The sequence below is a fragment of the Pipistrellus kuhlii genome, unplaced genomic scaffold (assembly GCF_014108245.1).
Source record: "Pipistrellus kuhlii isolate mPipKuh1 unplaced genomic scaffold, mPipKuh1.p scaffold_m20_p_3, whole genome shotgun sequence".
Classification (NCBI taxonomy): Eukaryota; Metazoa; Chordata; class Mammalia; order Chiroptera; family Vespertilionidae; genus Pipistrellus; species Pipistrellus kuhlii.
This window is the reverse complement of record NW_023425529.1, coordinates 37,511,313-37,799,670: the sequence shown is the minus strand read 5'-3', so window position 1 is coordinate 37,799,670 and position 288,358 is coordinate 37,511,313. Positions and strand designations below refer to the sequence as shown.

The following is a 288,358-nucleotide window of genomic DNA, read 5'->3' as shown; positions in this document are numbered from 1 at the left end:
AAGGCTACAAAGTTTCAATTATAGAAGATAAATAAATTCCAGCTGGCCCTGGCCTATGTTGGGTTGCCAGGGGTGTGGCTGGCCTGCAAACCACCACAGGCTCCTTGGGCAGGCTGCCCCATGCCCCAAGGGAACCCCCACCCTGATCCAGCACACCCTTCAGGGCAAACCAGCCAGTTCCCACCCATGCACCAGGCCTCTATCCCATCTAATAAAAGAGTTATATACAAATTGACTATCACTCGAACACACAAGATGGCTGCCCCCATGTGGTCAAAAATGGGTGACCCCATGTGGACACAAGATGTCTGCCACAAGATGGCCAGCAGGGGTGGGCAATTGGGAAAGACCAGGCCTAAAGGGGAGGGCAGTTAGGGGTATGCTGGATCACGGTGGGGGAAGTTGAGGGTGACTGGGCCTGCAGGGAAGGATAGTTTGGGGTGGGGGGACCCAGGCCAATAGGGGAGAGCAGTTGGGGGATCGGTACTGCAGGGAAGGGAGGGAAGTTAGGAGCAATCAGGCTGGCAAGGGAACAGTTAGGCATCAATCAGGCTTGCAGGGGAGTGGTTAGGGGGTGATCAGGCTGGCAGGCAGAAGTGGTTAGGGGCAATCAGGAAGGCAGGCAGATGAGCCTTTGGGAGTCAGCAGTCCTGGGTTGTGCCCAGACTAAAGGTAATGTAATTATTTGTCTTTCAACTATCCTATTTACTTTCATACTGGGATCAGGCCTAATTGGGCAGTTGGACATCCCTCGAGGGGTCCCAGATTGGAGAGAGTGAAGGCTGGGGTGAGGAGCATACCCTCCCATGCACGAATTTCATGCACCGGATCTCTAGTTTAATATATTTAAAAAAAATATGATCACTTTTCAAACTTTAGTAAATTTATCTGAAAGGAAATTTTATATAAAAGATTTAGGGATTAAATGCATAAATCACTTCTAATATATTCTTTACTCTATATAAGTTATTATTAAAATGTTTTTTCATGTACCACCTAATAGTATTTTTAGATCATCAAAAGTTTACTACTCTTTGGGATTCTCTGCTCTAATCAGCCCACAATTTACTGATGAAATTGATATTTTTCTAAAACTTATTTTATGGTAGCTGAGTTATATCTAGTGACATGAAACAGTGACTTAAAGCCTTTCTTGAAATACTTAGATAAAAGACAAGATTAATTTCTCCAGTTCTTGATTTTCCTTGTCTTGAGGACATCTAAAGGATATGTATCAAGTTAGTGATATTTTGATGAATAAAATGTGCTCTCATTCAATGGTCCATGGATTACATCATGCTGCTCTCTTAAAATATGAATAATTTTCTTCTACAGGGTAGAGACTGCCTATTTAACTTGCCTCGTACAGAATGCAGCATACCATTATGTTCATTTGGGCACTCAATAAATGCAAGTTGATGATATAATGCATTTGTTAATCACCAATCATCCTGAAAAATAATGATGTACCCAGAGCTGATGTGTCTACCCAGACTTTTCTTATTGCGGGTTGAATATTATTGAGAGGCCTCTGCTTAGCAAGAAATACAGTAGAAAATTGTTCAGCTATTCAACAAATAAATTTCAAGTTCAGCTTTTTAGAACTAGGTACAATATTTCAAGAAAAATATTTCATCTCTGGGGTTTTAAACAATCTTTCCATAAGAACCAGGCCACGGGACCTTCGGCATGAAAAATGAGTGAAGGCTTACGAGGAAGGGAAGCAAAGACTCTTGGCTCATCTCCTGACACTAGAGTGTTGAAACATTTAGATCAGCGGTTCTCAACCTTTCTAATGCTGCGACCCTTTAATATAGTTCCTCATGCTGTGGTGACCCCCGACTATAAAATTATTTTCGTTGCTACTTCATAACTGTAATTTTGCTACTGTTAATGAATTGTAAGGTAAATATTTGTTTTCCGATGGTCTTAGGCTCTACAGCAGCAGTTCTCAATCTTTCTAATGTTGAGAACCACTAGCAGGGTTGCCTAAGACCATCGGAAAACACAGATATTTACATTATATTACGATTCATAACAGTAGCAAAATTATAGTTATGAAATAGCAACAAAAATTTTATGGTTGGGGGGGGTCACAACAACATGAGGAACTGTATTAAAGGGTCACGGCATTAGAAAGGTTGAGAACTACTGATTTAGAGAAACCAAAATTTACCTCATTCCAACCATCCTATTTACCTTCATGTTACTCCTGTTTTAAATTCCAAATTCAGCTTTTTGAGACTAGAGACAATTTTGAGGGGAAGGCCCTTTTCTATAATTATTGCCATGGTCTAGCAATGCAAGGACAAAAAAGAGTAGTTGTTTTAACTAGGAACTGCTAGAGAGAATTGACTCATGTAATTTGATTTTAAACATAAATTTCCTAGATGTAGCACTTCAGTAAAAATTACATAACATTTCCTAGATGTAGCCAAAGAAGGCTAGGTGGGTATTATATAATAAACACAAAACTGTTTATGGAGCTTTATAACCTAATACCGTGTTTCCCCGAAAATAAGACATCCTCTGAAAATAAGACCTAGTGCATGGAAAGATAAGACATCCCCTGAAAATAAGACCTAGCACAACTTTGGGAGAAAAAATTAATACTAATATAAGACAGTGTCTTATTTTCAGGAAACAGGGTAATATAGGTTGTGAATTAAGTTATAAGCTGGCATCATACTGCTATAGGCCTGAAAGATATACCTGAAATAAAATTTAGCATTTTTTAAAAATTTACTTTTTAAATTTTGTTAAATGAGAGCCTTTAGTTTAAGAGTTAATAGTTACTTGTACTTTGTCATGACCTGCATCTTTCCTGCCTATAAAATGTGTGTTCCTGTATTTCTTTTGATTTCTTTGTAACCTTGATGGGAGAGTTGTTTAGTTTGATTAAAAAGATGATAGGGCATCTATCTGACTGTTAATCTAAATAGAAATTCAAAGGTGACAGGAAACTCCTTGATCAGATGCCCAGACTAAAGGTAATGTAATTATTTGTCTTCCTGTTGAAAATGCCCTTCATAACTCAAGAGCTTTGGATACTTGAATGGAGTCTAGGATTAATGAAACAGTTGGTGTTCCAAAATCCTTAGATTAAACATCTGTAAGGCTATATATTTAGTTTTTTCCCCCCTTTAGGAACTGAGAAGTTTGGTTATGGTATCAAAATGTAAAGTTGGGAGAATGAATTGTTTTGTAAGAGTAAAACTAGATCTATATTTTTTTCCTTAGGAGATATATATATATATATATATATATATATATATACACATGAATAGCAAATACATCAAATAAGAAAGCAGAGAAATTTGTATCTTTAGGTGATAAAATAATTTGAATTGATTGGCTAAAAAGTCTCAAGTCCAAGTCTTGGCACTGGGAAGAGTACACATAGAGTACACCCTTGCCAGTACACATAGACTTACTTTGATGTCCTCAAGATTATTAGATAAAATTGCTTTCCTTTCTCATCCTGTCTTTCTTTGGTATTGGGTACAACAAATCTGTCCTTTATTTATATTCGTCACCGTCCTTCTCTGCCTTCCTTTCCTTTTTCTTTATTCTTGATTACCTGGGTTTGCAGTCCTCATTAAAGTCATAACTTTCACTTTAGGTTTTTTGTTTACAGATCCAACTAAAACAAGCACTCTCTCACACTCATTTGCTATAAAAATGTGTATATAAATTGGAATTTCTTCTTTTTTTTTAATCCTCACCCAAAGATATATTATTACTAGAGGCCTGCACAAAATTCGTGCAAGAGTAGGCCTTCGCAGCTGCAGCTGCCTTGATCCCTCCCTCGAAGCAGGGGCAGCTGTTTCCATGCTGGGGCTGTAGCCTCACCTTCATCCTGGAAGGATGTCCAGTCTAATTAGCATATTATGCTTTTATTATTATATAAAGAGAGAAAGTGAGAGAGAGAGAGAAACAGCAATGTGAGGAAGAAACATTGATTGGTTGCCTCCCAAATGCGGCCAGACCAGGGATGGAACCCACAATCTTTTGGTATATAGAATGATGTTCTAACTAACTGAGCCTCCTGCCAGGGCTGGATTTCTAAGTCCTATGTCCAGTGACAATAAAGCTTTAAGTAACAAAAGTTTCTGAATTAAATTATAATTATGATTATATTTTATGAATACAAAAATGATAAAAACATGCACATACACTATACATTTTGATAAATGGATGTTTAATATAATAATAACTTTTATTGATGACACATCTCTTAATGAGATAGAAGTAAGGCCATTTTCTCTAATTAATTTATGCATCCAGGGACAATTATTTATACTGGAGTATTTACTTAAAAAAAAAAATATATATATATTGTTATTGATTTCAGAGTGGAAGGGAGAAAGAGAGAGAGAGAAACATCAATGATGAGAGAGGCCGAAACTGGTTTGGCTCAGTGGTAGAGCGTTGGTCTGCGGACTGAAAGGTCCCAGGTTCGATTCCGGTCGGGGGCATATACATTGGTTGTGAGCACATCCCCAGGGGAGAGAGTGCAGGAGACAGATGGTCGATGATTTTCTCTCATCGACATTTCTGACTCTCTATCCCTCTCCCTTCCTCTCTGTAAAAAATCAATAAAAAATATATTTTTAAAACAGATGTGTGCTGTTGAAAGAGTGGATGGAAAACTTTCTCCACAACTTAACCTATACTTCTTTATGTTCTCAAATATTTTAGTATTGTTCAGATTATTAATCCATGACAGGCTAACTTGTTAGCTTTCAAGCAGAGTACCGCTTCTCACATATCACAGCTCTTGATTATATATTTATCAGACTTTATTTCCAAGATTTAAATTAGTATAGCTAATGACTGCAGAAAAATGATATATTAGACCTCAAATTTAGATTAGAAAATGAGTTTAGACAGGGCACTGTTTGTAAAAAAACGGAATCTACCATACTACCAACATTTTGCTCAAGAAAACTCCATGTTCTTATACTTTAAAAAGTATGTGTCTTATAAAAATCATCTATAAACTTATTTGGGAAAATAAAAGTAGAGAAGCAAGTTACATAACTATCATCATTGTGTTATAACAATGACTATTAAAATATCTTTAGACAGTTCTGCATCTAATTCACTCTGCCACATTTTCTTGAAAGTTTTTATTGTAGTAACATGCCTAGACTGGTTTATTTCATATTCAGAGATTTTATTTTAAGTGATATTATCAATACACAATGATAAGGTCACACTTCAGATATCCTGGAGTTTCTTTTATAACATATAGTGTAACTGTAATTTGTATTTTTCTTTTTTTCTTTTTCTTTTTGGCCTTAGATGTCTTTTTACCCTGGACTTGAAAAGAAGACAAAAAGTTTACTACCTCCAAACAGAGTTTTTATCTGGCTACGTTTGCACTGTCCTAATAGCCTGGGAATTCTTGAATAATACATATTCACTCTATTTGGTATCATAATTTATTTTCTTGGTTCAAATATACATATTTAAATATGTCATCATAGCCGAAATCTTACAGATGTTCTCTACTTTTTTCATTACCCAAGTCAGCTCCCTTTTCTCCCTGAAACATCTGCAAATTCATTATATGTTTTCAAGAATTGAAGAGATATACTTCTTACTTATTGGGAGAAAAATTACTAGTTTTGGTAGGTCATTAGTTTGTTAATTGAATCCTGAATCATTAATCTAAATTTACAGTTAAAGAACATGACCATTTTCCATAAAATGTGTGATGGTATTCATAGCCCAAAGAGCAGAAATAAATACAGAAGAAATCCTTGGGTCTCAGTTAAAAAAAATTCACTTGAAGTTTTAAAACTAAAAAAAAAAAAAAAAAAAAAAAAAAAGAAAGAAAAAAAAACTATAAAAAGAAAGTCAAACCAATAACTTTTAATAATGAAGTTGTTGGATAAAACATATCATACAAGTAAAACTTATATTATTTAAACAATGAGGTCATTTTTATAAAAAGATGTAGGAAACTCATGCATGCACAATTTTCATTAATCCAACTCTATTGTATCTCCTCTTAAAATAGTTGAAATTATGCCCCATAATCAATGCAGTGTTGTCAGTGTATTATTCTATTTATAGCATGTTTTCAGAAAGAGAATGGGTCACAGATGATGATATGAATCCTCATGAAGTATTTTCTTAAAAAATGAATTCATGACCCTTCAAGATAAGTGATTTTATTATGGAAAAAAATAAATACTGAAGGAAATTCTATTTCAAAAAGAAACTTTCACCTATTTTAACATTTGAATGGAATAAAATTTTTGTGATAAAACATTTTTTTAGAAACATCAAAATGTTTGTAAGAAATCTGTTCTTTAGGTTTTTCTAGGACTGTGTGACCTTAAGCTAGCCAGCTCTTGCACTTTCTTATTTCCAAAAACATTATTTAGATTAATAATCAGTGAGGAAAAGATTCATGGAACCTTTACAATACAATGTGTAATTATACTGTAAGTAAGTGCTGCTGGGTAGGTTAATCTGTGGCCATTGTCTTAAAAGTTACACATCAAGACTAATCATAGCTACTGTTATGACTGCTTAGAGATCTGGACACTACTTTTGATTTTTACCTTTTCTTTTTATGACTTTCCAACTTTACTATTCAACTCCTCTTTTGTAATAACTTTCCTGGAAATTGGTGGATCTGCTCCACTTCTTCCTTATTTCCTACAACTTTGCCAAAAGTTGCTATATTTCAGCTCTTGAACTGTGGGAAAATTCAACCATCTTTCCTTCACACAAGCCAAACTCAGCTTCAATGACAACAGCGTGGCTATAGACCAACGCCTTGCTTTAGTTATTTTTGCCTAGTTATTTATTCTGAAGAGTGAATCACAAGTAGTTTATTAGGAAAATATTATCAATTGTAAAGAGCTAAAACCATAATAAAATTTGAAGTTTGGTAGCAAAGAATCTGATTGCTTACTAATTAAAACTACAAACTAATTATTACTGATAAATTAGAGTTAGTTAATGGGATTGTTGGTGTTTGTGATAGGACTATTAGATAACAAAAGCAACATTTTTTTTTATTGCTTTCCAGCGTTATATAAAAGCCAATCTGATCCACACAACTTTATGACTTAGATATTTTTATAAACTCCATTTATAATCGATGGGAATAAGGCTTGGGGATATCAGTGAGTTGTCCTAGAAAATACACCTAGTGAGTTCCAGAGAGGGCCTCAAACTCTGGTGCCTGACTTTTTCTAAGATTGCATGCTACATTAGGAGTTAACAGAGAAGCTATGTTATGGTATTAGAGAAGAAAAGGGGGAGGATAGACAGGTTTCACCTAATCTTCCAGTTTTTCCCCTTTTTATTTGGCCAGAAAATAGCTTTTACTATTCCAAATTATTGCTGAAATGAATTTATTTGGGGGTTGGGAATGAACGGTTGTTACAGACTTTTCTAGCCATCTTCATTAAAATGGATTAATTAATTACAGTTGCTGCTTCAAGTTATCCATTTTGAAAGAACTGGAGGGTTTTTTTTTTGTTTGTTTTTTTTGCAGTTGAGAACTGAGAAAGTAAATTTTAATAGGAAACAGGGATCTGCTTTGAAGGTAGTTGTGGTGCTGTGACCTGGAAGATGGGGAGAGAGGAGTGTGGGAGTTGAAAGGGTGGGAAAAGGAACCCGAGACAAATTTAGCCCATTCTCTTCTGTGCTCAGGGCCAGGCATGAAACCTGGGATGAAGTAAAGCAGGACTAGGGTTCACAAGATGAAACTTGGATTCAGCTTTCTTTCCTGCCTCATCCATCTTGCCCTGGTTCTGCTAGATTTTCAGAAAGACGTCAAAAGATAGAATTTCATGGTGGAGCACTTCTGCTCCTGTCAGTTGAGAGAACTGTCTGTTGTGGTTAAGATTGACAGGGGTGAGCTGAGGTGGGTGGGGAGGCAGAGGCAGTAGCTGCCTCTTGTGCTTTGTTCTATCATTAATGGGAAACAGACAGTCCAAACACCTCCTGTAAGTGCTCAAATCTACCTTATATCAGACACGATGGGCATGAGGGGGCATCCTTTATGTGGTCTTGAAACTATGAGTGCGCCCACCCATCCCAAGAGGGCACCAGCAGTTTTGCTTCATTCTGGGAAGACTTATCTGAGTTGGAATTAGTGAGCTCCTTCTGAGGATCAGGTTACATGGCAGTGCACATATTTGCCTTTCACAGTTCCCCTCTTTACAGTGACCCAAAGGGCAGTTGGGCATTTTATATAGGAAGAGAAAGAGTTCTTTATAGGAATGGCCTCATGTTTGGTGAAGACATTTTTCTTACACTGAAATACAGTGAAGGAGGTACAGATTCTCTTTTCAGTTTAATAACCAAATACCCTTTAAAACATGAACATTTATTAAAAAACCCGAGCTAAACCTTTCCACAGAAGTGCCTCCTTGTGCATAGAGTTCTTTCCTACTTAGAAAATTCCCATTCCTTAATCATTTACATGATGATGAGTGGACTATATAAGAACTAGAGATAAAGTCAAATTAAAGAATAAAGAATCTAATTTTTGTTTAAAAATGTTTTAAAATATTTTTAGAAAGGTTTGGAGATTTCATATAAATATTCTAAATTTAGGTGTTTTATGGTCTCTGATTTTTGGGATTACCTAATCATTAATCAGGAGAATATAAATTATGAGATGAGTTCAATGACCACCTATGTGAGATTGCAATCTGCAGACAAATAACTTTTTTGAAATTATTTGCTTGGCTGAATTAAACATATATTTTACTATTTTGTAAATTTCCACAGCTTGATTGTAAATACTGCTTTCAGGGAATCTACTAGGAGTCTATGTATTAACTTTACAGCTGGTTATTTTCATACAACATTTGCTTCTTAATCCGAGGACACATTTGTACTTGAAAATGTACTAGGAGGTTATAATGGGGTGACTAACACTTACTCTTCTGATCCAAGATAAGTGTTCAACAAATGCAGAAATTGCTCAGCTTTTTTCCCTCCCAAGAGCAACTTAATTTAAATACTTTTCTGGGCCTTAGAAAACTCATAATTTTCTAACATCTCAGTAGAACTCTTATGGTCCGTATTTTGTACTCTTTCTCTAATTATTGACTTGTATATTCATGTGGAGTTTAATTCAGGCCAAAGTGACTATTAGGGAAAGGCTTTGGGCTATTAGGTAGAGATTACAATTGTGCTTTTACTTTGGGCAAATAAAGAGCCAACTGTCAAGTGCTTCTAGGAAGACTCTGTCCCAGTCTCTGTGTGTTGGAGCTTTGCCTTGAAGGGTTTGAAAAACGGCAGTATATTTTATTTGCCTTGTCACTTATTTTCCTAAACTCTGAAAACTGTGATTTATCTTGCAAGCATAAAAGATGAACCTAAATTTTCAAAAGGTAGCAAGATAAAAGTTAAACTTGTATATATTTTCTCCTTTGAACATTGTATTTTAAGAATAGTAATACAACTCATTATTATGCATTTAAAATCATTAAGAATGTTTCAATTCAATGGAAGGAAAATTGGAAGCAATTCCAATTAATTCATTTTCAGGCAAATTCATTAAGTTGGAATTTCTGATAACATGCTAGGATAGTATTAACTTTTTAGACTTTTATTTTTAAATCCCTCAAATTTTGGGTTGTATGCCAATTTACAGTAAAATAGTAAGTGATATTAAACCAACTCAAAAAATACAGTTTCTTTAAATCTTCAGTGTAGTAATTATAGACATTCAAGTTATTCTGTTAAATAAAAATATTGCAACTGTTAAAAGTTGAACAGACCATCTATTTAGAAATCTTTTTAACCAGTTCACCTCATATTTATATGCAATACATTTGCATTCCTTTAAATATTTCTAAAGGCTGTTTTTAACTGTACTTCTATAGTTTGGATATTCCTTTGAAGGAAAAATATGAATTAATCAGAGGAGGAAGATTCCAAAGAGGCAGGAACATGGTTAAAAAACCAGAAGGGATTATTGTCAAGGTTGTCAAGGGAGCCAAGTTTCAACAAGCAGTGCAGACAAAGTGTTAATGCAGCAGCAAGGCCCAGTAAAATAAAGACTGAGAAGATGACATTGCATTTGGAAACTTGGAGCTCATGGATGACCTGAGAGAAGTTAAATGGAGATACAGTTGAAAATCAGATTGCTGAAGTTGATGACAAAATGGGATGTGAAAAATTAGAGAGAAAGATCAGGTTAATTTTTCAAGAATGGTTAAGGAGAGCAGTAGGGTGGCAGAGGAAATTACAGGGTTGAATAGTTTTGAGGAAAGAAGGCAAATGAGTTTGTGTTTGTGTATACATAGAGGGTAAAGCACAGGGTCAGGAGAGCAGGTAAAAATCAGGGAGAAGAGAGATGATCAATAAATAGTATTGAATGTGTGAGTCCCTTTATTTATTAGTACAAATAGAGTTACACCAGTAAAGCTCCCCCCTTTTTTTAAACTTTGTTTAAATTTCAAAATCAGGATAAGGGAAAAAGATTTTCTGAAAGTCACAAAACAGTTTTTGTGTCTGAAGCTTATTGATGATGCACACTGCCCAAAGCTATTGCAAAAATCTACTTTCATAATTCCTTTTCCTTATTAAATTTCATGTAGTTGGGGAGTGTCTCCTATTTCCTATTTTGGGGAAGAATTAGGGTAATTTTAATATTATTTCTTAAATGTTTAATAAAATTTACCAATAACCCTCTTGTGACTAGATTTTTTTATTTGTGGGAGGATTTTTCATTATTATTAATTTTATTTAATATCGTAGATGAAGCTATCTATACTAATAAAAGGGTAATATGAAAATTGGTCAGGATACCCTCACAGTAAAGACCAAGAAGCAGGTTGTGTGGGGTGACCAGACTGGCAGAGGGGATAGTGAGTGACAACTGAACAACCTAACAGCAGGCTGCATGGGGCAACCAGGCCAGCAGAGAGGGGAAGTGTGGGGCAACCAGACCTGTAGGGGAGGCAGTTGGGGGCAACCAAGCCTGCAGGGAGTGGGTGCATTAGGGGCAATCAGGCTGGCAGAAGGAGGCAGTGAGGGGTGATCAGGCTGGCAGGCAGAGGCAGTTAGGGGTGATCAAGCTGGCAGGCAGGTGAGCAGTTAGGAGCCAGTGGTCCCAGATTGTGAGAAGGATGTCCAAGGGGTCCCGATTGGAGAGGTGCAGGTTGGGCTGAGGGGACTACCCACCCCCTAACCTCTAGTATATTTATAAATTCAAAGTTTGTTTCTTCTTTGTCAGTGTTGGTAAGTTGTGTTTTTCTAGGAATGTGTATATTTTACTTAAAGTTTTAAATTAAATTGGCAAAAATATTTGCTAATTTTTCTTAACTTTAAATATTGGTAGGGACTATAAATCATTTGTGATGATATTTGTAATTTATGTTTTTCTATTTTTCCTTGGTCAATATTTTTGGAGATTTATAAGTTTTATTATTCTTTTCAAAGAATGAACTTTTGGCTTTGTTTTTCTTTTTCTATAATAGGTTTATTTTATACTTCATTGATTCCTTCTCTTATCTTTTGGTTTTCCTGTCTTCTACTTTCTTTGGATTTAATTTGTTATTCTTTCCCTATTCAGGTCCTTAGCATGTGTCTAAAATATTTATTTATCCTTATATTTTAAAATATGTAATGTAGAAATTAACCTGTCTATTTTGCTCAGGATTTCTGAGAACTTGTTTGTCACAGCATCTTCTAGTGCCTTCAAGTAAAATCAGCAAAGCCCACTGCTCTTGTAAATACCTCAGGGATGGCCATAATTATTGTGTATCTTGATTCTTACTTTCTCCTTTGCCACCTGGACTTTAATTTCCTCACCTACTGGCTAAGAGCTCCTGAAATGCCTGCAGTGACTTTTTGTGGCCTGAAGCAGCTTCAGTGTGCTTTCCTGTTTCCCTGGAGCCAGAAGGTCTGCATCCTCAGGAGATTTTCATTCTGCTGATGTGAGAAAACGCAACAATGATATAGAAATTATTTCTCTCCTCTATTGTTCCTTCATTCTATCCCCATATGAGCCCAAACAACATAAACTGACTAAAGTCTTCTAAATATATGAGATATGTTAAGAAGAATAAATCAGTCCTGATAAAAACAAAATGATATTTCTAAGCACCACAACACTTACTTCATAGACACTTATTTAGCATTCGTCATGTGTTAGACCCCATGCACAATAGTTTGTGAGTGAGATTGTTCACAGGCTCCAGGCAAAATGTGGTCCAGGCATTTTTCCTCCTAACTTCCGTACTCAGGACAGGTGGCCATTAACAATTGGTAGTAAGACTTCAAAGCATGGATTCCAGAGATAACTAGAATAGCATTTGGAAAAGATTTTTTTATTTTTATTTTGAATCCAATGGAAGCTAAGGAAGGGGCTCCCTTAAGTCATATGACCTCCCTCCCTCTCTTCCCCCACCCCATTGAGGTTCCCTAATTTGTTTTCTGTCAAGCCCACAACCCATCACCTCCCACAGCTGCTTGGTGAATGTGAATGAAGATAAGACAAGGACAGAAATGGGTTAGAAAGGAACTCTGGCTGGGGCGGAGGACTTGAACTTGCATCCAAGTCTTCAAGTGAGCAAGAAAAACATAAGACCCCGAGGACCATAAAAATCAGGAAACTAGCATGTCCCTGCTGCTAAACTCTCCTTTGTAATTTTCCTCTAAGGGAACTGTTTAGTAGTGTCAACATATGTATGAAAATACACTTGTGTAAATTGAAACTCTGTGTTAAGAACCTGCTATATTAGGCAAAGTTTCTTTTCTTTCTTCTTTCCTTTCTTTTTCTTTCTTATTTTTTTTTAAATTTATTTATTTTTTTTATTTGGCTATTGAAGACAAGATTCTTTCCTCCAGGAGCTCAATCTAGTTGAAGAGATAGTCTATTTGCAACCAAAGTGTTCTTCACAGTAGACGTTGCATACAAACCTCTCTGAGCTGAATCCACTCCTGAAGATGTGCTTGGTATGAACTTCATAGTGTTTTAATTAAATTCATTGGCTTCATGTAAAAACAGAGTTTTCCCATGAATATTTCTGATAATTCATTTTTTATGGCAAAAAATAAGCAGCTTCCCCTGTTAAATGAGGCAAACCCTCAAGTAGCCATCACTCAGGTAATTATCTATCTAGCATCTTTGGGCTTCTGAGTTTGTAACACCTACTCTGCCCTTCCTGTGCACCATTCTTCAGCTGTCCCCAAGCCCAGCATGTAGGCCCTTTTATTTAAGCAGGAAGCCTAAAGGTCAGTCTGTCTCTCTGAGGTTCCAGCTTTTCCCTAGGATCATTCCTCTTCCGAAAAACATCCTGGGGCTTCCTTGCCCCCATATCTTCCCAAGTATCTAACTTACTCCACTCTTGAGTGGGACAGCTTTTCAAGAAATCCCTCAAAAACAAAATTGCTTCTGTTATAGGCTTCTAGCAGAACCATGGCACCGCTAAGTGAACATTTAAGTGAGTCTTCACAGAATAAGGAAGATCTGTCTCTTCGAGGTTATTTATTCTTTGATTAGAGTAATGGGGCCCTGGGGCCCTGCACTTTCACCACTGTAGGAGACCATTCAAGTGAGTCTTCACAAAACAAAGCTACCCATTTGTTTTCTGGTGGGTAACAACTTTATTAGGATTCCTTTCTGCATGTGTAAAAAGACACACACAAAACCACTGAAATACAATGAGGAAAATATTATAAAGATATGAGCCTAGTAGTTGAAATTTAGTTAACAAATTTTAATAGACTCAATCACCCAATTAATATTAACATAGTGAAAGTTTTTCCAATAATGACCACCTTTGATCATTAAAACTCATGAATTCTTGCCTTAAATAATATAGCATTGGGAATTCTCATATAATTTTAAAAATATTAATACTACAGCCATTTGCCATAGCCCATTTTTATTTATTTTTTATTTAAAAAATATATTTTATTGATTTTTTTACAGAGAGGAAGAGAGAGGTAATAGAAAGCTAGAAACATCGATGAGAGAGGAACATCGATCAGCTGCCTCTTGCACACCCCCTACTGGGGATATGCCCGCAACCAAGGTACATGCCCTTGACCGGAATCGAACCTGGGACCCTTCAGTCCACAGGCCGATGCTCTATCCACTGAGCCAAACCCTATCCATTGAGCCAAACCGGTTTCGGCCATAGCCCATTTTTCCATAGCTAGGCAGGGCACACTCTCCCTGCCCCCTACCCGCTCCCCTTCCCCCCCCAACCCCCCCAATTAGAAATTACCAGCATGAAGAGATATAGGTCCTTTTACTTCTTATTTCATAATATAGTATTATATAACAATAAAGCCGAAAGAGTCTTTAAAGATCATCTAGTACAGCCAGAGTATTTCACTTTTGCACATTAAACCCTTGACAGATGTCTTTAGATCTAAGTTGTATTCAGCTAGTTTCCATTATGTTGTTGGGCTTTGATCTAGAAGATTCCTTATCTGTGGTCTACATAAAATGAATTAAAAACCATTTCCTTTCATCTCCTAAGAGCAATAAGTGTGAATCATTTGCTTCGCTTTGCTTCTTTTGAGTCGATGTGTGGCTGTGTCTTTCCTCTCTCCGGTTCCTGGTGAGGATTCTTTTTTCCCCTTGATGAACCAGTTCCTTTATCTGTTTCTACAAAAGGACCTGGCAGATGTCACTTCACATTTGTCAAGCCTAAACCTCGTAATCTTTTTAGCATGGGATATTTTACAATATCTTCCTGGGGGGTTCTCTTTACCATCTTTCATTAATTCCCCAAAATTGCTGAGTAATTGAACTAAACAATAGGAAACTTTGGCAGACTTTGGGAAGAGAGCACAAACTGTACACCTCATATCCATATACAGGGGACAGTCAATGCATGATTTAGGGCTGTTCACTCAATTTTCTGAATTAACTACATAGTTTCAGAATTTAGGGTAGCTGTACTTAAAATTTAACCACAGCATTGATAAGATTTATATATTTAAGTCACTATCTATATATATAGTTATAGTAGGAGAGTATATAAAAACTAAAAGACAATTAATATTTCTGTAAGTCAGTACATAAGACATTCTTTATCATTGTGGCAATAAAGAAGAAAAGTTAAAAAATAATTTCCCTTGCCTTCAGACATAGTTGCATTCTTCTGTTATTCAATATTTAATCTAATCCTTAGTAAAGACAGTTTAAAATATATAGTCAATATTAACTAGGGAACTTATAGGTTTATATGTATAGCACTTAGGCAATAGTAGGGTGAAGACCTGGGCGGGGGAAGTGCGGGGGAAAGAGGAAGGGAGTCAGTGGGGGAAAAGGGGACATATATAATACTTGCAACAATATATTGATAGATAAATTAAAAATGAAAATGAAAAATATATATACCATCAATACTTCACTCTAATTGGGAGAATATGTGATTTATTCATGTATTTACAAGAAATAAAATATATATGTTGTCTAGAAAGCCACAATAGTTTGAAAGAATTCTGTCATTTAAAATTGGTTTTGCTTTAAAAATTATAGTAATCTGTTCCAAATATCATGTTGCCTTCTTTAAATGATTGTTTTAAACACACACACACACACACACACACACACACACACACACAAAACTTCAAAGCCAATTTCTTAATCAATTAAACAGTGCATTGGTTGTGACTTTAAAATAACAAATTGATCATCTATTTTTCTCTATAATCACTGTGTGTGAAATACATTTTTACTCTATGACTAACTTACCATTTCTGTATAAAAATGTGAAAAGAAACAAAAAATTCTTATTTATGAAGTGATTTTAAATTTGATTTCATAGGAATGGCACATGAGCACAATCTGCATTAAGTACTAACAATCTAAGATTAACCAATAAAAAAGGTATAAAAGCTGAATACCTAGAAAATTCTATTTGGCTTTTCATGTTTTAGTTGAGGTTGTTACTGCTTTCATAATTAAATTATGGTCATTCCATATCAAGCCTTAGCTGAAAGTAAAATTTTCTGGTCAAGTTATTAATTACTAAATGTAAGGAGTTAAAAGGAAATGTTAACAACCCATAATTTAATGATCGCAGAACTAATAGTTCTGGTATAATTAAAGACTAGTTTAATCCAACAATTCTATAAAATTTGCTTAGTTTAATTCCAAGAACATGTTTATAGTGTGGTTTGTCTGATTAGAAAGGCTTTCTTTGTTTTGCTGCAGTGCAATTTAAATATCTCTCCCAGGAATATATATCATTACCAATGTCCAAGATGTCAGAACATAAGGCAAAGTTTGTTAAAACCTGCAGAGTCAGAAAATTAGAGATATTTACAAGTATTTTGACCACTGAGATTTGCTTAATGAAAATTTCTATATGACCTCTTCCTTTCTCTAGTGGTACAAACATTACTACAGAAGGTTTTTCTGAAATGTATGACATTTTCTATAAACAGAGTATCCAATGCCTTTTTGTAAGGGCCTATGGTATAACAGTCCAGTCAATTGCTATTAATTTAGGTCAAGTTATTTATTTTTATTCCCATTATGATATTCTCCAAATAGTTTTAATGAGTTAATATGTTTGAGAGAAGACAAATTTCCTTATGTGTATGAAATACAAAATTATTTGAGATTCAATTTATATGGATTGTTTAACTGATTATTCCCTTGTGCTTTGCTAACTTTCCAGGACTTTCTAATTAATGGGTTAGATCAGAATACCAGCATGCTTCTGGATAGTTCAACTCTCACTTTCCTTCCAAACATTCAGCATTAAGAAGCAGTATAAAACAGAATGTTTTGTGAGTGCCTGGGGTCCAACCTACCAGGAGAGTGAGCATTCAGATTGGTAGAGTTCTAAGTGGAAGAAGCCTATCTGGGGCCATGGCCAAGACTAGTCCTAAAGGGTCCCAACCCCCCTGAAACCAGTCCTGACAGGCTCATGTGACCGTTATGGACTCTGGGTTCAGGATCACCTCTTCTTCAACGGAGGTGGGAACTTACCTTGTTTTTCTGTGTGGCCTGAGGAAGTGTTATGAGTAGTCAGTGTTTATGAGAATGAATTCCCTACACTCAGCTTAATCACTACTTTGAACCTGAACACTGGAGGCAAGATGAGCTTTAGGAGGGTTACTGACCCAACTGACCTATCCGACTTCCCTTTCTCCTGCAGTCTTTGCTGTTTTTTCCAGGTTGCATAGTGATGTTGACTCACATTTGACAGCCATTTTAATTATAAACTCTTCATAACCACATCATATGGTACAATGAAATACATACATACATACATATGACATATATTTTTAGTTTAATTAGTAGACTATATGGAAGTATACTATAAGAATATTCACTTAGAGACAAAATACCTTTGGATAAAAATATCAGATTAGTCTAAGGTTTAGGGAGTTTTTTAAATTGTTGTTAAAAATGTCATTTTATATATATATATATATATATATATATATATATATATATATATATTATGAAAGAGAGATCAAGAGGGAAGGGGGAAAGGAGAGAATATGTGCAGACTACATTTATATAAATAGAATAAACATATGTTATAACTTTTTGTCATCATTTTATACAGGAGGTTAAAAGCTCCAGAGTGGTTTGTGATCTGATTATCTTTTATTCTCTTGGATTTATCAACCTGAGAAAGTTTCAGTGACAGGGTATCAATGGCAAAAGAAGAATGAGCAAAGCAAATGGAGAGACTAATATAATTTTTACCTCTGCATGACTCTTGAAATTTAGCTATCAGTGCCTGTGTATTTATAGTATCATTGCCTGTATTTATACACTTATCTCATCTTCTTCTTGGGATGACAAGCTTACTCAGAACTGAGGTAAAGTCTTTATTCTTTCTTTTTTACAACCTATGAAGCTACTCTGTGCAGTGCCAACTGATTCTCAGCCAAACAACCATTATAGAGTGAGGGAGGAATAGAGACCTTAAAGGAAAGAAGATCCAAGAGTCTACTTTTTGTGACTTGGTTGTAGAACTCACATCTACTTCTAAGCTTTTGTGAATTTTCCTTCACTTACATTTTCCCCACTTTTTTCTTTCAAATTTTCAGTAAAAACTCTACTTGTTTTTAAGTGTACCATGCAAATATTAATTCTTCTGTAATGTTTTTTTCAAATACTCCTGGTAGATTATTTATTTATTCATTTGTTATTTTACATTTTTTTGTTGAATTTATTGGGGTGACGTGGGTCAATAAAGTTATATAGGTTTCAGGTGTACAATTCTATTATACATTAGCTATGTATTGTATTGTGTATTCACCACCCCAAGTCAAGTAATCATTTATCCCCTATACCCTCTCTGTCTACCCTACTCCTCTGTGTCTATTCCTAATTTCTGCCTTGAATTGTATTAGTTATTTACATATCTGTCTCATCAGTTAAGTCACAGAACTGTCTCTAGAACTAATGGGTGATTCAAAGGCAGGGCTCTGGGGATAGGGAATGGGTAAAATTTAGACCCCTTATTGTTATTTAACCACAGATCCTCAGATTTGGTAATAACTGAAACCATTTATTTGATATAATTGTTAAACTGCTAAAAAAAAAAACCCCACAAAGTTTAAAGATCACATCCACCATTTTAAATTACTGAGTGGATTATTTTATTAATTTCTATATTGGAATGGCAAAATTAGAACGAACAGTTTTCTAGTAAATGAATAAATCAGTACTTACTGATGTTAAAATAACTGTATATGAGATGTTAAAATACCTGTATTGCATTGTAGCTTAAAACACAATGAATACATATAGTATTACTGCATGAATGCCGGTATTTCCAAACATTATAGTGAAAGAATAACAGAACCTCAAATGTTGGTGGCAGGGGAGAAGAGAAAAAATCAGGGCCCCTGGGATTGATTTATGAACAAGGGTGGTGAGGTTTTATGGAGTGGAAACTAACAGATGGCTCACACTTTTTTTCCTTCCCACAGTTACCCCTCCCTCAATTACTTCTGGAATATACATTCTGTACTGGCACAAAGGCAAAAGCTCTTTGGAGGATCTGTTGGAGTCACATGGAAATAGCACTTGGTCTCCTAACACAATGATGACTCTCAGCATCCCCAGTGTCTATGTTCATAGTTGTGGGTATTGTGGGTGTGACTTTTTTTATTCTTCGTGAAAAACTGTCTTACCAGACATGATTTATCAGAGGGTTGGGGAGTCACAGGTGTGCTTTTTAAGCTTCTAGTCTAGACAGAAGGTATAAAAACATTAGTCAACCTCCTCCAAATTAATTGAAATGAATCATAAGTTGATTTCCTCCAAATTCATTTAACAAACCTCAGTAACTAATATTTTTTATCCTTTTGAGAATTAGGGATGGCTGAGAAAACCAATCTTTTAAAAATCAAGTATTTTTTAACAAACTTATTTATGCTTCAACCTGCTTAAACATGTCACTAAAAATAAAATGGGCCTTATAAAATATGTACTTTGTTCCTTAACATCATTGACTTGATTAAATTTTGTTTAAAATAAAAAACAGAGTTCTAAATATATACTACTATTGAATCTAGAACTTGAATTTTAAAAGACTTTAGCAGCCTAATAATCTTCCAATGCAAAAATCATACATAATCATGAAATCCTCATATTTTGATGGTATTGTTAGACAATTCTCCCTTCAGAAAGACAGTTACCTCACAAGACAGCCAATTTGTTATTCAGTGCTACTTGCTAAAAGTTGTCTTTTTATTAAGCCACAATCTGCCTACAGGAATAAGACTATCACAGACCAATTCTTGTTTTACCTTCTGGGAGTCTACAGAATTATAATCTCTCTCCCAGAAAAGTTCTTTAAATAAGTGATGATACATATTATGTCCCTGCTTAAGACTTTTCTGTTTTACATTATGCATACATACTTCAAAACCATTTTTACATACCATTGATTTCTGGATCTTCCCAACTCTAATTATATTTAACTGGGACATTTTCTAATTTATCAGTGTCCCTCCTATATTAATGATAAAAGCCTTTTATACCTGTTTTTTTTTTTAATAAACTCAGATATTTCAAAGAATCTAAGTGCTTCAGCTTTAAAGCAATATACAAATTAAAATAGCTTATAAACAAAATTTATTAATAATGATCAAGTTATTAAAATAATTAAGTATTTGAATAAATACTTTTTCTGATATTCTACACCATACTTTTATAGGCAAAATTATTAACTTGTGAATTCTTCATTCTCATACAGAATGAAATACTTTCAATTTGACCTAAGTAAACCTGTCCTTGTCACACAAACTTGCTAAGATTTTATGATTTTTACATGTCATTTCCAATGTCTCTCTTCCCACCTCTTCAAAGACGCTTCACTAATTAAACCTCTTTTCACCTGAACTGAGAAAGTCCTCTAACTGAATTATTTTCCTCTTTCACCTAATTCATCAGGCCTGAAGAAGAAAACAGCATAAAGCATTCTCCTTGCCAGCATTGATAAACAACTCTTAGAGGTTTATTTGATTTTCTACTGTCAGTAGCATTATCTATTGATGTCTAAGGCCATCTCTTTTCTTCCATAGTAGTTTTAGTATTTAGATCACAATGTACTTCTCTTCTCCATTATATATGTACATTTTTTCTTACATTGGAGTCTCACCAACTCCAATGCTTTGCATAACCACCCCATTTCATTTAGCTACATACAGCCTGTATAATCCTTATTTGAACTGAGCTGGAATTTTCCTCTCCTCCATTTCTCACTGATTAGGACTAATTTCCATGACTGCTCCAAATTTCTATACAGGCATTCCTACCATTATTTCTAAAATTTAAACCCTAAAATAACATTTCTGACCCCAAGTGCTTTATCTTTATAATTTTGGGACCTACTGAACCTTTTCTGAGTACTTACTGATTCATGAATCCCTTGACTTTTCTCATTTCTCTCATTTCATCATCTTTTTCATTACTTCTTTTTCTAGTTAGCATTACTAGATCACAATGTACTTTTTCATTACTTCTTTCTTCCAATGGCCAACTATTTCAGGGAGACATTTACAACTTCTCTAAAATCCTTTCCATTTCCTTTCTGCAGTGTCCACTCTCCAGATGTCAATCATTGATAGTCAAAATTTGACTGATGAATTCTATGTATTTGTGCTATTTAACTTTAATTATGTTATTCTTTCATTTAATTAGTGTGAATTGAGAAGAAATTATGTTGCCCAGCAACTTTCCTGAGTGTAAGCTATTGAAAGAGGAATTAGATCCAATTCTTGCCTCTGAGAAGGTCATAATCTAGTAAGGAAAATAGCCACAAATAAATAGTTATCTATGCATAAATGTGCTAGAATGTAGATATGTTCAATGTTTAATTATGGTAAAGAGGAAAAAAACAAGAAATAATTACAGAAAGTCTTCAGAGAAGAAAAGTATGATTTTTTATTTTCAGTGTCTTGAGTGATAAGCTATAGTTTCTTGTGTGCTGGGAAGGGTTGATGTGGTGGGGAAGAGAGGACAGGGGATACAGAGCTGGTTACAAACCTAGATGACCAAAACAAAAGATGAACCAGGGAATCACAGAAAGATAGAATTGAGCAATGCTGGGAAGGTTTTTTTTGTCTCAGTAGTTTAGCATTTATTTTGGAAGCCATAATTCTCAGGCTGAGTTCTTTGAGCAATAGCATCCAATCAGTAGTTACCTTCTGTGAAAAAGTGTCTTTGTGATCCATAAATTGAGAAAATTCTACAATACTAGAACCCTCCTTTTTTATTGAATTTACTAGTGGCCCGGTGCACAAAATTTGTACACATTAAAAGACAATTAGTTAAAGGAAATATTTTAATATTGTTATTTGCCCTTTCTCTATAATAGAAGTGTCAAAGATGAAAGAAAATTAGTAAAATACATATGAAAATCTTCCTCCTGTCAGAGTCTGGGGTGTGCCATGGGGCCCAAAATCAAGTCCCTGCCCACCCATCACACCTCAATGTCATGTGAGACCCAGACCCAGCCAGCCCCACTCCCATTGGGAGAGATTCAGACCCGGCCAGCCCCAATCTTATCAAGCCTCCCAGAGTGGGGGAAGCACAGCCTCAGGTCCCCCAGTGCACCCTCAGGTCCCCTTTCAAGCCCCACCAGGCTAGGGGTGCAGCCTGAGGTCCCTTGTCATGCCCCGTTGGGCAGGGGGGCAGGCCTTGAGTTCCCCTGTCAAGCCCTGTTGGGTGGGGGGCATGGTCTGAGATCTCCCGTCAAGCCCCGCCTGGTGGGGGTCTCAGCCTCAGGTCCCCTGTCAAGCCCCACTGGGCAGCGGGTGCAGCCTTATGTCTCTCAGCAGGGTGCCAGATGGGAGGCACAGCCTCAGGTCTCCTGGCACCAAGGTGGGGGGTGCGGCCTGAGATCCTCTGGCCTGGGGTGGGGGCAGCAGCCTGAGGACCCCGTGGCCCAGCACGGGGGCAGAGGGCTCACCTTGAGGTCCCCTGTCAAGCCCCACCAGGTGGGAGGCACGGCTTCCGGTCCCCTGGCCTGGCTCTGGGGCAGGGGGCACAGCCTGAGGTCCCCTGGCCTGGCCCAGGGTCACACAGCCTCAGGTCCCTGCTGACTGCTCTTTAAGGCTCATTAAGGGAAATCAGCCTCCGCTGTGGTAGAACCAACCATCTTGTGCTAGGGAAACCCCATCTCCACTGTGGGCAATGCCATCTTTGTGACAGTGTGATGGTCTATTTGCACATTCCCTCTTTATTAGATAGGATTAGACTGAAATTGGTTCATAAAATTATATGTTTCAGCTGTACAATTCTGTAATACATCATCTGTATATTGTTTGTTCACCATCTCAAGCCAAGTCTCTTCCCATCACCATTTATCCCCTCTTCCACCTTCCCCCACCTCCCTTTTCTCTCTGGTAATCACCATACTATTGTCTGTCTATGAGTGTTTTATTGTTTTAAAAATTATTATTTAGAGAAAGAGGAAGGAAGAAAGAGAAAGAAACATGGAGGTGAGAGGAAACATTGATCAACTCCCTATCAGGTATCAAGTCTGCAACTCAGACATGGAATCGAACCAGCAACCTTTCAGTATACAGGATGGTACTCAACCAACTAAGTCATGCCAACCAGGGCAAGATTGTCTTTGTTGTTGTTTTTAATATTCATGATTCACATTCACATTTTAAAAATTCTGAAATTTCTGTATGAATAGGCTATTTAATTTTGTTTAACACAGTGTCTTTTAACTCAAACAGATGTAATGATTCTCTCCCCCCACCCTCACGCCCCCCCCCCAACTCCCCTGAATCCCTCCTTCTTGTTTCAGTGGTGTTCATTTGTGTAGGGCAAACTCTTGGCATCTGATTTGGAAGGAATTGGAAGGAAACTTCAAAGACTATGGCATGTCATATTTGCTGAGGGATCATTTTGAATTGTGAGTGCTTCAGGGCCAATCTGTGAGCCTGAGTCATAGAGCAGGAAAGAAAATCTAGATAAACACACAGGACCTACATACCTTGGTGTTCTCTGTGATAACCCAATTCATTTGTCAAAACAACCCTCTGATGCCTCTTGCCATCTATAGGGTGGGGAGATAGAAGCATAGGGTCTATTGTTCAGTCAGCAAAATCTGTGAGCTGCAGAAGATTTTGCCAGGGAGTATGAATAGATATTCCAAAGCTCCATTTAAAAAAGCAGATTTTTAAAATCCTCACCTGAGAATATGTTTTTATTGATTTTAGTGAGAGAGGAAAGTGGGGGGGGGGGAAAGAGAGAACGAGAAAAACAATGTGAGAGAGAAACATCAATTGGTTGCCTTCAGTATTTGCCCTCACTGAGGATCAAACCCAAAACCTAGGTATATTCTCTGACTGAGAATTGAACCTGCAATATTTTGGAGTATGGGACAGTACTCCAATCAACTGAGCCACCTGGCCAGGGCTAAAAGCAGAATTTTAATTTCTGCTTCAACTTATCCATTTCACTCTATGAATAGTTTTTATTTAACAAATTTTAATAATACTCATATTTATCAAGCTAATTAAACACGATATTGTATTTTCAGGCTTGGTGTTTGTGGTGTATAAATTCTATTTCATCTCAGTTTTACATACTGAGCAGATTTATTTACAATTATATTAAAATCTCTATGTAATCAAAGCCATAAATTTGTAAACTTTTGTTACTGCAAAATAGTAATGTAGCATTGTGGACAGCGACAGCAATTCAAACAACCTCGCATGTATTTATAGTTGGCATCACATATTGGGTCTCTTTCTGCCTCACTTAACTTTGGGATTAAGATTTGAACATGATCTCCTTGTCCTTGAGTTTATCTACCTTTTTAAAAAACACACCAAATGATTTCTGTCTAAAGTTAATTATAATTTACATGCAGTAAATTTACTAAATTGCTTCCAGATCTGCCTTAAAAAAATAGATGCAAACTAGAAAGTAATATTTGTTCTTTAAAAAGAATCTTTGTGTTTGCCTAAATGTATATTGTTTTTAAAGCTACATATGTTCAGTTAATTTTTTCTATGGTTGAAAATGGTGCCTAGAGAAACTTGAAAGACTTAGAATGGACATTGCGTTCTCAGTCAGCAAATTTATTTGTAAAAAATGGCAAAAACACAGCCTTCTGGGAAAGTTTTTGCCATGACCAAATGTAGAGAGGGTAAATACAATTCATCTCCTATTTCAATACTGATTAGTTGGCAGTGGCTGCCTTAAGGTCTTGTTGAAAAAATTTTGAGGGTGGAGGAAATGGTTTGCAAGGAGGTATTCAGGTAACGATCTCCGCTGTATGCATGGAATGGGAAACTACGCTGTGTGGCATTCATCCCAATATTAATGCCATTTCAGAAATAGGTGAGTAGCTTTTCTACTAAAAACAAGCATGTCTGTAACACATGAAATTTATAATAGGAAAAAACATGTCTGACTATATGGACTCTCATGCGTGACTACATGTTATTCTCTGCTCCATTTAGTTACTGGCTATCCAACAAGTTGCCAGAGGCATTTGAAGTGAGAAAAACCATACCTTCATGTCTCTTACCTCTCCTCCTGGGCACTATGTGGACATGAGGGTCATCAGGCCTTGCTCTACTCCTTTCTCGAGTGCAGGGATCCAAATAGGACTCCTAATAGCCTACCTAGACCCCAAATTTGATCTGACTCAAAATGTAAAGGAAAAGGGGAGGGTAGAGTGATGGGTGGCTAGAGAATGGGTCCTAATGTTTATGTATCAGCTCTCGGGCAAGCAGTTGAAGAAAGGAAAACCAGTACTGTCTTGCATCAGAAATACACAGGAATGTGATTAGTGGGGAGAGGAAGCAAAAAAGAGAATATGGCAGAGAGGAAAGAGAGAGACCAAGCATCACGTAAGGGGCCTGCATCATAAAAATCAATGTAGTCAATAGAGAATTCCTGATTGTGGGGGGTGATAGAATAATTTTTAGCAATTCTAGCTTTTCATTCTATGATATGATATAAACTCTCTACATCATCATCTTCAGTAATAATCTCTATAAAGCTACCAGTACATTTTTGAGGGAAAGAAATTTGTTTACATAAACTCTGTAATAAACCCCATGATGTACCTATTTTTTCTTTGCTGTTAGTTCTAATTTGGTCTACCATTCACTTTGCTGCTGATCACTGCCTTAGAAAAAAACCTTAGACTTCTGGTTCTTGTGATATGGTGAAACTGTCACCATATGGCTGTCAATAGAATGGTAAACTTGGGGAGGTCATATTTTCCCAATATTCTCCACAGAAATCCTACACATAAGATTATACAGATATGGAAGACTCTTTTTCTTTTGTCTAACATACTATATGTAGTACTAATTTTTAAAAATATTTTTGTTCTCACAGTCATTTTTTTTAAGTATGCATGTTCATTATTATATTCCGATAATCTAAAACAGCTTTTGACACATAATAGTTATTCAAAAATGTGCTGAATAAGAAAATAAAAATTTTATAAAACAAGTTACTTTTTTAATCTGTCATACTAGTACAATATGATATAATAATATAGTCTAGTCCCTAACACAGTTAATTTTAAAAATGTGAATCACAATTCATTATCTTAATTATATGACCCATCAGTGCTCATGACCTATAGTTTGAAAAACAATTTAAACAGTAAGGAGAAGAGTTCTGGGTTCTACATGATCATGTAAATAGAATATAGTCCATATTTCCTACTAATTACAACTAAAACATCTGGTGGGGTGGAGGCGGGGGGAGAAGACTACCTGAGGACTCTGCAAAATAAACAAAGCAGGAAGAAGAGCGTCAAAAGTAAATTCACAGGATGTATTTCCCTTTTTTTCTTATTCTTAAGTACTTTGCCCCAAGTATGGGCCCCAGCCACAAGGCTGCATATCAACAGTGGATGCATGAGGGGATAAGACTTTAGTGGAAAGCCCATCTTTACAATCAGATAAACCACCAGAGGAGTTTCTGGGGGCTAGTGAGTGAAAAGAGATTCTCAGAGCAGAGGGAGCCAGAAGAGAAAATCTCTTAAGTCTGTGTATAATCTGCAGATATCTCTGGCTCATTTTTTATTGTGGACGAGCTCAAACAAGCAGAGAAAATGTTTTTAAAACAGAACCAAGATTTGAACCACCATCTACAAAAGACAAGAGAGAATCTGTGGTTTAAACCTAACCATGTTGGTTGCCTGCTAAATAAAAATCAACTTGCACCAGAGGATTATAACAGGAACTAGAGTCTAGACAGCATCTACAATGTCCAGTGTATAACCCAAAATTATTCATCATACCCCCAGGAAAATCTGGATAATTATCAATGGGAAATAATCAACAGATGCTAAGATATTAGAATTATTAGAAAAAAAGTTTTAAAATGTTTTATGAAGAAATATAAAGTTTGATAGCAGAGAACTAGAAATATAAAAAATCAAAACAAAATGGAATAGAATAGAACCTGGAAAATAAAAAAAATTACTGGGTGGGCTCCATTATAGTATGTAGATGACAGAGAAAGTTAACAATGATTAAGTAAATATTATGCAACCTGAAGAACAAAAAGAAAGAAAAGAAAAGAAAACATGTGTGACAATATCAAAAGGTCAGTCATACATGTGATTGGAAAATTTCAAGCCATTATTTTGTCAAAAGATTTTACTTCCCATCCACATGGCTTTGAAATATATGCCCATTAAAATATGGATCAATAAATTTTTGTATAGCCAGACAATGGACACTCAGCAATAAAAAATAACTATTATTAATACACAATAACATTAATGAATCACAAATCATTATGCTGAGTGAAAAAAACTAGACAACTCTGTGATCCCATTTATATAAAATCCTAGAAAATGCTAACATATCTAGAGACAGAAAGATCAATGATAGCCTGGGCAGGAGGTAATGGGTGGATGAATTACAAGGGGAACACGGAAACTTTTATAAATGATGGAAATGTTTGTCTTGATTGTGGTAAGGGTTTCAAAGGTGTATACTTATGTCAAAGTTAATCTAATTATAAACTTTTAATATGTGAAGTTTGTATATATCTCACTTATACCTTAATATACTTATAAAATAAAACAATATTGATGGACATTACCTATAGTTCTATACTACTAGTACCAGTAAGTGAAAGCAAAACTTGGTTTCTCCCTTGGGACATGAAATATAACTTGATATAAAATATTAACTTTAATTTACTCCCTATATATTTGTTTTTCAATAATACAAATATATTTTAATGTTTATATTATCCATCCTAATAAAAGAGTAATATGCAAATTGACCATGGCTCCAAGACACAAGATGGTCGCCCCCATGTGGTCAAAGATGGCTGCCCCCATGACTCAAGATGGCCACTACAAGATGGCCTACAGGGAAGGGAAGTTGTGGTAAGTTAGGGGTGACCAGGCTGGCAGAGCAGGGCAATTGTGGGAGATCAGGCCAAAAAGGAAGGGCAGTTGGGGGGGGACCCAGGCCTTCAAGGGAGGGCAGTTGTGGGTGATCAGGCAAGCAGGCAAGCAGTTAGGGATGACCATTCCAGCAGAGGAGAGCAGTTGGGGGATATCAGGCCAGCAGGAGGGCAGTTAGGGGCAATTGGGCCAGCTGGGGAGCAGTTAGGCATTGATCAGGCTGGCAAGAGAGTGCTTAGGGATTGATCAGGCTGACAGGCAGAAGCAGTTATTGGCAATCAGGCAATCAGGCAGAGGCAGGCAAGAAGTTGGGAGCCAGCAGTCATGGATTGTGAGAGGGATGTTCGACAGCCCTTTAGGCCTGATCCTGCGGGGATCGGGCCTAAACAGATGGTTGGACATCCCTCAAGTGGTCCCAGATTGGAGAGGGTGCAGGCTGGGCTGAGGGACGAATTTTGTGTACCAGGCCTCTAATTAAATTATAAGTCTCCTGGGCTTTGTCTTAAACTGGCCTTCTACAGTGACAGTAATGTGCTCAAGGCATTTTTAAGAAAGCATCTTCTGTTACATTATAAAAAGTTGGGACAGATTCTCTTACCTTTTTTATTTAAGCTCTGCTGAAGATTGTTTTTAAAAGAAAAATGCATAAGATATATATTAAGATAAAGAAAGAATGGGGAACTACCCAGAAACATATGAACAGAACTAAATTTCTTTGCTAAGAAGACCATCAATATACTCTCAGGATGTAAACTTATAATAGCCCTTTAACTGAAACACTCACTACACACACACACACACACACACACACACACACACACACACATCACTTTTATCTTTGCAATAAACGAAAAAGAGAATCATAAATTGGAGACCCGTTACACTGTATTTAAAAGCAACCTACAATTAACTTTAGAACAAGTTACTTTATCCAGACTAACAGAAGGGTAAAAGCTTTGAAAAAACCCAGCTGTTCCAGTCAGTACTTCTATGCATTTAAGTAATGGGACATGCTTAGAGATGCTCCATTTTCTGCCCTATACCATGAAAATCTATGTTACACTGTTAGGCAAAACTCTATCTCCAACTAAGTTTGAATTTCAGTTGGGGATCTCTTAATCACTTGAAGTAACTTCTTCAATTGTTTGTTGTTATCCTTTCGCTGATGGTCCCTACATAAACTCCTGAAGAAACCCTAGAGAAGAACAATTTCTTGCTGATACTAACTCTGGAGAAAATTTCCCCGTTGTTTGTTGATTTTTAACTCCTCTGGGTGGCAGTGGAGAGGCTGAAGCTACTATGTTTGTCTCAAAACAGAGGGTGTTTGTATACAGCTTCATGATGCACAGTACATCAGACACTTCAAATTCCAAAGTGTTGTTATAATTTTTAAATGATACGTCACTGAAATCTAGTCCTGGAGTAGAACATTCCAGTCCTCCACAAACATTTATAAGCTCCATTTATTTCTGCTTATTAAACAGCAATCTTCCTGGCACATACTTAGTACTGTGCATCCTAGCCAAAAAAACCACTGTCAGATGAAATTAGTTACATTTAATGCTTATTTCATGCAAGGTTGCAAACAAATTAAATATGCACCTTCTGTAAATAAGATCACTTGATGTTAGCCTGTGAAACTTTGGACTTGTGGACTTCTCGAGTCTCAAAGATTCAGTGAAGTGTAGATTTGTTAAGGTATTCCATATTCTGACTGCCATTAGGTCTAGTGATACGATACACAGAGGCTATTTTGCAGCTGTGGAAAGGATTACCAATGGCTTTGCCCTGCCAACAGTTACCACTCCGAAGGAGCATGAAATGCTGTCGTTCATTGCTCTGTGTGAACACAGTCATGCTATACTGGGTTGCCTTGTAAAGACTGTGATCTTTGAACTTTGGGGGTTGCTCAGGCTCTGTAGAAATGAAAGAGCAGTTAAGTGGGAGCGTTTTAAAATCAGCATTGCAAAGTAATTTTCCTGAAATAATCACACTGAAAGAAAAAAAAAAAAAGAAACAGAAGAAGGGAGAAGGGACACTCTTCCTATTCAATCCCCATTCTTCCAAGATTCTAAAACTAAGGTTCTAAAATTGAAAACTTAATTTTCCTACCGAACTCTAAACATCTAGTCTGGAGTTATACTTTTCTATTCTATTTTCTCCACTCCCTTCATTTGGGCAGGAAGTATGAGAAAAGGCAAATAACATGCTCAGTGCTTGTGAACTTGCTGCCCAGTAGCTTCTGTGATAACAGAACAGAGAACTCTCCCCTGGCTAGTGAGGTCTCCATGTAGTCCACAGAATCTCCTGAAAACAACATACCTTTTACTAGTATAGTCTGTGGAGTCCCACACTCACTGCTGAAACAGCCTCGCTCCTGGAGGGGGTTCTGATCTGCCAGTGGGGAAATACTGCCTCACTTAGACCACTCCTAGATCACCAGCCGAGGCAGGAATTTGTCAGTTAAATTGTTCTCATTTGTTCATAAAGAAATGGCTGTATTTATTCAATCAAGCAGTTTGGAACTATTTCATCTGATTCTTCACCCCACCCTCCTTCCTATTCCTCTTTTTTTCTACTCTTTATTTCATTTAAACCCCATTGATATTTTTTTCTTTTGAAAATAAATTTTTTTTGTGATGAAAAATAGAACAAAGGATGTGAGAGTTGGAAGGGACTTTAAGACCAGCTAATCCAATATTCTCATTTCTGTTGAATAAATGAGGGTCCGAGACATGAAGTAACTCGCCTATTATTGCTACACAGTGGCAGAGCCCAGGGCTACTGAAGTCCCCAACTTGCAGTTTTGCTTTTTATGTCATACCCTACTTGCTCTTAAGACACCTGACTGCTTCTTTTATTTTTGTTTTTGTTATTTGAACTAGTTCTTCCCATAAGCAGCCTTACATGGTATGATTGAAAGACATCAGTATTTATGCTTGAAGCAACATTGTTTTCTACTGCTGGCCAAGATGCAGGGAATTTCCACCATTAGACCATCAAAAGAGATCCACTGTTACTGATGAATGAACACTGGGTCCAGCACAAAGATTTGCCCTATTTTAAACTCCTACAATGACTTTGGCAAATGGATATTCTATCCCTGATCCTAACATTCGTTAATCCTGACTCATAAGATACAAGGAAAACTGTAATCATGCTTTCTCAGGATACTGGTTGCCAATCCTAAAGAATACACAAGGGAATTTCTTATATTGTACTTCCTAAGTATGTAGGTTGCACAATGGTTCAAACAAAGAGACATTTGTGAGATGCTGTATTAATGGTTTACAAATAATGGAAGGAAGGGAGGAAACGAGGGAGGTAGGGAGAGAGGAAGGAAAGAAAGAAGGATGAAAAAAATCATAGGAAAGAAGGATGACTACATAAGGAAGACGAAAGAGAGTGAGAAATCAAGCCACTGAAAGCCTAAATACCATAAATTGAGTTTTTTTCTAATCTATACATAACCAGGATGACAAGTTCTATGGGCATATAGAGCCATATAAGATTTGTATAAGTTAACAAAGGAGCTCAGAATTGGAGCACAGTTTCATTAGATTATTAAATGAGACTCCTAAGTCCATAAGGATAAAGGGGCTATCATAAGAGTTTTTCTAAAATAACCCTTATAGAGTGAACAGAGAACGCATGCACCTTAACCAACTCTGGCAGATGCTCTCATCTGGTCCTCAAGTGTCTTTTGGTCATAAATGGGTCTATGACTCCACCTTGCTCCACCTCTTTAGGAAGGAACTCTTCAGAGAAATGCTTATGTGGGATGAGCTCCAGTAGCTCCAATGGCTTTGTCGGTGTACATACTTTAAGATTGACTTTCTTTCCCCTAAGCTATCCTGAACTAGACTTATCATTTTCTTCTATTATTTCTCAAATACTTTGTTATTGATCAATCTTTCTTCTATTTCATAATTTATTGCTTAATATAATACGAAACTTCTCCAACTGTAAAATGCATTAGAATCACCTAAGATCTTGTTACAACACAGAATGTCTGCGATGGAGCCCTTGCTTCTGCATTCTTAACAGCGCCCAGTTATGTCAGTAAGACTGGTTCATATATAATGTTCTTATACAGGAATGGATTGTTAACAACATTATCACTTAGTTTCCACATTGTGAAAGAGAAATTTTAGTTCTAAATAAGTAGTGGTAGTGACTTTAACCCTCACTTTGAAGGGCTTTCTCAGAGTATCCCATTACTTTTGAGTATTGGGTGAAATTTTTCTACAGTTACATTGTTACAGGCTCTTTGGATGAGGTCAACTTATATACTGCCCAGAGCTCCTGGACTAGACCACAGCTGTTCTGCTATCTACTGGTGTGATTATCATTCTGGGGGACAAGCCACTCATGTTTTAGGGAAGGTTTGGCCTATTAAAAAAGTTATGGGGTTTTTTGCTTGTTTTTTTTTTTTTTACATTTGATATGAAGTCCATGTAAAGGGAAAATTCTCATTCATCCCTCCCTCAAACTCTGAGAGAGAGGGGTGTATTTAACATTGTTTTCCAAATCTCCTATTACTATGTGAACAAGTATATCAATGAAGTAGACATCCAATATCACCAACAGTTTGACCTACTTCTTCACAATTTTATAAATCTGCTGCATTTTGCATAGCAGTATTTGAAATACCTTACAGCTAAAATGTTTGGAAGCTATAGAACTTGTGCATCAAAACCATGAAGAGAAAGATGATTTTAATTTAAAAAATGGCATTCACTCTATAGTGAAATTATGCCTGCTTCCAAAATACACCCTAACAAAGCTCTACTTGACTGTTAATGCATATGCAGACTTAGGGGTGAATATTCCTTCTGTAAACTCAAGAGGCACATGGCATCAAATAGTGTCTCAAATTCAGGAAAAGTATAAATTTGTCTTTATGTCCTCTGGAATACAAAAGGACAAATAGTGCTTTCATTGAATGAAAGAAAAAAAATTGAAATATAGATGTTCATAATCAAGGGGAAATGACATACTTCTTGATTCTACATTTGAGTTACCCTCTGGGCTCCTCAAATGTAACCCATTCTCTGATCCATCATGGTACCCTTGATCTATCAAGGAATAACTGAATGACTCTATCCTTATCTACTTTTCACTTAAATATCTTTTTACTTTCATATTAATATTATCTTGTTCCAGATTAAAATTATATTTTAAAAGGGATTTTCACCTAAATTCAGCAGCTAATCTATAAAGAATAATTAATGAAATATATTTAATATAAACATCAATAAACATCCTATATAATAAAGATGTAATATGCAAATGGTCATTGTGCTGTGAAGTGTAATGACTGGATCACGGATAGGCAGGAGGGTGGGGCAGCAAGTTACAAGCAGACAGTGGAGAGCTACAGGAGGGGGCAGGGTAGCAAGCTTTGAGTGAGGGAGGGAGGGCAGGAGGCTGGAGGGAGCTACAGGAGAGTGGCAGCAAGCTACTGGCTACAAGTGGTTGGCAGAGAGCTATAGGAGGGGGCAGGGCAGCGAGCTATAAGAGGGGGAAAAGGAGCAAAGGGAGCTATAGAAGGGTGGGGCAGTGGGCAGAGAGCTACTGGAGGGCGGTGGCGAGCTACTGACGCTCAGATTCATGTGCAGGGCTACTAGTATTATATATAATATAAGCTTACATTTATATATGTACACTTATATAAGCATCTTATTTTTGCTATTTGTGCCACTGGGTAATTTGATTGCAGGATACATCAGTCAAATATAAAAGCACTATAGGGTAAAGTACTTTCTGCATTCTACATTAAATTTACATACCAAAACCATGTACCAAAACCAAGTTCTTGTTCTTCACTGATGTTATTAATCATATTGCCAGCATTTGTACCTATCTGAAAATATATCCTTTACTTGTTGGTTTATTGTTTTCTTTTATTATGAATATGTAAATTACCGAGAGCAGGGACTTCTGATTATCTTGTTCACAGCTTTATCCCCAGGGGCTATCCCTCTAGCTCCTGACCCAGACAAAATACCTAGTAAATGTCAGTTGAATAGATAAATGCATAAATGAATGACTGGATAAATGAACAAATGCTGCTTCTTAGGATCTCAGTATCTGGAGCTTAGAAGATAGCTAGATCTTTCTTCTAACCATTTAAAAAATATATATATATTATTGATTTTTTTACAGAGAGGAAGAGAGAGGACTAGGAGAGTTAGAAACATCGATGAGAGAGAGAATCATCGATCAGCTGCCTCTTGCACACACCCCACTGGGGATGTGCCTGCAACCAAGGTACATGCCCTTGACCGAAATCCAACCTGGCACCTTTCAGTCTGCAGGCCGATGCTCTATCCACTGAGCCAAACCGGTTTCGGCTCTTCTAACCATTTTATTGTACAGTTGGAAATATGGAATATGAGAAAGTACAGATTTCTGTGATATCCAAAGGCAAAGCATTTCTATGAAACCTTTTGTAAACATCAATGGCATTAAAGCAAAGAAGCAGTGACTATTATTTACATGAGAAAATTTTGAGCATTCCCAGACCTCCAAAATAACCTGCCAAATCATACTAGTTAACACATAAAATCTAAAATAACACTAACATGTAGTAAAAGCAGGAAAGATAGAATAGATGCACATTAAGCTTTGTATACCCATTAGTTCACTTAAGCAATCAACTTTCTATTTTATACATTACTTTTGCCATCTATGAGACCACCAATCCAATAGTAACTTGGGCAGCTTTCAAGATTCTTTCTCTCCAAGTGTAGGTAGCGTGAAGAGTAAACACAGGCAAGTCCAATGTATGCACAATGTATTTATTTGGTTTCCAGTGATCAAAAAGCTTAATTGTGTCCAGTTTTATACTAAGGACAGCTCCCTTATGCGTTGTTAGGCTTTTCTGATGCCTTAGGACACATCTTGCTAATAGATGCACACAATGACTCGAGGTAAAGCACACATGCTCACAGGCATAATTCATAACGCTGGTGGCTTGATGCTGAGATGCTGAGCGTAGTTTCCAGGGAGGGTGTTGGTGGGGCCACTGTAGCTGCCAGGTGCCCTGCAGCTCTATGGCTCACTGCAAAAAAAAGACCCATAGCTATTTTTGCTATTCATTTGTTTAATCAAAGTGAAAACCCTCTTCAGATCTCTATTGGTCAGCCAAAACAGGTGCATAGTGATGTAGGTATTTCATAAAAGTGAACTTTTGAAAAGCTTGGGTGGATACCTATAACATTGTTTGCAGCAAGCTACTTGGGATGTTAAAGATACAGCTGGGACTAAAATATGGTCTTTTAATTCCTGATCTAATATTATTTCAGATGCAATTCAACTTGATTATGAAAAGCAGTGATATTTGATTTGCAGATTGTAGAAATTCCTCTTCACATATATCATTGGTCCCACTAGAGGTCCTAATTAGAATACATTATAGAATTAAAAATGACTGTGCATGAATATAAGGAGAAATAGGGAATAAAAATACAAATTTAAATGCAGCCTAATAGCTTTGCAAACATATCTATTTCAATTGATAGGAACCAGTGGATGTAAATAATTATAAGTAGAAATATATTAGATTTTTTTCTATATAATTAAAATTAATTAAAAAATCATTTTTACTTGAACTCTTAGAAGTTCTGACATTGAAATTTAAAAAATCCATTATCTCTTCTATCTCTTGTTTCTCTCTGATCTGTTGAGGATATTTTGAGACTCAATCTACTTCACATATGTAGTCCTTCTGTCACTATTACTTTTTTAAAGAGAGAGTAGCTTCTAGAATTGTTTGAAGTATGTTTGGAATTGTTTTTTATTTATTCAAATGCTTCACACCACAATATAAATGTCTCCATACAAATCTGCTCCTCTTATCTTTGGAAAAATCAGTCCTTGGTCTGTTATTTCCAACCTTTCTATGCAGTTGTCACCCTCTTCCACACCACCCCAACTGAGAAATATATTTTTCTTACATATTTTTAAAATGTTTGTTTACATTTTTCCAGGAATAAATCATTAAATACATTATCTGACAGATACTGTCACCAATGGTAGGTAACATGGAAGGAATCTCTCAGGCCAAACCTTTTCCACAGTGAGATGACAGTGAGATTTCAAGTGGAAGTGAGATTCTATTCTGAGCTTCCTTCCAGGCTTGGATCAGTTAACTTTCTTTACTTTGAACCTTATTATATAGTTCATTAGAAGACCCTTTAAATATATTCCAAATTGGCTGGAAACTTTGTAAAATATGGTGGTGTCCAGGTTCAAGAAGAAATACACAGAAAAATATGAATTCTATACCATTGTTATTTGATTTTCACTTTTTGAATATTGGAATTAAGACAATATTTTTTTTAAAATAAATCCTTCAAGGGTTGTATGTTAACAGGACAAAATCTAAATTCTTCCAAGTGCCTCTCTAAGTTCATCTGCTGCTGTGTTTCTTCTTTTTGCTCTTTGTGCAGCCATCCAGGGGTGTCATTTGCCTTAATCCATCACATCTTGTGGTCTTTTCATAATCTCTGCCACTGTTCAAGCTATTTTCACTGCTTAATATCTCCTACTATTTCTGTATGCTTCACTCTTATTTATCTTTTAACACCCAATGGAACTATCAGCACTATCATCCCACTATTTTCTAACTATTCTCTGCTCCCCACACCACATAGTACTTTCCTGACCACACTGTGTAGAGATGAAAAAACATGAATGTATGTCTGCCCTGGTGGTAGATTTCAATAAATGTATTAGGATCAGAAACTGAGACTTGTTTCTGTTTCTCCAGGGTCTAGAATAATACCTGGCACAGAGTAGGACCTCAATAATTATTATTTAGTGAGTGTGGGTTCATGAGGGAATTCCTTAACAAACGATTTATTTGTATTAATTTACTAAATGAGAAAGGCATGGTAAATACAGAGATTCCTGTTATGCAATTTAAATAGCATTATTTAGAAAAACAATAAAACCTTTGAGGAATATGAAATATCATAAAAATTAAAGAAGTTCCAATTTTGCATACTTAAGCACATGCTATAATTTAGTTGCTTAAAATAAAGTAGAAATTAGACAGCACACAACTATTTGTTTTCATGAGAAATCATGGAAAATTGTTAGAACTTTCTGTTCTCAAAAGTTTTCGTATTGTTTACATAGTAAGAATAAGGGTCAAGATAGTTATTTTCAGTTTACTTGACATCATATAGACTATTCAAATGTATCTGTTGGGTAGATCCAAAATTGGAAGGTGAATAAGATTTTGCTACAGTTAATTTAGAGAATGTCTGTTTTATTTCACTGAACTTTTCCTCACTCAATACCTCTGTCTTTCCTCCACTTCCCACTCCTTATTATAGAGATGAATTTCTTTCTCTTTCACATATGTGCTCAATATGGAAATAGTAATTATTTTTCCTGCCATATGTAACAGATGATGTATAAGGATATGCATTCAAACACACATATGTTTGAACATATATATGTCTCAGAATTGAATATTATAAGGAATATGTAAGAATAATAGCTTCTATTTATTGAGTACTTAATATATGCTAAGGTTTGTGTCAAGAGACTCATACTAAATTCCATTTATTTTTTATGATACCCTTCAAGAAAGATAGTATCCCCATTTCATTAATCTCCATGGGGAAGTGCATTGCATTGGCAGTGGAATGTCTGGTTGAACTTAAACAATTTTAAACTACAAAAAAATCCTTTAGAAGTTGCTTACAGGGTTATGTATCTGGAGATGGTGTTGTCTCCAGTGGAAGAGACTGTGATTTGGTTGTGCGAATCACCGGAAGTGGAGCTTAGATTACACAAGTATAAAACAATATTGGCCTATTGTTCTCAGAGGAAACCACAAAATAACCATGAAGTTGAAAGCAAATGCTTTGAATGATATGTTAGACCTTCATTTAGTAATAAGTATTTGGAAATTTTTAGCAGGACCACTCCACACCAAAGACAGAGAATCTTTCCTCCCTCCCACCAAATCTAGCTTAAACTGCCAAATGCCTAAAAGCATTGATTATTCTTGGTAGGTGTGTGTGTATGTGTGTGTGTGTGTGTGTGTGTGTGAGAGAGAGAGAGAGAGAGAGAGAGAGAGAGAGAGAGAGAGAGAGAGAGATTGAACGCAAGAACACAAGGACGCAAAAACGCAAGCAGAGGAGGAGGAGAAAGATTATTTCTTTTTGCCCAAACATTGCTCTTAGGTGGTCATGAGACTAGACTGCAGCAGAGAAGAAATGCACACTTGATTTTTATATCTTACTTAGGAAACCCTAGCAAAGTAACCAGGCTACACACTGCACAATACTACCTTGTCTTCACTTTGGCATCCCACAAAGGGTGTTATTTCAGACTAATTTAATATTATAGTTGGCTTTGGGAAATGTGCTGGGCTGAGCACTGTTATTTCTTTGTCTGGGCCATGGGGGGCCAAACCACACTCGGCAGGTACAGGAGCAGGTTTTCCCCATGAAGAAATGTGTGTTCCCACTGTGATGTTCCCATGAGGCTCTGAGTGTGGGGGCAGATGCAAATATGGAAGTTGAGTATAGAGCGAGGAATTTAAAATCACTCTCCTTTCTCTGCTACTGTGGGTGGTTGATGTAGGAACTGAACGTGACCCTGACATATAGAGCTTCCTGTTGGTGGGTGGAAGTAAAAGGAGGCCTGCTGGCATATTTCCAACACCCCAAGGTACTGAGAATCTTAGCATGTGCCTACCCTTGAGTGGAAGCAGGATAATGTGAGCACTTTGCCAACAACCTGGCAAAGCACTTAGGAAGGAGGGGGTGATCTGCAACCCTGTGGAGCAGACAAGGTCCCGAGTGAGGGGCAAACACAGATTTCAGTGCATGTAAGCATTACCTGGTAGGATGGTTTTATTATTGTGCCAACTCAGCCAATCTAAATTAGCATTTCCCAGAATTCACTTTTCTCTATGGTTCCGGATTAGGATTGCCCAAGGAGAAATTTGTGAGAGTTTTGGAAGGCATAAGTGAAGCAGCTGCAACTCTGTGCTGAAGGTCAGTGGAGGGTACCAGGCTCTGGTGAAGCTTGTGTGCATGTTTGCTGATCCATTTGCCCAGTGTGTTGGTGTGAGGCCAGCTGGCCGGCAGCGCCTCCAGCTCCCCCTATGTCTCCTTTCGGTTTCTGAGAGGCCTGGGCCAGGCAGCTGTGCAGCTCCGTGGGAGGGGAGGGACCCTTCCCTTAGGTCACCTTCATCTCAAGTCTGGAGACAGTGAGAGACAGATGTGGGATCCAGCTTGTACTTGTGATGTCCAGTTTGCCCTTTCAGGCACCAGTTCATCCTCAGACATTCCCGCTTCACACCCAGACGGGCTGCACTGTTGACCTACAGCGACTTCAGGCCTGACACCAGAGGCAGAAACAAGGGCTTTCCAAAAGCTTCATCAGCTCGTACAACTTTATAAGGCGTAATCCCAATCATTTCTACTTCCCTGACCAAATCCTCACCCTTGGGGAAACCTAGAGGGAGGCATCTGGGTGGCATATGTATTCAGTAAAAATGCTTAGAAATTATACAGCGGTTGTCTGCAATTAGAAAGAATGATTAATAAATTTATGAATTATGATTCTGTTATTGTTTCCTTTGAAGGGTAATCCTCTATCATCTTAAATAGGACTATATATTATGTGTCAGTAACATCCAATGATAAGTCAGGGACATGCTGCAAGCTCAAGTGACATATAACATAATTATCAAGGTCAAATTCAGATACGTTATAATTTAGTTACCAATCATTCCCACTAAAGAATGTAGTTCAAAGCCACAAATGATTAGTGTTTCATTCCCTTCAAAAAATTTTTTAATCTTTATTGTTGAAAGTATTGAATCTCAGAGGGAAGGCAGGAGTGTGCGGGTGGGTGGGACAAGACCAACCAAAGATCTTCAATGTTTTTAACATATTTTCTGTGCCAGAAACTGTGTCTGATGCTAGGGACATAATTACAGGTAAAAAAAAAAAAAAAAAGGTATAGTTCTAGTTCCTGGCCCCAAGATGTTCACTACCTGGAGGTAGTGACCCTCACAATCCTTTAAGCTAGCCAGGGTGGCCATTCATCACTGTGACTGATAGCTAAAGAGAAGATGCAGAAAGCGACATCTGTTGAGATCATTTTTCCAGGCCTCTGCTCTGGCTCTTGGCTCCCAGGATTTCAAATCCCTGGCTCCACACTCTTGAATTCCTAACCTGCTTCTGCTCCTCCCATCTGCTTGGGGACCTTTGATTTTCAGCTTATTGGATTTCAACTTTTCATTGCACTTTCCTTGTTCTTTGCCTCTGACATGTTCTGAAGGCTTTTCCAGTCGGGGCTCGATGAATTCAAAAGGTAGGTCTGTCTCAGACGCTCTCCTTGCGGAAGGAGCAGAATTCAGATAAGTGAAGAGACAGAATTGTAATATAATGAAACAAACGCTACACTGTTCATGTAGGAAGTGCTGCACATTCATAGAGGGTGATGTAATCAGCTCCATAAAGTGTGACCTCCATCAACTTCCTGCCCGTAGAGCTACATATCTGTATCTGCACTCAGTTATTCTTTCATTCATTCTACAAATATTTATTATGCAACCACCATGTGCCACCCACACATATTGCTTTCCGTCCATCTTACAGATGTCTCCTCTGCTGTTGCAGCCTACCACCCAGGCTTTGGAGCAGCAATATACTGTTGTAGTAGCAATGAAGCAAGTAGAGCTAACCTGCCTGGGTTCAAATCTTGACTCACACTGCTATATGTCTTAGTTTCTTCATTAAAATATAAGGGTAATCACAACATTTACTTTCTAGGACTGTTAAGATTAAGGCAAAGAATGCATCAAAGCCCTACTCCACTGCCTGGAATGTTAGGTAAATATTCAGTTTATGCAACTATTATTAGCATCTTTTCATCTCCTCTAAGATAATTGTTTTCATTTTGCCATGTTTTCAATTTTTCTTTACTGATTCTTATCACCCCAAGTAGTCTATAAATGTATGCTCATGTCTCATATATTATTGAATGTCCCCAATTTTATATATCTCTCTAGCCTCTATACTGACCATTTCCTTTTTCTTGATAATAAGAATGCTCAGAAATATTGACATTCACTATTTTTATTTTTCTTACATTATATTCACTTTCCAGCTTTTCCAATTATGCTGCTGCTCCTGACTAGAAACCTTATTAATTTCCAAGTTCAAAGATCACTTTTATCCTCTTTTATTTGACTTCCTACAGCATTCTCTCTTCCTTTGGCATTAGCACACTGCTCTTTCTGATTCTTCTTCCACATTTTCAGCCATTTCTTCTCAGTCATGTTTGCAGATTTTTCCCATCCATATAAAATTGATTATAGAGTTCTGCTCCTTATAAGTCCTTAACATATCTTTTATCTTTCCCTTCCACTCTTTTCACACCATAGTTGTCTTAGCACAGATCCTTATTGTATCTCATTTGAATCACTGCAATAGTCTTCAAGTTGGTCACACTGTTTTGTGTTTGTCCTCACTCTGTATTTTCTCTACAGTAGAGATGGCTCCAAAATTCAAGTGTAATACATTGTAAATTTCCCAGGCCAAAGCAATGAGATAAAAGTGAGATCTGTATCAGTATTAAAAAAATATTTCTCCTCTCCAAACTCATGACCCAGTCTAATATGAGAAGACAAAATCAGAAAAGGTCCAGTAGAGAGGACTCTTACGATATGCCTCTCAAAACTGTCAAGATAATTGAAAATAAGAAAACTGAGATCATGTCACAGCTAAGAGGAACCTAAGGAGACATAGCAACTAATTGTAATGTGGTGTCTTTGATGAGATGCCAGAATAGAGAAAGGACATTAGATAATTACATGGGAAATATGAACAAACTATGAAGTTCAGTTAATAATTATGTACCAATATTGGTTCATTGATTGTAACAAATGTATCATATTAATGCCTCTCGATTATTAATAAAATGTAGTATTCCTCTATAAAATGTGTATGTATTGATTTCAGAGAGGAAGGGAGAGGGAGAGAGAGATTGAAATGTCAATGATGAGAAATAATCATTGATCAGCTGCCTCCTGCTCCCCGACTGAGGATCAAGCCCACAACCCAGGCATGTGCTCTGACTGGGAATCTAACTGTGACCTGCTGGTTCATAGGTTGGCACTCATCCACTGAGCCATGCTGGCTGGGCCTAGTATTTCTTTTTTTTAATCTTACTGCTTTCTGTCTGGATTTCTCATATTCTTCTCCAAATATGGGGCCGGGGACTGGGGATGTTGCATCTGTTGCTCTGAAGTGTTTTTGTTGTTGTTGTTGTTGTCCACTATTTTTCTTCTCTTTTGTTCTGGCTCTTATAGAAAAAAAAAAAGGAATAATCTTGTCTTCTGAAATACCTGAAGTCCTTGCCAGGGCACTGATACCAATGCTGATGGTCAATGTTTAAGGTACCTATTTCCTTGCAGAGCAGCCAGGACCTTTCTTCCTGCCAAGGCTACTGACTCCACTGTGGTTGACTTGATGATAATGTCTTGGGATCTGAGATTCTCATGGGAATTTTGTGAAACAGCCCTTGTAGATTACTTGCTTGTTACTATAGTTCTTTCTTCATGGGGCTCAGGCATCCATCTGTAGGCACTGGGAAGAAGGATAATCACAGGGGCAGCCACTGCATGCTAAGGCCAGAGCCACTGCTTTTCTGTCAGTGACCCAAGAAGCCTACAACTCTTGCTTCTTAAAGATTGACTTATTTTCCAGGATTTTTTTTTTTTTACTACTTGTGCAAACAAACTACTGAGGGCCTGGGCCACTAGCTCTCATTACCTGTCCAGACATGTCTGAATCTGAGGGAGGACACAGCCCAGACTTAAGCTGCATGAATAGGGTCATGCTGTTGTGCTGTTTCAAATTCTTCAATGCTCCTTTGTACAACTCCATTCCTTCTTTGGTGTATCTCTCTAGCCCATCTGGAGACCAACCCTCCTGAGACTCTCTTTAGCCACCCATCCCCTACCACCATCCTAAAGGCTAATAATATTTTTGTGTATTTTCACCACTGCAACACTCTGTTTTGTTAGTTATCTATTGATGCTTAACAAATTACCTCCAAACATATTGGCTTCAAACAACAAATATTTATTACATCACAGTTTCTGTGAGACAAAAATTTGGGCATGGCTTAACTGGGTCCTCTTTCTCAGGGTCTCTTACAAGGCTACAATCAAGGTGTTGGTCAGGGCAATGGTCTCATATGAAGGTTCAACTGGTAGTGAGTCCACTGGGAAACTCACTGAATTGTCTTTGATGGGATTCAGTCTCACATAGGCTCATGGCCTGAGGACCTCAGTTCCTCAGTGGCTAACTCACAGGCCTCTCTCAATTTGTTACTGGATGGACCTCAGAAGGTGTCTCATAACATGGTGGCTGGTTTCCATCAAAGCAAGGAACCAAGCAATAGAGAACATGCAAGAGAGAAATCAGAGTCTTTTTGCAATCTAATCACAGAGGATTACTTTACTCTTATATATTAAAAGTGATGACATACATCACTTTTGCTATATTCTGTTTGTTAGAAGCAAGTCACTTGGCTAAACCCACAATCAAATAGAGTGAATTATATAAGGCCATGAACACTAGGAACCTGGGACCACTGAGGTCTGTTACCCTGTGGAAGGCAAGCTATCCCCTCCCACAATTGGTTCATATGTTGAGACTGATGATGCCAAGATGGAAATAGTTAGCACTCACAAAATGAAACTTTTTAAAGAAAAAAGAACAAGAACAAAAGAAAATCTAATATACCTTGATAATCTGATGGCTTTAGTTTTTATTGTGGTGAGGGGTTAGGCTCTCAGTGAGGGCTCCTGTGGAAATGGGGTTTGGGTAGTTTGAACTTTCCTACCAGCAAGAATGGATGAGACTCCAAAACTTTCTTAACATTTTGCCCTCATATGGGCAAAGAGGAAAAGGGAGAGGGAGGAAGGCATGAAAGCTGTCAGGGATCAAACATCAAAAATGCAGTTGGAGTCAGACTCCTTATTACAGGGGCTATTTTATCAGCTATCTACTATATCCATTGTATTAAAATTGCTTGTTAACTTGTCTGTACTTGACAAAATAATGTACTTTACTTACCTTTATGTTCTCAGTATGTAGTGCAGTGCTTGACTTATAATGACACTCAATAAATGTTGGTTGAATGAATAACTATATGACTGAATAGACTCTCAGACCCTCTTGATTATTATTTATGCCTTGTTGTATATCTATTGGTCATTCAAGATTCATCTCAAGAATTATTTCCTCTCTGATGCTTTTCTTGATCCATTTCCCTCTCTTCTCTGGTAGAACTGACCATCCTTTTTCTCTTCTTTGTTCTCAACTGCACTGGATACAGACTTCTGTCATAGAGCTAACATAAATAAGTGGCATTTTTTGATTTGTAGGATTGTACTTTTTTTAAAAATATATTTTATTGATTTTATACAGAGAGAAAGGGAGAGAGATAGAGAGTTAGAAACATCGATGAGAGAGTCATCAATCAGCTGCCTCTTGCACACCCTCTACTGAGGATGTGCCCGCAACAAAGTACATGCCCTTGACCGGAATCGAACCCCGGACCCTTCAGTCCCCAAGCCAATGCTCTATCCATTGAGCCAAACCGGTCCCGGCAGGACTGTACTTTTACTAGTCAGAAAGTTCACCTAGGGAAAAAACTTCTTAGACACACTGTACCTTTGTATCTATCGTGTTATCACACACAGATATGCAGTTAAGGTTGTACAAAAGATTCACACAATTCTATCATGGAGAAGGGTGTAAGAGAAAGCTAAATATAGAAGGGGATAACTAATCTGGATCTTGAAGAATAAGTAAATCTTAATACCGTGTTTCCCCGAAAATAAAACATCCTCCAAAAATAAGACCTACTTACAGGTTTCTTTCTGAGTGAAATATAAGGCATCCCCCAGAAATTAAGGCCCCAACCCTAGGCTCTGTCTCAGAATGAAAATTAATTTACCATAAACTGGTCACTAGGGCTGCCCCTACTGGCATCTAGCAACCAGTGACTTTACGCAGAGTCCTGATGTCACTGCTGTGTGGAGGTGGAGTGGAGGTAGGAGTGAGTGGTGAGCGCAGGGCGGGAGAGAAGAGGAGACTTTTGCAGATGTGTGTAGAAGAACAGGAGGATTAGAGCAGACGCAGACGGGACGCAGCGAAGGTGGTGAGTGCTGGTCTGTCTCTGGTGGCACTACCTGATACTTGCGGCAGCCCTTATGATGACTGAAGGTTCTCAGTCTGCTGTAGACCCTGCTCCAGCCCAGATCCAGGCCCCAGCAAGCCCAGGGACAATCCCCAGGCAGACCCCAGGGGGTAAATGTCTGATAAAGGGGTAGTGGGGATGTCTGGTGAAGGTATTCAGTGGCACAAGGGTGGGGAGAGGGGAATCACTTAAAATGACACAGGAGGATCAGAGGGGGCAATCAAAACGACACAGGAGGATCAAAAGGGGTTACTAAAAGGGTAATTCCCCCTCTGATTCTCCTGTGCCATTTTGATTCCCTCCTCTAATCCCCCCTGTGTCATCTTAAGTGATCCCCCTCCCCCTACCTTGATACCCCAATTCCTTTCTTTTACCCTAGAATGAGCACAAAAAGAAAAAACTACTCCATGGAGCACAAGGAAGGAATCGTGGAAAACTCTTGGGGCCAAAATCTTACTGCTTTCTGCAAAGAGAAGATGTTGAGTATCCGATTGGTCTGAAAATGGCCAGCAGAGTATGATAACCTCATTGAACAAATGGACAAGGGAAATGTTAAAAAGCGCAAGTGTGGATCAACCTGATCTACTCTTGCACTTTTTAGCATTTCTCTCTGTGAATGGGTTGTTGACAGGAGAGCAAAGGCTTTGGTTGTGAATAGGGCTCAGATTCAAGAATTTGCCCTTGCAATGGCACCGCAGTTTGACATAGCCCCCGAAGACTTCAAAGCATCACAACACTGGCTGGATAATTTCCTTCAGCGAAGGGAACTGTCTTTAAAGAAGATCTACAACATTGTTTAGGCTGAAAGATACTCAAGTTATTAATCTAGCACTTGCATTCAAGTCCTTTATTGATGATGCTGACTTCTCTAAATACAATCTTTCTAACATGATTGCTATGGATGAAACTGCAGTGTTTATGGGCCAATCATCTCAAACAACAATTGAACAGCGGGGTGCCTCCTTAGTGGACATTCCCTCCACTGCTTATGAAAGTGCACATGTTTCCTGTATTTTAGCAATTAGTCTGGATGGCACTAAAATCCTACCTTTAATCATTTCTAAGGGCAAGAAGGAAAAGATTGAACGTGTTTTGGGCGTTTTTATTCTTGAAACTGAAAAAGCCTGGGCCACATAAGCAGTTATAAAGAAGTGGGTCAATGTAATGCTGCCGCTTGTTATGCGAGGGAGCCAAAGAGGTCTGCTAGTCTGGGATGCAGCCAGCACTCACCACGCTAAAGACATGAAGACATTTCTTCATGAAAGAAAAATAGATCAGATAATGATTCCTGCAGGAATGGCGGCCTATTTCCAGACTCTTGATATTGCAATAAACAAGCCATTCAAAGACAATTTGTGCATGGAAATTAATGACTACATTGAAAATAGAATGGAGAGAAATCAGTGTGGAAACTTTGTGAAACCTAAACTGCAAGAAGTTGTGACTTGGGTGAAGAATTCATGAGAGAAAATCACTGACAATTGCATTGCAAATGCACTGCGAGCAGGCTACCTTGACAAGAAGTACTTATTTAAAGACAGTGCTATTGCTGAACATGAGAGATTTGGTCCACTGATTCTGAAAGAAACGGAGTCACAAGAAATTCACCAGGAAATTCAGAAATTGGATTGTTATGATGTTGTTCCAGAAGATGGTGACATGATTGTCATTGAATAAATGAGTAAATTCTTGATACTGTAGGATTCACAGTTTGTCTGGTTTGTGTTGACAACTACTGTACTACCGTACCATATACAGGTAATAAATTTCCTTTAATTTCATTTAACAATAAATGTGAACCATATTCTTCTTCATGGAAAAATAAGACATCCCCTGAAAATAAGACCTAGCGCATCTTTGGGAGCAAAAATTAATATAAGACATTGTCTTATTTTCAGGGAAACAGTGTAGGAATAGGGGCAGGAGTAGGGAGGCTTTGGAGTGGGAATAATCTAAATACAATAGCAGAATAAAAGATAATGATTTAGTGCATGCAAGTAAGATAGCTGGTTGGAGATGAGGCTAAAAAGGCAGGTTTATAAGGATGTAAAATGTTATGAAATGTTGTAAGATATATTAAGTAGAGTGAAACTTTTCTTGAAGATAACTGGAAGCAATTTAAGATTTTTAAAAGGCTTGGGTGAGGTTGTTAATATAAATAAGTATCCCGTAAAAACCACTGCCATGGCAGAGTAGAATGGATTTTAATAGGGAGTGACCTGGAATCAATCAGAAATGGGAAATGGGTGGTTTCACTGGCACAACATGAACTTTACCTGAAAGAAATCAGAATAGTGATAGAAGATAAGTTTCTGCATTCTCAGTGCTGCTCAGAGGAACCAGGGATCTGAGATTTGGGAGGTATGAAAAACAGAAAATCTCAGTGAATAGGTTTTTCACCCACAGGTTAGAAATAGATTTGATTCAACTTCCTTGCTTTATAGATAGAGAACAAGAAATCTGGAACAGGTCATTTACATAAATTGCTCAAGATTACACAGAGTTCAAGAGCAGGGGAGAACCTAGAACTCCTGACCTTTAGACCAATTAATACAATTCCAAAATAGCCAAAAGCATTAGACATATTAAGACAAAGGCAAAATTAAGTTATAATGTGTATGCTAAATGGTATGCTATATGAGTCCTCTTTAGAAGTTCTCTTAGACGGAATTTTCTGGCATATTTGACATATCGTATTGGGCCTATATTACTATGAAAAGTTAAAAAATTATTTCCCCAATTTTCATTATATGAAACAAACAATGCATCATTTAGAATCTATGTATGATAGATTCTATCTATCTGCTTTTCAATATATGCTAAGCATTTGGTACCATGGTTCAGTTTCTTTCACATTAGTTCTTCCTCTATGAGAGAGGGAAAGTTTGAATAAAGAAAATAAAAGCCAGAGTGGCTTGGCATGCAGGAAGAGGAACAAAGGAGGGTCGGGAGGGCAGGCATTTGAGATGCTGAACCTGGGTGCAGATGGCTCTGTTCCACCAATCTTGCTGAAGGAGTGTATTTGAAGTGGCATAATAATTAGGCTCAAAAATTTACCCTCCGTGTGCCCTTCAAAGAAAAAGCGTGGGTTGAACTTTGGGGCACTTCATTTCTGATTTTTAGACCTCTGTGGAATACAGCTGCAGATGAGAAATCTCAAGAGAACTGTGTTTCTACTCCCCCTTCCCCTTTGAGAGGTAGTACTGCATATTTTCTGACTAATCAGTGGTGGTGAAAGGAACTTCCCTTTACATTTTATGTCAGTTATTAATTCTTTAAGATTAAACCATTACTTTCAAAACCACAGGATGAAATTATAATTAGGCCTCGTTTTTCTGAACTTACATATTTCTTAGAAACTTATTATTATAAGACATACAATGATTCTAAACTCTGTTTATTGTTTGCTTTAAATAATGAAAGTCAGGAAAATTGTAATTGCAGAATGAAAATGCACATAGTTATCACTTCCTTCATTAAATATCTGAAATATGTTTCTTTCCATGATTTGTGGATGAGTTTCAGATGGAATAAAGGTCTGGATGCTATTCCTTTAGAGCAAAGTTAACATATAAACATATATAACAGACACTCTGTTTTGTCAATCAAAAAGATCTTAAATACAATTTCTAAGGGAGATAGATTTAAACAAACAGCCACTTGCTGACACTTAAGCACTTTAGAAGTGTATTAGAGAGCGTAATGTTATGTTCTGGCGCAGAGCCAGAATGTTTTATTTTTCTTACCAACATTTTATTTCCATGAACTCTAAAAGAAGTGACAGGTTATTTTGTCTGTAATGGTGGTTATTTTCGACTTCAAAAACTTTTCTGTGATCTTAAAACCTTATAATTTGTTCACAGTTACAAGTTAATACAGGCACTGAGCAGCATCTGTATGTAATTTTAGCTGAGAGATAGAGTGGGAACTTTCAGTCCTTCCAAACTTATTTTATTAGACATGCATTGTCTAGAAACAAGGTTGCCGCAAGCGGAGGACTGAGTATGCGTAAGGCCAATCTATTGTTGGAACGGTGGACATTTGTGTGTCTTTCGAGGTCTCTGTGGCGTCCCATCTCAGTCTGATTCTCTGTTATATGGAGATGGCAGGAGGGAAGACAGGAAGGAGACACTTGGACAAGAGCTTGTTATGCTTTCTCCCATGGCCCACCACTTAAGTCTGAAGGAAAGCTCACCATTGCTCTTTGATATGCCCTTTCCGGGTCTGCCCTTTCTGACAGTGACAGGCCCTCCAGCTCCTTTCTCTTCTCTTCTGCTGCATTTCCAGGCAGCAGGACTGTGACTTCCTACAAATGCAGGACTTAACACAAGTAGTCTGAGGAGAGAAAAAGGAAGTATTGGGGGCAGGGATCCTCAAGTCACACAGAGAATAGTTACACCTTCATGTAAGAAATAAATCCCAGGCCCAGCCGGCATGGCACAGTGATGGAGCGTTGTTGACCTATTATGAATCAAGAGGTCACAATTTGATTCCCTGTCAGGGCTCTTGCCTGGGTAGTGGGCTCAATCCCCACTCTGAAGTGTGCAAGAGCCAATCAGTGATTCTCTCCCATCATTGATGTTTCAATCTCTCTCTCTCTCTCCTTTCCTCTCTGAAATCAATGAAAATATATTAAAAAATAAATAAATCCCATGAATAGTCCCATTGAAGTGAGGGGTAGACACTTTCAAAAATTAAGAAAGAAAAAAAAAAAGAGTTTCTTTAAAAGAAGAATTAATTCGGTTTTGGTTTAAGTTTTATTTATTTATTTATTTAAAAAATAAATATTTATTATTGAAAGTATTACATATGTACCCCTTTCCCCCCTGACCTTTTCCTGCCTACTCCCTCCCCAGGCCTTCACCGCCCTATTGTCTGCATCCATGGTTTAAGTTTCATTTTTTTTTTAAAAAAGGGAGCAAGTTAGGAGGCATCAAACTTCATGTAAAATTAAAGTTGGATAGGGTCTATCATTTGATAAACTTAGAATAAATGTGGACAATGCCAATTTAAAGATTACAAGTCAGAGAAAAAGACGGGAATCAAGTGCATTTTTCAAAAATTATCTGCCGGGTTATATCTAGTCTTTATATGTGCAATTGTGCCCACTTGTGAAAACAATTCTCAAAGCAAGTCTTACCTGATGCATTATTAGACATATTGACTAGGTAAAAGTGGGTGGAGCAACTTCTCTGTAAAAGACCTCTGCTCATTATTTTCCATGCAAGGTTCTTGCCCACTGGCAATAGGGACAGAGACTGGAGTGCTTTGTGGTGGCAGCAGAAGGCTGGCAGTGAACAAATATAACAATGCCTCTGTTATCTGTTTCCAATTCTTGCAGCATAGAGCTGGAATCCAGAAAATTTGCCGCCTTGAATAATTCAACTTTCAAATCTGTTGGTGGTTCATGACAATTGTGATTTACTTTTCTTTAACATTTTACTCTTTGCCTAGTTCTCATCACTAGTTCACACCCCCCAACCCCCGCCCCCAGGCACTGCCTAAAATTTTTTGATTTTAAGAATCGGAGTGCTGATCTCCTTTAGAAATTATTAAGCAAGACTAGGCAGAAACAAGATACACAGAGAAAGATATATGAAAAAAATAAAAAACAACTTCTAAAATAAGAAGTTAGCCTGAGGTTTACAAAGCTTTATGATTTTATAACGACTCTCTTACCCCTCTCTACTGTTCTAGGAGAGCTTCAATGCTCTCTTGTGGGGAATCTCCTTTGTAGATGACAAGCTGACACTCTTTAAACATTGGCAGTGGGACTCCACAGTGTTGCAGAAAGCAATGCAGCTCCCAGCATATGGGCTATGAAGCTGGAGTCTTCATTAGGTTCGCACATGGTGCTAGAGTGGAAATAAACAGTCTACAGAGGCAAGCCTGGAGAGGCTCAGAGAAGGTAAACATTCACATGTGTCTTCTCAATGTGTGTTCTATTACATGTGTTTGTGTTTTCTTCTGATTTAAGAAAATAGTTTTTGTTCAAACAGCATGAACATGTTAATAAAGAAAATGTAAACTGGAAAATATAATTACTACTTCCTAATAAAACCTCTCTCTCTCTCTCTCTCTCTCTCTCTCTCTCTCTCTCTCTCTCTCTCTCTCTCTCACACACACACACACTCACACACACACACACACACACACCACACACACACACACACACACACACACACGCTAAGCTTCTCTTTGCCTTCATTCCTTCAAATTGGTTTTCTCCACATGCTGGCGAACATGGCTGGGAGCAGCAGCTCCAATGTAAACATGATAGCTTCATGACTTTGAGAAAAGACAGGTCTTCTCTCCCCCTGCTTCTGTATATAACGCTTCCATGGGATAGGGCAGATTAGCCACGTTTGAGGCTTGTGCCCCCTGTTGCTGAAACAAGGGGATACTTTGAGTGGCGAGTCGGGTTCATGTGTCTGTGACAGGCAGCCTCACTAGTGTCAAAAATTTAGAGTGGGGAAGATCAGTCCCCCAAAGAGGAGGTTGCATTCACTAGAGGAAGGGCAAAAGGGGATGTTCAGCAAAGACATCTATGGCCACTATATGAACCGTTAAGGATATTGTGAAAATTGTCAGATATGCTGTTTTGCAAGAACTGGTAATGAGATATTCTATAGACGATGACAATGTATTCATTGGTTATTCAATAGGCATTTCTTAAGTGTCTACCACTGTAACTTTTAGCATGCAGTTTCTCCTGTGCTGGGATATAGGGGTAAGAAGAAGCAGAAAGTCAAATCCAAACCCCCTTTCCTGATGTTGTGTATACATGTTTCCTGTGACTTATAGCATGTCCCCATGCAGCCACAAGAGGTTGTTTCTGTAATTCTTAATTAATTCTGTGATTCATCAGAGGTCGCTGCTGCTGAGAGTTCAAAGTCAGGGCTGCCCTGTTGATTCCATTTCCTCTCTGTCTGTGCACACAATGACCCCATCCTTGGCTGCTTGGCCTCTCACCTGGTTCATACTGGTTGGTCGAATCATGACTTGGGGTTTGTCGATTTCCCTTTAATATTATGCACATAGTCTCATGCTTGATAATACTTTCTTTTTTCCCAGCACTTTGATAGCCAGCTGATGTAAGAAATAGTCTTCTTTTCTCCAATGAAATAACTCTCCTGGAACCCAAATAGTTCCTTTTTCAGTGCCCGAGGCCTAGAGATAAAATCCCTTTAATGGGCTTAATTTCTTAAAATGATTCACCTGAGGCTTCTGAACCCAATTTTAGAGGTAGCTGGTATTGCTTACTACTGATCCCTCAAGTTCCATAGCTCGGACACATCTGCTAGTGCCCCAGGACTAAGACCTAATATCTCCACATTGATCCTGCGGGTTCACCTCAAGACCTCACTTCTCACAGGTCAGGAGATTTGGTTGAGCCTGGACTATTCAAGGGTCTCAGTCTCTGTTCTTCCAAGAAGACACTTTGAGCTTGCATGCAACTAAAAATGTCCCAGTTTTTTGTTTTGCTATGTCATAAATTTATAGTAAATGTAGATTTGAGGCTTTTGTCTTGTCCCCTTTTGCTACATGACTAACTACCCTGTTTCCCCGAAAATAAGACAGTGTCTTATATTAATTTTTTCTCCCAAAGTTGCGCTAGGTCTTATTTTCAGGGGATGTCTTATTTTCAGGGAAACACGGTATAATATGAAACAGAATGAAATAAGATCAAAACCAAAAGAATACAGGAAAGGTCAGGGGAATACAGGCAAAGGACTAACTGATTCCAACTGGGGGAATCAGGTAACAATTTTAAGAAGAGGTGATATTTGAGCCGAGCTTTGAAGGGTGGGTTGGATTTTGATTGGGGGCATGGAACATTTCAGATTAAAAGGATGGCATCAGGCAGAGAGTTGCGACATCCATGGTAGTTTGGGAAATAAAATACATGGCCACAGAAGATTGTGGGATCACAATATATTCTCAGAGACCCATTAAAGATTTCCCCTTTGTAGTGGGCCCAAATATGAGTCAAAACATTTACGTGTTGGAAAGTGAATACAGAGAAAGGATAACTAAATCCCATCCCTGAATACTGAAGAGTTCAGTCTTAATTGGGAGAGAATATGTATCATGAAACAGCCTGAGCAAAGTAATATTTTTTTTAAGAAAACTATTGACAGCAATGTAATTGTTGCATAAAGAACTGCTAGACTGAGGATAAGGTGACCCACTAAGAAATTACCATGGGTTGAGAGTAACTGATTTATGAACCTGTTCCAGTTCAGGGGAAATGGATCAGGATATGGTTTTGGAGGTCAAGAAGAAGGACAGGCCTGCTTTTCTTAGAGTCTAAGACTTAGACTGAGGACTGATCCTGCTGCTGTAGCCTGGCTCCTGGTGTCTCCTGTAAGACATGTGCCCAAATACTTGCTCTTCCTCTCATAGAAGCTCTTTTGAAGCTGCCTCACAGACCCACCCCCACAGGCCTGAGGACCTGCACATTGTGCCATTCCCTGTCATGGGTGATACTCTTTCCAGCTTACCTTTCAGGGCAGCCTTCAGCTTCTCGGGCTTCCGTCCTGAAAGTAGACCCCACCCAGTGTTCTTCTGTCAGATCCCCTTATCCCATCTTAGGCAGGGGTTAGATGGACAACTCTCTTAGGCTAGAATATGGCTTTCTTCATTGATACTCATTTGGTCCACCAGAACTCAGGCATTCAGTCCTGTCAAACTCTGGAAATGAAAGCTGGCCTTTTCCCACTACTGCCCTCTTTCCTCTTCTCTCTGTTCAGCTAGCAGCCACACATACTTCTAAACTCCTCCAAGTGAGTTACATCTTTAGACTCTCTCCCCTCCAAAGTCCACAGATCCGTTAGGTTCTCTCAAGGACTCATACTTCACTCTTGCATTAGCCCAGGATGAGTCAAGGGTTTCTGTAGATTAGGAAGCATCCAGTCGGAAATGAGGTGCCAGCTGACTTTCCCAATGAGTATGCCATCCTCACCAATCTAATCAAAAGATTCCCCCTTGCCCTCTATCACTAGGAATTCATATTAGTAACTCCTCTAAAGGAACACTAATGAATCCCTAATATTATCTTCCATAGACTGTTAGAGGTGATGGTTTCTGGCACAGTGAGAAGCTTCTTAGTAAGTTCTGTGTTGGAGTGCCCTTTAGATGATAGACATGGCACTCTTTACCCATTGACTTCAGATCTGTGGCCTCAGTTGAAGATGCAGGGAAACCAGAGTAGTCCTGTTTAACATCTTTTATATTCCTAGGTGTGAATGTGAATAGTAAGGTTCTCACTAGGATTGTGGGCTATGGAGCCAGATGGCTGCAATCCATTTCAGTCTGCCATTTTTTCTCAAATGGAAAATTGGATGTTAATTAAATGTGTTTTCTGTGATAAAATACTATGAGTCTTAAAGGAATTAATAAATTTAATAAGTTTATGTATTGCTTGACCATAATATCTATATACTATTAGCTTTTTATGTTTAGCATTCTCCTAAATTTTTCTTTCTCTTCATCTTTCCTCCTTTATCTCCCTCCAATCCCTCCTCCCTCTCCCTCCTTCCCTCCCTCCTCCTCCTCCTCCTCCTCCTCCTCCTCCTCCTCCTCCTATTCCTCCTCCTCCTCCTCCTCCTTCTTCTTCTTCTTCTTCTTCTTCTTCTTCTTCCTCCTCCTCCTTCCCTCCTCCTCCTCCTCCTCCTCTTCTCCTCCTCCTCCTCTTCTTCTTCTCCTCCTCCTCCTCCTCCTCCTCCTCCTCCTCCTCCTCCTCCTCCTCCTCCTCCTCCTCCTCCTCCTCTTCCTCCTCCTCCTCCTCCTCCTCCTCCTCCTCCTCTTGTCCATTCAAATTCTTTGTTGTTGGTCCTCTCACAGTATGATATCGGGAAAACAGTGAAGACCATTAAAACAATTTTTCTCAAATATCTGAGTTAAAATTATAATCTCCACTTCAGTGATGAATTAAAATAGTTCTATTTCAGTTTGGTCAGAAGTTATAAGATATTAACCTAAGGGTGAATTTCATTCATTAAGTCAATGAATTGGAGTTGGGTAAAATTTCAAATATTATGAATTAATGTATTTGGGCTTTGGCTTTCAAGAATAGATAAGAGATTACTGGGCTGGGGATGAAGAGGCCTGGTTTCAATTTATGGTTTGACAATTAACAGTGTGAGATTACTAGTATAGACAACTCACTTTATTTCTTGGGCCTCATTTTCCACATTTGACAAAAGAAGATGTTTGACAAATGGATGGGAAGACACTGTGGTGAAGAGTGTGATCTCTGTTCACAGAGAGAACTGGGACTATAGTAACTCTGTGCCTTAGCAGATCTGTAATCATGAACAAGATATTCCACCTGTCTAAGTATCATTCACTTATGTGCAAAAAGAGAATGTTTACAATGGTAATGCCTGTCTCTTAGGGTTGTAAAGATTGGAGAATTCATATAAGTACTTAGCCCAGAACATGGTACCCAATAAGCACCCAGAGTGTTATTTTAATAATAAATAATTGGCATTATTTTTGGTTTCAACATTAAGTCAATTGACCATCTATTAAGAAAATCTGTATTTGTACTGATTTAATTTCCTGAGGTCAGCCTTCTGTCATTTGCCTCCTGCTTCTTTCCTCTGCTCATCTGATACATGAATGAAATACAATAATCTTTTAAAAGAGACCTGGGTCTCTTTTAAGTACATATCCTCTTGAAAAAGCAACACATTGAAAGCATATTTTTATGTCTTTCCACATGCAATTTACCAGTAAGTAATCTACCTTCCTTTTACTTTATACTGATATTATATACTGATTTATTTTATCCTGAACATCAGACACCAGTGTTTCATTTTTACATCCATCCACTTGGCACTGATTTCAAGAAATATTCATCAACATTATTGTCTGTCATGTACTGGCCTTGGTTGGGTCCTTGAGATACAATGTCAGAAAGACATGATCAACGGCCTTATTAGGCTTATACTGATATTATCTGGAAATATGAGAAATCTGAGGTCCCATTTGGAAGCTTCAGTATTCATGTATTTAAATTGGTTTTAAAGGCTGGCGAAGCTATGCAATTTCCATTAAGTGGTATAATTTTAGAAATCCTTAGGAGGCCATTTCCCCCCCTTAGTATCTTTTGTTCTGAAGACAATAGCCTAAATATGAGTCTGGTGCAACTATAAATTCTTTCCACCTTTAGTGCTTTCTTTATACTTATTGGTTATCCTAAATGTTTCCCACATTATCTCCCTCTGTATCATCATCAGAACTAAAAGACCTTTCAAACTTTCTCAATTTACCTGAAACCTCTTATCGCCTTCCCTGACCTTCATTTTTAGAAGGTAATTTGGTTACATGCATCACAGAAAATAGAAGTCTGAAAGTGGAATTCCCTCAATGTCCTGCTACTATACAGACATACTTATTTAAATTGTAACCCACCCTTTTTCCAGATGGATATTCCCAGACCAATCCATTCACCACTTCCCAGGAGCCCAATCTGCTCCCTTTTCCCTTCAGTCTTCAACTGCTTGGTGTTGACTGGCTTCGTTCCATCAGCTTTTGAGTATGATCAAGACACCTTTGCCTTTAAAAAGTTTAGAAAACACAAGCCTGTTCAACCACGTATCTCTCAAAGATTATTCTCTGCATAATGAAGTTACTTGGAAGAGGTGCCTGAGCTCATTACACCTTCTCACACCCTGGTCCACTTCCATTCTACCAGTGGTTCCACCAAGGCCATCAGTAATTTCCTTTCTGTAAAATCCAATAGATACTTATTACTCCTCATTTTATTTGACTTCTCTCCCTCCTTAGTTAACTATATGTGTCCTTCTAGAAAATCTCTCTTAACTAATTTATTTTTGTCTCATATTTCAACATTCAGAGAAGTTTTCAGAGAATGGCCAGTAGGGGTTCGTGGTTACATAACACTTAGGAACTACTCTGGAAAAATTAAAACCCTGAGCATTATATTAAATCAAAAAGAGGCACAGTGAGAGGGGATTTAAACAAGTTCACATGTGGGGCTTTGTAATAATAATTGCAGAATCATGCCTGCCAATTCTCACTGATTAGTCATAGATGTGGTTTCCATGGTGATTTTACACATAGCTCATACTCCCAACCTTACTCTTCCTACCGTCACAATAGCTTACATTAAACAAATCAAAACATAAACAAAAATAATTAATAAATATTTCAATTTTGTAAATTCTGGTCTGGATTCTGGAAAATCATTGTCAAAAACAGTTAACTTAGCCTATCATTTCTTATTTTATATTTATTGAAGGAAATGGAAATCTAGATAATTTCAAATGACCAAGTCTATATAGCACAGGCTCAGTGTGCATGTTAGAATTTTTTTTCTGGAACAATAGAGAAAATATAATGTTAAGAGATGATAATATCTAGTTTGTATTTTAGCAACATTTTTTATTTTGGATACCACAATTTTTGTGTATAGTATCATCTCAAAAAGAAGGAAAAGTTAGTATAACTAACTTTTAAATTTGTATTTATCTAAAACCATGTGAGTGAAGAAAAACTACTTATAAAAATGGTTATATAGTTTTGTTGTTGTTAATCCTCATTAAGGATATTTTTTCCATTGATTTTTAGAGAATGAAAGGGCGGGAAGAGAGAGAGAGAGAGAGGGAAAGAGAGAGAGAGAGAGAGAGAGAGAGAGAGAGAGAGAGAGAGAGAGAGAGAGAGAGAAAGAGAGAGATTGGTTCGATACTAGTTACTTAGCTATTCTGGCCAGGGTTAAATGTTTATAGTTTTGAAATATGTGGTAAATCATATTGGAATAATAAAGCCGAGATAAATTTTTGCTCATTGTCACGTTCTCCTGAGTGCAGATATTTATTTGGCTTTTTGCAAACATGACTACAGTCTTATATTGAAACCATTCAACCATCATGTTAGCCAGATAAATTTCCAGGTACATCCCCAGCAAGAGCAGAGATATTATTTTGCTCCTCCTATTGCTTCTAGGGTTTTATCCTTTAAGCTGGTCGGGGAGAGAGCACTTCCTTCTTCTGCCCTTGGGAGGATGCCATCCTTCCCTTCATTGACTTGCTGAAGGCTCCCTGCCTTATTTTCACCCCATCCTGGTGGTAGTCCACCTTTTTTGGCATTCAATCATGTCACTGGGGTAACTTAAGCTTGGTTCCCATGTTCTCTGATCTTTTGCCATTTTTGGTTAAAAGCTCTACTGGTTAAATGCCAGAGTCCATTTTCAACTTAACCTCTTCTTAAAAGAAAGGTATTTTTGCTTTTCCTAACTATAGTAAGTGGTCTTTATACAGGATTTTAAAAATCTTAGTGGTAATAATTATTTTGTTCTTTTCTATGCCTTATAAATTGCTAGAATTTTTTTTAAAAAAATATATTTTATTGATTTTTTAAGAGAGAGGAAGAGAGAGGGATAGAGAGTTAGAAACATTGATGAGAGAGAATCATCAACCAGCTGCCTCCTGCGTGCCCCCTATCGGGGATGAGCCCGCAACCAAGGTACATACCCTTGACCAGAATCAAACTCGGGACCTTTCAGTCCACAGGCTGACGCTCTATCCATTAAGCCAAACCGGTTCTGACAAGATTGCTAGAATTTTTGCATTGGGAAAATGAAATGCATACTATATTATTATTGCTAGTAAATACATTGTGTGGGAGGAAGCATTTTATTTATGCTTTATTTATTTTATTTATGGATCTTAGGTAATAAACTGTCAAAAATACCAATTTTCAGGAACAAGAAAGAGACTTCAGTCCATTAAATTTTACAGAATTCCAGTATAAGATCATTTTAATAGAAACAATTGTGTAATTGTTCAGAAAACTTGTTTTCTTTTAAAGTAGTTGACTCTTCTAATTATATTTCACTTTTATGGACTAATAACATTACTCTGTATAGAAAGTCAATTGATTTATTCATGGTGAATGCATTGTGTCACAAAATGCCATAAAATAATTCTATAATATTTGTATGACCAACAGGTTATAGAACTTAATATGCAGTAGAGTATAAAAGGTCAAAAAGTTACAAATGAAATGTAAACTTATAATTAGTCTCGTCAAAATTCTGCATTCTCTTGGGTAAACTTAGCACTATATAATTTAAAAGAAAACCAATGAATTATTCATGAACCCCTCAAGAGATCAAGAGAAAGATATAAGATTTCCTTTTTATCCCTCCCTCTCTCCCTCTCTCTCTTCCCTCCTCCTCCTCTCTCCCTCCCCCTCCTTTTTTCTTCCCTTCCTTTTTTCCGTTCCTTTTCTAACATGTGTTAAATACCACATAGTTAGCAATGTATTTTAATTAAATATAAATATGTTCTTTGGAAGAATATATGTCTCTTTCCCTTTTAATTTTAAAAATAAAAATATACAGTTAAGTGACTAATAAAAGCCATGGACCATGGGAAATATTTTTGCCAGAATTTTCCTGATTGTTTTGGCTTGTGAGATTCTAGTTACGGAATCTGATTATTTAATTAAAGTGGGTCTGGAAATAAATATTTATCCCAACAGATTACTTAATGCTTAATAACTTGAACTTCTTTTAAACATTTTCCATATAGTAAAAAAAAAGTGTTTTATAATAAGATATTTACATTTAAAACCTGTTTATTTTGATATTAGACACACATATACATAAAAAATAATACATAATATGATATGAAAATACATGAGTACAGATGTATAAACTTTCACAAATCAAACCCATTGTATAATACAACCAGAACCTGATTAAGAAACAGGTTATCAGCATCTTAGAAGCCCACTTATCTTTATTCCAATCTTTAATCTGCTCACCCTAAGGGTTAGCCACTTTCTCCTAATGACATTGAGTAGTTTTGTCTGCTTTTGTACATTACATATAGAATTGAATTAAAGTATGTAGGCTTTTTTGTGTGTGTGTGTTCGGAGTCTGAGTCTTTCTCTAAAGATTATTTTTGTGAGATTCATTTGCGTTGTTGCATATTTACAGTTGTAGATTATTCATTATCCCTTTGTCTAGAATTCCAGTGTGTACATATACCATAATTTGTTGCTCTATTTCACTGCAAATTGGCTTTAGGTCAGTTTCTAGTTTTTGTTATTACAAAATAGTGCTGCTGTGAACATTCTTGTATACGTCTCTTCTTAAAGCTATAGGTGCATTTCTTGTGAGAGTTTACTCAAGAGTTAAACACTATGCATGTGTTCAGCAGTTTTCAAAGCAGTTGTAGCAATTTGCTTCCCTACCAACATGTCTGAGCATCCCCACATCACTGTGTCTTTGTCATCATTTGGTATTTTCCTTCATTCAAGTTTAATCATTCTGTGGGTGACTGATAGAAGTGATAAATTTAAAATTTTGGGTTTTATTTGCATTTCCCTGCTGACTAGTGATGTTGAGCATGTTTCCTATGTTTATTAGCTATTTTGATATTTTCTTTTACCAAATATGTTTTTTAAGTTTTCTGACTATTCTTTGGGGAAAAGTTTTTTTTAATTATATTCTTGATACAAATTTTTGTGAAATAAATGTATTCCAAATATTTTTTTCTGACTATTTTTATTCTCTAAATAGGATCTTGAATAGAAATTCTTAATTTTACTATAATTTCAAAGTATTTTTACATGTGTATTTTATGAACAATTCTTTGTAAAATATCTGAATTGCATGTAATTTTTCACATTCTTTATTCTTCCAATTTCTAGTTTTACTACAATCATTTATCATTTTTGTTGATACTTTTGTATCTTTTTAAAGAACGTTTTGTTTAATCCCAGTTCATAAATATGTTATCCTATGTTTCTTTAAAAGGTCTATTGCTTTATATATACTTTTAGATCTGCATTTATCTGGAATTGATTTTGGAGTATGTTGTGAAGTAGGGGATAACATTTAACTTATTATATTTTATCAAATGTATAAATATATTATTAAACAGAAATATTAAATATTTATTATATATTATATACTTTATATAAATACTATGTATGATATATTAAATAGGTTATATAAATATTTTATGTTTATATAAATATTATTATTACTAGTTATCATTAAATCACCATTTAATTATTATTACTTAAGGAATACAGGCTCATTGAAGAGAAAATGGAGAATAGATATTACTGTTATCCAAAAGTATCATCACTGACACCGTAGTATGTATCTTTATATATACTGCTTTTGTTTTTATTTATTAGTTTTATTTCTTAGTGGTATTGTTGCAAAAGTTATTATTTTTCACTTTTCTCAGCTTTGTAAGCTGTGGATAAGATGTCTAGTTTTTTCTCTTGGAACCTCATCCTCACCACCCATGACTAAAAACAAAACAAATATCCCCAGAATAATGTGAGCACTTCCTTATTTTAAGCTTCATATATTACAGGTCATGGTAATTTGAATTTGACTTTTGAATTTTCCTTTTAAATTCATTGACTTTTGAATTCACTGACTTTTGAATTTTCCTTCTCCTGTGGCAAATTTTCCCACCAAAGTCAGTTAAATGCATTATCTTTACTATAATTTGAGGGCCAATAGTTTCTAACTCTTTCATTTTGACTGTATCTTTATTAATTCCTGTATTCTGCTTTCCTTTACTTCCCCCCCCCCCACTATCTGAATTATTTGCTAAATTCGATTTTCATTTCTTTTTAAAAGTGATCTAAAATTTTAAGATTAGAGATTTTCTTCTAAGTCTTGAATGTTATACAAAAACTAATACATAAGGTTTGTTTTTAAGATACAACTATTTTATTAATTATGTTTTTAGGTCTTTTATATTCTCACTATGTTCTTGCCTTTTTCCTCTCTCACGAACTGATGGACAAAAGTGAATTTAAAATCTCAGTACTAATCTGTTCTTTCCCATATCTGCTTATAATAAAACTAGAGCCCTTTGCATGAAGAGGTTCATGCAATAGGCCTTTCTTCCCTTTCTTCCCTTGGCTTCCAGCACCAGTTTTCCTCCAGCACCTGCGACCCAGGCCTTTGGTGCAGCCAGAGTCTGCCATCTTCATCTATCTTCATTGCAGGCTCCAAAGTCTGCTCACCCTCCCTCTCATAGCAGGCATCCTGCCCTGCCTGGCCACTCCAAGCCTGGAGCAGCTTGGCGACTACCATCTTTGGCTAATTTACATACTCACTCTGAATGGCTGTTGGCGTAGCGGAGATATGGCCAATTTACATGTTTGTCTATTATTAGGTAAGACTAGGCCTTTCTTTCCTTGGATGCTGGCACCGGCTTCCATCTGGCACCTGGGACCTGGGCTTCCCTCTGGCACCCAGGACCCGGGGTTCCCTCGCAGCCCCAGCTTCATTGGAAGGTTGTCCAGAAGAACAGTCGGTGTAATTAACATATTACTCTTTTATTATTATAGATTTCTGCAACATGGAGGTAGTTGTTATGTTATGCAGTAATATATTAATAACTGCCGTATATCTTTATTTTCCATCTTACTCTATAAAATGGCATTCTCTTCTGTTACTTAGCATTTATTTTAGTCCCAGATGCCAGATGCATGAAGATTCGTGCAGAATGGGCTTTTCTTACACTGGCTGCTGGCACAGTCTTTGCTCTGGCCTGGAGCCACCTTTCTGCCTTTGCTCCGCCCAGAGCAGCTTTTCCACCTTCTTATGCTGCCTAGAGGCCGGGAGCAGCTTGGGCGGTGCTAAAGGCCTATGTTGTCACCACGGCAATGATGCAAGCATCCTGCCCCCAGCTGCTGAGCGCCTGTGTATGCAAATTAACCCACCATCTTTGTTGGGTTAATTTGCATAATCACTCCTGGTGGGTGTCACAATGGTACGGTCAATTTGCATCTTTTCCTTTTATTAGTGTAGACTAGCTCTAAGTTAAGATTCTTCAGAAAAATATTCTCTAAGTTTTACAGATTCAGAACTGTTTATAGTATAAACCTGAAGGGCAACTTGGCTGAATATAATCCCTGGCTCAGACTTTTTTCTTGAGTATACAGGGTAGGGCAAAAGGCATTTTACAGTTGTGAGTATGGGAAACACAGGGTTTATTGTTGTATTAGTTTAAATTAAAGATTGTACTATTTTCCATATGTATACCTGTAAACCTACCTCTGCCCCACCCTATGTATATTAAGGATGTTATTTCACTGATGTTGAATGTTGCTGTGGAGAAATATGAAGTAACCTAATTATTTTATCTTTATAAATAACATTTATTTTGTCTGACTGCTTAAAAATTCTTTATTTTAAAGCCCAATAATTTTACTAGGAAATGTCTTGATGTTGATTATTCTTGGTCAATTCTTTTGAGTCTTTCCAATATGTAGATTCAGATCTTTTATTCAACAAAAGCATTATTGAATTATAACAACATTTTTTTCTGTTCACTTGTTTGATTCTTTTTCCCTCAGGAGTTTCTCCCAGATATGTCTATGTGGATCCCCAATGCATATCTTTCCTATTTATTGTTTTCTCTCTATTTTGGCCTTCCTTCCTCCCTCCCTTCTTTCCTCTTTTTCTCCCTCCCTCCTTCCTTTTCCCTTCGTTTGTTTTTGTTCATTCTTTACTTCTATTTCAATGTGGTCACTTCCTTCATTTTTTATTGTTTTATTAATATTTTCTATTCTTCCTTATGCTCTTTTAAACTTTGTTTTTATTGTGTTGAGTTGACTTTTTCTCCTGTACTTCTTTTCTGAGTTCTGCTAGATTATATTTTATTTCTTCTTACTACTTTTCCATATCTTCCATGAGTTCTTATTTCTGCCTTGAGGTCTTACTTCAAAACTAATCTCTTCAGCCCTGGTTGGTTGGAGTCAATTTTCAGAGCATTGGCCTGAGGACCAAAGGGTCACCGGTTCAATTCCTAGTCAAGGTCACATACCTAGGTTACTGGTTTGATCCCCTGCCCCAGTTGGTCAGTTCCATGCGGGAAGCAACCAATCAGTGTGTCTCTCTCACACTGATGTTTCTCTCTCTTTCTCTCTCCCTCCTTCTTCCTCACTCCCTTTCACTTTGTCTGAAAATCAATGGGAAAAATATCTTTGGGTGAGGATTTAAAAAAATAATAAAGTAATCTCTTCATTTTTTCTTTAATCCAAAATTTTTGTCGGCTTCATGGCAACATATTTCTAGTGTTTTTCTTTACCTGTAGGTAAGTTTTGATGCTCTTTCCCACATGTATTTCTTATAGTATATTTGCATTTATTATATGCAATCCTTTAATAAAAAAACAAAACTCATCCTTTAATTAATTAGATTTTCCTGGACTAGCTATTTATTGGGGCTGAGAGGTTCAGAGTAGGCTTCTAGCTGCTCTCTTTGTCTGCTGTCACAGAGACAGATGCCACCTGTTACTCTGGCTCCTCTTTATTATTATTATCTGCATAGCCCACTTCTGCTTCTCTGGAAAAACACAGTCCAGGAGGACTTCTGCTAACAGAATTGCTCATGTACTCAATCTCTTATGACCCAGAAGAAAACTGTAACTTTCACAAAACACAGTGAACACTCAACTTCAGAATATATATATATTTTTCTGGTATTACTTGATAGCTACCCTGCTGAGCCTTATTGCTCCTTTTTGAATATTTTCTTTACTTTTTATCACATGGCTCCTACCTCATTTGTTTATGGTAACTGTTATATGATCTGGGAGTTATTCTTCAATTTTTAATTTTATTTGCTTCAATATATATTTTTATTTATTTCATAGAGGAAGGGAGAGGGAGAGAGAGATAGAAACATCAATGATGATAGATAATCATAGATTGACTGCCTTCTGTATGATTCCCACCAGGGATCAAGCCTACAATCCTGACTTGAAATTGAACTCTGACCTCCCAGTTCATAGGTTGATGCTCAACCACTGAGCCACACTCCCCCCCAATAAAAAAAAGAAAAAAAAATTTCCAGGAGGAGAAGATGAACTATCCCAATGTATATAGCAATATTAATCTTTTGTGTTGATTTTCTTGGCATATTTGAATGATATGTAATATTTCAGTCTAAAAGTAGTACACATACATGTGAAGAAATTCCATAAGAAAAGGGAAACAACCACCTTAAAAGATTAGAAGTAGCAGTGCTCCTGGCTCTTATGGAACTAGGAATAGAGTCTGTTCCCATTAACCAGACTGGGAAACCTTTTGATCACAAGCATTGGGTAAAGTACACAGAAAGATCTTGCCTCAATAGTAGGAAATAATTATCTTTAGACTGAGCCCTGCTTTACTCTCTCTTAAAAGCAGACCAGAAAAGCTCTATTTCTAAGCAACCTAATTGCACCCCAAAACAAAGATAGAGAAGATGTATAAGAACACAAAAATAAACAGCATCCAAAAGTCCAAAATTGACAATGTATGACACCTAGTAAAAAATTATCAGGGATTCAAAGAAGGAAGAAAATATGACCAATGCAAATAAGAAAAAAAAACCCACAATCAAAACTGACTAAGAAATTACCCATATGTTAGAATAAATATTAAAAGAATTATTGTAACTGTATTGCATAAGTTTAAAAAGTTAAGTAGAGGCATGTAAGATACAAATAAGACCCAAACTAAAGTTCTAGAGATAAACTTATAACATGAGATTAAAGCTACAATGAATAGGCTTAATTGTAAATTAGACATGGCAGAAAAAAATATTAGTGAATTTATAGACAATAAAAATTATCCAAAATAATACAAAGAAAGAAATAAAGAGTTTTTATTTATATAACTGGAGTCCTTGAAGGAGAAGAGAGAACAAAAGATATATTTTAAAAAATAATGATTCCAAACTTTGTAAATTTGTTAAAAATAATAATTCATAGTCCCCCAAAACTCAATGAACTCCATAAATAAGAAACACGAGAAAAATTACATCAAGGCCCACCATAAAAACAATTGCACAACACTAATCATGAAGATCAAATCTTAAAAACAGTTACAAGAGATACCCAATGTACAGAAAATAAGAATGACATATTATTTTTGTTAGAAAACTCAAACAAGAAGAGAGTAGATCAAAATCTTAAAGTATTGAAAGAATTCTATACCCAGAAAAAAAAAAGGTTTCAAAAATAATGGTCAAATAAAGACTTTAAAAACCATATACAAGTTAAAAGAACTCATCATCTTATTTTATAAGAAATCTTAAAGGAAGCCTTGAATGCAGAAGGAAAATGATATCAGATGAAAATAATTGCTTAAATAAAAATAGCAACAATGCAATATTGGTTTTATAACCTATGCAAGTTAAATGTATGGTTACAACAACATAAGGTTAGAAAAAAAAATTGAACTGGCACACTATTAATTGAAAGCAGACAGAGATAAGTTAAAGAATTACACTATAAATTCTAGGGTAACCATCTAAATAACAAAAGAGAGTTCTAATTAACAAAGGAGATTAAATAGAATGATAAAACACATTCAGTTAATCTAAAAGGAGGCAGAAAAAGGAAAAAAAATGAATAAATAGAACAAAGAGGAAAAAACAGAAAACAAATAGCAAGATAATAGACTTGAATATAAAGATATTGTTATATTAAATATAAATGGTATAGGAATCTTAATTAAAAGACAGAGATGGTAAGATTGGTAAACTGTTTAATTCTCCTTGGTTATATACATTTTGATATTAGTACTTATTTATCTAATGAATATTTCATTTATTTTTGTTCATTGAGGAGACAGCATCTGGTGCTAGGGCTACTTCCTCCAACAGTCTAGCTATAGGTCCTCCTCACATGATCCTTACAATCTGGTGTTGAATCCAGATAAGCAAATCAAAATTAGAACAAAGTTGTAATAAGTGCTTGGGCACAATAATTTGATTCTTTCCTGTATACCTGGAAACAAAAATGCTTTAAAAATTATTAACACAATGACCACAGCTTGTATCATTTGAATTTTAATTACAGGCGTCTTCAAACTACGGCCTGCAGAGGAGTCTGATCCGGCCCGCCAGGGTTTTTGGGCAGTGAGCGCAGCCGAGGTGTTACAGTAGGAATTAGTAGTTCATATAGTCCGGCCCTCCAGCTCTCTGAGGGACCGTGATCTGGCCCCCACTTTAAAAAGTTTGAGGACGCCTGAATTACAATGATGAATAATTTCCCACTCCTGCTACAATATATAAAGATTTTTTTTTTTTTTTTACTAAACAATTGGCCATTTGTAATTAAGAAAGGAGCAGCATCTCTGAGGTCCCTTGCCAAACTTATTTGTGTGCATTTCCCAGTTCTCCCCCTCTGTTAAGTCAATGAGTCTCAACGTGGGTCAAGTTTGCTCTCAGGGGACATTGGACAAGTTGAAAATGTTGGGGTTGGTACTACTGGCATTCAGTGAGTAGAGGCTAGGGATGCTGCTTAACACTCTACCATTCATAGGGCAGTCCCCCTCCCCCAGAAAAACAAATCACGTAGCTCAAAATATTTTTTTTCTACACTGTGTCAATCTCATAGCATAGTTTGTAATTATAATTACTTCAGAATAACAAATCAAGCAAAATTACATTTTTTATAACTATAGCTTTCATTTTCTGAGTTGCTGGTTACCACAGAGCTGCATCAGAGTTGAGCCTGCATGTGTAGAAATTAAAATCAAAGATATTGGACTATAACTGGATATGTGATCTGAGTGAATTATTTAACTTCTCTTGGTACTATAGAGGGAATATGCAATTTAAATGGGTTACTCTTTCTGAAGTCCCATGTATAGTGCTTAGTCTGTTAATGATATTTCATAAGTGGTAGCTATAATGATCAATGTGAGGAAATTGCTTGATTCAAATGGCATAGATTAGCTTATTGATGACATTTTCATTAGTCTGGAAGAAGGCAGGAAGAGAGACAATGTGAATATCTCAACAGTTATAGTCTAGTACCATGGTCGGCAAACTGTGGCTCGTTAGCCACATGCAGCTCTTTGGCTCCTTGAGTGTGGCTCTTCCACAAAATACCATGGCCTGGGTGAGTCTGTTTTAAAGAAGTGGCCTTAGAAGAAGCTTAAGTTTAAAAAATTTGGCTCTCAAAAGAAATTTCAATTATTGTACTGTTGATATTTGGCTCTGTGACTAATGAGTTTGCCGACCACTGTACTAGACTCTAGCATAACAAAAAGGCATTGGATTAAAAAAGGATTTGTGTAACTCCACCTTAGATACTATATGAAAATATAACATTTATCTTCTATTAAATGAGGGAAATAATGCTCTTTATTAAACACTAGAGGCCCAATGCACGAAATTCATGCAAGAGTAGGCCTTCCTTTCCCTGGCTGCTGGCAGGCACCCGTTCCCTCTGGCACCCGGGACCCGGGCTTCACTCACAGCCCTGCTTCATCCAGAAGGTCATCCGGCCTAATTAGCATATTATGCTTTTATTATTATAGATTGTAAAGATTATAAAGGCATAGAATACACATACCATGAATATTCCCATTTCTTAAAAAAAAAAAAAAAGGCCCTATTCTTAGAATAGAGCAGATTGAAAATCAAATACTCCATTACAAACCCTACTTTGAGTGACATCCAGCAATGGAAATGAAATACCTATTTTGCCTGCAGCCAGCAGTCAGATAGCCAATTAAACAGGTGCAGTTCTATTTTCTGTTATTTGTAGAGAGGAGGCATGGCTCTACTGTAAAGATGCATTCAGAACTGCAATGCAATTAAAATGACTCTAATGTCCTGAAGGTAACCACTAAATAGACAGGTGTAGGTGAAGTCCCTTTTTTTGTTTGTTTGTTTGAGTAACAGTACGCTTACCTTATAAAAACACCAGGAGAAGTCTGTCATTCTGTGATGAATAAAATGACACTTGTGAGGAAGGGGTACAAAAGAAGGGGATTGGTTGTGGAAGAATTACCATCGAAGCTGGGTAATTTCGTTGGCAAAAGTAAATGAAACTCTCCTTCTCTGAATAAGATTGTTCCGCATTTGTGAATAACAGATAGACCAAAAAGTGTGTGATGTAAAATTAAGAGGTATGCCACAAGAGGTCAATTCAAACAGAAATCTCATTGTTGAGAGCTCAGAGGAGGAAGGACAGACAGGGACTACATGGAGAGTGTATTCCTTTGTGTTTGTGGAAGTTTACCCACACACATCCCTTTACTTTTTCTTTCACATTCTTTCTCTCCTTTGGTTGGATTTCAAGGCAATCTGACTACTCTCTTTCCTTTTGTTTTCATACTGGTTATACAGAGAAGCAGTTATGGAACCTGCATATCAAACGGGTTGGGAACCTGGGAAATGAGAAAGTGATTCTGAAATGATGATTGCTTTCTGCTGCCCATGAGGTCCATCCAATTCCACAGACACCAGGTAACACAACTGGATGCAGAGCTACAGTAATTGTTTAGAGAGATCATTGTGGATATGTGAGGGTCATTTAGATATTTTATAATATAAGAAAATATAAAGTTTTTAAAAAGCAACATGATCATCAGAAAGTTTCATAAAAATTTTGACTCATAGGCAGGGGCAGATCCACATTTTGTGGGACTTGATGTTTTTATAATTTTGGGCCCCTTTGTGTATCCATTAAGTACAAACAACGACTATTAAAAGAACAAAAATCACAATAACTTGTCTGGGACCCTGGAGACTGAGAGCCTTTTCTTTTCGGGTTTCTTTAAACCATTTCCAGAAATTCCCACTCAGGAGTGTTTGTTGATTGCAACCTTAGCTTCTCCTCGGCACTTACAACACTTCAATTTCCAACATCTCCTAGACCTAGGCTAGCAAGCTTCAGGGGTAGCATCCTCTGCCTACAAGAACTAATAGCTCATTTTAACTTGCTCTTGAAGCCTAAAATGACCATGAAACGTAAATAACAGAAACTTTGCATCTGATGCTTCTTTCATTCTTTTTTTTTCATTTTTTATTACGATATTATATGTGTACATATCTTACCATTCCCCCTCCCCCATCCTATATAGGTCCTCCCTCCCCAGAGTTTTGCATCCATTGGTTATGCTTATATGCATACAACTCCTTCAGTTGATCTCTTATATCCCAAACCTCCACACACTTATCATCTCTCAGCCTCGGCCTCACCAGCTTGCATCCGTCTTGGGTTTTACAGGTCCCGGGCCGGGGTCCAGCGGAACCTCGGGCGATCCCACGTTGCACGCCCACAGCGGGCGCCCGCGGGGACCGCACTCCGCATGCAGCTCCAGCTCCGCGCTGGGGAGCGGGCCGCGCGCCGGAGGGCGAGCCCGGGCCGCGCCTCCCGCTGATTGGCCGGGGCCGGCCCCCGGGGCGGGCTCTCCCCGCGCTGGCCCGGCTCCGGGCGGCTATATTGGCACTGTTCCTGCTGGGTCGAGCCGCTTCCTCGCGCGGAGCTGGACCCGAGCTGAGGGCTCCTGAGGGCAGTGCCGGCGCGGGAAGCGGAGCGAGGCTGCTGAGCAAAAGGAAAAAAAAAAAAAAAAAGGAGGGGGCCGCGAGGCTGCAGGGCGATGAAGCAGCGGCTCAGGGAGCGGAGGCCGGCGGCGCGGCGAGACGGGCCGGCCCGGGGCCGGGGCTGCTGCTCGGGCGGCTGCTGAGGCGCCGCGGCGGCAGGCGGCGCGGAGAGCGGCGGGCGAGGGGAGCCGAGGCGCCGGAGGAGCGCGGGGGCAGCCGGCCGGGGGCCGGGGTTGGCCTCCTGGGCGGGGATCTCCCCCTCCGGGTGCAACCATGCGGGTGGCCAAGTGGCTGACGGGGCTGCTCTACCAGCTCTCGCTCTTCATCACCAGGTCTTGGGAAGTTCACTTCCACCCCAGGCAAGGTGAGGTCGCCGCGCGGCGAGGTGGCTGGGGGCTGGGGCCGGGAGGGGGGGACCCCCCAGGACGGAGCTGGGGGGAGTGAGCGGCTCAGCCCGTTGGGGAGCCCCGGCTCTGCAGGGGGCTCCAGAGACTCCCGGGTCAGGTCGGGGCCTCCCCAACATCCCGAGAGGTTGTCGCTGGGTCGGGTTTCGAGGAATCGTGCGCGGGGGACGGGACTCCCTCCGGGGACCATGCGGCGGGGCCGGGGCGCGTGGGGCCGGGGGGCGCAGGGGAGAGCGGGGAGGGTTGGGGAAGGTGGTGGGCTGCTCAGGGCCTGGAGGGTCAGGGTCTTAGCTCGGGGAGGGTGAAGCCGGTTCAGGAGTGTGGGAAAAGCCGGGGGGTCACACTCACAGGGGGTGCACACGTGTGTGTTTGTGTGCGCGCGCGCTCGCCATCCTGTGTGCCTTGGTGGTTCTGGGGAGTTGGGACCTGGGGTCTCCGGCGGGGACGTTTGGGTGGGCGAAGTTTGGGGGTCGGGGTTGGAAACACGTGGGAGCGGGCGGGGCATGGAGGAGGGCTCAATGGCCATCTCCCTGTGGTTGCAGAAGCGCTGGTGAGGACCCTGGCCTCTTATGAAGTGGTGACCCCCGCGCGGGTCAATGAGTTCGGCGAAGTGTTCCCGCAGAGCCGCCACTTCAGCCGGAGGAAGCGCAGCTCGGAGGCGCCCGAGCCCACGCCGCCCAGGACGCACTACCGAATCAGCGCCTACGGGCAGCTGTTCCAGCTGAACCTGAGCGCCGACGCGGCCTTCCTGGCCGATGGCTACACCGAGGTGCACGTGGGGGCCCCCGCGCGCGGGGCGGCCAGGAGCCAGGCGGCGGCCCCGGGCTTGCGCCACTGCTTCTACCGCGGCCAGGTCAATGCCCGGGAGGATCATATAGCGGTCTTCAGCCTCTGCGGAGGCCTGGTAAGCAAGCACCCTCCGGTCCTGGGACGTTTTCTTGAGATCCAATCTAAAAGGGCTCCTCCATTCAGGCAGCCATGGAATGGCTTTTTCCCCCCGAGTTAGTGATTGGTGACCCAAGAGATCAGAGGGGGTCACTGGAGGGATTAACACCTAAATGAACCCAAGCCAGAGGCCGCTCCTTCCTGCAGCGAGGGGCTTGGAGGAACAGCATGTCTACCTGCTGGGCAAAAAGAACTCCACCGTGAAAAGCAGAGAGAGAGGTCAGACTCAAAGAGGCCCAGTGAGTGAGTCAGGGAGTGGCCCTGTGGCCTCTGCTATGAGTGAAGTCTGGGTTTCACTCTGACACTTCCATTCCTGGCCATCTGGTGAGGCAGAGCCTCCTGGACTAAAGTTTGTTCTTTAAGTTTTAGGCTGGTAGAAGGAAAAGAATGTATACCTATAACGAGAAGGTTTGAAAGGAAGAGTGGGTTTTCAGGAGTCGGTGGATGCTCATGAATCCATGCAGTACAGAATAGGGAAGAGGTTGAATCTGACTGTTTAAATACATTGCCTTAAACAAAATATAGTAGCGTATCTACCGTGGCCTGGTGCCAGCAAATGGTCATTAGAGTCACAAGAGTAAAAGATGGATATAGTAAGAAAACCTTATTGTGGGGAGGAAATGAAATGAAACACATAGAACCCAGTATTTTGTTTCTCTCCCTCTAAAACACATTGTAAATCTTTTTGCCATGGTTTTCTTCAATCTGGGGAAACATCTTCTCTAAATTCTCCTAAAATAATAACTCATATGTTATTTTACACAGGTAAAAGATCTAATTGGCTTCCTTGTAAATACTAACAGTAATCAAATTGTTACAACTATTACAATTTGTGGTGCTGCGATGTATACTTCTTTGAGAATTCATTCAATATCTATTGGGAGGGGTCTGTTGACTACAATACTTTTCCAGTGGCAATGACTATAAAAGATCCAGATAGCTACATCAAGTCTAATGTAATACAGAAGTATCAGTTTATTAGAAACAAAGTAACAATATCTGTGGTTTTTACTTCCAATCATACTTTTAAGAAATGTTAGGTATCAGAGGTTAGTAAAAATAAAGATGTAATACTTTTCCCATCCAAGTTCATGAGTTCATGGTACCTAAGGCAAATAACACTTCTATTAAAACATATGAGCTCCCTTCATCATTAACTCCTCCAATAAATTCATGTTCAAGAAGAGACAACCACTAGGACTTTGATTATAGGATTCTAGTGTTCTTCTCAAGTAGTTTAGTTTTTTTCTTTTTTTTGGAACAAATTTTAAAAGAATAGTCATAGAACATCAACACTTTATTCTTTAATTAAATAAAATAAATGGATAATAGTTCTTCACCAGACCACATGTAATATATCCTCTCCAGTTAATTGATGTAAGATGCCTTCCTGGGTGTCATTACTAAATAAACTTGGAAAGTCTCTTTGGTCTGTGTGTATAAGTTATTATTTTTTTCTTTTTACTTTATCCCTTAAACTCTTTCACCCAGCTCTTCCAACCCTCCTGCCCTCCGACAGCAGTCAGTCAGTTCTCGGTATCTATGATTCTGTTTCTATTTTGTTTGTTATGTTGCTCATTAGATTCCACATGTAACTGATATCATATGATATTTATTTTTCTCTGACTGACTTGTTTCACTTAGCACAATACTCTTCAGGTCCATCCATGCTTCCATAAAAGGTAAGATTTCCTTGTTTACAGCCACGCAGTATTCCATTGTGTAAATCACATGTGTCAAACACAAGGCCCTCGGGCCAAATCCGTCCAGCCAGGCCTTGCAATGTGGCCCGCACCGCGCTGTCATCACTGCACTCCGCTGCGTTTCCATCACAATGACAGTTTATGACTGTTCAGTAAACCATTCGGCCCGCGATTTAGGCTGGATTTTAGATTTTGGCCCCTTCTCTGATTGAGTTCGACACCCCTAGTGTAAATGAACCATAGCTTTTTTAATCCACTCATCTACTGATAAGCTCTTGTATTAATTCCAAATCTTGGCTATTCCAAATAAGTTTGTAAGGAACATAAGGGTGCATATATTTCTTCGAAGTACTATTTTGTTTTTTATTTTTTTTAAATAAATCTTTATTGTTCATATTATTACAAATGTTCCTCACCCCCCCCCCCCCCTTAATTGCTCTCCTCCACCAGGTTCCCACCCCACCCTCTGCCCTTTCCCCACCCCCCATTGTCCTCATCCATAGGTGCACAGTTTTTGTTCAGTCTCTTCCCTCACCCCCACACTCCTTTTCCCCGTGAATCATCAGTCCAGTCCCCTTCCATACCTCTGATTCTATTATATTCACCAGTTAATATTGTTCATCAGATTTTTTAATTCCCTTGGTTTTTAGTTTCACTTGTTGATAGTTATGTTTTTGTTGTTCATAATTTTTATCTTTATTTTCTTCCTCTTCCTAAATAACCCCCTTCAGCAATTCATATAATTCTGGTTTGGCGGTGATGAATTCCTTTAGCTTTTTTTTTATTTGTGAAGCTCTTTATCCGGCCTTCGATTCTGAGTGATAGCTTTGCTGGGTAGAGTATTTTTGACTGTAGGTTCTTGCTATTCATCACCTTGAATATTTCTTGCCATTCCCATCGGGTCTGCATGGTTTCTCTTGAGAAGTCAGCTGACAATCATATGGGTGCTCCTTTATAGGTAACTACCTGCTTTTCTCTTGCTGCTTTTAATATTCTCTCTTTGTCTTTTGCTCTTGGGATTTTAATTATGATGTGTCTTGGTGTGGTCCTCTTTGGATTCCTTTAGTTTGGGGTTCTGCGTGGTTCCTGGACTCATAAGTCTATTTCTTTCCCCAGGTGGGGGAAGTTTTCTGTTACTATTTCTTCCAGTATTCTTTCGGTATCTTGCTTTCTCTCTTCTTCTGGGATCCCCATAATTCTGATGTTGGTTCGCTTGAAATTGTCCCAGAGGTTTCTTACACCAGCGTTTTTCAACCGCTGTTCCGCGGCACACTAGTGTGCCGTGAGATGTTGCCTGGTGTGCCGTAGGTGCAGACAAGACAAGAATTTTATAATTTTTCACTATTTTGTTTACTTAATATTTCATAATAAAGTAATTATAAAATACTTTCTTTGTGTTTATTTGATTCCTATTCAAGAGAATTACTTTATATATAGTCAATATAGGCACAGAGTTAAATTTTTTAACATTTTCTAATGGTGGTGTGCCTCGTGATTTTTTTCATGAAACAAGTGTGCCTTTGCCCAAAAAAGGTTGAAAAACACTGTCTTACACTATCTTCAACTTTTTGGATTTTCTTATCTTCTTGCTTCTGCAGAGGAGTGTCCTCTGGCTCTTTGTGTTCTAAATCTTTGTCTTGACTCTTTCGATCTTCCATTCTGATTTTAGGACTTTGTATAATATTTTTTATTTCAGACAATGTTTTCTATATTCCTAGTTGATCCCTTTTTATATCCTTATAGGTCTCATTTATTTTATTAGCCTTTTTTAGGATATTTTTGAAAAGCCTTATAACTGTAGTTTTGAATTCAATGTCCATTATTTTCTTTTCCTCCATCTCCTTCCTTTGTGTCCTGCCTCTTGTCTGCATTTTAGTTGTTTTCCTGATTTGATGGAAGTTTTGTGTGCTAGGTGTTCTGGTAGAGCCCAGTAGCACAGCCTTCCCAGTTACCTGCAGTGGACAATCTTGGTGTAGCCCTTTGTGGGCTGTGTGTGCAGTCTTGTTGTTAAGCCTTGTTTATTGTTGATATCACTGGGAAGCATTGATCTCTGAGCAAATTGGCTGTGAGGATAAGCAGTGTCTCAGCTAGGAGAGCTTTTGTACTCTGCTTGGATGGGGCGGAGTCTCAGGGTGGCACAGACAATCTTTGGTTCCTATCAGTCTCGCCTTAGAAAAGTTCTGTTCGCGGTGAGTCTTGCTGGATTGGTTGCAGGCGCGCGCACCTCTTTGGTAAAGGTGCAGACAAGCTTTGGATTCCGGCCAGTCCTTTCTTAGAGAAAGCCAGCCTCTTGGAGAGCTTCTGTGCTCAGCTTGGATAGGGTGGAGTCTTGGGGTGGTGCAGACAAGCTTTGTTTTCCTGTCGGCTCCTCCCCAAGATCTGCAGTAATGGCCTCTGGCTTCACACACCTCCGACAGATCTCTGCCCAATGCCTGACAGTGTGGCCTCTCCCTGATTGGGGCCATCTATTACATGAGCAATAGGGTGATTCTGTTTTCCTCTCGATCAAGAAAGCCAGCTGCATGTTAGCTGTCGCCCACTCCCAGCGCCGAGAGTAAGCCAGTAGCGAACTCACCGGTCCGCCCTCTTCGCGCACCTGGAGTTGGCCAGCAGCAATTTCGACCCGGCCCTCCCTCTCCATGCCGGGAGTAAGCCAGGGCCGTTTCACATGCACAGGTCTCTGTTCCTTCACAGTTTCTGAGGGTCAGCGCGCCTTCTCTCTCCTTCCCAGATGGCAGAGCCTCCTCTTAGCTAGCCTTCCTGTGCTTCAGAGCAATGCCTCCCCTGTTTTCCAGTTCTAAATTAAAATTTGTTGTGGTAGGCTGCCTTCGGGTGTCTACCCTATGCCACCATCTTGGTTTCTCCTGAAGTACTATTTTGGAGTTTTTTCAGGTTTATTCTCAGAAGTGAAATTGCTGTGTCATAAAGCAGTTCCATTTTGAATTTTTTGAGGAAACTTCTATGTTTTACACAGTGCCTGCACTAATATGCATTCCCACCAACAGTGCACAAAGTTTTCCTTATTCCATATCCTTATCAGCACTTGTTTTTTGGTTTATTGATGATAACCATTCTGAGTCATGAGGTGATCTCTTGCTGTAGTTTCAACATGCATTTCTCTGATGATTAATGACATTAAACATCATTTCATATGTCTGTTGGTAATCTATATATCCTCTTTGGACAAAGTTTATTTAGGTCTCTTACTCGTTTTTTAATTGCATTGTTTTATTTATTTATTTATTTATTTATTCTTCTGCTTGTTTTCTTTCTTTTTTTTTTTTTAATAAATTTTTATTGTTCATATTATTACAAATGTTCCTTTCCCTCCCTTCTCACCCCACCCTCTGCCCTTTCCCCACCCCCCATTGTCCTCATCCATAGGTGCACAGTTTATGTTCAGTCTCTTCCCACATCCCCCTCTCCCCTTTTCCCCAAGAATAAACAGTTCACTCCCCTTCCATATCTCTGATTCTATTATATTCAACAGTTAATATTGTTCCTCAGATTTTTTTCTTTTAGTTTCCTTGGTTTTTAGATTCACTTGTTGATAGTTACGTATTTGTTGTTCATAATTTTTATCTTTATTTACTTTCTCTTCTGAAAGAACCCCCTTCAGCAATTCATATAATTCTGGTTTGGTGGTGATGAACTCCTTTAGCTTTTTTTTTATTAGTGAAGCTCTTTATCTGACCTTCGAATCTGAGTGATAGCTTTGCTGGATAGATTATCTTTGGCTGTAGGTTCTTGCTATTCATCACCTTGAATATTTCTTGCCATTCCCTTCTGGCCTGCATGATTTCTGTTGAGAAATCAGCTGACAATCATATAGGTGCTCCTTTATAGGTAACTACCTTCTTTGCTCTTGCTTCTTTTAATATTCTCTCTTTGTCTTTTGCCCTTGGAATCTTAATTATGATTTGTCTTGCTGTGGTCCTTTTTGGATTCCTTTTATTTGGAGTTCTGTGTGCTTCCTGGACTTGTAAGTCCAATTCTTTCACCAGGTGGGGGAAGTTTTCTGTCACTTTTTCTTTCAGTATGTTTTCGATATCTTGCTCTCTCTCATCTTCTGGGGCCCCCATAATTCTGATGTTGGATTGTTTGAAGTTGTCCCAGAGGTTTCTTACATCATCTTCAATTTTCTGGATTCTCTTGCCTTCTAGCTTCTGCAGAGGAGTGTCTTCTGGCTCTTTATGTTCCAAATCTTTGACTTGATTCTTGCGATTTTCCATTCTGTTTTTAGGACTCTGTATAATATTTTTTATTTCAGACAATGTATTCTTTATTTCTTGTTGATCCCTTTTCATATCCTCATAGGTCTCATTTATTTTATCGGCCTTTTCTAGGAAACTCTTGAAAAACCTTATAAGTGTGGTTTTGAACTCTATATCCAGTCACTTTTTGTCCTCCATTTCTTTTGTTTGTGATCTATTTGGTTTAGGCATTTTCGCAGGCAGCGTTCCTGATGGGGTGGGGTTTCAGGGTGGAGCCTACAGCCTTGGCTTCCGTCAGCCCCGCCCTATGCGACTCCTGAGACTCAGGGTCTTTCAGTACTTGTTGCAAGCGCCTCTGAGAGAAAGGTGCCCTCGATTTTCGCCTGCTGCCAAACTGTCTATGCTCTCCCCCAATGAGTCTGGTATTGGGGTTCAGTTCAGTTGGTAGTGGGATTGGAGGTGGTGTTCAGAGCAGTCTGGAGCCCCTGTCTCCTTCCCGTCAGGGCAATCCCGTGGCACAGCTGGCCGGCCCTTCTCTGTGCGCAGTGTGCGCGCCTCGCCTCCGGGACCTCCTTTCGCCGCTTCCCCGGAGTCCCGCCTTACAGCCCGGCTCCCTATGGATGAGCCTGGGTCCCTGGGGTCTGGCCTAGAATTGGGGTTCAGAGCAGTTGGAGCTGGGCCCAGCACAGTGGGAGCTTTTCTCTCCTTCCCGCTTGGGACCGCCAGCCAGGCACTCGGCCTCCCTTCTCTCGGGCTCTGTCCTCTCTGCGCGCGCCGCGTGTCTCCGTACCTTGGGCTTTTCCAGCTCCTCCGCGCTTCCTTCTTGTTTTCTCCTTGCTTCTTGTTGTAGAATTTCCAGTCAGTCAACTTTCCTGTAGTTCTGGGTAATGTCCATTTTATATTTTAGTTGTATTTTATTGAAATTGTTGTGTGCGGCTGCGGCTAGTTGCCTACCCAAGCAGCCATCTTGGATTCTCCTCGCATTGTTTGTTTTTTTGATGTTGAGTTGTAAGAGTTATTTATACATTTTGGAAATTACCTTCTTATCATATGTATCATTGGCAAATATGTTCTCCCATTTAGTGAGTTGTCTTTCCATTTTGCAGATGGTTTTCTTTGCTGTGCAAAAACTGTTTAGTAGTTTGATGTAGTTTGATGTAGTCCCATTTAGTTATTTTTTTTTTTTTGAGGAGATATATCAGAAAAAATATTACTATAAGATATGTTTTGAGATTTTACTGCCTATGTTTTCTTCTATGATTTTTATGGTTTTACAACTTACATTTAAGTATTTAATCAATTTTTTTATTTTATTCTTGGGATGGTGTAAGTAGGTGGTCTAGTTTAATTTTTTGCATGTGAGTGTCCAATTTTCCCAGCATCATTTATTGAAGAGAGTGTCTTTACCCCATTGTGTATTTTTTCCTCCTCTGTCAAATATTAAATGACCATGAAGGTGTGGGTTATTCTGTTCTATGGATCTATATGTCTGTTTTATGCCAGTACCAATCCGTTTCGATTAGTTTGACCTTATAGCTTAATATCCAGTATTGTGATCTCCAACTTTGTTCTTCTTTCTCAAGATTACTGAGGCTAGTTTGGTGTCTTTGTGTTTCCACATAAATTTTTGGAATATTAATTCTAGATTTCTGTGATGTACCATTGGTATTTTAATAGGAATTGTGTTGAACCTATAGATCATTTGGAGTAGTATCACCTTTTAATGATATTAATTCTTCCTATCCATGAACACACTATATGCTTCCACTTATTTAATCTTCCTCAATTTCTTCATATTCTATAATTTTCTGAGTATAGGTCTTTAACCTCCTTGGTTACATTTTTTTTTCTGGCTACTTTATTTTTTGTTGCCATTGCAATTGTAAATGGGATTGTTTTGCTAATTTATCATTCTGATAGTTCCCTTTTGGTGTATAAAAATGCCACTGATTTCTGAATATTAATTTTTGTATCCTGCTAATTTACCAAATTCATTGATCAGTTCTAGTAGGTTTTTTTTTTTTAATGGAATCTTTAGGGTTTTATAAAGATTTGTGAGTAACAGTTTTACTTCTTCCTTTTCAATTGGTATGCCTTTTATTTCTTCTTTTTGTCTGATTGCTGTGACTAAACCATCCAGTACTATGTCACATAAGAGTGGTGAATGTCGACATTCTTGACTTATTCCTGACCTTGAAGGAATCACTTTTAGTTTTTGCCCATTGAGTATGATATTGGTTGTGGATTTGTCATATATGGGCATTGTTATGATAAGATACTTTTCTTCTTTTTCCTGAGAGTATTTATAAAAAATGAGTGTTGGATTTTAGAAAATGCTTTTTCTGCATCTATTGATATGATTATGTGGTTTTTATTCTTCATTTTATTTATGTGGTGTATCACATTTATTGATTTGTGGATATTGAACCAATCTTGCATCCCTGGAAAAAAAATCCCACTTTTGTGTGTAGGGTCTTTTTAATGTCTTGTTGGATCCTATTAGCTAATTTGTTGTTGAAGATTTTAGCAGTAAGTTTACCAGGCATTTTGGCCTATAACTTTTTTTTGTAGTGTCTTTATTTGGTTTTGAAATTAGGATAATGCTGGCCTCATTATCCTAATTTCAAGAGCTTGGGAGTCTTTCTTCATTTTTAATTTTTTAAAATAGTTTGAGAAGGAAAAGTGTTAGTTCTTTGAATGTTTGGTAAAATTCTCCTGCAAAGCCATTCGGTCCAGAACTTTTGGTTTTTGGGGAGTTTTTCATTATTGCTTCAATTCCATTAGTTGTAATTGGTTGATTAAGAGTTTATGATTTTTTTTTTCTGATTCCATTTTGAAAGATTGCATGTTTCTATAAATTTATTCATTTCACCCAGGTTGTCCAACCCAATATTTTGGCATATAGTTGTTCATAATATTTTCATTTCTTTGTATTCAGTGATGTCTATTGTTTCTTCTTCTTCTTTTCATTTCTGATTTTATTTATTTGAGTCTGCTCTCTTTTTTCCTTTGAGACTGGTTAAAGGTTAGTCTATCTTGTTTATCTTTTTAAAAAAATATATTTTATTGTTTTTTTATAGAGAGGAAGGGAGAGGGATATAGAGCGAGAAACATCTGTGCCTGCAACCAAGGTACATGCCCTTGACCGGAATCGAACCTGGGACCCTTCAGTCTGCAGGCTGACGCTCTATCCACTGAGCCAAACCAGTCAGGGCAATCTTGTTTATCTTTTTCAATATCCAGCTCTTGGTTTTATTGATATTTTATATATACTTTTTAAAATTCTCTTTATTTCATTTATTTCCTTTCTGGTCTTTATTATTTCCTTCCTTCTACTTACTCTGGGCTTTGTTTGTTGTTGTTTTTTTAGTTGTTTTAAGTAGAGGGTTAGGTTACTTATTTGAGATTTTTCTTGTTTCTTGAGGTAGGCCTGCAATGCTATGAATTTCCCTTTTAGGATTGCTTTTGCTATATCCCATAGATTTTGGGTTATTGTATGTTCATTTTCATTTTTCTCAAGGTAACTTTTGGTTTCTTTTTTGATCTCATTGTTAGCCCATTTATTGTTTAATAACATGTTACTTAGCTCCCATATGTTTGAGTGTTTTTCCTTTTTTATGGTAATTGGTTTCTGGTTTCATACCATTGTGGTTGGAGAATATGTCTGATATGATTTCAATCTTCTTGAATTTATTAAGACTTGCTTTGTGTCCTAACATGTGGTCTATCCTGGAGAATGTTCCATGTGGACTTGAAAAGAATTTATATTCTGTTGCTTTGGGAGGAAGTATTCTGTAAATATCAATTAAATTCATCTGGTTTAGTGTATTGCTTAAGGTTGCTGTGCTTTTTTTTTTTTTTTTTTTTTTGGTCTGGAAGATCTAACTACTGATGCTAATGGAGTATTAAAATCCTCCACTATGACTATATTATTACTATTGATCTCTCTCTTAATGTCTGCCAAGACTTAATATACTAAGGTGCTCCTATGTTGGGTGTATGTGCTTACAAGGGTTATATCCTCTTGTTGGGTTGATTCCTTTAGTATTATATAGTGACCTCCTTTGTCTCTTGTTAAGATCTTTGTTTTAAAATATATTTTGTCTAATATAAGTATTGATACATCAGTTGTTTTGTTTTTCATGGAATATCTTTTTTTATCGCTTCACTTTCAGTCTGTATGTATCCTTTGTTCTGAGGTGGGCCTCTTGTAGACAGCACATATATCATGTTATCCATTCAGCTATACTATGTCTTTTTTTCCTATTTTTAAATATATTTTATTGATTTTTTTGCAGAGAGGAAGAGAGGGATAGATAGTTAGAAACATCGATGAGAGAGAAACATCTATCAGCTGCTTCATGCACACCCCTTATTGGGGATGTGCCCACAACCCAGGTACATGCCCTTGACTGGAATCAAACCTGGGACCCCAGTCTGCAAGCCAACACTCTATTCACTGAGCCAAACCAGTTTCGGCTACACTATGTCTTTTCACTGAAACATTTAATTCATTTACATTTTAACTAATTATCGAGAGGTACTTTCTTATGGCCATTTTATTTTTTTATACTTATGTTCTTCTCTTTCATTTTTTTTTATTCTTCTTCTTAAAGAAGGTCCCTTAACATTTCTTGCAATACTGGTTTGGTGTTAATTAACTTCTTATTTTTTGTTTGTTTGTTTGCTTGTTTGGGAAGCTCTTTATTTCTTCTTTAGTTTTAAATGATAGCCTTTCTGGATAGAGTAATTTTGGTTATAGGTCCTTTACATCACTTTGAATATATCATGCCATTCCCTCTGGCTTGAAGTATTTCTGTTGAGAAATCATCTGACAGCCTTATGGGAGGTCCCTTGTAGCTAACTGTCTTTCTCTTGCAGCTCAAAAATTTCTTTTTTTAACTGTAATCTTTGCCATTTTAATTATGATGAGTTGGTATGGGCCTCTTTGAGTTCATATTATTTGGGACTCTGTGCTTCCTGGACTTGTGTATCACTTTCTTTCACCAGGCTAGGTACATTTTCAGCCATTGTTTCTTCAAATAAGTTCTCTATTCTTTGTTCATTCTATTCTCTTTCTGGTACCCTTATGATGTGGATGTGATGCTTGATGTTGTTCCAAAGGTCCCTGAGATTTTTCTCATTTAAAAAAAAATACTTATTTGTTGTTATTGCTCTGCTTGGGTATTTTCTGTTATCTAGTCCTCTAAATCACTGATTGAATACTCTGCTTCATCTAACTTGCTGTTGATTACTTGTAGTGTATTCTTCATTTCAGATATTGTGTTCTTCCTTTCTGACTGGTTCTTATGGTTTCTATGTCCTTTTTAATTCTTACTATCTCTTTAAATTCTCATTGATATAATCCACTCTTCCCCTAGGTTTTTGAGCATCCATATAACCATTGTTTTAAACGCTGCATCTGGTATCTTCATTGCTTCCATTTCATTTTGTTATTTTTTCTGGAGATTTCTCTTGTTTTTCACTTGGGGCATATTTCTTTGTCTCTCCATTTTGTCTGTCTTTTTGTGTTTGACTCTGTGTAGTAGGTAGATCTATTACTCTCAAACTTGTTATCGGGTATAGTAATAATTAATGTCGTTTTTAAACATTCGTTTAAAATCTTGCTTGGCGTTGACTTGTATTGACATAACCTTCAAACACATGGTATCTACAGAACGTGTGAAGTGCAATGAACAAGTTTTGCTTGAAAAAGTTTGTGTTTGGTTTGGTTTTTGTTGCAAAACTAGGGCTAAGAAGATGGCGGATGAAGAGCATATTCGGCACTGCATGCTTTATGAGTTCCAATTAGGAAGAAAAGCAAGTGAGGCTGCAAAAAACATCTGTAGTGCTCTTGGTCAAGATGCAGTTAGCGCCAGAAAATGCCAGCATTGGTTTGAGAAATTTCGCGAGGGAAATTTTTCGTTAGATGACAAGAGTGGTCGAGGCCGTGTGTCCAATTTTGATCAAGAAGCTCTTCAAGCTCTTTTGGTGCAAAATCCTCAAATTACCCAACAAGAGCTTGCGACAACTTTAAATTGTTCACAAAAAACAATTTCCAATCAATTGCGTGCACTTGGCAAAGTCCAAAAGTTTGGAAAATGGGTTCCTCATGAGTTGACCGACAACAACCGTAATCAAAGAGTCACAATTTGCAGTTCGCTCCTCTCTCAGTCAAAACCGTTTGCCTGTTTTTAGAGCAAATTGTTACCGGAGATGAAGAATGGGTGCTGTATGTTAATTTGAAAAGGCGGCCTCAATGGTTGGACAAAAATGAGGCTCCGCAGCCCACACCAAAACCTGACTTGCATGCGAAAAAAGTGATGTTGTGTGTTTGGTGGAATTTTAAAGGAATTCTTCATTATGAACTTTTACCATCTAACCAAACCATTACAAGTGCAGTGTATAGTGCCCAATTGGAAAGGTTAGCCCAAGCTTTAAGAGAAAAAGAACCCGCACTGATTAATCGGAAGGGCGTAATTCTTCACCACGATAAACGCACGACCGCATACTGCAAGAATCACTGCTGAAAAACTGCGCCAGTTGGAATGGGAAGTTCTCCCTCAACCTGCATATTCTCCTGATATTGCCCCTTCCGATTACCATTTGTTTCGTTCTTTGCAAAACTTTCTTCTTGGAAAAAAATTTAATAATGAAGAATGCCTCAAAAATGCATTGACCGAATTTTTTGCATCAAAATCACAAGAATTTTACAACAGAGGGATTAAAATGCTTCCTGAGCATTGGGCAGAAGTAGTAGAAAACAACGGCAACTATATTGTTGATTAAATTTTGTTGTATTGTTTAAATAAATTCGATTTAAAAAAGTATTAGAAAACGACATTAATTATTACTAGACCTAAATATTTGATGGCTTTATGATGTAGGTGTCTCTTGGGGCTCAGTGCTACAGTCTTCCAGATTACCTGAGCTTAAGTTATCCAAGGAATGTTTCTTGTGTGGCATATGTGCACCCTCCTGTTGCAGTTGAATCTTGAATGCTGTTGGCTCGTTCATGGGTGGAGTTAACCCCAGGCTGGCTGGCTGTAAGGATAGACCTCGATCACCATGTGTGAATCGCTGTGTGGGTGCTGCACCGTGTGAGGCAGCATTATTCCCAGCAGTGCTGGTGCTTGCCAGAATCACCCCTTTGGGTGTGCTGCTTGTGCGGCTGGTTGTGTCAAGCTCTGGAGTGTTCTGAAGCCTACCACTGGTTGTGTTGGTTCTGGGTTTACGTGGGCAGAGTTCTAGTACAGGTTGGTGTCAGATATTGTGTATAACCAGCCTTGGGCTGCCTATCTGGAGCTACCATGCTATTCACTGTTTGTAACTGTCTATTGGGCCTGGGTGTGAGAGGGAAGGGCCAAGCCATGTACAGATTTGGCTTTCTCTAGTTCAATAGAAGATCCAAGGCTTTCTGACCTGCCTCCACCGGTCAGCTACTCCACCACCCCTTGAGGTTGCCAGGACTTCCCCAAAACCGTTCAAAGAAAGACTGTAGAGTGGGCAGGCTGGTCATTACCCACAGATCCTTCTACAAGACATGAGCTTGATAGGGCGGAGTGACCTAGTTTGGGAGGATGGGACTAGTGGGTCCCCTACTTGGGAGCAGTGTGGTCAGGCACTCAGTAAGGGAAAGTGGCTCCTATTCCAAAGCCCTACCACCCAGTGTCTGCCAGAGTTTCCAGCTCCAGCTTTCTCAGGAGGAGCACACCACAGGTTCAGGTTGGGTGCAGCCAGCTGTCCCCATTGCAGGAGCAAGCCCGCAAGGCAGAGCCTTTGGGATTTGGGAGGACAGATTAAAATAGTCTCCTGTTGGGGATGGTGCCGGCCAAGCCTGCCAGAATGGGGCAAGTACTTCACCACCTCTCTGTTCCACAATCTTATAACCCAGTGTCCATCCGAGTCCCCACCAGAGCCTCCGAGGGAGACACGCTCCAAAGGTCCCAGCTCTGAGCAGCACTCCTTCCCCTCCCAATGCCATGGAACTGAGCTGATCAAGGCAAAGCTATCAGGACCTGGGAGAACAGATCAAAGCAGTCTCTATTTGGGGCTAGTGCCAGCCAATCCTGCAGTAGGGGGGCAAAAATGGCCCCTGTTCCAAAGCCATAGGGCTTAATGACTGTCCGAGTGTCTGCCTAGAGCTCCAGAGAGTACACCAAAGGTCCCCGTTGGGCACAGCCCACAGACCTTTCTGCAGGACTGGAGCTTGGCAGGGTGGTGTCGCAAGCAGTTGGAGGTCTGAGCTAGTGCACTCCCAGGCTGGTGCTGTAAGAATAGAAATGCTCATTTCCTCTTTCACATCTCATTTATCAACCCATTCTTCTTCCAGTTTTCTACTTCAGGTATCATTTACCTTCCCTTTCTCTGGTGGCTGCTGAGGAGTGAGACTTTTAGAGGAAAAGAATAAAAAACAAACTAATATTTTTAAAATATCCTTTTAATGCAACCATTTTAGAAAATTGACACCCCAACACATATGTATGTTCTACTTAGTTGTTAATGTTGCTTTAATCCCAAACATGTGAACTGTGTTTTCTTTTAATTTCTATATGGTTAATTGTTTTCCACTTTTAGAAGTCTTGGTAATTACATGTTTTTCTCTGTCATTAAATCACTGAACTGTGACTAGTATTGTTTAGTTTTCTTAAGTGTTTTTGGGCCCAAGAACCAGAAGGGGCTAAGCGTCTGCCAGACATTGTTTCATGTGTGCATCACGTTTGCTTTTCTAAGACCTCTATCTGTTTCTTAAGAATATAAGTATATATCACAGAATTTAAACATTTTTGAATAGAAATTTATTTACACATTTCTAAAATCTATAGCATATATGAAAATAGAGCTGTAAAGTTATGGCTCGTGAGACTTTGTTTTTTTGTCCATTGACATCCAGTGGTACAGAATACATAGTTATCAGGTCTTAATAGTTCCTATGTTCAGCTATAAACTTCATTTTCATGGTCATATTATTGATCTCATAGTGTTGGTACACTCTTGCCAAAGTATAGGTCAGTATTTAATAAGTTGGTGTGTTTTTGGCGGGTAGTTGTCACAACAGCATGTATATGTTGCACAGAGGCCACACTCCCTGTGCTCTGCTCACCCTCTTCTCATGTTACCCGGTGGGCTCCCTTCTCCCAAAGGCCCTCAGGGATGAAGCTGACCACCTAGACAGCTAACGTCACCGTTTCTTGGTGGTATTTAAAGCAATACAATCTTTCTGGTTGAAAGAAACAGTTTCCAGATGTCTTAAAACCAGACATTGCATCTGGCTTGTACAGTATTCTCACGGAGTAGCTCACAGGGACTGTGTGTACTTTTTTGAAGTTTCTTGTGTGAACCATTCTGCATCATGTCATACACTAATGCTCTCTGATGACTGATTATTTGAGTTGCTCTAGTAACTTCTTGTTCAGACCAGACATAATTGTGTGGAAACTATCAGTGTCTTTACTGGTTTTTGTCTATTTTGAGAAAATTTTAATTTTATTTTTAAAAACCATCCTGTTTACAAAGAATTAATATAGCCCCAGATCATTACACATGCCATAGTGTATTCATATATTTTGTTGTTGTTGTTGGAAAAATGCATAGGGACTGCATTTAGTAATTCATGTACTCAGTCAAACAACATTAGGGAGACTTTCTCATGCCTCTACTTTTAACAGGTTAGTGTTAGTTGTGTCTTTTTAGAAGCAGATATGCAAGGATTTTATTTAGGGGATGTGCCTGAGTTAGAGAAAGTAAGAAGAGAAGGATGAAATCTGAAATGGATGAAGAAAGATGATAAGAATGTTAGTTAGAAGCTTCCCAGGCTGCTGGGCAGTCTACGTAAGGCTTAACAAAGCATGCCTCAAGCTAAATTTGCTGGAAGATGAGTCCCATGCTCCTAAGAAGGAGTTTACCCTTACAGCCTTGCCATGCTCAGGTACTGACTTGGTGTAGCATTTAGGAGCCATGACTGGGGCACAAACACTAGGTTTTTTTGAGGGATTATATTGACAAAGAAATCAGTAGATTGGACTATAAAAAGCCTTGACTGCTTTTGTTGTAACCTGCAGACTCTTAGAATGATGGATTTCAAAACCCAGCATCGGGGGCCGCTGACCAATTATGCCCTGGTGCCAGGCCCACCACAGCGTTACACCAGGCACACAAACACTTAATGAAAATAGTTGAGGAGTACAAAAAGTGCTGTGTGAGCTTTGGGGAAGGAGTGATTGGGATTGTTACGAGACCTGTGTTGGGAGAAGGCTTCTCAGCTGGACTTTGAAGGATGACTAAACATAGGAAAACGTAGGGGCTTCTTGTGAGTCTGTGCAGCCGAAATGTAGGGTGAAAGAGGAGGTTGAAATCCAGTTGTTTGGGCATGAAATGCGTTGTGAAGGATGAGGGCTTAAACTGAAGATGCTAGGTAAGTTCATCGTGTTAGGAGGAGTCTTATGCAATACTGTGTAGGATACCAGGGAGGCAGCGAGTCTCTGAGAGCCACAGTTGTAGTCTCCTAGGGGTAAAGAAGAGAGGCCACTTAAAGGTAATGTGGTTTTAGAGGTGAAGAAGAGTGGGTGCCTATGGAAGGTGCGCTACTGTAGACCATCGGCTCTCAACTGGGGACAGTTTTGCCCTTCTAGGGGACATTTGGCAAAGTTTGGAGACATTTTGGGGTGTCACAGTTGTGCAGGGGTGTGAGAGGGGAACTCACTGCCCCAAACAGTCTACAACAAAAATTTATCAAAATTTCAATGGTATTGAACTTGAGAAAACTTTCAGGAGGCCTGCTAGAATTTTAAACTATAAGAGGAGACCAGATAATTGTAATGACTCTGACTTAAATGACCGATGGATCCTGTGGCTATTAACCAAGATAGGATCCTGTGGCTATTAACCAATAGAGGTAAGGGCAGAGGGAGAGGGAATAAGAAATAGATAATTCTAGAAACATTTGTTTGATTCTGTTGTTGGTTTACTTTAATCTTCATAATGGTTTGAATTTCTGTTTACTCTTTGTCTAAATGTCTTTCCCTTAACTGCCTCCCATTCTTCCAGATCCATTTTGAGCCTTTCTCCCTGCCCCTTGCTCCTCACTCCTCACTTCCCACTTTATTCTTTCTAGACAGAGCTGAACAGGCCTTTCTTTGTTCTACCACTGGACATTTTATGCATAACATATTGAATTGTACTTATTTGTCCACACTGATATCTCATTTGGAGTTTTAAGTGTAGGGATGATATTCATTTTAGCATCCAATACAACTTATAGAAGAAATTCTCAATACATATTTGAAAGAATGAGTTTAAGCAAATTTTTTTTTAAATATATATTTTATTGATTTTGTACAGAGAGGAAGGGAGAGAGATAGAGAGTTAGAAACATCGATGAGAGAGAGTCATCGATCAGCTGCCTCTTGCACACCCCCTACTGGGGATATGCCCGCAACCAAGGTACATGCCCTTGACCGGAATTGAACCCGGGACCCTTCAGTCCCCAAGCCGACGCTTTATCCATTGAGCCAAACCGGTCTCGGCAAGCAGATTTTTTTAATATGTACCAAATAACCAGGCTATCTCTTCTTTACATTAGTCATTCAGTGCAGGAAAATTATATTAACAATTTTAGTTTAAGTCCTTAAACATACCTAAAAATTTGGTGTAGATTAAATGTTTTTCAGATGATAGCTAAGCTGTGTTCATATGGGCTCACATTGCACTCTTGTTACTTGTGGTTTATTCTTGTTTTGCTTATAACTACTGTTTTCTATAAAATATAATTAATTAAGCTATTTGATTCATATTAATATTCAGAGAGCCCTAGCTGATTTGGCTCAGTGGATAGAGCATCTGCCTGTGGACTGAAGGGTCCCAGGGTCTATTCAGTCAGCGTCACATGACCTGGTTGCGGGCTCGGTCCCCAGTAGGGGGCATGCAGGAGGCGGCCAATCAATGATTCTCTCTCATCATTGCTGTTTCCATCACTCTCTCCCTCTTCCTTCCTCTCTAAAATCAATAAAAATATATTTAAAAAAATATTCAGAGGAAAACACAGATAGCTCATTCTTTTTCAGCAAATATTTTTTAGTCACTTAGGTAGCAGTTATCTTTAGATATTGGTGCATGATGTCCTTAGTACAACAGTATAAAATTTATTAATTAAAATATTTACAATCTACATAAATCCTTTATTACCATAGTAATTAGCCTGGAGAAAGCATGCCGGTTCTCGACTACCTCAGTTCAAAGGAGACACACATCTATGTACATTCTTTTTTTTTCTTTTTAATATTTTTATTGATTTTTTACAGAGAGGAAGAGAGAGGGATAGAGAGTTAGATACATCAATGAGAGAGAATCGATCAGCTGCCTCTTGCACACCCCCCACTGGGGATGTGCCCGCAACCAAGGTACATGCCCTTGACCAGAATCGAACGTTTCAGTCTGCAGGGCGATGCTGTATCCACAGAGCCAAACCGGTTTCAGCGCATCTATGTACATTCTATTGATGAAAACTAGTTGCCTGGTTCTACCTTTATGCAAAAGGCTGGAAAGAAGGGTCAGTGATATGCCCAAGTGAAAGACACTGGTGATTACCAATAGTCTCTACCACAGGCTGTTCCCCAAATATCCCTTTCCTTTCTCTTCCTATACATCAAATATGCTCATCTTTCCCAGTTCAAATTCCAATATCTCTGGGTAATATGGTCTTCTTCATAAAGTTCAGATGTGGCTCTTTGTAGTTTAGCAACTAATGAACGAATAGAGGACATCATCTGCACCTCCCACCAAGCCAATGTACCGCATGATCAGCATGACTGCAACCCTAATCTTAACTTCCTATATGATAGATAGCAGGGGAGATGCTTACTAGTCACTGATTTATAGCAATTCTAAACTTCTGGGAGTTGCAGAGACCTACTAACTTGGTAGGAAGAGAGTTTCTTATCTTCCTTGGTTCTTCTTTCTGGGAAGTCCAGTCACCAAGGTCCCTGGTTCTGTTCTCTTAGAAGGTCTTGCCCATCCTCCATGCCCACGACTAACAAAGATCCTGGGGGAATTCAGAAATGCTGAGGGAATTCTGAGAGTCTATAGGTTATAATGAAAGCAGTCAAGGCTTTTTTAGGTCCAGGTTCCTGGTTTCTTTGACAATACAGTAAGGGGCAAAAATAAGTTTATAGTTGTGAGCACAAGAAACTGATTTTATTCTTGTACTATTTATTAATTATTGTGTTATTTTCCATATGAACAACTGTCAACCTACTTTTGCCTTGATCTGTATAATCCATCAAAAAAACCTCATTGACTTCTGATCAAGTTTTGATAATTGCTTCAAGTTAGTTTCCTGTGACAGCTGCCAAAGTCTAAGAGGCATTTATGCTAAATCAGTGAATGCCAAGAATCTCTTATAAGGCAAAACTAAATACTGGATTCTCATGTACTAGTAAACCAAATAAAATTAGCAGCTGTTTTAAAGATGTAGAACCACATTACATATGTTATAACCTACAGGTAGGGAAAAATACAAAGGGAGACATAACAAATGAAAAATTGGCCTACATGATAATTGAAGAGTATCGTATGTCACAATAACTTTAAATTAAAAGATAGATTAGGAAAATATATGCTCTAAATATGATCCATAGTCTGGCAGATACCTGGCATTTTGTTTCTACAGATATTATATATATCTTTTCAAGTAATATTAGCTTATAACGTTTAACAAACATATTTCCATTGTACATCTGCAAATTAGGTCTTAATGGTTTACTGTTAAATTTCTAATTGTTATAATCACTGTATTTTATGTGTTCACAAATACTTTATTTAGTAAGCAGTTAGGAGAGGCTGTCCTGAGAATCACTACCCAGGATTCACAAGAACACAGTTTTCTCCACTGTTAGTGAGCTCATAAGACTTCAAAAAACACGTTAGTGCCTACAATAAAGAGAGATATTACAGAATATTGTTATTGATATTGCTGGACTACTATTTGAACCTGAGTCATTTGGCAACATGATCTTGGTAGACAGGTCTCAAGTTTTTGTCTTATTTTCTTTTTTTAAATATATTTTATTGATTTTTTATAGAGAGGAAGGGAGAGGGATAGATAGAAACTTCGATGAGCTGCCTCCTGCACAACTCCTACTGGGGATGTGCCTACAACCAAGGTACATGCCCTTGACCGGAATCGAACCTGGAACCTTTCAGTCTGCAGGCTTACTCTCTATCCACTGAGCCAAACCGGTTTGGGCTGTTTTATTTTCTAGATCCTCATGGGCAAGGACTTGGTGAGAGAGCAGTCTCTTTTTATTTTATTTTTTAAAATATGTTTTTATTGATATCAGAGAGTGGAAGGAGAAGGAAAGAGAGATAGAATCATCAATGATGCGAGAACTATCACTCTGTTACCTCCTGCATGCCAACTACTGGGGATATAGCCCACCCCACAACTTGGGCAAGTGACCTCCTGGTTCATGGGTCAATGCTCAACCACTGAACCACACAGGCCGGACAAGAGAGCAGTCTCTTTTTAGGTGAGGTATCAGCAACATATGTCATCTATTGTCTCTCAATTTTATACTGGAGATCTGGAATTGTGTTGTGGAATTGGAGGTGGGGGGAGGTAAAGAATGCTGCTAGGAGAGAGAAGACTCATCTTTTAAAAAATATTATAATAAATTTCTTGCTTCTGGAGCCGATTATACTTTTTTATTTTTTATTTTTTCTTTATTTGAGTCACTCACTCAATGTGTGCTTATATGCCCTACAGTATTTCTTAGGCGCTGTAATCAGAAAACTGTCAGGGTGATAAATCCTTTGCATTGAATAGAGTATCCCAAAATAAAAATGAATCTCATAGTTAATCTTCATGACCTTTCTTGCATAACAATTATACTTTGCCTAGGGTAAAAAGGGTGGCTAAAACATCTGTTTTTAATGAAGAGTCCTTTATCCTATTTCAAAATATATTCAATTTCAAAATAGTTACTGACATTATTTTAACACACACTGCCTTTCTCAGGAAATTAGGTGGGTAGAATTGTTTCTATTTTGTTTTACAAGCTATGGAACTTGAGGGTCCAAGATATATAAAGTGGTTTGTCCGAGGTTCCATGAGTACAAACCCAAGACTCATACTTAGGCTCTCAAATAACATTAACCTGATTCTCACTACATGACATGATTGAAGATTAAAAAACTAAATATTTTAGCTTCCCGGTAGTAATTACCAGCCATCTAGCCCTTAAGTTCAAATCCAATTTAAGTAATAGTTGGGAGCAATTTGTTACTAAAATAATTTCTCAGTGTGGACTGTAATTGTCTTGTTCAATATTTTATTTTTGAATCTTGTTCTTTAGTTACCTATGTAATGTAATACCTATAAATGATTTGGGAAAAGAGTCCAAATGGTTTATATTTTGTACTTGTTTTTATCCCTCAATGAAATCTGAGAGTACATTATTGGTTGTTGCTATAGTACATGTGCTCACGATGTATTTGGGGAAAAAATATGGATGAATGGAAAAAAATATATGGGTTGAATGCCACAATACTGAAATAAGAACATTTTGGAAAAATAATTGTATAAGAAACCTCTAAACATATAAAAATTTTGGCCTATGAGAATAAATTAAAACCATTTGTGCAATCACTTACTGCCTTTCAAAACAGTTGGCAAATAGAATATCATTGCTCCAAATAATTGGGAAACCCTTGCCCAAGTGAATACTGGTTTTGCTTTTTTAATAGATATAAAAAGAAAGTGTTTGGAATTTGATTGTCATTTCTTATGAATCAAATTGCAGTGTCCATCTGTAGATAGGCAGTTACTAAAAATATGGTGTGATCTAAATATAATTCTTGAACCACCTGTTTTGTTAAGTCTTCCAATTTCTTACCAGGTTCTTTTCCAAGTCAAAAAAAAAAAAAAATTAAGTGCTTCCTCAGGAACCTTTAGGCAGAGCTCTAATATTTATATTGTTTGTACAGAAAGTCTTCTACAATGGAGTGGAAAACAAAAAAAAATTGGTAGACGTAATTGATTAATACAGGGAAATCACTTAGAGGACAAATTAGTTGCCATTTGTTCTTTTTTATTTTAAATTTCCCCTATTTATTCTTCAACTTAGTATTTTAGAACATAAGGGATTTGTTGGAGAAAAGGCCTTTGAGTGATAAAAGCAATATTCTTAGCAGGCTGGGTGCTCTAGCATGACTTACAAGGAGATGCTGATGGCCTCTGGGCAGAACTGTATTCATTTCCCACATGAGATTACAGATTGGACCCATGTGCAGCTTTATTGGAACATTATAATAAAAGTACTTCATAGTCAGGTTTTGATTTAAAGGAGTAAAGAAAATCCCCCAGGTATAAATATTCTCAATGTTCTTGGGAAAGTGTCACATGATTTCAAAGTAGTTTTCTAGGTGGATTTAGATAAGTAACAAGTTGCCTCATGTCTATTTGTATCTTTTACCAAGATGCTATCACATTTCGCATCCTCAGCATGCTTTTCCAAAAAGGCAGAAAGTGATTTTCCTTGGGTCCATTTACAGGCATTTCGAAGCCAGTGTTTGTAGTTTGTAAGCACAGCTGAAATTATCTTTCTGGGAAGGCAGAAAACGCTGGAATTTTGAAATCTTGGAAAGAAGTGGTTTAAAAAACAGGCACTGGTAGAATTAAATATGCTAGATGAAATCCAAATATATAGAAGACTATAATTTCATGATGATGGAATTTCAATTATCTTTTAGTTTTTTAAAAAATGTGTAATTTAACATATTAGCACATTACATAACCAGGAATGCCTAGACATTTAGCACTGAGATAAAATTATGTAAATATCTCAAGACAAGTTTCCAAGCTACTATGACTTAAGAATGTTAGAGGAAATAAAGGGGTTTCTAAAGGGTGTGTGGAGGAAAACAGATGTTCTAGTATATTTATTAGGAAAATGTTCATTTCTACAGATATGTATTGAATGAGTGCCTGCTATGTTTCGGTCATGTGTTTTAGGGTTTTTGAACTGTGAAAATAGAAAAGGCTTTATCTTTGAGGAGGAGACATAGACTAGTAATACTTAAGGATGTAAAGAGAACTTTAAATGGTTGTGGCAATTACAGTCATAAATGGCTTTAAATAATTATTCAGTTAAAAGTGATTTAAAATGTGTTTATTATTTACAATGAATTTAAAGCATTGATTTCAACATTATGTTTAAGGAATTTTAAGATATCTACAAGTAGGAAGTGGAAGTGAAACCTCCTTTACCAAAACTGGGCTTATCATAGCATCTAGAATTTAGTAATTCATATTTATTTCTAGATTGGTTCTTCACAGCAATACGCTTTTCTGTGTGAAAAATTGCAAGGTTTTAGATGCAGATAAATGTATGTCTGTATGTTCTGAAGTGTGATGAGTGCTTTTTGATGTCAAGCATAGCGAGTGCAACCATAGCCTGTCTGTCTACCTGCTGCTACTGCATGTCCGCTTGTTGGCACAGCTTTTGCCTCACTGTTCTCTCTGTCACTTGAACCTGCCAAGTTTTTCCCATCACTGGGCCTTTCAGTCCCTGCTCCTTTTGTTTGGAATGTTCTACCAAAGTTTTCCATGGCTACTTCCTCATTATTCTAGTCTCAGCCTCCCCACAGAACCCTCTATCATTCTGTTTCCTTGCCTTAATTTTTCTTTAAAAAAAATTTGATTACATTTATTGGGGTGAAAAAAAAATATATATGCCCAAGCAACTGGCCAAGCAACCAACTGACCAGTAGCTATGATGTGCACTGACCACCCAGGGGCAGGTGCTCCATACAGGAGCAGAAACCACGGGTATGGAAACATGGAACAGACTAATGAATCTCAGAGAGGAAGGGAGAGGGAGGAGGGCGGGAAGAGATTAACCAAAGATCTTATATGCATACTAAAGGCCCGGTACATGGATTCGTGCACCAGTGGGGTTCCTTGGTCTGGCCTGTGCCTTTGTGCATTCTGGGGCCCTTCAGAGGATATCAGATAGCTGGTTTCAGCCAGATCCCCACAGACCTGGCCAAGGGACCCCACTGGTGCACGAACCCATGCACTGGGCCTCTAGTGGTTAATAAGATTATATAGGTTTCAAGTATACAAGTCTATGAAATATCATATATATATATATATATATATATATATATATATATATACACACACACACACACACACATACATACATACTGCATTGTAGGCCTATCATCCAAAATCAAATCTTCTTCATCTCCAAATAATTATTTTCTCCATTGCACCTGTTATCACCTGGCACGTTATATTTTTACTTATTGTTTATCTTTTCCTATATAAGTTTAAATTCTTGAAGGCAGAGATATTTGTCATGGTCACCTCTGCGTATATAGTCTCTAGAATTGTACCAAGCACATGCTATAGGTGTTCTTTAAATATTTGTCAACTATTTTGCAGGGTTTATAAAAACTGGAATATGATAACTAGTCCAGTGTAATGGATTAAGGCATGAATTGTGGAGCCAGGCTATGTGGGTTCATATCTTGGTGCTGTCACTTACTGGAAAAAAGATGTAAGCAAGTTACATAACCTCTGCTCTTAATTTATTTCACCTTTAAAGTGGGGACAATAATGTATTTTACCCCAAAGAGTTATTACTAGCTGAAAATAGATGCAAAATATGTATAAATGATTTCTTCTGGACATATTGGAGTTAACTATTATTATAATAAATGCCTTAATGATTTTTTTCTATTCATATAAACAATTAGAATTAATTATATTAATAGATGTCCAATATTAAATCATACTTACATTCTTATGATAAATTCTATCTTGTGATGTAATTTTCTTTCCATGTGTTGGTGAATTTTGTTTGCTAATACTATTTAAGATTTTTATCTTAATATTCATATATGAGCTTATCTTAACTATATCTATTTTTTAATTTTGCTGCCATCTTTATCATGTTTTGCTGTAAGTTACACTAACTTCATAAAATTAACTTGAATGTTTTATTTTTTAAATATTTTGAAATAATAGTGGAATTATTTGCTCTTTCAAGGTTTGTTCGAATTTCTCTGTGAAACCATCAAGGCCAGGAGATTTCATGGTGTAACTCTGATAACTTTTTCCATTGTTTGGTAGAAAAGGGGTCTGTTGAGATTTTTAACATTTCTGGAGTTATTTTGGTAAATTATATTTTCCCAGGAAATTGTCTTTATCATAAACTCTTTTTCTCCGTGGTTTTCTGCTTTCCTCAGGCATTGGTATCTTGTACCTTTTTTGTTCCAACTCCTGTCACTATCACTGTTATTCAAGGTTTGTTACCTCTCTTTTGGGCTATAGCCTCTGCCTTATAATTTTTCCCCCCACCATATATAACACTCCATGTTACTAGATTACATTGCATACCTTACAGTCTTACTCATTCATTTAGTATGTTATCCAATATCTGGTACACGGCCGGCATGAGAGGCATGCAGAAAAGAGTGCAGGCAAAGCTCTGCTCTCATGGACTTTTATTTTAGTGGATAGTATCAGACAAGGAACAAATGAACATAAATAAAAATATATCCACTAGTGATAAGTGTTATGAAGAAACATGAAACTGGATAAAAGAGATAAAGTAGGAGTTTGAGTGCCATTTTATATAGGGTGATGAATGTTGAGTAGAGACATATAGTAAGAGCCATCAGGGAAACATTGAGAGGCAGAAGATTAGTAAAAACAGAGGAAAGTATACTTGTCATGTTTGAGGAATAGCAAAGACACTAGGAAGAGCCAAGATGCAAGCAAGAGAAGTCAGACTATTAGTCATCTGTGTACTCGAAGGGATGGTTGGTGAAAGGGGTGGACAGATCACACAGGATATTGTAGATCATTGAAAGAACTTTGAATTTTACTGAATGACATGAAAACTCACTAGAGTGTTTTTTGTTTTTTTAGAGTGACATGATAAAGACTTAAGAGAAATTACTGAGACTCTTCTGTGGAGACTGGACTATAAAGGGCTATTGGTTTAGTTAGAGAAAGAGACCATAGATGTAGTGGTAAAATTGGGGAGGAGTAAGCTGGATTTCAGTTTAAAGGTTGAGCAGTCAGGATCTTGAAGGTGGAGTGAAGGTGCGATGTGAAAGAGAGTCATTCTTGATATTTCTCTAAGGAATTTTGTCCTGGGAAATCTGAATAATAATGTTACCATTTACTGAAAAAGAGAGTTTTAGAAGCAGCATGTTTGAACCAGAAATTAAGAGCTTGGTTTTGGACATGTAAAGATTGTGAATGCTACTAGCTATCTAAGTGGAGATATGAAATAGTATGTTGGTTATTGGATTCTGAAATTCAGAAGACAGATTTTTGTGAAAATTTCAATGTCTCCTCATTGCTTACAAATTCAAATCTATTAGCATTACATTTAACGTCTTTTTTTTCTTCTGATCCCAGCCTACCTTTTACATCTTGTCTCATACTACTACTACTGTACATAGACCAAGCCAAACAGGTTTTCTTATTCCTAGCCTTTTTTTTTTTTTTTTTTTTTTTTTACCATTTTGATGCTGCTGCCTGAGCCATTGTTTATGTCTGGAATTCCTATCATCTAAACTCTGCCATTGGAATACTGTCCAGTGTTCATGACTTTATACATATGAGTTGAGAGAAAAAGGTGAGCCACAGAACGGAAACTTTATGTTCAGTTGATGACATTCAGTAAACAGACAGAGTCTCCTGGCTGTCTTGCTTCTGTGTATGTGTTAATTTTAACCCATGGCACAATGTAATATTTTCTCTTAGTGATGATAAAAATAGTTAATTCTTATTTTTTTAAATTTTCAGATGGGAACATTTAAAGCACATGATGGTGAATATTTCTTAGAACCTATAATGAAGGCAGATGGGAGTGAACATGAAGATGATCATAACAAGCCACATCTTATATACAGACAGGAGTTAAAGAAGAACTATTTTCTGCATCCTCATAAGCCTTGTGACGTTTCAGGTAAACTATGAAGTAAAAATATTTGGGTTAAATTGTGATACTGTTTAAATCTTTTTATAATTTAGAGTTTGCATATTTTCTTTAAAAATTGAAGTATATGACATTTTAAATACATTTTCTTGACCCACTAGAAATCATTTAATGTCTGTGATAAGCTTTGTTGTGGCAGACTGAATTTAAATTCAAAAAAGTATTTTGAATATGAGGTATGTAGCAACTAACTATATAAAGTTTTTACTTCAGTGTGTTAGGTGAGTATGATTTAGTTTTTCTAGCGGAATTTTAGATAGTTAAAAGTGAATTAAGTAATAATCACATGTTCAGTTTTGCAGGCTTTTAAGTTTATGTAAAGGAGATGTATATAGTTTTCTGTGACTTATCCATTTGCTCATGTGGTGACTGAGTTTTATCTACATCACTCATTTCCATTGCTGTACAGTATTTGATTCTATTATGATTCATATGTTCATTTTCCCATTGAACTTCTGGATTGTTCGCAGTTTTTCATTGTTATAAACAACTTTGCTATGATGTTTTTGTCCCCATTTCCTGTGTTTGAGAGATTTTTCAGAGTTTTGCAAAGGGGTTTTTATCAATTTATTTATACTTCAGCAATATACGCAAGAGCTAGGTTTTCATCATTTGTCCTCTAAAATTCAGACTATTGAAGACTTGTAGTAAATTAGAACTGAAGAATCATAGATATCTTTAAAGTGTGAATCTGTTGCTGGTAAATTACTTGTATGTTGCATAGGAGTCATTTTAAGAGTTGTGTCCACATATGAACATGAATCTTCACCATATCATTGTCTATCATTCTATGAAGAATGGGGAAAGACACCTGCGGTTATCATCAAAGTACGAAATCTAGACAAAAGGGTGGGATTAGAAAGGATTTATTTGAGATTGTAGGTGTCCATAAACTATAGTTCCAAGTACTGAGATGCCATCTGTTTGGGGATATAATGACATGTAGGCCTTTGAAGGTTTTCCTGGGAGTGCACTTCTTAACCTTTGCTATAATAAGAGGGCCATTTTGGAGTGGTTCTCACTGTGTCTCAGGCCGTGTTTTAAATCTATTGACATAATAGATGCCTTTCTTATGCTTTTAATATGAGCATAAGGGTTTCATTTTCATGGTTTCAAAGAAAACACAAATGGGCCCAGCCTCACAATAGAGTTCTACAGAAGGCAGTGTATGCTTGTTCTGATCTACCATTCAGGAGCAGCTTGTTTAACGAACTGTTTAGCTCCTTAAGAAGAAAACCACCAAGTAGACACTCTGAATGCATAAATGTTTCACCTAATGATATGCAGGGTTTTGCATTCACAGTCATTGTTCATTATCAGAAATGGTTCAAGAGAGGCCAGGCTCTTCGGTTTAAAAAAATTTTATACTAAAGATTTATTATAAAAACTACAAATAAAAAGCAAATAGAAAGCTATCAGATTTAGTTTTCTTTTATTCACAATATATTTTCCCACAACATTTGTCAACTGAAATGTTAAAGGTAGTAAGCTTCTTTTAGATTCTTAAGTTGCCTCCATTTTTGGGTATAATTAACATATATATTTTAATCACTAAAAAAGGCAATCAAGTAATAGTCTAAGTAATTAGCTGCTTATCACCATTTTGTTTATAAAAATAGAGTTTTGAATGTATTTAGTAAAATATTATTAAAGGGTTTTCCCCCCCAATTCACATGTCTTGGTCAGAAATACTTGCAGAATCTTATATATTCCTTAGGTGAAACTTTATTCAGAAGAATTTTTTAAATAGCGTGCTTAAAAATTAACATATGAATCAAAAGGATTAAGTGGAAAAAGAAAAGTCATTTAAGAATATTTCTATTGATGGTTTAAATTTTTAAAAAATTTTTATTTATTGATTTGAGAGAGAGAGAGAGAAACATCAATTTGTTATTCCACTTATTCTTGCATTGATTTGGTTGCTTCTTGTATGTGCCCTGATTGGAGATGGAACCTGTAACCTTGGCATATCAGGAAAATGCTCTAACCAACTGAGCTACCATGCCAGGGCTAATGGTTTTAATTTATTGTGACCCTAATATTTTGTAACTCATAGTGGCCTCACCTTTGATAAATTAGTTCAAATTATTTTCAATATCAGATTTCACCATGTGCCGTGAGGCCATACTAGTTAATATTCAGTAGCCATACCTACCGTTGAGGTTGCCAGGCTCCCAAGTAGACATGTTCTAAGTAATATCCAGTAGAAATGGTAACACACACACACAACCTAGAAAGTGAACAAAAAACCCACACACACTAACAAAATTAAAACCCAAGGGAAGGGGAGCCCTGAAAATACTGACCTTAACTCCTCTGTCTTAATAAGCATAGGTAGTGGATGGTTAATGGATTTAATGTTTCCTGTATAAATGGCAAGTTTATGGGTTTTTAACTTAAATACCTCACAGCTACTGAAACCTGGCAGTTACCAGAAATGAGTGAAGTGTATGCTTGGTAGCCACAGGTCAACAGATATGTATGCTTGCCAAAGGTGCATTGGGAATGTGGGATCAGTTTTACCAGTACTTTGAATTTTATAGAGAAGTTAAAAATATGTGTGGGATGGGGAAAGTTTGAAACCTGAGAGCTGAATTTGGCTTGTTAAATACCAATTTGCAATCTCTTTTTTTATTTATTTTTTATTTTTTATTTCAATGGCATATATATATATATATATATATATATATATATATAAAATTAATCTTTATTGTTCATATTATTACAAAGGTTCCTCATTTCTTCCCCCCTCCACCAGGTTCCCACCCCACCCTTCACCCCCTCCCCATCCCCCATTGTCCTCATCCATAGGTGCATAGTTTATGTTCAGTCTCTTCCTCCCTCCCTTTCCCCGATAGTAAATCCCTTTTCAGATAGTAAATCAGTTACTTAGCATTTTCTCATATCAATAATACCTCCACATGCCCAATGATACACTTCACACAAAAGACATTTCCAAATAGGTCAACCAACCTCCTCCAGGCCCCACCCAAGGCACTCACAGATCAACACCCCAGCGCTATACTAACTCAACACATCCAGATCTAAGCCTTCATCACTTGATTCAGCAGACCCTCAAGTTCCCGCAAAAGTTTCCAGCCATGTCTGAGAGGCAGCCTTGGGGCGGGGGCAGGTGAGGAGTGAACTTTTCTGGGCCTGGCTGCTCCGGGCCTGGCCTCTGTTGCTCTGGTTCGTTCCACAACCAGCTGCTCCGGGTTCCTGACCTAGTTGCTCTGGACTTGGCTGCTGCTGGTCCGGGCCTGGCCGCACCAGACCCGGCTGCTCCGGGCCTGGCCGCTCCTAGCCTGGCAGCCGCTGCTCTGGGTCTGGCCGCTCCCAGCCTGGCAGCTGCTGCTCCGGGCCTGGCCATACCCGACCCGGCTGCTCCGGGTCTGGCCGCTCCCAGCCTGGCAGCTGCTGCTCTGGGCCTGGGCCTGGCCACACCCGACCTGGCTGCTCTGGGCCTGGCTGCTCCGGGCCCGGCCGCTCCGGGCCTGGCTGCTCCCAGCCTGGCAGCTGCTGCTCCGGGCTTGGCCGCACCCGACCCGGCTGCTCCGGGCCCGGCCGCTCTGGGCCTGGCCACTCCCAGCCTGGCAGCTGCTGCTACGGGTCTGGCCGCTCCCAGCCTGGCAGCTGCTGCTCCAGGCCTGGCCGCACCCGACCCGGCTGCTCCGGGCCTGGCCGCTCCCAGCCTGGCAGCCGCTGCTCCAGGCCTGGCTGCTTCAAGCCTGGCAGCCGCGGCTCCGGGCCTGGCCGCACCCGACCCGGCTGCTCTGGGCCTGGCCGCCCCAGGCCTGGACGCTCCCAGCCTGGATGCTCCGGGCTTGGCTACTGCTGTTCTGGGCTTGGCTGCTCCTGACCCGGCTGCTCTGGGCCCAGCTTCTCCGGGCCCGGCCACTCCGGGTCTGGGTGTTCCTGGACTGGCCACCCTGGGCTTGGTCGCCTTCGCCTCAGGCCTGGCTGCCACTGCCCCAGGTCTGGCTGCTCCAGTGCTGGCTGTTGATGCTCTGGTTCTGGCTGCTGCTGATCTAGGGCCTGGCCATTGCTGCTCCAGTCCCGGCTGCCACTGCCTTGTGCCTGGCCACTCTAGGCCTGGCCGCCGCTGTTCCAACATTCTGTCCTTTTTTTTTTTTTTTTTTTTTTTTTTAAATGCATTTATGTTGCAATGTTGGCTGCTGAGTTGAGTTCTGACTTAGGCTTTGATTTTTCAAGATCTTCTTTGTATTCTTTCTTAAGTAATTTTACTATCTTTTGCTCTCACTTGATTTCTTCACATTGAGAACTTTGGTTTCTTCCTCCTTGTCCTGGAAGCTCAGCAGGTTGGCCTATGGCACCCCTTTGTTCTCCGCAGGCTCCTGCGCTGCTTCAGCCTGTTGCCGGGGTCGGCGCCGCCCAGGAAGCAGCCACCGGCCTCGGCTCTGTTGCCCGTGCTCAGCGGTCGAAGGCTCAGGGGCACCCCCCCCCCTCCCTGGGGGCCCCGTCGCCCGGCTCCTTGCTGGTGCCGGGCTGGCTGGTGTCCGGCAGTGGCTCCTGCTCCTCGTCGCGTTCCTCCAGTCTGGAGCATTCTTTCTCCTTCCCGCTTTGGGAGTCTAGCATCAGAGTCAACAGACTGTCCTCTGCACGCAATGTGCATGACTCTGGGGGCTCTGCTTTTCGCCGCTCCCCCAGGACTCCACTCACAGCCCCGTCCTCTGCTTGAGCCTGGGTCCCCAGGGATTGGCCTAGAACTGGAGTTCAGAGCAGTCGGGAGTGGGGCTCAGCACTGCCGGAGATTTTGTTTCTTCCTGCCAGGGCAATACAGCATTAGAGTCAACATTCTGTCCTCTGCGTGCATTGTGTGCATCTATGCACAGTATGCGCGACTCTTGGGGCTCCGCTTTTCGCCGCTCCCCTGGGATTCCGCCTCACAGCCCAGTCTCCCCCTGCCTGAGCCTGGGTCCCCAGGGTCTGGCCTAGGACTGGGGTTCAGAGCAGTCTAAACTGGGGCCCAACACGGCCAGGGCTCCTGTTTTCTTCCCTCCAGGGCAATCCCACATCAGAGTCAACATTCCTTCCCTTGTGAGCAATGTGCGCGATTCCGGGGGCTCGGCCTTTCGCCACTCTCCCAGGACTCCACCTCACAGCCCTGTCTCCCTCTGCTTGAGCTTGGGTCCCCTGGGATTGGCCCAGAACTGGAGTTCGGGGCGGTCAGGAGTGGGGCTCAGCACTGCTGGAGGCTTTGTTTCTTCCCGCTAGGGTAATCCAGCATCAGAGTCAACATTCAGTCCTCTGCACGCAATGTGCGCGCGACTCCAGGGGCCCTGCTTTTCGCTGCTCCCCTGGAATTCCGCCTCACAGCCCCGTCTCCCCCTGCCCGAGCCTGGGTCCCCAGGGTCTGGCCCATAACTGGGGCTCAGTTCTGCTGGTTCGGGGGTTCAGTCCAGGCTGGGGATTTTATTTCCTTCCTGCTAGGGAACGCCAGGCAGGCCCCCAGCCTTCTCCTCCTCTCCGGCTACGACCTCTCCAAACGCCAGCGTGGGCGCGCAGCATGTCTCCGTACCTTAGGCTTTTTTTCAGCTCCTCTGATTTTCCTTCTGGTTTTCTCTTTCCTTCTTGTTGTAGAATTTTCAGTCAGTCAACTACCTGTAGCTCTGGGCAATGTCCACTCTACACTTTAGTTGTTTTCATTGAAATTGTTGTGTGCTGCTGCGGTTAGGTGTCTACCCGAGCAGCCATCTTGGGTCCTCCTTTTGAAATCTCTTATTTAATGATTTCTAAGGTCCCTGACATGTAAAAACATTAAAAAAAAAACCACAAAAAAACAAACAACAACAAAAAAAAAACTGTGGGGAGAGAAAGAGGTGCCATCAATTAATCTACAGATAGGAGATAAATATGGCCACGACCATGGCCAATATTTTCAACTAATAACTTGTTACTGGTGATTTTAAGAGTCAGTTCAAGCTTCTAAATATATATAGACATGACTCTAGAGATTTCCTTCTTTTGCCCACCCTTTGTTAAACTACTCTCTCAAAAATCACTTATGACCTACTTGCCAAAAGCAATATCTCTTACTGTTACTTCATTTTAGGGCAATTTTCCTTTTTTTTTTTTTTTTTGGCTTCTCTGATACACTTTGCTTCCAACTTTGCCCTGCAGTAGAAATTCTGACTTCCCTCTTCCTGAATAATTGCCCACAGCCACACCAGCTGCTCAACCTCAGTGCCAGGGCTGCTCATACTACATCAGAGCTCTGCACCGGCAAACACACCGTATTTCCAGCAGGCAAGCACCATGAACCCATCCATCCACAGGGCGTTTGTGGGAGCCACTGTGAGCTCTCCCTGGATGTGATCTTGAACAAATGGGTGCACTCTCCCCTGGCAGTAGATATTCTGAATTAAATCATCCTGGATACCTGCCCAGAAATGCCTCAATTACGCAATTACACTGACAGGGCCTGTCAGAGTGCTTTAGTGTGTCTCGCTGGCAATCGTACTGTGGGTGCCCCTGTAAGTCGCCACTTGGAGTGAGCTCCTAGCCACCACAGGTGCAGCAGCAAAAGCTGAGTCTGTCTACCCCACAACTAAAGAACTCTGGGAACCAGAGTCACACCTTTCCAGGGTGCAGGCCTCCTAAGCCCCATCACCCCAAAAGATGATTCCTGGGTGCCATTGTGAGTCCCCGCTGGGCACATGTGATTTTAATCAAGGGTGCAAGACAGAAAACTTGGTACACCCTCTCCATGGCTGCTGACTTCCAGACACTGCAGTTGTGCTTCTCCAGCTTCCAGGCCTACATCATGAGAACCCAAATAGCTCAAGTATGGAGTTATGCTAGATTACCAAGCCCAAGAAACTTGAGAGAATACACCAGTAGTACCATCCCCCGAAAAACCTGGGTAGCAAAGCAATGGGATCTACAATAAAAACATTACAGGAAAACGGGAAGACGAACAAGCAATCCCCAAAGGAAAGAAAAAGACGAACCATCAGAAAGGAAATTAAATGAAATTGAGGCTAGCAACGTACCAGAGAAATAATTCAGAGAAATGGTTCTAAGGATGCTCAAACGGCTGGATGACAAATACACACATCTCAATGAGAATTATAAGGAACTGAATGTAAATGTCGCCAACATAAAAAGGAATCAAGAGGAGATGAAGAATGACATTTCTGTAATAAAGAACAAAATGTAAGGCTTAACCAGTAGACTAGAAGAGGCTGAGGACTGCATCAGTGAATTAGAAGACAAGTAGGAAAAAACAAACAAACACAGCAGCAACTAGAAAGAAGACTTAAAAAGCAAGAGGAGAGCCTAAAGGAGCTTTGGGACAACACAAAATGAAACAACATCCACATAATAGGGATCCCAGAATGAGAGGAAGAGAAACAAGGAATAGAAAACCTGTTTAAAGAAATAATGACAGAAAATTTCCCTGATATTGGCAAGAAACCCCCCCCCACAAGTCCAAGAAGCACATAGAGTCCCAAACAAGATGAACCCAAAAAGACTGACACCAAGACACATCTTAATTAAACTGGCAAACACCAACAACAAAGTAAGAATCTTAAAGGCTGCCAAAGAGAGACAGAAAGTTACCTATAAGGGTTCTCCTATTAGAATATCAAAAGATTTCTCAACAGAAACACTCCAGGCCAGATTGAATGGAATGAAATTTACAAAGTGATGTAAAGCAAGGGACTGAACCCAAGAATATTATACCCAGCAAGGCTATCATTCAAAATTGAAGGTGGAATCAGGAGCTTCAAAGACAAAAAAGTGCTAAGAGAGTTTATCACTACCAAGCCAGCAATGCAAGAAATGTTAAAGGTACTGCTGTAAAAAGAAGAAAAAGGCAAGAAGAAACACAAACAATAAGGAAAAACATGATAACGAACATGTACTTATCAATAATAACATTAAATGTAGATGGATTAAATGCACCATTAAAAAAAACATAGGGTAGCTGAATGGATAAGAAACCATGACCCATGCATTTGCTGTCTGCAAGAGACCCACCTCAGAATAAAGGATTCACACAGACTGAGAGTGAAGGAATGGAAAAAACATTTATTGTGCAAATGGAAATGAGAAAAAAGCTGGGGTTGCAATACTTATATCTAGTAAAATAGACCACAATGTAAAGGCCATAACAAGAGATAAGGAAGGCCACTACATAATACAAAGGGAGCAATTCAACAAGAAGATATAACTCTGGTAATCATATATGCACCCAATACAGGATTACCCAAATACATAAAACAACTTCCAGAAGATATTAAGGGAGAAATTGGTAACAATACAGTCGTAGTAGGGGACTTTAATACCCCACTGACACCACTGGATAAATCAACTAAACTAAAACGAGCAAAGAAACAGCAATCCTAAATGATACACTAAATCAGATGGACTTAATTGACATCTTTAGAACATTTCACCCCAAAGCAACAGAATATACATTCTTCTCCAGTGCACATGGAACATTTTCAAGGATAGACCACATATTAGGACACAGACAAAGTCTCTTCAAATTCAAAAAGATAGAAATCATATCAAGTGTCTCCTCAGATCACAATGGCATAAAACTGGAAATCAACTACAATAAAAACAATCCCAAAAATCAACCTGGAGACTAAATAGCATGCTATTAAACAATGGCTGGGTTACCAGAGAGATCAAAGGAGAACTAAAAAACATCATGGCAATAAATGACAATGAAAACACAATAATCCAAAATCTAATGGGATATTGCAAAAACAGTCTTGAGAGGGAAGTTCATAGCTCTCCAAGTCTACTGCAAAAAAAAACAACAAGAAACAATAGTAATAAATTATCTAACTCTTACAACCCAAAGAGTTAGAAAGAGAGCAACAAGAATAGCCCAGTGTAAGCAGAAGGAAGGAAATAATAAAGATCGAAGGTGTGATAAACAGCACACACACAAACACACACACACACACACACACACAAAGCAATACAAAAGATCAACAAAACCAAGAGTTGGTTCTTTGAAAGGATAAACAAGATTGATGAACCTCTTGCCAGGCTCACCAAGAAGCAAGGAGAGAAGACCCAAACAAACAAAATCAGAAATGAAAGAGGAAAAATGACAACAGAACCCACAGAAATACAAAGGATTGCTAAAAAATATTATGAACAACTCTATTTAACATGCTGGACAACCTGGAGGAAATGGACATATTCCTAGAAAAGTACAACCTTTCAAAACTCAATCAGGAAGAATTTAAAAATCTTAATATGCCATAACTTTGCAATAAATTGAAGTAGTCATTAAAAAGCTTCCAGCAAACAAAAGCCCAGGCCAGAGAGCTTCACAGGGGAGTTTTACCAAACATTCAAGGAAAAACTAAAACCTATCCTCCTCAAACTATTCCAGAAAGTCCAAGAGGAAGGAACACTTACAATCTCCTTCTATGAAGCCAGCATCACCCTAATACCAAAACCAGATAAAGACAATAAAATGAAAGAGAATTACAGGTCAATATCCCTCATGAACATAGATGCCAAAATCTTCAGTAAAAATCTAGCAAATCAGCTCCAGCAGAGCATCACAAAGATCATACACCATGACCAAATAGGATTTATCCCAGGGATGTAAGGATGGTACAATATTCACAAATCAATAAACGTGATACATCACATAAACAAATTAAGAGATAAAAATCACATAGTCATATCAATTGATGCAGAAAAAGCATTTGGCAAAAGCCAACACCATTTCTTGATAAAAACTCTCAACTAGGTGGGAATAGAAGGATCATACCTCAACATAATAAAAGCCATATATGACAAACCCACAGCCAACATCATTCTCAATGGGCAAAAACTAAAATAATTTCCCCTAAGAACAGAAACAAGATAGGGATGCCCACTCTCACCATTCCTGTTTGGCATAGTGCTGGAAGTACTAGCTATTGTTATTAGAGAAGAAGAAGAAATAAAAGGCACATCCTTTTTAAAAAAATATATTTTTATTGATTTCAGAGAGGAATGGAGAGAAAAAGAGAGAGAATCATTGATTGGCTGCCTCCTGCATGTGTCCTGACTGGAATCCAAACATGACTTGTTGGTTCTCGATGCTCAACCACTGGACCATACCATCTGGGTGAAAGGCTTATGTTTTAAAGGGATTATTTATTTTGTTGGATAAAGAAAAGACTAGTAGAACAAAAGCATAATCAAAGAGAGTTAGGAGGATACTGAAATAATCATGTTGAGAAATGATGAGGTCTTGAATCAGGGTGGTAGCCATGAAGTTAGTGAGAAGTGGACTGACACTGTCCATTTTGATGATCCAACTGATAGGTGGGTGGGTGAGGGCAGGGGTTGAGGTTGAGAGTAGGAGAGTTGTCACAGAGTATTCAAAGATGGTTCTCCCTTTCCTCCCAGGGCAACTGGAAAGATGGAGTTGTTATTTATTGAGATTGGGAAGTCTGTGGGAACCACAAGCTTAGGATGGAGTATCAGGAGTAGGTTTTGACATTTTAAGTATGAGGTGCCAATTAGAAATCTAAAGGGAGGAAATGTCAAGTAGACAATAGAATACATGAGTTGGAAGGTCATTATGGGAGCCTGAGCTTGAGATAACAATGTAGGAGTTAGAATATAAATTATATTTAAAGATAGAAGGCTGTTTGAGATTTTATAGGGAATGGATTAGATATAGAAGAGAAAAATGTCCAAGGATTAACTATGGGGCATGTCAATATTTAGTAGTTGGAGAGATGAGGAGAGCATTAGGAGATTGAAAAGTAGAGGCCAGGGGTATAGTAAGACAATTGAGAAATTTATTCCCCAAAGCCTAGTGAAGAAAGATTTTCAATAAGGTAGGCATAATTAATTGTCTAGGTGGTATTGAAAATTCAAAGACCACTATTTGGAGCTGATTATTAAAGTTTGCAAACTAGAAATGGTTGATCTTAATGTTGTGTGGTTTGGAATAGGTTCAAGAATATTTGTATGAATAAAAGTTATAAAACTAAGATATTATAAAGGACCTTTATTAGATAAACTATCTTTAGGCCTCTTTATTGGAACTAATCCTGTTGTAAAAACCTTCATTTTAAAAAGGTGCTATATTAAACTTTGAGATATAGCATTAAATAAAAAGAAATAAAATACTTGTTTGAAATAAGAACTCAATGTATCAATTTCAAACTTTGATTATTTCTTTTGCAAAATCCAAAAATAGTTTCATAAAACTATCAAAACATAGTCAATGAAACCTTATTTTGTAACAGTTAATTGAAATATTTCATAGGAATTAAAAATATTTAGCGTATATAATATTTATTCAGAAAAGTATCCCTGCCTGTGGATCTGCTTTAGACAGTGCTATTTCTTCCTCTGGCCTATTTTTACTCATTGTGCCAAAACTGCCTTAAATATTATAGCACTATTATAAGTCTTGAAATGTAGTAGAAGCAGCCCTTGACTTTGTTCTTCAAGATTATCTTGGTTATTCTTTTTTTAAATTACAGTTGATATTCAATATTTTATATTAATTTCAAGTGTATTGCATAGTGGTTAGACCTTAAAATTTCCAAAGTGGTCTCCATGATAATTCAAGTCCTCAGTTGGCACCATACATTGTTATTACAATAGTATTGACTATATTCTCTATGCTGTAGTTTACATCCTCATAACCATTTTGTAACTATTAATTTGAACTTCTTAATCCCTTCACTTTTTTCACCCAGTATACAATACCCACTCCCATCTGGCAGCCATCAGTTTGTCTTGGTTATTCTTGATCCTTTGCATTTACCTATAAATTTTAGAATCAGCTTATTGGTTTCCATAAAAGCAAAATGATATGACTGAATTTTATTGAATCAATAGATTAATTTGATGAAATGACATCTTTATAATCTGTCTTCTAATTCATAAATATGGTATATTATCCATTTTGCCTTCATTTCCCACATTATTTATATTTCTTTTTGAACATTTAGTCAGTTTTTAATTGTAAGTGATTTGCTATTTAAAACTAGATGCCTGGTGCATGAATTCGTGCATGGGTGGGGTCCCTAGGAGGGTTGGAGGGTGGAGGCCGGGAAGTGATTGGCCTTCTGGGTGGGCAGTGGGTTGCCTTTGTCAGCTCAGGATCCGAATCCATCCTGCTGGTTTTCGAGCCGGTTGTCAGAAGCCACCTGGCAGACACTTTTATATCCTTTCTTCCTTTTTGAGTGTCTAGGGTGGGGAAGCGGCTTTAGCTTCAGCTGACTTCCAGGAGGCAGGCGACACTGTTGGGATCATGCTAGCAGCACTGGTCTGTCGTTGCCTGGCCTGCTTTCTGGAGAGTGGACCTACAGACTACTGAGGAAGTGAGTGGCTGCTCCGGGCTGGTGGGCCGCCAGGTGGGGTCCATCAGTGTAGCTGTGCTCCCCCTGTGGGAGTGCACTGACCACCAGGGGGAAGCTTCTGTGTTGAGTATCTGCCCCTTGGTGGTCAGTGTGTGTCATAGCGACTGGCTGTTCAGTCGTTTAGGCCTTTATATTTATAGATTGCATTTTTGAATTATTACTTCTACATACAGATACAAGGATTTTTCTTATATCGAACTTATGTTCAACTTTGCTCATATATTCTAATAGTTTATCTATTGATACTTTTGGATTTTGTATGTGAACATCATGTAGACAGTTATTTTTCCCTTTCCAATCTTTCATTATTTTATTTATTTTTCTTTATTGCACTGGCTAAGATTCCAAAATAGCAGTGAATAAAAATGACAATAGTGAAAATTCTTACCTCATCATGAATTTTAAAGGGAAAGCTTTCAACCTTTTCTGATATGAACAATGTCTGTTGGTTTTTCTTTAGTGCCCTTTAGATGATTAAGGAAGTTCCCCTAAATTACTAGGTTAATAATTTTTATTATGAATGGATATTGAATTTTATCAAAACCCTTTCCCTCTGCATATACTGAGGTAAACATGTATTTTTCCCTTTGTTCAGCCATTTGATTTTCACATGGCAAGTCCACCTTGGGTTCTCACCATTTGTATATCAATGTTTATGAGTGAATTTGGTTTAAAATTTTCTCTGGTTGTATAGGAAAAGAGCAAAGAAAATTAGTGCTTATTGTAAGAGACTGATTAAAATAATAAATGGGCTGCTTAAGGATGTTATCATTTTTATTTTATACACTCAATAGTCTTTTAGATTTACTCATCAGGTAAAGGACAGAAGTGAAAAATAACTGAAAATATTTATGAGGAGCAATAAAATGTGAAACTTTCTATCTAAGGTATTCGATCATTAATCAGCCATATAGCTCATTTTACAGTTTTCCTCTGGTTGGTCTAGCAAACACAACTTAATTGCAAATGCTTAGTGAAGTAAATGTTAATCTCTGGCTCCCTCCTGCTTAGCCATGTGATGCTTTCCTCCTGAAGAGGAAGCAAAGATTTTAATTATTTGCAATTAGAATCTGATTCAGTATGGCAGCATTCAAAAGCAGCCCTATTTAAAGACACGGAGACAGACGGGGCTGCTCTCACAATGAGTATACATGCCAAGGATGACGATGGTCCATATTCCTCACTTAGGGAACTTCATTTCTTGGGAGTGAGAGTCCGGCCCATTGCCAGGTCAGGCGACAGACACACTATTTCATGGGGAGAACATCCAGACCTCTGGATCTCCCCCGAGCAGGCTGCTTTCTTGGGCTTTTCTTCCTTGGAAGAGAGCCAGACCTCTGAAGGGAAAAAACTCCCTCAGTCTGACCTGTGAGTCTGTAGTTTGCAACTTCTTTTGTATATACACAAATGCGCCTGGATGTTAGATGAACATGGTGGTAAGATTGACAAAAACATTCTTTTAAAAGGTGGTGTTTTATTCTGTGCTGTGGTAGGATAAAATAAAAAAACAAAATGCCCACTTGAAAATAAAAGTTCAATCTATCAGTGATCTTAGAGTTTGATTCCCCCCTCCCCCCACTTTTGTAAAAAAAAAATAAAAAATAGTGGCCTTGATAAAAGCTGACAAAAGCAATGTGGACAAAAACTGATTCCATAATAAAGATGTAAGTACTACTAAGATAACATAGTATTTTTATTTTTAACATTTTATATTCATTTAGTGAGGGCTTGTAATTAGAACTAAGCTTTTCAATGTTAAATTTATTTTGGAAAATGCTTTTTTCTTATTTTTAAAAATCTTTTAAGCAAATATTAATAGATGAGTAATTTTTCATGAGAATTTTATTTTCAGTCAAAAGCTGTTTTAGGAATTATAGAGCCCGGAGGAGTCAATTATAATGGCTGGAGGGACATTAGAATAAAGACTGAGTTAGAGTCTAAGCTTAGATTACATTTTAGATTTTTATGAGTTATAACTTAGTTTTAAAAATATTCAATAAAAATAACAGAAGTCATTATTAATAACATAATAGGAAATGCTCATGCTGGTTTAAACAAGTTACTTTGTGTGGAAAAATAGTCTTATACCTAAACTGGAATTGATAGAGCAAATAGAGAGATTACAATATTTGTAAATAACCACTTGAAACTGACTTTGCATTTTGAGGGTGCTTAGTACTTAAAAGGACCTCAAAGCATTTTGGGAATTATTCCACATCCACGAGGCAGATTGTCAGATAATGTGGGAACTCTTCTAACTCAGGAACAACCTTGTGAAAGTCTGGAGAACAAAGGGAGTTATATTTTCTGTTAAATCATGGTAAATGGATATATTTTAGAAATGGACTGCCCTGAAGGCTCATCAAAAATCCTATCTAATAAAGAGGGAATATGCTAATTGACCCTCTCACACTGTTCACAAAGATGGTAGTGCCCATAGTCAATATGGAGGGAATATGCTAATTGACTGTCACACCCTCAAAGATGGTGGTGCCCAAAGCCAATAAGGAGGGAATATGTTAATTGAATGCTATACCCTCAAAGATGGCAGTGCCCAAAGCCAATAAAGAGGGAATATGCTAATTGACTCCCCTGTCCTGAAAGATGGCAGCACCTACAGTCAATAAGGAGGGAATATTCTAATTGCTGTCATGTCCTCAAATATGGTGGCTCCTACAGCCACAAGATGGCGACACCCAGTCTCCTCAGCCCCGCAGGCACAGCATGACCAGCCCAGCCCTGTGCGCCTGCCAGTGGAGTCCCCTAGTCCTCACAGCCCCCCAGCTGCCCAGGGCCAGCCTGAGGCATAGGAAAGTCTCGGATGTCGGCTTCCCAGCGCCCAGGACTGCCCGAGGCTCAGGAAACCAGGACTGGCCAAGGCGTGTGCTGCTGGCAGTGGCAGTAGCAGAGGTGTGATGGAGGTGTTGCCTTCCCCTGATCACCCCTGAGGGCTCCTGGACTGTGAGAGGGGGCATGCTGGGCTGAGGGACCCCACTCTCCAGTGCATGAATTTTCATCCACCAGGCCTCTAGTCTATATATATATAACCCTAAGTGACTGATCAATCTTTCGACCAGTTGACCATTTGACCAGTCACTATGATGTGCACTGACCACTAGGGGGCAGGTGCTCAATGCAGGAGCTTACCTCAGGTGGTCAGTGTGCTCTCACAGAGAGAGGGCCGCTCAGCTGACTGACGCGTGCCAGACACTGGTCTCACAGCTGGTGAGCGCAGTGGGGCCAGGATGAGTGGGAGCAGCACAGTGCCTGGCTTGGGCTCCTCCCCGGTTGCCTGCTGCTTCATGCACTACTACATCCTTGGTGGATGTCGGACTGCCAGTTTCGGCTGGATTCCTGCAGGCTAGGATTGGGCTGAAACTGGCAGTCTGACCTGAGGGGCCCCAGATTGTGAGAGGGCGCAGGCCAGGCTGAGGGACCCCACCAGTGCAAGTATCCATGCACCTGGCCTCTAGTAACAAGATAAGATAGGTAGGTAGAGTCTGGAACTGTTGTCAGTTTTAATAACGTTATGCTGTATATCCTAACTTCAGCAGCCACACATACTTGCAAAATAAGTTTTCTATATGTGCTAAGCATGAATTCTGAATGACTGATTTTTCTTTAAAGAATGAATTTACCTTTTAAGATTATCAAACATCTTTTCAAGAAGTACTAGAGTGGGAGTTTGGAGTATCACATTGTTATATGTACAGTTGTCCATCTAAAGTTACCTAACTTTTATTATTGGCTAGTTTGTCTTAGTCTCATTTTGCTTAAATTTTCTGACAAAGGATAGGATTTGAAGATGTGGAAAGCACTTTTGCAAAGTGCAAAGGGATACACAGTTCCGCTTCTATACTCTTCCAGTGTAGAGATTGGGAAGCCAAAAGCTGTGAAGAGACAGCTAGTGAATATTTCTTCTCACCTAAAAAAATGTTAACAGTTTTGAATTTATTAATGAGTGTGTGCTTATTTTCAACTCATGATCTGAGCAAGAATCCTTGATTCAGCTTATTAGGCAAATCTATCCTGCATCTTTAGAGCAATCCCCATGGGTTGGATTCTTGAGAATGTGGAAGAAAGGGTATTTACTCTGTAATACTTGACCAGTGTGCTCTTTGCCCTTTTAGCACACTTTGCAAAAGGAACTAGAATTTTTTACTGGATGTGGGAATAATGGGAGTAATTTGGGAGGTTTCCAGTGCCCTCCTTTTTTTCTTTTCTTCTTCTTTTACGGCCATTACAGTGATCGGACAGTAGCAGATTTTTCTCAAGTCTGTGCATCGTAGAGCTAAGTGTATTTATATCCATGGGCAACAGTGTGGTGATTTCTGGGGCGGGGGGGAGGGCGCCTTGGGGGGAAATAGAAAAGAATGTGAAGGGAAAAATAAATGGATTTATATCCAAATCTTGACTCAGCTCTATATTTCTGTAATGCAAGAACTAGACCCGTATTTTCATGAATATGAGTAACTAGTTCCTCTTTTAGTTTTGAAGGAGGCATCATTTTCCATTATGATCCCGCTTACTAAATTCTTCACATTCTACATGTATTACCACATATGACCTTTAGAAGAGTCATGCAATGTGGAATTCAGATGTAATAACTGATATTGAGGAAATCTGAATTCATTTCTTTGTTATGCCACTTAGTTGGTGGCTGATGAAATTTCATGTAACCTGTGTCACATCCGTTTCAAAATCTGCACTGTAATAGTGACTGGTTCAGGGATGCAATAAGGACTAATGATGTAATGATTCTTTTATGTTGTTTCAAGTTTCAGCTGACCACGGGCAAGTCCACAATCTTCTGCACAATTAGTAGCAGTAGGCGCAGTTCTAATTATTGTGAATGTCTTTAACATGAAGCATTTTATAAGCTCTGTGCCACAATTCTGTAAGAGTGGTTGGGATTTCTAATAATATTGACAAACGATAGAGGACTATAGATTTTCAGAAGTTTTGCCATAGAATACTAATGTTTTAAAAACTTAATAGGTTTTAAATTATATTTTATTAAGTGACAGTTTATTTAACCTTCTGTTCCTCATTTTCTTCGTGTACAAATGAGAATAATAACATCAACCTTATATAGTTGTTATTAGTAAAGAAGATAATTTAAATGAAGTGTACCAGTACTTGGTACATAGCAAGCACTCATTACATACTGTGTTTGTTATTGGCAATAGTAGTATTAGTAACAAAATTCAATGTGGCAATATAGAGCATATAATAAATACAGAAAACAGTTTAAATCATAGGAAAACATAAGTTGGTTTCACAGTATATTGATATGATTGTTCTTTATTTCAAAGCACAGCCAGTTCTTTGAGTTGGGAGTCTTGTTAAGCATTTAACAAGTGGTTTGAAATGTTGACAGTCTAGAACAGGGGTGTGGAATATCCGGTCCATAGGCCATATAAGGCCCAAAAAATCATTTGGTCTAGCATGGCCAAGGCAATAACGGTGAGTTAATTAAATATCTGACCAAATATAGTGGGCACATTTTTAAGTTGATAATTTTGTATGGCCTGCAAATGATGTTAATAAATATCAAAGTGGCCCTGGGCAGAGAAAAGTTTCCCTACTCCAGGTCTAAAATATGGTTCATTTGATTTAATGCCCTCGTTTAGAATGGGTGGTTACATGCTATATTGAACAGGTATAAAATCTGTTTTCGCATATGGTGAAATACAAATTACTAGTATCAATTCTGGCTTCTGTACAGAGACCAAAGTGAATTTTATATTTCATATCAGGAAAATCCAAGGCAACCTCTTCATCTTTGGATTGCTATGGTTGTACATTGTTACATACAAGGTAGTATTACACTTACCTTGAAGTTCTGGTCTGATAAACCTTCCTTTGCCTTGTTCCTCAGTGTATTCCTTTCTTCAGTCTCCCTTTCTCTCTTCCTTTTTTTCATCTCCCAACTTTCATCATTCTTTCTTTCTTCCTCTTAATCCTTTTGCTCCTTTTTCATGAACATTTATTGAGCACTTACTAGGGCAGAACACATTGTCCAACAGTGCTCTCAGTCTATAGAAGGTTTATGGCTTAATGATAGTGGTGATGATGAGCATGTTTAGTGGGTAGCTGATGGTTGTCAGGGGTTTGAACTTCATCTTATGGGCAATGAGAATCCATGGAAATGAAGGTGAGATAAAAGATATATTCTTAAAAATTAATCTTTTCTGGACATAAACATAGGATGAACAGGAGGGATAAGAGACTGAAGATGGTGTCAAAATAGGTTTGGCTCAGTGGATAAAGCATCATCCTGCGGACTGAAAGGTCCAGGTTGGATTCCGGTCAATGGCATGTACCTTGGTTGCCAGTAGGGTGTGTGCAGGAGGCAGCTGATAGGTGTTTTTCTCTCATTGATATTTCTAACTATCTTTCTCCCTTCCTCTCTGTAAAAAATCAATATAATATATTTTTTTTAAATGAAAAAAAAAAAAAAAGAGAGACTGAAGATGGCAAGACTATTTGGGAAACTTTATATCTGATTTTGCATTCATGATTCTAATAATTTAGAAATTATTAAATTTAGGTGAAAAAGACCTGAATGAATTTAGAGGCAAGGGCATTGTTGACAACAGGTATAATACTAGGGATGTTTTGAAGGAGAAATGGAAAAAATTTGGTGACCATATACAAAGAGTAAAGAAGGACCCCATGGTAATATACAGTTTAGTATGAATTATGGATATTACGAGATTATTGCTCATTGTTGTAGAAATAGGGAAACTGGGAATAGAAGAAGGATGATAGGTTGAGGTTTGTCAATTTTGAGTATAAGGTGCTAGTAGGATTTTCAAGTGGAATTATGGGTTTCTAATTATCCTGCCTAATAAAAGAGTAATATGCAAATTAACTACCACTCTGCTGCACAAGCCATGCCCACCAGCCAATCAGAGCGAGTATGCAAATAAACATAACAAAGATGACTGCAGCCATAGAGAGCAGGAGGGAGGCATTTCCCTGGCAACAGAGGGAGCCAATCTTTCCGCCTGCCCTAGCAGGCCTAAGCCACCACTCAAGGCTACAAAGTTTCAATTGTAGAAGGTAAAAAAATCCAAACAGAAATGGCTGCCCCCACTGAGCGAGCAGGAACCTTGGCTCCACTCCAGGCTACAAAGTTTCAATTGTAGAAAGTAAATATATCCCAGATACCAGGGCCTCCACTTAGGTCACTGGGGCATGGCCAGCCTGCAAACCACCATAGGCCCCTTGCCCAGGCTGCCCCATGCCCATGCCCCAAGGGAATCCCCATCCTGATCCGGACACCCTTCAGGGCAAACCAGTTGGTCTCCACCCGTGCACCAGGCCTCTATCCTATCAAATAAAAGAGTAATATGCAGATTGACTATCACTCCAACACACAATATGGCTGCCCCCGTGTGGTCAAAAATCCTGCCCGTATGTGAACACAAGATGGCCAGCAGGGGAGAGTGGTTGGGAGGGGCCAGGCCTGCAAGGGAGGGCAGTTGAAGGCGATCAACCCTATAGGGGAGGGCAGTTATAGGTGACCAGGCTGGCAGAGGAGGGAAGTTGGGGGCAAACGGGCTGGCAGGGAAGCAGTTAGACATCAATCAGGCTGGCATGGGAGTGGTTAGGGGGTGATCACACTGGCAGGCATAAGTGGTTAGAGGCAATCAGGAAGTCAGGCAGGCGAGCAATTGGGAGCCAGCAGTCCTGGATTGTGAGAGGGATGTCCGACTGCCTGTTTAAATCTGATCCCAATGGGCAGTCAGACATCCCTTGAGGGTTTCCAGATTGGAGTGGGTGCAGGTTGAGCTGAGGGACAACCCCCTCCCCTGCCCCCATGCAAGAATTTCATGCACCATGCCTCTAGTATTCTATAACATTTTTTTCTCCACAAAGCAGGGATTCCATTTTTACATTTTCTCCCATCTATAAAGTAGGTATGTCAATGATAATTTCTTCCCATGATGGTGAGAAATGAATGAAGGGGTGCAGGAAAAAATTGTGTAATAGTTACCTAAATCTAAAATAAGTAACCAGTTCTGTTAGGTATTCATATTGTCATTAAATTCTTAAGCCATAAGCGCAGAGATAGTTAGATTTATATCATGTTCAGTTCTAATGTCAATTCTAGCTCAGTTACAGGCCACGTTTCGAGTACCACTCTGTGACAGAATATAATTAAGAGCCTCATTTCATGCATTGTAATTCTCAAAGTTGGCACAGGATCCTATTGTAGCTTAAAGAAATTTGTTCAAGCATGCCAATCAGATTCTCGGTCTAGGAGAGTGGCTGGTAGCTGTTTCATGTTAATGGTATGGTATGCTAGACGCGTGCTCATCCAAGAGCCCATCGGCAATGAGACAAGGAGATCATGCCAGAAAGTAAATCAACATACTGCCCTCATTATCAAGAAAGTCTTGCTAAGGAAGAATTGTCGACTGAACTTAATGGTACATTGAGTAAATCACTTTTGAACAGCATATGTCGAGGAGCACAAATTCCCGAAACTAAGTTGATTGGAATGTCCAATTTATTTTTTTCTTAAATAAATGCAGAGGTATTTTTAAATTCTATTGAATGACATGTATTACAGCATTTTTCCCCCCTAAGATGTGGGAAATTCAAGTAGAATTACATGTTTCTAATTACATTATTGTTTAACAATTTTTAGTAGTTTATATTCTTCTGGATTATTAACTTTTAACAAAATCCTTACATTTCAGAATACAGTATGCTATAATGAGGATTATACTCACTGTTTATTGTTGTTGTATGATGTTCATGATTTATTTTGGTCTAAATTAGTTTTGGTTTATTTGACAGTTGTTATTAATAAAAGACAAGAAATCTTTTTACCATTTGACTTGATGGAACATAAATAGACAACCATTGCATAAGATGATGTAATTGAATTGGCAAATGAGCTTTGAATATGCACATTTATTTAGGGTATTTGGAAAGGTCACTTGAGTATTTGTTACTCCACTTAAGTCAAAAAAGGTAATGAAATGAAATGTTTAGCTTATAAAATAGTTATAGATGCTGTTTTAAAAATATTTTAATTAAAAATTACAGTAATAAAACAAGTTCATTGAAATGATTTAAAGGTCACTGAAAAAGATTTTGATAGTTGTTTTTTTTAAGTTTTCACTCTAGGATATGTTTTTTGTTGGTTCTAGAGAGAGAGGATGTGAGAATGGAAAAGAGAAAGAGAGAGAGAGAAAAAAACTGGATCTCTGGGAACTGAACCTGTAACCTGTGTATCTGACTGGGAATTGAAACCAAGACCCTTCAGTGCATGAGACAGTGTTTCAACCAACTGAGCCACACTGGCCAGGGCAATAGTTTGATAGTTTTACTATCCACCTCTTCAGTTACACCTGTTTAATACAGCCAAAAAACTTTGAGGTGTGTGCTTCCTTAATTTTTTTGCTCATTATATAGAATGTTATAAATGTACTAGAAGCCCAGTACATGAAAATTTATGCACTGGACTGGGGGTCCCTAATCCCACCCTACCCCCTCTCATAGTCCAGGAGCCCTCAGGGGTGGGAGGCAACCTCGCTATTAGGGGAAGGTGACACCCCATCACACCTCTGCTGCTGCTACTGCCAGCAGCACAAGCTTCGGCCAGCCCTGGTTAGCTGAGCCTCAAGCGGCCATGGGTGGCTGGGCAGCTGCCATATGAGTCTTGCCTATACCTCAGGCCAGCCCTGGGCAATTGGGCAGCTGCCATTGAGGCTTGCCTGTGCCTCATTTGTGTTCACGAATATCCCACATATGAGTGAAATCATATAGTTCTAATCTCCTTTTGGACTGAGTTATTTCACTTAGCATAATGTTCTCAAAATATTTTTGAATACTCATAGCTTTAGATAAGTTTTAGTAAAACTAAAACTTATAATCACAGTTTTGATAGTGCAATCTATGAAAATATGAACATTTTTTACTGTGAGTAATAATGATCATGATAATGCTGTAGAACATTGTTTTAAATAGTAAGTTATGTCCTTTTATTGTTTCACATTGGAAGCAGATGTGTAAGTATTACATATTTTTGACTATTTTATTTTGCTCCATATTTTAGTCCCATCACTTAATGACTGCACATTATATTCTTTTTCCCTCCAGAAAGTCAAATAAAGAAAACCACTTTACCTTTTCATAACTACAGCAACATGAATGAAGGTCTTGACACAGAAATAATTTTTGGACACCTTTCAAAAAATGTGTCACTGGAAAATGAAAAAAGCCAATTACATTCCAGGAAAAAACGGTTTTTATCATATCCAAGATACGTGGAAGTTATGGTGACAGCTGACGCTAAAATGGTTCATCATCACGGGCCGAATTTGCAGCACTATGTACTGACTCTGATATCAATTGTAAGTAAACTGAAGTCTTTTCTGTTTCCTAAAATGTTTGATGTAATATTTTCTCACATTTGATTTTTAAATTTTTCCCAAACAAATTGTATCTAGGTTTAAGGCAAAAATAATTTGTTAAATTTAGTTTAGCTGTATAGCAAGTATCCCATTCTGTTAATTGGATGTCTTTCTAAAACATATAGAATTCTCTGAAGCTACTTATAGAAAATGCTTGATTTACTTCATCACTTGAATGGCTTCTGCCCCCTAGTGACACGGAAGATCTTTTGCCTTTGAAATCTGAATTTTTAAAATTTTACTCTACTTTTGTACAGAGGGGAGGGTGTGTTATTTTTACTACTGACCCATTGGCCAAATCAGAAATTAGAATACATGATATTTTAAAAGTGTAGGCTATGACTAATTGAGCTGCTTTAGCAACTTTGAGATGTGAGACCACGGTAGCTATAAGAATCCCCTATCTAATGTTAATATCTCTGTTGTGCTGCGGTGGTGCCCAAATTCTAATGCCAGTGAAGATACCATTTCTGTGTTAGTGCATCACTCTTTATCATACATATGTACATACACACACACCTGCATACACACACATATACACACACACATACACACACATACACACACATACACACACATCCACTGTTTAAGACATTTTAGGGTTTAGGTCTGCTATTTTGGAGTGATCACCCCTTTACATGCTCATAAGTATTCTGGTTAAGTTGATGACATATATGGTCACATATTTATACAGATTCAGATTATTTGAACATATCTCATAGCTGGAAATACCTTTATTCACATACAGGAAATTTAGGCCCACTGGTTGAAAAGATTTGCCCAGAACACATTTGTAGGCCATTGGCAATTTCTCTTTGCTAGAAATAAGTTTACTTTGACTTAAAGATCATAAGACCCAGTTATTTTTCTTGCATATGATGTTTTATCTTAAATTCTCATAAGTGCTAAGTATAGATGGTCTATGTTGCCTAAATACACTATTTGGTACAAAATGGGCACTCAATAAAAAATTATTGGAGAAAAAAAAAAGAATGAATAGGTAACTAAAATAATGCTTTCCCCTGCACAATGCATCTCTCTCTATATAAAAGGCTAAGTGACCGACCATACAACCATACAACCGACTGGCTGGTACATAGGAGGCACACTGGCAATTTAAAAATAAATGTGGATTCTTGCATGAACAATACATATAAAGCTCTCGCTGGCACCAATTGCACATGTGTGTTTCATTCTCTTATTATTGATCATGAATTTGGTTGTTTTTCTTGACATTCAACGTGAACTACATTGCAATTTATTCATTTACTGTCCAACCGACCAGCGGTACATATGACATGCACTGGCAATCTATCTATCTATCTATCTATCTATCTATCTATCTATCTATCTATCTATTTATATATATGATTAATATGCTAAGTATCTGACTGTCCGACCAGTCACTATGATGCACACTGACCGCTGGGGGCAGACACTCAGTGGAGGAGCTGCTATGATGCTCACTAGCCATTTACAGAGAAATGGCACCACAGACCTGGTGACAATAAAGCAACACTTGGCTTACCCCAAGTGGGAGACAGACCCACTGCCCACCAAATTGAAACAGATGCTGCCAAGATCCCATGGTGCAAAATGCGGCCCACAGCCAAGTCCAACCTGGAAATGGTGGCTGTGGGCTCTGGGTAATAATATCACATAGCAATGCCTGGCTTCTTCTCCCTAGCAACAGGCCATTTAACAATAAACAGCACTGCGGACCTAGCACCCACAAAGCAACACTTGGCTTCCCCCAAGTGGAACACAAGCCTCACCACCACCCCAGATCAAGACCCCACCAAAATGCAGCTGACGCTACCGAGACTCCCATGGTGAAAAATGCATCTCACAGCCCAGGCCAGAAACAGCGGTTGTGGGCGCTGGGTAATGACATCATGTAGCAATATCCGACTTCCTCTCTCTAGCAAGGACTAGCCTCCTTGCAGTTTCTTCAGCCCAGGAGCACAACTTGCTTTATAGCCAGGTACAAACATTTCACACTTTAACCAAATATCTGTGAAGTGTTTTCCTGTGCGTCATCTCATTTGATCCTCACAGAAGTCCTGGAATAGGTAGACAGGAGAGTTGGTGGAATCCTATTTTCTTTTTATTATCCAAAAAAGGGAGATTTAGAAAGCTTAGAAACTTCACTCTACTGAAAAGAAGAAAGAAATGGTAGACCTTGAAAATGACTTCAGGTTTTGTCACTGCGCAGAATATAGTTAAATACTGCTGCAGTTAAGTATTTTACCCTTTGTTCTCCCTGCAATAATAATCTGCTTTGTGTTGATATTTATTGCTGTGTTGTTGACAATTACCTGAAAGAGAAGTTGGGGTGCTTCACTGGGCTGGAAAAGTTTAGCTACATCAGAAAGCAGGTCTAATTAAACAAGTTTATTCTATATATATAAAAGGCTAAGTTGACTCATGCATGCGCAATACAGATAAGCTCTCTCTGGCACCAATCCCACATGTGTTTTGATCTGCTATTATCTATCGTGAATATGGTTGACACTTCTATTATAGAGAAAGGGTGAATAGCGATATTAAAATATTTCTTCTAATTAACTTCAATGTGCATGAATTTGCACTGGGCCACTAGTTTAAAAATAAATGTTGACTCGCACTAACTCTTGCTGGTGCCAATCACACACATGTTTTAATTTTATAATACTACCAGGAGCCTGGTACATGGATTTGTGCACTGGTGGGGTCCCTTGGCCTGTCCTGTGCCCCTTTCAATCCGGGACCCCTCAAGGGATGTCAGACAGTTTTGGCCCAATTTCCACAGGCCAGGTTGAGGGACTGCACTGGTGTATGAATCTGTGCACTGGGCCTCTATTATGCATATAAGATCTTTGGTTAATCTCTTCCCATCCTCCCCCAAACCCATTTCCCTCTGAGATTTGTCAGTTTGTTCCATGTTCCCATGCCTGTGCGTTGAGCGTCTTCCCCCTGTGGTCATTGTGCATCATAGCTACTGGCCAGTTAGCTGGTCGCTTAAGCTTTTATATATATAGATATTATATATACTATTTTGACATGTAATTTTTTGCAGTAATGTAATTATCACACAAACCTTTCTTCTAATTAATTTCCTTTCAATGTGCACAAATCCATTCATCAGGCCACTTGTGGCATTATAATAGACAAAAGAGATGATTCAAAATCATTTTCTGAAATTTATATAATACTTTTTTGCTTAATTGAATTTAATTTTTAAAACGACTACAGAGCTATACATAAAAAACTATCCCAATGACACTTTATTTTTACTTCTGAATCTGAATTATCTAGATATGTAATTATCTATGTGTATAATTATCTAAATGTATGTGTGGCATGGTCATTATGAAGGGTTCTAACATGGAAGATTTCAATTGATATGTAGAAAATTGTATCAATTATATGGAACACAGTGGGGTAAACTTTGCCATTTTAAATGTTTAAAGGAAATGATAAGCATTAAGAAAATTAGTGAGGAGGTAGAGATACTGAAGGAAAATACTAGATTTTATAAACACAGCAGGTTTTGAAGCATGTTAAATGGCATGTAACCCTGGTATCAGTGCTTTGGAAATGCTAACTAGAAGGAGTATACAAACAAAAGAGTAATTTTGGAATAGCTACACCCAGTTTTAGTGATAACATCATATTCCAAAAATTTTATTATCTGTATTCTTAAAAAACTATATGTTTTTATTGATTTAGAAAGAGAGAGAGAGAGAGAGAGAGAGAGAGAGAGAGAGAGAGAGAGAGAGAGAGCGATCAATTGGCTGCCTCCTGCATGCCCCCCACTGGGGATCAAGTGGCAACCAGGGCATGTTCCCTGACTGTAGACCTTTTGGTGCATGGGACAATGCTCAGTCAACTTAGCCATACCAGCCAGGGCTTATTATCTGTATTTTACATTAAAATTAATTAATATAATCACTGTTTAGAAGATATTGTGGCATACATTGAGGTAACTGGAGTTGTCCATAGCTGAAGTTGTCCATGGGAGTTTTTACTTTTCATTATTTTCTTAATCCTCACCCAAGAACATGCTGTTATTGATTTTAGAAAGAGGAAGAGGGAGATAAAGAGAAACATCAATGTGAGAGGGAAACATCAATTGGTTGCCTCCCACATATACCCAAACTCTCTATCGAACCCGCCACCTGAGTATGTATGTGTCCTGATTGAGAATTGAATCCACTTGCAGGATGATGCTCCAAACAACTGAGCCACACTGGCCAGGGCATCCATGGGAGTTTTAAAGCCAGAGTTTATCAACGACAAAAGCAGACCTTTTGACTTCATGAAAAATAAATCTGCTTCTGTGATTGCTTGAATCAACAGACCAATGCATGCATAGGTCATTTCCTAGAGCTTTAGTCTCATTAGAAGGAAAGCCAATGACAATTGGAGGAAAGATGTTTATAGACAAGGTCAGCTGGTTTGTATCAAGCTTTCATTCATAGAGAAATAGATACGGCAGCAGGATGGAGGACTAGGGCAGCATCCCAAATATAGATGGGGTAGCATCAGAATTGGAAATACCCAACTATGGCAGAAGAAATCAGGTAAAAGAATAGGTGAAACTTACATATTTATTAGGAAGTATCATGACACATAGATTGTGGATTGTGACACAGAATGAAGTGAATTTCTTCTTGATTCATCTAGAACAGTATTTTCCAAGTTCTGATGCATGTTCGAATCTTGTTAAAATGCAGATTTTTGACTCAGTAGTTGAGCATCTGACCTCTGGGGCCCGAGGTTTTATATTTCTTATCAGCTCTAAGTGATAGGGATGCTGCTGATTCAGGGACCAATCTCAGCAGCAAGGATTAAGATACTGGTTCTCAGAGTTGGCTTCATGTTGGAATCATTAAAAATAAATGCTGAGGAATTTTAAGAGATTGATAACTCAGTCTTATCCCTAGAGATTCTGACTTAATTGCTAAGGCTGTGGCCTGAGCATCAGAATATGTGAAAAGCTCTCAATGGGCAGCTAAGTTGGAGAATTGATGCTCTTGGACTGGTTTCAGTTTACTTTTGAAAAGAAATATTCATTTTAGACATTTAATCCTATATATCATTTTCCTTGCAGGTTTCAGCAATCTACAAAGACTCAAGTATTGGAAATCTTATAAACATAGTTATTGTAAAATTAATTGTAATTCATAATGAGCAGGTAAGAAAAAGTTCTAAAATTAGTAATCTTAGTTGCTGTAGGCTCCTAGAATAAATATATATATAGATTACAAAACTTATTAGAAATGAGATAGTTTAACAATTTTTGTTTAAAAAACTTAATTGGAGTGAGATTAACTTTTCCTGTTGTGATGGAAATAAAATGGAATAATAGCAGAGGGAGTAAGAAACATTAATAAACAAAAAAGTTTAAAAGCATCCATGTATTCACTTTTATAATACTACTAGAGGCTTGGTGCATGGGATTCATACTCTGGTGGGGACGTGGCCTGTGGGGATTGGTCCGCTGTGGGAGCACCACTCATCCTGGTCACCCAAGAGGCGTTCCCACTGTGGGAGTGCACTGACCACCAGGAGGCAGTTCCTGAGTTGAGCATCTGACCTCTGGTGGTCAATGCGTGTCATAGCGACTGGTCAACTGGTCATTCTGCCATTAGGTCACTCGGCTTTTAGGATAGGTTTGCTGGAGGATTTAGAATATGGTAGTTTTCAGAAGGTAGTGTTTTGATCTTAAATGCTGGATGTTATATTGAGAAGGTTTAATTAGATTCTGCTTTGATCACACTATTGTAAGTATTGCCAACATATGTTTGAATACCAGGGAAAGACCTGCTACTTCATTTGCCTATTAAAATGTTTTTTGATATATTGCATGGATACTGATAGGCTTTGAGGGAAAAGAGGCCATGAATGTTTTGCGTAATACTGGATTGCTTATTCTTTTGCTCAGGAAGGACCAGTCATCAGTTTTAATGCAGCTACAACATTACGTAACTTTTGTTTGTGGCAACAAACTCAGAATGTTCTTGATGATGCTCACCCTTCCCACCATGATACTGCTGTTCTTATCACAAGGTACAGTTTCAGAAATATAACAATTCTAACTGCAATTGCTTATCCTTTTTCTCCTGCATGCTCACTGATACTTCTTGATGCATAGGAGTGTCCTATGAGAACTTGTATTGAATGAAAGGTGATATTGAATGAAAGCATTATTCTCTTCTTTCAGACTAGTACACGAGGTTATTCCTTAGGAAATTAGCAATGTTAGGTTATTAAGCAATGGTGTGACCTTAACAAAATAATTATCTTATTCTATTAGTGGCAAAAAAAGAGAGTGAGGAAAAATATTTAGAAATTAATTTAGGGCACTGAGAACAGGCTTAGTTCATTTTCCACTTGATCTTTCAGTCACTTGGAAGGAAGAGCTTTGGAATTTATTTGCTTGTCCAATCAAAGTGATCATTTTACTTAAAAAAAATTGGTTCCTTGTTTTGATGCTCAGTGCCTTAATTACTAGGCTGCCTTTGCAGGGGTGTTTCTCAAACTTCTTTACTCCTGTGGAAAACAGCTTCTGCTATTATAAAGTGATGATCCATTTGCAAGGACCATTATCCATTGTTAAATCACACCTTTGTTTCAGCAACTCTGATGCCACCAGAATATTTACATCTCAGGTCTGTTGGGTGTTTTCTGTTGCTTAGTTGTTCAAAGGAAAGAAATCTCTCATTTGAGGGTCAGATTTGTAGAAACCTCACCTTTTAGAACCCTGAGAGGTAATTGGAGACATATAGCCCATGTGCTTTATATCTTTGCAAAACTAACGCAGAATTGACTTAATTTTATACCCAGTAGACTATTATCAGTCCATGGTTCTGCTCTGGATTATAGTTTAGAGGCCAAGCATCAAAGACTGTAGATAACATCATAAACATGGTGGGGAAAAAGGGCTATAAGAGGAGGCCATAAGGAAAAAGATAAGGGAACTTTTCAGTTAAATGGCTAGGGACTAAGTAAGATCACATCTGAGAAGATCATTATTTTGTAGCAGAGAATAATCACTGAGACTCATAATGACATTGAGACATCAAGGGCAGAGTGAATTATATATGCTGTATGAGTAAAGGCAATGAGATGAAAAATACATTTAGAAAGCTTTTCCTAAACTTGGTAAAGCTTCAACTATTTACAGTATAGCCATCACTTTTATATAACACCCATTGCTTACTGCTATGCACAGCTCTTAAGTTTAAACTTATTGAGAGCTTTTTAAGAACTGGATTTTAGAAGTTTGTTTGTGTTAATAGTTAAAAGCTTGTTTATCTTTGTTTTGGCTTATTGCAAAAATATTTTCTGAAAATGCTTCAAAATCTTTTTTTTGTTTTTTTTTTTTTGTTTTTTTTTTAAGGGAAGACATTTGTGGAGCTAGAGAGAAATGTGACACATTAGGTAAGTTATTTTGTAAATTAAGTATAGCCTATATAATTGTTTACTGAATTATTTAAGGTGATTTTTAGGTTATTTTACATTTTAATCATTTTGATCAATTATCAATTATCTTGATTAATGATGATTGTTGTCACTATTATTTGATTCTCCTTCTATAAATTTTAAAGACGAATAAGAACTAGTATATGCCAATTACTAAATATCAATTGCTGTGCAGAGCTTGACATATTTTAAGTGTTTTCGTTTATAATATATTTTTAAAATTTATCTTTATTGTTGAAACTATTAGATGTCCCCTTTTCCCTTCTCCCATCGACCCCTTTCTACCCTGTACCCCTCCTCCTCCACCCCCTCGGGCCTTCACGATACTATTGTTTGTGTCCATGGATTATGCATATACGTATACAATTTCTTTGGTTAATCTATAATATTTGATTCATGCAAAATAATACTTAGTAACCTATATGCAAATTTAAAGCAAAATAATAAATAAAATAAATAGCTATGAACCCACCACCAGGTTTAAGAATAGCTTTTCTTCGATACTGCTGTATGGCCTGTTCTAAGTCCTATTCTGGCCCCTTGCATTCCCCAGGAGGTAACCAATACATGAATTTTGTATGTGCCAGTTCCTCCCATATTTTGAAAAAGTTTTATAAACTTATGAGTAAATGTGTTCCTAAAAGAAATTGTTTGGTTTTGCTACTTTTTGAGCTTTGTAGTAGTAGTTCATGCCTTTTCACTGCTGTATAATATTTTGTCCTATACCTGTTAATGGATTGGCCTGATTCCAACTGTGTTCTATTACAGACTTTACTATAAGAGCTAGGGTATAGTCTAATGATTAGAATTGCTATGTCAGTCAGTGTGCTAATGTTCGGTTGTTATAAGATTTACCAAATTATTTTCTAAAGTAGTTTTACTAATTTAGATCTTTATAAATAGTATATGAACCTGTTTTTTTATGATGTCCTTATCAACATAAGCTATGTTCAGATTGCTTATTTTTGCTAATCTGAATATATTTTATTGCGGTAATAATTTTCAGTTCCTTGATTACTAATTAATATTGTCTATAGAGCTTGCCTTTGTAAAAAAATAATAATTGGCTTTTTATCTGTTCTGTTGTTATTAATTCTCACCTGAGGCTATTTTGATATTTTTTCCATTATTTTTAGATAGAGTAGAAGGGAGAAAGGAAGGTGGATGGGATGGGGCAGGTGGGGAGAGTAGAGAAATATCAATGTGAGAGAGACTCATTGATTGGTTGCCTCCTGCAAATGCCCAGGGAATGAACCTGCAATCTAGGTATGTGTCCTTGACTGGGAATCAAACTCTTTTGATGCTCTAACCACTAAGAAAGACTGGCCAAGGTTCTGTTGTTTTTACTTCATTAATTTCTGCTCTATTTTTTTGTTTTTAATTTTGTTCCTACTGGTCTATTTGTAATGTAAATTATCTGCTTAGCTTGTTAGTATCCAGGCTATTTTCTTTTCTAATTTTACTATTTAAAATTACCAGTTTGCTTTAATGTGTCATATTGTTGTGTCCCACACATTTAGATAGATATTTTTCATGTCATTCAAAATTTTTAAAAATTCTTAGTTTGTGTAAATTCTATCATGATTTCTTTGACTTATTTAGAAAAGCATTTAAATTTTTTTTGTATTAAATCCTAATTTAATTTCATTGTAGTTGGATAACATGATCCATATAAAGCATATTCTTTGAAATTTTTTGATATTACCTTTGTGGTCTCTTAGGTAATTAATTAAAAAAATGCTCTATGTATTTTTTTTAAAAGAATGTATATTCCCTAACTGTGGTACACAGGGTTCTCTATGTCTGTTAAATTAAACTTTCTTACTTGTATACTTAACTAATTATTTGCTTGTTAGTAATTAACTTGAAACATGAATATATATCTGTCACACATTCCATATAGCATTACAGTTTTTTACTTTGTCCATTTTCAGGCTAATGTTTTTGGTACATAAGTTTGAATGGAAACTTTTACAATTGTATAGTGACTCTACATTTAATAATACTTTTTAAATAAAATTAGTATAGTTAAAATATTTCTGGTAATAATGTAGCTACCCCAACTTTTTATATAGCATTTGCTATATATATCTGTTCCTCTAATTTCCTAGTGCCCTTATACTTTAGGAGTTTTTCTTGAAAACAACATAGGATGCATAATCTGTTTAACTGGCAAAGTTAGTCCATTTACACTAATTGTAATTATTGTTATTTATTGACTTATATATACCATTTTGATTTTCTTTCTGTTTATTTCATTTTGTACTATACTTCCCTGCCTTCATTTTTTTGGTCTCCTTTGGGTAATTATATTTTTAAGTCAAATTTTTTTATTCTACTATTCTCTTTGCGAGTTAAAATTGTATATACTATTTATTATTTTTTAGGTTTCTCTGGCCTTTTACTAGCATTTTTTTTTTTTTAGTATTTCTTTATATTTATATGAATATGTATCTTTTTTAAAATTAAATTATTGAATATTATCTGTGTACATATTTTAACTTTGCCCTCCCTCCCATACATACCCTCCCTACCCAGAGTTTTATGTCCATTGGTTGTACTTATAAGCATGTATACAAGTCCTTCGGTTGATCTATTATCTCCCCCAGATCTCCCTACCCTGCCTATTAACTAGCATATTTAATTTGTCTAAAGCTCTCTCCTAAACAGATATATTAGATTTCTTAAACTTTGTTCAGCTTTCTCTTACATTATATGATATTGTATAAATTCTATCACATTGTAAACATTGTGTATTAAAGAATAATGTTTTATATTTAATATTTGTTAAAATTTGTGCCCACCTTCACAATTTTTTCATAATTTCATCCCCCCCTCTAAATTATAGACTTTAAAAGTTCCTTTAGTGAAGATGTATTAGTGAAAATTTCTCTATTTTATTTATTCTGGAAGTTTCCTTAATTTACCCATATGTATTTCTAGTACTAATTCTCAGTTGACAGTTATTTTATGTCAGTTTTTTGAATATGTAATTGCATTAGCTTTTGACTTTTGCTATTGAGAACTCTGTAGTGCATTTATAATAGTTGTAGATTTTTGGTGATCTGTTTTTTATTCTTGCTGTTTAAGATCTTTTCTTTGTTTTGGATATGATACAGTTTCATTAAAATTGTTTCTTAATATAATTTTCTTTTTATTTATTCTGCTTGGGATATGTTGTGATTTCTATATCCATTGATTAATATCTTCAACTCTGAAAATGCCCATCCTTCGTTTCCTTCAAAATGTATCCTTATATTCTATCTGCTCTCTCATGGGGCCCTAATTACATTTGTATTAGCTCTTCTCATACTGTTTCCCATGCTTTCACTTCTTTTTCTCCTGTTTCATTCCAGCAGCTCTAACATGCATTTTAGTATTTCTCTCTTTGGCTGCTTCTAATTTGATATTTAAACCATCCTCTGAATTTTCCTCTTTAATACTATATGTTTTCCAATTTAATAGATCCTAGCTAGCTCTTATTCAAAAATCTGTGTTTACATTCTTTTTATATTTGTTCATATTTGTAATTGCCTTTCATGTTTACTTAAACATTTCATTTGGAGTAATATTATATCCATCTCTGACAGTTCCCATATCTTAAACAGTTGAGGGCCAAATATGTGGTTTCTGCTTTCTCTTGTGTTGACTTGTTTGTGTGTTTGGCGATCTTTGATTGTGAGCTCATGTTTACTTAATATTAATCCATGAGATTAGAGGTGGTCTGCTTAAAAAGAATGTACTTTCTTTCAGAGAGTATTTTCTGGTGTTTTGCTGTTACCCAAAGGGTGATACTAACCAGGGCCCTTGACTTAATGTGGAAAACTCAGGATCAGCTACTATACCTTGAGGCTGCTTCTACCAAGCTCTTAGTCTTTGGATCCTATTACTTTTATCAGTATGTGACTTCAGAGTATCTTCTGTCCTTACTGTTCATCGTGTACCCCTTAAGATTTGGCTCAGGTATAAATGTGTGTGCGTATGCTTGCGTGTTGTATAAGAGGGGCAGGAGAAGAATATAGATTTAGGAGATTGGGACTTGATCATTCTTGTAAAACATGTCAAGTCAGTGTTCATTAACAGGCAGTTTTTATTAACGATCTAGTTTCTTTGTGTTAGGAGGACTCTTTAGAAACTGTAATCTTCTACAAATGTGGAACTAGACACCCGCTACTGTAATTATTAAAGCAGGAGCCTGTTCTCTTCTCTCCAAAAACTATTCTCTGGCTATGTTAGGTATAGTATTTTATCAGCCAATCTAACAAGAGTCCATAAATATATTTCCTATATTATCTATGCCCTATTTTCACATCTTTATACTAAAAGTTAAGTATGAAAATGTCTGCCACATCTTACTGTTTTTAAAATGATTTAATACTAATCATTCTGGACTATTCAGGTTGAAGTGTGTGGTTTCCTGGTCTCCATTCATTTTTTTTTTTTTTTTTGGTAGTTTCCAGCCTCCCCTATGTACATAAATCATAGTGACATATTGGAACATAAACTGAAAATGAGGGTGTTCTTATTATTCTGTTGAGGGAAGAGTAATGATAATAATGATAACTGATATATCTGAATGTATTTTATATGTTATATCCAATATTAAAGTTTTACGTGGTTTAACTCTTAATTTTTACAAATCTATGAAGTAAGAACTATTCCAATTTTATAGGTGAGAATAAATAATTTCCCCAAGGTTGCCCATCTTGTATTAACACAAGAGACAGTATTTTATGTTATAATCTAAAATATATGGAAAAACGACAAACTAAAGTAGTTCTTAAGATAAATACAGAATGTTGGTAATAATTGCTATATCTTTTTTTGCAAGTTCTGTTGCCCTAGTCTCTGAGATGTTTTGAAAGGTGTGTGTGCGTGTGTGTGTGTATGTGTGTTTTGTTTTGTTTTTGTTTTAATATATTTTATTGATTTTTTACAGAGAGGAAGGGAGAGAAATGCTGCAAAGTGTTTTGAAAATGGTGGTTATTGTTCAAGATGGCTGGATTAGATGACTGTGTAGCTTACTGCACTAACAAACAAGGGAGCCCATGCTACTTTATCTTTGGCCACTTTTAGAGAACTCAGTACCAGCTTGAGTGAATCTAGGCACAAACCATCAACAAGCAGCTTGATATCATAATGCTATGCATTCAGTTCGATTTTTGTTGGTCTTGAGACTGTTCATGGGCATACTTGAATGTGGTTTCTATTCACATGCAGTGCATATTTTCACAAGTCGATTATGTGACTAAAATGGCCATATATAGATATATAAGAATATATCCTTAAGGATATATAAGAATATATCCTTAAGCATGAAACAGTTTGAGTGGTAACAGACTAAATATCTTCATGTCCCTGAAAATAAATAAATATATTGGAACTTGAGCCACTTGACAGATTGAAAATATACTAATAAAGACAGAAAATAGCAGAAATTCATGGAAAAAATTGTTCAGTTATAACTTATTCTGATAAAGGAGACAAATAGTATTGACTAAAACTGGCTGAAGAATTTCACATACAATATTAATTTCCCTCATACTTTGGACAGAATACTTTTAAAGAAATTTTCTTTTCTTTTTTTGCTTTTGGTCTTAATTCTAATTATGAAAAAGTTCTTTGGTGATGGCGGGGGGAGGGGTGGTGGGGGGGGGGGGGGCGGGCAAAGAGTGGGAGGGGCTTTGCCCAAGTAGGGTTTTTTTTTAACCAGAAAAGGGTCTTTCTTTATCTTATAAAATGTTCATGCACTCTGCATTCATTTCTAGGTAATAATGCCATTGGTAAATGCTTTAAAATTGAATTCTTACTTTCTGATTTGGTATTTCCTGTTTTGATGAAATACGAATGTGAAATTTTTCAGGCTTGGCAGAACTAGGCACCCTGTGTGATCCTTTACGGAGCTGCTCTATTAGTGAAGAAAATGGCCTCAGTGCCGCCTTTACCATAGCCCACGAGCTGGGACACGTGTAAGTACCTCTGTCACCTCAGTAATATGCCTTCTCTCCCTTCCACTTAGCGCATCTAAATGCCCATCTTCAATTAAATAACTAGCACCTTTATGTCTTTAAAAATATTTTAGTGTAATTTTTATCCCTGAAATGCTAACTCTGGCTCTTTTATGATCTATGTTAGGTCAGACAGGCTGCACAGATCAACAGACTAAGCCACATGTGTCAAACACAAGGCCCACGGGCCAAATCCGTCCCGCCAGGCCTTGCAATGTGGCCCGCACCGCGCTGTCATCACTGCACTCCGCTGCGTTTCCATCACAATGACAGTTTATGACTGTTCAGTAAACCATTCGGCCCGCGATTTAGGCTGGATTTTAGATTTTGGCCCCTTCTCTGATTGAGTTCGACACCCCTAGAACTTGTGAATTCTTTTATTTCATTTACTGTATTGGATTACATGGCAAGCACTTCTGGCCTCTATCCCTTGTTATCTTATACATGACCAGGTACTGTCCTCTTCCATCCTATGGGAGGGCCTACAGGGCTGCTGATCATGGGCAACTCCCAAAAATATTGGTAACACCAACTAATTTCTTGCCCTTATAGCTCAGAGCTCCAGCAGAGAATGTGGTATGTGGAAATTGCTTAATAATTAAAAGAAAAACTTTTTCTCTGAGATCCATAGTTTTTTGTTGTTTTGTTTCAAGTTGTGTGTGTTTGTGTGTGTGTGTGTGTGTGTGTGTGTGTTCATGCACGTGTGTAAAAATTTAGAATCATCCTATCTATTCCTACATTATTAAAAATTCTAATGGGATTCTATTCTGTAAGAATGGAGGCTGCAATATCCAATGATACTTTTGTAGCTCCCATTAAAAGTCAGAAACCCCTATACAATCTTACCCTCTGAAAAATGATTCTGATGAACCCCCAAACACCTTGGATTTCTCATTTAATGGTTTATAAGGAATGGAGGCCTCTTAGTTTAACTACATTTTCTTTTCTTGGTCATGCTTTGACATAATTAGAGTATTCAGCTGAGACAATTCCAAGTGGAGATCATTTTTAATAAACTAGTACCTCGTCCATTCCCTTTTAGGATGGTTCTATCTCGTGAGCATCTTGAGATAGAACTGATTTTTTAAAATTGTTTCTTGAAGTGTGGGGGATAGGATTAGGAATATAACCGAGGGCCATAGATGCATTGCAGTGACATCAAAAAAGCACTATTTGCTTGTTTAGAAGACTGTTCTTGCAGAGAGAACCATCTTAGATATTTATTTTTTTGAGGAACTCTTTAGGTGGCCTCAGAATATGGGTAAGTAGTTTAAATAAAAGACTGATCTAAGTATAGATTTCAGCCTGCAAATTAGTTTCAATGTTCCTTTTAATTGTGAGTTTGTGCTTGGGTCTCCAAAGAATGCATAAGATCTGTTGCTGGCCAGCTAATTATTTAATGTTGCTCTTGTTGTGAAAAGTTGTTGCCTTTTAGGAATGTTTTATTATTCTAGTCTATTCATAATCACTTAGCAATTATAGGTTAGAAACTTATGCTGTTTCATATAAAATAGATGGATATTATAGAATGATATGGAATTAGTGATTAAAGAAGTCCCTTTTAAAATTTGAATTTATTAGGTGACATTGGTCTGCAAAACCATACAGATTTTTTTTTTAATATGTTGTTGCAGTTTCTTTTTTAAATTTTTTATTGATATTTTACAGAGAGGAAGAGAGAGGGATAGAGAGGTAGAAACATCGACAAGAGAGAATCATCGATCAGCTGCCTCTTGCACACCCCCTACTGGGGATGTGCCTACAACCAAGGTCCATGCCCTTGACCGGAATCGAACCTGAGATCCTTGAGTCTGCAGGCTGACGCTCTATCCACTGAGCCAAACCGGTTTCGGCAACCATACAGATTTTAAGTGTACAACTTAAAAAAACATCATCTGCACACTGCATTGAACGTCCATTGTCCCAAGCAAAGTCTCTTTCCCTCCCCATTTCCCCCTCCTTTGCCTACCTCTACCTACCCCCCATGCCCCTTTCCCTCTGGCTAGCATCACTATTGTCTGCGTCTATGTGTTATGTGTATATGTTTTTTGGCTAATCGCTTCACCTCCCCTCATCTCATCCCCTCCTCCTCTCCCCTCTGACAGCTGTTAGTCTGTTCCATGTATCCATGCCTCTGTCTCTATTTTGTTCTTCAGTTTATTTTGTTCATTAGATTCCACATATAAGTGAAATCATATGGTATTTGTCGTTCTCTGACTGGTTTATTTCAAAGAAGTTCTTTTGGTACTGTACCAAAAATCAGTGGTCTGGAATTTAGTGTAGTATTGCCTTTACCTAATCTTTCCTCACATCTAAGATATGCATGTTGAAAACTGCCAGAATTTTTATGTGAATGCTTTGTCCTTATTGCGAGGAGGTGAGCCAGAATCCAAATATTTTGATTGTGTAGATTCAGATATCATATTAACAGACTACTTCTTATCAAAGTTATAACAAAGTATTTTTCAGAGATTATGTGCTTCATAAGGTGAAGGTAACCTAGTTTATAATGCTTTATGGAGAGATCAAGAGTACAAATTCTGATGAAATCAGACTTATCTGCATTTTACTTTATAATATAACATAGATATAAGAGAATTGTTACTTATGTTGTCATATTTTAGTATTTTTCAAGTGTCTGTTTTTATTTTTAGATTTAATGTTCCACATGATGATAGTTTTAAATGTAAGGAAACTGGAATTAAACATCAATATCATGTGATGGCTCCAACTCTAAATTACCACACAAGTCCTTGGACCTGGTCAAAATGTAGTCAGAAATATATCACTGAATTTCTAGAGTAAGTCTGGTTTTATGTTACTTTAATTATTGCACATTTATTAGATTATAAAATTTGAAATTTGTATTTTTTGAAGGGATTCAATTTATGTTTAGTTTTTCATTGTTTAAATTCAAATTTATATACATTGTACAAATGGATGTTTAAAAACATGGAAAGTTTTATTTGTATTTCAGTCTTAACATTTTTTTGAGGGGTTACAATTCAGATTTAGCATTCCCCTTGCCATTTGCCACTTTCCTAAATCCTCTAAATATAATGTATTCTAATAACAATTCTCAAGGTAGATATTATAACTCTCAATTTACAGATGAGGAGACTTGGGGCTCAGGGAGATGAAATAGCTTGTCCACAGCCATTCATCCTGGCAAGTGGTGGAACTGAAAGCCAAAATTGCCATTCTGTCTCTGTGTTGTACTCCTTTCTTAAAAAAAACCCCTTTGAGATGGAGACGGCATTATTACAATTTGAAATTCCTTTGTTTCCTTGTTGTTCTGACCTATAAATGTATTTTTTCAAATGATTTGAAAGCTTATTTCTATTTTTACATTTTGACTTTTGGGGCATTAGATATCAGGAATTACTATTGGATGGCAAAGTAGACCAAAAGTATCATGTGTTCAACATATGAATGTTCATTTCATAAATTTTATTCTGATGGATGTCTTTTTAGAAAGGAAGGGACAGGGAGAAAGATAGAATCATTAATGATGAGGGAGAATCATTGATCGGCTGTCTTCTGCATGCCCTCTACTGGGGGAGCCCACAACTCTGGCATGTTTCCTGACTTGGAATTGAACCATGCCCTCCTGGTTCATAAATGCTCAACCACTGAGCCATGCTGGTCGAGATCTTTTTTATTTTTTAATTGTATCTTTAAAAAAGTAGTGGGGCTCCAATGAGAACAAGCACATCAGAAGTTCTTTGTAAACTCTGAGGTTTTCTTACTGACTTTGATTTGAGCTGGGTTTTAAATTTTGAAAAAAATACTGATATTCTCTTTGGAAATAAAGGACTACAAAAAATGTGATGAAGAATCTTATACTGACACGCACCTGTGTATATTCACAATATTTCATCTTCTGTCATTGGTATAGCACTGGTCATGGGGACTGCCTCCTTGACAAACCAAATGGGAGAATATATGACCTGTCCTCACAACTCCCTGGATTAATGTATGATGTAAACAAGCAGTGTGAACTCATGTTTGGTCCTGGGTCACAAGTGTGTCCCTATTTGGTAAGAAAAATTCGTCTTTTTGTTTGAAAACTTCCATAAAGTTGTAGGTAGAATACATTTCAAAGTGTATATTCTCTTGAACAGTAGGTAAATTAAATATATCTTAAACATTTTTAAGTGTTAGAAAAATCTGGTGTTTGTCAGAAAGGGGCTTAAAAAAAGAGAAATTAAAATTCATTGAGTAATTATTATATGCCAGGTACTGTATTAGGGGCTTAAAAGTTATCTCTCATTCTCACAAAATCCTATGAAGTATTCTCATTTAGGAACAAAGTCACAGAGAGGTTTTGAAAATTAACGGGATTTAAATATTTACTTTTAAATGATATTATTTTTGCCGATGTGGGAAGAAAATTATGTGAGACATTTTTGTATTTTGATGAGTTGTATTAAAAGACCAGGAATATAATAGACTGCATTTTAATTTATATAGAGTTGAATCAAAAGAAAAGAAATTTGGGGCTTGTTTAGTTTTCATTAAACTATTTATAAATTATTTTTAGGATTTTTCATAAGTTAGATACAGTGCTAAGTTGTGAGAATCATTGACCCAGAAATGCAACCATATTCATTCATTTAAGCAAAGATAATGACCTGCCACATAATAGCTGCCATAGAATAAATGCTTGTTGAATGTTGAATGAATGAATGAAAGTTACTTAACAGTGAGTGTAGGACATGCAAGGCATACTCCACATAGTGAATATTGTTCCTTAAGCCTTAAATTCATAGTCATAGTTTTTCATAAGCCTTTAAACATTCACTGTGGGAGGAGGAAGATTTACCTTAATTTTTTATATAGAAGCCACATTCCTTCTTTCTTCCTACCTGATTTAGACACTAAACAAACTTTGAATTTAAATTTAGAAAAAGGAAGGAATTATTTTGTGTATAGCTCCTGTGAACCTCCATAGATTTTTGTTTCTTGTGAAAACTTCAGAACCCTTTGTTTAAAAGTTGAAAGTCTGTATTATATTCACAAAATAGGAAACCAGTATACATTATACAGTATTTCTATGCACATTATTCATACATTCCTCCATTGGATCAAAGAGGTCTTTTGGAAACCCTTTGTGAATAACATTTAACAACAAAAAGTCCTTTAGAAAAATATCTTGCAAAGAGAGAAAAATACCTCACATAATTTTGAATATTTTTACTCCAATTCATCTTTCCCATTGTTCAATGCATGATAAAAATTTAAAAGTTAAAAAAAGGACATTAAATGCTGCCATTTTCTATATTTAGAGGAAAGTCAAGAGCTAGAACTTAGTAAAGATTTTAAAATATATATATTTTTATTGATTTCATAGAAGGAGGGAGAGGGAAAAAGAGAAACATCAATGATAAGAAACATCAGTATCAATAGGCTTCCTCTTGCATGCCCTCTACTGGGGATTGAGCCCACAATTGGGAATCAAACCATGACCTCCAGGTTCATAGGTCAATGCTCAACTACTGAGCCACACTGGCTGGGCAGTAAAGATATTTTGCTGATTATTTCCAGCTGTGTCCATGAAACCAGGAATTACATAAGATTAGTCTGTGAACTGATGCATTATATTGACTTGATCGGGTAATTGGGGGCATCATTTTCACTCTTGCTTGCCTGCTCCGGTTCCTCTGCAGAAACAGTGCAGGCGCCTCTGGTGCACAAGTGCAGAAGGAGTCCACAAGGGCTGTCGTACTCAGCACATGCCACTGGCAGACGGAACCACCTGTGGTCCTGGGATGGTAGGTTTTCTCCAAGGGTGAGTCTTGTATCAAGAGATTATCTGAGGATGGGATTGCTCTCCATCTCAGCACTGTTCATCATTTGCTTTCAATTCTTGTTCTGCTAGTTGTTTTAGTATTATTGCCATGTGTTTTTTTAAAAGTAGAATAGTGTCTAATGAATTAAAATTATAATTTCCCATTTTTCAATATCTAGCAGATGAATATTAAAATTACATATAGTTACAAAGATAAATTCATGTGTATATATAGTTATCTAAGTACGCTTATTATAGTTTTGTTGTTTAAGACTAGAGGCCCAGTGCACGAATTCATGCACGGTTGGGGTCCCTCTGGGTGGCCTGCAGGGGTCTGGATGAAACCCGCAGTCCAATGCTGCCTGCAGCTCCTACCTGCTGCTCCTGCTCATCCTGCCCCACTGTGCCTGCCACAGGCTGTGGGAGAGGCTCGTGTTGCTGTAGCAGTGCTTGCCAGCCATGAGCCCTGTATCTAGTGCCCTCCCAAGGGGAGTGGCCTGTGGGATTAGGCCAAAACCGGCTCTCTGACTTCTCTGAGGGGTCCCAGATTGTGAGAGGGTACAGGCCAGGTGGAGGGACCCTACTGGGAGGAACTGAAAGAGGGCTCCAGAGTGTGTCAGACCCATCTCACTCAGTCCTGATTGGCCAGACACCAGCAGCAAGCTAACCTACCAGTTAAAGCATCTGCCCCCTGGTGGTCAATGCACGTCATAGTGACTAGTTGACTGGTCAACTGTCTGCCTCCTGGTGGTCAGAGCATGTCATAATGACTGGTCAACCAGTTGACTGTCAGCCCCCTGGTGGTCAGTGCACGTCATAGCAAGTGGTTGAGCAACCTTAGCATATCATTAGCATATTATGCTTTGATTGGTTATTTGGTTATTCTGCCATTCGTTCTATTTGCATATTACCCTTTATTATATAGGATGAGTATAGCTTTGAAGGCCCTAATATTTCAGCAAATCTCCAAATTTAAAAAAAACACATTATATTCCTACAATAAACTGCCTACCATACTGCATCTTTACCATTCTAGGATCAGTAAATCTGCCAGGGCAATATCCAGTGACAGGGCTCATCATGATCATGAAATGTGTTATATGTGAAGATGATTCAGATTGTACTTGGTGCTCCAGTGTGAGGATTGTTTGTACTCAACAAATTTTAGTCATCCTCCTCTGAGCTACCCCATGCAAAAGGAACACTTCTTGGCAATAGGTTAGCTAGTGCTGCTGAGGCTCACACTATGCAAAAGTAAGAACTTCAAATTAAGTTCAGTTCACTAGCTGACCTTGTGTCTTTACTACCTGCTGCTTTTGTGAAATGTTTTTTTACCAACTACTGCCCTTTTCTTGCACTAAACTGGAACTAAATTTTAAAATTTGAATTGTATCTAAAATTTATATTTTCAGAGTAAGAATTATTAAAAAGACTACTTTTCTCACATTTTGTGACCAGTATTCAAAACTAGCTCTTTTTTGGGGGGAGGAAGTGGCATTTGTGAGAGTTACTACTGATGATCTGAACATGAGTAGAGAAAAAGACCTCTCTAAAGGTTGAATATGGGCTGTTGATATCAGAAAAAAGATTTATTCTGAGATATTCACCTGGTTCAAATCTAGGATTACTCTATGTATAACTAATTTATTGAACAGTCTAAATCCAGTTCAGGCCTAAACATTTTATATGAGTCACATGCACATATCATAAATGTACCGTTTGGAAGTTTTATCAAATGTAGACGCATAATATAGCCAACATCCCCATTAAAAAAAGTTTAGTCTTGACTCTTTGCAGACAATTTCCCTTCTCTCCAGAACCAGCTCCTGTTCATGTTTCTATCTCCACAGGTTAGTTTGTTTGTTCTTGAGTTAATGTAAATGGAACTATGTAATATACCCCTTTGGGGTGGAGATTGGGTCAAGTTTCTTTTGTTCGATGTAATGTTTTTGAGTTTCATCCATATTATTGTATGCATCAGAACTTCATTCCTTTATGTGGCAGTATAATTCACATGTACAAGTGCACCGTAATTTGTTTACCCAGTCTCCAGTTGATGGACAATTTGGATTATTTCCAGCTTTTGGCTGTTAGGAATAAAGCTGCTCTGAGCATCCTCATACAGGTTTTATTATGGGCATATATTTACATTTCTCTTGGGTAAATATCCAGAGTAAAATTTCTGGGTCATAGGGCAGGTGTGTGTTTGACTTCATAGGAGAGTGCCAAACAATTTTCCAAAATATGTGTACCATTTTAGAACCCATCAGCAATGTCTGAAAGTTCTAGTTGCTCTGCATTCTTTGCCAATTTTTGATATTACGAGTATTTTAACAAAAATTTAGCTGTTCTAGTGGGTGTAAAATGGAATCTTATTCTGGTTTTAATTTACATTTCACTGATTATTTCCAATCTTAGGAATCTTTTCATGTGCTAATTATCCATTTGAATATACCTCCCTATGATGTGGTATGGTGGGCATGAATTTGTTGGAATTAAGGTAAATGTGACGAGACAACAAGACCTACTTTAAAGCCCATGTAGACTGAAAGCAGAGGTGGTGTTTGGGGAAACTACATGCAGATCATGATAGGTTTAAATTCCCTTTTTAATTAATTGAAAGTAGTGAACCCTTATATTGCATTAGCAATGCCCTGTATTAAATGGGTTATTTATTAAAGATACATTTTAAACAAATGTCCTGTAATGTTGCCTTAACACTCTTCTTTAGAGTGTTTATCTTGTGACTGTCTTCCTTGTGAGATGGTCTATTAATACATTCATTTTTATGAAAACACTAGAGATCCAATGCACGAAATTCATGCAAGAGGAGGCCTTCTTTCTCCTGGCTGCTGGCACTGGCTTTCCTCTGACACCCTGGACCCAGGCTTCCCTCTGGCCACTGGCAGGCACCCAGGACCCAGGTTTCCCACACAGCCCCAGCTTTGATCGGAAGGTTGTCCAGAAGGATGTCTGGTCTAATTAGCATATTATTCTTTTACTATTATAGACTAGTAGCCTGGTGCATGAAATTTGTGCACAGGTGATGTCCCTAAACCTGGCCTGCACCCTCTCCAATCTGGGAACCCTTGGAGGGATGTCCAAACAGGATGGGATCTGGCCTAAATCAGCAGTCGGACATCCCTCTCATAATCCGGGATCACTGGCTCCTAACGGCTCACCTGCCTGCCTACTTGATCACCCCTAATCACTCTGCCTGCTGGTCTGCTCACCCCCAAATGCCCCCCCTGCTGACATCCTCACCCCCAACTACCCCCCACGCCCCTGCCAACTTGATCATCCCTAACCGCCTCTGTCTTTGCCCCACCACTATGGTTTTGTGTGGAAGGACATCCGGAGGTCTCCTGGTCTGATTAGTGTATTACCCTTTTATTAGTATAGATGATGAACTCCTCTGACAGTGAGTTGATTTTACTATATGGTTTCTAATATAACATTTTACCCTTTTCATGCAGGGACTATTGAACTATTTCTGGAAGTTGCTACCAAAATTTACATGCACATAGTACAGTTTATACTGAGATTTTGCTTTTGTTCACTCTTAATATGGCTTTTTTATATTGAATGATTTGTTCTAATGAAAGGTACAAAGTATTTTTTCGCCTAATAAAATTGCTTATAGTATTCACTCATTCAGCAAAGATTTATTCAGGGTCTGCTATATGATCAACTTAGATCAACTCAAGCGGTTTTGAGGGGGTGGGGCAGGAGTTTGATTTCTACATTTGAAATGGTTATTAGACATTCAAGTGAAGAGAAGGAAGCAATTGTATACAGTCAGGAGGTCAAGAGAGAGATCTGGACTGGGAGTGATTGTTGATAGAGAAGAATAAAGGGTCAGGATGTAACCCTGGGGACATTCCAATGTTAAGAGGTTGGAAAGAAAAAGAAATAGTAAAAGAAACTGAAAAATCAATCATTAAAGAAGAAAATCAAGAGTGTGGAGCTCTGGAAACTAACAGAAAAGTAATGTATCAGGAATCATCATTAGCTATTCACATACTGCTAAGTCAAGGAAAGCAGAGACTGAAATCTAGCCATTGGTTATGCATTGTAGAAGACCATTGGAGACCTACACATGAGCCATGGCAGTTGGTATAAAGCTTGGCTAAGGTGACATTGTGAGGAAATAAGCAGAGAGAGATAGACAATGAGTATAAACAGAACCATAGCTGGTTAGGGAAGTGTGATCTAAGATAAGTTGTTTTTTGATTATTGTTGTTAAAGTGGGAGGAAAAGGAGTATGTTTATATGTTAAAGAGAATATTGTAGTGGAGTATTCTCAAACTCTCAATTATAGAACCAGTCTTCTTTAAAATAAAACATTTTCAGATTTTTTTTTTTTTTGTACAAAATGATAAAAATGGGTGACTAGGAAAATGAAACAAACAAACAATAAAGAGCTCCAAAAATGTAAGCCAGATTTTCCCACTGGAAAAAAAATTGTGGATTCTAAAAGAAATTTAAAAATGGAATTATTATGAGATCTAAATACCACTGCTGGTTATACCATATCCAAAAGATTAGGGTCTTGAAGAGATATTTATACATGTATGTTTGTAGAAGCATTATTTACAGTAGCCAAGAAGTGAAACAAACCAACTGTCAATCAACAGATTAATGAACAATATATGGTATTTATATACCATGAAATATAATTCAGCCTTTTAAAAATTTATTGGGCTGACATCCTATATAATAAAGAGGTAATATGCAAATTGACCCTCACTCAACAACAATATGGCTGCCCTCATGTAGTCAAAGATGGCCACCACAAGATGGCTGGCAGGGGAGGGCAGTTGGGAGGGACCAGGCCTGCAAGGGAGGACAGTTGTGGGCTATCAGGCCTGCAGGGGAGGGCAGTTAGGACTGACCAGACTGGCAGAGGAGGGCAGTTGGGGGTGACTTGGTTTGCAGGGGAGGGCAGTTGGGGGGAACCAGGCCTGCAAGTGAGGGTAGTTGGGGGTGACCAGGCTGGCAAGGGAGGATAGTTAGGGGCAATTGAGCTAGCAGGGGAGGGAAGTTAGGGGTGATTAGGCTGGCAAAGGAGGCAAGTTAGGGGTAACCAGGTTAGCCGGGGAGGGAAGTTAGGGGTAATCAGGCCAGCAATGGAGAGCAGTTGGGAGTGACCAGGCCAGCAGGGAAGGGCAGTTGAGGGTGACCAGGCCAACAGGGAGGGCAGTTAAGGGCAATCAGGCTGGCAGGGGAGCAGTTAGGCATCAATCATGTTGGCAGGGGAGTGGCAGTTAGTGGGTGATCAGTCTGGCAGGCAGAAGTGGCTAGAGCCATTCAGGCAGGCACGCAGGCGAGCGGTTGGGAGCCAGCAGTCCAAGGCCTAAATGGGCAGTTGGAAATACCATTTAGGGGGGGTCCCAGATTGGAGAGGGTGCAAGCTGGGCTGAGGGACACCCCCCCCATACACAAATTTCGTGCACCAGGCCTTTAGTTGGTTAATAATATATAGATTTCAAGTATATAGTGCTATGATACATCATCTGTATATTGCACTGTGTTCCCATCATCCAGATTTAGCCTTGGTATAAGAAGGAAATTTTGGCACATGCCATGTGTGAATCTTGAAGACATTATGCTATGTGAAATAAGCCAGTTATATAAAGATAAACACAGTATGATTTCAATTATATGAGATATCCCAAGTAGTCAGATTCATAGAAACAAAATAGAATGGTGGTTGCCAGGGGCTGGGAGGAGCGGAGAATGAGGAATTATTATCTAATGGGTGTACAGTTTCAGTTTGGGAAGATGAAGATTTCATTTTGGATGGTTGTACAACAGTGTGAAGGTAGTTAATACTACTGAACTGTACACTTAAAGATGGTTAAAATAGTAAACTTTATTTTAATAATAAAAATGAACATTAAATTATAAACAAAACAATATAAGCTTATTTTTAAGTTATTAACTTTAATAAACATAGACTTACTCTGTAAAATGCTTACAAAATTTTTTAAATGCTCACTCACAATTTCTGTGCTCATCTCCTCACAATCTGATAGTGACTAATTCATAGACCAGCATCAACACATGAACCACATTAGCTTTCATGTCCTAGAGATTGGAGCAGCAATGACATAGGGGAATTGAGAGAATGTTGAGTCATGTTCTGAGTAGTGAGAAGGGCTGAGATTAAGTAGATAAATGGAGGGATTAATTTTGACTAGGACCCTGGATTTTGTTTATAAGTAGGCACAGACACTGATGGGTGGGTAGAAGAGCTGCTGGGAGATTTTTCTGCAAGTTTCAATTTTCTTGATGAAAGTAAAAAAAAACAAGTGATCATTGAGACTTTGGAGGAGATAGACTGGGAAGTTAGGTCAAAGAGTGAGGGATAGATAACTGCATAAAATACAAGTATGGATATATATCATATTAATCTAATATTTGCTTTAATTTTTTTTAAATTTTACTAAGTTTTTCCAATATGTATAGGTCTTCCCTACCCTAAGGAGACTCTGAATCTTAAGAGCAAGGGAATTTTTAAATTCTTTTTGCATTCCATAAGTCTTACAGTTATTTGATAGACAGTAAATATTCAACAACATGAAATCAAATGTAATCACATCTGAATGAACATTTTGCTTTAAATTGTATACATTTTGTTCTTCTCTTGATCTGCTGCTGCTCTTAGAGTTACTATGGTGTTCTCACTAGATGTACATAAATCACTTTTCTTTGTGTTATTTTTATAGCATTGCCACCATGGGCTGTGTGTAAACAAAGAAATGGAAACACGTCCTGTAGATGGTGAATGGGGACCATGGGGACCTTACAGTTCTTGTTCAAGAACATGTGGAGGTGGAATCAAAAGCACAACCAGGCTCTGTAATCGCCCCGAGTATGTCCTTTTTATGTCACTGTAAATTAAGATTATCTCAAGGCACCAGAAACTAAACATCAGTTTCATTCACTTCTAAACTGGAGGTCAGTCTGTAAGTTTCTGAGAATCAGAAAACTTCTGGGACACTTAAGCCAGATTACTTTATATCTTGGTAGATTCAGAACCTTAAAAAAGCTTACAGATAAAAATAATCTTTGGAATCTAAATTGAGACAGAGACTTTTTTTTCCTGATTTATTGTGAATTTGAGAAATACCTCAATAGTTATAAATAATGACAGTAATATAATGGCATTTTTTATATTTAGTGTTTCTGTTGAAAGCTACTTTCTCCTTTTAACTATGTTTTGGCTGTCCTGGACAAGACACGTAGTTCCATTACCAGTTTTTTACTCATTTGTGTAATTCTACAAGTCATTATTTCTTTCTTTACCTATTATGTTATAGATGTATCCATGTCTTTAGCTTGAATAACTACTGAAACATATCTCCTCTCATTATTTAAAAGAACTTAAGAGATTCCATAAATATTTTAAAATAATTTTCCTATTGTTATGTGATATACAAATTGGTAAGAGATATAACACTTTTCACTTAAAATCTATTACCATGAATTTTTTAATGCAGAAATATGAAATATTCTGAATAAAATCTGAATTCATTTGAATTTTAGAATAACTAAATTATGCTAAAAGTCTTCATATTTAAAAATGCTGAGAAAAGGGTTTTTGTTTTCCAGCATAAGTTGGATGGATATAGAGTGACACATGAAACTTGTTGAACTAAATGATAAGTAGGAGATCTATGAAAAAGACATATATGTTTCTTTTTTTAACATTGTATTATCTTTTTTTTTTTTTTTAAATAATCTTTGGCTCATCCTCCTCCCAAATATGAACAAATCATTAATATATATATATATATATATATATATATATATATGAACAAATCATTAATATATATATATAAATATGAACAAATCATTAATATATATAATATATATATATATATATATATATATATATATATATATATATTGTTAGTGATTTTAGAGAGGAAGGGAGAGGGAAAGTTTGATAGAAATATCAATGATGAGAGAGAACCATCTATTGGCTGCCTTCTGCACACACACACTCACACACACACACCCCACTGGGAATTGTGCCCAACCAGGAATCAAAGTGTGACCTCCTGGTTCCTATGTGGAAACTCAACCCCTGAACCACACTGGCTGGGCAAACGAACCATTTTTTGAAATTTTAAAAGAAATCCCCATCATAGTTCCTTATTAGTTAATCAAATCATGAATCACTTCTCTCCTCTAGGCCATAGCATCCACCAAGATGGATATTTTTAGGTTATTAGCCAGGGGATTGCTTAAAACCATGTTACATACTTGTGTTATGTTCAAAGTGTTAGTGGGACCTCATGGAAAGGAATGGAACAATGTTAGAGGTAACCGACAAAAATAATATCGTACTGATGTGCTTTAAAATGTAATGAATTTGACTAGGCCGAGAAACGGAGGAAAGTACTGTGTGGGCCGCAGGATGAAATTTCGATCATGTAATACTGATTCCTGTCCAAAAGGAAAGCAAGACTTTCGTGAGAAGCAGTGCTCTGATTTTGATGGTAAACACTTCAACATCAATGGTCTTTCCCCTAACGTGAGATGGCTTCCAAAGTACAGTGGGAGTAAGTAGTTAGGATATTTTTTATGTGAATCTTTTCTGAGACCTAAGAACAAACAGTTGCATTATTGTATGCCAAAACGTTGACTTTTTCCTTACAGTTGCCATAAAAGATCGCTGTAAACTCTACTGTCGGGTTGCTGGAACCACTAACTTCTACCAGTTGAAGGATAGGGTTGCCGATGGTACCCCTTGTGGAACTGAAACTAACGACATCTGTGTTCAAGGCCTGTGTCGGGTGCGTAAACTTACTCTGTTTAAGGTGGCTTTCAGGAGACTATGACTTCTGTTACTTCGGAACACATGTTTATGAATCCAGTACAGCAGCCTTTGGTGATTATCACATTATCTGTAGGAGTTTCATTAGGAGACTTTTTACTAGGTGATTTTCTGCCATGAAGAGAAACTAATGAAGCATTAAGGTAAGTCTGCCAATTTTGTTTTGTGTTTGATACTCAAAATCAAGATAAGAGGTGAGGTCGACTTTCTAAAATGATAAAAATATTAAGACACAAGGGTTATAAAGTCCTTTTATTCTTCAAGTGTGACCTTTTGTGGTGACTTTTTTTTTTTTTTTTTTTTAATTCCCTCAATGTTAGAAGCCTTGGTATCCTCCCTCCCTCTGTCCATTCTTGTCTCTTAATTTTTGGATAAATGCTTCAGACATTTACTGAGAACCTACTAGATGTCAGATAAAAGGATGGAACAGAGTACTAACCTCCAAGATGGTCACAGATTTGTGAGGTAGATAGGCAGGCAAACAATTATAGTGCACTGCAATGGAGTCATCTGCAAGGAGGCTTGGGATATTGGGGAAGGAATGTCTTAATTAGGGGGAGGAGGGTAAAGGTTTTGAAGAATGCTCATGGAGGGTGTGAGGCTTGAGCTAATTGTGTAGGTTTTAGGAAGATAAGGATGTAAGGTGAGATAGGGGCTAACTAATGGTTGTGCTGTGCACTTTTCCCCTAAAGACCTTGGAGATCTTTAGGATTGGAAATTGAGAAAGAGGTGTGATTTGATTTGCATGTCAGAATCTTCAGAATGCACTGGGTTAGGAGAAGACTGGAGATGGGTGGGCCATTTAGCAGGATTTTCGGTGGGAGCAGATGAGACCCTGAATTCCAGCACACATACTGCACATGGCGATCTTAAAAATGGTGACGAACTTGAAAACCATGGTAGGGAATGCTGTCTAGGCAGGCGTCTTCAAACTACGGCCCGCGGGCCACATGCGGCCCGCAGAGGAGTCTGATCCGGCCCGCCAGGTTTTTTGGGCAGTGAGCACAGCCGAGGTGTTACAGTAGGAATTAGTAGTTCATATAGTCCGGCCCTCCAGCTCTCTGAGGGACCGTGATCTGGCCCCCACTTTAAAAAGTTTGAGGACGCCTGGAATACATGTGAAGTTTTATGAACTCATTCTTCTGGTTAGGTGTAACTCAATAGGACCAAGTTCTCCCTATAACCAAACATCTATTACCAGTTACCCAGGTGAGAGAGGGGTTGCACACAAGTGTTAATGAGATGTCCAAAGGAACTTAAAGTAACTTACACATTGGAAAAACCTTAAATACTAGGAAATGGATACTCAGTGGCCTGAAGTTTTTTAAAATCTAACTTATCAGCAGAAAGTCATATAAAATAAAAAATATGATTACCTGAACATGTATAGATGCATACTACTTTAAGAAACCATCCGCTTGAAACTTTAAAAATTCAAATATTTGACCTATATATAAAAATTCATGAGGTTTATGATTTTTTTTTTTTTTTACCTTTCCAATCACCAAATTTAGAGGATTTGTCCAGAGAACTAAAAGTTATTACTGCGTATATAGAAGACATCTTCTGCATTTGTTCTTTTAAACCTCTGGAACAAACCATTTACTTTCACCTTTACTTATATATTCATTCTTTTCATAAACCCTGTGTATTATGCTGGATATTAATTTTGGAGAAATAAACTTTCTTTCAGCTCTACTCAGGTTATTATGAATTCTAATGTTGTGATTTTAAAAAGAAAATGAATCATGAAAGACATCTTTTTGGAGTTACTTCTTAAAATTCTTACCTGAGGATATGTTTTTATTGATTTTAGAGAGAAAGCGAGAAAGGGGGAGAGAGAGAAAGAAAAATTGATGTGAGAGAGAAACATTGATTATGTGATTATCACCAAAGGTTGGGTTCTGTTTTCACCCCAACTAGTACCGAACCCACAATCTGGGTATGTGACCTGTCTGGGAATTGAACCTACAACCTTTTTAAAAGTATACAGCATAATGCTCTAACCAACTGAGCCACCTGACCAGGGCCGGGGTTATTTTAATGTGTTACTTACATAGTCCTACTTTTTGTGCCTTTTAAATGACATATATTTAAAGAGTGTTTTTCAAATGAGGGATATAGCAGTCAGTCATTGTTACAGTGTGGATTCCTAGTTTCACCTTCAAGGTTTCCCGGGTGGCCTTTTTAAGTGCCACCCTGTGTGATTTTGATGCAGGAGGTACATGGATGACGCTTTGAAAAACAGTTTTTTCAACCAGGTGAACAGATATGTGAAAATATTAACATATGAAAAGATCAGTAGGTATTATGAAGAAAAAAAATCCTGCTGTATCAAATCTGTTAATTGAAAGAATACTTATGAAAAGAACTTTGTAAAGCACCATGTTTATCATTAGTCATTTTTATAACATTAATCTGATTTATTGTATTTTGAAGCAAGCTGGTTGTGATCATGTGTTAAACTCGAAGGCCAGGAGAGACAAATGCGGTGTGTGTGGAGGGGATAATTCATCATGCAGAACCATGTCAGGAATCTTCAACAGTGCTCATTATGGTAAGCTGTGTATCTCGGTCTAGTTTTCCCTTTTATTTAGTGTAATAATGGTATATGTGATGAAGGTTTACTAGTAATGGTTTGTTATTGTTTGGTCTACTCTATACCCTTAATTAGAATTGATTGTTAAGGGGTGGGAGCAGAGTGGAGAAGGTCAATGGAGGGGGAAAAAGAGGACATCTGTAATACTTTCAACAATAAAGATGAATTTAAAACTATAAAATACAAGCCACGAAACTTTAAAAAGAAGATAGTTAAAAAATTTCCTAAATATTAAAGATTAAATATTATTTATCCTTGAATTAGTGAATTCACCTGTTAAAGGCAAATGCATTAAAAAAAATGTATTAGGTGCATTAATCAGAGTACATTCACTGCTATTTGACAATGATGTGTGAATAGCCCCCGCATTACCAGTGTATTCTTACTGCAGTTCCTATACCCTAATGTATACTGTATTTATAATGTTTTCAGGAAACTTGCTTTTAATTACTTTTCATTATTTGAACCAATTTTTTTTTTTTTTTTATGACCCGGCCCATCTGTTGTGCTCCTTATTGACGACATATTGAAAATGTTGATTGAAGGTGGGAGGATGAAAACATTAACCTAAATGTGGATTTTGAATTACTATTACATTTGATTTTCCAGGAACTATTTTTATTACAAAATGTAATGATATTTGGCCATGATTTTATTTTTCTTCAAAATTATTAAGAGAATATAGCAGATATTTTCTATTCTAAAAATTTCTGGGAAATGTTTTTTCTTTTCTTTTTTATGGTAGTAAAAGTAGCCCTATAAAACTTTGCTTGCAAAATAAAAATTTACTTTTACAGTTTTATTGTTCAGCTTTAAACTATATTCACATATGCTTGAGCACAGTTAAGTTAGTTTGAATTGCTTCATTTAAAACAAGATTTACTTTTTATATTTATATTAAAAGTATAGTACATTTCATACTATGATGAGACTTAAAAATCCTTGTTAGTAGATAATCTGACTTACTTTGTAGTTATGATTCATTATTTCATGGGACCCATACATATTTGATCCCTTTTTTTAATAATAAATGGCCCATATTTACCAGAATTTCTCTGTACTCACTGGAAAACATTTTTTTTCTGTATAAAACCACATGCATCAAATTGTACTATGAGTTGATCAGTTTGCAAATGAAAAAGATGTTAAATACATTTGTATGCTACAAACAGCATTGTCACATCACTGCCCCCTGGCGGTAGCCTTCATCTTGTCACTCTTGCCATGTTTAGGAATTGCCTTCTTGAAAAATATATAATAGCAAAGACAAATAGTGAAGGTCATAGGAATATTTTATAGTAAAAAATCATGAATTAAAATTATTCTTCTAGATTAATAGCCTGTAACCATATCTGTATAGTGTATACAGAATTATCAAACCTTATATTTAAATGTGATGCCTTAGAGAGATATAAATAAGGCTGCTCTAAAAACATGCAAGGTAATTTCATGTTGGACTTAAGCTCTTTTAAACTTCCCCTTCTTAAATTCATTCCATATTTATCAAAGTGAGTGTGCAAGAAAAATTTCAACTCCTTTCATTCATGTATTACATAGAAAGAAAGTCCTATAAGGAAAAGGAAAAACTTAGAATTAATATCACTAGAGCAAATAAGAATGTTTGGACAACTATGAACTGTGTAACATGAGTACGTCAAGCACAGGGAAAACTTTCCACTCTTTCTTAATATATATTTAATATGGTGTTTCCTCATTTTTTGAGCAGTGCCAGACTTGGTGAATTAAGTCTCATAAACTCAAAATATTATTTTCATTTCTCTCAAGTAAATTTTTTACTTTTCTCTTGACAATAATGTAAAATGTTGGGGGAAGCTATAGGGATTTCTGTTTATATTAGAGACCAAAAGTTTAAAAAATATGCTTCTCATTAACTCACATTATTTTGCTCTTTACTGAATCTCTGTGTACACATATAGCAATACTCAACTATTTTGGATAACTTTTGGATTTGTGGCTATCATTTGGAATATTGCATTTAAAAAAACACACTAGGAAATAGAAAATATAGCATACTAGCTTCATTTTTATTCTATACTCAGAATTTTAGAAGTAAAGAAAATTTAGGAAATGTACTTTTTAAGAATCCCAAACTCTTTTCTGTTTCTAGACGACAACCACTTTTTTTCAATTCTTAGCAAGTTGTATAAGGCATAGATTAAAAAGTCAGCACTGGTACCATTGATCAAAGATAAAATGAAATTAACTCTGACTATACTATTGAAAATTTTCAATCATTCAGCAGCAATAGCCTCTGGACCATCTGTTTTTGTGTGTGAAAGTTAACATGCATAAAATTATATTGTAGGTTATAATGTTGTCATAAAGATTCCCGCAGGAGCAACCAACATCGATATTCTTCAGCACAGCTATTCTGGAACACCAGCAGATGACAATTACCTTGGTAAACATTTCTAGTAAACAGCACCAATGTGTGGTTTGTGTGCGATTTCATGGAGGTCTGCAGTTGATGTAAATTCTTGGAAGGCAAGCAGAGACCCCCTGAAACAACATGCAATTTCAGTTCATACTGAGCTGAGTCCTGTGACTCAAGATATTCCTATTTGGAAAATACGGAACTAAATTCTGAAAAGTAAATTTGAATTTTCCTCCATGAGAGTGTTTTAAAATAATCATACAGGTTATATTTAAAGTTGCATGTGTATTTAAAATAAAATCCTCGTCTATCTTTTAATATAAAATTAGAGACCTGTTTGAGGTTTGATGTTTTAAAGAATTTTCTTAAGTTCTCTTTTGCCATGTAGTAAAAGGATTTATATGCAGTTTTTAAAAAGTTCTTATGTAAAGGAAAAGAACTATGGATTCTTATTTTTAGATGTTAATGAATATTTAGTTTATAGTATATTGTCCTTTAGTTATTTCTAGAGTTATAACTGAGGATCTGCATTTATAACGAACAGTTTATCTCAGGAATTACATTTGGCATTATAAAGTCAAATGTAAAGGGAATTACCGCTTAGAGGATGCAGGATAGTTGGGGGGAGTGACAAAATAATTTTAGAACTGATAGAGATGATGGTTGTGCACCATTGTTCACTTTAAAATGGTTAGTTTTATGTTATGTAAATTTTTGTAAAACTGCAAAAATATTCTCAAAGAATATCAGTGTAAATAATTTGATTAGTCTTTTACATTTAGTTAATCTCTCTCTCTTAGGTTCCAAATATAGATATTTTGTCTTTCCTAGGAATGCCCAAATTTAAAAATTAGAAATGTTCACCAGTAAAATAGCAAAATGCTTTGTAAGAGAACTGCTAGTGACAATATAAAAATCTAAATAGAAATGAACAAAAACAAACATGAAAGGATTTCTAAAACATAGATATTTATAAAATTTGCTTTGGTAAATAAAAGTAGTGAAATGTATACAGTATTCCTCAGTCATGTTCTACTCATTTTTCTTAGTTTCAGTGTAACTGGTACTCCCTTAAATAGGCCTACCCACTTTGGCCAAAGTGCAGACTTACGTAGAGCAATTTCTATTTTGTAGGATAAATGTAGAACTTCATTGGTTCTTCATTGAATTTAGTGGAGTATATAAATATATTCACAATAGTCCATACAGATGTAGAAATATCAAACTTATAAATACCTAGGTAGCTTTTTTAAGGGATGTAGGATTTATTATTAAATTAGCCATCGGTAACATGTATATCATGTATGCCCTAGATGAGGTTCCTTGAAAGACCAAACATTTTCCAAACAGGTTATTGTTCAACTGAGAACTATAATATAAGTAAAGCTACAAAAGGATTTAGTAAATATGGCATTTTTATTAGTATAAAATTTTTAAAAATTACACACCCTCTTGAAAATTAAAAATGCATAGGGCAATTTATGCATAATAACAGCATGCATCTCCATGAAAAAGACATTTATATATAGAATTGGGTAGTCATCACATGCCTTTCAAATATTGAGCCTAAAGTTATATATATATATATATATATATATATATATATTTATATATATATATATATATATATATTTAAATATATTTATATATATATTTCACCTTACAGTCTTCTTTAAAAAATATATTTTATTGACTTTTTTACAGAGAGGAAGGGAGAGGGATAGAGAGTTAGAACACTAATGAGAGAAACATTGATCAGCTGCCTCCAGCACACCCCCTACTAGGAATGTGCCCGCAACCAAGGTACATGCCCTTGACTGGAATTGAACCTGGGACCCTTCAGTCTGCAGGCCAATGCTCTACCCACTGGGCCAAACTGGTTAGGGCTGACTTACAGTCTTAAAGCTATCTACATTTTTTTCAAGATAAGTGTAAATGGAATGTTGCTGCAGTCCAGCGGCTCTTCCTTTCCTTGCCACTGATGGCCAGGATGGTTTTAGTTGATCTTGCTGCTAGGCCTATGGCTTCTTTCTGTTTTCTCACTTCTGTACATCCCTCCCGAAGCTGCATGATTGCAGAAGAAGGTCCTACCTCAGATAGAAAAGTATAGGTCTGACGGTTCCCTACCTTGCAGTAAAATAAAGGATACCACATTGTACTCACAAAGCTTATTGACTCAATTATTTATTTTCTTAATTTTAAAAGGATTTGAATTTTAAAAGTTAAAAAATTTTCTGCGCTGGTGACTGGTTTTGCTGTTTCATGAGTACCATTCTTTTACAGCATTATCTGACACTCAAGGGAACTTCCTTTTGAATGGAAATTTTGTTGTAAGTATGGCAAAGAAAGAAATCCAGGTACAAGGAGCCATTTTTGAATACAGTGGTTCAAACAGCTCAACTGAAAGAATCAACAGTACTGATCGGCTAGAAGAAGAACTTGTATTGCAGGTAAATTCTCAGTAGGCATTAGAAAGGCTTAGCTTTAGTCATATTAGTAAACTGTGGTGATGAAGTGCTTTGCGGTTATTAAAAATGAAATGGTATCTTGTAGGAATATGTCTTTTATGAATTAATTGTTTGCTCCTGTGCATTTGTATTGAGGTTTTGTGTGTGGGTAACTTGTACAACCCTGATGTACGTTATTCCTTCAATATCCCTGTGGAAGAGAAGAGAGACCAGTTCACCTGGGACCCATATGGACCATGGCAAGACTGTACCAAAATGTGCCAAGGTACACTGGCATTGAAAGAGACAAAAGTTTGTGCAGGCTGGTATAATTTGGGTTACTTTTGAGTCTGACTTGTATGGGTCTGGCAGAATTCTCCCCACTGTCCACACACATGTACACCACACAGTCATACAAAGCTTCCCTGTCTTTCCCCTTCCCATTTTTCTCTTCACTCATTCTTTTTTTATATTTAGCCTCACTTATCCCTACTCATTTGAACATTCTGCATTACCATTCCTTTCATTTCTCTTCACAGTTTCTGTCTCACAGTCACAGAACGGTTCTTTAACTTGTTTCTCAGTGAAATAACCCCCCTCCACACTTCCCCAACCCCTTCTCCTTCTTTCTCAAGCCAAAAAAAAAAAAATGTTTCTGAATTGGAGTGGCATCCTAAAAACCTAGGAAAATAGATGAAAGAAACACCCATATCATAGCCCGTTGTCCTGACATTTCACACCAGGAGAACTAAAGAGGGAATCCACAAAACTTCCACAACAGAAAGTATCACAGGAAGTCAGAAAACAACCCAGAAAAGGAGGCTTTCAGTGTTAGAGTGCCAAACATTATTTCATTCTTTTATTTGGCTTGACAAAATTTATCACCTTATTTCTTTTATAGTTTTTCCCCCTCACATTAAATTTCTCTTCCATTTTTCTGGGATTTGTATTATTTAGGTGTTTAGCATCCTGGATGGATCACTTATCTTTCATTTTCTTTTCCTTATTTACACTGTTTCCTTCATATTTCTTCTCATAAATCTTGATTTATTTCATGGGTACAATATCTATGTCTCTGAGAATAGGAATCCTACTCTGCAAGTTTTATTTTGCTTCCTGACATACCTGTTTCATTTTAGTTCCATTTTTATTTTGGTTTCTACTGTATTATTAGTTTTCCTAAAATGTCTGCTAATCCTTTCTTGCTTTTTCATTATTAAGACTAAAATGCTAAAAGTCCTGAGTGGGTCAGAAAGGTCAAGTAGGGGCCTCATTATTGAGTAATTGGGTCACTAAATAGCTTTTCCAGATGTCATTGGGGATATGCCCCCAGGTGTCATTGTCAATGGATCTTTTTTTCTTGGGCTGAAAAGTCTCCCAAGAGAGAAATTCTTCCTCCTCCTCCTCCTCCTTCTCCACCTCCTCCTCCTCCTTTTCCTCCTTCTCCTCCTCCTCCTTCTTCTTTAATATTTTTATTGATTTCAGAGAGGAAGAGAGAGAGAGAAAGATAGAAACATCAAGAATGAGAGAGAATCATTGATTGGTTGCCTCCTTCATGCCCTCTATTGGAGATCAAACCCGCAACCTGGGCATGTGCCCATGACCAGAATTGAACCTGGGACCCTTCAGTCCACAGGCCAATGCTCTATCCACTGAGCCAAACTGGCCATGTCTCCCATCTTCTGAAGGTCAATGAGAGGACCAGGGAACTATAAACGTTGGTTTGGAGCTAGAGGGAAATGACGACAGTCCATTCTGGATCTCATCATTCGGAAGGAAGACTGGTACCTAACCCCCTATTTTCAGTGCAGTGCTTCCCAGCTTCCTTCCGCTGGGTCCGTGCCCTCAAGTTCACCTTCTCTGAAGCTGTGATAGCCATAAGGCACACATGGCTAGTCTGTTGAAATGTGCTCTCTAAGAAATACACAATGGATTTGGAAGACTTCGCATAAAAAAGGAACATAAAATATATCATCAATAATTTTTTAAAAAATAGATTTTATTGATTTTTTTACAGAAAGGAAGGGAGAGAGATAGAGAGTTAGAAACATCTATGAGAGAGAGTCATCAGCTGCCTCTTGCACACCCCCTACTGGGGATATGCCCGCAACCAAGGTACATGCCCTTGACCGGAATCGAACCCAGGACCTTTCAGTCCCCAAGCTGACGCTGTATCCATTGAGCCAAACCGGTTTTGGCTATCATCAATAATTTTTATATTGATACTAGAGGCCTGGTGCACAGATTCGTGCACATTGAAAGGAAGTTAATTAGAAGGTGGCTGGCCTGGTGGGACTGGGTGAGATAGTTCAGACTGTCTAAACCAGGCGTCTTCAAACTACGGCCCACGGGCCACATGCGGCCCGCAGAGGAGTCTGATCCGGCCCGCCAGGTTTTTGGGGCAGTGAGCGCAGCCGAGGTGTTACAGTAGGAATTAGTAGTTCATATAGTCTGGCCCTCCAGCTCTCTGAGGGACCGTGATCTGGCCCCCACTTTAAAAAGTTTGAGGACCCCTGTCTGTAGCCAGCCTCCCGTATTCCCTCCCCAGCCAGCTGCACCTGGGGTAGCACCAGGGCTCAAAGGGTGTCTGTGCAGTGAGCAAGATCCCTCTGGCAGGTGGGGTCCCTGGGCCTGGTTTGTGGAGTTGAGCTGAAACTGGATGTCCTACATCCCCCGAGGGATCCTAGTGTGAGAGAGGGCACTCTGCAAAGTTGCTGTTGCCCAGCAGCTCCTGCGTTGAGCATCTGCCCCCTGGTGGTCAGTGTGCATCATACCTACCAGCCAGTCGGTGGTCAGCTGGTGGGCCAAATATCCAATTATCTTTTGGATATTTAAGGGTTAAATATAAATATTAATTTCACCTTTATATTTTTACTTTTTTAATATGAATACAAGAAAATATAAAAATACATATGTGGCTCACATTCTGTGTTTGTGGAACAGTGCTGCTTTCCACTGGAAAGGTAGGAGTGAAACTATTCTTTGTAAAAACTTTTCCATCGCCCTAACTGGTTTTGCTCAGTGGATAGAGCGTCAGCCTGTAGACTGAAAAGTCCCAGGTTCGATTCCGGTCAAGAGCATGTACCTTGGTTGTGGGCACATCCCCAGTAGGGGGCGTGCAGGAAGCAGCCTATCGATGTTTCTCACTCATCAATGTTTCTAACTCTCTATCCCTTTCAATAAAATATATTAAAAAAAACCTTTTCCATCAATTCTGCATTTTTTTCAGGCCTACCCCTCACACACCTCCTCAGAGGAACCTGGCCTTTTTTTATCCCTGGGCTTTTCCTAGATTCCATGGCATGAATGGTTTATTTCTTATTCACCTACCCCCTCCACTCAGGATTAAATTTCAGCTTTCTTGACTTTGTTAAACAGTTATTTCCATCTACTTTTCATTCAGAATTTCCTTTTCCTGCCTACTGTGTTTCCTTTTCTAGCCTTTGTGTTCTTTTAGGTTTGTGCCTTTTCAAAATGCCTTTAAGTTATTTCAGTTAGTGTTTAGGAAGGATTGGAGATAAACATGTGTGTTCACATTTAGCTAACTGGAAGTATGTCCTTGAACTTGGATAAAACAGAAATCTGATCATGTCACTGACTGCTTAGACTGTTTCCTGCCCCTCTGTGTGGAAAGTGTGAAGTTTAATGTACTCTGGCCCATTACAACCACTTCTCTTAGTTTACTTTTGCTGTGATTATGCTAGATGCAAGCACCTGCCAAATCTCAGTGGCTTAGAACAACAAAGGTTTATTTCTTGCTTATCCTATTTTGGTTCTTAATTGGCTGACTCTTCTTCATTTGGTATCTGTGTCCATATCATTTAAAAAGAGTCAATCGGCCCTTAGATGGTTTGGCTCAGTGAAGATAGAGTGACGGCTTGTGGACTGAAGGGCCGGCCCTTGGTTCAATTCTGGTCAAAGGCATGTAACTCCGGTGCAGGCTTGATCCCAGGCCTGGTCTCAATCTCTCAATCTCAATCAATCTCTCTCTCTCTCTCTCTCTCCCTCTCCCTCTCCCTCTCCCTCTCCCTCTCTCCCTCTCCCTCTCCCTCTCCCTCTCCCTCTCCCTCTCCCTCTCCCTCTCCCTCTCCCTCTCCCTCTCCCTCTCCCTCTCCCTCTCTCTCTTCCTCTCCCTCTCCCTCTCCCTCTCCCCTCTCTCTTTCTCCCTCTCTCCCCCCTCTCTTCCCTTCCACTCTTCTCTTCCACTCTCTAAAAACCAATAAAAAAATATCAGATGAGGATTACCAACAACAAGAAGTCAATAGACTTTATTTTTAGAGTTGTTTTAGGGTTATGGAAAAATAGAGCAGAAATTTCCCGCCTGTCTTCTTCCATTCCCCACCTCCATTCTCGTTATTAACATCTTATATTAGCATAGCACAATTGGTACAATTAATGCATTATTATTAACTAAAATCCATAGTTTCCATTAGGGTTTAATCTTTGTTGTACATTCTGAGTTTGGACAAATGAATGGAGACATGTATTCACTATTATAGTATCATGAAGAATACCTTCACTCTCTAAGAAATCCCTCCCTCTATCCCCTCTCCAGCTTGTGACAATCGCTGATCTTTCTGGTGTCTGTCCATGCCTTTTTCATTCATGACTCCAGGCTGAAAGCTCAGCCCTTTTGGGGAAGGCTGTCTTGGAGATGGAGGGGAAGGAAAGAGCAGGAAGACCCATGTAGGGCTTTAGAGCTTCTGCCTGGAATAGGCCACATCCCCTTACAGTGGGTTGGCATAAGCCTGATGTCAATGGGCAGGGAAGCATGCTCCACCCACAGGAAGTTACAGTAACATTGTGGCAAGTGGGGAGGTATAATTCTATTACAGGGAAAAGGGGAGCAAATAATGGAGAATAATAACATAGTGTGCCATATAGCATCAGCGCCAACCTGGCCACTCAGTTCTCCTCTCATAGCGACTCCTTCCAGCTATAATACATTTCTATCTGCTCCACTCTTACCTGCCCGCTTTCCTTATCTCTTTGTCTTTCAGGATTGAGTTTATTATAGAAAGTCTTTCCTGAATAGATTAATATGCTAGTCTGTCCTATATACTGACTGGAGTTGTTTTGCTTTCTTAGCTGAATCCTTTAAACTATTAGAAGAAATAAATAATTGCAGAACATTTTCTTAATATGAGTTTTCTCTTTAATTTTCATTTGACATTGGCCAAGGTCTTCTTAGAAGAAAAATTATCTGCATACGTAAGAGTGATCTTATGGTAGCACCCGATCAAAGATGTGACCACCTACCACTTCCATTATTTGTGACGGAAAGATGCAATACAGACTGTGAACTAAGGTAAAGGAGCGATAATGTAAGCAATGTATAATGTAATCAGAGTAAAGCAAATTGTTGAGAAGATGTGCAATGAGTGGCACAGAGTGGGCATGTAGTTAATGTCTATCCTCTGTCCCTGCCATGCTATTATGAAATTTCAGGCTCTCTGTCTTAGGGGGAACTCAGCAGTTGGTTTGAATTTTTGTTCAGTATTTGCTGAATACCAGTATAGAGGCCTGAATATTTGTGTAGGAAATAGGAACACATTTGTCTATAAAATATACACAAATAAACTCTAATATAAAAACCCATGGTTTAGGATTTGAAACAATAAATTTTGTAGCATGATTCTGTAATTCTCATATAACTGATAAACCAATGAACTTTTAAAGTTTTTTAAGGATTGGAGAAAGAAGTCAATTTTGTCAGCATTTTGTCCATTAAACATTAATAGTGAGGAAGTTTGCATTTCTAACTAAATTTCTTGTCAATAGGTGTTTTTGTGTGTGTGTGTGGGGGGTTGTGTGTGTGTGTGTGTGTGTGTGTGTGTGTGTGTGTGTGTGTGTGTGTGTGTGTGTGTGTGTTTGTATGTGTATGTGTGTGTTTAGTCTTAGAATGAAGCTAAGAACATCTAGCGGGTGACAATTAACATTGGGATGGCCAGAACCTCCTTCACTCGGCAAGGATAAACATTTTTATATTCTTATGATGGTGTTTGAAGTCATGTAGACTTCAAAATCAATAGACTTTATTTTTAGAATTGAATGCCTAGTGGCAGAACTCCGTGTAAGCTGCATCAGTACATTGCAGCGAAGTGAGGCACAATGACATTCTTGAGATGCTATTGGGGATGGAGATGAACTTTGTGTGTTCTGTGCTTTTTCATACTGGAATGCGACTACTGCCTGATAGGTTGCTGGACTATAATCGGAATAATTTGGCAAAAACTTGAAGATTTTACTTGTGGGGAAAAAAAATGTTTTCTTTGAAAATGTCTAAAAATAGATCACATGAATTAATAAGAAAATGTGGCATGCTCTACAAAAACCTGTTCACCACCTTTCAAAGGCTTTAGTAGTCCAATCCTTAGTATCCACTGATCACAACTACAGAGGGTTGCTTAGGAAGAACCACCTGATTATGAGTCAAATATATTCAGTTAGAGACTTAGTCATGCAATTATTACTACGAAATAATCAGGTAATCTTGATCTAAATCAGTTCTTTTCAAAAGTTTTTGGCAAAGCTTGGGGTTGCAAAGCCACCCCCTTCCCCCTCTCCCCCTCTCCCTCCGAGCCAGGCTCAATAGGTATAGTGCTGGCTCCCATCTCCAGCTTTCACCAGACTAGATACATTTTTATCTAAGTGGAGAACAAGTTCAGTTTGGGGGGGGGGGGGGAGGAATAAAGTAATATTTCTAACCAAAAAAGGAAAAAATCAAGTGCTTATACCATTTGAATACATAACACCTCTAGGACTCATTTTCTCATCTATAAAATGAAAGTTTGGGCTGTATGATCTCTAAGAATATTTTATTTAGAATTCAGTGACATACAAAATATTTTCAGATGACTTTCACACAGTTCTCTGAGTCTGACTTTTAAGATGCATCAGTTGTCACACCTCCTAAGTGTATTAGCTTCCTTCCCGCTAGGTGGCACATCATCGGCAGAAGTGAATGTTCATCCCACTGTGGTCAAGGATACAGGTCCTTGGACGTCCACTGCATGAAGTATTCCGTTCACAAAGGACAGACTGTCCCCGTGGATGACCACTACTGCAGTGACCAGCCGAAACCTCCGACCCGAGAGCCCTGCCATGGTGACTGCGTGTTAACAAGGTGGCATTATTCAGAATGGTCCCAGGTACACAGAGAAAGGATTAGGAAAAGTTTCCTAATTAAACATTTGTTTCTCTAAAGCATACTTGTATTAAGGTCTCCCCCCTCTTCCCATTTGTCTCCCATTTTTTTGTTTGTTTTTCAGTGTTCCAGGAGTTGTGGAGGAGGGGAAAGGTCTCGGGAATCTTACTGCATAAATCACTTTGGCCACCGTCTTGCTGACAGAGAATGCCAAGAGCTTCCCCAAGTGATGACTGAGCATTGCAATGAGTTTCCCTGTCCCAGTTGGGCTACCAGTGAGTGGAGTGAGGTAACATTAAACACACAAGGCTTATTATCATGATATTGTGTAGGAAAGCTTTGCAATATAAGGCTTTATATAATTCAAAACCACTTAATTTTACTTTGGTTCGATTTGCAAATAACATGGTTGTTGTCATGGCAATAAAAATTAGCAAGGGGTCTGGTTTGTTCTCAAAAATATTTACAGTATCTGGCTAACAGTAACTTTAACTGTTTTTTAATCTGTAACCAGTTTCCTAAGAAAGTCCCTGTCCTCTATAGCATAAGATACCTACTCATTCTAAGGTTATCTTTGTACCTTTGTTTCTAAGGACAAATGGATGTTGCAGTGGGATTTGGGCAGCAAGTGTCATCCAGTGAATATCTCTAAAAGAGTGAAGAGAAAAAACGTCCTTAGGAATGGTCTTCCAGCTGCATTTTAATATGCAAATGAATCACTGTGACGTTTTGCAAGTCATTGTATTGATTAATATTGAAAATAAGTAATGGTCAGTGATGTTCTTACAGTGTCCTGTTACATGTGGAAAAGGAACAAAGCGGCGGCAGGTGTGGTGTGAACTGAATGAAGATCATTTGAGTGACGCCTTCTGCAATCCAAGTACCAAACCTGAGTCCCTGAGACCATGTGAGCTTCATACATGTGCTTCCTGGCAAGTCGGGCCCTGGGGTTCTGTGAGTATTTGATAAAGGTTTTTCTGATTTAATCTATCTTTACAGAATAGCACAAACATTGTAGTATATTTATTCTTTTAGTAGATGCAGCTAGATTTGATGGATTTGTTGGAAAAAATACCACTGCCACAGTAAACCCTTACCTGCAAAATTTTCTCAGTAGTGCTATTAATTTGTTCTGGTAACTATTTCAGCTTTGGCTTTGAATTTACTTTTAACCAAGATGCCACAAATTTTGTGCTTTCATCAGCTTTGTTTATAAATATTTTCATGTTGTTTCTAACTAGCTTTGCTGTATATAGAGCAGGCCTTGTTTGGAAGGTTTGCCAACAAGGAAGCTAAGAATGTGCAGGATGAGGCATGGTCAGGCTGGACAAGGCGGGGTGGGCACTTTATTATCGTGTGGCAGGTTGCCACGGTTGATGGCAAACCTTCTCCCACCTTCCCTTTGACTTTGTCTTAATGTTCTTCCTTCGATATCTCTTAGGAATTGACTCCGCGCGTGTGTTACTTGCTAGTGAGTCAGCCCGGACTCCCGGGGACCCTATGAATGGGTGATGTCCACAGTGGTCTTTGTTTAGCAGCCCTGCTCAGCTCTGTAGACGCCTATCAGTGGCTTCTTTATGGAGTCAACCCACCTGATATTTAGTCTTCCACTTTTTCTGCTGCCTTCCATTCATCCCCGCATTATTCTTTTCCAAAACGTCCCTGCCCTCTCATGATGTGCCCAGAGTAGTATAGCTTCAGCTTTGTCATTTGGCCTCTAGTGATTATTCAGGCTTAATTTACTCTAGGGACCCACCTGTGTATCTTTCTGACAATTCAGGATATCAACAGACCTCTGCTCCAACACTGTATTTCAGTTAATCAATTTAGCCTACTAAATGACATACATGCATCAGCTAGATTTTGGGGGAAAAGTATTTAGTTTACCTAAATTCTATTGACTCTGCCCCCACAATGTTAGGTCTCTATTGATATTTTCACATGATTATATTTTAAAGATTCAACAATAACTGCCAATTTAAATGTCAATTGTATGTATATAAATTTGAATAAATATATAGAGTAAAATTACTAATTTTTAGTCTAGAATCTGGTATCAAAAACTAATAAAAAGATCTATTGAAAGTATTGTATATTAACTGCATTTATTAAAAATTTAAGTTTCTATAATTTTTAAATAATGAAGGTGTTTGATATCTGCTTCTGTCCTTCAGTGCACAGCCACCTGTGGACATGGGTATCAGATGCGTGCTGTGAAGTGTATCGATGAGCTGCTCAGTGCTGTGTTGGATGACAGAGTGTGCTATGGAGCTAATCGCCCCAGTGACAGGCAGGTAAAGGACACCTCTTCCTGGATCTTAGAAAAGAAAGATTTATGATACAGGAGGATTATTGATGTGTTAAAGTTATTTCCACGTGTGTTTTCCCCACTATATGCTTTATGAACGTGTGTGTGCATACTCCTCAGAGAGAACTTATTGTTGTTAGTTTTGCCAACCTTCTAGCTTTAGTAATGCTTTTTAAATTTTTTATCTGCCATTGGATTACTCATTTAATGTATATTTCCATCCTTTGGATTGTAGAAGCAGGTCGATATTATAAATATCATGAACTTTTGAAGTATGCGGTACTGTTTAAGGTAGTGTGTGTTCATTCAAAATGTTTCAGTCCCGTGATATTTTTGAAGGACTATTTGCTCTTTTCTTTTTTCAACCATCAGAACGAAACAACCCAAACTTTAGGATTCAGAATCATACTATCCACTTCAAACCCTTGATGTACTTCATAATTTTTTGGGGGGGAGGGGAGAGGGGACAACTCTTTACATTGTTTGTTTGCAATTGAGTAGGAACTATACTTGAGTTAAGTATGTGGAAGAAGAAATGAAGCATAGGATTTAAGATACATCAGAGTGGTTAGTTAATTGATGCTTTATAAGATCCATTTTTCTTTTGTACAGGACTGTATCATGACACCTTGCCCAGTTATCCCTAAAATTGGGACCACTTCATTACCAGCTGTTCCCATTGGAAAGATAGCTCAGTGGCGATATGGTTCTTGGACCCCAGTAAGTGAATTTTATTAGGAGGTACAGTATTTCTACTATTGGAGGCTTTTAGACATCACCAAAGTGGTTGCTACAAATTTGCCAAATTAATGTATGCATTCATTCTCAGGTATTTTGATGGTTAGGAGTTTAGAGTTTAGAAATAGTTAATGGCCTAATCATGCTGTGTCTTTCAAGGACTCTGTGTCTCTGGGCAAGAAACTTAGGTTGCCTGGGACTATTTTCTAATCTACAAATATGTCACAGGTTATAAGGAGAAGCAGATGGGACATGAAGCTTTTTATTAGCCTTTATTTAAACTACTGACATTTTCATGTTTTTCAAAACTGAAAGCTTTGCTTTAAGCAGTTGTGGTATATATTTTAAAGCTTTGCATATTTTCTGAATCAATGATAGGTTCATATCTACTTTATTAATTAAGCTTTCCAAGATATTTAAAATAAATATCTTAGTGTTTTCTTATATAAAATGCTTTTAATATCTTTAATTTGCAAATAATCAGTATTCCAGGAAGTTGATTGTTTTTTTCTCATTACCATAATTGTTTAATTTGTGAAATTTATTATCTAAACTGACTTAGATATTCACTGTCCTGTCATTGACTCAGAAGGGATGGCAGGTGATAGGTGATTTGATTTTTCAAGAAACTTGATGTTTCGGAAATTGGAGCACCAGCTATGTGTATGGGAAGTAGGAGAGGCACTATATAATACCTTGCTATCATTCCATTTTTTAAGTGCTCTGCATCTTGTGGAAGAGGCAACCAAGCCCGCTATGTAAGCTGCCGCGATGCTCATGACGGAATAGCAGATGAATCATACTGTGCACATTCACCTCGACCTGCTGAAATCTCCATCTGCTTTAGCCCTTGTGGGGAGTGGCAAACAGGGGATTGGTCTCCTGTAAGTATTTTTGTGAGGGAAAAAAAAATGAAATGAGCAATTTAAATATAATTAAGAAGTACAATTGGCAGTTAAAAAATAGTGATGGGGGATGTAAATTACAGCATAGGGAATATGGTCAATAATATTGTAATAACTCTCAATGTGCCAGGTGGATACTAGACTTATGAGGGTGGGGGCAGGGGGTGATAACTTCATAAGTTATATAAATGACTAACCGTATGCTATACACCTGGAACTAACATAATATTGAATGTCAACTATAATTGAAAAATAAAAAATTTAATATTGAGTATAATCTTGTAGTTAACTACATTATGAATGCTGTCTAAATTTGTGATCAGTGTTCAGCTACCTGTGGCCGTGGAAAAACAAATCGGCAAGTTTTATGCATCAAGTACCATCAGCCAATTAATGAGAATCACTGTGACCCTGAAGTTCGCCCTTCAGCAGAACAAGAATGCCATGTGGCAGCCTGCCAGCCCTCATACAGCAACTTTCCGAGCTCCTCTGAGCAGCCAAACCATTTTCCAGGCAGGAATTTTCCATTAACTCACAAACCAGAAGATAATGAAAAGTGGGGGGTCCATCCATCAATCAGAGGAAACCAATGGAGAACCGGACCATGGGGATCGGTAAGCCATCTTTACTGGGTTTTATTAATTCTGTAATTTTGTTATATCATCGCCTTTTGACAGATATGTATGTAATGACATCAAATGCTTTTAATGCTAGGTTTATCTGAAGATCAATAGTTTAAATCTTAAAGGGATTAAGCAAATTTTGATATAGATAACAAATCCCCAGAGTTCTTATTGAATTATTCTAATGTGATGTTATGCTTACAGAAGAATGCACTTAAAAACAATCAGATTACAGTCCATTTTAATAAAAGCAAAAAGAAAATCTTTTAAAACTACAAAGGTTTATGAAAAAAATCAAACCCAGAAATTGGTAGCAGTGCAGCAGGCTGGTGTAAAAATATGATAAACTACAGAAGGTATGATTGTATTTCATATTTTACATGAGATTAATGATGCAATATAAAGAAACACACAATATAAAAGTTAAGTAACTTAACGCTAGTTATTCCTTCATATTGAGACCTTAAAAACATTAATTTCTTTTTACTTAATACTTAGGAAAAAGGTGAATTTCCTATTGCAAGCTTTTTTAAGATATTGCTTTTTCATGGATTAGATGACTCAGCATTAATACAGATGTTTATTCTCCCCAAATTGGCATGTAGACTCCATGAAATACCAGTCAAACTTTGACTCCTTGTAGGGGACAGAGATTAAGTTGTTTCTGAAATGTATATGAAAATTAAAAAGTCAAGAATAGTAAAAAAAAAAACAAACCACAAAAACACAGTCACCCTTTCATCAACAAACTCTAATGCAGCCTCTACTGAAACTCAAGTGTTCTGACAGATTTTCTCAATCCAAATTATGATTCCTACAAGGGGAGTTTTTATGTGGGGAGTTTGAATTTGAGTCAAAAATCTTATTTTTTTCACCATGTAACTTCATGATGTGGATCTGTAGTTGTGTTGTGTCTTGTCAGTGCTCCAGCAGCTGTGCTGGCGGTGTTCAGCGTCGGGCTGTGGTCTGCCAGGATGAAAACGGACAGAATGCCCATTACTGTGATGCAGCTGCCAAACCCCCCGAGGCAAAGCACTGTGACTCAGGACCCTGTCCACAGTGGAACTATGGGAGCTGGGGAGAAGTAAGTCAAAGCATTTCTTAAACTTGTGGACAGTACGACATCTCTGAACACCAGAAGTTAAGCACTTCCTACTGTTAACTGATGGGTAATCTTACTATACTACACTATGCAGAAATATTTTTATTTTATTGAGTACTACAACCATGTTCTACTCATAGATATTCTTTTACTAGAGGCCTGGTGCACGAATTTGTGCATCAGTGGTGTCCCTTGGCCTGGCCTGTGGGATTGGGCCAAAACCTGCTCTCCAACATCCACTGAGGGATTCCGGATTGCAAGAGGGAGCAGCCTAGACTGAGAGACCCCATTGAGGCACAATCAGGGCTGGGAAGGGACACAGCCAGGGAGGGACTGCAGGAGGGCTCCAGGGAGTATCTGGCCTATCTCGCTCAGTCCCGATTGGCCGACCCAGCAACAAGCTAACCTACCAGTTGGAACATCTGCCCCCTGGTGGTCAGTGCATGTCATAGCAAGCAGTTGAGCAGCCTTAGCATATTTTTAGCATACTGGTGACCTGGTGCATGAAAATACATGCACTGGAAGGGGCGTCCCTCAGCTCAGTCTGCTCCCTCTCACAGTTCAGGAGCCCTCAGGGGTGGAGGTGACCTAGTGATCAGGGAAAGACAATGCCCCCATCACACTTCTGCTGCTGCCACTGTTGGCACTGCAAGCCTCAGCTGGCCCTGGTTGCCTAAGTCTCGGGCAGCCCTACGTGACTGGTCAGTTGCCATCTGAGGCTTGCCTGCACCTCAGGCTGACCCTAGGTGGCTGGGCAGCCTCCATCCGAGGCTTGCCTGCACCTCGGGCTGGCCCTGGGTGGCTGGGTCATAGTGACTGGTTGAGTAGCCTTAGCATATAATTAGCATATTATGCTTTGACTAGAGGCCTGGTGCATGAAATTTGTGCATGTGTGTGTGTGTCCCTCAGTCCAGCCTGCACCCTCTCCAATCTGGGACCCCTCGAGGGATGTCCAACTGTCCCTCTCACAATCCAGGACTGCTGGCTCCCAACTGCTCGCCAGCCTGCCTTCCTGATTGCCCCTAACTGCTTCTGCCTACCAGCCTGATTACCCCCTAACGCACATGTGTCAAACACAAGGCCCGCGGGCCAAATCCGTCCCGCCAGGCCTTGCAATGTGGCCCGCACTGCGCTGTCATCACTGCACTCCGCTGCGTTTCCATCACAATGACAGTTTATGACTGTCCAGTAAACCATTCGGCCCGCGATTTAGGCTGGATTTTAGATTTTGGCCCCTTCTCTGATTGAGTTCGACACCCCTACCCTAACGACTCCCCTGCCAACCTGATTGATGCCTAACAGCTCCTCTGCTAGTTTGATTGTTGCCCCTAACTGCCCTCCCCTGCTGGCCTGGTCACCCCTAACTGCCCTCCCATGCCAACCCAGTCACCTCTGACTGCCCTCCCCTGCCAGCCTCATCACCCATAACTGTTCTCCCCTGCTGGTCTGGTCCCTCCTCACCCTCACAACTGCCCTCCTCTGCAGCCTGGTCACTCCAACTGCCCTCCCCTTCAGGTCTGGTATCTCCCCCCCCCTCCTCCTACTGTTCTCCCCTGTAGGCCTGAGTGTCCCTCCCTACCCCCCCACCTGCCCTTCTCTGCAGTCCTAGTCACCCCCAACTTCCATTCTCTGCCAGCCTGGTCCCTCCCAACTGCCTCCCCTGCTGGCCATCTTGTGGCAGCCATCTTGTGTCCACATGGGGGGAGTTATCTTTGACCACATGGGGGTAGCCATATGTATGTTGGAGTGACAATCAATTTGCATATTATTCTTTTATTAGATAGGATTGGTTGAACAGATGACTGGACAGAGCATATTAGGCTTTTATTATATAGGATAAGAATTTTTAACCTATTGATACATTTCCTGCCAGACTTCTGTTTTATAGTGATCTAGAAATAGGGTTATATTACCCATGCTGCTTTGCCACCTGCTGTCTTTATGTAATATATACTGAAAACCTTTCCATGTTTATAAATTTAGGTCTGCCTTATTAGCTTTCACAGCTACAGAGTAATCATATCCAATAAAGAGGTAATATGCAAATTGACCTCACACTGTCACAAAAATGGCAGTGTCCCTAGCCACAAGATGGCGGCACCCAGTCCCCTCAGCCTCTCTGGAAACTCCCAGTCCTTTCAATCTAGCCTCGGGGGTGGCAGATACACCGTGTGACCAGAATGCCCTCAGTCCCCCAGCTGCCTAGAGCTGGCCGGAAGCATAGGCAAGCCTCGGATGGCAGCTGGCCAGCTGCTCAGGGCTGCCCAAGGCTCGGGTAACCAGGGCCAGCAGAAGCTTGCACTGCTGGCAGTGGCAGCAGCAGAGGTGTAATGGGGGCATCACTTTGCACTGATCACCAGGTTGCCTCGCGTCCCTGATGATTCCTGGACTGTGAGAGGGGGAAGACCAGGCTGAGGGACCCCCCTCTAGTGTATGAATTTTCATGCACTGGGCCTCTAGTCTATTGATAAGTAAATCAGTTTTGCCAGGTCTTTTTTTTTTTTTTTTTAATATATTTTATTGATTTTGTAGAAAGGAAGGAAGAGAGATAGAGAGTTAGAAACATCAATGAGAGAGTCATCGATCAGCTGCCTCCTGCACACCCCCCACTGAGGATATGCCTGCAACCAAGGTACATGCCCTTGACCGGAATCGAACCCGGGACCTTTCAGTCCCCAAGCCGACGCTCTATCCATTGAGCCAAACCGGTTTCGGCAGTTTTGCCAGGTCTTTAACTTACCAAGAGTCTGTATTATAGATGCTTCATATTTTATTGAACTATCTCATGGTACTAATTTTCAAAATTCTATTTTTTTAAAATTATGAAAACAAAAGTTTGACTTACTTTTTGCCCAAGAAGAAATGTTGACAATTATGAAGAAAGAATAAATTTTAAATTGTAGCATTACTAATTATGTATTAAACATTGAATAAAGCAATATAATATTCTCTTTAAAGCCTCATAGTTTTGAATTTTCTTCTTATTTTTAGTGTACACAAACGTGTGGAGGAGGAATAAAATCAAGATTTGTAATATGTCAATTTCCCAACGGCCAAGTGTCACAGGAGCAAAACTGTGAAATCTTGAACAAGCCACCTAGTGTGGCACAATGTCATGTGCATGCTTGCCCTGATGATGTCTCATGGCATCGGGGACCATGGAAATCGGTACGATAGTATTCTTATTCTTAACCTTTTGTTTTGTTTCACTGTGTCTCTTTTATTTTCACTTACTTTTTTTTATGAATTGTGATGCACACTATGTCTTCTCATTATTTTTTAAGGACCATTAGTCATCTTGGGCTTGTGTTATTAAATATGATAGTTTGGAAGAACAATCCATTCAATTTCAAGTACTGTAATGTGTGTGTGTGTGTGTATATATATATATATATATATATATATATATACACACACACAATAGTTTTATATGTATTTATTTTTTTACAATGAATTTTGAACCATAGTCCTATTCTAATTGAAATATTTTACTCTGGTACATCTTTAGCTTGCCCTCTAATCAGAAATATGTACTATTTGTATCTAATGTTAATGTTGTGCTTGTAACCATGGCAAATTAAGGCGGTGTGCTGTTTGAGTGCATAACTGTGGCTTTCTTTTGTCTGTCGATGTCTAGTTACTGATCCAAAAGCAAATAACGTTCTTTAAAACTTTTTTTTTCATCATTGTTAAACTTAGTATTTTGCTTTGAAATGTGAAAATGTTATATAAAAGTAAAGATAGAGAATTTTACATTGCTAAAGTAAATTAATTGTTTACAGTTTGTTGCATACATCATGGAAAAGTATGATTTATATAGTAATTTATATGAAAATTCATTTCTTCCACTGTGTGGAGTTACTGTGTTTTGAGGATGTTTTAAATTTTTTTGTTTATTTTTTGGAGCTATAGACAAAATTCATAAATATTGTTTGTGAATGGTTTATTTTTTTTCTTGTATTTTTAAATATTTAGGCTTTGAAGAATAATTAATATATATATATATATATTTTGAAATTAGCATTTTGGTCACTTTTGATATTTTAAATCATGAATAACCAAGTACACTTCTTTCAGGTGAAAACTGATTTGAATCTATAATCTATTTATAATTAATTTTATACAACTAAATAGTTCTGCATTTGAAACACAATTATAACTCTGGTTTTATAACCAATTTTGATGTGTACAGTTGTTTTTCTTTGTCCAAGTCAAAGCGTTACAGTGATAAGTAAACCCATGTTTCCACTTAGGCTATTTGAAAAGGACTAGTAGGTCATGTTCTAATTTAAGCAGAAATTCATCTTTACAATCAAAATGTGGCTGATGATATAAAACATCAGAAGATTTTAACTTCATGGGAGGATCTTAAAGTTAAGTTGTGCATCAGAGTACCATCATTTTGTGGGAATTAACAAAAGACATATTTTGCCTTAGAAAGCATCTACATGTATACTTCATATAAACTTTACTGATCATCTACTATACTCTAGGCTACAGAGATAGTAAAGATGTTTCTTACTCCTATGGAGTTTACAATCTAGTTGGAGAGATTTAAAATACTATAGAAACAACACAAAAAGGTATCATTTTTTTTTTGTTAGCCATCTTAGATTGAAAATTCACTTTCTCTTTTCTAGATCTCTATATTTTCTTTTCTTTTTTTAAAATATATATATATATATTTAAATATATTTTATTGATTTTTCACAGAGAGGAAGAGAGAGGGATAGAGAGCTAGAAACATCAATGAGAGAGAAACATCGACCAGCTGCCTCTTGCACACCCCCTACAGAGGATGTGCCCGCAACCAATGTACATGCCCTTGACCAGAATTGAACCTGGGACCTTTCAGTCCGCAGACCGACTCTCTATCCACTGAGCCAAACCGGCTTTGGCTAGATCTCTATATTTTCTTTCATCTTATTGGTTTTAGTTTGCAAGTGTAGGTCTTAAATAAGGCTATGGATTGCCCTCTTGGAATTTTACCCCAATTAGGAAAACGGATTCCTAACCACTAATTAGATATTGAATCGTAATGGCATTTGTTTCCGAGCACAAGGTTTTATTTTCCCTTCTCATTCATGGCTTCATTAATTCTCAGAGCATTAAACATTTACGTAATGTCTTCTGCTTTGGGCTAGTTATTGAAGTAACTAAAATTCCGTGTTTTTGAGTCTGATTTTCTACTTAAGGGGTCAGCAAACTACAGCCAATGGATTAAATCTGGCCTATGGCATCTTTCGTGAATAAGTTTTATTGGAACACAGTGAAGCACATTTGTATGTGTTATCTATGGCTGTTTTTGCACTATAAAGCAGAGATGATTAGTTGCAATAGAGACTGAATGGCCCTCAAAGCTGAAATATTTACTATTTGGCCCTTTCTGGGGAACGTATGCTGACTTCTCTTTTATTTAATAAACTTTAAATTGCTTTTAAAATTTAACATAAAATGTAATTATAGTTATAGAATATTAGAATTACAAATGTTCATTTAGAGTCAGTTTTAGTTTTTTTTTTAACACTTTGTTTCATTTTCACAACAATTTAAGATCTATCAAACTTCTCTATATATTCACTGTGGTATTCACAGAAATTTTTTTCAGCTTTATGACATATAATTGGTCTATATCATCACGTAAGTTTAATGTGAACAGTGTCACAAATTTACATATTATGTTGGAATATATAATATTCCAATATATTTATTTGTATCATGCTTGTTTTTGTATGTAAATGATATAAGGGAAAAACCTTGGATGTTCACTAAAGTCCCGTGCATAGATGACTTCTTCAATCTCACAAAAATAAATGAACAAGGAAACAATAATAGCCAAAATTATAAATAGTAAGACAAAATTACATAATTCATTGCCTACTGCAAATCTATTCCAAATGGAGTTCATTGATTAATTCAGTCTTTGCACTAATGAAGAAATGTAATCTTTATTTTTCTGATAAATTGAAGGTGAATTTTAAAAATCACAAATGTTTCTATCAGAATTTTTACAAAATTATTTATTTACCTTTATAAGTATAAAGTGTGTATGTATATATATACATATACATATATATATATACACACACATATATATATATCATTAGAGTTCCTGGATTCCTTTTATTATATGAAGAATTTCACTCCTTAAATTAGCCTTTTATATTAAAAGGGTTTAAGGGATCTGAAGTTTTGTTAAAGTTAGATATAACTTTTACCTCTTTCAGTATTGCTACATATTAGCCAAACTTCAAAATACCTCTTATTAACATATCAGTTTAATCTTCTTTCATGGATAATTTTAATTTCAACAGGTCCTGTTCACTAGATTAGAAAATTAAGAATGTGTGTGTATACGTATGTGTATACATATACATATATATCAATGTCATGAAATTTCAGAAACACTTTTCATTTTAAAGCAAAATTAAAAATATGAAATGCTAAATCATTAAAATGTAACTAAGAAAAAAGTTGTTACTGTTCATTTAAATTTTCTCCATGTTGTGGGAAATCTTGTAATAACTTACAACTATGATTAAAGAAAGGAATAAATAAGTCTTAACCTATGTCTGTTAATTTAATGATTATTTTTTTGTGATTAGTCAATGTAAAATGATTGTATTGTAACCCTTGTTATTAATAACATGTGTTGTGGCTTTGTGCTTTGCTAATTCATATGTATATGTTGTATTTTTACTCCTTGGATTAATGCCTAAAATGTTTTAAGTTGCTGAACAAATCTTTTATTGTAATGATTGCCTCTTTTCTTTTGGTGGTATATTTTCCTTAAATAACAACTTTTTCATTTCTATAATTAAACATTTAATTGTTTGAATAGTACATGTTTTTATAATTTTACTTAGTATATGTATAAGCTGCTGCTATTTTTCAGATAATTTTTAGAAACTAACATTGATATTAAAAATATGATTTATTTAGTTATCAATTTCTAATTACTAGAAATTTTATAATTTCCTTTTATATGTTATAAACAATAAAAATTTATGATACAAAGTTAGTACATTAAAAATAAATGTGCTTATGGTCAAGATAGTCTTTAAAAGGTAAGTGAAGTTTTATTTTCCTCTTCCATATATATATATATATATATATATATATATATATATATATATTACACATAACATAATCAAACTGTTGCAACAAATGTTCTTTAAATAAATTTATATTGACCTCTGTATTTTCCCACTAAGTCTCATTTAAGTGATTCATTTCCCTACATGTTTTTATTCGCTACATAGAATTAAGTCATATTTGGTAAGACAAATAATGAGTACTTCAGTGTGTTCTGGGATTGGTGATGACCTAGAAGAAGTAAAGAAAGTATTCTTTTCCATTAAAGATTGTGTTTTACACACAAAAATAAGAAAATTGTTTTTAAAAAACGAAATCTCAATACTAGAACTCTCTTGATTCTGGCACTTTTTCTCAAAATGTAATTTTTTGTTTGTTTGTTTGTTTTTTAGGAATAGACTTCTGCAACATTTTATAATATATATATTACAAAATGTTACAAAAGTCTATTCTTTAAAAATCTCTATATAAAATATAGTGTGTATACTAAATATATATATATACAGAATGCAACAAAAGTACTTCCAGAAGTGAGTAGTGGTAGCAACACACACCCAGTAAATCTGCAGTTTGTTGATTTTAACAGCTTTGTGTAACAAAAGAACATTGAGGGACTGAAAAGAAGGGTTAGGCTGCTTGAGTCAACTGCTGTTATGTAATTGACTGACCCTTATATATTTTTATAATATATTTATACATTGCAAATATATTTAATATGTAAGTATATTTTGTGATTTGTAGAATATATGCAAATATGGATTTAAAAATATAAGGTGAATATATAATATTAAACATAATTTTTACTTTATGAGTAACACTTTTCTCTCACTGAAGTCTTGTTATAATTATCTCATTTTTAAGAAAATGACAGAATGTTTTATTAATTTTGAAAATCTTTTATCAACACTATTATAGCAGTTCAAAAATCTGATTGTTTTAATATGTGATATCAGTAGCTTCCATAGCTGAAAAATTACCTTGCAAAAATACATATTTTCATAAAGCCAAGTTTATCACCAATGCACCTTTCATATATTAATAAGTGATTTTAAGTCCAGTATACTAATTATTCAAAACATTTGTTGAAATTTGTCTCACAAATTTTCTTTTTTTTTTTTTTTTTTATATATTTTATTGATTTTTCACAGAGAGGAAGAGAGAGGGATAGAGAGTTAGAAACATCAATGAGAGAGAGAATCATCAATCAGCTGCCTTTTGCACACCCCCTACTGGGGATGTGCCCGCCACCAAGGTACATGCCCTTAACCGGAATCAAACCCGGGACCTTTCAGTCTGCAGGCCGACGCTCTATCCACTGAGCCAAACCAGTTTCAGCTTGTCTCACAAATTTTCAAGTTTCCTTGATGTCATGTTTAGTTCTTTAAGTACTAGAAAGAATAATATTTTTATATTTTAACAAATGGCATTCATGTTTAATACAACTTTGAAAGATTTGGAAGCTATTTAAACAGATGAGAAAATTATCCTTCAAAGTTTTAAATATATGCATTTCTGAGAGTTTTTATCGTTGGCATGGTGTTAATGATAACATCACATAATACTAGAATTTAGTAAACTTTTCCAAAAGCAGAGGCTTTCTCATTCACTCTTAAATATCTCCTTTACCTGAAAGGATACAAGATGGGTCTTTTAAAAAAATTATCTATTAAATATCACATTTTTGTCACTATCATAGGAAAAAATTAGCAAATACGGAACAAGCTTCTTTTGTAGTGAAAAAATGAGAAAAGTCATGATAATTATGAGGTCAGTCAAGTTTGTGTTTAAAGAGTAAAAAACTTGGACAACGAGCCGAGTTCAATTTAGAGCATTGGATTACAAACTGCAGGTTCAGGGCCCATTTGATGGAACGTAACTTGATTTTATGTATCAGTCTCATGTAATAGGATGTACTTTTGCTTTCACTAAGAGAAATGTAAACTTTCATTTACCAAAAGAATTTGAAGATATTCTTAAGATAGCTGAAATGTTAACTATGAAGTTTATCCTAGATCTTGTAGTTGAGTGAGTTTTGAGGTTAGAATGCCTAGGCTTGAGTCAACTGCTATTATGTAACTGAGTGACCTTTAACAAATTACTTAACATTTCTTAGAGTTCATTTTCATAGGCTAGAAATAGTAGCTACATAAAGAAGCCATTTTATTAGGGTTAAATGGAGCAATAGGTAAAGTGGTTGACATGGAGTGTGCTGCATAAAGGCTCAATATATGTTGCTTGGCCATTATCACTTACCGAATAATAAGTAGATATTTCCTAGGAATTCGCCCAGAAGCTTAAGAATCCAAATACAGTAGATAAAGCTAATAACATGAGAGCCACTGAAGCAAGTTAGATTCTAGTATGAGAGAAATCAGTTTGAACTGGAGTGTGTTTTTTAAGAAAAATTTTATGGAAACAAGATATCCAGCAGAAGTCATAAAGGTACAGTTTAACGAATTTCCCAAAATGAACACACATGGGTAGCTTGCACCCAAACAGAAAATTGTGGCCCCAGAAATTCACCCAAATATCCACTTAAAGTCACCCAAAAGGTAACCCCTATTCTGACATCAAATATCATAGGTAAGTTGCCTGCCTTTGAACTTTATCTAAATGGGACTTAATTTGCTTGTGAGAGTAGTAATGTTAGGTTTGTGAGATTCATTCATGTGTGTAATTTTAGTTTTTCATTGGAATCTGGTATTTATTGTATAGATTGAATGAATATGATTTGTATGAATATTTATTTTTCACTTGACAAGCAGTAGGGATTATATTTAATTTGAGACTTACAAATAATGCTGTTGGGAATGTCTTTTGGTGAACATGCATATGTAGATCTATTGGATCTGTAGCCAGCAGTTGAATTGCAGGGTCTTAATTTATGCATAGGTCCAGGTATAATAAATTGCATCAGACAAATTAAAGTCCTACATCTGTATTTTTATTGAATTTTCTGCTTTATCTTATTGACTTATAAAGTTAAATTTTTGCTCAGAGTATAAGTCCCTAGTGGGATATATGTATTGAAGAATCAGTCTTCTACTGTCATTCAGTCTCAGCCATAGCTCCTAAGAAATAGCAATAGTAAAGGAATTTCCACTTCTTGCCATTAAGTAGGTAGATGAGTGATTCAGAGAAAATGAAAATAAATTAATATGAGGGAAAGTGTGGCTCATGGCTTGTATCCATAGTGAATGTTTATTTTTAATGACATAAATTTTTTTTGAAGAGTTACAACTTCCTACTTTGCCATTTTAAGAGAATAACAATTAGCCAATTTCTTTTCCAATTATTTTTTAAAATCCCAATTTTTAATTTTCATTAGTTTCTATTTTAATTCATTCAGGAGATATTGATATAGCAGTTACTGTGTATTAGTGATATTTTCTAGGTGTGGAGAGTAAATCAGGACATAAAGTTCACCATATAGCAGGTAAAAAAAAATGTTTTTAAAGATATATTAAAACAGATGACAATCAAATTATTTTTGTAACTAATGTTCCACTTATTTATTTAATCTTTATTGTTAAAAGTATTATTTATGCCCTAGTCCCCCCCCCCCCCCCCTTGACCTTTTCTAACTGCCCCTACCCCAGGTCTTCACCATCCTATTGTTTGTGTCATATATGCATACAAGTTCTTTGGTTGATCTCTTCCTACCTACCCACCTTCTTTTAATGAAATATTTATTAATGACAAGAAGGACTACTCTAAACTAACAACATAATTAAAAATCAAACAGAATTCTGTGAAGGAAAACTTGGATGCAACAATTAAAATTGTCAGCAGGCCTCGTGAGGGCTCCTGGGCTGCCAGAGGGATGCCAGACCGCTAGCTTAGGTCCAATCCCCTCAGGATGCAGGCCTAAGCCGGCAAGTGGACATCCCCTAAGGGGCCCCAGACTGCCAGAGGATGCAGGCCGGGCTGAGGGACCCTCACCCCTGAGTGCACAAATTTTGTGCACCAGGCCTCTAGTAATGTATAAATGATAATGTGTACTCTGTGAGAATATGTTATTTTTAAGAGATTGAAAGAATAAGAGGAAATTTATATTGCCACACCAATAAAAACTAACTTTGTTCTGCCACCAGATAGAGTTCTCATTCTTCCATCTGAGAGAAACTTCTTTACTGTTTATTCGTGGGTCTTATGAGAATTTTCACATCTGGAAATAGGGAAGATAATCAGGCACAGTACTTCTCTCACTCTGGGACATTTCTTCAGAGTCAGGAAAGAAGCTCAAAAATAGTAGTCCATAGGGGATCCAGAGTCGATGTCAGCATTTCTCTGCTAAGCTTGGCAATATCTCAATCTTAGATGAAACCAGGAGAAGGCCCTTCTTATCTCTACAGGGCGCCACATAGAATTAGAACAACAGCAAAAACTATGAAGATAGATCTATTACACAAAGCTCTCTGTTCTGTATTACCTTTTTGTAGAATTAAAGATCATTCAGCTCTACCTCATTCAGATAAATCAGATTGCATATTTAAAATAGCTTTATATGTATACTAGTGGCCTGGTGCATGAAATTCGTGCATGGAGGGGTGTACCTCAGCCTGGCCTGAACCCTCTCCAATCTGGGACCCCTCAAAGGATTTCCTAGTGCAGGTTTGCAGGGATCAGGCCTAAACTAGCAGTCATAATCCCTCTCACAATTCAGGACTGCTGGCTCCAGCTACTCACCTGTCTGCCTGCCTGCCTGCCTGATTGCCCCTAACCACTCTGCCTGCCAAACTGCTAGCCTCCAAATGCCTCCCTGCCAGCCTGATCATCTCAAACTGCCCCCCTGCTGTCCTGATCACCTCCAACTGACCCCCACTGATGGCCTGCTCACCCCCAACTAACTCCCCTGCAGGTCTGCTTACCATCAATGGCCCATCCCACCCCATCCTGGCCTGATCACACACACACACACACACACACACACACACACACACACACACAGACACACACACCTCAGGGCAACCCAAGGTCCCGGCCCCCTTTTTTTTTTTTTTTTTTTTTAATATATTTTATTGATTTTGTACAGAGAGGAAGGGAGAGAGATAGAGTTAGAAACATCGATGAGAGAGGGTCTTCGATCAGCTGCCTCCTGTACACCCCCTGCTGGGAATATGCCCACAACCAAGGTACATGCCCTAAACCGGAATCTAACCCAGGACCCTTCAGTTCCCAAGCCGACGCTCTATCCATTGAGCCAAACTGGTTTCGGCTTTTCTTTTTTTTTTCAGTGCATACTTGAGCAGAGGCCAGGGCAGGCTGGAAGCAAGTATCTAGGATTTATTTGTCTTTTAAAATTGAAACTTTGTAGCCTTGAGTGGAGGCCAGGGCTGGCCAGGCAGCTTGGCTTCCTCCATCACCGGGGGTGACCCAAGCCTCTTGCTTGCTCCAGCTCTGTGCCCACCACCTTTTTTGGGGGGAATTATTTATCTTCTATAAATGAAACTTTGTAGCTTTGAGCGGAGGCCAGGGCCAGCCAAGGCAGGTGGGAAGCTTGGCTTCCTCCATTGCCAGGGAAACCCAAGCCTCCCACTTGCTCCATCTCCATGGCTGGCTGCCATGACTGGGTTAATTTGCGTATTCACTCCTGATTGGCTGGGGGGCATGGCTTGGCATAGCAGAGTGTTGGTTAATTTACATGTTTCTCTTCTATTAGTGTAGATGTGTGTGTGTGTGTGTGTGTGTGTGTGTGTGTGTGTATATATATATATATATATATATATATATATATATATATATATATATATATGAAATCCTCACCCAAGGATATAGAAAGAGAGGAAGAAAGGGTCCAGGAGAGTGAAAGAAAGAGATAGAGAGGAACATCAATTAGAGAGAGAAGCATCAAAACATCAATTGGGCCTTCTATATGTGCTCAACCAGGGATCGAACCCACAACCTAGGTATGTGTCCTGACTGGGAATTGAACTGGCAATCTTTCAGTGTATAGGACAACACTCAACCAACTGAGTCACTGGCCAGGCTATTCATATATATTTTTTTCTACATGGCATTCATTCATTCATTCATTCTTTTATTTGTAAACATTTATGGATATGGTTTCTGCCTTCATTGAATTTAGAATTCTCACTTATAATTCACTTCAGCAACTGTAGTATTTGGGCATATAAAGGTAGAAAGTCTAGCTATTTTTGATGATATGTAATTTATACATGAAACTCATCATAATATCCTAATTTTTATTGTGTTAGTAGGTATTCTATTTATTTAGATATGGCAAAGTAGACTGTTAAAAATAGGGTCTATATTGAGGAGTTCTTTAGAGATTTTTTTTGTGTGTTTTATGGAATTAAAAATTATCTCTAAGTTTTTCTGTCAAACTGAAGATTTTTTATGGTTACTTTTAAATTCAAAATATGGAGAAAACCATGTTATGAATGATACTCATAGATTGGGGAAATGTTTTCTTATATTTTTGTTGATTCTTAGGAAGACTAAAGCATTTTTTTAAAAGGGAAATTGATTGGAAAGATTTTAGCTTGTGGTTAAAACAAAAAGCAGCTTCCTCTGTGGAAATATCTTTTATCAGAAACTAAAATTTAAAAGTCTGGGAGTAACTTTAGGATTTCATATAAGTACCTGATATCTCAATAAAAGAAGCAATATAAAATGATCAGATTTATTTGATAATTTTTAAGAACTAAAGGATGACATGTTTTCCTACCAAATAAAGCCCCATAATTCAGATACACAGAAATCTGCATTTTCTCATTTGAATAAACAATATGATATTTCTTCTACAAAAGAATATATTATTTCAAGAAGTTTTTTGACTGAAATACTACAGTTTTTAATTTTTTAAAGTTACAGTTTACATTAAATATTATTTTATATTAGTTCCAGGTATACAGTATAATAGGCAATCAAATACTTTACAAAGTGTTACCCCTCAATATTTCCAATACCCACCTGACTCAAACACAGCTATTACAACATTTTTTACTGTATTTCCTATGCTGTACTTGATATCCCCATGACTATTTTGTAACTACCAACCTGTACTTCAACCCTTTACCATGTTCACCCAGTCCCACAACACCCTCCTGGCAACAATCAATTTGTTCTCTGGATTTATTGGTCTGTTTTGTTCTTTAATATTATTCTTTAGATTCAACATATAAGTGAAATCATATAGTAGTTGCCTTTCTCTGTCTGACTTATTTCACTTAGCAAAATGCTCTCTTGGGACATATATGCTGTCACAAATGTTAAGATTCCATTCTTTTTTATGGCTGATTAATATTCCATTGTATATATGTACCACTTCTTTATCCACTCATCTACTAATAGGCGCTTGGGTTTCTTCTATATCTTGGCTATTATAAATAATGTTGCAATAAATATAAAGGTGTGTATATTTCTTAGAAGTAATATTTTAGGTTTCTTTGGGTATATACCCAGAAGTGGGATCGCTGGGTCATAAGGCAATTCTATTTTTAATTTTTTGAGGTAACTCCATACTGCTTTCCACAGTGGCTGCACCAATCTACAGTCCCATAAACAGTCAAGGGTTCACTTATTTCCACATCCTTGCCAACACTTGCTGTTTGTTGGCTTATTGATGGTAGCCATTCTACAGGTGTGAAGTGCTATCTCTTTATAGTTTTAATTTGCATTTCTCTGATGATTAATGACTTGAGCATCTTTTCATATGTCTACTAGCCACCTACATATCTTCTTTGGAGAAGTGTCTATTCAGATCCTTTGCCCATTTTTAAAATTGGATGTGTGTGTGTGTGTGTGTGTGTGTGTGTGTGTGTGTGTGTGTGTGTTGAGTTATATAAGTTCTTTATATGTTTTGGAAATTAACCTCATATCAGGTGTAACATTGGCAAATATGTTCTTCTATTCAGTAGTTGTCCTTTCATTTTGATGATGGTTTCCTTTGCTGTGCAAAGACTTTTAGTTTTCTTTAGTTTATTTAGACTTTTTTTCTTTAGATTTCCTTGCCCGAAGAGCTATATCAGAAAAAATAATACTAAGATAAATGATTGAGATTTTACTGCCTTTGTTTCCTTCTAGGAGTTTTATGGTTTTGAGACTTAGTTTTAAATCTTTAATCCATTTTGAGTTTATTCTTGTGTATAGTGTGACAAGGTGACCTACTTTCATTTTTTTGCATCTATCAGTCTAATTTGTCCAACACCATATATTGAATAGACTCTCTATGCAATTGTATTTTCCTGCCTTCTTTGTCAAATATAATCAACAATTTAAGAAAATTGGGTGACTACTAAAAAAATGAGATTTGATGCAGTTTGATTATGTTGGGTGCAATGTTCATAATAAGGATATAAATACCATTTACAGCTATGTTCTTTCCAATTAGACCATGTTTTTCCATGTTTTTACTAATGAATGAAACTCAAGATGCCACATTTTGAGAGGGTCATGACTAAGAAATTGGGATAATTAAAGAGTTGGACTAGATAGATAAATTTAACCAGTAAAACAAAAAGAGAAAAACAACTGTTTTTAATTAGCCCTGTGAAATTGGATGTAGTCTTACTTCAAGATGCAGAATAATAATTACAGGTGAATATTTCATATATGTATATCAGTTTCAGTTCAAAGTGAAGAACAATAATCATATAGTTTTTCTAAAAAGAAATAGCCACTTCTTTTCTCTGTATCTTAAAAAAACAAAAAGGTACAACCCTAGCTGATTTGGCTTAGTGGATAGAGCATCGGCCTGTAGACTGAGGGGTCTCAGATTCGATTCCGGTCAAGGGCACATACCCGGTTGTGGGCTCAATCCCCAATTTGGGGCTTGCTGAAGGCAGCCCAATCAATGATTCTTTCTCATCATTGATGTTTCTATCTCTCTCTCCCCCTCTCCCTTCCTCTCTAAAATCAATAAAAATATATTTTAAAAAGTTTCATTTTCCATTTGTGCAAATCTCAAAATGTGTTTAGTAAACCCTCACATTTAATTAATAATTTTGATGATTATAGATTGAAAAGTTTCTTCAGAATAGCTAAGGCATTACCTTACCCTCTAGCAAACTCAGCTATTATGAAGTCTGGTAATCTAATTCCAGTCTGTTGTATGTACCTTTTATTTATACCTGAGCTTTTGGTTACTTCTCTTAATTCCTAGTGTTCTGATATTTTATCATGAAGTAACTTAATGTTTTCAAATTAGTTTGCCAGATATTCTGTAGGTCCCTCTATTAAGGAGACTGGTGTTGAGAAATTGGTTGTATTATTTCTTAGATAATTTCTATGCAGACATTTTCTTTTTCCTTTTTTATTGTTTAAAATATTACATATAATAGTACATATATCTCCTTTTTCCCCCCATTGACCTTCCTCCAGCCTCCCCTACCCCATGTCGCATGCCCTCATCCCACTCCCCAGTGTCTTGTGTCCATTGGTTGTGCTTATATGCATGCAAACAAGTCCTTTAGTTGATCTCTTTCTCCCCATCCCCAACACTCCTTAGCCTTCCCACTGTAATTTGACAGTGGGTTCGATGCTTTACTGCCTCTGTATCTATCTTTTTATTCATCTGGTTATAATGCTCTTTATTTTCCATAAATGAGTGAGATCATGTGGTATTTTTCTTTCATTGCCTGGCTTATTTCACTTAGCATAATGCTATCCAGTTCCATCCATGCTGATGCAAATGGTAGGAATTCCTTCTTTTTTATAGCAGCGTAGTATTCCATTGTGTAGATCACATGTGTCAAACACAAGGCCCGCGGGCCAAATCCGTCCCGCCAGGCCTTGCAATGTGGCCCGCACCGCACTGTCATCACTGCACTCCACTGCGTTTCCATCACAATGACAGTTTATGACTGTTCAGTAAACCATTCAGCCCGCTATTTAGGCTGGATTTTAGATTTTGGCCCCTTCTCTGATTGAGTTCGACACCCCTAGTGTAGATGTACCATAGATTTCTAATCCACTTATCTGCTGGTGGGCATTTAGGCTGTTTCAAAATTTTAGCTATGGTGAATTGTGCTGCTATGAACATGGGGGTGCATATATCCTTTCTGATTGGTGTTTCTAGTTTCTTGGGATATATTCCTAGAAGTGTGATCACTGGGTCAAATGGGAGTTCCATTTTTAGTTTTTTGAGGAAACTCCATACTGTTCTCCACAGTGGCTGCACCAGTCTGCATTCCCACCAGCAGTGCATGAGGGTTCCTTTTTCTCTGCATCCTCGCTAGCAGTTGATTGTTGATTTGTTGATGATTACCATTCTGACAGGTGTGAGATGGTACTGTATTGTCCTTTTGATTTGCATCTCTCAGATAATTAGTGATTTTGAGCATGTTTTCATATGTCTCATGGCCTTCCTTCTGTCTTCTTTAGAAAATTTTCTGTTTAGGTCCCTTATCCATTTTTTTAATTGGCTCATTTATCTTCCTTAAGTTGTATCAGTCATCTGTAAATGTTGGAAATTCTATTTTGAGGGGGAAATTCTCTCATTTGCCTTTTTATCCCCAACACCCTTTCTTTAGGTTTTCTAGTGGTTTTCTAGTTTTCCTACTAAAGCTTTTCTTCAAAAGTTGACGAACCTCTGCAGCTTATTCTTGTTTAACAGTAAAACACTAGGGAATTCACTGAAAGCTCTGCAATTGCAATAGAGTTCAGTGACTGATTATTTTCCCTGCAAATCAATATTTTAAGTTCTTTTTTTTTTCTTGGAGACCCAATTTGTCAGAGAACCCCTAGTCCCCTGTTTGTGAGGAAAGGTAGTACAGGCAGAGAAAGGATGGGTCAAGATTCAGTGTGAGAAATTCCCTTCTTTCTACCCCAGCATCCCCAACACAAGCCCAGGCAGGTCAAATCCGCCAGGAAACGCCCCTGTATGACTGCAGAGTAGAGGAGTTGGTACAGGTTGGCCTTGCTTCACATTGACCTCTATTCTTGTTATCCTCTCTGCTGCTTCTGAGGTTACTGAAACCTATTTTATTTACTTTGACTTTGTGGGTTGAAAACAATTGAGGAGAAGAAATGAATATGTATGGTCAGTCACTCCGCTGTTTTTAACTGAATCTGTTTTGTTGTTGTTTTTTAACCCAATATCTATTCACCTTCTGTTTCACTTTTTCTACCTTCTCCTCACCCTGGAAATAACTTGAAGTATGTCTGATGTGTTTTTCACCATATAGGGAAAACAGACAGGATCTTACTGAAATTCCATATGGAGTGTTTACCCTCCTTATCTCACCACAGAATGAGTCTCACTGTAAAAGTCTTGATCATGTTGCATTCAAGTGTTGACTAGAGGAATCCATGCCACAGTTATATTTCCACTATCTCTTTTATATTTCCTCAGTATTTGGGAAAGGACGAAAAAGAAAGGAGAATGGAGGTTTCACATGCATTTAGTATATTGAGGCAAGCCCTGTTTTAGGTTCAGTCATACATTCTCTTTAATCTCACACTTGCCCCGAGGTGTAGGTATTATTACTGCCACTTTAAGATAAAAAGACCGAGGACCAGTGAAGTTAAGTATAAGCATCTACAAGGTTGCTCAGCCACTGACAACTAAGAATCAAATGTAATTTTTTTTTTAATTCCACATTCCAGGCCCTTTTTATTATTCTATCCTCTACTCCTTAGTAGTAAATAATATGAACCCCCACCTTAAATTTTAACACTAATAATTCATATTTATCTTAAGATAATTTTTAAATTAGTTTTAATTCCCTAAAATATTAAATCAATCCCTAAAACATCCTTGCCTCAAAATTTTTATTGCATATGATAAAGAGACACAATTATGTGGAATGGCGCATTTTTTAATTTCAGCTCTGACTTTCCCTTTGTCAAAGTATTCATAGAGCTCCCTTTTTATTTCTCATCTGAGAGTTCTCTGTGCATATTCCTTTCAGATCTTTATAACCCTACTTAAAAGCAAACTTCTTGGCTTTATTTCTGTTAACTCCCACAGCTAGCACAAAAGCATTTGTAGAAATGTGGAATGGTAAATCCTGCTATTCTGTTGGCACTTGATTTTAAGAATTTTGTAAATGTTACCATAGTAACTAGTGCCTTAAACGTGGGGAAAAAAATTAAATGCTTTAGTTATTTTCCTGGTCTCTTTACCTTTCCATAGTCTGCCCTCACTGGGTAGAGGGATGTGCTCTGTTTCCTACAGGAAGGCAGATGCTCCTGATTCTGACGGAGGCTCCTAGGGGGTGAGACAGGACTGGGGTTTTCATCATAAGATGTGCCATATGGTGTTACAAGTCCCGTGTGCTATGATGTGTATAAAGACATCCAGAAAAAGTAAGTTTGCAGTAATGGCCCCAAAAGGATAGTTAAAACTAGACACGATTTATATTATTCTCACACGGGCAATAGCATTTCCCCCCTCTTAATCATATAATTATAAAGATATGTGTTATTCAATGTCAATAAAAAATCCAAACAGGAACTTCTTAGATTAGTTCCACTTGCTAAACAGATTTTATAGGAGAGTTTGAAATGTGAATTACCCCTTTGTAGTACAAACAAACTACATTCTATTAGAAAGGTAAAAGAATAAATTACAAGTTTTAAACTAATGGTAGTTTTTCCTGAGTGTTTCTTGTTACAGATGGTGCTTAAGAGTTTGAACTAGAATCACAACTTCTGTTGCTTCTTGCAAATAAATCTTCATTCAGTACTGTTTGCAGGTTAATAATGATTGCTTATCAAATCTTTCTATTGTACAAAACTAATCTAATAATAGAGTGATTATCAGACAACTGGGTGACTTTTCATGCTGATTTATTTTATGTATGGGAAATAATATTGTATGATAAGTGAAAATTTCTGTATAAAGTACTTGCATGAGTTATTGCAACGCTCATCCAGGTTTTATATTTGAAAATGAAAATAATCACAAAACTTTTCCAAAGTCATAATTTAGACAATATTAACAATTAGATTATAATATATCTTTAAATATTATTTCCAGTTGAATGAGCCATATTGCATTTACTAGCTTAATACTTTAAATCTATTGTGACTATATAAATCTATACACATATATGTTCAAAAGTAAAATTTTAAAACATAAAATAGAAGATAGTTTTACAATTCCAATATTATAAAGATATAAAAGTTTATAGGATTTTATTAAGCATATATTTCTTTGACCATTAAGTTGAACTCAACATTTTTTCAAATGAATCTGCCTTAAAAATTTTTAAATGTCTGAAGGTCCCAGTTTTACATATAATCAGATACAATGCAATAGAACAAAATATTTTAGTAATGAATATTTTTAAAACCAAATGCTGTCTTGGTTTATTAAATCTGCATAGTCAATGGATGTCTGTAACAGGTTAAAAAGGAAAATTTCAAACTCCATTAAACTTTAAAATGCTAAGTATAATCTTTCAGGAAATACTATGAATGGAGTCTCTGTTGATAGATTTAGTATCTCACTCCTTAGTGCACATATGTGTTAAATTAAAGGAACAGTAGCAGCAGTATTTTACAGATTTGACACTTTATCTTAATATGAATGTTTTATCTTTTTCTGTTTGTTTTTGTTTAAACAGAGGGATACCTTACTCAACTGTGGATGTTTTATTTTAGTCTAACTAATGTCTTCTCTAGTAATTGAGGAGCTCATTTTAAAAGTGTTCCACCACTGTAGATAATGCCCTTAATTATGAAGTAATTGTATAAAACTTCTATCTAAGATTTTAATATAGTGAGAGGTTATTCTCTTAGATATGTAGGTATCATTAGCTTCCTGAATATTTCAAAGCCATTTTGTTCCTGGGGCTTAGATATTGCCTCTATTTTATTTAGAAAATGGTATAGGCTTCTTAAAAATTGGAAAGAAAGAAAAAAACACATATATGAATAGAAGCATACATGCGATATAATTATCTAATTTCTAATACATATTATCTAATTTTTGGTCTATATTGACCTGGAACTCTATCAATTCCCTATTTAATTTGTCATTTCATAGACATACCTCTTGTTTCATAATCTATACTAATAAAAGGGTAATATGCAAATGGTCGTGATGCCCTCATGCTGTAATGACCCTTCAGCAGCAGGCTGCGTGCCTGGCAGGCACAGGTGGGCGGGGCTCTTGCATGGGGAGGTCGGGGGATGGATGTGAGGCTGCATCCCCCACCTGACACCAACCAGGGACATGTTGCTGTTATTGCTTATTTCTTAATAAATGTATATATTATTTTCATACACATTTTACTAATTTTCTTTCATCTGTGACACTTCTATTATAGAGAAAGGGCAAATAGTAATATTAAAATATCTTCTCTAATTAATTTCATTTTAATCTGTCCAAATTTCGTGCATGGGGTCACTAGTAGTATTATAAAGATATTTAACATAATCACCAAAACATCATTTAATAAAATCTTTGCCAAAATAACTATGATTAAAATTTTTCCATTAAAAAAAAATCAACTTCGCTGCAGAAACATAAAATAGCTTGATTTATAAAAAGTGCAAAACAAAAATAAATACTACATGTACCTATACTGAGGAATTCATTGATACTCTGGACTTTTCCTGAAGACTCGGGAATTTCCTTGAGATGAAAGAAAACACTAACTAATATTCCCTCAAGTTATCCCAAGAGAAACACTCTATACCTAATTATTATATGTGTTAGCTATACCAATATGTTTGTTTTTAAGTCAGAATCACTCCATTTTATGCATTTTAAACTGATGCTTCTTATTCAGATGAATTTGTTCTGATGGAAATGATTTATGGTTTGTAATGAGAGGGTTAGACTTGTACTGTGTAATGATTACATTTCTGTGAGTTTAACTCTCCTAAAGCAAAAATCCTATAAAAATACTTGGTCACAAGAAGTAGGTTTTCCTTGGTTGTCTGAAGAAATTAGCTACTATCTGCCATGCAGTGAACAGTTGGTTAGGTCACCCAGCCACATGGCTGTAAGCTTTTATGCTTTTTTGTTTATCCTCACCTGAGGATATTTTTCCATGGATTTTTAGAATGGAAGGGAGGGGGAGAGAGAAATATTGATGTGAGAGAGACATATCTACTGATTGCCTCCTGCATTCACCCAGACTGGGGCTGGAGGGTCCAGCCTGCAACCAAAGTGTGTGCCCTTGACCCGAATCAAACCTGAGACCTTTCAGTTTGCAGGCCAATGCTCTAATCACTGAGCTAAACCAGTGAGGGCGGATGACTATGGACCTGTGACAGATGTCATATCTAGAAATAAAGTAAAATTTTTTTTCTTTACCTGATTGATGACTTATGAGGTTTATGTTTTGAAAAAGCAATTAGAAAATTCCAAATATTTTGAAAAGCAATGTGAAAGTTATTAGCAATGCACCACTTATTTTTATATGATTTAGTATTTTCTTGTTAGCCATTTTTTTTTTTTTTTTTTTTTTTTGGTCTAATAGCAACATTAGAAAACTAAAATTAGCCGAAGCCGGTTTGGCTCAGTGGAAGAGCATCGACCTGGGGACTGAGGGGTCCTGGGTTCGATTCCGGTCAAGGGCACGTACCTTGGCTGCGGGCATATCCCCAGTAGGGGGTGTGCAAGAGGCAGCTGATTGATGACTCTCTCTCATCGATGTTTCTAGTTCTCTATCTCTCTCCATTCCTCTCTGTACAAAATCAATAAAATATATTATAAAAAAAAAAAAGAAAACTAAAATTAAGGCAAATGTCTGAGAGAAAATTTATTATATTTATGTCTAGTTAGAGTATTTAGGATAGATGAAAAACAAATTGCCATAATTTTTAACCATCCATGAAATGGTTTGTGACTAAGCAATATTGAATAAAATGTTTACAATAATATTGTCACATTTTAAAATATCCTGTTTAAATTTAAATATTTTCCTGATCAGTAAATGGAGAGGAGTGTTAAAAGGAGCAGTAGTTTTATTGTTATAAGATACCTCTATTTCTGATTTTGACCTTGAATGACTAACTGACCTCTGCTGATTTTATTTATTTTAACTATTTTTAGGTTATAGTTGACATACAATATTGTACTCATTTCAGATGTGCAATATAGTGGTTGGACACTTATATACCTTACAAAATTATTGCCATAATATGACTAGCAACCACCTGGCACCCTACACAGTTATTATATTATTGACCATATTCCCTATGCTATACTTTACATCTCTGTGACTTATTTTATAATTGGCAGTTTGTACTTCTTAATCTTTTTATGTTTTCCACCCATTTTCTACCCCCGTCTTGTCTGATAACCATCAATTTGTTCTTTGTGCATCTGTTTCTCTTTTGTTTATTCATTAATTTTTATTTTAGATTCCACATATATGTGAAATCATATATTTCTCTTTCTTGGTATGATTTATTTAGCATCATACCCTCTAGGTCCATCTATGTTGTCACAAATGGAAAGATTTTAATCTTTTTATGGCTGAGTAGTATTCTATTGTGTATACCACATTTCTTTATCCATTCATCTGCTGGTGGACACTTAGGTTGCCTCCATATCTTGGCTATTGTAAATAATTCTGCAGTAAACATAGGGTGTTTGGGACTTTTTCATATAAACACCCAGAAGTGGGTTTGCTGGGTCATATGGTAGTCCTATTTTTAAATTTTTGAGGCTTTTTCATAATCTGTGCACTGAGTCTCTAGTAATTAATAAGTGACAGAAGTTAATAAAAGTATAAACTCTGTGTTTTGCATGCTCACAACTATGAACCCTGTATTTGGGCTGATTGCCCCTTATTGGGTATATCATTTGCAAATTTCTTCCATTCAACAGGTTTCATTTTTGTTTAGTCAATGGTTTCTTCACTGTGCAAAAGCTTTTTAGCTTGATGTAGTCCCCCAACTGTTTATTTTCACTTTGTTGCATTTACCCTAGAGGCACATCCAAAAATATATTGCTAAGACCAATGTCAAATAGTTTATAATCTAAGACTTTTTCTAAGACTTTTATGGTTTCAAGTCTTATATTTAAGTCTTTAATCCATTTCAACTTTATATTGTGTATGGTGTAAGAAAGCAGTTGTTTAATTTTTTTTTGCATGTATTTGTTTAGTTTTCCCAGCACCATTTACCGAAGAGATTGCCTTTACACAATTGTATTTTCTTACTTCCTTTCTCATAGATTAATTTTCCATATAAGCATGGTTTTATTTCTGGGCCCTCTATTTCATTCCATTGACCTATGTACCATACTGTTTGATTATAATAGTTTGTAGTATAGATTGAAATCAGGGAGTGTTATACCTCCAACTTTGTTCTTTCTCAACAGTTTTGGTTATTCAGGGTCTTTTTTGGTTTTATATATTTTTAAGATTATTCTAATTTTATAAAAAATGCCATTTATATTTTGTGGGGATAGCATTGCATTGAATATATCGATTGCTTTTGGTAAATATTCCAATTTATGAGCACAGTATATCCTTCAAGTTATTTGTTTCCTATTCAGTTCTTTCATTATGTCTTATAGTTTTCAGAGAATAGGTTTTTTACCTCTTTAGTTAAATTTATTCTTGAGTATATTATTCTTTTTAAAAAATATTTTCGTTGATTTCATAGAGGTAGAGAAAGATAGAAACATCAATGATGGAGAGTCACCAATCTGCTGCCTCCTGCATGCCCACTCTTGGATCGAGCCCACAACCCGAGCATGTGCTCATATGCCCTGACAGGGAATCGAACCATGGCCTGGTTCATAGGTCAGTGCTCAACCACTGAGCCACACCAGCTTAGCTATGATTCTTTTTGATGCAATTGTAAATGGGATTGTTTTCTTAATTTCTCTTTCTAATCATTTGCTATTAGTATATGAAAATATAACATATTTCCGAATATTAATTTCTATCCTACATCTTTACTGAATTATAAATAGTTTTTTAGTGGAATCTTTAAGGTTATATAGTATCATTCTCTCTCAAATAGGGACTTCTATTTCCTTTGCTTATTCAATTGCTGTGCCTAGGACTTTGAATACAATGTTCAATGAAAGTGGTGAGAATAGGTACTTTTGTTTTAGAGTTTTCTGAGTTTGGTCATTTTCTTTATCCTTACCTAAATATTTATATGAAATAGATGTTATTTTACCAAAATTACATATGAAAAATAGAGGTTCAGTGAGGTTAAATAAGTTACCTATGGTTAGCCAGTTTGCAAAGTCTATAAAAGCCATTTTATGTATACCTAAGGTCAGGCTATTTTATTACCTATTAAGTTATATATAAATTCTCTTAGTGTGTTTTCCACTATTGTCAGAGAGCATGGAAAATCAGAAAACAATAGTTTATGAAAACACACACACACACATACACACACACACACACACGGTTTCCCATTTTCTAGACCTGAAGATATATTTTATTTCCTTATTTTGTTTAGCAATTTATGTTTCCAGAGTTAATCAAGTATCTCACAAATTAAGTCAATTCATTCACTCTTCTGTACTGAATATTTTAAATTCCTTTCCTTTAAAAAATGGTTTTATTGATTTTAGAGAGGAAGGAAGGAAGGGAGACACCAATGAGAGAAAAACATCAGTTGGTTGCCTCCTGCATGACCCTCACTGGAGACTAAGCCCACAACTGGGCATGTGCCCTGACCAGGAATTGAAACTGTGACCTCTTGGTGCATGGCTTGACACTCAACCACTGAGACATACTAGTCAGGCTGTAGTATTCTTATACAAATGAAACAATAATCCATATTTTAAATATCAAAAGTAATCTTATTCTGTAACATACAACTAAACTTTAAAATAAGAATAGAGTTGTCTCAAAGTTAATCATGTTAAGAGTGGACTGATTGATTTCAGTTCTCACCTTGGTATTGAAAGTGCCAGCAACCTACATAACTGCAAAATCTATTACAGTCTGAGGGCTTACAAATTCTGTATTTGTTTTAAATGTCCTGTTTTCTATAAGTAGACAGTTGTCTTCACCTAAATTATAGGAATGGTTAATGTAAGTTGTTTGCATTTAATGTTGCCACTTCTGAAGATCCTACTTACTATTTCATAGTAGTTATGAAAAAAATCTGAGAATTTAAGATTATGTTAACGAAGAATGATAAAGGTGATTTTTAAGAAAAATTCTTTGCACAAGAATTACTTTAAATGAATTATACAGTATCAATAAAACTTAAAGGGAATAAGATGTTTTCAGAGGTATAACAAATAAAAGATTGCTGAGATACAAGAAAAAGAACTGGCATGTTGGGTATTTCTACTAAATGGGGCATTTTTGTGGAATCTTTACAACTCAGAATGGTTTGAGAGAGGGAAGATAGCAAGTCACTATTTATTTATACTAATATTGCCTCATTCCAACTAATACATCATTCCTGGTATAACATGTTCTCTTTTTACTTAAATCCCTACATGGATTTAGTCAGATATGATAACGTAATTATTTTTCTTCTAATATTGGAAAAAGCAAACACTGCTTTAAAAGCAAAACAAAGATAAAAATCTATGTTGTAATACTTTAATTTTCTGTTTCTTTTGTCTCTCTTCTAGAGGAAATTGAGTTTATTAGCCAATAAATATTTTTTCATGGAATTTAAAATGTTTTAATAAGTTATTTTATAGTTTACTAAAAACAAATAAGAATTGTTTATACCAAGGATTGACCTCAGTTAATCAGCTGATATTTATTGTAGTTGACATTTTGTGGATAATCTAAAAGTTCCTTGACCTACAGAAGGCTGAGTAGATGAAGCCTGTGGCAAAAATAGAAAATGAAGTGATAAAAACAGAGTGAGCCTCAGACAGAAGTGTTCAGAGAAATGGAAGGCTGATATGTTTTTACCCTAGAAATGGGGTGGACTCGGAGCTTTAAGGATAATATTTAGAGAGCTGGGAAATGATTAGTTGAAGTAAAAGGAAATGTCTGAATAAGGCACTGCTGTTGAATGACTATGTCACATTAAAGAGAAGTGATTATATAATCCCTGAGTAAAGCAAAGGTTGATGGTAGAAAGTAAGGTTGGAAAGGTGTGTTAACTGAAATTTGGTGGATGAAGAAAGCAAGGAAGAATACTAAGTTTTGGGTTTTACTATTAAAGACAATAAAGAGCCTTTGCCAGTTCTTGAGGGACGAACAAGAGAAAGAATAAAAGATGGCCTCAAGTTAGAATATGCAGTTTTGTGGAGAATAATCTTAATTTTGATAGTGTATTGCAGTGTCCAACTTTCAGGCCATTCACAGATACTGCCTATAGAAAAAAATCTTTAATGACTCTCTCCTTTTATGTTACATGGTTTTGTAAATGAATTGGTTGTTTTTATAAACAGTTTATTGAACACTTACTGAGTGATTCTTGGAACTATTAAAAGAACTCAGAAGTTACAAATTAGACACACAGAAGCAATATCTAGATAAGACATATCGAAATATATAAAACCATCTTTGTTCATCAACAAACCTACTTCTTCAAGACTGAGTTTAAATATTAATTTCAACTTTAGTACTTATAAAATAACTCAGAAAGAAATGACCAGTTCCCATGAATTTCTTAAATCTATAATTTTTATTGTATCATGTTAATGGTCTTTAGTGTCTTGTGTTTTTTCTCTGAACTTTATTGAGTTTAATATTTAAGGATACCCTACCATTATTAATTTAATAGATGCATGTGTCATTTATATTATGAGTACTTTAAGGGTAAATTTAGGGCAAAAGCAAGAGATGGTGTTTAACTAATCTGCAATTCTTGGTATATTGTAGAAAGTAATATTTATAATGAATAAAATAATATTTCTTCATTTTTCACAAGTACTACTGTTTTGCCATAATTAATATTCACAATAATTACTACTTTTTAAAGATGGACTAACTTGGAGAGTAATTAATTTTCTTTTGTTCAAATGGTTACAATTTTAAACTTAGAAAAAAATAACATACCTTAGGAAAAAAACTCTCTTCTCTGTGTAAATATGCATGTGTACTCCCTGAAAGTATATTCTTAATACTTGATGCTATATGGTGTTTTGGGTATAAAATATGTTATACTCATTGAAAAATAAACAGTGAACTAAAGAAACTGGCAGGGAAGTGCCCAAGATAAGTGACCAAAATGAGTAGAGCATATATAATAGATAGGTCTGAAAAAGATAGTCAATGGCAGGAAATAATGTACATGTAATACAGTTTAGGAGACCTGTAGATATGTTCCCAAAGGCTGTATGTGTTAATGAGAAGAGAAGAGAACATCTCAGATATGATAACAATAAGTAAATACTCAAGACAACAATTTAAGTTAATTGTCTACACAAATGAGATTTAAAGTTACTGGTAATATAAACAGGTAAATTATTCCCAAACTATTTTTAATTATAGTATTTTAAGCATCGAATAATCTGAATTAGTTTAACAATCTTGGAACTCCAAATATACATAAAATCTATAATATATTATCTGAGGTCCTCAGAACTTGGGATATGTTTCTAAATGAAACCATATGTGAGCAGCTGTCTCAGAGTTATGAGAGGACTTGTCTGGAATTTGCATCTTTGCTTAACTTTCCCCTGGTGCATATATCAGGCTCGCACATGTACGTATCCTCTCTGAGACTATGTGAAGAAAAATAATAGAGGAGGAAGCTGTTATTTCCTGAAGATGCACCATGGGTGATGGGTCTGAGTTAGACATTTCATATTCTTTATCTCATGTCTCACGTTAACCTTCACAATAAACCAGTAATATTGGTGTTGTTATCCCCATTTTATAAGTGAAAAAACTGAGGCTTGGGCAGGTGAGAAAATGTGCCTAAAGTTACCCTACTAGGACTAGTTAGTAACAGAGCTGGTATTCAATGCCGAGCCCAAGCTCTCTCCACTACCTTGCCCTGGCCTCACTCATGAAATGGCAACTGGCTGAAACAAATTCAAATCATTGTTTACCTATATCTTTACAGAGACTTTAGTCATTTTGTTTTGTACTAAACTACTAGTATATTGGAAGGCTGATGGTAAAGAGATACATCTCCCGGGTTGATGCAAAAACAAAGCCAGAACCAAATTGCACTTTAAAAACACATTTTCAGCTTTCTCAATTACAGTTGTCTGCATCAAGAGATCACTGCATTTTTTTAAACATCCCAGACATACTTTGCAGTGTGAAAAAGCATAGAGGGTTAAAAATAGAAGAGTTGGTTCCGAGAGGAAGTTTTTGTTGAATATGTCAAAAACTGAGAGGAAGTTTTTGTTGGAATATGTGTGATTACAGGAGTTAACCTCAGATAGTCTTAAATCTTAAAATATCTAAAAGCATATATGTGCCAGAAAAGTGCTTGGTATATTGTTGACAATATTTTTAATAGATTAAATGAATAATTTATGATATCAACATTGACCCACGGTATACTGGCAACTTTTAAATTCTAATCAGAAATATCAAAGCAATGGGGTTTTGATTGCTTTGTGTCACATACTTCTTATAGAAAAATTTAAATTAAGATAAAATGAATCAAGTGCATTTGTATCTGTCTTCTAGTGTTCAGCTTCTTGTGGGAAAGGTTTAAAGTACCGTGAGGTGCTTTGTGTTGACCAAGTTCAAGGGAAATTAGAAGAAAAATACTGCAGTCATCTCCGGAAACCTCGAACTCACAAAGCTTGTAGATCTGGCAGGTGCCCTTCATGGAAAGCCAAAAGATGGAAGGAGGTATGTGATTCATTTTTATAATTATATAAATTTAAAGACAATACCTTTGCATTTAAAGAGAATATCTTAGTTTATTCCATATGCTTTGAATAACCTTGAAAGTCTTACTCCACCAAAATGTGCTTTTTTCCTGTTATACACTTTTTTTGGTACTAATTTCTGAATTAATGCTGTACAGTGTTAACCACATTTGCTAACGGTCTAGTTAAATAACAAGTTAATCATTTCATTTTTTTTGTGTGTGTGGCTGTAAACTTTATAAGAAATTCTATTACTGAATACTAATGGGGGTACTGAGGATCATAATATTGTTCCAGATACCTTAACAGGAAATACATAGGAAGAGGTATTTAGTAAATGCCTTGTTTCCACACCAAAGTCTTGGGTTTGAGCTAATGTTGAATCTTGGAAAAGGGAATGTTAAGTTCCAGAGGAATTTTAACTGGAGGTTGAAAGTTAAGTGACAGAACTCGGTGCCCAGCCCTAACTAAGACTACAATCTCACACACTTGGAAAAAAACTCAGCAAAAGAATGAAGCTGGAACACAGCTGGCATCCAGGCTGAGAACTCAATTTATAAAAGAAGGATGAGCAATACCTGCCCTGGATAATCGGGGAAGTAAACTCAAAAATCTAAATAGGAGGAGGCAGACCTTACAGCATGGTTGTCAAGTAAAGACCAGCTTGGGAAAGGTAAGAGTCAAGGCCACAAATGAAGTCAGAAACTTTAATTAGTACAACTGCCTGAGAACTGATTCCAATGAGTTTGGGCTTTCAACTCAGCCTCCGGTTGCTCTCAGTGGCACCTTAGGGTGCTTGCCCATTCCTTAAAGGGCCTAGTCCTGCAACAGGAAAAAGAAACTAATTTTTGGCTGCTGTAGCTTCCTTGTCTCTGTCTGATGTTGGAACTCTGTTTATTTATTTTATTTTATTTATTATTTTAAAAAAATATACTTTATTGGTTTTTCACAGAGAAGAAGAGAGAGAGATAGAGAGCTGGAATCATCGATGAGAGAGAAACATCAATCAGCTGCCTCTTGCACACCCCCTACTGGGGATGTGCCCACATCCAAGGTACATGCACTTGACTGGAATCGAACCTGGGACCTTTCAGTCTGCAGGTTGACGCTCTATCCACTGAGACAAACCGGTTTTGGCGGAATTCTGTTTATTAGAAAAATAGAGGTTCCCCTATCTGACTCTGGCCAATCTGAGCAGGCTTTTTACTAGAACACAGTGCAGCTTCGGGTACAGAACATGTACGCTGTGTTCTAGTAAAAAGCCTGCTCAGAGAGGCGGTCTATTAAAAAAAGAGCTGGTGTTGCCTCGGAAGTGGGGGTAGTCTTATACAGCGAATATAGGCCTAAACCTATGTTTTAACTGTAAAAATTAGGGGGTCGTCTTATACACCGGAAAATACGGTAGTTCACCTTCATCTGTTCCCAAATGTGCAATGGTCTCCTTGTACATATCTTTGTCATTATTTACCTGTATATAGTGTGATCTTTAGAAGAACTCGGATGTGACCATGTCACTTGGTATCGTCTATGACTTACCCTTGTGTATAGAGGGCGAATCCAAATCCTAACCCATGCTTACTTCTTCCGCATTATCCTAGGCCACTGAACCTTGGACACTAATGGATTTCTTGTTCACTAAGCACTTCCCTGAGTATCTAGCTCACATGTGTCAAACACAAGGCCCGCGGGCCAAATCCGTCCCGCCAGGCCTTGCAATGTGGCCCGCACCGCGCTGTCATCACTGCACTCTGCTGCGTTTCCATCACAATGACAGTTTATGACTGTTCAGTAAACCATTCGGCCCGCGATTTAGGCTGGATTTTAGATTTTGGCCCCTTCTCTGATTGAGTTCGACACCCCTAATCTAGCTTAACACTTCTGGCTTTAAATACCGCAGTTTAGTTGCAAAAAGGACTTGCCACTTCATCATTTATAAGCTATCTTTGTCATATTGTGATTTTGCTTGAAGTGGGGGATTTACCTTACTTTATCTGGACCTTGATGTGGCAGAAAAATGGCAAAGTAGTTACCACAGAGGATGGAACAGAGTAAAGGCACTGAATTTAGCTGGGGGCAAATACCTCCCAATTCGGACCTCAGGCAGGAGCTGCTAGGGATGGGAGTGGAAGTGAGAGAGACTTTTTGCTTCTTCTTCCCCACCAGCATTCCTGCGGATCTCCCAGATTCTGCAGCTGCTGGGGCTAGTATTCAGGGGGGACCCTTTCTGACTCTTGACCTCCAACCCCGCAACAGTGAATCAATCATCAGTGCTAACACGTTGGCCTTGGCCTACATCAAGTATGGCATTCTGTAGGATTTCCTAAAGGAGCATGTTTCAGGGGTTTCTTAGATACAGATACAGCTAGGAATAGTCAGAGGCCATAGAACACGGATGGTCTTGTACAGACCCCGCTTTCTTCTCTTTGAGTTGGTTTTCCTCGCCACAGAAATTAGCTGCAGATGCCCACACAGTCCCCACATCTCTGCCAGAAACAAATGACCACTTGTGAAGCCGGTGGCTTTTGATTTATGCTATAAAAAGCACCCACAAGAAGCTAATTAACAATTGCAGGCTGTCATTGCACTACATATAATAATGTCCAACAGAAGTGTAATTTCAGAGGCAGTTAGGAGATAATCACTGGTTGCTACTTGGTTCTGACTGCATAAATTGTAACAGAGCTTTAATACAATCACTCACTATAAAATAATTTTATTTTATTACTATTTTACATTATTCCTCAAATGGAGAGACTCATTTGGCAAATTGTGACCAGACATGGGCTCAAATGAGTTTTGATGTAACACCTTCATTCCATGCTTGATATCATTTTTTTTTTTAATGAAAGGATTTAGTAATACACTTTAATCTCTGCTGCTAAACAGGAACAAACATTGCTATCCAGGGCCATTTGTCCTCTGGGTCCAAATGTATACCGTTAGAGGAAAATTAAATACTACAATTCTTTTTTCTTTCTTTCTTTTTTTTTTTTTTTTTAAATATATACCCCTCCCCCTTCTGGAACCAAAAAGACTTTTGCTAGGGTTCTTGTCCCAGCATTATGAAGGTTTCAGCAATCTGGAGAAAGGCTCTGTGTAGGTGATTAAGTAAGAGTCCAAAGATGAAAGATAATTTTGAAAGACATTGGGGGTCAGAGGAGCTTCAGCTAAAGAAGCTAAAAGACTCTCTTGTCTTAGGACCCCTTGCTTTTTATTAACTCAATTTGTCCTAAGGCAAAGTGGAGATAATATACTTAAAAGGGTAGGGTACAGAAGCATTGTCAGATTGGAAAATAGCCTACAGCTGTTCAGGTGGTTAGCCAACAGGAGGCAATAACATGTAGATTAAGATGCTCTGAGAGGTCTGGCAGCAAACGATTATCCTATTTAGGTTTGGGGGAAATGCTTTTCAGCAGTTCCAACAGATGATTACATATGTGACTCAGCCCTTGTTGAGTCCCCAAGCTTCATCAACCTTTTGATAAAACTTTTGTAATTATGACATGTTGGATTGGCTTCTGGCAGATTTCCCCCCACTTAATTTTACCTACTTGGGAATACCAGCTTCACTTATAAATTCAAATGTTTAAGGATAGAATGGTGCTAGATTCTTCATTGTCTCATGCCTTATCTACTTAGTTCAGTGCCATCCAATGTAATCTTTTTCATTGAATTGATTAGGGTTACATTGGTTAATAAAATTATGTAGGTTTTAGGTATATAATTCTATATTATATAATTTGTACTTTGTATGGTGTTCAACACCCCAAGGTATGTTTTTTTCCATCACCATTATCTCCTTTCTACCTCTCCTCACCCCCATTTTCCTCTGATAATCATACTTTTGTCTGTCTATGAGTGTGTTTTATTTTCCCCATACAATGTAATTTTTTTATGTAAAAAAAAAAAAAAAGAAAAAGAAAAAAAAAAGAAATCAGAATTCTCACCTCTCTTTGATAATGGCAAACCTGCTGGAAATCTACAAAGATACATGAAAAAATTCTCACTGACTACCTAACAAATACCTCTAGAGCCACATGACATCAACCACTTACCCAGGTCCCCTTCTGAGACCCATCATTTTCTTTCTAGTATTTTAAGATCAGAGCTGGAACTAAAATCTCACAGATCTGATGGTCAGTGTGTTTCTTTCCCAAAGCCCATCATTTGAGAAACACACACACACACACACACACACACACACACACGCAAGAAACAAAAACAAAAACAAACAACAAAAACAACACCGTATATGCTAAATGCTAGCATGTTTAAGTGATTTTATATTTTCTATATTTCCAACATATATAAATTCCTATATTTCAAGATTTTCTGATGTATACATATTATGTCTCTTATAATCTGAAAAGATAGTAAGTACCCTGTTTCCCCAAAAATAAGACAGTGTCTTATATTAATTTTTGCTCCCAAAGATGCGCTAGGTCTTATTTTCAGGGGATGTCTTATTTTTCCATGAAGAAGAATACGGTACACATTTATTGTTAAATGAAAATAAAGGAAATTTATTACCTGTATACGGTATGGTAGTACGGTAGTTGTCAACACAAACCAGACAAACTGTGAATCCTACAGTATCAAGAATTTACTCATTTATTCAATGACAATCATGTCATCATCTTCTGGAACATCATCATAACAATCCAATTCCTGAATTTCCTGGTGAATTTCTTGTGACTCCATTTCTTTCAGAATCAGTAGACCAAATCTCTCATGTTTAGCAATAGCACTGTCTTTAAATGAGTACTTCTTGTCAAGGTAGCCTGCTCTCAGTGCATTTGCAATGCAACTGTCAGTGATTTTCTCCTATGAATTCTTCATCCAAGTCACAACTTCTTGCAAGTTAGGTTTCACAAAGTTTCTGAGACAGAGCCTAGGGGGCGCCTTATTTTCGGGGGATGCCTTATATTTCACTCAGAAGGAAACCTGTAAGTAGGTCTTATTTTCGGAAGATGTCTTATTTTCGGGGAAACACAGTAGGTATTTCTTAAAGCCCCATTTCTTCTAACCAAGAGCTTAAAACATTTCATCTCTACCCCTGGTTTTAGTTTTACTAGCAGTGAAGACAGGAGGCAGTGGAGGATGGGGAAGATGTGTGTTTGCTCAGTGACTGGGTGAATGACCCGTACCTGTCAGTCATTTCTAGCTAGTGCCAACAATTCTGTTTTTGCATTTCTACTCTGCCTATTACTTTCCTCATCATCTTGATTGAAATAAAAATGGCCTTTCTTTGATCAGGCTGAGATGACTAACACTGTTTGGCTTGAGGCATGTCTCAAGAAACTGTTCAAGGCAGAAATAAGAAAGGAAAAAATGGGACTAAGAATGAAGCAGAAAGGGACAAAAGGGACAGTCATTTCCTTACATTGTGTGAGAGACTTCTGTGTTTCTCACAACCTAGATATCCTTGCATTCATTATGCAGATGAGGAAAATACAGTTTAAGAGGTTAACTAGCTTGTGCAGGTCACAAGCCAGGAAATTAGGGGGTTGGGGGAGGCATTTAAACCCAGGTCTATTTGAACTTTCCTTACATGATTATTAAATTAGTATCAGCATATATAACTCATTCTTTATTTCCTTGGTAACATATTGATTGCCCCTCTCACAAGGGCACCTGAAGTCAACAACTGAGACTGTTAACGCAATCAACAGAAACTTAATTTCTGTGCTGTGCTGACTTCATTGCATACTTATTCATGTTAAAAGTCTGTATTTGTTATGTTAGTAAGAGGGAAAGATTCCAGACAGTGAGTAAATGTTCAAAGAATATTTCAGTTCCATATAAGTGAGTATTCACTAACATTAGAATTATTCAAAAATGGAATAACAGCGTTCATGATATCGTGAACATACCCAGACTGAGGCTATAGAATTATGTATAGTTTTTATGATCATTTATTCACTATAAGTATAAAAGGGATTTCAGAATTGAAGAGAAATTAGAATTAGATATTCCTAAAGTCTTTTCTAACTCACAATGCTCTACTACTGCTACATTATTGATCCATTTAAAATAAGCCATAGTTACAATTAACCAACTATAATAAAGCCAAAATCTTATTCCCTTAATGAGAAATTATAATGTATCAATAGAAAATATTTGCATTTTAAGTAACCTTATTAAACAAAGTGAGTCAGCCTCAATGAGTCTATTTTTGCAATGCATGTTCTAACATCTCTTTACCTCTGCTCTATAATATAGCGACATTAACTACAGTAATCTGTGGATGGGATAAAATTCATCTCTCCACTTCCACTGTCAAGTATTTCAAGTGCTAGAATTTGCAATGTTACAGAATATCTGTGTATAAATAGGATAGTTGGCTGATTTTTTTTTCTGTTCAAATTTAATTATACAGTGTTGGTGAGTTAATCCAATCCCACCAATTATTTGTGTTATACTTGTAACAATAGCCTCACACTGGCTTCATATGTGTTGTCTAGATTTAAAAAAATGTTAAATGCTTATAAATATGTAGTTTTATAAAGCTACTGAGTAATGGTGCATATTTTGGGTTAGAGATGTACCTTTAGAAGTTCTTCTATTAATAGTAAGTGACTTAAGAGTGGGTGATCATATCTTCCCAGCATGATGCAGGGGAAATGGGCTGGGAAGAGGCAGGAAGCTGTGTTTTAGAAATATTGAATTTGAGGTGCCTTTGACATATCCATATAGAAAATACATGAAAATTCTGGTAAGTACATAAAACTTTTTAGATACATAAAACTTTATAGATATGTAAACATATCTATAATAACAAAAGGGTAATATGCTAATTAGACCAGACAGCCAAACCACCTTTCGGACATCCTCCCAGATGACCTTCTGGATGAAGTTGTGGCTGTGAGAGCTGAGGGAAGCCAACGCGCCTGCAAAGGCTGAGTCCCTTGCACAAATTTCACGCATCAGGCCTCTAGTGAACATACTGGTATAAATGTAAAGCTCAGAATTATGACCAGGGTGGAAGAGAACAGCCATAGAAATTATTGGTGCATAGAAGAAATTGCTCAGAGCGAGTTCAGCGTGTATAAAGGCGAGTTATAAACAGAACCTTGAAATATGCTAATGTTTCAGGGCTGAACAGAGAAAACAGTCAGTTAAGAACTCTGAGAAGGTGCAATCTCAGAAGAGGAGAGAGAGAGAGCTCTGGGACCCTAGGGATTTGAATCCCAGAAGCCAGCATGGCTCATGGCTCTGCAGAAAGTGGTCAGTGGTGCTGAGAGTGTCAGGGAGAGTAAGTGAAGATTTTAAAAGTTCTTACTGGGTTTGGCAATTAGGGTTTACTGATGAGATCAGGCTAAACAGTATTTTATGTAACTCTTAAGTTATCTGTTCAAATATAAAATTGCATCAATTCACTCTTTTATATTTTATTTCTAAAAACAAAACAAAACAAAAACAAAAACACAAATGTTATTTGTTTATTCCAAGCAGTAATCCATTTTGTTTCCTTTTAGGGAAATGGACTCCCCAATAGCAGTTACCTATGGTCTTCAGGGTTTTTTTTTTCTAAATGCATGCTGTGATAGAAGGGGCAATAAATCATTGTGGTTTGTTGAATTATAGAAAATTATATTGTCTGATAGGACTTACTGCTAAGCTGTGTTTTGTGAATTATTTTTTTTCAGGTTTGTGTTTTTTTCAGGTTTAGAGGCAGGAAGTTTTCCAAATATAATTTCCATTTCTGAAATTACTCCTGGAAAATGTTTGCAGGATTCTTATTTTGTAGACTAATCATTTTCACAAGAGGTTCAGATAAGCTAACCTACATACAGATATTTTAGTCTACTTGATATGGTACCCTGCACAAAGCACATATTGCATTACTATTGCCTTCATAGGAAGGAGATGTATATTTTTTGTGAAAAGATTCAATGAGTTGGCACAATTCACCTGCCTCAGCATAAAATGAAAGTCAATGTAAGTATGTAGACATACATCATATTCTCCATAGGTTAAAAATTACAAATTATCTTTCAAGTCTGTTTCTGCTTATACATGCAAGATAGAAAACAATTTTCAAGAGCCTTTAGAATAAAAATGCTGCACAGCCTGTGAGAGGAATTTGAGTTTACCAGGTAATCTAAATCCTTAGCTTTTGTTGGTTTTTAATGTTCATTCTTGGTAAAACCATATACTGCAGATATATATTTACTGTTGTGGGAAGATTTACTTACTCTGGAACTCCTACAGATATAGAGAATTTAATGAAGCACCTGTTGTTGTTTTCTTACACTTGTAATATCAGATGAGTCCCCAACTATTACTCAATCCCAAAATTATCACTCAATGTGACTTTCATTCTCTTCTGGAATAGCAAGGGGTAGCTATAAAAAAAAAAAATCCAAACTCATATATTAAATATCCCTGGATATTCTCCACACTTTACTAATATTGGCATCCCATTGTGGTTGTAGTCCAGCTCTGTTGTTATATAAACTGGCATCCTAGAGCTGAAAGAGCCCTGAGCTATTACCAGATCTTTCCCCTGAGGTTAGCCATAGGCAGGGAGAGCTCAGAATCTGGGGAAGAACTGAGCTTGTACCTGCTTCACCGCTAACCATAGGCAGCAGTTCAGGCAAGTGACTAACACCTAACACCTCTGTGTCTGCCATCCTCAACTTGGGTACCTCCATCATAGAGCTGTTGCCAAGAATAAATGTGTGGGAAGTGTTCTATGACCTTTTAAAAATAACACAACATCTTCATTGAATAGATCAGAAAAACAAGGCCAGGAGTGGTAATGACAAGTTTGTCTCAGTTTATGTTTATACAGCCAGGTTCTTAAAACCCCATCCACTGAAATATAATCATGAACCACCAAATTAGCAAATTATTAGATCCCCAAAGTATAGAAGGTACAGCAGCTATAAAGATGAATATCACACAATCTTGGAAATGACTGTTTCTTTCAGGGAGGCTATGCAGACAGTGTAAGGAATTAAGTGATGTGAAAAACAATGTAGATTAGTTTTGTGTGATTTTATAGATATTAAGTACATTTAAGTCAGAGGAGATGTTATTAATTGGGCTGGAGTGTCTTGTAGAACCTGTCATAGTTTCCAGAAGACTTGAGTAGATATTGCAAAATAAAATCTACTACAATAGTATTTGCCTATTTGTATGCTTCACACCAGACAGTCTTGAACATACTTACTGCATGTATTTTGTGTCTAATACATGATATAACACCAAGCTATGTTTAAATGAAACAAGAAAATATGTCATGGCGTTATTTTGCTTTTTTTTGTTTGTTTGTTTTACATAGTTTAATGTTGGTTAGTGAATCGTTCAAGTCATTTGGGCTTCTTTGTAGTGCTCCGTGACCTGTGGCCTTGGAGTTGAGCGAAGGGATGTGTACTGCAGGCTGAGAGGCATCGGTCCGGTGGCTGAAGAAATGTGTGACCGGTCTATCCGGCCTCACGCGCAGAGGCAGTGCTGGCGTCAGGACTGCATACAGTCCCAGTGGGTGACTGGAGAGTGGTCAGATGTGAGTATTGACCCGTCAGGTTTCAACTGCATAAAAGGCGTGTTACTCATTTCGTCATTGTGTCTCTAGTGTTTAACATCATGTAAAATGAAGGAGACGCATCGGCAAGTGCAGTGCATCGATGCACAAAACATTCAAGTGAATGAAAGTTTCTGTGACCCTTCAACCAGACCTCTTTCCACCAAAAAGTGTAAGAACCTTCCTTGCAAGTACATTGTGGTAACAGGAGACTCATCTCAGGTAAGACAAAGAATTTTGTTCTTGGAAAAAGCATCTGAGTCTAACATTTGATGCAATTGAAACTGAGTCTAAATTAGAATATGGGGGCAGATAACAGTATCCATATTGATCTAAAGAATAAAAGCCACCTACAGTTGGATGATGCAAACAGAACAAGAGCAATATGGATATTAAACTCAGTGCAGTTCCAGTGTCAGTTAGTGCCTACTTGAAATCAACTACCGGGAACAGTTTGGCAAACTTGCCCTCCCTTCCTTCCTTCCTTCCTTCCTTCCTTCCTCCCTCCCTCCCTCCCTCCCTCCCTCCCTCCCTCCCTCCCTCCCTCCCTCCCTCCCTTCCTTCCTTCCTTCCTTCCTTCCTTCCTTCCTTCCTTCCTTCCTTCCCTCCATTTTTTCTTTTTTTTCCTTTTTTTAAAATTTAAATTCTTTATTGTTTAAAGTATGACCTAAGTCTTCTTTTTCCCCTATTGACCTCCCTCCTGCCACTAGCCCCCCCCCAACACATGCCCTCCCCCCCCCCCCCCCGTCCAATCTGTGTCCATTGCTTATGCTCATATGCATGCATACAAGTCCTTTGGTTGGTCTCTCCCCCTTACACACACACACCACACCCCCCTTCTACGCTGCTATAAAAAAGAGGGAGTTCTTACCATTTGCAACAGCATGGATGGACCTGGAGAACATTATGCTAAGTGAATAAACCAGTCAGAGAAAGATAAATATCACATGATCTCATTCATTTGTGGAATATAGTGAACAACATAAACTGATTAACAAAAATAGAACCAGAGTCATAGATGCATTAAATAGACTGCCCAACCTATGAGGGAAGGCAGAAGAGTTGCCTGCTTTTTAAAAACAGTTTTTTAGAGAATTGTTGACACTATTACAGATGTCCCTTTCTTCTCCCCTTTCTCCTCCTCAACCCAGCCCTCAGCCCCCATCCTAGCTTTCACCCCATTGTTGTCTGTGTCTATGAGCTATGCATATATGTATAACGACAGCTTTATTATGGTATAACTGACAAACAATAAGCTGCAAATATTTAAAGTGTTCAGCTTGATAAGTTTTGATGTATGGATACAGCTACACCCTTAGATCCATTATCATTTTTAAAATAAACAGCATCTCCATCACTACCCAAAATTTCCTTGTTTTGCTTTGTAATTCCTCCCTCCTCTCTTCCTCTCCCTTCCCCATCCCACAGGTAACTTAATCTTATTTTTATTGAAATTATCCATTACCATATTAATTTACATTCTTGAATTTTATATAAATGGAAGCATATAGTATGTACTGTTTTTATCTAATGTCTCTTAAGTATTTAGAGATTCAGCCAGGTTTCATGTATCAATAATTCATTTCATTTTGTTATTGAATAATATCTCACTGTTTGGATATATTTATGTCCACTAAACTTTTCTTCTGTGATGCTATTATTCCCCATCAATCTATTTTTCATCTCAGATAATATAAACTTTCATGTCCATGGAAGATATATATATATAAAAGCTGAAATCAAATTTTAACTTAACTTTTTGAATGTATTGGAGTTACTAATAATTGTTTAGTGTCTTTCTCTAGATAATTTTAACATCTTTGTATGTGCATTTTTAAGGGAATTTTAATATAGTCACAAGTTTGAAAAACCATTACCATGGTCTAATGCTAGAACATTTTGTCACCCATAAAAGAAACTTCATACCCATTAGAAGTCATTCCACATTTCTCCTTACCCCAATCCCAAACAACCAGGTTTTTTTACTCTCTGGATTTGCCTGTTCTGTACCTTTCATATAAATGGAATCATATAATACGTGACTTTTTGTATCTGGCTTCTTTCATTTAGCATGATATTGTTAAAACTGAGCATATATCAGTAATTCATTAATTTTTATGGGTGAATAATATTCTATTATAGAACTATGTTACATTTTGTTCATTTATCAGTACATAATGAACATTTAGGTTGGCTTACTTTTTAAAAAATAAAACTTTATTGTTCATATTATTACATTATTACAGTTGTTCCTCTTTTTTCCCCTCAGAGCTCCCCTCCATCTAGTTCCCACCCCATCCTGTACTCTAATCCCCCTCTCCACTGTCCTCATCCATAGATGTATGATTCTTGTTTAGGCTCTTCCTGCACCCTCACATCCCCTTCCCCAAGCATTGTCAGTACATTCCCTTTCTATGCCCCTGATTCTATTATATTCACAAGTTTATTCTGTTCATCAGACTTTTTATTCACTTGATTTTTAGATTCACTTGTTGGTAGTTAGGTGTTTGTTGTCACTTTGTTCATAATTTTTATCTTTACCTTTTTCTTCTTCCTCCTCTTCTTAAAGAATGCCTTTCACCATTTCATATAATACTAGTTTGGTGGTGATGAACTCTCTAAGCTTTTTCTTATCTGTGAAGCTCTTTATCTGACCTTCAATTCTAAATGATAGCTTTGCTGGGTAGAGTAATCTTGGTTGTAGGTTCTTGCTATTCATCACTTGGAATATTTCTTGCCATCCCTTCTGGCCTGCATAGTTTCTTTGAGAAATCAACTGATAGTCCTATGGGTACTCCCTTGTAGGTAACTAACTGTTTTTCTCTTGCTGATTTTAAGAAAAGGCCTTTTGCCTTTGGCATTTTATTATGATGTGTCTTGGTGTGGTCCTTTATTGATTCCTTTTGTTTGGAGTTCTCTGCCATTCTTGGATTTGTAAGTCTATTTCTTTCACTAGGTTGGGGAGGTTTTCTGTCATTATTTCTTCAAATAGGTTTTCAGTATCTTGCTCTCTCTCTTCTGGCATGCCCATAATTCGGATGTTGGTATGCTTGAAGTTGTCCCAGAGGCTCCTTACACTATCTTTATATTTTTTTCTTTTTTTTCTTTTTGCTTTTCTGTTTAGGTGTTTTTTGCTTCTTCATATTTCAGATCTTTGACTTGATTCTTGGGATCCTCTAGTCTAGTCTACTGTTGGATCTCTGGATATTATTCTTTATTTCAGTCAGTATATGCTTAATTTCTGGTTGGTCTTTTTTCATTTAGGTCTCACTAAATTTCTCAGAGTTTTTTTTTTTAGAACATTCTTGAGTAACCTTATAATGGTAGTTCTGAGCTCTATATCCAGTTGTTTTTTTCCCCTCTATTTCTTTCATTTGTGACCTGTTTTTTTGTCTCCACATTTTGGCTGCTTCCCTATATTGATAGAGTGGCTTTGTATGCTAGGTGTCCTATTGGTCCCAGTGGCTCAGCCTCCCCAATTACCTGAGGTGGACACTCTTGGTGCACCCCTTTGTGGGCTGTGGAACTGGAGATCAGAACAGTTGGGAGCTTGTGTTAGATACAGATTTTTTTTATAGATTCCTTTTATCAGTACTCTTCTATTTCTGTTTTGCTTAGGGCTTATTATATCATGAAATGTGTTGGATTTTGTCAGATGTTTGTTTGTTTGTTTGTTTTTCATTTCTTGAGATTCTTGTGTGGTTCTTGTCTATTACTCTATTAGTAGAATAGATGTGTTCTATTAATTCATTTTCATATATTGAAACAATCTTACATTCCTATAATAAATCTCAGTTGGTAATTATGTATAATTCTTTTTATGTATGTCTGGAATTTTTTACTAGTATTTTGGTGGGGATTTTTGCATCTACATTCATAAAATATTTTGGTCTGTTGTTTCCTTGTGATGACTTTGCCTGGTTTTGGTATGAGGGAAATACTGGCTCCATACCCTTTTTTCTTTTGCAAGAATTTTGGAAAAGTTGATGCTAGTTCTTTAAACATTTGGTGGATTTCACCAGTGAAGCCACTGGTCCCGGGCTTTCCCTGTGTGTAGTTTTTGGATTATTAATTCAACCCCTTTACTTGTTATAAGTGTATTCAGATTCTTCCTACTCTTCAGGGTTCATTGTTGTAGCTGTTTGTTTTTGCTGGTTTAGCAACTTTCCAGAATTCACTGTAAAGTCTGTATTTCCTATCACATTCAGTCACTGAAGTCTCTGCTTGATTCATTTAAGTTTTCAATTAATGATTGGACAGTGATTCCCTTAGCTACCTGGAACCAATCATCTCCTTTGTCTAGGGCTTCTGTGTGTATGTTTGGGTCCTTTTAACACTAAGCCAGGGAGCTGACAACTCTTCCTTAACCTTAGTCCTGCTTGTACAAGAGCTTTGACGTTGGCCAGAGGTGAGTGTGCAGGCTCTTTCCAGATGCTTCCTGAGCATGTGCAGTCCTGGACATATGAGCAACCCTGTACATATCCATGGCCTTATGGAGTCTGTCGATATATTGAAGCTTTTAAAAGCCCTATGAACATTTCTTCTTGTCCTTCTAAATATATATATATATATATATATATATATATATATATATATATATATATATATATATATATATTTATGAGCCTATTGCTTACCCTAACTGTGATCTACTTCTTCTGGAAGCTTTACAGTTAAACATTTCAACAAGTACCCCTGGAGGGAAAATTCTTTTAGCAGTGGGTAAGCTCCAGTTAAGTTAAATAATGAAAGCCTGGTAAGTGGAGTCTTCTAGAAAACCCACCAAACAGTTCAAATAACAACAAGTCTCTGCAACAGAGTCTTTGAAAGTCTCCCAACCCTGTTCTGCCCCTGTGGCCGCCAGGCTGCTGGGTCCATCATGTTTGTGGGGCTATTGATTTTCAAGGCTACTGTAGAGTTAAAAGGGAGAATGGGGGTAGAACAAGTTAAAACACCACAAAGCTCCCTCTTCGGAGATTTGACCTTGTTTATTGATGCATTTGGTGAATTTTCAGAGTTGTGAAAAAGTTAATTCTGACAAATTTTGCCAGTTTTCTCATAGCTTTATGGAGAAGAGAATCTTCAGAGATCTTTCCTTGGCATTTTTACTCTTCCCCCTGATTCTGTTTTGATGGATGGATTTTTCTCTTTATTATGGGTTATATTTTCTTGCTTTTTGCATAATTGTTAACTTTTAAAAAATTATTTTATTGATTTTAGAGCAGAAGGGAGAGGGAGATAGAGATAGAAACACTAATGATGAGAATCATTAATCAGCTGCCTCCTGCTCACTTCCTCTTGGGGATCAAGCCTGAAACCCAGGCAGGTGCCCTTGACCGGAATCGAACCCAGGAGCATTAAGTCCACAGGCCAATGCTTTATCCACTGAGCCAAACAAGCTAGGGCTGACAGTTAATTTTTTATTGCATATCAGACATTATAAATTTTACTATTTTAGCTACTGGGTAATTTTTATTTCTATACATATCTTTTGACCTTGGCTCTAGAATACATTTATTCTGTCCGAATGCAGTTTGACCCTTTCTTATCTCACTGTTAAGCTTTGTCACATCATACCAGTGCATTGTTTAGGGTTAATTTATTCCCCTCTACTGTGCCAAGACCCTTCTGAGTGTTCCACATGTTGTAGAACACATGTATGTAAGTTTTGCCAGTCTGGCTGGAGGGGCCAGACTATATTTGGTCCCATGTGAGTAATAGATTCAGTCATTTCTATGTCTTTTGATTGGTTCATTCCTTGGCCACAGGTGGTGTCCTCACATGTGTGTACACATTGGTCAGTACTCTGCTATTCCCTAATTAATGTCTTTTATTTCAGGTGAGAACCCTCACATGTTTTATTTCTCCAAAGCTGCATCTATTGGGAGAAAATTTTTCATTCAATTAAGATAGTCTTAGTAGTTTAATGGGAGGGGAAAACAAAACAGACACCACAACTAGACACCATATCTAGCCTGGATATGGATCCTTTCCATTTATTGGTACAACTCTGGGAAAGTTATGTAATGTCTCTGAAACTTTTTTAACTCATCTGTAAGTGAAGCTAGTGAATAGGATTGCTGTGGGTGTAACATTGTATAGTGTGTTTATTTTTATTTATATGTGTGTACACACACACACACATACACACATACACACATATACACACATACACACACACACACACCCCTGGTGAATATTAGGCCTGGTTAAGTTTAAGGATATCTTCTCCGCCTGGCGATTATTTTTCAGTGTGCTGGTAACTGTGGATTTAGTTACCGACAAAGGATTACATATTGCATTGAGATTCAGTCTACTGACAGATATAAACTCCATGAGCTTTGGCCTATAGATTATCGAGAATGCCCTGTGCTGCCTTCGCCACAGGCTTACAAGTGCAATCTAAGGAGCTGTTTGCACATGGCCACTTGGAAAGTTGGAAAATGGAGCAAGGTCAGTGTATAATTATGATTTTAAAACCTTCTGAATGAGACTTTCTAGGTGTGGATGCCTGTGCAGCTGCATGTCTAGCTCGGTCCCAGAATTTTCATACCCCTGTTGTCTAAAAACCACTTACTTTGTTAGTTACTTGTATAACTATCTTATCCCTTTTTCTATGCTTACTATAATCTACTTATATCTATTCCTCTAAAAGCCTTGCACAGTGACTTGCAGTTTGAGTAGATACTTAACTAATGAATATTTTAAGTGAAATAAATCTAATATTTGAGAAATAAAAATTACTTGCACTATAATCCATTTCCAATTTAATGGATAGAAAGCAAGTAAATATTTCTTTCCAAACAGCATATGACAATGAGAACAAACTAAGTAGTCTTAAAAACTAACATTAATAATATTTATCAAGTATTTATAATATAATATTGATATAACTATATGAAATAAATGAAACAAAGCCATTAACTGAGGACTAACAAACTCCTCCCATCTGTGACTGTCCAGTCTATAGGGTATTTTTGTATTTGCAGTAGGTCTAGGCACTATTGTGTTCCAAAAGGACCTAGCCTGAAAGGAGATGTGGATTGACTGGTCTTATTACCCATTATACGCTTTACTTTCAAATTTTACTCTGTTCACAGTGCTCAGTGACTTGTGGAGTGGGGATAATGGAGAGAAGAGTGGAATGCATGGCTGAAAACGGTTGGTCCAGTGACTTATGTTTAAAGCGTTTAAAGCCAGATGCTCAAAAGAAATGTTATGCCAATGACTGTAAGTAACAGACTTTAAAAATCTACCTAGTGTTCCCAAGAGTTTTAATTAAAATTCTGAAAATGAATATTTGCAGTAAATCATATGCCCGCCCAAAATGAAGTGCCTAGTTTTTAGCATAATATTTGCATGATTGAGTTAAAATTATACTGTGTTTTTAATTTGTTCATTGTTGATAAGTTGTATTCACTCATCCTTGAAGGCAAAACATTTACCAGCTGCAAAGAAATCCAAGGGCAAAACAACATTACCGAGGATGGTGACTATTACCTTAACATTGAGGGGAGAATAATAAAGGTATTGTGAACACTTTCACTACTTGACTTTAACACTGACTGTGGACGTTGGGAAAAGCTTTTCTAGGTGTTTGCATTTTCCCTTTAGGTTTATTGTGCAGATATGCACTTGGCGGACCCCAAGGAATATATATCGCTGGTCAAAGGTGAAGAAGACAACTTTTCTGAAGTGTATGGTTTCAGGTAGGAGATGTGTCTTTGGCTTATCAGTGCATTTTTTTTATGGTCCTTCAAGAAAATCAGAAGTCCCAGCAGTCAGAGTGATACTTGAATAGCTTGCAAGTGGGACAAGTAATTCAAAAGCAGGCGGACATATTAGGCTCTAAGTTAGACGTTGCCCATGTCTGTTCGAGCCCAAATATTTGATTGAGTATCAACATGTACTCACAGAGAGATGGGCTCAGAAGGACACTGTGGGTGAGATGAGGGAGAACAGAGAAGGGGAGAATTTAAGAGCTCTGTGTATTTTCATAGAAGTCACATTACTTCCAGTAACAGAAGCTAAGAGATCTAGAGCTGGATTATTTTTCCACCGGTCTTGAATTCCCCATGGATAATTTCATATGTCAACCTTGAGTGATTTTTACTTCTTTCTCATTTAACTTATAGACATTGTCATATTGAAGAGTGTATCTTACCTTCCACTTCCAAAGTTTACCTACACTGTGGGATGGTAGTGGCATCTAATAATGAAAATATTCTAATGTGGTTACAGACTCCAAAACCCATACGAATGTCCTTTTAATGGAAGTAGGAGGCTAGACTGTGAATGTACAAATGACTACCTGGCTGCTGGACACACTGTTTTCAGCAAGATAAGAATTGATCTCACTTCTATGCAAATTAAAAGTAAGTACCAGATCTCTATTTGCAAAATGAAGAGCCTCCCTTTGTTAACTGAAGTCCAACAGTGTGCTGGTATGTATCAGAATAGCTAGGGTATAGTGAACGCCCTAGCATTGGGAAATAGTTACTTAAGTTGCTTTTTAAAGTTATTAGCCATAAACCTCCTCTACAATAACATGGGTGGTAGGGACCTTCATAAAAATGTAGTGGTAATGATAGTGATTGAGATTCATAGTGTCCTTCCAAGATATGACCTTCAAATTGCCCATTACATTAGGGATAACGTTAATATCGTAACATAATTATATAAACTTTTTGTAGGGCTTAAAGTAATTTCAGATTACAATTTGTAAAGCATTTTCCCATAGATTCTCTCATTTAATCTTTTAAACAATTAGTTAAGGCAGAATTGCATCACACTGTTGCAAGTGATGCAATTAATTCCTATTCACAGATCCCAGACTATGGACCTGCTGCCTTTTAGGAAGCAACTTATAGTGTGGTCAAGTCCAAACAGATTAATGAAACCTAATAGACACCCAGGTTGCAGGTACCCAGGTTGTGGGTTCAGTCCCTGGTTGGGGTGTGTGCAGGAGGAAGCCAATCAATGTTTCTCTTTCTCTCTCTCTCTCTCTCTCTCTCTCTCTCTCTCTCTTGAAAGAAAGAAAGAAGGAAGGAAGGAAGGAAGGAAGGAAGGAAGGAAGGAAGGAAGGAAGGAAGGAAGGAGAGAGAGAAAGAGAGAGAGAAAGAAAGAAAATAATTATTTATTGAGAGCCCACTCTATAATTATATAGCATTTTTGCTTAAATTTTAAATTAATTATAAAATGCATTTAAGAAGATAATATGAATACTATGTTTTGCAATGAAGATTGGAAAACATATAGGGTCTCATTGCTAAAGAGTTTTATATATTGCATTCTAGCTACAGACCTTCTATTTACTCAGACACTATTTGGAAGAGCAGTTCCATTTGCCACTGCTGGAGATTGCTACAGTGCTGCCAGATGCCCACAGGTATTTCAGATTTGCTTGTTTCTCCCTCACTGTGAAAAAAAAGTGATACTGTTTCCCTTAACTCATTTTCTTGATCACAATATTATAAGAAACATAAGTAAATAGAAAATGAAAGGCTTCCTATATGAACTTTATTTTAAAGGTTATAGTAAGCTTTGGGTGATTTTTGCCAATGTTGGATTTGTTTGAAAGGTGTAAAACAAAAGTTTCAAGTTGTTCAGATCTTATTTCATCTTCCATGATGCTTTATTATTTTTAATCTTTCCACTAAGTCCATGGAAATGAATGGACATATAGTATAAGGAATGGATCATAAGTATGTGACTTTCTACACTGCTGCAAACATCAGTTACAGTGACCTGGGTCTATAACTTACCAGAATAACTTCCTATCATTTGTGGAATAATACATTTTCACATCTTTATTCTTTTTTTATGCCTTCATTTCCAGAGTTCTCTATACACACCCTTCTATGTTATCTGTGATTTCCAGAATAGAATATGCTTTCTAGAAGACAACATACTAATTTTTTAAAATGTGAACAACATTTTTATGATAAGACTAGAGGCCCAGTGCACGGATTTGTGCACCAATGGGGTCTCTTGGCCTGGCCTGTGGGGATCAGGCTGAAACCAGCTCTCCCACATCCCTCAAAGTGTCCCAAATTGCGAGAGGGTGGTTCTCGAGTGATGCACCCCAAAATTGGGCTCCCTCCCCTCTGTTTCTGGGTGCGTCATCTGAGAACCAGAGCTGCCAAGTCACCACAGCTTGGCAGCTCCTGCATTGAGCGTCTGCCCCCTTGTGGTCAGTGCACATCATAGCTACTCGTCAGAATGTCATAACTATCTGTTGGATGGTCCAATGGTCGCTTAAGCTATAATACAGACAGTTCTCGGTCAATGTATGTTGTTTCGTGGTTACATCGCCATCGCCATCTCCCATTTATTTATTTTAAAAAAAGTTCCATCATTTCAACATATGTGCTTTATGTTTTTTATTATTTATTTACCACAAGTAAGGTCAAGAATTTTTCTTTTTTTTGTTTTTGTTTGTTTTGTTTTGTTTTGTTTTGTTTCACTTCATTACTGCTGTGTATGTGCTCTATGTGAGTGACTTAGGTTCTTATGCAGCTGGGTTCCGACTTACAGTGAAAATCACATTATGTCGTGCTGTAGAAATGAATTTCTGACATAATTCGAGGACCTACTGTATAGATGGAGAGATATAAAGCTTACACAAATATAGCACTGTTAGGTAGATTCCTAGCTAATTAATGCACAAGAGATAGTAATTATAATTTAATATGCCATATTGAAGAAAGTAGCTAATGGTTTGTCATAGCTCTCTGTTCTTGGAATTGTCTATTCACAGTTCTCAATATTGACACAGAAGGTATGCTTATGTTAGAAAAAAAGGGCATTTTCTATGTTAGAGAAGAAAACTTAAAGGAGATAAAAAGACACTAGATCTATGGACTGAACCAAATAAGGTTATAATAAATACGTATGTCTTAGGTCCAGAAATGCAAATTGAACTTGGCAATGTCCTATGAAAGACAGGGGTTTATTCAAGCACTGTAAGTTTGTTATAACTCATGTAGAACATGGAATGATTTATAAACCATCTAATATAATCATAAGGTACCAAAACACAATATTGAGACCAAAATGTTATTTATACTTGACAATGAAATATTATATTTATTTTTAAATTTCTGTTGTGAAAAGTAAATTTTTACTCTATCTAGGAGTAGGAGGTAGAAACCACGAGGGCAAAAGAAGGTTTAAATTATGTCACATAGGGAAAATGAAAAGGGTGTCTAGGAAAGGAGTAGAATGTTATAACTGTCTTTAAATAATTAAAGAGATCCATGAAACAGGTCAGTGTGTTTCATTTCAGGAAACATTAGTAGGGCAGCAAATTCCAGCTCAAGATAAAGGAGGCTTTTCGACTGGGAGAATTATCATAAAGAGACTCCTCCCCCTAAATATGAGGCACAAACCACTAATCTTTGCCTATATTTTTATAAATCAATCTGGAATACTACAACCTTGCCGAACTCATTGTTTAATTGTAATAGGTTTTTATTTTATTTTATTTTATTAGATTCCTTAGGATTTTCTATATACACAGTAATGTTATTAATAAATGAAGATAGTTTTACTCTTTTCTTTGCAACCTGGACACCTTTTATTTCTTTATATTGCCTTATTGTTCTAACCAAAACTCTAATAGTGTTGTATAGAAGTGGTGAGAGTAGACATCCTATTTTATTTGTGATTTTATAGGGGGAAAGCATTTAGTCCATCATAAAGTCTGACATTCTTTTAATATAGGCATTTATAGCTACACAATTTCAATTCTTTCATTGCATCCTTGAAGTTTTAATATCTTGTGTGTTTATTTTCATTAATCTTTTATATTATCACTTATATCTTCTTTGATACATTGATTATTTGTGAATTTCCCAGATTTCCTTCTTGAAATGAAACTGATTTTCATTTTCATTCCACTGTGGTTGGAACACACTTTCTAATATTTAACCCTTCTAATCTATTGAGACTTTTTTTATGACATAGCATATGGCCATCCTGGAAAATGTTCAATGTGTGCTTGGAAAGAATGTATGTTCTATTGTTGGGTGAAGTCTGTCAGGCCTAGTTACAGTCTTGTTTAACTCTTACATTTTCTTGTTTATATTCTGCTTAATAGTCCTATACACTGAAACTTTGCAACTATTATGTTGAATTGTCTGTTTCTCACTTCAGTCTTACTATCAATATTTTTGCTAACTTTGTATTTGATTCATTTACTTTGGGGTTTTATTGTACATGATTATATGTTTATAATTGTCATACTTTTCTGATATATTTCCCTTTGTCATAAAATGTTGCTCTTTAACTGTATTAACTATGTTTTAAAATATAATTTATCTGATAATAGGATGGCCACTCAGCTTGATTATAGTACATGGTATATATGTTTTTATCCCATTTAGTTTTAACCTATTTAAACTTATCTTTGGGTAGAATCCTATATAATAAAGAGGTAATATGCAAATTGACCATCACACCAACATGTGAAATGACTGCCCCCATGTGGTCAAAGATTACTGCCCTCATGTAGACACAAGATGGCTACCACAAGATGGCTGGCAGGGGAGGGCAGTTGGGGGCGATGAGGCCTGCAGGGGAGGACAGTTGCAGGGAACCCAGGCTGCAGGGGAGGGTAGTTTTGGGTAGACCAGGCCTGCAGGGGAAGGCAGTTGGGGAGGACCAGGACTGCAGTGGAGGGCAGTTAGGGGTGATCAGGCCTGCAGGGTAGGGCAGTTGGGGGTGACCAGGCCTGCATGAGAAGGCTATTGGGGGGTGACCAGGCCTGTAGGGTAGACTGTTAGGGGTGATCAGACCAGCAGGGGAGGGCAGTTAGGGTGATCAAGCCTGCAGGGGAGGGCAGTCGGTCCTGGAGGGGAGTAGTTAGGTATTGATCAGGCTGGCAGGGGAGTGGTTAGGGGGTGATCAGGCTGGCAGGCAGAAGCTGTTAGGGGCAATCAGGCAGGCGGGCAGGTGAACAATTGGGAGCCAGCAATCCTGGATTGTGAGAGCGATGTTCCACTGTCCTTGAGGGTCCTAGATTGGAGAGGGTGCAGTCTGGGCTGAGGGACACACTCCTCATACACAAATTTCATGCACCAGGCTTCTAGTCTATTTATATCTTTGTCTTCTATAGAGAGTACTTTCTTGGATCTCTGCCTTTTGATTGCATTGTTCAATGTCATTATTGATATGTCTGAATTTATACTTGCCATTTTAATGTTTGTTTTCTACATATCTTATGTTGTTTTTGCTCCTTCAGTCCTTGACCATTTTCTTTTTCTTTTTTTTTTTTTTTTTAAATATATTTTATTGATTTTGTACAGACAGGAAGGGAGAGAGATAGAGAGTTAGAAACATCGATGAGAGAGAGTCATAGATCAGCTGCCTCTTGCACACCCCCTACTGGGGATATGCCCGCAACCAAGGTACATGCCCTTGACCGGAATCAAACCCGGGACCTTTCAGTCTCCAAGCCGAGGCTCTATCCATTGAGCCAAACTGGTTTCGGCACCATTTTCTTTTTTATTCAATGAATGTTCTCTAGTGTGACATTTTAATTTCCTTAATAATTTTCATTATTTTAACTTTATTTCTTAATGGATGCTCAAGGGCTTACAATGTGCCTCTTAGCAGAATCTACTTCAGATTTATCCTATGTATTTTCTGCGAAATATAAAAACATTAGTCCTCTATATGCTCTATTTCTTCTTCATTTTGTGTGTTGTTTGTTAAACACGCACATCCTACATATGTAACAAATCAAAAGCATTTTTATAATATTACTCTATATATGAATTTATGTTTTTAGAGAAAGTAAGGGAAGAAATGAAAAAAATTACATATCCATAGTTTTTTTTTTTAAGGAATCTTTTATTTAACATTTCTGATTCTCTTCATTTCTTTCTATAGATTTGATATCAGCTGGTGTCATTTTCTTACTCTAAAACAGCTTTGTTTCCACCTGCCTCATTTGTGCCATTATGATCAAGTATATTACAGGATAATAGTACAATTATGTATGTATTGGTTTATAGTAATTGCTTTTTAAGTCAGTTAAGAGAAAAAAAAGAAATACACAATTATAGTGTCTTTCATAATTACCTTTCCCAGTACTCTTTGGTTGTTTTGTGTTGATTTGTATTAATGCCTGATGTCACTTGATTACAACCTAAAATTTTTCCTTCACTATGTCTTGTAAGACAAATCACACTTTTGTTTAAACGCCTTTATTCTTGAAAGATTGATTTTCTTGTTATAAAATTTGTGATTTATAATTTTATTTCTCAGCACTTTACACACTTGATCTTAGCCAAAAGGCCGAGAAGCGATGTATTTCTCAGCACTTTAAATATGTCATTCACTGTCATTTGGCTTCTAGATAAACAATAGAAGGCAACTATCTTTTTGGGGTTCCATGTATGTGGTCATTTTTCTCTCCATGCTTTCTCTAGATATTTTTTCTCTAGATATTTGAATGTGGATCTCTTTGTATCTACCCAACTTGGAATCTATTGAGCTCATTTGATGTGTAGACTAATTCATTTCATCAAATTTGGAAAGTTTTTAGCCATTATTTCTTCAAATATATTCTTTCCTCCTTTTTCTCCTCGCCTGTTAGCACTCCTATTATGCATATGTTGGAGCACTTAATGGTATCCTATTTTCTCTGAGCCGGTTTATTTTTCTTGATTTGTTTTTTCTCTTGGTTCTTGAGATTGTATCATCATTATTGATATTTTTTCAAGTATACTGATTTTTTATTCTGCCAATCTGTTGTTTGAGTCAGTCCAGTGAATTTTTTATTTTGGTATTGTACTTTTTAAATCATTTAGAAAGCTATGAATATGTAATTTTTTCATTTCCTCTCTTACATTCTCTAAAAACATAAATTCAGCTCTTTTTATAATTTGTATCTTTACTGATATTTTCTATTGGATGAGACACTATCATAACTTCCTTTACTTTTTTTAAACATGGGTTTCTATAGTTTGTTGAACATATTTATATTAGCTGCTTTAAAGTCTTTATCTGTCTGACATCTGAAGCCTCTCAAAGTTTGTTTCTATTGCTTTTTGCCCTGTATGTGTGTCATCCTTTCCAGTTTGCTTGTTGAAAGCTGGGCATTTTAGATAGTATCCATAGTTGCTAAAATATATAAAGTCTCCCCTATCTTCTAGGACCGTGGTTGGCAAACTTCGGCTCTCGAGACAAATGCGGCTCTTTGGCCCCTTGAGTGTGGCTCTTCCACAAAATACCATGGCCTGGGCAAGTTTATTTTGAAGAAGTGGCATTAGAGAAGTTTAAGTTTAAAAAATTTGGCTTTCAAAAGAAATTTTAATCGTTGTACTGTTGATATTTGGCTCTGTTGACTAATGAGTTTGTCAACCACTGCTCTAGGACTTAATTTTGTTTGCTTGCTTATTTGTTTAGTTCTTTGGCTAGACTATCTCAGTGACATGTATTTCCTGTGCAGTCTTTGTAATTATTACTCAGAGGGTGCAGCTCTGAACATGTACACGGTCATCATGATTCTCCTGGAATGGCAGGTTTTTTTTGTTTTGTTTGTTTTTGTGTTTTTTTGTTTGTTTGTTTGTTTTGTTTTTTTTGTTTGTGTGTGTGTGTGTGTGTGTGTGTGTGTGTGTGTGTGTGTGTTTTTTTTAAGCTGGGCTCTTTGTCCCTTTTTCTGACTCCTCTTTAAAAATTTATAGTTTTTCTGCCTCTGTAGATATCACACTCAGCTCTTAGCCTCCACTAATTGCTAGATGATTGGTCTATGCTAAATTACTCCATGGATTGATCCATTTCAAGCTTTTTGGCCAGAGTAGTCTTGTAGGTCAGTCAGTCTTTAAGGTCAGGTATACTTTTTTTTATATACAGTTTTATCATTTGTACAGATTCATGTTACCATCACCATAATCAGACCTCAAGATGAGCCCATCTTAGCTGTCCCTTTCCCTGTTTCTCTCTGTTAAATTTTAATTTGATCTAACACTTTGCTTATTACTCCAATAAGCTATCACCATCCTCCTAACTGTGCACCACTAAAATTGTGTTTACAACAGCATCTTTAGGCTTGAAATTCCCCATGCTCTGTCCCAAATAAGCTCAGTCCCTTTAGAAAAATCCTTGGCACTTTTTGTTTTTACAACTTGATTCTCTCCCAAAGAAGAAGCCTTTGACCAATTCTGTGTATCTAGAGACCTGGCCCACTTCTCAGAATTAACATTCCCATTAAATAAGCACGCGACTAGGTCACAGTAATGCCTATACTCTTAGCTTGTCCTTCTCAGCATGGAACCTCTTCCCCAACAGTTACTTCCCCCACAGTTACTTGAGTGGGATGCCTCGGGCCTTGTGCTTTTGGCCTGCCTGCCTGGGGTAGCTTCTGTGTTCTGTGAGCAAGGCTTGAGTGACAGGAGGAAGCTCAGACTTTCAGCCACGCTTGCCTTTACTACATCTTCTGTAGCACAGAGCAGAATGATATGGGAAGTGCTGGTGTCTTGCTTTCCTGGGAAGAAAATGCACTTCTAACCGGAATCTGGGGAAAACAAAGTCCTGTGTTCTTTTTTGTTCTTTTTAAAAATTTCTTTATTGAGTAAGTTATTACATACATGTCCTCATTTCCCTGTTACCTTCCCCATTCCCCAACTCATGACTTCACCGCACTCCCCCCCCCACATGTCTGTGTCCATTGGTTAGGCCTACATGCATGCATACAAGTCCTTTGGTTGATCTCTTCCCATTACCCCCACCTTCCCTTACTTTCCCTCTGAGGTTTGACAGTCTGATCCATGTTTCTCTGTCTTGAATCTGTTTTTGTTCATCAGTTTGTGTTGTTCATTATGTTCTATAAATGAGTGAGATCACACAATTCACCATAGCTTAGATTTAGAAACAGCCTAAGTGCCCATCAGTAGATGAGTGGATTAAAAAACTGTGGTACATCTACACAATGGAATACTATGGTGCAATAAAAAAGGAGTCCTTACCATTTGCAACAGTATGGATGGAACCGGAGAGCATTATGCTAAGTGAAATAAGCCAGTCAGAGAAAGTCCAATGTTCTTCTCTGTACCCATCAAGGGTATAACCCTCACTTGTTGAGGTAGGAGGAGGAGAAGATGGGTCATTGTTAAAAAATCACAGAGCTTCACTGTTCTTACCTAGAGTTCACAGATTTTTTTTTTGGGGGGGGGGGGCATAAATATTTCTCTATTATATAACCTTAGGACAATCTCCAGAGACTTTAAATGGTTATTATAACTTATAATTTTTCTCATCTATGATTATTTAACTGGCTATCTTTTTAAAGGTAGCTAACTTTTCAGAGGAATCTCATTTAATCTTTGAGGCTAGTTAGCTGGACTCACACCCATTTTTCTCCTTCCCTACTCCAGTCATATTGGTCTACCTCCCAGCTGGAGACTCCCTGATCAATATCTTCTAGTCAATTCTTTTCCCAGGGCTTTTCTTACCCTTTGAACTTCCCTTTCTGAAGTCTGATACTATGTCCTTTGGACACCTGTTCTAAAGTCAAGGAGGGTAATATAAAACGTCTAGAATTCTAAACAATCTTTTCCCTCACATATGGATTTTTAAAAATAACACTTTCATTGTGACCCTCTTAACTGGAGAGTATTCATCCTCCAATGAGCAACACATGTGAAGACCGGTCAACTTTATCCAACATCTCATCCTATTTCTAATGTATGCCTTTTGGTCATTTACTTGATGTAATTAGAAGGAAGTCAATTGAGAATGCTTCCTAGAGATGTGAAGAATGTACTACAAGATCTCACAGATGCCATAACTTTGGGAAGGCCACCAAGTTCTGGGACTCTGGTTTTTGCATTACATGTTGCATTGAGTAAGGTCTGGTCAATGAGACAATGCAATTTATAGGAGACTGATATACAAGTAAATCATATAACTTTCAAGTGGAATCAAAACTCCTGTTATCTTATTAGTGAACTTTCCTTATAGGAAATAACAGAAAGCTAATTATCAACAATATTTCTCAGTGAGTGTGGAATAAGAGGTATTAGCACAATCAGGTTTTAAAATAAGACAGCAATGCCCATTCATTTCATGTAACTGTATTCCTCCCTACAGTATCTTTAGAAAATTATACAGTTGTAAACTATGTAATCCTAATTTATAATTGGAGAAACACAACACTCTATGTTAATAACCTGTCCAGTGTTGTTGAGAAAGTCAGAGGCAGAACCAGTACAATAAAATACTCTCTGCCCATCAAGGTGAGATGCTTCCCTCTCATAGTTCTCTAGCCATTTGTGGAATACAAAACTCAGTTCCAAAATTAGACATTATTGGGCAAAGATATAAGCTGCCAAAAGGAGCTATACTCATTCAGTCTTTATTCAACTGCCTGAGGTTACTGTTACAAAAAATACACACTGCCCTACATTCTTAGAGATGTTCTGTCAAATATATAAACCAGATTCTGTGTTGAGTTACACAGCATTTGCATGGATACTCTCCAGATGTTTGATGTCACAGAAAGAAGTTATTCTGTTTGGGATTCATCAAAACCACATCCTTTGTGTTTGCATATGACAGGGTACCCCAGGACATGAATGCTAAAAAGAGAAGGGACACATATGGCAGTCTTTAGGGAAAATAAACTTTGCCACGTTGCAATATAAGATGAAGTTTAAGGAGTGTGGTGTGACATTAGAATGCATATATCAAAAGTGAAATAAAGTAGTACTTTTTACAGAACCACAAAAATTTTAAAAAGTGTATCCTTTTAGCTGTTTTGTAATTAATATTGATTACATAAGAGCAAGAGAACCACATTCAGCCAATGCCAGTGGATCGTGGCCAGCATTCATTTTGAGTATTCAGAACCCATTGTAAACTATTTTTGAACTTGTATTCTTTATTATAAGAGTGTAGATCTAACCTTTTAATTATTTTAGATCTTCTTTTTCATTCTTGTTGCCTACTTGATCTGTCTTGTTACTAAAAGTGATATAGTAAAATTTCCTACTATCAGGTTGTTCTTATGGCCTTTGTGAATCTCTTTCTCTTTTTTTTTTTTTTTTTTTTTTTTTTTTTTTTTTTTTTTGTCTATGACATAGTGTGTAGTTGGGTTTTGTTTGCAATCCAATTGGAAAATTTTTTTCTTTAAGTGATGTCATACCCATTCACATGAAATACATTTTTAATAACATGCAATAAAATTGCCTTTTTTGGTATACAGTTTTAACATAGATAGGTACAGATTCATGTTACCATCACCATAATCAGAATATAGAACAGTTCCCTTCCACCTTATTCTCGGTAAACTCTGTTGCTATAGTTTTCCCTTTTCTGAAATGTCACACAAATGTCATAGAAATAGAATCATACAGTATGTAACCTTTTGGGATTGGTTTTCTTCACTCAATATAATGTCTTTGATATCCATCTGTGCTGTTGTATGCTATCAATAATTTGTTCCTCTTTAATTGCTGAGAACTATTCCATCATATGGGCATCTTATAGTTGTCCCACAGTTTGTCCATTCATCCATTGGAAGAAAATGGGTTAACTGTTTTGGAGATTATGAATACATCTGATATGCACCTTTATGTACAGGTTTTTGAACATACATTTTCATTTCTCTAGGATACACACCTATGAGTAAGATTGTAGGGTTATATGGTATGTGTATGTTTAACATTAAAATAAATTGCAACACTGTGTTATAGAGTAGCTGGACCATTTTATATTCCCAGCAGCAAAGATTAAAGTGCCTGTTGCTTTGCTTCCTTGTCAGCACTTTGTATTGCCAAGCTTTTTGTTTCCCCCATCTTCAGTTGTATCTCCTGGTGGTTTTAATGTGCACTTCTTTGATGACTGATGGTGTTATGCATATTTTTGTGTTTGTTTGCCATTTTTATATCCTCCTTGGTGAACTGTGTGTTCATGTCTTTTGTTCATTTTAAAAATAAGGTTGCTTCCTGTTTAGTTTTGAAAGGTGTTTAGAATTCTTGATACAATTCTTTTGTTGGATAGGACATTTACAAACATTTTCTCTTTATCTGAGCCTTATATTTTCTTTCTCTTAAGTGTCTTTCAAAGAGGAAATTTTAAATTTTAATAAAATTCAAATTTATTATTTTTTTCTTTATGGGTTATGCACTTAGTATCAAATTTAAGAACTCTTTGATTAACTCAAAGCTACAGAGATTTTTTTCCCTATGTTTTACTTTACATTTAGACCTATGATTGATTTTGAAGTCTGAGAAGGCTTTTGAATATAGATATCCAATTGTCCTAACACCATTTGTTGAAAATACAATTAATTGTCTTCCCACTTTGTCAAAAATCAATTGACATATTTATAAGTATCTATTTCTGGACTCTCTATTATCTCACATTGATCTACATATCTCTCTTCTCACCAACACAGCACTGTCTTGGTTATGATACTTTTTTAATGAGCATTAAAAGAAGTCAGTGTGGTCCTTCAACTTCATTCTTTTAAAAAATTTGTTTAACTTTAAATGTTTGTCTTTCCTTATACATTTTTAAAATCAATTATTTATGCTTTAGCTGGTTTGGCTTAGTGGATAGAGCATCAGCCTGCGGACTGAAGGGTTCCGGGTTCCATTCTGGTCAAGGGCACGTGCCTGGGCTGCAGGTTCAATCCTCAGTAAGGGGCGTGCAGGAGGCAGCCAGTCAATGATTGTCTCTCAATCAATAAAAATATATTTTTACAAATAAATTATTTGCATTACATCTCTAGGTCTAGATCCCATTTATATTAAAACATACAACACATTTTAAACTTGTAAAACAATGATGGAATGAGCACACAGGTCAGTCAAAGAAGTGAAACAGAGTAAAACTTGCATCTCCCTGTATGTTTCTCCTCTATCTTATATCCGTAACTACTTTTTTCTTTGGTGGAGCCAATTACTCAAAGGCAAATACTTCACATTCTTAAATTCATGGTTCTTTTGAATTGGCTATCAGAATTCTATTGATACTTCTTTAATATTTTTTATTTTGTACATTCACTTGATCTGCAATATTATATTAGTTTCAGGTGTACAACATAGCCATTAGATGTTTATATAGCTTACATTGTGATCACCGTTAAGTCCGATTCTCGTGACGCCATACCTAGCATTTACAATTTTACTGACTATTTCCTATGCTGTGCTTTATATCCCTCTGACTCTTTTTATAACTGGCAACCGTTAGTTTGTTCTGTTTCTGTGAGTTTGTTTATTTTGTTTCTTTGATTCCACATATAAGTGAAATCATATGGCATTAGTCTTTCTCTGATTTACTCTGCTTGTTCCTCTCAGTCCATCCACATTATCACAAATTATGATTTCCTTCTTTTTATGACTGAGTAATATTCCATTTTACATGTGTACCAACTCTTTTTTTTTATCCATTCATCTATCAATGAGCATTTAGGTTATGGCCATATCCTGACTATTGTAAATAATGCTTCAGTGAACAAAGGGGTGCATATATTTTTGAATTAGTGTTTTGGATTTCTTCAGATAAATACCCGGAGTGGAATTGCTGGGTCAAATGGTAGTTCTAGTTTTAACTTTTGAGGAAACTCTATACTGTTTTCCTCAATGGCTGCACAATTTATAATTCCAACAGTGCACAAGAATTCCCTTTTCTCCACATACTTACCAACATTTGTTTGTTGATTTATTGATGATAGCCATTCTGACAGGTGTGGGGCAATATCTCAGTGTGGTTTTAAGTTGCATTTCTCTGATGATTAGTAACATTGAGCATCTTTTCATATGTGTATTGGCCTTCTGTATGTGCACTTTGGATAAATGTCTATTCAGTTCCTCTGTTGTTTTGATTACTATATCCTTGGAGTATAGTTTGATTTCAGGTAGCATGATACTTCCCAATCTTTGTTCTTTATCAAGATTGTTGTGGCACCATATAAATGTTAGGTTTATTTGTTCTAGTTCAGTGAAAAAGGTATCATTGGTATTTGGTAGGGATTGCATTGAATCTGTAGATTCCTTTGAGTAGTATGAACATTTTAACAGTGGTAAGAATTTTACTTCTTTTTTGAAAATATATTTTATTGATTTTTTACAGAGAGGAAGGGAGAGAGATAGAGAGCTAGAAATGTTGATGAGAGAGAAACATGGACCAGCTACCTCTTGCACACCCCCTACCGGGGATGTGCCCGCAACCAATGTACATGCCCCTGGCTGGAATTGAACCTGGGACCTTTCAGTTCGCAGACCTACGCTCTACTGCTGAGTCAAACCGGTTTCGGCAAGAATTTTACTTCTTATAGTGGCCTCCTCTAAAAAAATGTTGAGTAGAAGCGGAGGTAAACTTATACTACTTTTGAAAAACATTTTTTATGCAGTTCCTATGTTGAACTAATTTTTCAAGTTAAAAACTAGGTTTGAGGAAGTTTTACATTTTAATCTTAAATGAAGTATTTGGAATGGAATTATTACTTAATAATTTTACTTAATCACTTATTACTTCTGAAGTCTCATAGGAATGTACCATTATCATTCTCATGGCACTTATAATTGTCATGTAACATTTTAAGGCACACAGCATAATGATTTGATTACTTATATATTGTAAAATTATTTCTACAATACATTTAATCAACATTTATCACCTCATATAGACACAAAATCTTTGTTCTTGTGATGAGAACTTTTAAGATCTGTTCTCTTAGTAACTTTCAAATATACAATACAGTATTGTTAACTATACTTATCATAGTGACCATTACATCCTCAGAATGTATTTATCCTAAAACTGAAAGTTTGTATCTTTTGACCACCCTTATCCATTTCCCCACGAATGTTTTTCACTCATCAGATTTATAGATATCTGTCTCCACCAGTACTTGACACCAGGTTGGCCACTCCATTCTGACTGAGTGAAATGTATTTCACCTCTAGCAATATCATCCCAAATTTTAGATGAATTGCTTTCTCATTTCTTTCAGATTGTATTATATTGCTTTTTAACAAGGAATAAAAAAATTTTATGAAAATTAGTCCAGAGAAATGGAAAAACAGGTTGTCATTTCATTAACACAGTCAGTTGGGTCTAGAAATAGTGAAGTTGCCTGTCAGCTGTTTTCCTTTCACTTCCAGTGTCTATATATTTGAATGCTTCCAAGCAACCTTGAGCAGGGAGGAAAAGAATAAATAGAAGAATATAATATTTGGTTTTGAAATTATCACATGGCCCAACCAGGACACTCAGTAAGTGGCTGGTGATAGGAAACTTACCTCACATATTTCCATTTTTAAGAAATGTTATTTGGTGAGAAGCCTATTTATTAACATCAGATGGAGGAATATAGTGCAAAATTATATCTGATTGACTAAATAATAGAATGTATCCTTAGAATTAGTTCTCATTCAAGTATTTGCCAATTACATATTAATGTGTCTACTGTTATTATCACTCATTATAGAGTATGAAGATTTTAGATGTATATATCTTTACTTTTTGAATTCATCATTCAAAAGCACTTACTGAGTATTAATGTAGTTCCACTTCTGGGCTCTGAGAATACAGCAATGAAGCAAAGATACTGTTCATATTTTACATTTCATAACCAAATGATACATGTAATAAGTTTTCTTTGGAATTTATCGAAATCAAATTGTTTCTGTTAGGGATAAAATTCTTCATTTTATCACTGTATTAAAATGTATTTGAATCTCTATTTTGGTTTTTAAATATGAAATATAAATATAAATATAAAGATGGCTCAGAAAACAAAATAAATAAACTAAATTGATATGTATTTGTTTTTTTAGCAATAGTATTAATTCATATTATAAATATATTTAAAATTCATTTAGCCCTTCATTCACATAATATAACCCCCAGTGTTTTATTAGTCTTATTCAAAATTCATGAGTCTTTTCCACAGGATATTGTGATGTGCTCCCAGAATGTCTTAATATTTGTATGCGTATTGAACATTGGCAGCAGATGTAAATTAGCATTAAGTACTCTTCTCAATGTATAATTCTGTATTGCAAAGTTATGTAAATGTGACACATATTTTATGCATTTTTCTCAGTTAAAGTTTAAATATTAATGGAGATAGAAATATTTTTACTTCGTTGGTTCTGTTTCTTGAAAAGAATTAGATCATATAGCCACTAGGGGGCTCACACACCACGTGTGTAAAGCATGTGGCATCACCTCCACATACTCTTGTGGTACTTACAAAGGACGTAACAGCTGGGACAAGAAATAATACCACATTCAGTTGTTTTATGTGGTGGATTAGGGCCTAATATTCTTAACACCAAAGATATACAGTGCACAATTATATCTGATTGACTAAATAATAGAATGTATCCTTAGAATTAGTTCTCATGTAAGTATTTGCTAATTTACAGTAACAGAAAAGTCATCAAACCAGGTGTAGCTTACCAGGGAAGTTAGCAACTAGAGGTCAGAAACCGTACTAGGAGAAATGTTCAAGTCTGGAGGAGGTCCCGCTATCAGGACTAGCCAGCTGCTACAGGAACACTGGCCCTAGCTGTCAAGTCTTAGAGTCCAAGGGATGGGCAGATTTACTTTCGCACCAACAATGATATGTGGTATTAATTCACTTGTCTCTCATATGAGAAGACTTGTCATCAATTTAAATTTGATTTTTAGCTGCTTCATTTTCTTTATAGCAAGGCTGTGTTAATATTCTTTCATTTTTATAAAGAAAACCCTTAACAAGCAATTTGAGCCCTTTCTTATATAACTCACATTCAAGTGTTTCCAATCGAGAGCATTCTTGAACATTTGATAACTTCCATCTATTTTTGTTTTCTTTTGTTTACACCCAGGGACGGTTCAGCATTAACTTGGCAGGAACTGGGATGATGATACCCAGCACTGCAAGGTGGCTGGCTCAGGGTAGCTACGCCTCTGTCGTCATACACAGGTCACAGGTAAGTCCTGCTGGCCCGGGAAGGCTTTCTGAAATACATCTGTGCGGTGAACTTGCATTAAAGGGCCTCTACCTCAATGTAGAGCTATATGAGGTTGGTGACTGGGTTATTGTATTTAGTGGAATATAACATTAATTTATGAAATTATGGAATAGGGTTCATTTTTATTGATGTGCATAAATATATATATATATATATATATATATATATATATATATATGTATGTATATGTAAATTCTTGTACAGGCTATAGGTATCTGAGCATGAATAGTAATGTCAGGGCATATAGATTTTATCCAGCTCAAGTTTAGGGCTAATGACTTGAAAGGCAGGTACTTCAGATAGAGGTAGTGCTTTTAACTTGAATGGTTTGTAGGTTTTAATGTTTCAAAGTGAAAAGTAAGTTTTGGGTTTATTTATTTCATTGCATTGATTTAGTGATGGGATGGTGCTACAGCCATTTGTCATTTAAAAACATAACCTCTATAGACTTTAAGTCTATTTTTATGGTTTTATACATATTTCCCTTCATCTATATAGAAAGCATTGTTATTTGCGTTCACCTCTAACACATACAGCATGGGCCAAAAGTAGATTCTCAGTGGTTTGTATAAAAAATAATACAAAATAAACTGTTTCATGTACCCACAACTGTAAACCTACTTTTGCCCTTCCCTGTACATTCTCTAAAATAGAATCCATTTAATTTCGCTGCTGGTACGAAGTGCTAGCACATACACTGTAGGAGGTGGCTCCTATTAGAGTTACCATGTCTTAGCATGGCTCTCTACATAGTAAATTAGCATCTACATTATAACTGTTACCACTTTCATTGTACATAAATCAATACCACCAATAGCCCCTACCTACTGCTTTGATTGTTTTCTTTTGATAAAGACTAAATAATAGAATGTATCCTTAAATACATTTCTGCTATGCGCCTACTTTTATGAATATTTGTAAAGAAATTCAATTTTTTATACTATAGAATTTAAACATTCTATTTCTGAAGACTGAAATTGCTTTAATTAATAAAGAATTAAACTTTTGTTCTGCATATTGGTAAGCAGTAGGCTTTTAAAACATATTGAAAATAAAGAGCTATTTGCATGTGGCATTTTTAGGTCTAGCCCATTTTGGTAGAAGAATGGAAATAAGTTAATTAAAATGTATTCTGAACAGGTATATTCATAGAGCTCAATGAAATATTCTGACCTTATTTATCCAGCTTTTAAATCTTTTTTTTGTTAAATGTGAAGATTGAACTCTAGCTGACATCACCAGTAGATATGAATATCTTATGCAATCATTCCTTTTGCTTCTATTTAATTCTATTATAAAGATTAACTGAGAATTTCTCCCTTAATCAAAATATTACATGAGGTTTTTCCTGAAATCTGATGTGAAACTGAAACCAAAATATACTTATGGGAATGCAGACACAATATATTTAACCAAGGTTAGGTTTTTACTTAATCTGGGATATAAAAATATGTAAATTGGAATTTTTACTTCCATTCCCTTTTTTCTGCTTACTCAGATTCTTGAGAGTTAAAAAATTTTTGAAACAAAAGTCAACTCTGAAAACCCCTGAACTCAAAACATCCATCCCAAAATGTCCCAGGAAACCTCCCTCTTTAGGTTAAAAGAAAAAAACACACACAAAAACAACAATAACAAAATAACTTTACTTTTACCTTTCCAAAAAATGCAGGAGTTTAAATTATTTTTGCCTCATCCAATCAAAATGTTTTCAATTTTTTGTGTTTTTTTACTTTTGGACTTAAAAATGGAAGGCAGTCCAGAAAGAACATCTATCTTGTCCTGACCATGCCTTTCACCCACCTCTGACCATCATTTCTCTGTGAATAGCTTTGCTTTTCTAAAACAAACAAATAAATTAATAAATTAATAAATTAATTAAAAAAATAAAAGGAAAACATAAAGTTCTCTTCTAATGATTACTTTCAGTCCAATTTTCCCCACTTGTATACTTTTCTTCAGGCTGTATTTCTATAAATATATTTTATTTAGTCTATGGAAATCTTAAACTCACTAAAGCAAATAGATGCCTAGATGAAAAATATGTGGATTGAGATGAATCATTTAAATTATAGAGAGGTATAAAATAATTATTAAGAAGCTAATGTGTATCTCAGGTGGGTTATCTCATTGCCATAAGCCACCCATCCTGTCATGGCATTTACCTCAAGTGTAACTGTCATAGGAAACCTTGGCTAATTGGCTTTTTCTGTCTCGTGCATGTGTTCGATTCTCCTGTATTTCTGCCCCTTCCTATTTTCAGGATGGAACCAAAGTCTATGGCAGATGTGGAGGGTTTTGTGGAAAGTGTGTTCCTCACCTGATGACTGGTCTCCCAATTCAAGTGATCTGAGCATTCAGAAGTGAGAAGTACATCCCAAAGAGGAGACAGTCTTCGAATCTGCAAATAACCGGTGCTTGTTTCTTTCATCTTCCCTTCCTGAGATTTCCGTGTCCAAAAGGTCTGTGACTTTGTTTAGGGTGCTCACCAGGTAGTCAAATCCCCACTTAATTTTTTCAAGGCCTTCAACTTAATAGGTATATAACTCTAATCAGGATATTTTTTAAAGTACATAATTTATGGTAGAATATCCAGGGATGTCTGAATGAATTATACTAAGATAATGTTGCAGTTAATAGCTTCGACTGGACCACAGTTAAACCTATAAACAAACATGTAAATCTCTACTCAATATCCTACTATACAATGAAATGTTTGTTCTGCTTGTTAAGTGGAAAATGAACTTATTTAAAACTACCATAAATGTTATTTCATGTCAGGTGAATAGTAGTAAATCAACAGTTACTTCAAAAGAGTACATAGCCATTATACTTACTGATACAGCATAGGTACCTTGTTTTATATTCCTTTAATTGTGAATTATGGTGCTTCAAATTTTAAAAATCCTAAAAATGTGTGCTTGGGTTAAATACTAAATAACTTTTGTGGGTATAATACAAAAGAAAGTATAATGTAGTAGAATTTTAAAACACCTACCTCTAATTTAATGTGTATGCTCTCTATGTCTTTATAACTCTTACATGTGTATATATCTATTCTTAAAAATCTATTTTCTCAAAGTTTATAATGTATTTTATTAAATATAGAAGTGAGAATTATTGAAATTTTGAAGATTCAATAAACAAAATTATTTTTACATGTGCAAAATTTGCATTAGAGATGTTCATGTTATTTTATATCCAAGATTTCTCAAAGCTGGAACATAAAAGATAGTAAAAATTATCTATCCCTGGACAAATTCTTAGGTATGAAAAAAATTTTAGGTGGATAATTGTGTATTATATAATAATGTGGTTTTAAACTAATCATAGACAAATAATATTTTTCTATGAAAACCTACTAATAAAATTTTATGAATTAATAATAGAATATTAATTTTACCCACAAAGTTTCCCCCCAAACATTTATTAGAGGTATATTGTACCATATAAGGTACTAAAGCAATTTTGTGCCAATGTGGCTAAGTATTTAGGGATCTCTGTATCAGAAATAAAGTATTTTGCACTATGTGCCTTACATCAGTTACAAACATTAATATGAAATGTGTAACATTTGCTATAAATGTTTTTATTCATAATTAAAATCTTTAAATTTATAAACATTTAAATAATAAAAATATTTGTGTTATACAATAACACCATGTTTTCATTTTCCTTCTTTAAGAATCCTTCACTAAAAAAAGTCTGTGGATCTTTTCAATTACTTCAGAAATTCTAAGGAATTTTTAATTGAAATTATTGCACTTGGGATGGAAACAGCTGTTCACCCTTCTGATGGCAAAGGGAACATGGGCAGGAGGCTGACAAAAACTTAGAATGCCTTTAAAAAGCTTCCATTCATACAAGGGTTACCACTGCATTTATATGTAATGATGCAAGAAAGTACACTATAGATAGATAGATAGATAGATAGATAGATAGATAAATAGATATAGATACAGATATATATTATAATATACATATATGTTATATGCTATATGTATATAAAGTATAGTGTGTATATATAGTACATATAGTACATATAGTTCATATATATATATATAACATATAGTTCTTTGTTTGCCCCAGGGATTCATGTATGTGTGTGTGTGCGCGTGTGTACTAGTGTGGCCCAGTGCACAAAATTTGTGCACGGGAGGGGGGTGTCCCTTAGTCCAGCCTGCACCCTCTCCATTCTGGGATGCCTCTCACAATCCAGGACTGCTGGCTCCAACTACTCCCCAAAATGCTTCTGCCTGCCAACCTGATCACCCCCTAACCAGGCGTCTTCAAATTACGGCCCGCGGGCCACATGCGGCCCGCAGAGGAGTCTGATCCGGCCCGCCAGGTTTTTTGGGCAGTGAGCGCAGCCGAGGTGTTACAGTAGGAATTAGTAGTTCATATAGTCCGGCCCTCCAGCTCTCTGAGGGACCGTGATCTGGCCCCCACTTTAAAAAGTTTGAGAACCCCTGCAACCAGTCCCCTGCCAGCCAGATCTATGCAAAACTGCTCTCCTGATGGCCTGATTGCCCCTAACTGCCCTCCCCTGCCGGCCTAGTCACCACTAACTTTCCTCCCTTGCCAGCCTGGTTGCCCCCAACTTCCCTCCTGTGCAGGCCTGGTCCCCCATCCCCAACTGCCCTCCCCTGCAGGGCTGGTTACCCCCAACTTCCCTCCCCTGCAGGGCTGGGACCCCTTAAGTGCCCTCCCTGTGTGAGCCTGGTCCCCCCGTCAACTGCCCTCCTCTGCTGACCCAGTCACCCCTTACTGCCCTCCCCTGCAGGCCTGACCACCCCCCAACTACCATCCCTTTCAGGCCTTTGTCCCTCCCAACTGCTCTCCCCTGCTGGCCATCTTGTGGTGGCCATCTTGTGTCCACATGGGGGCAGCCATCTTGTGTGTTGGACTTACAGTCAATTTGCATATTACCTCTTTATTTGATAGGATATATCCTTAACCTATCACAATATATGTCAAGTGTTATAAACTCTGAATTTATTTTCATATAAATTTTTGCCAATCAAGTGTCTTTTAAAATTTCTGTCCCTCTTTATTCTTTCTTATAGATCTAAGTTTCTATTATTTCTTTTAGTGTGAGTTGGCTGACACAAATCCAGTTTTTATTTATCAAAATGTTCATAATTCACCTTCACATTTTTAAACTTATACCTATAAATGTTGATATAATTTAATGCTTACAAAAAATTGCAAGAATAGTACAAATAGCTACCATATGTCATTCAGCTAGAATCACGAATTTAACATTTTGTCACATTAGCTACATCATTCTCTTTTTTTAGATCATGGTGCATGAATTCGTGCACACGTGGGTCCCTTGGGGGGTGGGAGAGAGGCTGTGGGGATCAGGCCAAAACCCACAGTCCAATGCTGCCTGCAGCTCCTACCTGCTACTCCCGCTCATCCCAGCCCCACTGTGCCTGCCATGGGCTCGTGCCCACCCAGTCCAGATTGGGGGAGGCTCCCAACATTGCAGCACTCCCCAGGCATGAGCCCTACGTCTGACACTCTCATGATGGGAGTGGCCTGTGGGTTCCGGCCAAAACCAGCTCTCTGAAATCCCCTGAGGGTTCCTGAATTATAAGAGGGCACCGGCCAGGCCAAAGGACCCCACCAGTCATGATTGGCGTGGAAAAGGGACCTCAGAAGGGTTCCAGTCCCAATCTGCCAAACCCCAGCTGCAAACTAACCTACAAGTTGGAGCATCTGCCCCTGGTGGTCAGTGCACATCATAGCGAGTGGTTGAGCGGCCTTAGCATTTCATTAGCATATTACACTTTGATTGGTTGAACAGTCGACAGGTCACCAGATGAGCAGACACTTAGCATATTAGGCATTTATTATATAGGATAGTATAGATATACACAGACATATCTATCCACATATTTATTCTTAATTTGAGTTATTGATTATCTCATGATCTTTTATTCCATAATATTTTAGTATATACTTAAGAAAAAAGATATTCTCTTGCATAACCATGGTACAATTTTGAAATTTCACCACTTAATTTCTAAACAGACTCTGAAACAGTTTATTTCAGATAAACCAGTGCTAGAAAAGATAATAAGGTAAGTATCATGGTTAATTAGTTTTTCAGATAAACCAGTGCTAGAAAAGATAATAAGGTAAGTATCATGGTTAATTAGTTCTCCTCCTATATACCATTCTTTCTCAGCCTTATATTATTTTACATTATAAATACTTGACTTTCTATCAAGTAATAGCTCCTTGTAGCCTCCTTCATAAATATTTCCTGTACCATTCTGTTGGGAATGTTTTATTTTAAATTTTTCATGTATTGTATTCCTTTCTTATGCCACTTATTGTTTTCTACCTGGTATGTGATTAGGATTTTGACCACCCATCTTACCTGCTCTCCAAGATGGTTATTTGAGTAAAAAACTAGTACTTGCTTAGTTCCTATTTTATGCCACATACTGAGAGGCACTTTACATCATGACATAATTTAATCTGTACAACCTTATGAAGCATCACCATTTTAAAGGTCATCTATAATAAAAAAGAATAATATGCTAATTAGACCAGTCGTCCTTCCAGATGAAGCTGCAGCGGGCAGGGGCTGAGGCAACCACTGTGGTGGTGGGGGCTGAGCCCCTTGCATGAATTTTGTGCATAAGGCCTCTAGTCCTATCTAATAAAGAGGGAATATACTAATCGACCATTGCGCCCTCACAAGATGGCAATGCTCACAGCCAATAAAGAGGGAATATACTAATTGACTTCTATGCCCTCACAAGATGGTGGTGCCCACAGCCACAAGATGGTAGTGCCCAGTCCCCTCAGCCCACCTTATCCAGCTGGAGTCCCCCAATCCCCTCAACCCCACCTCATCCAGCCTCAGTCCCCCAGTCCCCTCAGCCCTGCTGGGGTCGGCAGCCACCATGTGCATCATCCAGCCAGAGTCCCCAGTCTCCTCAGCCCCACCTCACCCAGTCCCTGCAGCATCCAGCATCATCCAGCCTCAGTCCCCCAGCTCCCTCAGGCCCACAGGCAGTTGGGGGTGATCTGGCTGGCAGGGGAGGGCAGTTGAAGATGATAGGGCCAGCAGGAAAGGGCAGTTGGGGACAATCATGCCAGCAGGGGAGCAGTTAGGTGTCAATTAGGCCAGCAGGGGAACAGTTAGGGGGCTATCAGGCTGGCAGGAAGAGTGGTTAGGGGAGATCAGGCAGGAAGGCAGACAAGTGATTAGGAGCCAGCAGAGCCATATTGTGAATGGGATGTCCAACTGCCAATTTAAGCCCAATCCTGGCAGTTGGACATCCCCCCAGAGATCCCAGATTGGAGAGGGTGCAGGCTGGGCTGAGGGACGCCCCCCCCCCCCCCCCCGCCAACCCACCCATGCACGAATTTCCTGCACTGGGCTTCTAGTTTTATATAACGGCAGAAACTTTTTAGCACAGTGCATGTCTGTCCAGACACAAAGCCTTACTTTTTACTCAATCATATTCTTCACTTAATGATAGCAACTATATTACTTTATTCTGAATCTTTCATGGCAACTATCAGAGTGTTGTTTATACAGTAGAGATTTAATATTTTATTGTGAATAAATTAAAATATTTAGCAATTCACTTCCACAAGAAAATATATGAAAACATCTATATGAACTATAATTTAGAGATATTTGGTGGGATTGATGTTTTTTAAAAATTGAAGAGCCATCCCAAGAATATGTTCAGGAAGATATAGGTATTTCTGGAGAGTTTTAATCACACCCCAGAACAGGATATGGGAGACCAGATTGGAAGTAGCTACCATGTATGCTTTTTCTCAAGGAGTAAGTTTTATAGGTCTACTAATTTAAAAAAATTATTAAATTTATTGTGACATTGGTCAACATATTTTAAATTACTTTAAAAGACTTCACACCTACAGACATTGTTGCACACACACTGTAGAGCCACACTTTTCAATGACAACTCACTCATAACTTAGTATAGCTTTGATATATACTAATGTTCCAAGTTCCCACAATCATTTGAAAAGAACAGAATTGGTTTTAATTTATTCTTTGATGTCATATATCAGGATAAGATATATTTTTGTGCTATGAAAATATAGCTATCACTCAACATATTTTGATTTGTAAATATTATTATTTTCAAACACAAATGACTCTTATTCAATTTTTTCTAATAATTTAGCTTGTGTTTTAGTTGACAACTATTTAAATGTTTTGTTTAAAGGCAAATAAGAAGACCCAATTGTGCATTAGTTTTGTCACTTATTTTAAGATAACATGCCTATTTTTGTTACACTTTACCTGCCACATCTTTTACCCTGGTAATTACTCTTCTTCATTTGAAACAGGAAAATTTACTTAAAATAGTGGCATCTGTTGGCCACTCTTAACTATTCCTCAGTAGGATGAAGAAAAAAACATTTCTCTGCAATTTTCTGAAGAGCTTGAGGAGTAATTGCTTGAAATGCAACAGGCAACCTGCGTTTGTGTTTTCCTTAATCTAACTGAAAGAATTAATACCTATATATCCATGTCATCTCCATAGCTATACCTCTAGCATACGTGTGTTCTTTTCACTACTTCAATCTGCATTCTTGACAATATATCAATAAAACCTTTCTCAGTCTCCAGGAGCAAACAGAAAAAGTTGTTTTAGTGCCATAGTTTTGGAGGGATGATCTTTATGCCATAAATAGAGGAAGCTTGGATTGGGAGCAAGTGCTTGGGGATACCCAGCTTTCTAGACCAAGCACGAATATTAAACAGTGATATATAATATTAAACTTTAGGTAGGTTTGTTTCCTCAGCTGTAAACTTAGAGATTTAAAAAACTTCTAAGGTATTTTCCAGCTCAAAAAGTTTATATGTATAATTTGTGTCTGGTGCGTTATTTTGCAGTTACTATTTTTTTTTTTTTTTTTTTAGAAATAAAGTTACTTAAGATTCAATCTGAGTTAAACAAAAACAAACAAACAAACAAAAACAAAACAAAAAAAACCCCACCATTCTGCACTTCCATTTTCCTATACAAAAAGAGTTCAGCTTACCCAACAAAGCAAAGATATGCTCCTTTCATTGTTTAATATTTGGTGTTTCAGAGGTAAGAAGACCAGAGTTTTTCACATGCTCTGACACTTCCTAGTTGTGTGGTCTCATAATAAAACACACAACCTCAACCTTAATATTGCAAATTGTTAAATAGGTAGAAAAAAAAATGCCCTGCTTTCCTTCCCAAAATAAAAACTATGAGGTTAAATGAATATTTGTAAATATGTTTTATTTAGTAGAAAGTGCCACATTAGTTACATTTCCTTATTTTAAATATAGATAATAGCTTTGAAAGCAATGTAGGCAGTAAAAGGTAGGTTCCGCAGGGTCTAAATTCTAGGTCTATTGCTTATGTAAGCATTGTGACATTAGGAAAAATCACTTAATCTTTCTGACAAGCAAACACTAGAGGATTTCTTCGCCAACCACTAACACATTGTAGAAGAAACCTTAAAGGGTCTTCTTTATGTGGGAAATAAAAGGCAATACCAGAAATAAGAAAATACAAGAAAGGAAAAATCTTGCAGGTAAAAGCAAGCACAGAATTAGCACAGTAAATAAGCAACTTAAAAAGCTAAAATGAAGGTTAAAAGTCACAAGCAGCAAAATTAACTATAATTATAATAGAGGATACACACACACACACACACACACACACGTGTGTGTGTGTGTGTGTGTGTGTGTGCCATATATATATATATATATATATATATATATATATATATATATATATATATATAGTGGTGCCATTAAAAACACCAAATGTGAAGAGGGAGTGAAAATATAGTGCTTTTATAATATGTTTGAACTCAAACACCTACCACCTTAAAATAGACTGCAATAGATATAGATGGGTATATAGGAACCTCATGGCGTCTATAAGCCAAGAAAATACCAAAAAAAAAAAAAAATTTTAAAAATCTCACAATAGCCGAGACCGGTTTGGCTCAATGGATAGAGCGTCGGCTTGGGGACTGAAGGGACCCGGGTTCGATTCCGGTCAAGTGCATGTACCTTGATTGCAGGCATATCCCCAGTAGGGGGCGTGCAAGAGGCAGCTGATCGATGACTTTCTAACTCATCGATGTTTCTGGCTTTCTATCTCTCTCCCTTCCTCTCTGTACAAAATCAATAAAATATATTTTAAAAAAATCTCACAATAAATAAAGAGAAAAGAACCCAAATAAAATACTAAAAAGAACCAGTAAACCAAAAGGAAAGAATTCAAAAGAAGAAAAAAAAATAGAGACTATAAAAACAACTATAAGACAACAAAACAAAAATAAATATATAACCTATCAATAATTATTTTAAATATAAATGGACAAAATACTCCAAGCAAAAGATAGAGTGGCTGAATAAATGAAAAACCAAGTCCCATCTACAGTATATGCTGCCTACAAGAGACTCACTTTATTGAAAGACACACACACACACCGAAAGGAAAGGCATGGAAAAAGATATTCAAACAAATAAAAGCAAACAGAAATCTGGAATAGCAATACTTATAAAGAAAATATTGATGGAGATAAAGGGAAAATTAACAGCAATTTCAAACTATATTACAAAGCTATAATAATCCAAACAGTATGGTTCCAGCACATAAACAGACATAGATCAATGGAACAGAATACAGAGTCCAGAAATAAACCCTCATGTATATAATGAATAATCTATGAAGAAATGACAGTGTCTTGGGAAAACTGAACAGGTACATGCAAAAACAAATAAACAAAAAACTGGATCATGCCCTTACACCATATACAAAAATAAACCCATTGAATTAAAGATGTCAATATAAGACCTGAAACTATAAAATAAATAGAAAGAAAACATTAGCCACAAGCTCCGATATCACTCTTATTTTTATTTTATAAATATATTTTATTGATTTTTTTACAGAGAGGCAGGGAGAGGGATAGCAAGCTAGAAACATCAATGAGAGAGAAACATTGACCAGCTGCCTCCTACACACCTCCCACTAGGGATGTGTCCGAAACCAATGTACATGCCCTTGACTGGAATCAAAACAAGGACCTTCCAGTCCGCAGACCGATGCTCTATCCATTGAGCCAAACTGGTTTTGGCCTTGACATCACTCTTAATATTTTTAGCTTTGTCCCCTCCAATGAGGAAAACAAAAGCAAACTTAAACAAATAGGACTACATCAAACTAAATATCTTCTACCCAGGGAAAGAGCCTATATAATAAAAGAGTAATATGTAAATAGACTGCACCTCTGCTACACCCTCAAGCCACACCCATGAGTCAATCAGGAGCCAGTATGCAAATTAACCCAACCAAGATGGCTGTGGCCACAGAGTGAACAGGAGGCTCGGGTTTCCCCAGCAATGGAAGAAGCCAACCTTACTGCACCCTCTGGCTGGCACAAGCCTTTAATCAAGGCTACACAGTTTCAATTATAGAAGATAAATAAATCCCAACAAAAATGGCTGTGGCCACTGAGTGAGCAGGAGGCTTGGGTTTCCCAGGCAATGGAGGAAGCCAAAATTCCTAATTAACAGTGTTGTGATAATTTTGCACAGCAAATTCTTATTAGACTTAGTGTGGTGACCACATTATAAGGTAATAAGTGTCAAAACACTATTCATAAACCTGAAACTAACATAATATTTTATACCAGCTACATTTAAATAATAAAAAAGACATTTCCTGCTATCAGTTCAATGTATTATCAAAATTGTCCTTAGTATATGATAGTTTCCCAGGTAACTGCTACCTCTTTATTGCATTTGCGCAATGATGGGATATATCCCTGCTCTCTCTGAAAAAACAAAACAAAAAAAAACACACAGGAACAATGGAGTTCTCCAGACCCTAGCTTAGTGGACTAATTAAGTGGGGAGAGAGAATTTCCAAAGTCATTATGAATATATTTGTTGAAACCAATTCTGGCCCGAACACTACACCTTAGCAGTTGAGAATGTAGACACAATCCCTGCAATAACAAAGGATGTAGTTAATCATAATTTTTCAGAAACTACTGAAGTGGTGGTACCTAGTGGAGATATATTTTTTTTCTTATTCTTTTTTTTTTATTCCAAGTATAGCATATTTTATTTTTTTTATTAATATTTTTTATTAAATTATTATCTGTGTACATATCTTAACATTGCCCCCCCTACCATAGATACCCTCCCTCCTTAAAGTTTTGTGTCCATTGGTTGTACTTATATGCATGTATATAAGTCCTTCAGTTGATCTCTTATCTCCCCCAAATCTCCCTATGCTCCCAGCTGTAATTTGACCGTCTGCTTGTTGCTTTACTGTCTTTATATCTGACTTTTGGTTCATCAGTTTATAATGTTCTTTAATATCCATAAATGAGTGAGGACATGTGGTATTTCTCTTTCATTGACTGGCTTATTTCACTCAGCATAATGTTCTCTAGTTCTATCCAGGTTGCTGCAAATGATGAGAATTCCTTTTTTTTATGGCAGCATAGTATTCCATTGTGTAGATGTACCATGGTTTTTGATCCAATCATCTGCTGATGGGCACCTAGGCTGTTTCCAGATTCTAGCTATTGTAGATTGTGCTGCTATGAACATAGGGGTGCATATATCCTTTCTGATTGGTGTTTCTAGTTTCTTGGGATATATTCCTAGGAGGGGGATTACTGGGTCAAATGGGAGTTCCATTTTCAGTTTTTTGAGGAAACTCCATACTGTTCTCCACAGTGGTTACACCAGTCTGCATTCCCACCAGCAGTGCACAAGGGTTCCTTTTTCTCCGCAACCTCGTCAACACTTGTCGTTTTTTGATTTGTTGATGTTGGCCATTCTGACAGGTGTGAGATGGTACCGCATTGTTGTTTTGATTTGCATCTCTCGGATAATTAGTGACTTCGAACATGTTTTCATGTGCCTCTTAGCCTTCCTTCTGTCTTCTTTTGAAAATATTCTATTTAGGTCCATTGCCCATTTTTTAATTGGACCATTCATCTTCCTTTTATTTAGTTGTGTAAGCTGTTTGTAGATGTTGGAGATTAAACCTTTATCAGTGATAACATTTGCAAATATGTTCTCCCATACAGTGGCCTTTTTTGTTGTTTTGTTGATGGTTTCTTTTGCTGTAAAAAAGCTTTTATTTTGATATAGTCCCATTTGTTTATTTTCTCTTTAGCTTCCATTGCCCTAGGGGCAGTATCAGTGAAGAAGTTCTTTTGGTGTATGTCTAAGATTTTGCTGCCTGTGGATGCCTCTAGTATTTTTTATGGTTTCCTGTCTTATGTTTAAGTCCTGTATCCATTTTGAGTTTATTTTTGTGTATTGTGTAAGTTGGTGATCTAGTTTCATTCTTTTGCATGTATCTTTCCAATTTTCCCAACACCATTTATTGAAGAGACTTTCTTGACTCTATTGTATATTTGTGCCTCCTTTATCAAATATTAACTGAGCATAGTGATTTGGGTTGGTATCTGGGTTCTCAATTCTATTCCACTGATCTATATGTCTGTTCTTATGCCAGTACCAGGCTGTTTTGAGTGGCTTTGTAATACAGCTTGAAGTCTGGTATTGTGATCCCTCCTACTTTACTTTTCTTTCTCAGGACTGCTGTGGCTATTCAGAGTCTTTTATTGTTCCAAATGAACTTTTGGAGAGTTCTTTCTAGGTCAGTGAAATATGCCGTTGGTATTTTAATGGAGAGTGCATTGAATCTATAGATTGCTTTAGGAAGTATGGACATTTTGATGATGTTGATTCTACCAATCCATGAACATGGTATGTTCTTCCATCTGTTTACATCTTCCTCTATCTCTTTTTTCAGTGTCATGTAGTTTTCCACATATAAGTCCTTTACTTCCTTTGTTAAGTTTATTCCTAGGTATCTTAATTTTTTTGGTGGGATGGTAAATGGAATTGCTTTTTTAGTCTCTGTTTCTATAAGCTCACTGTTGGTGTATAGAAATGCCATAGATTTCTTGGTGTTAATTTTGTATCTTGCTACATTGCCAAATTCATTTATTAAGTCAATTAGTTTTTTAATGGAGTCTTTTGGTTTTTTTTTATGTACAATATCATGTTATCTGCAAATAAGGATAACTTTACTTCTTCTTTTCCAATTTGGATGCCTTTTATTTCCTCTTCTTGTCTAATTGCAATGGCTAGTACTTCCAGTACTATTTCAAACAGGAGTGGCGAGAGTGGGCATCCCTGTCTTGTTCCTGTTCTTAGAGGGAATGGTTTTAGTTTTTGCCCATTGAGTATGATGTTGGCTGCGGGTTTATCATATATAGCTTTTATTATGTTGACGTATGATCCTTGTACTCCCACCTTGTTGAGAGTTTTTATCAGGAAAGGGTGTTGGATTTTATCAAATGCTTTTTCTGCATCAATTGATATGACTATATGATTTTTATCTTTCAATTTGTTTATGTGATGTATCACGTTTATTGATTTGCGGATATTGTACCAACCTTGCATTCCTGGAATAAATCCTACTTGGTCATGGTGTATGATTTTTGTGATGCTCTGCTGGAGCCGATTTGCTAGAATTTTGCTGAGGATTTTGGCATCTATGTTCATGAGGGATATTGGCCTGTAATTCTCTTTCATTGAGTTGTCTTTATCTGGTTTTGGTATTAGGGTGATGCTGGCTTCATAGAAGGAGTTTGGAAGTGTTTCTTCCTCTTGAATATTTTGGAATAGTCTGAGGAGGATAGGTTTTAGTTTTTCCTTGAATGTTTGGTAAAACTCTCCTGTGAAACCATCTGGCCCTGGGCTTTTGTTTGCCTGAAGCTTTTTGATGACTGTTTCAATTTCTTTCCAAGACACTGCTCTATTGAGATTTTTAGATTCTTCCTGATTGAGTTTTGGAAGGTTGTATTTTTCTAGGAATATGTCCATTTTCTTCAGGTTGTTCAGTTTGTTGGAATAGAGTTGTTAGTATTATTTTTTAACAATCCTTTGTATTTCGGTGGGGTCTGTTGTTATTTCACCTTTTTCATTTCTGATTTGGTTTATTTGAGTCCTCTCTCTTTGTTTCTTGGTTAGCCTGGCTAGAGGTTCATCTATCTTGTTTATCCTTTCAAAGAACCAGCTCTTGGTTTTGTTGATCTTATGTATTGTTTCTTTGGTCTCTATGTCGTTTATCTGTGCTCTGATTTTTGTTATTTCCTTTCTTCTGCTTACACTGGGCTTTTCTTGTTGCTCTTTTTCTAACTCTTTGAGTTGTAGAGTTAGATAATTTGTTACCATTTTTTCTTTCTTTTTTTTTTTTTGCAATAGGCTTGTAGGGATATGAACTTCCCTCTCAAAACTGCTTTTGCTGTGTCCCCTAGATTTTGGATTGTTGTGTTTTCATTGTCATTTGTTTCCAGGATGTTTCTAATTTCTTCCTTGATTTCTCTGGTAACCCAGTCCTTGTTTAATAGCATGCTGTTTAGTCTCCATGTGTTTGATTTCTTTGGATTATTTTTATTGTAGTTAATTTCCAGTTTTATGCCACTATAACCTGAGAAGATGCTTGATATGATTTCTATCTGCTTGAATGTGAAGAGACTTTGCCTATGTCCCAAAATGTGGTCTATCTTTGAGAATGGCCATGTGCTCTTGAGAAGAATGTATATTCTGTGGCTTTGGGGTGGAATGTTCTGAAGATGTCGATTAATTCCATGTGGTCTAGGGAGTCATTTAGGATTGATATTTCTTTGCTGGTTTTGTTTAGATGATTTGTCGAAGGGTGACAGTGGGCTATTAAAATCTCCTACTATGATTGTATTGCTATTAATCTCTCCCTTAATGTCCTCCAGCAGTTTTTAATTTTTTTAATTTTTATTTATTTATTTATTTATTTATTTATTTATTTATTTTTATGTATTTGGGTGCTCCCATATTGGATGCATATATATTTACCAGGGTTATTTCTTCTTGTTGGATTGCTCCCTTTAGTATTATGAAGTGGCCTTCATTATCTCTTGTTATGTCCTTCATTCTGAGATCTAATTTGTCAGATATAAGTATTGCTACACCAGTTTTTTTTTCATTTCAATTCGCCTGGAAAACCTTTTTTCCATCCCTTCACCCTCAGTCTGTGTGCATCTTTTTTTCTGAAGTGGGTTTCTTGTAGACAACAGATATATGGGTCTTGTTTTCTTATCCAATCCGTTACCCTATGCCTTTTGATTGGAATATTTAGTCCATTTATATTTAAAGTTATTATTAATAGGTACTTATTTGAAGCCATTTTTATTCTATACCCCTGTGTTCCTTCTTTGCTTTCTATTTCTTTAATTTTACAATAGACCCTTTAACATTTCTTGCATTGCTGGTTTGGTGGAGATAAATTCCCTTAGTCTGTTTTTGTCTGTGAAGCTCCTGATTTCACCTTCAATTTTGATTGATAGCCTTGCTGGGTACAGTATTCTTGGATTCAGACCCTACCTTTGCTTGACTTTGTATATTTCATCCCATTCCCTTCTGGCCTGATAAGTTTCTGTGGAGAAATCAGTTGCTAGTCTGTTGGGGGTTCCTTTATATATAACTTTCTGTCTCTCTCTGGCTGCTTTTAAAATTCTTTTTTTGTCATTGGTGCTTGCCAGTTTAATTATAATGTGCCTTGGAGTCGGTCTTATGGGGTTCATTTTGCTTGGGACTCTGTGAGCATCTTGGATTTGTGTGGGTTTTTTCTTCCCTATCTCAGGAATGTTTTCTGTCATTATTTCTTGAAATACATTTTCTATGTCTTCCTCAGTTTCCTTTCCTTCTGGAACCCCTATTATTCTAATATTGTTTTGTTTTGTATTCTCCCAAAGTTCCATTAGACTTTCCTCCTGCTTTTTAATTTTTTTTTCCAGAAGCTGCTCTAATTGGGTATTTTTTTCCATCTTGTCTTCTAGCTCACTGATGCGGTCCTCTGCTTCTTCTAGTCTACTCTTGATGCTTTCTATTGAGTTCTTTATAGTAGCGATGTCATTTTTCATTTTTTCTTGGTTCTTCTTCATTTCCTCTTGGTTCATACTCATTGTCAAATTTGTCTTCCATTCTTTTTAGCCATCTTATGATCATTACTCTGAATTCTTGCTCTGGTAGGTTGCTTGCCTCTCTCTCATTTACTTCCTTTTAGGTGAAGCCTGCTTTTCTTTCATATGTGGGCTGTTTCTTTGTCTCCCCATGATCTCTCTTTTTAGGATGTCTGGTTGTGTAGTTCTCGCTCCTGCTTTGATTTAAAGGCACAAAATTCAACACAACCAGGTACAACACACAAGGCACTGAATAGAAATGTGTTTGAGATATTAATAACCACTAGTAAAGGTGACTAGAACCCAGCTAACAAAAACATACAATCAAACAAAAAGAATAGGCAAATCAATCTTATAAAAAAACCATACAACTTTAGTATAGTTAACAATCAACATACAACTTCAAAGAGTTAGAGTGAAAGACTTATTTTTTGTTGTTGTTTTGTTTTGTTTTTAGGACAGTGGCGAGGAAAGTGTGAATGGGCTTGGAGCAGGGGGTTAGAAATTAGATATATATAAGTAGGGTGAAATTTTAGGAGGGGGTAGACAGAAAGAATGGGGAAAATCTAGAGCAGGAAAGGGTTAAGATAAACAGGGTACTAAAAGAAAAAGGTTGGAAAGAGAGTGAAGGCATAAAGGTAGGGTTGAGATAGAATAAAGCCTTGGAGAAGGAAAGATAGATAAAGACTGTAGAACAGTAATCCTGAAATAAAATAAAAATAAAAATAAATAAAATAAAAATAATAAAAATAAACAAAAATATAAGATAAAAAAGGTAAAATATTAGTAGTAATAATGTTGATTACGTGTACAATGTAATAATTATAAAGATAAGATCAAATGAGGAAAAAGAAGAAAAAAATAGTTTCTTGAGTAAACGTTGCAAATAATGAAAACAAAAATAAAAAACGAAAATTAAAAAATTAAAAAAAATTTAAATAAAATTTGCAGTAATGAAGTTCATTCGCTTCCTCTATTGATCCAGTCCTGATTTTTAAGCAGGTTTTGCTTTGTTTTTATTACACTAGAGTCAATTTGTGAATTAGCCTCTGGGTGGCAATGTTTCTAGGTTGACTTCCCAGGCTCTAAAGCCTCTCCAGCTTCTTTTGCCCCTGGGGCAGGATCTATGGAGGTCGGGATGGGGCAAGTCCAAGCCAACTGCAATCTCCCGCAACTCTCCAATATCCCTTCGAGCCAGATCCAAATGTGTTGCTCTTTAGATATCTCCCCTGTGAGGAGCCCCGTCCAATTTCACGGGTGACACCCAACAGCTGGGGCTTCTACTTGTAATCACCGCCCCTGTCCTCCAGTTTCCGAGTGCCCTGTGCTCACTGGTCTTTGTCTTTGCCGAGATCGCTCACTCACCCTCTCGCCTCGAAATCTGACCTTTTCACCGTGCGGAGGGCGGGGGGGGGGGGGGCACTCCTGTGAGCCCAAATGTTCGCGCTGCCTGGGATCAGGGTTCTGGGGGGTCACAGCTGCTTGGTGGTCGCTGCGGCTGTGGATATTCAGGCCTCTGACACGATCCAATCTTCTTCTCAAGATGGCGAGGTTTCCCCGTCCAAGCTGGTAGGTAGCTCCGGGAAGGGACCTTGCCCCGTGTGGGTGCTTCCCTGTGAGGGGCACCCCTGTCAGCGGCCCCCCAGCAGTTTCTTCTGGTGTTCGCTGTCTCCCAGCTTGCTGATAAACACTCACAGCACAAGACCATCAGCTGCTCTCTCTTTCTGCTCAGAATCTGCCCATCTATTCTTTCCTATCTGTTTTCAGTATCTGTTTTCTTTCATTTAGTTAGGACCAACACAGGAAGCATTGTGCCTTTGGGGTATAGGAAGGGCAAATCCCAGACTTGGGATTTATTTATTTATTTATTTATTTATTTATTTATTTTTAATATATTTTATTGATTTTGTACAGAGAGGAAGAGAGAAGGATAGAGAGTTAGAAACATCAATGAGAGAGAGTCATCGATCAGCTGCCTCTTGCACACCCCCTACTGGGGATATGCCTGCAACCAAGGTACATGCCCTTGACCGGAATCGAACCCGGGACCTTTCAGTCCCCAAGCCGATGCTCTATCCATTGAGCCAAACCGGTTTCAGCAGACTTGGGATTTAGAAAGTGGTATGAGAAAGAGTAACTGAAAATTGCATGCAATCTAGTGCTGGTGTGTGTTTCTCGGCATCTAGAAGGGTTCAGAAATCTGGAGAAGACACTGCAAGTAAATTAATCAAGAGTCCAGAGAGGAAACATAATTTTGGAAGGCATTTTGGGGAGCCAGAGGAGACTTATCTAAAGAAACTGAGTTCTCCTTGTTTCAGGACCCCTTGCTCTTTATTAGCACAATTTTTCCTAAGGCAAGGTAGATATACACATCAAAGGCCAAGGTTTACTATACAGAATCCATTGTCAGATTGGGGGAACTGCCTTTGGCTGTTTAGGTGTTTGGCCAGTAGGAGGCAATAACATGTAGATTGAAATGCCCTCAGCTGTCTGGCAGCAAGCAATCATTTATGCATCCTTTTCAGGTTTGGGGAAATGCCCTCAGCCATCCAGATGATTCAGCCTTGCTGTCATGCAGGAATTGGCTTTTGACAATCTAGGCCCTAGATTCTAGGGCAAAGAGAGTTTGCTTTAAAGTCTTATTAGAAACATACTGGAGGACGATTATCATTTATTTTAGTGTACAGCCTCTTATGTTTCATGAATACCCCAACTTATCAGGTGAACCATGCTTCTTAGTATAGAGACTGAAAATATCAGATATTTGCTTTCCTGACTTTCCTTGTGGCTAAGACAGGCATATAACCTCAACTCCCACAATAGAAGGACCATCTCTGAGGTTAGTCAGAAGCTAGTGATTTCCAAGGAGAGATTATGTGCGGAACTCAGACTAGTGACAGCTGGTGATACTGCTGATGGCTACATCCAGGACTCAGGGGCAGCAGCGGGATCTCTCCTGGCAGTATCCCGCAGCAGCAGAGCAAGCTGAGGCATCTGATGCATTGCTAGTATGTCAGCAAATCTTCAGCACACCTACTATTGGAGTGATTCTGACCTTTTCCACTGGCTTCAACTAGATATACTCTCATACTTTATTTTATCTTTAATGAACCAGGAGTGAGGAATGAAACAAAAAATGGTTGCTATCCAGGCAACCATAGTTCATGTCAATCCATGTTCAATGTTGCTAGAGGTAATTCTCTCAATAACTTGAGATAGAAGTCTGTTTCTAATTCTAATCTTATGGCAAATCATAATCCACATAAAATAGTTACATTTCTTTTCTTGGTCATCATAGTTTTCTTGAGTCTTTTACACTCTTACTTAAATAAAAATTGGTGTTAAAGACATGAATTTCACAACAATGCAAAAGAAAAAGCCTGGGTCTCTCATAGGTTTTAGCAAAATTAAAAATAGATTGAGTCTTGTTTAAAAATAAAAACATAATATCTGATTGTACATTTTTAATGGGGCATGCCTCCTGCCAATACTGTCAGTTCTAAGAAGAGCAGTTCTACAACTACATTTGAGGATTAATATCAAATGCAGATATAAATGCTCTTTGTAAAGGGCTACAATGTTAGTTATAATGTTACTGTTATTATTATACAGGAGGTTATGAATTGCTCTAGTTAAAAATATACTGAGTTAAAAATATATTGAGATTCTATTCTACCCACCTTAATAAGAAAGTCTGGAAACTGTCTGAACCACGACCAAATTTCAAAAATAGACCTAAGATTTCCTACCCTAAAAACATGTCATTTATCCAATATTCTCTCATTTAAGAATCATCACTTACATACTTACTATTCTCTAGGTGCTATGTAAAGTGCTAAGGACACACCTGAATTAGGTACCCTCTACCCCACATTCTAATGTGGAAACTAGCCAGTTACAAAGTAAACTTCTAACAGTGGTGTGATTCAAATTGATCCAGGATACAGGGTACAAAGAGAAGTAACTAGTCTGTTTCCTCTGGGCTCAGGGCTGTGCTGTGGGAGAAACTTCACAAAGCCTGCTCACATCCTCACCGCATAAGAAGATAAAGTGAACTTTATACATTAGGATGTGTTTGTATGGAAGAAAAAAAACTCAAAGTGGCTCAATCATTAGAATGGACTTCTGAGTATAGCCACTCTGTGGGCCTGGGGTAACACAGACCTCTCCCTCACTATAGACTTGCAAAGATGCTGAATAAGACAGAACAGCAACAAAATGCACAGCCAAGCTAATAGTACATAGGGATGGAAAGGGTAATCTAATATTGTATACTAAAGGTCAATCCACTATTACCGTATTTTTCGGACCATAAGACGCTCTGGACCATAAGACGCACCAGTTTTTAGAGAAGGGAAATGAAGAAAAAAAGATTCTGAAACAAATAGTGTCCTAAAATATTTTATGTGCATTAAAACCCAACATCACAGTCATAAACACATGTAATCAACCCTGTAAAGTAAACAGCAGCATTTAGAACCATTTTAGAGCCGGGCAAGCACACAGAGACCACACAGAGCCGGGCAAGTAAAAAAACTTCTTTTTTAAAGTATATGTGTAGGCTATATTTGGACCATAAGACGCAGGGACTTTCCCCCCCCCCCACTTCTGGGGGGAAAAAAGTGCGTCTTATGGTCCGAAAAATACGGTATATTTGACAATGATACATTTTATAAAGGGTTAATATAGGAAACTTATAAAGAACTTATTCAATTCAACACCAAGAGGACAAACAACCCAATTAAAAATGTGCAGAAGACCTGGACACACACTTCTCCAAAGAAAATATACAGATGTTCAATAGACATGTGAAAAGTCTGCCGCTACCCAGCCAAGAAGCATTATCACAGTTTGGTAGTGGTGGGTGCTGTAAGATGATGGCAGTGATTGGTGCCAAGGTTAAAGATCAAATGGATAGAAAGGTTGTTTCCCCATCTTATCTCCATTGAATTCATGTCTGTTCCATGTGAAAACTAGATGGGTCCTAGAAGATGACTACCAACTGCCACATACTCAATCAAATAATAGTTCTCATCACAGCCTTGATGCCAAAGCAGATCAATATGGCTCCATATTGTAGCCACTGATTTGTCAAATATATTCTTTTCTATACCAATGTGGAAAGAGGATTATAAATATTATAGTTCACAATCACATGAATTGGGGAAAAAAAAATTACCCACTTACAGTTTTGTTGCAGTGCTATATTAATTCTCCCACCTTCTCCTATAATGTAGTTCAAAGAAATATGGGCCAACTGGGCATCTCATTGAAGTTGCATTGACCCATTACAAAGATGATTATGTGCAGATCTGGTCAAATGAGCAAGAAGGGCAAGCACACAGGATGTCTTATAAAAACACTTCCCCTGGCTGCCGGCACCGGCTTCCCTCTGGCACCTGGGACCTGGGCTTCCCTTGCAGTCCCAGCTTTGTCCAGAAGAATATCTGGTCTAATCAGCATATTACACTTTTATTATTATAGACTTGAGTCTCGGTGCACAAAATTCATGCACGGAGGTGGTGTCCCTCAGCCCGGGCTGTACCCTCTCTAATCTGGGACCTCTCAGGGGATGTCTGACTGCTGGTTTAGGCCCAATCCTGGCAGTCAGACATCCCTTTCACAATTGGCTCCTAGCCACTCACCTTTCTGCCTGCCTAATGCCCCCAATTGCCTTCCCCTGTTTGCCCGTTTGCCTCCAATGGCCTTCCCCTGCTCACCTGGTCACCCCCAACTACCCTCCCCTACTGGCCTGGTCACCCCCAACTGCCCTTCTCTGCCAGCCTGATGGCCCCCAAATGCCCTCCTCTGCTGGCCTGATCTCCCCCCTAACTGATCTCCCTGCCAGTCCGATTTTGCCTCTAAATGCCTCTGCCTTGGCCCTCACCACCATGACTTTGTCTGGAAGGAAGTCGGGCATCTGAAATATGGCCAGTTGACCTGGTCTAATTAGCATATTACCCTTTTATTAATATAGATAAATTATATAGGATATTATTGCTTAAATGGGGGGGAGGGTCTTTTTCAGCAAGAAGAGATTCTTTTGGAATATAGCCAGCCATAAGCACTATATTGCGAAACCAGTTATTAAAAAATTGAACTGTTTTCTTACACCTTACAACAAACAGCTATTGCCCTTAAAACCCCTCCTCAGCCCCCACCTTAGGTTCTGCCTTCATAGTTCACCCAGATTAGGTTCTGATTGGTCAGTATCTATGCCAGTCAGCATAAAAAATTCTGCCTCCTAGGCAGCCATTGGCTCCTCACAGTTCACCCAGATTTGGTTCTGATTGGTCAGTTTGTATGCCAGTCAGCATCAAAAGCTTTGCTTCCTAGGCAGCCATTGGCTCTTCTGGGAAATCCAGAATGGCCTCGCTGACAGCTGTCTCTCTCTGGGCCTATCTCCAAGCCTGATCCACAGTGGCTGTGGATCTGGCACTGCCACTCTCATCATGCCCATCTTGCCCTGTCCACCTTCCCACCACCCTGCCTGCCCGCCAGTCACCAGCCTTGCTCTGATAGGAGCATATGGGCTGTGGGGGAGGGACTGAGAGGTGCTCCATGCACTTCCTGGTGACCATTCGTTTGGTTGTTTTAGTTGTTACAGCCATTGATCTTTTATTATATAGATATGCACTCCAAAGGAGAGGAGATAAACCTCAGAGCCTGCCACATTTGTATGATTTTTATGGATCCAATGGTCAAGAGTATGCTGGAACACCCCATACTGATAAAAATTGAAGTATTATATTTTACACCTCCTACTAAAAAGAAGAGAGCAACATGCAAGTTAAGCTTTTTGGATTCTGGAGGCAGCATATTGCACAAGTAAAAATACAAATGGCCCTTATACTGGACTACGTGATGTGGCCTAAGGCAGGAAAGGACTGAGATGCAAGCAGCCCTCACTTGGACCATGAGATTTGACAGACCCTATGGTGTTGGAGGGGTAATGGTGGAAAAATATGTGAGGAACTTGTGACAAGACTTAGTGGAAGAATCAGAATGGCAGGAGCTGAATTCTGGAGTAAGGCTATGCCAGTTGGAGAGAAACATGTTTTTTTTAAAAAAACAACTGGTATGCTATTCTGCTGAAAGCCATTATATTTCACTGTGCAAAAGCCATTTGCTTAATTTCCTGTTTGAATAGTTTGTTGTTGGTGTAGAGAAAAGCAGATGATTTTTGTATGTTGATTTTTATATCCTCAATTTGTTTATTAGTTCTAATAGTTTCTTTGTGGAGTTTTAGAATTTTCTCTACACAAGATAGTATCATTTGCAAACATAATTTTACTTCTTCCTTTCCAATTTGGATGCCTTTTACTTCTTTCTGTTGCCTAATTGCTCTGGCTTGGGCTTCCAGTTCTATGTTGAATAGGCATCCTTATCTTGTTCCAGATCTTTGTTGTGTTGAGATAAGTTCTTTTTATACATAATTTGTTAAACATTTTCATCATGAGTGTTGAATTTTGTCAAATGATTTTTCTGCATCTATTGAAATGATCAGTAAATCATTCTTGTCCTGTTAGATGGTGTATAACATTGATTGATCTATTTGGACCATTTTTGCATTCTTGGATAAATCTCACTTAATCATGTGTATGATTCTTTGAATGTGCTGTTTCATCTAGTATGCTAATATTTTCTTAAGAGTTTTTGCATACATGTTCATGAGGGCTATTAGCCTGTAGTTTTGTGATTTTTTCCCCCTCTGGCTTTGATATCAGAATGATACTGGCCACATAAAATGAGTTTAAAAGTTTCCTCTTTTTATTTATTTTATTATTATTATTTTTTTAAGAGTTTAAGGATTGGTATTAATGCTTCTTTAAATGTTTGGTAGAATACACCGGTGAAGCCATCCGGTTCGTCGCAACATTATTCACAATAGCTAAGACATTGAAGCAACTTAAATGCTCATTGAAAGATGAGTGGAGAAAGAAAATGTGATATATACATACAATGGGATATTAGTCAGCTTTGAAAAGAAGAAAATCTGCCATTTGTAACTTCAAACTTCATGGATAAACCTGGAACACATGATGATAAATAAAATAAGTCAGATACAGAAGCACAAATTCTCCACGATACAACTTATCTGAAGAATGTAAAATAATCATGCACATAGAAACAGAGAGTAGAATGGGGATTGCCAGGGGCGGGGTGGGAGGAGCAGGAAGGTATCAGTCAAAGATACAGGGTCAGTTATGAAAGATGAATAAGTCCTAGAGAGCTACTATACAGCATAGAGCATATAGTTAACAGTATTGTATTGTATACTTAAAATTTTGTGAAAAGGGTAGATCTTCTGTTAAGTATTTTTACCACGAATAATAACAACAACAACAACAAAAAGAGGGAGGAAGGAGAAGTTTGAATGAGATATATATATATGGAATAAATTGTGGCGATGGTTTCAAAGATATCAAACTCATCAAGTTGTATACATTAAAATGTACAACTTTTTAATGTTAGTCCTACTTCAATAAAGTGGCTTTTAAATTAGCTTAAACACAAATATTTTTTTCCACTCCAAAAGAGTGTAACATAAGGAAATAAAAATCACTGCTAAGTGCACTAAAGAAGGGGCGATCCAAACTTTATTCAGACACTCAAATGAGCTGGTGCCCCTTTGACACTACGAGCCACAGTCAGTAGAGGATGCTGTTGCATCTTTTATAAAGTGCTCTTTCAAAGAAAGCTTCCCAGGACTGTGACCTTCTACTAAGGGCAAGAAGGGAAAATGAAACTGAGTTGCAAAGATGAAGAATGCCTGGTGAAATGATTCACCCAATTTGACTTCCTGTTGAGCAAGAGAGCAAGGGCTGAAAAAGCTATGAAAATGCAGGGGAAATTATAAGCAGATGGGGACTTTGGTGCCAAAACTGTCCTGGGAGTAATGTTCTAAGGTGATTTTAAAGACAAGGAAACTATATAATTGAGGCACTTGTACACTGCTATCTTCTTTAATATATTATTTAGTCATCATAGGAGTCGACCATTTTTTGATTTCTGGAAGCTTGATGTTAATTATGAGTACTATCTAGTAAACAAAGTTGTCCTAACAAAGGATATGGCTTTGGACAACTTTTGATTTACTCCACTGCTTTTGGACTTTTGACAAGGTCAAGTGTGTATACTATGGTTTGCAGCATTTCCCCTATTGGTTTAGTTTATACATTTCTCTCATTTATGCATGGAGATGTGTCTTGGAATATGTTTGCAAAAAAAAAAACAAAAAACAAAACAATAGAAATCATCAATACAGACATTGGAATATGGCTTGAAAATCCTCAAGGTGGCACAATTATATATATATATATATATATATATATATATATATATATATATATACACACACACACACACACACACACACACACACACATATATATATATATATATATATATATATATATATATATATATATATATATATATATACTAGAGGCCCAGTACACAAAATTTTTGCACAAGGGTAGGGGGTTGGACATCACAAAACTGGCAGTCAGACATCCCTCTCACAATCCAGGACCACTAGCTCCTAACTGCTTACCTGCCTGTTTGCCTGATTGCCCCTAACTGCACCCCCTCCCGCCAGCCTGATTACCCCTAACCACCTCTACCTAAAGGCCTGATGGTCCCTAATTGCTCCCATGCCAGCCCAGTCATCCCAATTGCCCGTCCCCCCCCCCACACACCCCGCCAGCCTGGTCACTCCTACTGCCCTCCCTGCTGGCCTGGTTGTCCCCAACTGCCCCCCCTCCACTGGCCTGATCACCCCCAACTGCCTCTGCCTATTGACCCGATCACCCTAACTGCTCCCCCATCCCCACTGGCTTGGTTACCCCCTACTAACCCCTCCCTCCCTCCCCGCTGGCCTGGTCGTCCCATGCAGCCTGCTGTTCAGTCATTTGGTTGTCCTCACTAACCCCCTCTGCCGACCTGGTCACCCCACACAGCCTGTGTTCAATCATTCATCCAGTTATTTTGGTCGTGACTGCCCTGGCTTTTTATATATTAGGATGTATATAAAGGATAATATGCTAATTAGACCAGAAATCTTCCAGATGTCCTTCCTGATGAAGTCTGGGCCAGAGGGAAGTCAGTCCAGGTCCTGGGTACTTACGGGTGGCCCAAGGGAAACTAGCCCAGGTCCTGGGCACCTGCGGGCGACCAGAGGAGGGACACAGCCTGGGTCCCGGGTGCCAGAGGGAAGCTGATGCCAGGAGCTAGGGGAAGGAAGGCCTACTCTTGCATAAATTTTCGTGATTGGGCCCCTAGTATATATATATAAAAGGCTACTGTGCAAAGTGTCCCCTCAGGAGTTTGACCAAAAGTTCAATTCCTCGCTATGACATGCACTGACCATCAGAGGACAGTGCAAATGAAGGAAGCCTCAGGCCAGCAGACAGCAGCTGGGGAAGGAAGGCCCCAGCTGGCCCTGGTCGCTGGCCAGGCCTAGGGACCCCACCTGTACACTAAATTTGGGCACCAGGCCTCTAGAGTGGTCATAAAAAGCTCAGGATCAGGCAACTACTGTGCAGTTTTACCCTTCTCTAGCTTGTTGCATGAATTTGAACAAATTCATGTTTCACCTCGCTGAACATCAATTTCTTTATAAACTATTCACCATGACAGCTTACATATAGTAAGCCATAAATATGCATTGGCTATTATTTATAAGTTATTTCTCTTGTTTTATTTGATTTTCCCAACAATTATGAGGTGAATGAACAAACTTTTTTGTACCTACTTTAGAGAGAAAGAGGTTTGGAGAGTTTGAATTGCATGCTGATAAGTGAGACAAAAAGATTTCAATCCAACTTGTCTAAAGTCACGCTCTTTTTCTGTAGCCTACACTAGTGTTTCCGGGGTAATCACTAAAGGGCATGAGATCATCTGTGGATCCTGGTGAAACACAGCTTCCAACTCAATGGGACTACAGCTGGGCCCACTCTTCTGCATTTCACACCAGCTCTGAGGTGACCAGTGGGTCAGCAGCATTTCCTGGGAGTTAATTGGATCCCCAGATCCACTGAATCTGAATTTTCATTTAACATGATCTTGAAAGATGGAATTTGGTAATGTTGAAAAAGTACTGATCTAGAAACAGGAGCGGGCAAACCTTTTCTGTTAATGACCAGAAAGTACAATAAATATCTTAGGCTCTACAATCTCTGGTAATTCCTTTGCACACTAAAGTCTTACAATCCACACCTTCTTCCTCCATGAAAACAGAGTGGTGTCTCATGAATTAAGGTCTCACCAGGGACCCATGGGCACTTTTTCTCTGGACAAGTTCCATAAACAACAGAACTCTCAATTTTTGTCCGAAAACAAGATACCTTCTAATGGAAAAGCACCTACGTCTGTGGCAACAGAAATTCCATGTGAGTGGAAATGTTTGACTCTGTGTGAGATTTATCCACCATTTTATGATGTCTCTTCTTTACTCTAAGTACACCACAAATATACTAAAACAAGACACTTGCACAGCAGTGTTCGCAGGAACAATGCGGGACTCCTGATAGAAAGCAGATGGGCTCTACCACAAAAGCTCATTGGAAAGTTCTGGGTGAGACCCAAGAATTTTCCTTTGAAGATGCTTCACAGGTGATTCTGCAGCAGGCAGCCCAGGATATCCTGGGAGACCTGGCCCAAGCCAGTCTGGATGAAACTGAACTTGGCACCTCTGGCAGAGAGCTTGAAAAAAACCTCAAAAAGGCTAGATTTCAAATGATGTCCTGTTAAATCTGTCTACTACAAGTTTACAGAATTGTTGGATATAGCCACAAGCAGTCATGATTGAGTCTATATCAAGGCCAAACAGTTATTAAAGAAATAGTTCTCCAACCTGGCTTCAGGATCTCTAATCTTACATTAATGAAGACCCCAAAGAGCTTTGCATAGGCACATTATATCTACTGAGATAGAGCTAGAACTAGAGCTATACATACAGGGATGGACAAAGCTAGGTTGGGAAACTTTTTCTAGAGAAAAAGTGCTTGTGGGTCCTTGGTGAGATCTTAAGTCATCAGACACTACTCAGCTTTGAGGACAAAAGTGTGGATAGTAAGACTTTTTTTTTTTTTTTTCTTCTTTTTTTTTTTTTTTCAGAGAAAGAGGGAAAAAGAGAGAGAGAAACATTGATTGGTTGCCTCCCATATGCCCCTGATCAAACCCACAACCTTTAGATATGTGAGACAACACTCCAACCAACTGAGCCATCCAGCTAGGGCAAAACAGTTTATTATTGTATTATTATTTATTAATTACTGTATTATGTAATATTTGTGTTATTATTGTTGTTGTTATTTCATATCCTCACTTATGACTTATCTTTTAAGTAATGATAGCTGGTAATTTAACCTACTTTTTCCCATACCTGTATATACTATGTTTTGTGTTAGGAAATAGAAAACTTTAAAAATATCTATTAATTTATTGTGAAATAACTATAATATGTTGATATATTTTTGCTGGAAACTAGTCATTGTCAACACTATCATGAAAGTGTAACAAGGAACTAGGAAGGCTGATGAACCTTGAGCTTTAGAGGGGGCTAAAAGCTATTCACTGATTGTTCTGTGGAGAGAGTGGAGGCTCAAGCAATTTCCTGACCTAATAGTCTCAAAGTAAATCTTTACTAATATTTACTGACCTTTAAGATAGTCTATCTGCTACCGAATTATCTGCTTACCTGAGGGTAAGATGTGTATTCTAAAATTAAGTAAAAGCTAACAGGGCCAGGACTTTGGAGAGCCTCTCCACTAGAAAAAGGTTTCCACCTGGCCCCCATGCCTTCTAAATTTGTATTTCTTGTCTATTGCATTCGCTTGTGTGCCGACCCCTTTTCCAGATCCCTAATCCTTGCTGCAAAAGGTTGTGGCTTATTTTTATGAAAATAAAAATTCTCTAACACAATGACATTGTTATTGTGTAGAATGGCATTTGTTCATGTTGATATAAATCTCTTTAGTGTCTGGCTTAACAGAAAACACCTGGCTTCTTATATCTGCTTTTGCATTCAATCTTTTGCTATGTCACACATTGTGGAAAACTCCACTGTAAACAGTAAGACAATGAGGGTAACAGTGGATATTAATGTCTTAGTATTATTATGAAAATATTTTGACCTAATGGACTTTCTGAAAGTTTCATGTTGCGCACCCCCCCCCCCCCTGGGTTCCCTAGAGCACACTTTGAGAACCACTGCTTGGAATACTTAAGATGTCCTTAAATATTGACTTCTATAATAATCACTTCAGCATAAATTTATTTCACTTTGCTAAATTGAAAGTTTTTTGGCAATGCCTTTGTATAGCAATCATTGACAATTATAGGATTTTTCTTTCTAAATGTGATTGTTAGGCCTACTTTAATGAATAAATAAAAACTGTCCTGATTTTTCTATATGACTATGATGCTGGCTACTTAAGTATTTTGAATGAGGTTTTCAAAAGAACAGTTAGCCTTCTATATAATTTCTGTAAAATATTAGAATTTCAAAAATCAGAGGGAATGAATTTTATATATATATATATATATATATATATATATATATATATGAATAACTTTGTAAGGTACATAGAATCAAGACTGATAATTCATTACTTAAAATTTTATTTAGTTCTCCAAGATTACACTAATCATATGGCAAAAGGTGGAACTACATTCAACTGTGACTTAGCAGAAATTTGGAAACATTTTAAATGAAAGTATTTTATATTTGAAATGATAACATTAGATAAATATTTTATAACCGACAATGTCACTTGGAAATAGTATACAAAAACAAACTGTATAACTCATGATGGTTTTTTCTTTCTATTCGGACCATATAACCAACATGTTGTTAGCCACATCATTATGTTTATGCATATATTTCCCCATCCTGCCTGAGGAAGACATACACAAAGTCTCTATGTTTTTTAGTATACCCGTTAGGCTGTCAGTATGAACAGCACCAATTCTAAACACAGTTGAAACAACAAAATATCCCTGTAGTAGCTAACTGAAAGCAAGAATGGAGTTCCCATCTTTCACAATGATACTATCACTCCCTATTTTATCCATTGTAAAATTTTTAATTGCAAACATTCAAATTAGAATTTTCTGTGAAAAGAATATCTTAAACTAATACATTGGAATCATGTGAGCTCTTTTCCCATGGTTGAACTGTAAGTAAAAAAAAACACCCAGTATCTACACCAAATATTCATTCAATCCAGCTAAACTTCCTCTAAAAAGTCCACACAGACCAAGGTTAAAGCTCAGCTTCAAATCTTTGGCAAATTAGTACAGATTTCTGAGACTCTCATTGAGTCCTCATTGGTTTAAAACAAAAACATCACTTATTCAAATGATAATACTTAAGATTTATGAGGCATTTTATATGCATTCTTATTTTATCCATACAGCAGACATATGCAATAATTACTATGATTTTTCCCTTCTTGTAGGAATGCTGATTTTCAAACAACTTTTTTATTGAAATAAAATGTATCTATATAATAAAAGCTTAAACAAGCATTAAGGCAGAACAATCAGAACAACCAGTTGCTATGATGCGCACTGACCAACAGGGGGCAGATGCTTGATGCAGGACCTTCCCCCCCTGGTGGTCAGTGCATTCCCACAGGGGGAGTGTTGTTCAGTCAGAAGCTGGGGTCATGGCTGGCAAATGCAGCAGTGGTGGCAGGAGCCTCTCCCAGGTCCGGAACCATGAGAGCCCAGACTACAAGATGTCTGGTAATAAGACATCTCTGAGGGTCCCGGACTACAAGAGGGCACAGGCCGGGCTGAGGGCCCTCCCCACACTCCCAATGCGTGAATTTTGTGCACTGGGCCTCTAGTATTAAAAACAAAACAAAAAACTCACAGATCTTAAATGTTCAATTAAATGGGGTTTGACAAATGAATATACCCAATAAAAGTAAGAAATATAGAGAAATCTTGATTTTTAACTAACTTGCTAATTATTGAGCTGGGGATTTGAACCTAGGGATTCTGGTTTCGAGTTTGTAACCTTGACCCTGGTTTTCACCTTCAGCTGCTTTTCAATTTAATCCTGGAGTTTAGCAATAGAGAGTGTGTGTTTTAAAATTATGCATATCAAAACATCTATGTTGGTTTAGTTACATTATTTACATGTATAAAATATAGGCTACACAGCTTCTATTATCTATTTGTGTACCTACTTTTAAACCAGATTTATTGAACTAAGTAGTTTTATTTACAATATCAGATTATTCAATGATAGCAGACAGAACTCCTTATATAATCTCTTTCAAGTATGTTATTAATATTTTCAAGCTTGAGATCCTTGTACTGGTTTTCCCCAACTCCAAGTCCACATAGGCCGATGAAGGGCAATGATAAGTACTTGCTGGAAACTCATGACTCACAGAGTTTTATAGAACACGACAGTTGATAATTTGCAGGCAATAGAGAAAGAAGTTTACTGATAAACAGATACATGTTGCTCTGCACCATTTATAAAGTTTCTCATTGATGCTTTCTGGTTCCAATGGGGCCTAACAGATCACTTTACCCAGCTACATCATTTATTTATTTTTACTCTAAAATTGAGGATCTTCACTTTGAACAGTTTTATTTAGGGTGGGACCGTTTCTGGGAAGGATTTGGAGAAATGTAAAGTATCAACCACATGAGTAACAAGCAAGCATGATCCATAAACTGAGAAGCTAAAGAGAACATAATGGCACTTTGCATTTGGATTACATTCTTAGTTGCTAAAAGCACTCTATAGACTCTACTTTTAAACTTCAAAATGGACTTGTAAATGAAGAAACAAATTATGCTGCTTAGGGCAATCTTTTGTACTTGCTCCAAATCATGTCTCTCTATAGAGTCTATACAATGGCTGTGGAGGTGATCAAGCTAAAACAGGAAACACAAGAAGGAAGTTTACGTGGACCTAAGCATTTATTAAAGGTAATCTAACCTTAATCAATAAAGAAATTAAAAAGAAACACACACAAAAAAAACCCCACGACCTCCTGGTTCATAGGTCAAATCTCAACCATTGAACCATACTGGCTGGGCTGCTTGCTTTTCAGGTGATAAAAGTGTTCTAAAACTGGCAATTTATGTGTCTGAATAAATTGGAAAAAATATACCAAAAACATTGAATTGTATAGTATGTAAAATAAAGTTGTTATTTAAAAAAAAAAAAAAAAGGTAATCTAAATACCTCCCACCCCAACACTGCAGACATAGGATGAAAGACAAAGCAGAGAAAGGGAGACAATAGGTTCCCCATTAAAAAATCTCTTCATATAATTCCACATCAGCTTATTTATTTTATTTAATTTTTGTTCATTCTCCCCTGAGGATATTTTTCTATTGATTTTTAAAAATATATATTTTACTTTTTGCAGAGAGGAAGGGAGAGGGATAAAGAGTTAGGAACATGGATGAGAGAGAAACATCCACCAGCCACCTCCTGCACACCTCCTACTGGGGATGTGCCCATAACCAAGGTACATGCCCTTGACTAGAATCAAACCTGGGACCCTTCAGGCTGACACTCTATCCACTGAGCCAAACTGGTTATGGCTCCACTGATTTTTTAAAAAGCAAGTGAGAGGGAGGGGGCAGAAAGAGATAGAGAGACAGAGATAGAGATAGGAACATCGATGTGAGAGAGACACATAGATTAGTTGCCTTCTGACCAAGGCCAGGGATTGAACCTGCAGCCCATGTACACACCCTTGACCAGAAATCAAACCCTTGACCCTTCAGTAAGTAGGCCAATGCTCTAACCACTGAGCCAGGGCAGCTTATTATTATTATTATTATTATTATTTTTTAATCATTTATGTGACTCACTTTCTTGTTCATTTACAAATGTTTATTCTTTGTTGTACAAAGTGTGCTTAATAAATGTATATTTTACTGGATAGAACAAGTAGGTATCTGACCTTGAAGTCTTATATTTTTAATAGTAGAGATACACAAATAAATATAAGACTGGACAGGATTTAGTAAGCACCAAAAGATGAAGATAAAACTATGCAACAGAGTTAGGGGCAGACAAAATTAGGAGATTTTATTAGAGCATAAACGAAGTTTTCATGGGAGAGGTGGCATTTAATTGAACCATGGGTGGCATTTCCACAGCAGGTGCTTAGCGGGAACATGATTAAATATAACTTGTCAAGTAGAGGAAGTAGCACGGACAAGGGGCACATGGTGGCAATTTGTGGAGCATGTAAATGGAGCACTAAGTAGTCTCCTTTGGGTGAAGCATAAGTAATCGGAATCATAAAACAAGAGATAGCTTGGGACAAAATTTGATAAAAACCACAGAAAATTCTATCTGGAGACTAATATCACCAGAACAGTGCCCGATAATGGTTAGTCCACAGAGTCCAGTGGGATGTGAAGGAGAAAGTAGAGCAATTGTTATGATCCCGAAACAACCAACCTAAAGCAGTGGACAGTGGCATGGAAAGAAAAAGATAGAACAAGATCTGAGCAACCTTTTGTAAATAGAATCAATGGGGCTTGGCAGCTGGATGGATGAAGAAAAATAAAGGGAGGATTAATAGGTAACAGACTTCTTGAATAGATGCAGGAGGTCACAGTACACCAATGCTCCTACTGTAACATCTAGAAAAGCTGGATGATTTTTTAAAATCCTATTTGAAAAGCATCAGACAGCTGTATAAGTAAGGCCTACTAGAACAACTAAAAGGTGAAAGAGAAAGATTCTGATGTGAGATCTCTAGCTACTTTCTTTGTCTCTACTAGAAGTTTTGCTGCTTCTGAGCATGGCCATAGGCCAACTGAGGGCTTATCCAAGCAGGGAGCATAGTTGTTGCATTCTGCTCTGTTCAGGAGGCCAGGAGCTGGGCCTACAGTGTAAGGGCAGAATGAATATATTACAATATCTTAGAGCTCAGAAAATGAAGACCTGCTTTAAACCATTCCACAGGCCTCCCTCTTGCGTCTGACAGATTTTGAAGCTGCTTTGAGCAGGGGGCTGCAAACTCTGAGCAGCAGAGCATGGTCTTCAATAGTCAGGGTTGAGGGGACAGACTTGTTAGGCTTCCATCATAGGGTAATTCTTAGGAATATGGGAGACCCCGAGGTTGACTGCATGGGCAGAAGGAGAGGTTGAAAATGAGGTCCAGTAAGTTCTCTGCTAACCTGGCAGGTATTGTCATCTGAGTTGTCTTGTGCCAGTTGAAGTGGTGAGGCCAGTGGTCGGCAAACTCATTAGTCAACAGAGTCAAATATCAACAGTACAACAATTGAAATTTCTTTTGAGAGCCAAATTTTTTAAACTTAAACTTCTTCTAATGCCACTTCTTCAAAATAGACTCACCCAGGCCATGGTGTTTTGTAGAAGAGCCACACTCAAGGGGCCAAAGAGCTGCAGTTTGCTGACCACTGAGCTAGGCCTACAGAACGTGCTCAATGACCAGACGCATGCTGCCCTAGAAGCTGCAGAGGACTTTGGAGGAACTGCTTCTCTGAAGTGGAGGCAGACCCTGAAGGAGCTGAGCGGGAGGCTGTCTGCTGATAACACTCTCTACACACAACAGGGCAGTAAGGCCTTTCTTGAAGATCTGAAAAATACATGTATTTGTCTACCAGTACATGGACTAAGTAGTCCAAGGAAAAGATTAAGATTGTCAGACTGGATAGAGAGTCGAACAATGATAGGGAGCGTACAAGAGACCTCTTAAATATAAGTATACAGAAAGTTAAAAAAAAAATGATGGGAAAAACTATCACACAGACTCTACTGAAAAAGCTGATATGACTACACTTGTCCTAGAAAATGTTAACTTTAAGGCACAAAATACATAGGAGATTAAGAAGAACATTTCAGAATGATGTCTTACAGCAGAAAGATCTCAATCATAAATATGTATGCATGTAATCACATAGTTTCAAATATGAACAAACAAATTTGTAATCTTAGTGGTAGACCATAACACACCTTTTTCAATTACATACAGAAGGTACAGAAGATGTAGTTTACACGCATAGAAGACAACATCTAACAACAACATAATCACATTTTTTCCCAAGTATACTTGGGAATTTATCAAAATAAAATCAAATGGAAATGCTAGAAATAGAAAGCATGTTCAGGAAAACGAATGCTTCTGATGGGCACCGGGTGGTAGGCTCAACAAGCGAAGGAAAGCATTGGTGACTTGAAGATAGGTCAAAACACATTACCCAATTTGCTATGCTGTGAGAAAAGGGAACAAAAAGAATACAACAGAACACTCCCAAAAGCTATAGGATAATACTCATCCAAAAAGCATAGAATCAGTCTGTCAGAAGGAGAAGAGAGAAAAAGAATAAAACTAATAGTGCATTCATTCCTTAACAAGCTGTTCTTGGGCAGAAAATGTCAATACTTTCAGCTACTAATCAGATTTATGAAACTAAATTATTTACAAATTCTGCTCTGTATGAAAACACGAGATAGGCCTATAGTTTTTTTCTCTCCACATTCCCTTTCTTTCTCTGCCTCTCCCTCCTTTCCTCTCTTCTATCTCTATTTCTCTCTCACTATCTCCATGTCTGTATATCTTTTTCTTCTTGAATAACAAACCAATCCTATATTTATATTATAGAATAATAGGAAGCTAGGAAAATTCCAGGACAAGCAGAATGGAAAAACCAAGACATAGTTAACAGCAGTTTTCAGCCACCTAGTAAATCCTATCTTCCTTAAACTAAGGACACTTAAGAGTAAATGTTTTGTACTTCTCCTCCGCAATCAGAGAGTAAATAGCTTAAATCACCCTACTCAGGGAGATTTAACAGAAATCCAATTAGTGCCATTTGCAAACCACACCCAAGGACAGACAAATTAAGAGGATCAAATCTCATTTTGGTTCCTCAGCATAAAGCTGATGATGAATATTCTATTGATCTCCCCTAAGACCTTTCTTAAACGCCCAGCCTTTAAAACCCCTGAAAATGAAAGCCCCAGTGTGCTCCCCCACCAGGGAGCATGCCTATGTCATTCATTCCCTTCCCCGCTCCTGCCCTCACAGGCATGTGTGCCCTAACCTTTAAGGCAGCGTTTTTCAACCGCTGTTCCGCGGCACACTAGTGTGCCACGAGATGTTGCCTGGTGTGCCGTAGGTGCAGACAAGACAAGAATTTTATAATTTTTCACTATTTTGTTTACTTAATATTTCATAATAAAGTAATTATAAAATACTTTCTTTGTGTTTATTTGATTCCTATTCAAGAGAATTACTTTATATATAGTCAATATAGGCACAGAGTTAAATTTTTTAACATTTTCTAATGGTGGTTGCCTCGTGATTTTTTTCATGAAACAAGTGTGCCTTTGCCCAAAAAAGGTTGAAAAACACTGCTTTAAGGAACCTCATGATATTTTTGCTATGGCAAATAAATTATTGCTTGCTTTTAGGCACTTTGTCTCCTGATTGAAAATTTTCCCTCAAGAAGACAAGAACCAAGGGCTCTTCATCTCTTAGGTAACAGAGATTACATAAACTGATGAACAAAAGTAGATTCAGAGACAGAGATGCATCCATCAGACCATCAAACCTCAGAGGGAAGGTAGGGGAGGGTGGAGGTAAGGGGGAGAGATCCACCAAAGGATTTGTTTGCATGCATATAAGCCTAATCAATGGACACAGACAACAGGGGAGTGAGGGCATGTGTGCAGGGTGAGGGGGCAATGGGGAGATAAGGACACATATGTGATGCCTTAATCAATAAAGAAAAAGGCTCTCTCTCACAGGTCTGTGGATCATCTGGGTCAGCTTTGCTTATCTCAGTTGATCTGCTCATTCACCTACACATCTGTTGTTATCCCTGAGGTGTGCTGGGCTCTGCTGGACCTGTGTCTCTTTTCCTTAGGCAGGTGGTGAACCAGGACATACTTTTTCAATGGTTGTAACAGAAGCAAAGAGAAGGAACAGAGAAACACCTGAAGTCTCTGAAAGTTAAGGCTTAGAGCACCACCCTTCACCCATGTTTTATTGGTTAAAGAAAGTCCTATGGCTAAGCTCAAAGTCAAGTGGTGAAGTACACAATGACCAGGGTGTGGGTATAGGTAGCATGAGGAAGTTCCTCACATTTTAAACCCATTCTTTTGTAATTAGTTTATGTAAGCATTCTACTCCTTCTTGGGTAAATGTTTATATTTTGCATAGAAATAATCAATTTTCTCTGGGTCTTAGAAATCCCAGCCATTAATTAGAGCTGGCATTATTTTGTATTTAAATTAGAGCTGGCATTATTTTATATTTTCCTATATTACCAACTGCATTATGTCTTCTCATTTTTAAACTTTGTATCATTTTTCTTTTTTGTACCGGTAGTTTTCCCTAAATCAAGCTTGCTAGGATTTCTTGTTTTCTTCTTGGCATCTCAAACTGCAATTTGGGTATATCTGAAATTTCACAAATGTTTTCTTCTATTTTTCCAAAAATTGTATTAATTTTGTTTATATAACTTCTTTTGGTTGATTTTGCTGGTCTTTTTCTACTGTTTGCACCATATTCCTTTTTTAAATTTCAAGGTATTATAGTTTTAGTTATATCCCACAGATTTTGGTATAATGATCTCTCTTTGTAATATACATAGTTTTATAATTTTAGCCTTTAGCTTGTGATTTAAAGGTTCTTTAGGAAGATTATTTTTTGTTTGTTTGTTTGTTTGTTTTGTTAATCCTCCCCTGAGGATATTTTTTCTATTGATTTTTAGAAAGAATGGGAGGGAGGAAAGGGAAGAGGGAAAGAGAGGAAAAGAGAGAGGAAGAGGGAGAACATGGATGTGAGAGACAGAGTGATTGGTTTTCTCTTGCCCAGGAACTCCACTAGGGTCAGGGATCAACTCACAACCCAGGTACAGCTAGGAATCAAGCCTACAACCCAACACTCTAACCATTTAGCAACACTGGCTAGGGTGAAAGATTACTTAATTTCTAGGTTGTTTCATAATGCTTCCCCATTACTTTTTTTTTTTTCTTTTCTTTTCATTCCTATTTATTTATTTATTTATTTATTTTACTTTTATTTTCCCCTTTATTGATTAAGATATTACATATGTGTTCTTATCCCTCCATTGCCTTCCACTCTCCCACTCATGTCCTTTACCCCCCTGTCGTCTGTGTCCATTGGTTAGGCTTCTATGCATGCATACAAGTCCTTTGGTTGATTTCTTCCTCTTAACCCCATCCTGCCCCTACCTTGACTCTGAGGTTTGACAGTCTGATCAATATTTCTCTGTCTCTGGATCTGTTTTTAATTGTCAGTTTATGTTGTTCATTATATTCCATAAATGAGTGAGATCATGTGATATTTATCTTTCTCTGACTGGCTTATTTCACTTAGCATAGTGCTCTTCCATTCCATCCATGCTGCTGCAAATGGTAAGAATTTCTTCTTTTTTACCTCAGCATATTATTCCACTATGTAGATATACTATAGTTTTTTAATCCACTCATCTGCTGATGGGCACTTACGCTGTTTTCAAATCTTAGCTATGGTGAATTGTGTTGCTATAAAACATAGGGGTGCATATATCCTTTCTGATTGGTGTTTCTAGTTTCTTAGAATATAGTCCTAGAAGTGGGATCACTGGGTCAAATGGGAGTTCCATTTTTAGTTTTTTGAGGGAACTCCATACTATTCTCCACAGTAGCTGCACCAGTCTGCATTCCCACCAGCAGTGCACGAGGGTTCCTTTTTCTCCACACCCTCGACAGCACTTGTCGTTTGTTGATGTTAGCCTTTCTGACAGGTCTGAGATGGCATTGTCATTTTGATTTATGAGGAAACCATAGAAATACTAAAAGAATCCAAAGGCAGCAAAATCTCAGACATATGCTGAAGCAATTTCTTCACCAATACTGCTTCTAGGGCAATGGAGACAAAAGAGAATATAAACAAATGGGACTACATAAAAATAAAAGGCTTTTTCACAGCAAGAGAAACCATCAACAAATAACAGGAAAGCCCTGCATGGGAGAACATATTTGCCAATATTATCACTGATAAATCTTTAATCTCTAACATTTACAGGGAATTCATACAACTTAACAAAAGGAAGATAAACAACCTAATAAAAAAAAAAAAATGGGCAACCGACCTAAATAGATACTTTTTGAAAGAAGACTTAAGGAAGGCCAAGAGTCATATGAAAACATGCTCAAAGTCACTAATCATCCTCATTACCTTTTTAAATTTTATTCATTTATGATCAGAAGTTGGAGCCTGTAAAAAAATTCTACTACTTTGATTTTATCTAGATTTCCTTTGTGGCAAAATAAATTAAAAATAAATTGATTTTGTATTTATATCAGTGAAATTTTAAAATGAAGTCATCTAATATCAGGAACCAACATTCTTTCCCTCTCCCTTTCTCATGCTCACTCTACACACACACACAAATTAAGTCAATTAGGTTGGTATTTTAAAAAATTATTTTACACAATTCATTTTTTTGTATTCTACTAATTATATATGATCCTGAAAGAGATGTGTAAATTGTGTCACTCTAAGTTCATTTTTATTAATAATGATATTTTTTATATTTATGTTTTTGATATTTATCTGCTATTTGAGGGGGGTATATGGATTGTGATTATTCTATGCTCATTCCAGAGCCCCAAATTCCACCTGTATCAACTCAATAACCCTTTTCTTCCTTATTATATTTCTTTTTGTTTCCTCAACATTTTTTTTTATACCTTGCCAAGAGTATAAAGAGGATGATGTCATCAGCTAAATATCTCAGACAAAGTATTTCAACATTGTTATAATTTAATGATTTGGCTTTTCTGAATTGCCCTTTATCTTTAGTAAAAATTGGGCACTGATGCATTGACTCCCAGTGGTAGGTATGACTTTACTTTCACATATATATATATATATATTTTTTAAGCAGCCTTATGGACAAGTAGCCTATCACAGGATCAATTGATTCCAATGAGCCCCCTTTTCCATAAGGTCATAAGTCATGTTGCTACTTCTAATTCAAGGAAATTTCTTTTCCATTTTGCTCTAATATAGGAGTTCACACATTTCCCCTCTTTTCACTAAGTTTGCTATATCATGCTAAAATAAACCTAGCAAAGAATATGTTCAAATTAGTGTTTTCCCCAATTTTGAATTCTTCTCAATTTCACTTTTCAATAATTCTGGAGTTGTAACTAGTTGTGCTAATTATGTGTGCGTGTGGCTGCAAGTGGGGGAGTGGGGAGGGAGGAGGGAGGAAATCTCAGGCCTCTCCAAACACACTCCAAATACTACACAAGCATAAAATGCCCAATGGCTCAGAGAGCACCCTGCTCAATAGGCAAAAGAAATGAAATGGACAACATTGAAAATTCAGTCCTTCAGATTTTACCTAAATCTCTCTTCTAATTATTCATATTCATGAACATCAAAGTCAGTTTCATCTCAAGCAGTTTAGTAGTGTGCTTTAGTTTCTTAAAAACTTTTGAATAATTATAGATGTAATTATTAAGAATACTTTAATCATAAGTATGACTCAGTCTAGGCAAAACCAATTAAGAAAGAATGCTAGAAACTACAATCAAATTCACATCAAGAAATGCCAGCAATGTTTACTACATTGCCTAGAGTTCAAACTAGGGCAATTTCTTTAAGTCACAATATATATTTTTAAATATATTTTTACTAGAGGCCCAGTGCACGAAATTCGTGAACAAGGAGGTGGGAGTGTAGCTCAGTCCAGTCTGCACCCTCTACAATCGGGGACCCCTCTTATAATCCAGGACTTCTGGTTCCCAACTGCTCACCTGCCTGCCTTCCTGATTGCCCCTAACCACTTCTGCCTGCCAGCCTGATCACCCCCTAACCACTCCCCTGCCAGCCTGATTGCCCCTAACTGCCCTCCCCTGCAAGCCTACCCTCCCACCCAACTGCCCTCCTTTATTAGGTCTGGTCCCTTTCAACTTCCCTCCCCTGCTGGCCTGATTGTCCACAACGGCCCTTCCTTGTAGGCCTGGTTTCTTCCAACTGCCCTCCCCTGCTGGCCATCTTGTGTCCACAGAGGGGCAGCCATCTTGTGTGTTGGAGTGATGGTCAATCTGCATATTACTCTTTTATTAGATAGGCTAGAGGCCTGGTGCAGGGGTGAGGGCCAGCTGGTTTGCCCTGAAGGATATCCTGGATCAGGGTGGGGGTTCCCTTGGGGTGTGGGGTGGCCTGGGCGAGGTTCCCTTGTGGTGGTTTGCAGGCTGACCATGCCCCCCCGGCAACCCAAGTGGAGGCCCTGGTATCTGGGATTTATTTATCTTCTATAACTGAAACTTTGTAGCCTTGAGCAGAGGTCAGGGCCAGCCAACGTGGGGTGGAAAGCTTGGCTTCCTCCATTGCTAGGGGCAACCCAAGCCTCCTGCTTGCTCTAGCTCCGTGGCCACTGCCATATTTGTTGGGTTAATTTGCATACTCGCTTCTGATTGGCTGGTGGGCATGGCTTGTGGGTGTAGGGAATGTACAGTTAATGTACATATTTCTCTTTTATTAGATAGGATTGATTTTAGAAAGGAAGGGAGAGGGAGAGAGAGATAGAAACATCAATGATGAGGGAGAATCATTAATTTGCTGCCTTCTGCACATCCCCTACTCAGGATGGAGCCCATAACCCAGGCATGTGCCCTTGACCAGAAGCAAACCCAGGACCTCTTAGTCTGGAGGCGGATGTTCTATCTACTGAGCCAAACCAGCTAGAGAAGGTCACAATATTTTTATGCTGTGTTCCACCAGAGGCAGCTCATAAGACACTCGCATATTTAGATTATGTACAGCAGTGGAGGATACCACCCACAGAGAGTGAAGCTCTGACCAGGTGTGAGAAATTCCTTTTCGCCATTCCCAAAGGGGTTTGTACAGGGTGGGGTCCTGAACACCCACCACCTTTCCTGACCTGCTTGCTCTGCAGACTCTGGCTACATGCCTGCAGTGAAGGTCAGTTTCCCAGAAAGACTTCCTTTTTTGAAGTTTGTAATCAAACACATATTTCTCCACTCTTCTACAAAAATAAGACACTGACCCACTGCCTACTGCTCTAAGGCATTCTTGTATCCAGCTGTGTGTCTCCTCACTAAGATAAGACCTAGAGCACATGTTTACTTCCCAGGCCTCCTCACTGACAGAGGAGACCTGCATGAATATTCTTTTTCTTGTCTCTCACCGAGCCACATCTCACTAATGTATAGATCCTACTAAACCAGCTTTTGGTTTTCATTTCAACCTATTATACTATTAGGGTTTCCCTTTAAGTATCTATTTCAAGTATTTTTGTTTAATATTTGGTTTAACCATTTTAAATTGATCTAAATATAACTTTTATATAAAAATGGCAATTTTATATGATTTAATCTAATATATGATGCATTTCCATGCACTTTATTTATTACTCATTTGTATCTAACCACACAGCCTAAGATATTTGAAGCAGCTTATTTCAGGCTGATATCTCTATTGTATTTATTGTTGGAGGTGAGACCTTTCTTGAGTCCTCTTCTCTGTTAGGACCTAAATGCTAAGAGAGCACAGTGTTGTATTGTGCTTGAGGGTTCAAATCCCCCCACAGCCTAAATCTAGATATATGATAACATATATACAAGTTACTGAACTTTGGCAGGATGAGGATAATAACAGAAACCATCACAGTTGAGTAAATGTTGATAAAGTGCTTGAACAGTATTTGACACAGAATAAGTATTATGGAACTAGTTTATATCTACAAAGAAAACCAAATTATTTTTTTTTCTTTTAACCTGCAGGCAAAATAAAATATTTTAAAAATTGGCAACTTATTTGTATCTTGTCTGACTTCTCTGACTCGATGTCCAGACCTGTGGGATTTTAGATACATCTGTTTGCATTATGGTTCTGGCAGTGACCTGCTTCATTCTGAAACTGTTGGGAAATCTAGAGTATGTCTATGAGGTATTCTCCATTTGTTACTCAACTCCAGGGAAAATGACTTTTCTGATGAGGTCTAGCAAAAAAAATTCAAGACATCATTAACGTAAAGGAAATGGAAAATGCAAATAAGGGCCCTGAGAAATTTAGTGTTGTTTATAAGCGGAGATAAGACAGATATAAAATTTTAATTAGATAAAGATTCCCTTTAGTAGTTAAGTTGTAGAATGTAGAAAATGCTCAGTGACATGTCCCTGCTATTTTATTAGCACTGATGTCTCACTGAATGGGGTATAAGGATGTAATCCTAAGCAAATATTTATACTATTTCAAGAAAACTCTAAGTCAGTCTGTTGTTACGTGGAAATAGACGATGGCAAGGAAGAAAAGAAATGTAAGCTTTTGTAACCTGTTTCTACCATAAATGTGCAGACATTTGAGAATAAAAGAAAGATACAAGAACTGCTCAGTTAAGAAGTTATATTAAGGGGAGGCCACAGGCTCGGTGGGTGGTCCATGAGGAGAGAAGTAAACATGGGAAACAGTGATAAGTAGCAGAGAAAAACTGCAATTGCAAAGAAGTAAAAGTGGAGCAAATATACAATGAGTAAACTGATAAGTTCGTCAAATAAAATAGATTGTCAGTTTCAAGACAAAACTTGGGAGAATAGTTGTACCCCCTAAAACAGGGACAGAGGCAAGGTTTTACAATGGTAAAACAGATCCTATGGAATTTCCTAAATCTTACCGCAGTCAAAACTGCCTGGTTTCTCTATTTTTTTTAAAGCAATGACTAGGAGCTTATTTTAATGTTACCATTTGATGTAGGTTAATGGCCGTACTGATGAAGGCAAGAATATGGTATAATGGCAACATAAGAAATTCTTGGAATCTAGATGTTCAAGACTGGCCAACACTGACTAATTGAGAGAATCTAGTCATGTTGGACTCACTAATAACAAGGGGAGTTGTCTCTAGTTGGATACAGAAGATATTTCAAGTCCATGATGTAAATGTACAACAGTCTTTTTATCTATTTATCTACTGATGGGCATTTGGGCTGTTTCCAGATCTTAGCTACTGTAAATAAAGCTGCTATGAACATAGGGTGCATTTATCCTTTCTGATTGGTGCTTTAGGTTTCTTACGGTATATTCCTAGAAGTGCAATCACTGGGTCAAATGGAAGTTTCATTTTTAATTTTTTGAGGAAACTCCACACTGTTTTCCATTGTTATTGTACTAATCTAATCTGCTTTCCCACCACCACTGTACTAAGTACTGTACTAAGGTTTCCTTTTCTACACATCCTCGCCAGCACTTGTTGTTTATTGATTTATTGGAAGTAGCTAGGAGTGAAATGGTACCTCATTGCCATTTTAATCTGCATCTCTCTGATGATTAGTGACATTGAGCATTTTTTTCATATGTCTCTTGACCATTTGTATGTCCTCTTTACAGAAGAGTCTATGCAGGTCCTTTGCCCATTTTTTGATTGGGGTTGTTTGTCTTTCTTTTGCTGAGTCATATGAGTACATATTAGGGACATTAATCCCTTATCAGATGTATCATTGGCAAATATGTTCTACCATACAGTGGGTTGGGACCTGGAGAGCATTATATTAAGCAAAATAAGCCAGTCAGGGAAAGACAAATATCAGATGATCTTTATGTGGAAGCTAATGACAAAATAAACTGACAAACAAAATAGATCCAGAGACATGGAAGCATGCAACAGACTGACAAATCCCAGAGGGAAAAGAGTGGAGGCGAGAGGTGAGATTTACTAAAGAATCTATATGCATATATGCATAACCCATGCACACAGGCAATAGTGTGGTTATATGGTGAAGCCTGGGGGAGGAGGCAGAAATAGGGAGGAGGGGAGTAAAAAAAAGTGGGTATCTAATATTTTCCACAATAAAGATATATTTAAAAATAAAAGAAAGATAATTCAAGTCCAAGTTGAATTCATAGTCTCAATGATATTTTTGTAGTTTGGTAGATCATTATTATAAAACCTGTAAGTAACACATAAAACAAGCACTTGAAGTTAGTGGGCAGTAAACAGCAGACAGACCTAGTGGGAAGTTCATGCTCACTTGGAGTAGGGAACACTGGAGGCTCTTTTCAAGAAAATTTCCTTTTCCACAGACTTATTCTGGGTTCAATGCAGCCCAGGGGCTACTCACAGAGGGGGTTTCACAGGGAAAGATCCAGTTTCCTCACGGGGAAACTAGAAACATGTAGACACAAAACCTGGCCCACTAAAAAGAGCAAGTAAACCTCCCAAGGGTAAAAGCCAAAAAAAATGGGAGCCCTGAATTTTGTCTGCCCACATTTTTGACTGATCCCTGAACCATGTATACATAAAGCAGATTCAGAACAGTCCAGCTAAAGGTAAAATAGCTAAATTGAGATTCCAGAGAAATCCAGAAAGTTTGAATTTCAAGATCTGTTGAGAACATTACTCGCTAAAACAAAAGAAATAATGGTCAGAGAAAAGTAACAGAATCTTCACAACTTAAAATGTATGATATCTAGGATACAAGGCAAGATTACCCAAAATATGAAGATTACCCAAAATTACCCAAGATTACCTAAAATGTGAGAAAAAACCACATTCTCAGGAGAAAAGAAAATTCAGTCTCAACCTAAGATAAATTACATGTTGAAACTATGAGACCAGGATTTTAAAGTGATATTATAATTATTTTCAATAATGTAAAAAATAAAACAACAACAACAATAAAACACACACACACACACACACACACACACACACACAAAAGATAAAGCCAGAAGACATGCTTTAATGAATAAAAGTCTCAGTGGAGAAATGGAAATTCAGCAAAGAAATGAAAACCTTAAGCAGAACCAAATGGAATCTCAACTGAAAAATAAACTTTATGAAATAAAGGTGACCAAAATAAATGACAGAGTTGAGGGGATATTTTCAGGAATTGCAAGATAATTTATGAATTATAATATCCAATTTTGTTAACCTGACCTGACAGTCTTTCTTAAACCAATCTACTTATGAATTGCTAAGCTAATTAAAAAATTATACACAGTTGCCTACTTTTTTCCCAATATAAGCAGCCCCACCTATCTAATTGAATGAATGTTATAGATTCCAGACTCTGTTGTGTTTAAAGAGGTTGTCAGCCTGGCCAGCATGGCTCAGTGATTGAGCATAGACCTCTGAACCAGGAGGTCACTGTTCCATTCCCAGTCAGTGCACATGCCTGGGTGGCAGCTCAGTCCCCAGTGTGGGGTATGCGGGAGGCAGCTGATCATTGATGTTTCTATCTCTCTCCCTCTCCCTCTCTGAAACCAATATATATATATAAATTTACATATATAGCACACACACACACACACACACACACACACACACACACACACACATATATATATATATATATATATATATATATATATATATATATATATATATATATATATATATATGTTGCTAGAGGCCTGGTGTATAAATCGTGCACCAGTGGGTTCCCTCTGGCCTGCAGGATTGGACCAAAACCTGGCTGTCTGACATTCTCCGAGGGGGTTCCGGATTGCTAGAGGGCTCAGGCCATGCAGAGAGACCCCACCAGTGCATGATCAGGGATGGGGAGGAATGCTGGAGGTTGGCTAGCCGGGGAGGGACACTAGGAAGGCTCCAGGGCATGTATGGCCCATCTCACTCAGTCCCAATTGGCCAGATTTCAGCAGCAAGCTAGCCTACTGGTCAGAGCATCTGCCCCCTGGTGTTCAGTGCACATCATAGCGAGCAGTTAAGTGACCTTAGCATATCATTGGCATATTACGCTTTGATTGGTTGAAAGACCTACTGAATGACTGAACACTTAGCATATTGGGTATATATATACTGAGTGGCCAGATTATTGTGATCACCCCATCAGTACTTTGTTGGGCCACCTGATACTGCAGTGATTCTTCTTGGCATTGACTCCATGAGATGTTGAAAGGTGATGTAAGGAATCTGACACCATGCCTGATGAATAGCACTGTCCAGTTCTGTGAGATTTGATGGTTGTGGAATCAGCTGCCTGATGGCTCATTTTACTTCATCCCACAAATTCTCAATTGGATTGAGATCTGGTGATTGTGGGGGCCACCTAAGCAAGGTAAAGTCTCCCTCATGTTCTTGAAACCACTCCTGCACAATACAAGCACTGTAGCATGGCACATTGTCTTTTTGGAAGAAGCCATCTCCATTGGGATACGCCATCAACATGACAGGATGAACTAGATCAGCAACAATACTTAGGTATGTTGTACTATTCAGACATTATTCCATATGAATTAAAGGGCCCAAATCATGCCAGGAAAACATGCCCCAAACCATAACACTGCCCCCACCAGCTTGAAGGGTTGTACTCATGCATGTGGGGGGCATGCTTTCATGCTGTTTCCACAAAATTCTCACTCTGCCATTTGCATGATGCAACTGGAAACGTGATTCATTGGACCACATGACTTTTTTCCAATGTTTGACTGTCCTATCCTTGTGTTCCTGTGCAAATTTGAGACATTTTATCTTGGTAACTGCAGACAGCAAAGGTGTTCAAACAGTCCTTTGGCTTCCATATTCCATACATTGCAGTGTATGGCTAATTTGCCTACCAATGTCAGGTGGTCATAATAATCTGGCCACTCAGTATATTAGTATACAAAAAGAGGTTGCAAATTTCACCTAGCAATATCAAATTAGTCTGGTCTGTTAAAATATTAACTCTGTAAAATACCTACTTTCAACTTTCATTTGATTGTATGTATATCTCAGGAACAGGAAGCCAAGGTCCCACAAAGGTTTTATTTCATGGTAAATAAATTAATATGCAATTACAGAAGAGTTGATGGATGCGGAACTATGCTGTGACACAAACATTTTGTTTTGACCCTGTTTTCTGACATACTGGCAAAAATACTGTGGGGTACCATACCTAAAAGTTACTGAAGTAGTGAAGACAACTGATTTGTAAGCGGATTAAAAACAGGAGAGAACAGAGTAAAATGAAATATTTGAAAAGCAAGTTGGTGGTGTAAAATTTCTTCCCCTTTGCTGTATTTGTTTAAATACAGCACATTTTTTCCAGTGTGGTGCTACATATGACATTCTCTTCACCATCTTGTCAATTAGGAGTCACATTCTCGTGGGACCAACAGAACTTTTGTTTTTGTTCTTGTTATAAGAGACATAACTTATTAGATGAGTAAGGCTAAAACGATTAGTAGTGGAGAGCATGCAATCATTGTTGAGCTGTGTTAAGAGAGTGTGTGTATGTGTTCCTACTTTCTCCTGAACCTCTACTGTCAAATCCCATGAAGAATAATGTCTTCATCACTGCCTTGGCCTTTGGGACTCTGTCTTGAGTCTCCAGGAGCCTGTAGAGTGCCCACTGTCTGGATAGATGGATAGCAGGTGTGCAAGTGTTATTCTCCTGGGCACTTTATCCTCCAGCTGAGAAGTGCTCAATCTGTTCTGGTGTCACTGGTGTAAACCCATAAAATTTGAGAATGGGGCCCAACATGTTCACATGAAAAAGAATTTAAACCCAGCAATTAAGTCTGGAGCAATGACAATAGTCTGGGTTTCAAAACTGGTATGCGATCAGCTTTGGGGTCCTCACAAAGGTGGTAGTCATTAATATTACAGAGAGGTATATGCTGACAACTTCCTCCCCTTCAGTGACAACAAACCAGTCAGGGCCTCAAGGAAAACAACAAAGGGACCCTGCAAGCAAGAGCCTGAAGGCAGAGCACAGGAAGTTACCCCATGTTTCTAAGCAGGAGTCAAAGAAAAACACTGCCAGGAACTTCAGAAATGAGTAGCTTGTTTTGCTTAATCTCAGGCCACCTACTGAAGCAATGCCTGATTCTTAATTGGTAAATTGTAGAATTTATTCCTACTCAGTTTTGTTCTTTTAATGAGAAATAAAAGACTTCCAGAAATCAGAAAAAAATAACTAATGATATAATATTTGCCAAATATAATTTAATACTTTTGCTTCAAGTAGATTTATGTCTTATTTCACTTCAAAATTTACATTACTTGTTTGTAACAAAGAAGCTAAGTTGAACTATGGAAACCCCTCCTTCTTTGAAGAATTTTTATTGTGAGGCAAAATGGAGCTTGGATAGAAGTGTTACATGAATACATCAGTACAGCTGGCAGAAAATAAAAGTCTATTCTAGAAAACTGGGGGGAGAACCCAAATACATGCTTTTGGGATTTCACTTTTTTGAAAGAAATTTGGGGGGAAGGGAAATAAATCTGGTGAATGAAGAATTGTTATGCGCATCACAGTTCAAAGGCAAACATCAGAAATTGATTCAGGGATTCAGGTCTGTTAAAGCAATAAAAACATTTTATTCAAAATATTTTGAAAGATACCCAGACTCACGTGGAAGGCTAGAGAACTGGGCCCCAACATGAAAGGGAGGCTGTGTAGCTAGAACTGCAGGCAAAGCATGCTGCACCAGTAGGCCAGAAAAAAATAAACTAACAAAGTAGAGACAGAAAACAGACTGACAGCTGTCAGAGGGGAGGGCTTGGGGCCTGGATGAGTAGGATGACTAGGGTTGTGCCACTAAGCACTGGATGCCCAGCTTTCCCCGCTGATGCTGGGCCCTGGACATCACCCCTATAACTGAGGGACACTCCTGTCATTGCACTCCTGGAAACAGAACTCTGCTCCAACATTGCTGCCCCCAAAGGAAATTGCCACTATCTCTACACAGGAGCCTTAGAAAGTGAGTATGTAGCTTTTAAACACATTTTTAAATATTTATTAGGGTGACATTTGCTAATAAAATTATTAAGATTTTAGGTATACAATTTTATAGTACATCATCTGTATATTGTATTGTGTGTTTACCACCCCAAATCAAGTTTCCTTCCATCACCATTTATCCCCTGTTTACCTCATATTACCTCCTCTCCCCACTTCCCTCTGCCAATCACCATACTGCTGTATGTGCCCCTGAGTCTTTCTTTTCTTTTTTCTTTGATAAACCATCAACAAAATGAAAATACAACCTACTGAATGGTTGACTATATTCACTTATACATCTGTTAAGGGTTTAAATCCAAAATTTATAAGGAGCTTATAAAACAACTCCAAAAACAAACAAATAATACAACAAAATGGGCAAAGGACCTGAATAGACACTTTTCCAAAGAGGACATACAGCTAGTCAATAGACATATGAAAGATGCTCAACCACTAATCATCAGAGTAATGAAAATTAAAACCACAGTGGGATATCACCTCACACTTGTCATATTGGCTACCATCAATAAATCAACAAACAGGAAGATTTGTGAGGCTGTGAGAAAAGGGAACCCTGGTATACTGTTGGTGGGAATGAAGATTGGTGCAGCCATTGTAGAAATCAATACAGAATTACCTCAAAAAATTAAAAATGAAATTGCCTTATTACCCACCAATTCCACTTCTGAGAATATATCCAAATAATACTGAAACACTAATTCAAAAGAATACATGAACCTATAGGTTCATTGTAGCATTATTTACGATAGCCAAGATTTGAAAGCAACCCAACTGCCCATCAGTAGTTAAGTGGATAAAAAATCTGTGATACATTTACACAATAGAATACTACTTGGCTGGTTAAAAAAAAAAATGAAATCTTACTTTTGCATCAGGATAGAAGGACCTGGAAGAGAATTGTGCTAAATTACAATAAATAACAAGTAGCATATCCACAACTGTAAACCTACTTTTGCCCCACACTGTATATTATATAAAATCATAAATATAATGTTTTACTTTTGATCTGAAAGCCTGTCACTTTTGATTGGGTCCAGAGCAAGAGGAGGAGTTCTACTTAGTACACTCAGAACTTCTGATAATGTGCCATGAAGCCATTAGCAATGAAAAGTGAGGCTCAAGGATATATACAGAACTTGTCAACAAGGGGGGCTTCTGGTGGGCATTCACAGGGGACACATTGAGGCCACTGAGTGGGGTTATCCCCATAGCTTTTCCTAAAAATGTATGTGTCACAGACTTTTAAGATGTGTATGTATTCTTATCTTAGACCATCATCTCTCCTTCCATTGTGAACAAAAAATAAGGTATTTTACTCTTTTTTTTTTTTTTTTTTTTTTTAGCATTGGCTAAATATTCCTTCTTATCTACTGTGGTCACATTTTAATGGGGCTTCAATGCATCTACAGACCATTTTCAGCTGGTACCAGAATGCCTATAATATATATATATATATATATATATATATATATATATATATATATATAATAATTCAAATTGATTATACTTTTCCATCATCTCCTCATAGCAAATGCCCCCATGAAACCATCAGATGTGTTGAATAAGGGCTGGCAAAGCAGCAGACATAGAAAGGCAAGAAGTATAAGCAATTGGCTCACACAACTTGTTTCCACAGGACCAATTCAGATTTTTTTTTTTTAACTTTTATTTTAGATGAAGTACTGCTTGGAATGTCTGAATTTATGTTAATGTAGATTATAAAGTATCAAAGTATCTAGTTCATGTTAGGCACGTAGGATTGTATGGTCACCTAGGGTACACCATTTACCAGGTGAAAACTTTTCAAAAGTAATAGTTGTCAAAGAATTTAAGGCTTTGCTCCAAAATACCAGGGTCCTACGGAGTAGTTCTGCTGGTTCATGCCGAATGCTCCACGTGGTTTTTAATCTGCTGGAAATATCTTGACAACCATTGAAATCACTGTGTCAGGTGAGTCACAGAACTGCATTCATTGTAGCTGGAACCAATTGAAGCACTTTATCTTTCTATACAACCAATCAAAACTTGCCTTCATGTCAAAAGTAAAAATGCTGTATTTTATACTCCAATGAAACAATACCTTGCTTCCAAAATGCAAAGAAACTCAATGATTATGTCTCTTTCTGAGTTGCATAAGACATAGTAGAGAGCATAACTTTATTTTTATTTTATTTTAAAAAAATATATTTTATTAATTTTTTTTTTACAGAGAGGAAGAGAGAGGGATAGAGGGTTAGAAAGATCGGTGAGAGAGAATCATTGATCAGTTGCCTCCTGCACACCCCCTACTGGGGATGTGCCTGCAAGCAAGGTACATGCCCTTGACTGGAATCAAACCTGGAACCTTTTAGTCTGCAGGCTGACCCTCTAACCACTGAGCCAAACCCATCTTGACATGGAGAGCACAACTTTAAAGAGGATATCTTTGTATGCTCCATTCACATAGACTACTGTTGGCAAACTACAGCCTGCAGGTTAAATCTGCCACCTATTTTTTTTTTTATTTATTTTTTTATTTTTTGTAAACAGCCTGTGACCACTGCTTATATAGTTACCCGTGTAATTCTTGGATTTCCTCTGTGAATCTCTCATAGACAGCATATAATTGGCTCATATATTTTTATCCATTCTGTCAATCTGTCTTTTGATTGGAGAATTTAATACATTTACATTTGAAGTAATTACTGATATGAAGGGACTTACTTCTGTTTTCATACTATTTGCTTTTTTATATACTTTGTAGTTTTGGCCTCCATTTTCTGCATTATTGTGTTTTGTCTTGTTTTGTAGTAAAATGTTTGAATTTTTTCTCATTTACTTTCATGTATATTTTATAGCTATTTTCTTGGTGCTTGCCATGGGAATTTCATTTAACACTCTAAAATTATAACCATTTAATTTGAATGTATGCCAGCCTAACTTCAATACCATACCAAAAAATACTTTATTATAGTTCCATCCCCACCTTTTTTGGTTGTTAATGTCATAAAATTGCATCTTTATATATTGTGTGCCTCATTATAAAATGAATAGTTCTTTCATTCATTGCCTCTTTTGAAAACAAGAACCATACTAACTCATGATAAAAAGTTACCAAGGAGCTCATAGTCAGATGGTTTTTGCCATTATTTTGATATACCTAAATAAAATCCATACCTAAGAATTGCAAACTGTCATTATAAAGCTGTGGTTTTTAACTGAGGACAATTTTGTATCCTAAGAGACATTTGGTAAAACCTGGATATATTTTGGTTGTCACAGCTGGGGGGTACTGCTAGCATCTAGTGTGGAGGAACCAGAGATGCTGCTAAATATCCTAACTGCACAGGACAGCCCTTCTCCCCGACAACAAAGAATTATCCAGGCCCCAAATCACTAGTGCTG

At 37.4% G+C, this 288,358-nt stretch overlaps 1 protein-coding gene across 1 annotated transcript; it reads left to right on the top strand.

Moving 5' to 3' along the window:
• Positions 1-70,393: 70,393 nt before the first annotated feature.
• Positions 70,394-237,818, top strand: ADAMTS20 (ADAM metallopeptidase with thrombospondin type 1 motif 20). Its single transcript, XM_036457992.2, has 39 exons — positions 70,394-70,816; positions 71,399-71,760; positions 98,543-98,705; positions 121,229-121,482; positions 126,638-126,721; positions 127,472-127,596; positions 128,930-128,970; positions 134,876-134,981; positions 137,675-137,821; positions 138,919-139,060; positions 140,690-140,794; positions 147,543-147,688; positions 149,203-149,384; positions 149,482-149,618; positions 152,099-152,216; positions 154,585-154,680; positions 156,937-157,103; positions 157,257-157,386; positions 162,282-162,408; positions 164,041-164,251; positions 164,372-164,536; positions 165,037-165,201; positions 166,422-166,541; positions 167,168-167,275; positions 168,013-168,177; positions 168,522-168,812; positions 169,744-169,905; positions 172,915-173,091; positions 199,485-199,652; positions 209,010-209,183; positions 209,253-209,423; positions 215,454-215,654; positions 216,302-216,431; positions 216,634-216,728; positions 216,816-216,910; positions 217,443-217,576; positions 218,498-218,589; positions 234,032-234,136; positions 236,442-237,818. Exons 1-39 carry the CDS (start codon positions 70,726-70,728, stop codon positions 236,529-236,531), a joined length of 5,742 nt encoding a protein of 1,913 aa, XP_036313885.1. The 5' UTR covers positions 70,394-70,725; the 3' UTR covers positions 236,532-237,818.
• Positions 237,819-288,358: the final 50,540 nt, after the last annotated feature.

Coding starts and splice junctions, on each gene's coding strand:
- ADAMTS20 (XM_036457992.2), top strand. CDS start 70,726: ATGCGGGTGGCCAAGTGGCTGACGGGGCTGCTCTACCAGCTCTCGCTC. Junction 70,817..71,398: donor TCACTTCCACCCCAGGCAAG/GTGAGGTCGCCG, acceptor CTGTGGTTGCAG/AAGCGCTGGTGAGGACCCTG. Junction 209,184..209,252: donor TGACTGGAGAGTGGTCAGAT/GTGAGTATTGAC, acceptor TTGTGTCTCTAG/TGTTTAACATCATGTAAAAT.